Source organism: Pinus tabuliformis, chromosome J (assembly GCF_031772625.1).
Source record: "Pinus tabuliformis cultivar Carrire ecotype Pingquan chromosome J, CPIR1, whole genome shotgun sequence".
Classification (NCBI taxonomy): Eukaryota; Viridiplantae; Streptophyta; class Pinopsida; order Pinales; family Pinaceae; genus Pinus; species Pinus tabuliformis.
The window spans coordinates 71,099,482-71,387,839 of record NC_142295.1 but is presented as its reverse complement, the minus strand read 5'-3'; the positions used below and the strand labels follow the sequence as shown (position 1 = coordinate 71,387,839).

At 39.1% G+C, this 288,358-nt stretch overlaps 1 protein-coding gene across 1 annotated transcript; it reads right to left on the bottom strand.

Annotated features, from left to right (window-relative positions):
* Positions 1-56,152: 56,152 nt before the first annotated feature.
* LOC149225568 (glycosyltransferase-like At2g41451) lies at positions 56,153-206,515 on the bottom strand. Its single transcript, XM_089377151.1, has 11 exons — positions 205,851-206,515; positions 168,204-168,353; positions 167,910-167,962; positions 127,098-127,206; positions 123,212-123,346; positions 123,059-123,103; positions 108,408-108,595; positions 107,256-107,397; positions 71,067-71,113; positions 57,368-57,455; positions 56,153-57,167 (listed from the first exon to the last, which is right to left on the bottom strand). Exons 1-11 carry the CDS (start codon positions 206,166-206,168, stop codon positions 56,853-56,855), a joined length of 1,590 nt encoding a protein of 529 aa, XP_089233277.1. The 5' UTR covers positions 206,169-206,515; the 3' UTR covers positions 56,153-56,852.
* Positions 206,516-288,358: the final 81,843 nt, after the last annotated feature.

The following is a 288,358-nucleotide window of genomic DNA, read 5'->3' as shown; positions in this document are numbered from 1 at the left end:
TAGGTGGAAAAATTGAGCAAAAGTGGGCTTGTTGGAAAGGTCTGTGAGTCTACTTTCCAACCCAACTAGAATTTTTGAATTTGGAGTTCATTTGCCCTGTCAAAAACCAATTCTCCCAAGACAACTTTCTGCAGTTCAAAAAAGTGGCAGAAAGTCAAATTTTGCATGTATTTTGACCTTCTGGAGGCCCAAAACTACACAAAATCTCAAGTCCATTCACAGGCATGTGTAACTTTGCATGAAAAATCTAGAAATGCTGAGTTTTTGCCAAACTGAGTTGCCATGATGAAGGGTCGCGCGGGGGGTGAGACCCGTTAAAGAGCCAAAACCTGTAAATTACCAAAAAAATGCCAAAATTACCCAAAATTCTCAAAAAAATTTGGGATTTGAGCTGTGGCTGAGCTAATTAGTGCCTTGATCTTTGAGGGAAGCCTCAGCCAAGATACGGAGTGGATTGGTCCTCTTTTTCCGTTTAAGGGCCTCGGACAACCGCCTTTGAAACATTTTCATCTTGGCCTTGCACACATGCATTCTTGCCCAGTAATGATTTTTCATGTTCCTCAGCAACTTTTTCTCTTGGTTGGCCTTAGCCAACAGCCTCTCTAAGTGTGCATTCACCTGGATGAGCATAGACTCTCGGTCAGCAGGCAATGGGTCACCGGGTCTTCTACGGTTCAAGGTTCGGTCACTACGAATCCTCCATAGCTCATCAAGTGCTTTCTCCTCCTCCAACTGTTTGTTGCGCTGCTCCAGGTAGGTGATGGTCCATTGGGCACCCTCAAATCTCCTCTGCAAAGCATCATTTTCAGCTCTAAGATGCTGAATGATCTCCTTTGCCTCTCGGCTAGGAGAACTAGCCTCAAGATCAATCACCTCAGTGTCTGGAACTCCTGATGGACCCTCATGAATCATGGGTTGTTTGCCCCTATGTGCTGCATGTGCTGGTGAAGGAAGCGAGGCCCCTTCCACCTAATGTGGAGATAACACTAGCTGAGCTGAAGATGAAGGCGAGACCCCTTCCACCTGCCGTGGAGATAGTACTCGCCTGGCTACTGCAAATAAGGCCCTTGGGCCTTTCTGATAGGTGACCAGAGGTGAGGAGCTGACATGTCTAGTGACAGGGATGTGATGCCGGTGTGATGGTCCTCTATCCTCGTGAACAACCTCAGGATGTGGCTGTAATGGCGCTGTGAAAAACTCACGAGAGATGAACTCCTCCCATGAGATGCCCTGCTGAGTCAACTGATGCAATACTACTAGCTGAATCAAACCATAATGGTGAAGGCTCCTGTACTGCTGTGTCGGGGTCTTCCTTTGCAACATGGGCACCATCCTCTGAATGTTCTGAAAGAAGAAAACCGGGATGTTCATCATCCTCACTCAGGTGAAGTGCATCAAAAGGCGAATGTGATATGAGTACACCTGTGAAAATCTGCCCTCACAGGTAAAATAGTGCATAATAAGCCTCATGATGGGAGCATACTCGCTCCGGACAAACCTGAATGGAAAAAAACCCGCCAAATGTCTCATGAATGGTGGCCGGACATAAGGCTCAAAGTGAACAGTATCTAGCATCTTGCGCTTATTCCACACCTCACCAACATTAGGTATCCCTGTAGCATGTGAGATCACCTCGGGTGTCAATGTAAAGTTCACCCCTGCAAGATTGACATGTCCATCATGGAGGTGTAAAACAAAAAGGCGGGCCAACTCTCTATGGTGCTGAATCCGAGAAATCCTCCCACAGAACTCATAACAAGACATGTACTGAAAACAAGTGACTGCCATAGGACAGGCCTGTAACTCTGCTAAAGAAGTGGGCTCCTCTCACTTATGATGTCCACCCTTACCACCCTTACGAGGCCTCCTTTGTACCTCAACCTCTGCAGATGATGAATGGTCATCACTTTGCTCGTAAGTTTCGGTTTCTGACATAGTTTAGGAGCAAAGTGGACAAACTGTACTGTTGTCTCTGCCTGTAAAAAGTGTTGAATTCTATGTTGTTTCAAGGGGAAAAAGACATGAGGGAAATGTTAGGGGAGGGACCTTTTTACAAGGAATTGGGAATATATAAATATAACAAGGAATTTTAAGGAAAATGTTGCAAACCATTATGCATATAGGAGTACATATTTAAAATCAGGGATATTGGGAAATCATTTGCAAAAATCACTGCATATGGGAAAAACATGTATGAAAGTGAACATATGGGGATATGAAAACATGCAGCATTAATAGGGGAAGATAGGGAAACATATGCACAAAACTGCTGACATATTCACCAACATTTTCTATTGTTTACACATGCATATGGTAGAGGGAGATTAGGGTTTTGAATGCTTTGGGAGAGGGGTAGGGTTTACACTTTTAGTTATGAGGGAGAAGGGAGGGTTTGCATTTGATTTATAAAATAGCATGGGAGAAAAATAGGCATACATACAAGTGTGAGTGGAAAGGGGAAGGAGGGAAACAATTACAAAGGGAAAACACCTTGAAACAACACAAACCCTAGCACATTTTACCCATTAACATTGCAGTCATATGAAGAGGTTTCACTTGCACAATTTCGATCATTAAAACATGTTTCATGATATCCACCAATCATAACCAGCAACCATTTCAAGTTTAGAACACCTACCTCAAACGAATTTATGGCTTGGAGAGCGTTTGAGCAAGTTTAAAATCGATTTGCAGGGAGACAGCTCGACGGGTCGCGCACCACGCCCAACGCATCGCGCACCTCTGACGGGTCGCGCCCGTTGTATTTTTACACTATGGAAGACCCTCTGACGGGTCGCGCACCACGCCAATGCCCGAACTCGCTCTTTATTCGCTTCTTTCTCTCAATCACTCTCTCAAACCTCTCTTGCAAGCGTCTAGGATGCACAATGAGAGTGATAGGAGGGAATTTGGGGCTTTTATAAGTTTCATTTGAAAAAATTTCATTCACAAACCCACTTTCTAATGTTTTCTCTTTGACACTTTATAACACTGACTTTTTGGTTTCTTTTGTCCTGAATTTGACTCATTGAGTGCTTTGACTTGATTCTTTTTGCAGGTAGATCATATGAGGGATCTTGACAAGGGGACCAGGGTTGCATTTTGTTCGTTGAAGACTTTTGAAATTTCATCACTTATTTACAAAAACTTGGAAAATGACCTTGGCTTTAAAAACAAAGTTTTTAAATCCAAGGTGAAGATTAGCTGTACCAGATAAGAAATCTTGAAGAAACACTTTTACAATCATCCCTCTGGCTTGCTGAATACTCATTGACTTTTCAGACACATGACCCTGTAAACATATTTGACCAAAACCCTAGACCTAGGAAATTGACCTCAAGACAAGATAAGACAAGCTTGAAAGAGCTTAATGACTGAAATGACCTGAACCAGCGATGCCAAGAGGGGTACAACACACCAGCTCCTCCATCAGGGTTATGGCATGCCTAACGGGATGCAAAAATTGACACTGATGAGACACCTACTTATGCAAATGCAAAGAGCTTTGATCGCTGATGGAGGACTACTAGACCGACTCTAACATTGGCTCCAATGGGGATGGTAGCTCCTTGGAGGTACCAAGAACCTTAGACCTCTGGGAGAGCAGACCAGTGCCTTACAATTATTGGGCAATGGAGTCATTATTTGACAAACAGTACAAGACTTTGACTCATTTATTAAATGATAACTTGACTGAAAACTGACTGAAACTTAACTAAAGCTTGACTCAAACCGACTCGATGGCAAACTGAAATAACTTGAAAAAACTCACTTAACAGACCAAACACAAATGACTCATGACTGACTTAACTAAAACAAGAGAAGGGCAGCAGTCCATCAAGATGTGAAATCATGATGACAACCACCTGTGTTTCTTACAAGACAATATACATCAAACTATATCAAAATTCCAATGCAACCAATCAAGCAGATGCCTTCTTGATTGATTCTCCTGATTAGATCTTCTGGTCAACAATACAAACTGATAACTAGGCATCCAAAAACATAGTTGACCATGATCTCCTTCATCACTGAACACTGCAAAAATCACTTTCACTGTTGACTGTAACAAATCTGCCATTGGATCGTGAAAAACATGAAGATTTGCCACTGCCACCTCCTGCTAAAAGAACAAGGTGTCTTTTGTTTCAAATTCTGATCTACCTTCATCATGTGCTTCGGTAAAAGTATGCTCATGGGCTTCAAAAAATTCTAAACAAGTAGATGAGCAGATCTCCTCTTGAAATAACATTTCAAAACATGAGACATATGAGGAAGAATCTGAAATGGAATCCTGAATGTTTTGATCTTCTGTAGTTTGAATATATGGTAGGTGATCTTCATATGATATGACAGCCAGATTATCATCTTTGTGAAGAAAAACATTATCTGTTTGCTGATCTACAAGACAATCATCTTCTTCAACAGAGGAAGGAGTTTCCCCAACACTTTCCTGACTATGTGTGCATTGCAAATATGTTGTAGCTTGGGCTGTAACAAGACCTTTCAAGAGCTGATCTATCTCCTCTTCAGACAAAGGAGACAATGCCTTTTGTTCTCTTCTGCTTAAACAATAATTATCTTCATATGACAAGGCATTCAAACTATCATTTATTACTGAGCTATTGAAAGGAGATTCATCACTTACTTGCACAAAGATCTCACCTTGTTGTTCATGAGCAGACTGAATGACCTCCTCATGAAGACTCGTTTCTAATGACAGACTGACAGCATGACTGAGAACATTTGAATCCATACCGTTGTCTATGATCTCAACAACAAAATTCTCCTTTTCAGGATTCAGCACAAGGTATTCTTGGTCATCATGATCTGAATGTTGTTCTGAAGTAGTTGTCCTAACATTATCACATTCTGCAATCTGGTCTTCTTCTGTGGGCGGATCTGAAACAAGCTCTTCTCTTTCATCATCTTCCACTATATGACCATCTTCAGCCTACTGATCTTGACAAGTATCCTCTAAGATTTTTGTGTGCTGCTGAAACGGATTTTCATATAGAGCCTCCATGATCTCAACATCTATAAAATTATCATCTTCATAATATTTCTCAAGGTTTTCAATAAAACTATAAGCATGCTTGCAACAGTCTTGAACTAAATTCAATGATGGATAAGAGTCCTTATATCTTTCAATGAACAAAGCATGAAAATCCTTTAAACAGTAAATGCAAGCAGGCGGCAAACTTTCATACCATGATTGGGCTTTACCTTCCAGAGTGGCCAAGAATATCTTCATCAAGCAATCTTCAGGAAAATCCACCTTCAACTTGTGAATATGCATATGAAATCTAACTAGATGTAAAGCAGCATCCTTCTTACCATCATCATTAAATATAGGCAGATTCCTTGACCAATCTACCTTTGGAATTTTATTTGGAAAACCAGGGCTGTGATCTCGGCTCAAGGGAGCATATCTTCTTGCAATCTGATCCATCTTGAAAATCTCAAAGCTACTGATCTCTTTGTAGTGAAGTCACCATGAAGCATTGATCTTTGGAGTTTTCAGTGAAGGAGTCGCCAGTGAATGATTTCAGCCTTTCAAGTGTCTGATCGTTGTCCACTATCAACAATCAGATCTGAACTTGATACATGTACTGGGGTAAAATGCAATCGAAGTGTTGTTTTCACAAGCTCACGGAGATTGACTGAAGCAGCGTTTATCTACTAACGCTGATGTAAAATAAGAGCGTTTTCGAAGGCTACCTGGCATAACTTCAGGCTCCGTCTAAGACTTATGAAATAACACGACAATGAGCAAACGATTAGTTGTTCTCCCCAGTATGGTCGCCAGTATGTTAGCGCTTGAAATTTCACCTCATGCTGAGAAAGGTAAACCTCAAGGCAACATCAAACCATTTAGCCTCGTAGCTAGCCCTACGGGGCAGGAGAAGGCTCTCTCCGGTCTATCTCGTGAAATCTTCAATGGGATGAGATGACCAACAAGGTAACACTGATATTAGGCTAGTAAACTGATAAAAAGGTTGATTTGGGGTTTTTTGGGTTTTTGGTGGCAAGTTGAGGAATTGCAATTTTGGGTGCGGAGATTTGACACAGTTTCTGCAGGGGGTTCTTTGGGGCGAGGTAGGAGACCGTATTGATGCCTTTGATTGAGGTGAGTGGATGGAAAAGACCGGTGAGGAGCTAAGGAGAGCAAATAATACTTTGAATTCTCCTTAAACAGAAGAAAACATTGAAATTAAACAAACTTAAAAGCAGAGCATGGCAAGCATGAATTCTTACTTTAACACTTCATTTGTTTAATGTGCAAAAATAAAGAAAAGGAAATGAGTCACATAAAATTGCAATTCCTCAACTTGCCACCAAAAACCCAAAAAACCCCAAATCAACCTTTTTATCAGTTTACTAGCCTAATATCAGTGTTACCTTGTTGGTCATCTCATCCCATTGAAGATTTCACGAGATAGACCGGAGAGAGCCTTCTCCTGCCCCATAGGGCTAGCTACGAGGCTAAATGGTTTGATGTTGCCTTGAGGTTTACCTTTCTCAGCCTGAGGTGAAATTTCAAGCGCTAACATAACCCTCACTCGGCCGGGGGGCATGCGTATATCATCCTTGCGGTTGATTATTTTACTAAGCGGGCCGAGGCGATGCCTACATTCGAGGCAGACGGCAAGGCAGCTACGATTTTCGTATTCAATCACATTATTGCTAGGTTTGGTGTCCCACAAGCGATAATCACTGACCATGGGCGCCATTTTCAAAACGTTATGATGACAGAACTTACAGGCCAGCTTGGTTTGCGTCACGATAGCTCAACTCCTTATTATCCACAAGCCAATGGCCTGGTTGAGTCTATCAACAAAGTTTTAGTTATCATGATCCGACGAATCATTGGTATTCATCGGTCGAATTGGCACATGTTATTTTCCGCGCTTTGGGCGTACCGAACCTCAGTAAAAACATCAACAGGGTTCACTCCTTTCCAACTAGTTTATGGTTTGGAAGCAGTGTTGCCCATTGAATGCGAAATCCCGTCACTTAAAATGGCTGTCGAATTACTTCCAGCTACTTCCGAAGAGGAGAAGCGTCTATTATACTTAGCTCAATTAGATGAGACTCGACGTGATGCTGCTTTAGCAATCGAGACTCACGCAAAACAGATGAAAGCTCAGTATGATCGTAACGTGACCCCTCGAAATTTTTCGGAAGGAGACCTAGTGCTATTATATGATCAAGCTAACGATAAATTAGGTGCTGGAAAATTCGTTCCTATGTGGCATGGGCCCTACATTGTCAAGCGAAAGCTAGCAAAAGGGGCCTATGAGATGGTAGATTTTGATGGGGACTCTTTGGGTAAGCCCAGAAATGGACTTTACCTAAAGAGGTATTATGCTTAAATGATGGGTATGGAGATTTAGTTAGGTTAGTTTTTTCTTTCTAGCTAGTGTGTTTGTTAGTATAGACAGTGTGCTTAGCTTAGAGAGTGTGTTTTTTGTCGTTATTCTGGCTTATCTTGGTTTTACTCTTGATATTGCAGATGTCGACGCCTCTCCAAACGTACATTGGATTCGCTGATGGTGCTTGTCGTAGTACACGGAATATCTCTTCTGCAGCTTGGGTTATCTATTCGCCCTCTGACGAGTTAGTTTCTATGCATGGGGTGAGCCTCGGTCAAACAACAAACAACATTGCAGAATACAGTGCAGTGATTGAGTTAGTATCTGAATCTATTTCATTTGGGATTCAGACTTTGATAGTGAGGTTAGATTCTGAAATCGTTGTATTACAGCTTAATAGAGTTTATGCCATTAGAAATCCAGTGTTATTAAGGTTATTTTTGAGAGTGCGCCTCTTGGAACGTGAATTTGATTACATTGAATATCAGCATATTCCAAGGTCATTAAATACATTAGCAGATGCAATTGCTTCTCGGATGTTAGACAGACATTTGCGATAATCATGCATGTAAATGTAAAAACATTTCATCACACATGTTTAACAAGATAAGCCGGTAATAATCATATATATAGATAGGAGTGTGTCAAAATATACATCGTCTTCAATCATAGGTTGAAAAACACCTTATGATCGGCAAAAATGATAAGTACAAAAAACCAAAATGTCACATGTGTCTACAAAAAATGACTAGACAATCACTGGTGGTGCTCTCTATACGACACCACTGCACGCGCTACCCTACACAAGAACCTCCTAAAAGGTCCTGGGACTGCGACCACATAGCGCTGAAGTCTGATAGGGATATCATCTATAGTCGTCTCTGGTATGTCCGCCGTAAGACGCTCTAGGTCCTGTTCCAACTCGGCTAAGGTCTCTGCGGCCGCACCCTGTGGGGCCGGTACTGGTGCAACTGGTACTCTTCTCTCGAAAGGCCGGAGATTGGCCGGACGCTGTGGACCTACATCTGCATTTTGAAAATTTTCACTGTCAGTTTTGAGACGATATAAAAACAAAAAAAAGTAAATAATTTAAAAACTTGTGGAAAATGAAGTACCTGTGTCGTCCCACTGTTCTCCCGCTGGAAGAACCATGTCCGGATCTCCGCGAAAATCAACTCCGGCATACGGAAAATCCTGAATCGAGAAGACCTGGTTCTCTAACCAGTGAAAATACTCCGGTCTAAATCGGACAACCGTCGTGCCCTCGTCAGGATGACGGGCCATCACCGCAGCCCATCGCATCAACTTAGGCTCTCGGGGAGGCCCAACCTCAACAGTGAGATGTTGTGGGATCAGCATCGGAACCCTCTCTAAGGCAAAACTCACAACTAAAGGCCCATAACCAAAAGTCTTCAGCTGTCCGTTTTTAGTCCTAGTCAGTTGGCCAACACAGCATCCCACTAGTTGAAAATGGTGCCCCGATAGCAGTCAATCGCCATCCGCATTTGGGACCCGGTGGCAATGTGCAAAGCGGCAGCGCCGCAAAGTCTGGTAACTGTAAAGGAAATTACCATAAGTTCAGGTAGGGATATCTTTTTGATTTCTATTCCCTTATCCTAGTTTTGGTTGTTACACCACTCTAGCCGGAGGCTAGCAATGGACTGGCCACCCGGTCTAGTCTCGGATAGAGTCAATTGTTCGCCCCTCTTGGGCAAACCAGTGAGGAAGTAAATATCAGAGGGCTCTATCTCGAGCTGGTGCCCTCCAATGTAGAAGCACTGATCCTGAACGTTCCACCTTTCGACCAGCCACTCTAGAAATTGCACATGGGCCCTCATGCCAGGTATGGCCCAGTATTTGTAAAGACCGCATGCCTTCAAAGCATCAATGGAAGGTTGATGATTAATCGCGGCCAAATCAACATCTTCGTGCTCTCTCTCGCGCCAATCAAGCATGGTGGGCAATCTACACACCATAAAACATCTGTTAGAGTCCATAAAAATGAAAATTTTTGGTTCATTTTGGAGAATTTGGAGTTCAAAATTTCACTCCGCGGTGTACGCAGCCCACCTTTAGAGACAGGGCGTATGTACGCACTTTCTCTTAAGGCAAGCTGCGTACGCCCGGCATTTTCCCAATGGAGAAAATGTCGGGGTACGTAGGTCACCCATGGGGCACCTACGTACCCCGAAAAGCGGACCTTGAAACCCCCAAGGCCTCCAAAAAATAAATCTAAAGCCTAAAAATGAATTCTAAATGGATGGAAATGCAAGGGAGGATGTTGTAGAATACCTGATGAGACGGCGTTCGGTTTCGACGATCGGATTCTCCGCAATATCCACGGGAAGTTTCTTGCCAAAAGCCCTTTTTATCTCCTCAACAGTGAAATGGTAAAAGCCCTTTTTATATTTTTTTGAGTAAATGAATGTTAAATTTGTTTATTTTCCACCATGAAAAGGTATTTTTCAAAGTATTTTTATCTATATTAAACAGGTATGAGTAATGTGTTGGTTTTTGTGCAGGATAAAAGGATTTTCAGGGAAAATTGTCATTTTTCACATACAAAAACATCAGAGTCATCTTTTAAGCCCTTTTCTGACTCCTAAAACATGAAAAGATTGTCGAGCGTTTCTTTTACACTCGTTAAAACGGAATTAAAAGACGGTCCCCTTATAGCCCTTTTCTGACCGTAAAAACAGGAAAAGATTGCCGGATTTTTGTCGTTTCAAATTCGATATTGGAAATAAAATGACGTGTCCTTGATCACTTTTTACTTTTAAGGTCAAAGACACTAATCATGAAAGTACTCCTTGGTCGCAAGATCAAGCGGTTCTCTCGAGTATTATTTTATACTTTTTCGGGCTTGGGAAACACAACTTTACGAAAAAGTTCAACCTGGAGTCTTCTTAAGTTTTTTCAGACTCTCTAAAATTGAAAAACGTCGAGTTTCTCCTATACTGGACTCGTTAAAATTTCACAGTAAAGGACCTGTTCGATTACAAACAGGAACGGACCACTCCTTCTTAGGGTTTGAATCAAAACTAACTTGGACTCATCCGAAGGATGAGCTTATAATCAAGCATATGTTATCCTCCTCAAGCTTGTAAAAAATAAATAGGTACTTGCCAGAAATGGTGGGGGAAAATAGAGAAAAATGAGCCTATTTGTTATCCTTTGTCTCAGAAGAAGCCTTATTACCACTCTTGAACACGACACTTTGCATTCACCTGGGTTGGGAAATCCTTTGCCTCACAGTTGATCAAACCACATTGAAAATCTTCAGTCGGGTATTAACTTTGGGTCAAATGTCACCAAGCCATCTGTTGTGTCGTTATGTGTTCAAGAGGTCTCTGCATATAAACCATTCATCTACAAAATACCCGTCATTCATCTTGACCATCCCTGAGTCAGCCCTTACAGCTACATTTCTTCAACTTGATCTATGATTTCGTGTTGTGGGCTTGCCTGCAACGGGTCGCTTTCTATCGACATCAGCACATTATCTAGAAAGATGACCTAGGAATCGTCAGTACCTTGAAGTCTGCATGCATCAATGGCAGGTTTCTCGCCTTTGACGACGGTTTACATCATTGACTTTCGATCGAAGGATTCCGTGAAATGTTCGACATCAACTCATTCATTCACATCTCATGGATTGTACTGGGTACTTTGAGAACCATTGACATCACTGGTGGTCTCTCTCACGCTTGTTAACAGTTTACATCATTGACTGGTAATCAAGTGGTTTCTACCATGCTCGACATCAACTCATTTATTCACATGGATAGAATCGTACCTGTTCGGGAAGTAGAAATGAAGACCCTGGATCTAGTTTCCACCATCCAGGTTGCGAGGAGTTTTGTATTCATTATACAAGTAGACTAATCATAAAAAGATGGCTACGTCCATACTGTGTCTACAAAAGTCTATGATTATGATGTACTACAAAATCATTCCTGTATCAGAGCAGTAGATAGTTTGTTAGTTAAAGTTTTCAATCTGAGTATGGGAATGCCTACCTCAGCGATGATATGATCTTATATATGTATTTTGTGTTGAATACTTGCAGGTTCCGACTGGGCTCTCCACAAGATAATCCTTGAAATGATAAAGTACTTCACCCTTCCTAGATGATATGAAACCCTTATCTACTACAGGCTTCGCACTTTAGGGGGCAATCTGTTACACTAAAATTTGTCACCATGACTATTTGCAGTTAGTATGGCTCCATAAACTGTCATACTATCCTCCTTGGCAAGTCTTATACCTCTGCTCTCCATGTCAAACTCCAAGAAAGAGAGAAAGTCTTTAAAAATCTATATATCTCTGGGTACGCAGTTTCTCTTAGCCTTACCGGCGTGTACGCACCCCAAGTTCACAATACCTGCGTACTTGTACACTCTGTCTGTAAAGGGGAGGGTGTGTACTCCTGTAAAGGTCAAAAGGCGCAAGTTTCACTCCAAAAAAGTTACTTGTAGTCATTTCTAGAGCATTCTAGAAGCTTGTTTGACATGTATGGAGCGCCTCCAGATGGTTCATGTATCCCTATCAAAGAGGAACTTATCCCATCAAGAGGGGAGCTATCCCATCCAAAGAGGGGCTTATCCCATTGATGATGGACCTGAATAACTTCCTCTAGAGCACTATAAATACAGGCATTGGGCCAAAGGGAGGAGAGGTTGAAAGCTGAACATTCCTAAGGGTAGATGCTGCTGGAATTAGGACTCCCTTGTAAAGCTTGAGAGGAGAGATTCCCATCCTTTCCTAGCCTTATTTGAGAGTGGGTGAGCTAATCAAAGTAAATGAAAACTCTTGTTGGACCCTAGGAGGGACCTGCACAACACCAAGGCTCAGGTTGTAATGGTTTCTTTTGTTTCCACTTAATACAAATGAACTCATTTTTCTCAACAGATTGTTATTCATGATTTGTTTCATATACTCCTTGGTCTGTATGATGGATATGTATTGTTTTATGAGTTTATCAGGTGTTATTTAATCTTTTGGCTTGTTAGTGAATGCAGGTTTCGAAGAAAAGGAGGAGCTCATCCGGATCGACGAGGCTGGACTACTACAAAGCGTTGGACTAAAGGTATGTTACAATCACCTGATTACTTGTATTCTCGATGCATGTTTAGAGAAAGGTAGTGTTTATTTGTCTTGTTTGTCACTAGAAAGCCTTTGCTTCTAGGGAGGTCGGTTTTGTCCGCATTATCGACTCTTTCCGCATGACACGCCCAAAGCAGACTATGCATACTCATTGGCTACCAGACACTCTAGGGATTTCTCTTGGAGGTGGCGACATCTCTAGAAATTAAAGCCTCCCCCAAAAACTAGACTTTTTATGTGGTGCATTTTGATGGATAAAGTCCCTACCGAACAAATTCTTATGCGTCGTGCCATCTCCGGTCCCTCCTGATGTTGCATGTGTTATCAACATGAGGAAGACACTGCTCACTTGTTTCTTACCTACCCTATCTTGAAATCATTTTGGTCAAGAATCCTTACTACACTAAATATTCATATTGACTGGATGGGGCAAAAATTTGAAGAGGCTTGACATAATTGGTGGTTAAAAGCCAACTCTTAGAAAATTAGAAACCTTCCTTTGCTCATTTGCTGGGGAATCTGGCTTAACAGGAACAAAATCATCTTCATGGATGCAAAGACCATGACCAATAATTTCCCAAAATTTATTTAAATACATTCATTATGAACATTGCTATTGTATATTATTTTTAGAAGATTCAATAGGGACTTTCATTAGGGAATTGAGTAAAGAAAATACAAGTAGGATGGTTAGCAAGAATTCAAGTGTTAAAGGATGCTATAACTGTTGGAAAATGTAACTACTTTCAGTCTTCATAATTATCAGTGTACTCATGTCATTATGTATTCTTATGTAACAAACAAAAGAAGAAAGAAAATATTATTTTCAAAGCATGGGTTTCATGTTCCATTTGGTTGGTTAATTAGGTCAAGCATACATTTTATGCTTCTAGGGTTTTTCAAGTCAAAACAATATTTGTCATGAGTCAAAATATTTCTTATCATTTGCATAAGACCCATTTGTGAAAGTTGTAACATGTAAAAATATTATTTTTGTGTTGAGAAAGTCATTTGTATCCTCCAAGACCAAGTCGGCCCTGCCAGAGGAATTCAGTCTAATTTGTCCTCATGAAAAGCATATATATAGAAGGAACTTAGACCTAATTAACAAACACATTCGATCTGCAACAATAAGTAAGAAGAATGAGAGAGAAGTTCAAGGAAAAATGAGAATCTCAAGAAGAAACTAAAAATTTGACTTTTGTACACATTTTTGCTCATACGTGCGAGAAAGATAGGGTTTTTTGTAGTATGTTGGGGAACGAAGTTGGAGGTCATAATTTCATACTTGCGGTAGAGGGTTGATGATGCAGGAGCATCCAGCTAGGGCACCATGACTGGGTGTTGGTCTCCGCCAAGATGGAAGTTGTGTTAACAAATTGTTTTTTTTTATGTTAGTTTGTCAAAGTAGGGTGGAAGATTTTGTTTACTTTCAGTTTCAGTACTAGTTAGGGATAGTTTGGTCGGTTAGGGTCATTAGTTTGTCTGTCTTTAATCAATAGAAATTTAATAACTATTCTGTCATTTTGGAGAAAAAAACAAAATGTGTTTGATGTAAAATCTTGTCAAAAAGCAGAACCGAATACAAGCATCGTTATGTAACTAAATAGAATTACAACTGAAAACAGTTACTACACAGTTCAAGTAACTGTGAACAGAGACTACAAATGTACATGAAAAATCCATTGAAAGGGTTCAACATTTTTAGCATTCAAGCAATAACAATAAAAGAACAGACAATTTGAATCCATCTGTGTGTCCATAACATTTTCGTTTTTGTTTCCTAATTCACCGAACATCAGAGTAACCGATACCATGCATACATGCAAGTTTATTTAATTCTTCTTTTCCTAATAAACAGAGTCCAGACAGCGAGACAGAGATGCACTTCCAGAATGAGGGTTTGTAACCCGTGAAAGAAATCAACAGTGAATGAACAGGAGCAAACCCAGACAAACAAATCAGACAAGTTAAGCACATACGAACCATAAATTATTTTCCTAATTTTGAAATCGACCACCAGAACAAATACCAGAGCAACTACAATGCTTTCTGTTCATGGAAGAAATTACAAACACAGCTGCAACTTAACAATCCTAATTCGAGGGCGTTTAAGTCGGAGTGAAAGGAATGACAGCGAACAATTACCATTAAAACAAAGGTAATCAAAACCAACATTTCTCTGGAATTTTTTCTTTCAATTATAATATGAAATGTATGAGCATACATAGCAGAGTTCCAACATAACCCACAAACAGTCACATAGCCAACAGTCGACAAACCCTAGGTGATGGTTTTGGAAAGCGGTCCCACACATTATAAATTACAGTCAACAAGCACAGAATCGAGGAAGACTACGCTAAACAAAACGCCCAGGATGCTGGGCTACAGCCGAGAGACAACATTGACCAAGCATTGAGGAAAACCAAACCCTCAATCTAAAACTAAAGATTAGTTGCGTTGACAAAGCCTACTAGGTAGAGGCCATCGTGACTGTTCCGACAATACCAAACTGCAAACCCTATCACCTGCACAAGAACCAAAACGCGGTTGTTAGCAACCTGTCGATAGAGGGAGGAAAAAAAGAACAAGTGCATGAAGGAAATTGTTAGAGGGATTCATTCCCCTACCTGAAGGGTTCACAGCAAGAATAGAGTACAAGCACTTAAACCTCAAATTCCAAACAAAAACTAAGGCAAAGGAGCGGCCACATTAGTAACAGAAGGACGGAAAAAGTAAATTGAAACATGGATGGAAGAGGCTACCTGCATTGGAGTCGAAGACCAGAGAGCGTCATGGTTACGCCACCTGAGTGCATTCGAACCCACTGAGATTCACAAGCAAGACAATCTCATACCAGAAACCGAGCCCGTGGAGCAAAGACCAGTTGAAACAATTGCAAAAAGAGCACAGAAAAACACTTACATGGGTGGCAAAACCATTTTTGGTTTCCTAATGAACCAGAACCAAAAGCTATCCAAGCAAATATAAGAGTCACACTGTCAGACAAGAAAACCCTGAAAGTACGCCCAACAGGTGCAGCGCGGCTGCATAGACAGGCAGGAAAACCACAACAGAGAAAACCTTGACGACAAAATGCAAAGAATAGAAGTGGTTGAATGAAAGACGGTGGAATGGTTTTGGCGTGAAATGAGGAGCAGGAAATGCAACCCGAGATACAGTACAGTGTATTAATTGCACACATAATTGCCACCTTATCATTTTCCAGAAAAATCTGAGAACGATTGGTAATCATAAACTAATCCACGGTTAATCACATTTAAATCATTTAATTGTTGAGTAATCCTAATAGTGTTGGGCTGGTCCCATCATAGTGGTATCAAAGCAGGTTGAAATTGACTAAAGAAATGGAGGTAGGAAGGAGATGTCGTGGAAGAGGTGTTCGGAGGATAGCAGAGGAAGGACTGAGAGAGGAGATCAAGGTTCTTACTGCCCATTTGGAGGCAGTTGAAGTAGGGAGAAGAAGGAATCTAGAGGTAGGCAATGACAACAAAGAGGAAGCTGAAGCGACAACAGATGGATCGGATGGAGAGGACCCAGAAATGAGACTGTTGAGATCAGTCTTAGTGGCAAGCAGTAAACCCAAACCAGAACTCCCAAATTATGACGGTAGCCTATCCATAGAGGTTCTATTGGACTGGATCAGTGAGATGGATAAGTATTTCGAGTGTGAGGAGCTCAATGAAGACAACAGAGTTAAGTTCGCTACGACGAAGTTGAAGGGACACGCAACCCTGTGGTGGGACAATGTCCAAACAGAGAGAAGGAGATTGAATAAGTTGCCGATCAAAACCTGGTCAAGGATGGTGGCCAAGTTGAAGGGCAGATTTCTGCCGAAAGACTATCAGATTGCACTACATAGGCAAGTGCAAAATTTGAAATAGAAAGGCATGACAGTAAGGGAGTACATTGAGGAGTTTTATCAAGTGAACCTAAGGTCCGGTTATACAGAGGATACCTCGGAGAAGACAGCCAGGTACGTAAATGGTTTAAGGCTAGAAATTTTAGATGAAATTAGTATTCTATCTCCAAAGAACATTGAAGAAGCATATCAGAGTGCTATGAAAGCTGAAGAGAAAACTACTAGAAATCAAAATGCCAGGAGAGGACGAGGAACTGGTAGAGGAAGAGGCCAGTCATATGGCAGAGGGTGGACTACTAGTAGTAATGAGGAAGGCAACAGTTTTAAAGTTTCTGGATTAGCAGACAAAGGTGATAATGCGAGAGGTGGTAAGCCATATCAGTGAGTCACGGGAAATGGTCAAGGCAGAGCAGCTGGTTATCAATGTTACAGTGTCATAAGTGGGGACACAGATCATTTGAGTGTCCTGAGGCAAACCAAGCTGGACAGAGGGGTTCATATTTCGCACAACCAGAAGAAGCAGAGGCACCTCCCCAAGAAGCAGAGAATGCTCCAGAAATAGGGGAAGCCCTGGTGTTGAACAAGGTATTGTTAAAACCAGCCAAAGAAACCACCGAACAAACTCAGTGAAAGGCTTTGTTTCGAACGGATTGTAAGTCACACGGTAAGTGTTGTAAGCTAATTATTGACAGTGGTAGTACAAATAACTTAGTGGCCACAGAGATGGTGGAAAAGTTGGAATTGAAGTGATTGAAACATCCCACCCCTTACAAAGTTTCATGCCTACAAAAAGGCCATCAGTTGTTGGTAGATGAGCAATGTGAGCTGGAGTTTCAAATAGGCAGATATAAGGACAAGGTCATTTGTGACATCATGTCGATGGATGTATGTCACATACTGCTAGGCAGGCCATGGCAGTATGACAGAAAGGTGGTACATGATGGATTGACAAACTGCTATAAGTTTGTCAAGGATGGAATCAAACACACGCTTGTGCCCATCAAGGAAGAAGGAACAGCAGGGACAAGTGAGCCAAGAGCATTATTGGTCAGTGGAAAACAGTTTCTGAAACAAATTGAGGATAGCGAGGTGAGTTATGCAATTGTGAGAAGAGAAAAAACGGTACTGTCGCATACAGAGGTATCAGATTTACCCCCATAAAATCAGTATATGTTGCAGGAATTTACAGACATAGTGGTGGATGACTTTCCAGATAAACTGCCCCCCAAAAGAAGCATAAGCCACCATATTGATTTCATACCCAGAGTAGGTTTGCTGAATAAGGCAGCATATCGAATGAGCCCCAATGACAATGAAGAGAATAGGAAGCAGGTGCAGGAACTGCTAGACAAAGGATTGATAAGGGAGAGTTTGAGCCCTTACACAGTTCCAATGGTTCTCGCTACCAAGAACGGAGGAGAATGGTAGATGTGCACAGACTTGAGGGCCATCAACAAAATCACCATCTGGTATAGGTTTCCAGTGCCGCGGATGGACGACATGATGGGTTGCCTAAGCGGGGCAGCATATTTTTCTAAGATAGATTTGAAGAGCGAGTAACATCAAATCCGAATTCAAGAGGGGGACGAGTGGAAGACATCCTTTAAGACGAATGAGGGACTGTATGAATGGCTGGTTATGCCATTTGGACTTAACAATGCACCCAGTACATTTATGCGGCTAATGAATGAAATGTTGAAAGAATACATCAGAAAATTTGTGATAGTGTACCTGGATGACATACTAATTTTCAACAGGACAAGGGAGGAGCACCTTCGACATGTTCAGAAAGTGCTGGAAAAATTGCAGCAAAATAAGCTGCTGATAAATCTGAAAAAGTGTACTTTTCTGCAAAAAGAGTTGATTTATTTGGGCTTTGTAATAGCAGAAAATGAGTTGAAGATGGATCCAAAGAAGATTGCAGCGATAGTTAATTGGCCATCCCCGAAAAGCTTATTTGAGGTACGTAGTTTTCATGGGCTGGCGAGTTTTTACCGGAAATTCATAAGAAATTTTAGCAAAATTTGTGCACCTATGTTGGACACTATTAAAAAGGCCAGTTAGCCTTTTCGATGGACTGATGCAGCGGAGAGGAGTTTTTAGCTACTAAAGAAGATGATCACAGAGAGACCAATCCTGAGATTGCTAGATTTTAGAAAGTTCTTTCAGGTTCGCTGTGATGCTAGCGGTACGGCTAATGGAGTTGTACTCAGCAAGGAGGATAAACCTGTTGCATTTTTCAATGAGAAGCTAAATGAAAGCAGGCAGAAATATTCATCCTATGACAAGGAGTTCTATGTTGTTGTACAGGCATTGAAGCACTGGAGACACTATTTGCTTGGAAATGAATTTGTGTTGTTTTCAGATAATTCTTCACTACAATATGTGATGCAACAGCACAAGCTGAATCATAAACATGCCAAGTGGGTGGAATATTTGTAGAGTTTCACCTTTGTGTTGAAACACATCAGCGGGCAGGCCAACAAGGTGGTGGATGCGTTGAGTAGGAGGACCTTACTTTTGCAGGAGAGTACTATACAAGTACTATGTTTTGAGCACTTGAAAGATTTATATCAGACTGACACAGATTTTAAAGAGGCCTATGAGGCATGTTAGAATCCCTTGGTGAGAGATAAAAGTACATGGTTGGACTACAACTTGCAAGAGAAACTGCTATTTAGAGGAGGACAACTATGCATTCCTTACTGCTCGATGAGAGAGAACATTATTCGGGAGAAGCACAGTGGAGGTCTAGCCAGACGTTTCGGCATAGACATGACACTTGAGCAACTCAGTCATTTCTACTTTTGGCCAAAGATGCAAAGGGATGTACAGCGGTTTGTGACCAGATGTAAAGTGTGCCAGTTGGCGAAGGGTTACAGTCAAAACATGGGACTATATACACCATTTCCAGTTCAAAGCAAACCGTGGGACTCAGTCAGCTTGGGCTTTGTCTTGGGTCTACCTAGGACACAGCGAGGTTATGACTCGGTGATGGTAGTAGTGGAAAATTTCTCAAAGATGGCACATTTTATCCCTTGCAGAAAAACCAGTGATGCCACTCACGTGGCCCACTTGTTCTTCACGGAGATTGTCAAGCTACATGGTTTGCCTAAGTCTATTCTTTCAGACAGAGATGTGAAGTTTACAGGGCACTTTTGGCGTACCCTGTGGAAGAAGATGGATATACAGTTGAGTTACAGCTCTGCTTATCACCCGTAAACCGACGAACAAATAGAGGTGGTAAACAGGAGTCTGGGAAACCTGCTACAAAGTTTGATTGGTGAGAATTCGCGGATGTGGGATCGAGTGCTTTCCCAGGCAGAGTTCGCTTATAACGACTCGCCTAATCGCAGCACAGGTTACAGTCCATTTCAGATTCTGTACGGCATGCATCCTCGCGGAGTGCATGAGTTGCGAGATCTCGGACTGCAAGAAAGGCAAAGCGCAAATGGAGAAGATTTCGCTAACGCGATGAGAGATTTACATGAGCAGGTGAAAATTAAATTGCAGGACAACAGCCAAAAGTATAAACAGCAAGCAGATTTGAAAAGAAGGGAAGTATAGTTCAATGTGGGAGATGAATTCCTCACGCATTTGCGCAAGGAACGCTTCCCTAGAGGTGCACACAATAAGCTAAAGTATAAGAAGGTAGGTCCCTGCAAAGTCCTTCGGAAATTTTCATCGAATGCCTATGAGATACAGTTGCCACCAGGAATAGGCATTTCACCCATCCTTAATGTAACAGACCTATTTCCTTACACTGCTGACCTAGAAGAAGAAGACGGAACCACATGGCCTACACAGAATACCCAGGATGGAGGAGAAACTTAGATGAGACAGATGCCTTACGTTCAGCCTCACCAGATCGAGAGCATCCTCGACACTCAGGTGGCCAAACGAACACGGCGGAAGGAGTATATGCAATACTTGGTCAAGTGGAAGAATCGTCCTATTGAGGATAGTTCATGGCTTGATGTCAAGCAAATTGAGCAGGCAGGTTCTTCAGTCGAGAAGCTCATGGACCGGAGTCATGATTTCTTTTTACCCCGAGAGCCTGATGCAGGAGCATCCAGCTAGGGCACCATGACCAGGTGTTGGTCTCCGCCAAGATGGAAGTTGTGTTAACAAATTGTTTTTTTTTTTATGTTAGTTTGTCAAAGTAGGGTGGAAGATTTTGTTTACTTTCAATTTCAGTACTAGTTAGGGACAGTTTGGTCGGTTATGGTCATTAGTTTGTCTTTCTTTAATCAATAGAAATTTAATAATTGTTTTGTCATTTTGGAGAAAAAAGAAAAATGTGTTTGATGTAAAATCTTGTCAAAACCGAATACAAGCATCGTTATGTAACTAAATAGAATTACAACTGAAAATAGTTATACATAGTTCAAGTAACTGTGAACAGAGACTACAAATGTACATGAAAAATCCATTGAAAGGGTTCAGCATTTTTAGCATTCAAGCAATAACAATAAAAGAACAGACAATTTGAATCCATCTGTGTGTCCATAACATTTTCGTTTTTGTTTCCTAATTCACCGAACATCAGAGTAATCGATACCATGCATACATACAAGTTTATTTAATTCTTCTTTTCCTAAGAAACAGAGTCCAGACAGCGAGACAGAGATGCACTAACAAAATGAGGGTTTGTAACCCTTGAAAGAAATCGACAGCGAATGAATAGGAGCGAATGCAGACAAACAAATCAGACAAGTTAAGCACATACGAGCCATACATTATTTTCCTAATTTCGAAATCGACCACCAGAACGAATACCAGAGCAACTACAGTTCTTTCTATTCGTGGAAGAAATTACAAACACAATTGCAAATTAACAATCCTAATTCGAGGGCGTTTAAGTCGGAGTGAAAGGAACGACAGCCAAAAATTACCGTTAAAACAAAGGTAATAAAAAAAAAACATTTCTTTGGAATTTTTTCTTTCAATTATAATATGAAATGTATGAGCATACATAGCAGAGTTCCAACATAACCCACGAACAGTCACATAGCCGACAGTCGACAAACCCTAGGTGAGGGTTTTGGGAAGCAGCTCCCACACATTATAAATTACAGTCAACAAGCATAGAATCGAGGAAGCCTACGCTAAACAAAACGACCAGGACACTGGGCTATAGCCGAGAGACAACATTGACCAAGCATTGAGGAAAACCAAACCCTCAATCTAAAACTAAAGATTAGTTGTGTTGACAGAGCCTACCAGGCAGAGGCCAGCGTGATTGTTCCAAGCATACCCAACTGCAAACCCTATCACCTGCACAAGAACCAAAACGCAGGTGTTAGCAACCTGTCGATAGAGGGAGGAAAAAAAGAACAAGTGCATGAATGAAATTGTAAGAGGGATTCATTCCCCTACCTGAAGGGTTCACAGCAAGAATAGAGTACAAGCCCTTGAACCTCAAATTCCAAACAACGACTGAGACAAAGGAGCGGCCACATTAGTAACAGAAGGACGGAAAAAGAAAATTGAAACATGGACGAAAGAGGCTACCTGCATTGAAGCTGAAGACCAGAGAGCGCCATGGTTACACAACCTGAGTGCATGCCAACCCACTGAGATTCACAAACAAGACAACCTCATACCAAAAACCGAGCCCGTGGAGCAAAGACCAGTTGAAACAATTGCAAAAAGAGCACAGAAAAACACTTACACGGGTGGCAGAACCATTTTTGGTTGCCTAATGAACCAGGACCAAAAGTTATCCAAGCAAATATAAGAGTCACACTGTCGGACAAGAAAACCCTGAAAGTGCACCCAACAGGTGCAGCGCAGCTGCATACACAAGCAGCAAAACCACAACAGAGCAAACCTTGACAACAAATTACAAAGAACAGAAGTGGTTGAATGAAAGACGGTGGAAGGGTTTTGGCGTGAAACGAGGAGCGAGAAACGCAACCCGAGATACAGCACAATGTATTAATTGCACACATAATTGCCACCTTATCATTTTCCAGAAAAATCCGAGAACGATTGGTAATCATAAACTAATCCATGGTTAATCACATTTAAATCATTTAATTGTTGAGTAATCCTAATAGTGTTGGGTTGGTCCCATCAGTTGAAACTATGATTTGGATAATATTGGAAGAGGTTTGACCTTTGTTGACTTGGTTTATCTTTGACTTGTTTGAAAGAAATTTTTGGAGGGCTGACTTGGTGCTTGGAGGAGGTCTTGGTCTTGAGGTTTGGGTCTTGGATTTATAATTTGATCCGATTCTATAAGAAGAGAAGAGATTATTTATGGGTTCTCCCCTTTGAGGGGTTTTTCCTTAGATTGGAACCTATATTTTGTGTCCATTGTCTTTTATGATCTTCATGATTTATGGTCTTGATAATTATTTGATGAAAAGAATCTAACAAAGAATAATAAGAAGTTAATGTAAGTTCACAAAAAAAAATTAATGGAGGAGAATTGTTTTAAATAGCTTCCATAATAGATTCTCTAACATGATATCAGAGCTAAGGTGAGAAGAACGTAACTTGAAGATCATCTTTGTTGGCATAAGTGGAAGGCATTCATTGAAGGATATCATTTGCTAAAGGACACAAGGATGGACCTAAGGAAGAGGACCTATTGACCTAGAAGGAAGAATATTATAAGCTCTCATTGAAGGCTACCTAGCGCACTCCATCATCTTGAAGAAGAACATCTATCTCTATCTCTTGAAGACTCTCTACTATTGAAGGACATATTTAAGTCTCTTGAAGGTTCTTGAAAACTTCAAAATAGTTTAAGGCATTATGTAAAAGGACGCTTGTTTGACAAGTAAGTACCATATTGTTTTCCATGTCTCAATCTACGGATAAATTGGCTTCATTTTGAAATGAAAGCAACAAGCTCATTGGATCAACAAAGTTCCTAGCATGGAAGAAGAAGGTTGATTTAGTGCTCACAAAAAATGAAGTCATTGAATATGTTCTTGGAGAAATTACTCAACCAGACAAAGAGAAGACTGAAGAATTAGAAAAATAGAAAGGAAGAAGTGAGGGCACAAACAATTCTTATTGAATCCATAAAGGATAATCTAACTCCCTTTGTTGTTGATTTGAGTACATCAAGTCGGAAAATATCCTTGAGGAATCAGCGATACAAAATAAGGATATCAAACAATGAAGATATGACCACATATCTTATGAATATCTCACAATCAAGGGACTAATTGCAACGGATTGGAGAAGTTATATCCAATTTAGAGATTACCACTTGTGTACTAAATGCTTTGCTACTTGAATGGAGCAATTTTGCAACTAGTGTCTACTCAAGAAAAGATACTACTCCCTTTGATGAAATATGGGCTCAATGTATCTTGGAAGAAACAAGATTGAAGGCAAAGGATGACACTGAATCAAATGAAAATTCTCAAGCCTTTGTTGTAAAATATAAGAATAAGAAAGGGAAGTTTTTAAAGTCCAAAGGAAAATAAGATATGCCTGAGATATAATGCTTTGGATGCAATTAATATGGACATTTTAAGAGGGATTGTCCAAAAATGAAAAACAACAAAATGAAGTAAAGGAGTGGAGCTCACATAGCTGAAGAAAAGGAAGAACCTAAGAAGAATCTGAAAGGTGAAGATCCCAAGGATCTATACTATTAAAAGGAAATTCCATATATATCAGGTTCATTTGTAGTTTGTCTTTCTTTTATTAGAAATTAGAAGTTATAGTATCATGCACTATTACATTCTCTATAAGAGTATTGATTTTTGTGGTGTCATGAAAAGAAGCATCACATCATAGAATGATGCATATGATAGTATAAGAATTAGAGTGTACGTGACCAAATTTCTTTGGAAGAAGTCATCTAGCTAACAAGAATGAGAAGATTTGGACCATATTGCACATCACAGTTCTTCCAAATATTTTCTAACATAATGTTATCCATAAAACTCCTCTTTTTGAGGCAATGCTTTATATTGGTTTGGTTTCTCCACAAAAACAACTTAAGGGTCATTCTTCTTGCATGATCAACTAAAAGAATCAATCTGATGTCCCTAGCTATTAGCAATTAAAGGCAGATTTAAAGATGATAACGATTGGGAAAAGGTAATTGGACCTAATTTAACCAGTCGAAGCCACTACCCCAAATGGAAAAAGAGTTGCTTTAAGGTCCGAACTGGGTGGATTTCCCCATGTTGGTGCAGCGAATTTCAAGGTATCAACAAGACCCAAGTCAAGTTACAACCACGAGTCGTATGTCCAATTTTATGGCAATTGAAGCACTCCATCTTGTTCATGAATGAGGAATCATGACTTCTTCTTGCAAAATTGCTTCTAGGAGATTGATTTGGGCCTACAATATTTTTCCATGTGCCCAAATTTTGTACAAGAATAGCAATAACCAAGAACTATAATTTGGTACCTAGGAGATGAAGATTTCCTTGATGTACTTCTGAAGTATTTTTTCCTTGGGATTCTTTGATGATATTCATTTCCTTTTGTATTCTTGACACCATCTACAATTCTTCTTGGGGTAGGATTTCTTCTAATGTTGTCTTGATTCTTCTCCTTACCTTTGCTGGAACTAGGAGCATCAACACTTCTTCCAGGCTTCCTCACATCCTTTATGTTTGAAGCATTATCATTCTTGCTTGAGGATTCACCTGCATAGCCAAGAACTGATTGATCAAGGGGAGACCTTTGATGACTTAGGATTTCATCTAGGGTTTGAGAACTTTTCAAGTTCTTATTTAGCAAGTCAGCTTCCTTTTTAACAAAGACAATTTCTTCCTTCATTTCCTTACATTCTTCATCCTCCTTTGATAGAATGATATCCATTTCTTCCTTCATCCTGGTTGCTTCACATGATTGGGCCTTAAGAGAAGTGATTTCTAATATTAACTTGGTGATGTCATCATCATTTTCTTCTAGTTGGCACATCATGGTGTTTCTCTCCTTTCTCCTTCACCAAGTTGTCCTTCTATGAATTCCAAAGCTTTCATCACCTTCTCAGCTCCTTGTTCTTTTTTCATTGCTTCTTCTAGTTGAGATCCAAGGGAGGATACCTCTTCCTTGTATTAACCAATCTTTGCTTCAAGTTTGTTCAATTTCTTGAGTCTTTGTTCAAGGTGGCTTGACAAAGTTTCTTCCCATTTCTTTGCCTTATCCAATTTATTTGTCATGGATATGACTTCTTCATTATGCTTTCTTTTGTTTTGATGAAATTCCTCTTTATGTTTAATGATCTCCTCATCTCTTTCTTGTACATGAAGCTTGAAAAGTTCAACTTCCTTCCTTGTCTTGTCATGGTCACCATCTTGCCCTTTCTTCTTGAGTTCCTCATTTTCCTTTTTCAAACTGTTAATCTCTTCCATGGAAGCTATAAGTTTAGTCAGGAGATCTTCTTCAAAGCCTTCTTTTCTTTCTTCTTCTTCTAGGTCTTCTTTGGACTTGATGTCATCATTCTTATTTCTAGCTTCCTTAATGGGTTCTGGATTTCCTTCCTTCTTTCCATCATCTTCTTGACTAGAAGTCATGGTCAATGCTCCTTTTGAGTGAAGGTCATGAAGTTTGTCCCATATATCTTTTGTTGACGAACATTTTTCCAAATTGGCCTTTATATAATTTGGTAGCCCATTCAAAATTGTCTTCATTTCTCTTGTATTGTACTCCTTGGATTCATCGTCCATCATGCTATCAGTAATCACTGATTCCCATACTCCAATGCCTTGAGCCATTAAGAAATTTCTCATTCTTACCTTCCATACATCAAAGTTTCCATTGAACAATGGAAACTTCGCAATTTGATTGTCTTTAGTTTTCACGATTGAGGAAGAGACATCTTTAGGAGGATTGGAGGCTTTCTTCCTTGGCTTTGCCATTTGTGTTCTAAGGATCAACCTTAAAGTTGTTAGACTTTGAGTAAATGTACTTGCTTCGATAACACTTGTTGGAAATACTGGGGGGGGTGAATCAGTGTTTCTTTTCAATTGTTAATTTTACCAATTAGATCACTTATATTTAGAACACAAAATGAAAAATAAGAATAAATGTTTTTAATTTCTTCTTTACAATAAATCAAGTACAATTTATGTAGGGCTCCAACCCTAGATGAATACACCAATCTTCAATCTCCTAGGCTCCAACCTATAATATGCCAAGCACCGACTAGGACTTCTAAGGCTCCAACCTTGTTAATTTTGAGGCACCAACCTCAAGGGCTTCAACCCTATATTTGGTTCAGGCTCCGACTTGGTTTCTTGAGGACTCTGATCCTCTAGGGCTCCAACCCTATCCTCCAAGGCACCAACCTTGTCTTTTTGAGGCCCCAGCCCTTGCTTTACTTCGTCAAGATATGTTTAGTTGTACTTCATGACTCCCAATGTCTTCTTCACCAAGCCTTGTCAATCTTCAACAATGCCTTCACTTAGTATCCATGTCACGTCATCAATGACAACATTGATCTTCACATAAAGGTGTCTCCATTGTTCTTTAGGGTACCCAAAAAATTTCTCCAATGTCACCTCATGATGGCTAGTGCATCATGGCCTTCAAGGATCTCCACAAATCTTCAAAGTCAACTCCAAGGGCAAGGATGTATACTCTAAGACTGTCTTAACAAACTGTCAACTCTTCCATTCTATTTCAAGGAGATGTCAAGATTTTCTTTTTTTAAAACAACTCCAAGGTGAGACCAAAATTTGTTCTCAAACAAAGTCTAAAATCTTATTTGTCCAAGTGTCATAAGATCTGCAATTTAAGTCCAAAATTGTGTCTCCACAGGTCTACAACAAATTCTATAATAGGTTTGTAATTGTATCTCCAAAGATCCATTGCTTATGCTATTACATGTGTCCGAATTATTTTTTCCACAGTCAACAGCAACAAGTCCAGTTGTTACACGGGTCCAAGACTATGTTTATAGCTCCAAGGTCATAAAGGATAGTCCACAGTCCGAGTTGTGATGAAATCTGTGTTTAATTTACCACAGGGTCCGAGCTACATTGGTTGTCCGCTATTTTGGGTTGTTACAGTTCTACAATTTCCACAGTCTGAGCTTGATGAGGGTATCACAATGAAGATCCCAACAAATTTTGAGCTTAAAAGGAGATTGTTCTCACTTGTACCTAGTCTGAGCTTGAAGGAGGTCACTTTATTGTTCTTATTCCACAGAAAAAAGTCTGAGCTCATTGTCCATAATTATGTCCCTCCTATAGACCATTGTCTGAGCTGTAATGGAGTGGTAGTTTTCCACTGTAACTGTCTATGGGTTAGTTTACCATAGATTCGAGCTCCTGTAGGCCTGTTCCTGAGGTTTGTAACATGTTATGAACTGTAATTAATCAGAGGAATGTAGTATATACACAATTCTGAGGTATTGTAGGATAGTCTGAGGGTATAAGTCTTTGTAGCCACAAGTTTGAGCCCTCCCTCATATGTTTGAGCCCCTATAATGGGTTTTTTCTTCTAATGTGAGCCTCCAATGTGTCACTGTTCAAAAATCTGCACTTCTTCAGCTCTTAAATGACAATCCAATCACAGAAGTATGCCCAAATAGTAGACTTTTTTATCTCCTCAACCTTGTTTCTCTTTTTATACCTTATCTCTGAATTAATCATTGAAATCATGGTTAAAAAGGTGCTATATGTTTCACCTTGACCTGAAGGGACACGCCTTTCTACAGGTAGACCGACATGAATGTCTAAGTGTAAGTCGGCTCAATATCAGAAATATATTTTTTAACTTGAAAATTCAATATCTCACAAACTACTAGGAGTTTCAGGACAAATAAGGGCTCATTGGAAAGAGGAAAAAGTCCTCTTTCATATGGTCTAGGTCCCATGTTGAAAGGTTGCCTCTAAGGTTGCAAGAATTATTTTTCTTTGTGACTGTCCTTGAATTATTTAGTGTAAAAAATGATTAGGACAATATGGCTTCTCTTGTTTGGCTTCTCCATTGTTTGGCTTCTTCATTGTTTGACTTCTTCATCATCATAGGATCATAATGTCATCATGTAGTATCCAGCAATGAGTTTATCATCATATAGTGGTGCAGTGATACGTCATAGGGATCATCATTTGGAAAGTTTCAAGGTAGTACTATAACCATCAAATGAGATATGACATGTCATCATCTAGTCTTCCAACCTTCATCAAGTGCCATCATCAATTGTGGTCATTCATTTAGTGTATGACATCATCAAGTGTATGACTCCATATGTCATCAAGGGTTAAGGTCTAGATCATCAAGGCACATGCAACATTATAGTTAGTTCAAGGGCTCCTTAGGACTTCTTCATTAATGGTTTGACATCTTCATGACCTAACATCTTCATTGATGGTATCCTTGTCAAACAAGAGTCCTGACATCATCATATGGAACCATGCATCTCAAGAATATTGACATCTCGGTCAATGCCATATTGACATCAATGACATCCTTGATTAACATATAGTCTGAAAAGAATAAATATTTTTTCATATAAGTGTTAGACCAGACCATAAGAAAAAGATCAAGAAAGAATATCCTTTTCATCATGGAATTATTCTCAATTTTTTTGGATAAATACATCTCTTATAGAGTAACAACTTAGCTGAAGGGGTCATCGTGAGTTTCTATAAGAAATATATTTCTTGAAAAAATCTCAATTCTCTTGCAACATCTAATTTAGTTCTAGATCTTAAGATGGTTTCATTTCTTGATCTTCTTCGTCTTTACAACCTATGTACAATAATTTCATTTCACTATATTTATGTCCCTTATGATACTTGTCACAATTGAAACATAGTCGCTTTTCTCTTCTTTTATCTAGTTTCTAAGGTTTTAACCTTGTAGGTTGAGTGAGACTAGGAGAGTAAACAAGGTGCTCTCTATTGTTATTAGTGGACACCCTTCTAGTAGCCATATCTTTTACTTTCAACTTTCCTTGCCACGCTAAGAGCAAGTTGAAAGGAATTAGGTTCAAAGAGACGCGCCTCATGTTGAATGTTGTCTTTTAAAGTGTCGATAAAGGAATCTAAAAAATTATCCTCCTGAATGTTCGTTACCTTGACACTTAATTTTTGGAATTGTTGAATATGCTCTATAATTGAACCACTTTTCCAAATATCTATCAATTGACTAGATAATGGATTGCTCTTAATATCCCCATATTGTGCTATCAATTTGTCCATAAAAATGGGCCAAGAGACATTAGAGTCATTTTGTTCACAAAGCCATTAGTACAAAACAAATTAGTCAAGGTATAAATCCAAGGATAGAGTTACATTATATAAAGTTGGAACTTAGTTTAGAGCAAAGAATGTTCCACCTAGAATATCCATGGTATAGGATATCTACCATCAAACTTTCTCATATCAATCTTGGTAATTAAGTAGTTCTCTGATTCCAAGTTGAACACCTTATGAAGAAGATCTTGAAGCGATGAATAATCATAATTTTCAGACTCAATCTTCATGTTCTCCACATTTGTTAAAATATTTTCCATGTGTGATCAAGGTTCAACAATTTTGTTATCCCTGATTTCATGATTTCCTTGCATCTCAATATCACATTTAGGAAACCTCTCATATAGGGTATGTAAGAGCATGGTTGTCATGAATTTTGTAATTGTTCCATCTTTTGTTTCATTTACTCCATATTTTGATCCATTTTGTGTTCCATCTATTTTGTTTACATTTATGTGTTTATCAAAACAACATTTAGCGCTGACCTATTACTCCAATTCATCAAATTCATTCTCCAATTTGGATAGTTGGTTGTGTATCTCTTAACCTTTTCTATGAGTCATAGTAGAGCTCTCTAAAGGTTTAATTGGTATATAAATTTTTGCACCACCCTTTGCCATGTAGGATAATGATAATATTTGTCTATAGTTCCTCTCTATTTCAGCTTTACCACAATTTTTGAATCACCCAAAATATATATTCCAATCAAATTTATGTCAATTCTAAGTTGCATACCTTTAGTGTTGATTTTTTGTAGCATCGAGAGGTATTCCCGCATGCCTAAGTTGGTCTTGAAGAAAAATAAAAATAAATTTATTTTTGGGGCATCAAGTCGTTCTAGCCACGTGAAAGGGTGTGTCCCTTAGGCTAATTCACCCCCATTCGACTAGTATATATACATGATGTGACTTCATTTTCAACATCAATCAATTCAACATCTTCTCTCTTCTAGAGCAGTCGCATGTATGACAGAAAGAGGTTGAGTTGCCTGAAGTTTGACTGAGTAATCAATTTGAACATTAACAAGATTTTATTGTTGACCAAAGTTGACTACAGTGCAGATTTGACTACAAGCGTAGCTCGCAGTTGATCGCAAGGGCCACAGGATCAAAGTTTGACCACATTTTGATTGTTTGATCAGCATTGACTTATATGTATTTTGGCTAGTTTGACCAGTGTTGACTTATGTGTATTTTGGTTGGTTTGACTAGCGTTGATTAGCTAGAATTTGACTAGTATTTTGACTTGGATTTTGGCACAAATTTCTAAACAAATTGGATTTGTAAACTTTGATGAAGAATAGATTCTCCTAGAAGAAAATTTGTTGGGTTTTCTCCCAAGGTTGGGTTTCCCAGGGTAAAATTGTTGTCTCTATTGTGCATGGGTGTATTTCTATGATCTTTACTATTTTTGTTGCATTTATTATGGATATTTTCTTTGATTTCTCAATGATATAGTTGCATAAGAATATTGTGTGAAGATCATTAGGTAGTAATTATCTGGCAGAAAATAGTATTCTATTGTGCTCTTGTAGAAAATTCAACATGGTATCAAAGCTTTGTTGAAAGAGTAGCCATTGAAGTCAACCTAAGAGACAAGTGTTTAATAGCTTGATTGGTTTTTGGATCTCTTGTCAAAATGGCACCAAGTCTCAGAGTTGAAGATAGGTTAGATGGTGCCATCAACTTCAAATCTTGGAAGACCATGATACTCCTTATCTTGGAAGAGAATGAGCTTTAGGATCATGTGGAGAAAGCTATTCTAGACCCAAAGGGAGCTAAGGAGAAATCCAAGTATAAGAAGAATGAAGCCAAGGCAAAGAGAATCTTGGTAGATTCCATAAAAGACCACGTGATTCTTCATGTTGCTACATTGAAGACTGCGAAGGAAGTATATAATGCTTTGGTAGGATTGTATGAGAGTAGCAACATTAATCGGAAGATAAACTTGAGAAATTATCTTCGTAATGTCATGATGACTAGATCGGATTATGTTGTCTCATATCTTATGAGAGTCTCCCATATCAAAGATACGCTTGTAGCCATTGGAAATAACTTTAATGATACATAAATAGTTACTGTGACTCTCAATGGATTTCCTTCCTCATGGGAGCCATTTATTCAGGGAATCTATGCACGAGAAAATATGCCTACATTTTGTAAGATATGGATTGATTGTTTCCAAGAGGAGACTAGATTGTTGTCCAAGAACAACCTGTAGAATCTCCAAGATGGCATCCCATACAAGGAAAGAAAAAGGAAGTCTAAATTTTGAAAAGTTTGATAAGAAAGGAAGAATTGTGAATACTGCCAAGGCAATGATTCATGCAGTAGATGGAAACATCGATAAGTGTAAAGAAAATTTGGTGGCAAAAGGTTTCTCTCATAAAGAGGGAGGGAACTGTGAGGAGATTTTTATTCCAGTCACCAAATGGTCAGGGTCTTGTAAGGCCTAAGAGCTTGAGCATAGACTCGGCAGGAGTGATTGATGTTCGAGAGGGAGGATTATATAGATTGTTAGGACATCCATGACCATGTTAGATGACCGGAAGAGATTCCAATTTTGAGGAAGCCTTTGTCTAGAGTGAAGTTTGTATGCTTCATAGATAAGCTTGCCATGATGTGGAATGTCTCCTTCATTGAGAGGGAGTGTTGATGTCTTTGCAGAATCGGGTAGACCATCTCTAGAGAAGCTAGGTGGACTTAGCTCGATCATGTTGATTTGACCAAGGGAGATGGATACATTCACTAGAATAGACATGAAGGACTTTGGTCATGTCATGTTGATTTGACCAGGGGTGAATGACCTAAAGAATTTATAGGATTGGATGCATCTTCTCTTGAGAAGCCAGAATGACTTGGTTGGGTCATGTTGATTTGACCGGAGGAGATAGATGAAATTCACCTAAGAAGCCGTAAAGGACTTTGATTGGGCCATGTTGATTTGGTCAGAGGTGAATGATTTAGGGGTAGATACTCTCCCAATAAGACATGAAGGACTTTAACTCGGTCATGTTAATTTGAACAGAAGAGATTGATACATTCACCTAAGGAGCCATAAAGGACTTTGGTCAGGCCATGCTAATTTTGCTAGGGATAAAAAGTCCAAGAGTCACATTGCCTACACTAGGACGAAGTGATATAGACGTGCATGTGAATCATAGTGCCTACTATAGGATGGAGTGATCTATAAACATACATGTGAGAAGTCACAGTGCCTACTCCAGGATGGAGTGATCTATAGACATGTGTCAACATAGCAAGCTCGTGAACTTTTCTTATAGAAGAGAAATTTCAGCTAAGGGGGGATTTTTTGTAGCCAAGGAGAATAGCTCCCTTGCTAAGAGGGATTGTTGATTTTTTGTAGCATTAGGAGGTATTCCCGCATGCCTGAGTCGGTCTTGAAGAAAGTCAAAATAAATCATTTTTGGGACATCAAGTCAGTGGAAGAAGACAAGTCAATAGAGCCACATGAAACGGTGTGTCCCTTGGGCTAATTTACCCCCATTTGACTAGTATATATACATGATGTGACACTCAATTTTCTTCATCAATCAATTCAACATCTTCTCTCTTCTAGAGTAGACGCACGTGTGATAGAAAGAGGTTGAGTTAACTAAATTTTGACCAAGTAATCAATTTGAACGTTGACCAAAGTTGACCACAGTGTGGATTTGACCACAAGAGCATACCACAGTTGATCGCAAATTGACCATAGGGGTTGTGGGGTTGAAATATGATTATGGTTTTGTTATTTGACCAGCGTCGACTTCTATGTATTTTGGTTGGCTTGACTAGCATTGACTCGCTAGAATTTAATTAGGGTTGACTGCTATTTTGACTTGGAATTTTCGCACAGATTTCTAGAAAAATTGGATTTGTAAACCTTGATGAAGAATAATTTCTCCTAGAAGAAAAGTTGGGTTTTCTCCCAAGTTTGGGTTTCCCAAGGTAAAATTGTTGTCTCTTTTGTGTGTGGTTGTTTTTCTCTAATCTTTATTGTTTCTGCTACATTTATTTTTGATATTTTTTGGAGTGTAATTGCTCAATGATATCAATATTGTGTGAAAAATCATTAGGTAGTAATTATCTGGCAGAAAATAATATTCTAATGTGTTGTTGTAGAAATTTCAACATTTAAAGCCCCGATTTGTAGGTTATTATGTAGGTTGACTTTGCACTTGATATAAATATAAAAATTCTATATCTCTAATTTTTAAATTTCATCTCGTAGTATCTTAATATGTCTTCTTTACAATACCATAGGTTTCTAAATTTCAATATGTTAAGAAAAATTTATGGTAACTTTCCCAAAACTTGTTGATTTTTTCATTTTCAAGAGAGTGAACTTGTACAAACTACCACATGTTCAACTTTGCATATCCATTTCTAAAATTTAAGGAGGCAATACTATCGTCCATACTATTAGCGCTTGAATTTGGCCTCAGGCTGAAAAGGACAAAATCCAAGGCAACATCAAACCACTTAGCCTCGTAGCTAGCCCTACGGGGCAGGAGAGGGCTCTCTCCAGGTCTATCTCGGCGAAAGGTCTTCAAAGGGCGGAGATGACCAATTAAGAACACTGATTTTAAGCTAGTAAACTGATAGGGAAAGTTTGATTTTAAATTTTTAGAGTTTTGGTGGAAAACTGAGCACAGCAATTTTGGGTGCGGGGATGAGACACAGTTTTTGCAGAGGTCTTTTTGGGGCAAGGTAGGAGATTGTCTTGATGCCTTTGAATTAAGTGAATGGATATAAATGACCGGTGAGGAGCTAAAGAGAGCAAGAAACTTTCGAGAGTTCTCTTTAGATAGAGGAAAACATAGATATTAAGCAAACTTAAAGGCAGAGCATATAAATTATGAATTCTACCTTAACACTTCATTTACTTAATGTGCAGAAAAGAGAAGTTGGAAAATGATACACATAACACACTTACAAGTACAAGAGAGAAGCACACCATCAACACAAATAACCACAGGAATCCCAAAGAGGGCTGCAAAACCATGGTCTTTCCTTTACCAAAATTGCAGAGATACAAAGTGTAATACAATAGAAGCTTATCCCTCAAGAGTCCAACCATGAAAATGACTAAGAAAGTACATAATATAGGCAAGCTAACACACTTGCTTGCCTCTAGGGGTCGAGCTCATCATCCTAGGAGCTGTTTCAACCAATTCTAAACTGAGCACTACAATCTAGGCAGTCAAAACAACTTGCCTCTATAAGCTAGGAAACCGATTCATTCATTAATTTTTTGCCATTTTATGAATGAATCTTCTAGAATAGGTTAAAAAGTGTCATGCCAACATAAAATTACATCAATTACATCAAGGAGGATGAAAAATCACTCCAAAAAGTCAAAACTAGTCAAATCTTCGTTTTGCTGAGCTATAGGTGAAAATCTGGCAAATTTCCCTGATGCGTAGCGCCCCAATTCTCTACGCGTAGCGTGCCTTTGAGCCAACTTTTGAGGCACTTCCCGGCATCCAAATGAGGCAAAAGTAGGCTTGTTAGAAAGTTATGGATGTCTACTTTCCAGCCCAAGTGGAATTTTTCCATTTGGTGGTCATTTTCCCCTCCAAAATTGCAATCTCCCAATACTGCTTCCTGTGTGTCCAAAAAGTGGCAGAAAGTCATTTTTTGCATGTTTTTTGACCTTCTGAGGGCTCAAAACCTGATGAAATGTCTTGGAAATTGCTGAGAAAGTGTAATTTGTCATGAAAAATCCAAAAATGTTGAGTTTTTGAGAAATGGACTTGCCCATCTTCAGGGTAGCGCGCGGCGCGCTACGCGTTGAGGGCAAAAACCTGTGTTTGGCACAAAAAAGTCAAAATTGACCAAAATTGCTCAAAATTTCCTGAAATTTGAGCTGAAGGTGTGTCATTTAGTGCCATGCTCCTTCAAGGAAGCCTCAGCCAAAATATGAAGGGGATCGGGCCTTTTTCTCCATTTTAGTGCCTTGGTCAGTCGTCCTTTGAGTACCTTCATTCTTGCTTTACACACATGCATTCGATCCCAATAGTGATTCTTCATGTGTCGGAGCATGTCCTTTTCCTTGTTTTCATTTGCTATCAACCTCTCTAAATGCCTGTTCACCTAAATGAGCATAGAGCTTTGCTCCTTAGGTGTCAAATGACCGGGTCTCTTGCGAGCCAAGTTCCGGTCTTCTCGGATCCTCCGCAACTCATCAAGAGAGTGTTCATCCTCTAATTGCTTGTTGCGCTGCTCTAAATAAGTAATTGTCCAATTTTCCATCTCCGACTTTTGCTGCAACAAGTCATTTTCAGCCCTTAGTTGCTGGATGATCTCCTTTGACTCTAGGCTAGGAGAAATGATATCAAGGTCAACAACATCTATGCCTGGAACACCTGATGGCCCCTCATCAATCATGGGCTACTTGCCTCTCTCTGGTACCTGTGCTGCTGTCGAAAGCGAGGCCCCTTCCACCTGAGGTGAAGATAATACTCGCCGTGCAGACGCAAATAAGGCCCTGTGGCCTCTCTGATATGTGACAAATGGAGGGGAGCTGACATGCTCGGGCTCTGGAATGTCAAACTAATGTGAAGGCCCTCCCTCATCACGAACAACCTCAGGAGGTGGCTGTGGCACTATGAACAAGTCACAAGAAATGAAATCCTCCCATGGAATACCCTGTTGTGCCAACTGATGCATGACCACAATCTTGATTAGTGTATAATGATAGATGCTCTTGTGTTGCTGTGCTGGGCTCTTTCTTTGCACCAAGGGCACCATCCTCTCTATATTTCGGCACATGAAGAATGGAATGTTCATCATTCGTACCCGTGTGAAATGCATCAACAAACGGATATGGTACGAATATAAACGTGAAAATCTGCCCTCGCAAGTGAAATAGCGAATGATGATCCTCATCAAAGGTGCATACTCGTCTCTTAAGAATCTGAAGGAAAAAACAGCAGTTAGGTGTCTCATATATACAGGTTTGATATATGGCTCATAATGAAATCTGTCCAACTGCTGGCGCTTGTTCCACTCTTCTCCAATATTGGGTCCCTGTTGCTTGAGCAACAATCTCAGGTGACAATGTGAAGTCCACTCCTGCAATATTCACATGCCCATTGTGCAAATGTAGGACAAACAAGCGGACCAATTCCCTGTGGTGTTGAATTTGGGAGATTCTCTCGCAATATTCATAACATGATTGGTATCATAAACATGTCACTGCAAGTGGACAAGCTTGTAGATAAGCCAAAGAGGTGGGCTCCTCCCTGACATGCTGACCACCTTTACCACCCCTGTGATGCCTCCTTGGCACCTCTACCTCTAGTGTTGATTCACGGTCATCACTTTGCTCATAATCTGTTTCGGTTTCTGACATGGTTTTGGAGGCAAGTGACTGAAATATAACGCTGACTGTGCACCCAATGAACTGTTGTTTTGACTTGTTTAAATGCTGAAAAGATTTTGAGAGAGAAGTAGTTTTGGTGGCTTGCTGGCGATTTCCTGAGCAAGAAACCCTACGCGTAGCGCACCCAGCCTGATGCATAGCGCGCCTCCAACGCGTAGCGCCTGAGTTAATTTGCACTGGAAAATGCGCGTTGATGCGTAGCGCGCCCCCAACGCGTAGCGCGCCTCCTCTAATGCATAGCGCGCCGCTGCAAATGCCCAATTCGCCCAATGAACTTTGAAATCGACTTGACAAGTATTCTCTTGAAGTGTTGAGAGGCAAATGAGTTACCAATGAGGAATGGCATGCTTTTATAGGCTTCCTTTTAATTTTTACTTGCCCAAAACCCACTTTGTAATGTTTTGAATGTTGACACTTTTTGATTTAATTGTCTCTGACCTTTAATTTCATTTCTTTGAAAAATTGGTTGAAATGATGATTTCTTTTGAAAATTTTTGCAGGGATAGCTTCTGGGATGCTTTGGCAAAGGAGACCAAGGCTACACTTCGACATTTGAAGAATTTGAAATTTTGAGAATTTTTACAAAAATGAGATAATGACCTTGTTTTCAAAAACAGAGTTTTTGAGAACAAGGTAAAAATTTAGTTGTACAATGATAAGAAATGTTTAATGAAGGACATCCCTCTGGCCTACTAGTCCTTGATGACCTCTCAAGACAAAATTACACTCAACCCTAGACCTAAGACCTTAAAACTTAAAGCAAGATGAATGACCCTCTGAGGACTTTATTTACTTGAACAAACTTGAACCAGCAGTGCCAAACAAGAGGGGAATAACGACACAAACTCCTTCCACCAAGATTATGGCATGCCTAACGGAATGCAACATGATCACACTGATGGGACACCTAATCATGAAATGCAAAGAGCTTTGATCTCTGGTGGAGGGCTACTAGACCGACTCTAACATTGGCTCCAATGGGGATGGTAGCTCCTTGGAGGTGCCAAGAACCGCAAACCTCTGGGAGAGCAGACCAGTGTTTTCAACCATTGGGCGATGGAGTCATTATTTACTCATTTGACACAAACTCTGACAGCTTTAATGACTGCAGATTTGACTAAAAATTGGACACAACTTTGACCCAAACTAACTCAATAGTGAACAGAAAATGGACTGATAAAAACACGTTGACAAACCTCAAACCAACCAATCTCCATCTTCAGAATTATAGCCTTCACCACGGGCCCCAGACTGAGGATGAAAGATCAGCACACACATGCGATAAAACAAAAGTAAGATGGTATATACAATGATGGTGAGAAAAATGCTCAAACATGGTACCTCTTCAGCAATCGACCATTGATCGACCCTCCGGGATAATCATCTCCGTTCATTTCCTTGAGAAGAAAAGCATTTTGGCCACGATATGTTGCGATCTTATAGGGACCCTTCCATAAATTATCAAATTTGTCGTGCTTCCCTTTGTCTTCATTCCGAGCATCCCACTTCAAAACCACATCATCTATTTGAAAGTCATCTGATTTTGCTTTCCTGTCATAAATCTTCTTTATGCGCTCTTGCAACTTGAAAGTATTGTGAAGAACCTCCTCCCGTGTCTGCTGTAAATGAATCATTTGATTAATCCGCCTCTGCATGGGATCTTCCTCACTATCAATTTCTTGAAGCAATTTGACCATCAGAATAGCAAGCGAAGTAGGAAACACTGCATCTGCCCTGTACACCAGCTCAAAAGGAGACATGCCAATTGACTTTTTATGACTTACCCTATCAGCCCACAGTGCATTCACTAACTTTTTATGCCAGCTCTTCTTATTGATTTCCAGCAACTTTTTAATGATATTTACCAAGGACTTATTTGAAGATTCTTCCAGCCCATTTCCTTGCGGATGGTAGGCAATAGAATGCCCCAAGCTGATATTATACTTGTAGAAAAAATCAACCATTCTCTTTGATTTAAATGTTGTTGCATTATCTGTAATTAACTTACTTGGACAGCCAAAACGTGACAGTATATTATTTTCAAGGAAAGAAATAATTACCGCATCTATGGCCTGCCGGGTGGCAATGGCTTCAATCCATTTTGTGAAGTAATCTGTGGCTGTCAATATCCATCTATGATGTCCTGACGATGCCGTATGAATATCACCGATAAAATCCAAGCCCCACTACTGAAATGGTGCGCTGACTTCAATTGGTTTGAGAGGCAACGGCTGCAATTTCTGTTTCCTTGAAAAATTTGGCACTCATGACAACTCTTAACAGCTTTATATACATCTGAAAACAATGAAGGCCAATAAAAACCTGCTCTTAGGATCTTATTTGTTGTAGTCTTCCAAAACAAATGACCCCCACAATCACCTTTATGAAAATCTTCCACCACTGTTTTGGCTTCCTCCTCAACCAAACAATTCAGCAATATTCCACCGGGGTCTTTCCAATATAGTGCAGATTTAAGGATGCAAAACTTGGCTGCTTTCAACTTCAATGTCCTACTTTTATTTCGAGGCATCCCGGGAGGTGAAGACAAATTTTGAAGTACATATACAATATCAGCATACCAAGGAGAAGAAATAAAGATGTCAGATACCTGTTGTGTTGAATTCTCCTCATCTTCATCGGACATGGCAGCTATCAAATTGACGTCTAGGACATGTAGATTTGTTTCAGCCATCAATTTGGCAAGACCTTGGCCTTTGATCAACTTAGTGGGTTTAATCTCCACATCATACTCTAATAATGCAGCAATCCACTTTCCCCGCCTTCCTTCTGGTTCTGTCTGTACCAACACATCCTTTACTGCCGCGTTAGGAACATAAGCTATAATGTGGGAATGCAATACATACACACGGAAATCCTTGAGGGCTTTCACAAGTGCAAGTGCTTGTTTTTTTAATGATGTTATACTTTAATGCTCCATCTCTAATAATACGGCTGAAAAAAGCAATAGGCTTCTCAATTCCATCTCTCTTTTGCATTAGTACAGCTGCCAATGTGTGCTCAGAAGCAAATGAAAACAAAATAAAATCTTGTGTGTAATCTGGACTGATTAGAGTAGGGGTTGAAGATAAAACCAACTATACCAAATTGAAAGATTTTACCGCCTCTTCAGTCCACTTTAGCTGGCTGTCCTTTTTCAGCATGTTTGTGATTTCTCTAAGATGCTCGGCAAGATTCGGAATGAAGTGACGCAGAAAATTCAGCTTACCATTAAAGGAATGTATTTCTTTTTTGTTCTGGGGCTGCTCAAGTTGCTGAATAGCTTCAACATGTGCAGGATCTATACGGATGCCATCTTTGGAAATGATGTGGCCCAAGAGCTTGCCTTCACTCATGGCGAAAAGAATTTTCTTTGGATTCAGTGAAATACCATATTTTATGCACTTTTGAAAAACAATTTGCAAGTGATATAAATGTTCTTCATCGGATTTTGAAAATACAGTCAAATCATCAAGGTAAACAACTAAAAAGACATCTTTCTCATTGGCAAAGGCCATGTCCATCGCACGCTAAAAAGTGGCACCTGCATTTTTCAAACCAAACGGCATTTTCGCATAATGAAATGTACCCCATGGAGTAGTGAATGCAGTTTTATCACGATCATCCTCATGCACCAGAATCTGATTGTACCCGGAATAGCCATCGAGTAGCGACATCCTTGATGCTCCAACTACTTGCTGCAATATATGATCCATTTTGGGCAGCGGATAATTGTCCTTTAAAGACACCTTATTCAAATTTCTGAAGTCAATGCATAAACGGATCTCACCGGTCTTCTTTCTTACGGGTACCAAATTTGATATCCAATCGGAAAATCTGATAGGTACTATGATTCCGGACTTGTACAACCTATTGACTTCTTTTTCTATCAATGGCAGCAATTTAGGATTGATTCTCCTCAACTTTTGGCGGAAAGGCTTTTGATTTGGCTTTATAGGAATAGTATGCTGAATGATATTAGTATCATATGTTTTCAGATCTGAATAATCCCATGCAAAGACATTAGAAAACGAAGACAACAATCTGACATACTGCTTCTTTACCTTTGGTGACAATGACTTAGATAACTTTACCATCTTAGGATTCTCAGCTACTCCAATGTTTACCTCCTCAACACCTTCTTCGGTTGGTCTCAATGTCGGCTTGCGGGCCACATCATCTTGATCAAACAACTCTTCCAAAGGAATCAATCCTTTAGGAATAAAATTATCCTTAAGTTGCAGCACATCCATTTGATTTACTTCATCAGGTTCTGTATCTATGGAGATGTCTTTAAACTCACCTTCAACTTGCAGAAAATCTTTAATTTCTTCATCATCTTGGAAGACTTGCCAACATCTTTGATTGTCCGGAACTATAGGACGGTGCTTCACATAAATCTCAAATTTGTTGCTGGAATTCATGGGAATTTTTAAGTTACTTGCTGCCTTAGCCAATGCATCAGCAACACCATTTTGTATGCGGGGCACACACGTCAAAGTATGTTCAGAAAATAATTTCAAAATATCTAGGACAGCATTTCGATATGCTCTCATGCGAGGATGCTTGGCCTGAAATTCACCTTTAACTTGCTTTATCACCAACTCGGAGTCGCCATAGACTGCAATCTTCTTTGCTTTCAACTTGCGAAGAATTTTAAGGCCAGCAATAAGAGCTTCATATTCTGCCTCATTGTTGGAACAATCAAATGCTAGTTTATAAGTGCACACTCTCACCTTGCTTGGGACTTTGCCTCGGGCATAAAAGGGACTTCGAATCCACACACCAATACCAGCACCATCGTTGCCCACAGCGCCATCGAAATCCATGGTCCAAAGACCATCTTCATCTTCCTCCAACTGTTGAAACTGTGTTGCCTCTGTTTTTTCTGTTTGCTGCCCCTTAGCTTCATTTGTTTGCCTCATGGCAGCTGACTTTTCTTCTCTTTCCTTTTGTAGAACTTCTCTAAAATTTTCAGTAATCTCTGGTATATCTTCTGCCTGAACTAACTGACTATCTACCTCATTAAAATTATCAGCAAACAAAACAAACGACTCCAAATCTGTATGTAAATAATTTACAGGATGATTTATTGGCTTTTCTTTGCTAGTTATCATGTATTTCATCTTTTGCTCCCGATATAACTTTCTCATTTGACCGAAGACTGGAATTGTAGCATAAGAAAAGTCTAGCTGAAGTGTACCTTTCAACTTAGCTCCCCAAGATCTTGAAAGCAACATACCAAATCGCGGAGGAATATCCGCTACAACCACATCCATCAAAACATTTTTAGCTGGAATTTGATCTAGGCTTACCACCAAGTCCTTGATCAATCCGATACACTTTACCCGGCTGGAATCAAATGAATACAAATCATGATATTTTCTTGTGATATCCAATCCCAGCCTTTCCATGATTGCTTTCGGCATCAAATTGTGCGAAGCACCCGAGTCAAACATAGCATTATGTAAAATATACTCGTGCAACCTCAAACTGATATAGAAGGGAGGAACATCATTTTCAGGAGACTCACCATTCAAAGAAGGCCCAAAAATTAATTCTGGCTGATCATCTTCTACATTTACCGTGTCAAGCATTGGATCAATATTCAGAATTTTGGAAATTTGACCTCGGTAGGTGGTGTTTTTCATGATTTCAGTCAATGGAATAAACACTTTCAGCTTTGAAATTTCATTCTCCAAACTAAATGCTGAAACTTTTTCACCTTCTTTGGCCGGAACTTCTCTTCTTTCGACTTTATCCTTCATTATGCTTGCTGGCTAATTTATCTTATCCGCTGAAGATGATTAACTTGCTGAGGGATCAATTATGTCTTTTCCTTTTGTCTGTGGGGAAGCTGAATCATTTTTTTCTGAAGCATCTTTCTTTTTCTGAATGGGATTTATGGGAACAGCTCGGTTTCTTAATTGTCTCTGCTGAGCGGACAAAGCATTGAGATATCCTCTTTGGTACTCCTCTGATTCTTCCTCAAGTGCTGCCTCATTCGATAGGATATAATTCTCATCTTGATGTATGATGGAATTTCTCACAAATTCTTCTTCTTCTGTAATATAGGTAGGCAGATCATCAGGAGTGAAAAAGTGATTTTCCTCTCCTATTGTATCACCTTCATCCTCGGATTCTTGGCTAACAAAATTCTGCTGAAGCGGAGGTTTTACTTGCTGCTGAACTGTTGTTTCTTGTGCCCTTGTTTCACGCTGCTTGATTCTGTATTGTGGCTGTTGTGGACCTCGGAAATTAGGATTACGAATCTGCGGTTCCGGCTTGCCGAGATGAGTATTTTCAAGCAACCTTTCTACCTTGCGAAGGAGCTGATCTGATGTAGAAGCTTCTTCTTTGATTGTCACTGGCTTTTCGGCTTTCATCCTCGCTCTCTTATCATTCAAATTCGCTTCAACACTAACAGCGATTTTCTGCATATCCTCCAAGGTAGGCGGATCTCTATCTCACAATGAATAAGCCATCTCCGGATCAAAGCCATCCGGGAATTTGAGAAGTGTTGATTTTCTAGATGGCCTTAAATCATCTGGAATAGCATTATAAACTGTGTTAAATCTGATAATGTAATCTTGGACCGACTCACCATGATTACGTTTGAGATTGTTGTACTCAGCATTGATCTGAAGTGGATCCTTTCTGATTTCCCATCAATCTAGAAACTGCTTCTGAAGTTCTTCCAATGTGGGTATACTTCTACCTGTCAAACCTCTGAACCATTTTCTTACTTCTCCATCGAATGTTTGTACAAACAAACGCATAGTTACATCCTCTTCATCTATCTCATATAGATCAAAGAAAGTTGTCATCTTGTCTATATGCTGCTGAACGGAAACACCCTGAGGAGTGCCATCAAACATGGAAATTTTACTTTGATAATCAGCTAGCATATCATGCAGATTTTGAGGAAGAGCAAGTGGGGCAAATCGGGCAGCCATTGCTTTAGGTAGATTGGGTCTAGGAGTAGCAGGTGGAGTAGGTGTAGCTGTAGTATGAGGGGTATAGGGAGGTGTAGGCAGAGGAGAAGCGGTATGTGACGAGGAAGGAGAATTGACTGTTGATTCAGGATGTGTGACTATAGGGGATATAGAAATAAAAGGAGGATTGGTCTGTTCGTGCGGAACTGAAGCCGTGATAGTAGATCCAATATTGCTAGATATAGTTTCTAGGAAATTAGCAAGATTAGTGACTTGGATATCTGTCTGAAGGTGTCTTAGGAGGAAATTTTCAACCAATTTATTATGTCTCTCAATTTCAAGAGCAGCAGCAAAATCAGGGTTGGGAACCAGAGAATCAAGTGCACTTTCAGATTTGGTTTTGAACAAGGAAAACTCAAAACTCTTGTCGAAATCGATGTCTTCAAGATACTCAAAAGCAGCTGGACATGAATGAGATTTGAATATGTGATTAGAATCTGAAGCCAGTTTGGATATCGAGGAACAAATAACCAATCAACCTGTGAAAACTCTCAACTAATCATCCAAAAGTTCAGAGTTTACAAATGAACTGGGTAAAATGCAATCAAAGTGGCCGTATTCACAAGCTCACGGAGATTGACTGAAGCAGCATTTATCTACTTCCGCTTATGCAAAGCAAAAGCGTTTCGAAGGCTACCTGGCATAACTTCAGGCTCCGTCTAAGACTTATGAAACAAACACATCAATCCACAAACAAGTTTGTTCTCCCCAGTATGGTCGCCAATATGTTAGCGCTTGAATTTGGCCTCAGGCTGAAAAGGACAAAATCCAAGGCAACATCAAACCACTTAGCCTCGTAGCTAGCCCTACGGGGCAGGAGAGGGCTCTCTCCAGGTCTATCTCGGTGAAAGGTCTTCAAAGGGCGAAGATGACCAATTAAGAACACTGATTTTAGGCTAGTGAACTGATAGGGAAAGTTTGATTTTAAATTTTTAGAGTTTTGGTGGAAAACTAAGCACAGCAATTTTGGGTGCGGGGATGAGACACAGTTTTTGCAGAGGTCTTTTTGGGGCAAGGTAGGAGATTGTCTTGATGCCTTTGAATTAAGTGAATGGATAGAAATGACCAGTGAGGAGCTAAAGAGAGCAAGAAACTTTCAAGAGTTCTCTTTAGACAGAGGAAAACATAGATATTAAGCAAACTTAAAGGCAGAGCATATAAATTATGAATTCTACCTTAACACTTCATTTACTTAATGTGCAGAAAAGAGAAGTTGGAAAATGATACACATAACACACTTACAAGTACAAGAGAGAAGCACACCATCAACACAAATAACCACAGGAATCCCAAAGAGGGCTGCAAAACCCTGGTCTTTCCTTTACCAAAATTGCAGAGATACAAAGTGTAATACAATAGAAGCTTATCCCTCAAGAGTTCAACCATGAAAATGACTAAGAAAGTACATAATATAGGCAAGCTAACACACTTCCTTGCCTCTAGGGGTCAAGCTCATCATCCTAGGAGCTGTTTCAACCAATTCTAAACTGAGCACTACAATCTAGGCAGTCAAAACAACTTGCCTCTATAAGCTAGGAAACCAATTCATTCATTAATTTTTTGCCATTTTATGAATGAATCTTCTAGAATAGGTTAAAAAGTGTCATGCCAACATAAAACTACATCAATTACATCAAGGAGGATGAAAAATCACTCCAAAAAGTCAAAACTAGTCAAATCTTCGTTTTGCTGAGCTATAGGTGAAAATCTGGCAAATTTCCCTGATGCGTAGCGCCCCAATTCTCTACGCGTAGCGTGCCTTTGAGCCAACTTTTGAGGCACTTCCCGGCATCCAAATGAGGCAAAAGTAGGCTTGTTAGAAAGTTATGGATGTCTACTTTCCAGCCCAAGTGGAATTTCTCCATTTGGTGGTCATTTGCCCCTCCAAAATTGCAATCTCCCAACACTACTTCCTGTGTGTCCAAAAAGTGGCAGAAAGTCATTTTTTGCATGTTTTTTGACCTTCTGAGGGCTCAAAACCTGATGAAATGTCTTGGCACTTGCTGAGCAAGTGTAATTTGTCATGACAAATCCAAAAATGCTGAGTTTTTTAGAAATGGACTTGCCCATCTTCAAGGTAGCGCGCGGCGCGCTACGCGTTGAGGGCAAAAACCTGTGTTTGGCACAAAAAAGTCAAAATTGACCAAAATTGCTCAAAATTTCCTGAAATTTGAGCTGAAGGTGTGTCATTTAGTGCCATGCTCCTTCAAGGAAGCCTCAGCCAAAATATGAAGGGGATCGGGCCTTTTTCTCCGTTTTAGTGCCTTGGTCAGCCGTCCTTTGAGTACCTTCATTCTTGCTTTACACACATGCATTCGATCCCAATAGTGATTCTTCATGTGTCGAAGCATGTCCTTTTCCCTGTTTTCATTTGCTATCAACCTCTCTAAATGCGTGTTCACCTAAATGAGCATAGAGCTTTGCTCCTTAGGTGTCAAATGACCGGGTCTCTTGCGAGCCAAGTTCCGGTCTTCTCGGATCCTCCGCAACTCATCAAGAGAGTGTTCATCCTCTAATTGCTTGTTGCGCTGCTCTAAATAAGTAATTGTCCAATTTTCCATCTCCGACTTTTGCTGCAACAAGTCATTTTCAACCCTTAGTTGCTGGATGATCTCCTTTGACTCTAGGCTAGGAGAAATGATATCAAGGTCAACAACATCTATGCCTGGAACACCTGATGGCCCCTCATCAATCTTGGGCTGCTTGCCTCTCTCTGGTACCTGTGCTGCTGTCGAAAGCGAGGCCCCTTCCACCTGAGGTGAAGATAATACTCGCCGTGCAAACGCAAATAAGGCCCTGTGGCCTCTCTGATATGTGACAAATGGAGGGGAGTTGACATGCTCGGGCTCTGGAATGTCAAACTGATGTGAAGGCCCTCCCTCATCACGAACAACCTCAGGAGGTGGCTGTGGCACTATGAACAAGTCACAAGAAATGAAATCCTCCCATGGAATACCCTGTTGTGCCAACTGATGCATGACCACAATCTTGATTAGTGTATAATGATAGATGCTCTTGTGTTGCTGTGCTGGGCTCTTTCTTTGCACCAAGGGCACCATCCTCTCTATATTTCGGCACATGAAGAATGGAATGTTCATCATTCGTACCCGTGTGAAATGCATCAACAAACGGATATGGTACGAATATAAACGTGAAAATCTGCCCTCGCAAGTGAAATAGCGAATGATGATCCTCATCAAAGGTGCATACTCGTCTCTTAAGAATCTGAAGGGAAAAACAGCAGTTAGGTGTCTCATATATACAGGTTTGATATATGGCTCATAATGAAATCTGTCCAACTGCTGGCGCTTGTTCCACTCTTCTCCAATATTGGGTATCCCTGTTGCTTGAGCAACAATCTCGGGTGACAATGTGAAGTCCACTCCTGCAATATTCACATGCCCATTGTGCAAATGTAGGACAAACAAGCGGACCAATTCCCTGTGGTGTTGAATTTGGGAGATTCTCTCGCAATATTCATAACATGATTGGTATCGGAAACATGTCACTGCAAGTGGACAAGCTTGTAGATAAGCCAAAGAGGTGGGCTCCTCCCTGACATGCTGACCACCTTTACCACCCCTGTGATGCCTCCTTGGCACCTCTACCTCTAGTGTTGATTCACGGTCATCACTTTGCTCATAATCTGTTTCGGTTTCTGACATGGTTTTGGAGGCAAGTGACTGAAATATAACGCTGACTGTGCACCCAATGAACTGTTGTTTTGACTTGTTTAAATGCTGAAAAGATTTTGAGAGAGAAGTAGTTTTGGTGGCTTGCTGGCGATTTCCTGAGCAAGAAACCCTACGCGTAGCGCGCCCAGCCTGATGCGTAGCGCCTGAGTTAATTTGCACTGGAAAATGCGCGCTGATGCGTAGTGCGCCCCCAACGCGTAGCGCGCCGCTGCAAATGCCCAATTCGCCCAATGAACTTTGAAATCGACTTGACAAGTATTCTCTTGAAGTGTTGAGAGGCAAATGAGTTACCAATGAGGAATGGCATGCTTTTATAGGCTTCCTTTTAATTTTTACTTGCCCAAAACCCACTTTGTAATGTTTTGAATGTTGACACTTTTTGATTTAATTGTCTCTGACCTTTAATTTCATTTCTTTGAAAAATTGGTTGAAATGATGATTTCTTTTGAAAAATTTTGCAGGGATAGCTTCTGGGATGCTTTGGCAAAGGAGACCAAGGCTACACTTCGACATTTGAAGAATTTGAAATTTTGAGAATTTTTACAAAAATGAGATAATGACCTTGTTTTCAAAAACAGAGTTTTTGAGAACAAGGTAAAAATTTAGCTGTACAATGATAAGAAATGTTTAATGAAGGACATCCCTCTGGCCTGCTGGTCCTTGATGACCTCTCAAGACAAAATTAGACTCAACCCTAGACCTAAGACCTTAAAACTTAAAGCAAGATGAATGACCCTTTGAGGACTTTATTTACTTGAACAAACCTGAACCAGCAGTGCCAAACAAGAGGGGAATAACGACACAAACTCCTTCCACCAAGATTATGGCATGCCTAACGGAATGCAACATGATCACACTGATGGGACACCTAATCATGAAATGCAAAGAGCTTTGATCTCTGGTTGAGGGCTACTAGACCGACTCTAACACATACCCTCTTCAAAAAAACCAATGCCACAATTTGGAGCTATACAAAATCATATATGACTTTTCTACCTAGATCATTGGTTTGAGATTTAAAGTTTTAGGGCTAGTAAAACACTCTTCCACATATTAAGCATTTTCTATGTCACATCAATACTCCCAAAAATATTTCTATCTAAAGCATCCTACAAAAAACTTATAACAAATATTCCAAGATGGCTCATTTGGGACAAATGTCGAGACTAGCTAAAAGCTCTAATCTCCACAGCCTATATTTCAAAAAGCATAATGAATTAGAGCCTTAAATTTTTACCGCTAGAACACCAATGTGTCTTTAGTGTGTCAAAAAATTCACTATTTGAAACTTCATAAAAAAACATGTCATAGCAAAAGTTCTTGAATGACTCTTTCTAGGGGAAAAACCATAGGATTATATGATTGAAAACCAAATGTTAAGCAACAATCACTCAAAGAGCATAAAAATAAAAATAGAAGTAACTTTTTTTCTTGACAATTGGATAAAATAATGAAGGATAATACTCTTCAATTGGGAAATCTCTTTTTACAATACAAAAAATGTACAAGTTCAGAATTTTTTTAAATCAGGTCTCTATTGTATATATAAGAGATAAATGATACAATTACAATTATAAGATCTAGCCATCCAATAAGGATAACAATAATATAACAATAAAAATGGTCGTAGTCTATCTACTATATGTTTTGGAGGGTTTTCTGAAGTATTTTCCAGTCTAATTTGTCCATAATTTGATAGGAATTTGTAGGAATCAAAAGTTTGACTTATGAACTCTCCACAATTTGGGTGTCTTAGGGGTTTTTTAGGGTGTCGAACCCTTATATGCAATCAAAAACTGATTTTAAATAACAAAGATCAAGATTTAGCCCAAAAAAATTGTTGTATTCTGGGGAAAATCTCCAATACATATAATGTTTAGACAACACCATAAAAATGTAAAATTCAATAGCTAGTACTAAACAACCTAAGTGGATTAAGGTGGCATTAAGTTATGGTCAACCCTCACCTAACAAAAATATGGTTACTAAAAGTATGACATTTTGTGGACGTGCAGACCTATTTTAAACATTATGCATGTGCTCATGCACACATGGATGTTGACATTATACTCACTTGTACATTTGAACACATAATAATAATGAATTGCTAAAATATATTTTTTGCAATTCTATATATTATGTGCTTGGCTTGGGTTAAACTTGTGTTAATAATGTAAACATTTCTCAATCTAGTTTAATTGGCATTATAGTTGCTAACCTTAAGAAATCTTAGTGTTTATGGGACAAATATGTATGTTTTCTCACCCTCCTCCTTTGTTGAATGTCTTATTTGGGTGTTTGTGTGTGAATGACAAATAGTAAGTAATTGACATGTTAATAAGTATCATGTTTGATGACTTGAAATAACAAATTTTACAGCATCATAATATCCTACCATCTCCTCTTTGTATCTATAATCTTCAATGTCTACTTCTAGTGATTTATGCTAACTTTACCACTTTTTCGCAGATACCCATGGAATTCTAAGCTAAAGATTCTTATAGTTTAAATGCTCATCACAATTAATAATAGTTTCAATTCACTCTCCCATTTCCTGTTGTGTTTGATTTTTGAAGGGTTTGATTTTTCATGCTATTAAATTGTATGGAACTCACTAAGATTTCATTACTTTGACTTTGGTTATAAATTTTCTAATTATTTTGTGTATCACTTTCAACAATAAGAGAAATAAATGAAAGGTAAAAAGTCACAATTACTCACTATTATATTACTAGTGACATCTATGACTTTAAATAACACTTCTTTGTGAATTCACACACATGGCCTTGTGGTAAATAAAAAAAGTAAGTAAATACTATTATTACTAATATAATCTACCTTAATCCAATCATTGTCTAAGTTAAGATTTGTTGTTTTATATTGATTTCCCTAAACTCAAACAATTGAAACAGAACCAAACACTAATTGAGTTTTATGAATGTAATTTTCAATGCTTAAGAAATTCTTATTTTCATCCAGTCATATTACAAAACTCCATCTCAAAATTGGATTCAAGTCCAAGATAGTGCAATGATCAAAAACTCATCACGAGCTTCTAATGCGTAGGCCTTCCCTCATCCAAGTCAATTCTTGTAACTCAAAGCTTAAGACCTTTACTAAATGCAATTTTAGAATATAATTCTCAAATTCAAATTAATAAAAAATCACCATTTTCAACTGCCATAAAAAAAACTTGTGTTATTTGTTGCTTGCAATTGCATTACCTTTTGAAGTGAGGTGAAAACCTTACTTTATGAAAATATGGTATGAGTGGAATGTCATTTTCATATCTTTATATATTACAGATTTCTTTATATATTGCAGGTTCGTAATTGTGTGTAACTAAGATACAATTTATTTCATGCAACTGCTCTTAGGTGCCAAATAAGACGTTTGCAGGTTGACAATGGAGTGTAACTAAAATACAATTTATTTCATGTAAATTCTTTCATTACCTTGTTATTAAACAATTTTCATTGATTTTATATTTTTGAAGTGTTTATTTGCATTGGTCTCTCTTAGCTGTCAAACATGATGTTGTACCCAGTTATTTGAATCAAACTTGCATTTCAGGGCTACAAGAAAGAGTTTGCCATGGTTAGTACAGTGAGATTTGTGGGGCAAATCATGTCTCTATACATAAAACTTCGTGTGTTGTTACAATTATGATTGAACTACCATTGTTTATCCACTGTTTATTTCATAAATATTAAGACAAGAGAAGAAAGCAAAGGACAAAGAAAAAAAGTATTTGCATGTATTTTTGATACTATGAATTCCATGTGACATAAATAATTTAAAATAAATAAACCTGGATTTAAAAAAAAAAAAAAATTGCCAAGGGTAATCATTGAATAAAACATACAATCATCCACACCACTAGGGATCACATCACACAGCTGCCACTACAACCCTTTGGCTAGATATAATAGCCTACAAACCATATCAAGCAGATTAAGCAAAATTTGAATCAATGTGGACAGCGTTCACATCATAGTCTCAACCACTCATGTTTGTTTTTGTAGCATCGAATGTGTTCTAACCATGAAATTTTGTGAAGAGATTAGAATACATAAGATTTCCAAAACCCATAAATCATTTTTCGAAATTCCACCTAGAGACAACTTAATTAAAATAATTAATCAATTTTTTTAATGTTTCAGAAGTCTAAACATAGAAATATGATTAATTAAAGGGTATTGATTAAGTCATGGTGAGAATCTTTTAGAAAAAAAACATGGATCGAGTTCTAGTTAATCTTAGTCATTGATTATGTTGTAATCTTAGTCGTTGATGTCTCAACGAGAGATTATAAGAAGAAACTCGTTGGGGCTTGGAGAAAACACACCAACAGTTCGATTTCACTGGCAGATCGATTTCCAGAGTAGCAACACTGAGTTGCCGGAGAGAGAGATAGTGAGCTCGACGCAGTGAGAGGGGAGAGGATAGTAAGGCCAGAGGAAGTTTTTCCAGCGTCGGTGAGTGAACTGCAGAGAGGCAGTGAGTGCCACAGAGAGGCAATGCAGAGCCACATAGAGGCAGCGCAATGCTTCAGAGGGGATTTTGTATTTTGCTGGGGAGAAGCAGTGATTCAGTGCCAAAAGCCAGAGAGAGAGTCCAGAGGCCAAGAGGATTCATCTTCCATACAGCAATTGATCAAATAGCGAGAGGGAAGCAGTGCCAAGTTGTGGGACGCAATACTGCATAGGCTGACGCAGTGACTACACAGAGGCAGCAAAGAGAAGCTCAACTTGAGCCGAGGTCAATGTCAGATCGGCAATGGGAATGAGATTTTTCTCACTAGATTTATTGTCAGTCATTTACCTGTACGGATTGCTAAATTTGAGCATCCATAGTCTTGTACTCAGATTTACTACTGCGTAATTTTAAAACCCTCGGTTGTTGCATCGGTTTTCCTGAATTGGGCTTTTTCGGGTACTTGGTCCAAAAATAACGGTGTATTTTGTGTGTGTGCATTTATTTCTTTCAACGTTTTATTCTTCCCACAATATTTGTTTTGTGAAGGTTGCAATGTATTTGTTTCGATATTTGTCTTAGCACACAGCAAATAATTTGTTTAATTAAATTAACAAATAGAAGAAATAACATCAGTTGTTGCAATAGGATTCGGGGTTAGCCAAATTTTCACATGGTATCAGGGAACATCTTGGAATCCGAAGAGTTCAATGGCAGAAGGGAATATGAATTTCGAAGCTCTGCATAGGCAGCGGTTCAAAACCCTCAGAGGCAGCATAGTTCCTTTGGTCAAGAGGGTTGATTTTGAGGAAAAATTTATTTCTCTAAGAGAGTTGACAAAGAATAAATTTTTCAGACCAAAGATTACCAGAGGCAGAGGGAGCAGCAGTGGTTTTCTTGCAGAGAAGATCTTCAGCTAGGACGCAGTGATTTTGCAGCAGTTTGTTGTTGCATAATAGCGTCAAGGGGAAGGAAGAGCACACACTGAAGGAATTCTTTCCTCAGGGAACTTTTAGTCCAGAAGTTCAATTTTTCATTGCAAAGCGGCAGTTGTTGTGAGCAGATTTGCCCACTCCAGCGAGGAGTGCGTAGATCCAGTCAGCTGCTGCGCAAAGGAGAAGAGGAAGAGTTCAACTTTTTGCAGAGATGGCATCAGCAAGGCTGAGAGATCAGGATCAGTTGGAGGGAGGCTCCAACTATGTGATATATAAGGCAAGAATTTCATGTCTTCTAGATGAATATGAACTCAAAGCCTACATCGATGAAGTGGCAGCAGCAGTAACAATGGGACGAAGCAAGTGAAAGAAGAGAATGTGACCCTCGCATCAAAAGGGCAGCAGGAGCAACACAAAAGAAAGGACCTTTCCAAGGTCAAGTGCTTCAGATGTGGTGAGCTTGGTCACTACAGCACCCAGTGTCCTCACAGGAAGAAGGGCAAAGAGGAGAAGCAGTACCAAACAACAACACATGCCAATATTGATAGGTTGTCCCCCAGGCTGGAGGAAGACTACGCCATATTTGTTGACATACCCCCAAGGGTAAAGTGAGGTGACATGGTATTTTAGCCTCAGAGTGCCACAGATGGGAAGATTCTTAAGGAGGTCCACCTCTTGAATCAAAACCTTGCAACGAGAGCCCACAGTGTTTCAGTAGCAGGATGGATCAGTGGCAGTAGATGCAGTCAAATGCCAAAGTGAAAGATGCACTGACTAGTAGCAGCCAGATACTGGGCAGCGGAGTGCAGAGTTGGTAGCAATGTAGTTGGCACAGAGCAGAGTCAGCAGCAGCGCAAAGGCTTCAGTGACAGCGCAGACACTAGCAACAGTCAGAGACTTGAGAGACAGATGCATCACACTGATCACAATTGATTTAGTATTTTAGTTGTTTTTCAGTTGCAGTTGTTGTAATTGCAGTAATAGCAGATGAAGAGGGAGTTGCAGCGCAGATGCAGTGTTGACAGCAGTCCAGTGAACAACAACACAAATGCAGCACATATCAGAGTTGCACAGTAGTTGTTGGGCAGCAACAACCAGACATCAGCAGTGTGACAGGGGATGATGTAGAGACAAGGTGGTGCTACAGGGAGCAATAACACAAACACATTTTTTGCTAGGAGGGAGTGTTAGTTTTTGTAGCATTAGATGTGTTATAGCCACAAAATTTTGTGAAGAGGTTAGAATACATGAGATCTCCAAAACACAAAAATCATCACTAGAAATTCCACCTAAAGACAACTTAATTAAAATAATTAATCATTTTTTTAATGTTTCCTAGGTCTAAACTTAAAGAAATATGATTAATTAAAGCGCATTAATTAAATCCTAGTAAGAATCTTCTAGAAAAAAACATGGATCGAGTTCTAGTTAATTTTAGCCATCGATTATGTTTTAATCTTGATCATTGATGTCTCAAAGAGAGATTATAAGAAGAAACTCCATGGGGCTTGGAGAAAACATACCAGCAATAGGATTTCACTGGCAAATCGATTTCCAGAGTAGCAGCGCTAAGTTGCCGGAGAGAGACCTAGTGAGCTCGACGCACTGAGAGAGGGGCAAGGATAGTAAGGTCGGAGGGAGTTTTTCCAACTCCGGTGAGTGCACTGCAGAGAGGCGATGAATGCCACAGAGAGGCAGCGCAGAGCCACACAGAGGCAGCGCAGTGCTTCAGAGGGGATTTTGTATTTGCTGGGGAGAAGTAGTGATTAAATGCCAAAAGTTGGAGAGAGAGTCTGGAGGCCAAGAGGATCCATCTTCTAAACAGCTGTTGATCAGATAGCAAGAGGGAAGCAATTCCGAGTTGTGGAACACAGTACTACGTAGGCTGACGTAGTGACTGCACAGAGGCAACAAATCGCAGCTCATCTTGAGCCAAGGTCAGTGTCAAATCACCAATGGGAGTGAGATTTTTCTCACTAGATTTATTGTCAGTGATTTCTCTGTATGGATTGCTAGATTTTAGCATCCATAGTCTTGTACTCAGATTTACTACTGCATAATATTAAAACCCTTAGCTGCTGCACTGGTTTTCCCGAGTTGGGCTTTTCTGGAGACTTAGTCCAAAAATAACGGTGTATTTTGTGTGTGCGCATCTATTTCTTCCAGCATTTTATTTCTTCCGCACTATTTGTTTTGTTAAGGTTGCAGTGTATTTGTTTCAATATTTGTCGTAGCACACAACAAATAATTTGTTTAGTTAAATTAACAAATAGAAGAAATAACATCAGTTGCTGCAATAGGATTCGGGGTTAGCCAAATTTTCACAATGTTGCCCTTGGCAGTCAAACCTGAATCTTTTGTTACTAGAAACTTCTGCATACGCATTTTAATATGTAAATTTAAAGTAATATTCAACAAGTTATCAATGAACATATGGATCCTGTCTTGTAATGAAAATTTGTAATACAATAATCTTATTCTCAATTTCCCAAATCGCTTAGACCAACTTTGAAAAGTCATTGTTAAGATCCAAGTTCAAAGTTTCAAATACCAAAGAGGACGTGTTCAGTAGTCAAATAGGCAAATACTACTACAAAACAGCCAAAGAAGCATTGGCTTTAATCATAGCCAGCGACAAAGCCTAGAATGTTCCTTGCAAAGGAATCTAGGTGACTACCACTGTTTTCAAAGCACTCTATCACAAGATAAACTGCATATATAGGAAAAGCACATTCAAATCATTCACATAATGCATGGGGAAATATATGCAAGTTTGTACAACAATTCATATAGAGATTCAAAAAGGTCATTTGCCATTGCCAAGTATTCAGCAATAACTTTTCGAGGGTCCTGTTTGATTCACCGGAGCAGATTAACTTTGTGATAAAAATATAGAGAACTGATGCAAATGAAATTCTATTTAAAGAATTCAATTGTCCAACTTTTTTCCGAAGGCCAGGGCATCAAAATGTTCAAATCCCATCAAATTGTTTGTGCTCAATAGAAACTCCTACACGTGCTTATATCCAATATTCAATTGAACAGAGCTCATTCCTGTAGATAATGTACAGCATAACCATAAATTGAATTTTGCCAAAAGATTCCAAATATACAAGATCTTAAAAATGTAGGTTTATATTCAAATGATGTGATAGGTGCTAACAATAATCTTTCTATTCTATTCTGAGGTTTATCAGAAATCAGACAAATCAGAGACAAAATTTGAATCAGTCAGTTTAATAGCACCAAATAGAGTATCCTCGCAATTCCTCTACATCCATGTTAACACCCCTAATATATGACAGTTTACTGTGCAAAATATGACAGTAATGCTGTCAGTACTCAACAAAGCAATATGAAGCAATAGTGCAGTTGTTATTCCACAGGAACTGAATGGCTGCAATCTAATCTAGGAGATTGCCAACTACAAAAATTAATTTTACAGCTGCGCTTGGGTAATGATCGGGAATATTTCTACTCATTGGAAGGCCTCGATCCAGACTGAAACCAGATTTGGACTTCAAAGAATAGTCAGTAAAGTGCCTTTCTCTCCGTCCAAGACAAGATGGAAACTGAATGCAAGCTCAACAGAAGGCACCTAAGCACCACTTCAGAGCTTCGAACCATAGAAAATATCTTCAACTCCATCATGGGCTTCTATAAATGGTAAGACTTTCATAACCATCTGTACATTCTCTATGTGTGAAAATTTTGAAAATTAAATGAATCTGACAAACATAAGCACCATTCCTGTCTGAATCTTTGCAAGATGCTATGCATTGATTGATGAAAATAATCAGACACATTATCCTAGAAACTTCCAGTGTAGACATCTAAAGATGGAGGTGCCAAGGGAGGCACTGCCATAACTGTGTGAATTGATGTTTCTAGGAGCTTTCTAGTTGCTGCATGAGTTTCACCTTCTCCAACTTTTTCTATTAACTTTACTTGGTGCTTATCCCCATCTTTATTTTCAACAGCCTGTGCTACAGATGAATTAGTTCTGTTCGAAACAGACACAGATGACAAGAACTGCTCTTTAGACATTGATTTTTTAAGAACAGCATGCCCAGATGCCAAAGCATTGCTGAAAACACCAGCCTCCTTCAAACCTTGAACTATGACCTGGAAAACACACACACGCACTCGATATTAATACTAATAAGTATTTTATTGGCAATAAAAAACAGATTTATACTTACAATTGGTCAATTGGGCCCTTTCTTGTCAGCTTTGAATTCAAGACTTTTTCAGTTCACACTAGACATTTACTAAAATAAAAGAAAGTTTGCCCATTCAAGAATCAATTTTTGATTGAATCTCACCATTGGAGCATATATCCGTGTCAACAGACCCTTTCTCATGAGCTTCAAATTCAAATCCTTGTCAGTCCAAACTATGCGATCACGGTACCTATAGAAGAGGCAAACACTTCATTATAGTGCATTTACAAATTCATATTTAGTGCAGGCAAATACAAACACAAACTAAAACTATCAAAATTCCTCAAACTAAGAATTTTCAATAGCATAGAAACCAACCATGCCTATTAAGAACATAACCAAATCTCCAGACACATGAAATGTTTTGGACTGCATGAGGGTTTCAAAAATACTAAGCCAAAATGCAAAAGTTCTTTTGGAGTGATATGCCACTGTAGTGATAGCTTCTAATGACGAAAATCACATAGATCGCAACCACAAGCCAGATAGGACACAGAAGGCATGACACTGAAACAAAGCCCTGTGAACTCCAAAATGCAGAGGAAAGGGTGGCAGGGATTGCTATGTGCCCTGCAAAATTTGAATAAGCTTGGAGTTTTTACCACGAGTTTCTCCATTATCAAGTTTTTGTGTAGCGTTTATGTTTCTTAGACGTTTGATGAATAGTTTTCATTGATGTTGGCCATTAGAAGTAAGTAATTATATACCACAGAGCATAAGCACAGTAACTTCATTATTTTGTTTTGAATGAATCCATATTGTGTATACATTGGCAGTTTGTAACTGCCCCCTGAAATATGAATCAGTTTATTTTCAGAATCATCAAGTTCCTCCTTAACTATTGCCAGGGTACTCGTGATATGGAGGTCTATGTATGACCCAGACTGGTGAGAAATCTGCAGATTCCAGATGCAGGAAAACCATCGCAAGGTCCTCTTGAAAGTTGAAGAAGTCCAAGGAAGCCCAAGATCGGTGATCCAGATGCTGCACAAGCCCATGAGAAGGAGAGGTAATTTAAAGCTCACTTTGAATGAATGGAGCAAAATATGGAAGATATTCAGATATTGCTGAGACAACTCTCTGGTGTGCTAAAGACAGCAGAACAGGAGGAGAGAGGAAGACGAGCCATAAAGCTCTCATTTTCATCAGGATGAGGTAAAACATGAAAAACATTGTTAGCCCTTTTAAAGTTGAAGCAAAGCTGAACATACCTCCATGTGATGGCACTGTAGGTGTTAAAAGGTTAGATAATTGGCTGAGACAGCTGAAGGTTTATTTTGGCTGTATTTGTTTAGATTTACTTCACCAAACTCAAAACAAGTAGGAATGTCTTTATCATGGTGGAAGGCATATTGCTAGAGCTTTTAGAAAGGAAGAGAAGCACTGGTAACAAACTGGGAAAGTTTAAAGGTCTGCTGAAGAAATAGTGGGATATAAAAGATCCCAGCAGATTCAATCACAGCATCTTCACCAGAAATTGGATCAGAATGTACAAGAATACACTAATCAGCTCAGGCAGCAGGCCGTTTAGATAAGAAATGCAGAAAATTCATCCAGTCTGTTAGCAAAATACATTGGAAGCCTGCATGATTATTTATAGGACGAGTTGGCATTGTTTGAGGTGAGCACCACTGACAAAACCAACTTTAAAACAAAGCCCTCTATCTGAAAACAAAGATAAAGAAGATTAATGTCAGCAAGTTCAAAGGTTTACTGAAACAACGAGCCAAAGAAGCAGCTATCACAAAATGAAGTATCAGGAGATATGTCTGAGCTTTAAGAAATTGAAGAAAGGTTTGAGGCCAGTTCAAAAATTACCTGTGTTTCTCAAAGGACAGAAAAGACTAATCGTGAAAGGTCAGAATCCTGGTGAGACAGCTTCTTCCAGATCAAAGTCCAAGTACATATGCTGGTGAATTCTCTTTTTGATTCAGGAAGTCAAGCAATTTTCATATCTTAGTCCTTAGTTTGAAGGTCAGGAATGCCAACCTTTGCACATCTGAGGCCATATCCTTCAGAATGACAACAAAGGGATCTTGAACTTCAGGGCCTCCATAAGTGTATATTCAAATTTGCACTGTCAGCCAGTTAGGCTGACATGGTGGAGTGCAATGTGGTTCCTTTGGACATACGCAAAATTGTTTCTGAAAGCCATTACTTATGTGACAAAGATGCCATATGTTTAAGGAGGGAAAATAAATACAGGCTAATAAAGGATGGGAAAACATTCGTCAAGGCAAGGCAACGACAAGATCTCTCTGGTAGCAGCAAATCAGACCAAGAGATTGATCAATTCCACTAAAACATTAGCATTGTTGGTTGTGAACAAAAGGCCAAGAACAATGGAGCACAGGAGTCGTTTCCAAGCCTCCTACAACACTGCCTCTAAACTCTTGGGGGACTGAAGTCCTCCAAAAGGTAAGGTTTGAGCCAAAATTTGGATCAGAAATATGGATGAAGGGTAAAATTTTGCCTAACGATAGTTTTGTTAAGCACTAGAGATGCTTGCTGAGTAAATAGGTGGCTTGCCAAGCAAGGGAAGAAGTTTCTCACAGAAAGAGAGAATTGTCAAGAAAGAGCATCCAATATATTTGTAAGGCACATTCACTATGCTAGGTAATGTGTAGGTGGTTAGGACACAGATGCCTAGTACATGAGCAAACAAGCCACCAAGAATGTGATTTACTATCAAGTGGATAAACAAAGGGTCTATCAACAAGGTGAGTGTCCATGTTGTGTTTGACAACAAGGCTCCCATCAACAGAGCATTGCTTGAAAAGACATGCATCAATCACTGAAGTTTCAACAATAATAGTGACAATAAGCATGTCACTGACGACAGAGGCACCAACAAGCATGTCACTGATGAAATAACTGTTGACAAGCATATTATCAACAAAAAAGGTTTCAACAAGCATGTCATTCTATAGGGGAACCCACTCTAGTCAAACCCTGATCATGGCCATGCAAGACCAAGGACCAACAAATACTTGGCTCCTACATGGGCTCCATGTCACGCTTTACACAAGTGAGAAGAAGCCAGAACGACAAGAAACCAAATTAATTCAATTTGAATAGTCATCAAGCTGGAGTAATAAAATCCTGAGACTGATAGCTACGCAGAAAGAAGTTGCAACAAAGTAACAGAAAGGAACTTGCAGAATGAGGAAGAGAAGAGAGCCCATGACTAGGAAGGCTTTTGCACCTAACATTTAAGAATATAAAGCACTTTACAAACTCCAAAACACAAAGGAAAGGGTATGCAATGGTACGCACCACCATGTGCCCAAGTTTGTCTGTACCATGTATATTTTTTGTTTGTATATTTGAAATGCCTAGCTATTTGATGGATGTGGCCCATCAAAGGAAAATAATTAAAACCACACAATAACTTCATTATTTTGTTTTGATATGAATCTGTAGTGAAAATGCATTAAGAGGTTTTGATCTCGCCACTAAAATTTAGATCACGGGAGCCCAACAAACAACGAACTATAATCTAATGAGTACATTGTTTGCCATGGGTCACCACCTCTGAAACCAGATTCGTTCAAACAAGCCGAGGTGTCCCGAATCTAGCAAATTGGACACAATTTGTGCCAATTCGTGTCCGGAAATTGGGACACGATCGAATCCAAATTGTGTCCCAATAAGATACATCGTGTCCCGATTTCCGGACACGACTCCGGAAAAAAGGGACCCGTGTGGCCATAAAAAGGCGAAATTTGTTGTTCTTTTCATCATTTTCACTCATCTCTTTTGCAATAGGTTGGCTGTGGGTTTGCTGTGAGGGGTTTGGAGCAAGGAGCAAAGGGTGTGGGAGCATTTTCAAGGAGATTCAAGCAACAGGTAAGTGCATTTCCTCTCTATTTTTTTGCATTTGTATTATAGCAGTTTGCATATGCATTTCTTTTACAAATTTGTGCATTTTTTGTTTTTTTTTTTTTACAGTATTCATGGCTCAATCAAGGGCAGCAGGTAAGGGGCAAAGGAAGGGGAAGAATGTCCCCATTGGAGATGCCCCTCCTCCCCCAATTTCATCAAAGTCTGCTGCAAGTATTCCCTCTATTGCAAGTAATGTTGAGGTAAGACTTCCTACTAAAGGTAACATTGAGAAATATCCCTTGTGGAAATATGTCACAAGAGAGGAAGGGCCAAGCAGCAAGGTGAAAGGAAGAGGCAATGTGAATTGGAGATGCAACTTTTGCCACAATACTTTCACAAGCACATATTTCCGTGTGAAAGGACATTTGTTGGCTTTACCAAGTTGTGGGGTTGGAGCTTGTATAAAAGTTCCTTTACACAGGAGGAAAGAAATGGAAAGAGAATTCAATGTTGGCATGGCAAATGTGGCTGCAAATCAAAAAAACCAAGAATGATGACCCCCTTCCATTTTTGAGGAAAGACAGCAACAAATTCCCATTTGAGAGTTCTAGTGGGGGACAAGCAGCAAAAAGAAAGGCAATTTCACTTGGTCCAATGGACAAGATTTTTCAAAAGGAGAAACGGGAAGAGCTTGATCTCACCATTGCCTTTTTTCTATCAAAACTTCATATCCTTTAATGTTGCACACTCACCTCTATTTACTGAGATGTGTCGAGCTGTAACTCAAGGGGCTTCATCATGGAATGTGCCTCCTGGTTCAAAGAAGGTTAGAACCATATTGTTGACGAAGGCAAAAAAAAAAAAGAGGTGCAAAAAATGCTTGAGCCTATTAAAGCATCATGGCCAACATCTAGGGTTAGCATTGTTTCTGATGGATGGACAGATCTAGCACGGCACCCACTCATCAACTTCATGGTGTCTTCCTTGAATGGTCCAGTTTTCTTGAAAGCAGTGGATACACTTGGAGAATACAAGGATGCACAATATATGGGTGAGTTGTTTATTAAAGTTATTGAAGATGTAGATGTTGATTCTTGTGTGCAAATCATTACAATAATGCACCTGTTTGCAAGGCTGCTGACATGATTGTGGAAGCTAAATATCCACAACTGTTTTGGACACCTTGCATTGTCCATTCATTGAACTTAGCACTGAAATCCATTGCTTCTGATATGCTTTGGATTGGTAACATTATTGAGGATGCACGACATATCCATAACTTTGCACAAAATCATACAAATGCCCTCACTATCTACAAGGAGTATTGTGAAAATTCTATCACTGCAGCAATTGATTTATTTTTCCTACTTATTCCACAATAAGTTATTTATAAAATTACTTCAATAAACATTAAAATAAATATTGTTGCAGATATCACACCGTAATACAAAAACAAACATATGCACAAGCATTAACATATTGACACAGATATTTTGGACAACAGTCCCCGGAAAAACCCAATGTGGGAAAATCGGTGCAACATGGGAAGATTTTATTATTCAGCAATTTTTATGTACAACAGGGTGCCAAACTGGCTTACCCACAGAGAGAAATAAATCTCTAACACTTCTCCCAATCCCTCTGTCAACCCGGTTGACCTCTACGTAGCTCTCAAACCCTCTGCGTCAGCCCCTGCTTAACTGCGTCAGCCCTGGGCCTCTCTGCGTCACTCACGCAGGCCCAGCAAATGACTACGCAGCCTTCTGCTGCCTCTGCATCTGCTTGAAAAGCCCTGTGTCTGCTTCTCTTGCCTCAGCGTTGATCTCCAGTGGCTAATCCCGCCTCTCTGTTCCGTACTTGCTGCCTCCTGACTACTCACCAGACAACTGGCTCAATTTCTCAACTAACCCCACTCCAGAAATTGAACTGAGCGGTCTCCCTCAATGTGTTCTCCAAGTGATCGTCAAGCCTCCTCTTATACTTTTCTCGTTGACAATTCAACGACCAAGATTAAGTCCCTAATCAACGGCTAAGATTAGATCTGGCTTGATCCATGACTCTTGGACCATTCTAACACAGTTTTATATTAATACACATTAATATTTTATTTTCCCTAAGTTTAGACTTAGGGACTCCATTAAAAATATTAATTATTTTAATATCTCCCAAACTATTTAGACTCTGCCCAAACCCTTTTTGGGTATTGGAGATCTCATGTGCCTTAGCCTCTCCACCAATTTTCGTGGCTAGAGCACATCCGATGCAACCCCAAATCAACACTCCCTATTAGCGAGGACTATGCTCTAGTAATACTCCTCACTGAGTATCACCATAATCATCCAGCATCGGTCCCTGTGCTGATGCTAAGCATCCCTGCCCAACATCCTCTACATTGGTGCATCCTATAATGTTGCCCATGGCTCTGCTACTACCACTACTGCATCTGTACGACAACTTCCTCTACATCCGTGTTGTTGTTGGTCCTTTCTCCCAACACTGCATCCGCACTGCAACTCCCTCTGCATCCTCCCATTTCTGCTACTGAAACAGGTTCTTTATCATCCCCATCTTTTCCCTGAAGTAGTCAAATTTTGTCCTTCCAAGGGCCTTGCTGAGGATGTTTGCCACCTGTTCTCCTATAGGAGTGTAGCTCAACTGTAAAGCTCCTCGTTGGACATAATCCCTGACAAAGTGACACCAGATATCAATATGCTTCAACCTATCATGAAACACTGGATTCTCAGAGAGCTTGATGCAACTCTGATTATCACACATGATCCTAGTCACCTCCATATTCCTTTTGAATAGGTTCACAAGCAATTTTTTAAGCCATATGGCCTCACACGAAGCTGTGCTTGCCTCCATATACTCTGCCTCAGATGAGCTCAGAGCACGGACTTCTGTTTCCTACTACACCAGGAGGTCATTCCTGATCCAATGTTGAAACAGTACCTAAAGGTACTTTTCCGATCCATTGAACTTCCTACCCAATCTACATCAATCAATCCACTCAATCCGATATCCTTACTCCTGGTGTACAAGAGTCCATAATCGACTGTTCTCTGTAACTACCTGAGAACATGTTTGGCTGCTGCCCAGTGGACCCTCTTCGGTTCCACCATGAACTGACTGAGGGTGTTGACGGAGTAGCAAATGTCTAGCCTGGTATTGACCAAATACATCAGGGACCCTATGAGTTGCCTGTATAGGGTGGGATCGACATCCTTGTCTTCTAATGGATCAATCTTCTTCCAGTTGGTGATCATTGGCGTAGCCATAGGTCTATAGTCCATCCTGAATCTTTTCAGGATTTCTATAGCATACCTCCCTTGCCCAAGGAAGATTTCTCCCTTCTGCTGCCAAACTTCCAACCCTAGGAAGTAGTGCATTCGTCCCAAATCCTTCATATCAAATTCTGTGGCTAGATTCTTCTTGCAGTCCCCAATGAGTCTGGATGATCCTGTCAGAAAGAGATCATCCACATACAATACTAAGATTAGTGGCTCATTCTCTACAACCAGATAGTAGAGATTCGGATCCACGTCACTCTTGACAAACCCCATCTTCTGCAAGTAGCCATCTATTCGACCATACCATGCTCTCAGTGCTTGTTTCAACCCATAGAAGGCTTTCTTCAATCAGCATACATGAGACTTCTTCTCATGAGTTTCAAAGCCTTCTGGTTGTTCAATATATACCTCCTCTTCTATTACCCCATTCAAAAATGTCATTTTGACATCCATCTGATGGATCTCCCATCCCATCTAGGCTGCAAGAGATATCACGGTCATAATAGATGTATACCTGGCTACCGGGGCGAAAGTCTCCTCATGGTCAATCCCTTCCTTTTAAGCATACCCCTTAGCCACAAACCTGGCCTTGTATTTCTCAACACTGTCGTCTGCAGCGTATTTGATCTTGTAGATCCATCTTAAGAACCTACCACTAATCTGTCTTGAGGTCTTGGCACCACCTCCCAGACATCATTTACCATTATGGAGTTGTATTCCTCTACCATTGCAAATAGCCAAACCTGATGTTGAGCTGCCTCCTTGAAACTGGCAGGCTCTCCATCCTGAGCTACTAATGCCTAATATCTATCTGGCTATTTTTGCTCCCTCTTATTGTTTCTTGGCGCACCGATGAAGTCCTCTGCATCTCGTAGAATCTGACAAAGTTCCCTGCTAGTTCTTCCTCTGCCAGCAGGTGCTTTTGTTCGCTCCTCCTCGTCATCCTAAGAATTGTCCTGTCCTGAGGAAGAATTCTTTACTTATGTTGGTTGAAGAGGCTTAACCAACAGCTCCTCTTTTGATTGCTCCTCGGAAGGCATCTCGCGAAATCTTCTGAAAGCCCTGTCCTCCATGAACTTCACATCTCGTCGTACTACTACCTTCCTGCTCCCTGGAAGATAGATTCTGTATGCCTTAGCGTTCTTGCTATACCCAACCAGATATCCTTTTTCTGCAGTCTGATCCAGCTCCTTCCTCTTTTCTTCGGGTATGTGGCAATATGCTAGACACTCAAATATCCTGAAATGACTAACTTCAGGTGTCTTCCCTGTGAAGACTTTCTCTGGAGTAATCTTGCCCACTACCCAATGAGAAGTCATGTTCTGAACATACACTGTTGTGTTGCATGCTTCTGCCCACAGGAATTTTGGCATATCCTGATCATACATCATGGCCCTAGCTGCTTCTACAATAGTCCTATTCTTTCTTTCTGCTACCCCATTCTGCTCCGGATTATATGGAGTTGTCCACTCTCTTTTGATGCCCTCCTTAGCACAAAAATCAGTGAAGTCCTTATCGACATATTCTCCACCATTATCTAAGCGCAAAACTTTTATTTTCTTCCCAATCAGATTCTCCACTAGAGCCTTGAACTCATTGAATCGACAGAAAACTTCGTCCTTGGTTTTCAAAAAATAAATCCAAGTTTTCCTTGAGTCGTCATCAATGAAGGTAAGGAAATACTCGGCACCACTGAGAGCTTTGACGGACATAGGTCTGCAGATATCAGAGTGTATCAATCCTAGTACACTCTTGGCCCTGTGTTTGCTCCTAGGAAATGCTGCCTTGGCATACTTTCCTAGAACACATCCCCTGCATACATCATCTCGTTCCATACTCAGATCCAGAACTCCTATTACAGTGCTCCTGAGAATTCTCAGAGCTCCATGGTGTAAGTGACCCATTCTTCTGTGCCATAGTTCGTTCAAGTCCTTGTCTCCATGACTGCCTATTAGTGCCATTGGTGATTCTAGTTGCAATCTATACAACCAATTACTTTTGATCCCGATCTGCACTTTTTTTTCCAACGTGGGTGTTTGACGTATACCTTCTCCTTGATGAAGTAGACGTCATAGCCCTTGCCTTGTAGTTGTGACACGGAAAGTAAGTTCATCCCCAATCCTAGTACACGCATTACATTTGTAGCACGGAACCGTTCTCTCGATTCTATTTGAAAAACTATGGTACCCTTCTCCACTGGAGTACACTTTTCCTTGTTCCCCATGGTGATCTGAAAGTTTATCTTCTCTTCTTGATATTCTAAGAAACACTCCTTGATTCCCGTCATATGCCACGAAGCTCCACTATCTATATACCATACTTCTGATGATGCAACACTAGTCATACACGCCACTTCTTCTTCCAGCCTGGAAGCCAACATAGAGAAATCGAAATCTCTTTCTCTTGTGCAATCTTCTGAAAATCTGTGTGAGTCCCCTGACGTGGATGCCTCTGCATCGTGGTCTCGACCCATAACTGATTTTCCCTTTCTGTCTCTGATTACTTGCTCTGATACCATGTGAAAATTCTATCACTGCAGCAACTGATTTATTTTTCCTACTTATTCCACAATAAGTTATTTATGAAATTACTTCAATACACATTAAAAAAAAACACTGATGTAGATATCACACTGTAATACAGAAATAAACATATGCACAAGCTTAACACATTGACACAGATATTTTGGACAACAGTCCCTAGAAAAACCCAATGCGGGAAAATCGGTGCAGCAAGGGAGGATTTTATTATTCAGCAATTTTTTTGTACAACAGAGTGCCAAACTGGCTTACCCACAGAGAGAAATAATTCTCTAGCACTTCTCCCAATCCCAACGTCAGCTTGGCTGACCTCTGCGTGGCTCTCAAACCCTTTGCGTCAGCCCTGGGCCTCTTTGCGTCACTCACGCAGGACCAGCAAGTGACTACGCAGTCTTCTGCTGCCTCTGCGTCTTCTTGAAAAGCCCTGTGTCTGCTTCTCCTACCTCAGCGCAGATTTCCAGTGGTTGATCCCACCTCTCTGCTCCGTACTTGCTACCTCTTGACTGCTCACCAAACCACTGGTTCAATTTCTTAGCTAACCCCGCTCCAGAAATTGAACTCACTGGTCTCCCTCAGTGTGTTCTCCAAGTGACCCTCAAGCCTCCTCTTATACTTTTCTCGTTGACAATTCAACGGCCGAGATTAAGTCCCTAATCAATGGCTAAGATTAGATCTAACTTGATTCATGACTTTTGGACCATTCTAACACAATTTTATATTAATACACATTAATATGTTATTTTCCCTAAGTTTAGACTTAGGGACTGCATTAAAAATATTAATTATTTTAATATCTCCCAAACTGTTTAGAATCTGCCCAATCCCTTTTTGGGTATTGGAGATCTCATATGCCTTAGCCTCTCCACCAATTTTTATGGCTAGAGCACATCCAATGCTACCCCAAATCAACAAGTACAACAATCTATCATTGTCGAAGATTGTGGATAGACAGTTTGCCTCTTCATTCATCATGTTGAAGAGGTTATGGGGGCTCAAGACAGCTCTTGGGGCCATGGTTATTGCAGAGTTTTGGTCTTTTTGGAGAAAGACATATCAAGTAGCCTCTAAAAGAGTGAAGGACACAATGTTAGATGATGATTGGTGGGAGAGGGTATATCTACTTATTCAAATCATCGACCCTATCATTTCTTTGCTTCAATTTGCAGATACAGACCAACCCATCCTAGGAGAGGTTTATGAGGGATGGGATTCCATGATTGAGTCTATGAGGATCCTTATTTTACAGAGTGAGTGCCCCGAATATGAGACATCACCAAAGGCCTTCTGTGGTACTATACAGCGTATTCTTGTCAGCAGATGGGGCAAGAATTGCACACCTTTACATTGTTTGGCTCACTCATTGAAACGAAAATACTATAGCCATGAGTGGCTGAATCGTGGGCCTTCCCATAGATTCCCTCCTCACATGGATGGTGAAATCTCACAGGGGAGGAAAGACGCATTCAAGTGGGTTTTTCAGGATAAAGCATTGCTTAATGAGGTAGAGGATGCCTTTGCAGAGTTTTCCACTGGCACTGGTCGCTTTGAATGATATGATGTGATTAGAGACAGGGGGGCTAATAAGCCCTATTCTTGGTGGGCAAATCATGGGGCAACAAGCCCTCCTCTACAACAGTTAGTCATGAGGCTCCTCTCTCAAGTGACTCCATCCTCTTGTTGCGAGAGAAATTGGGGCACATATGGAAATTTGTATAGTGTTAATAAAAGCAGGCTTGAGCATTCCAAGGCAGAGACAATGGTGTATGTGCACACCAACCTTCGTCTTATTTACAGGCAGAGGGAAGAGTGGTTGAAGGGAAAGACAAAGATGTGGGATGTCTTTCCTGATGATATGGGTCTAGACAACAGTGTTGAGTTGGCATTGGCCAACATGGATCTCAATGATCCAGTGCCAGAGTTTGTTAGATTTGATGATGGTGATACTGTAGAGGGGTCATCCTCCACACCAGCAGATGCAGAGACGACTTTGGATACAGGGGAGGAGGATGCAACAAAGGACAACAGACTGCAGTGGTGACCATGATGATGAGGACCTGTGACGCTGATTTTAATGATGACTATGAGGATTGATGACTCATGAGTCATGAGCTACCTACTGCCTTGAGGCTTGTACACTTGTAGTTGTTTTGTATTTTCTATTTCTTTTTGCTATTGGCATTGCATTACCTATGTAACACATTTTGATTTTGATGACGTAATGAGAAAACTACAGCTGTCAGTGTCTTTATCTTACCATCTTGTCTTTCTCCTATTGGATCATTGATGAATTGAAGATGTATTATGATTTATCATTTATGAATTTAGAATTTATGATTCATTGATTTATCATTTATGTGACATGTCACAAATTAAAACTGTATTTGAATTTTGTATGTACTATGCATGCTATAATGTTACTAACTTACTTTGTAAACAGTAAAACTTACATCTAGATGAATATCTATGTTTGAAATCAATGAATTTGTATCATGAATGAGAATTTGTGTAAGAAATATCTAATTTTTAATATATATATATATATAGATAGAAAAATATAACGTATCCGAATGTGTCCTGTTCTGGGGGGTCAACGTGTCCAAATCCGACACTTGAATCCCCATATCCGATGAATCCCGAATCCACGTGTCAGGTTACTTAGGTCACCACTCATAAATCAAAGTATATTGAATCCTTGAGAATGCCTTCAAGATCAACCTCTACTGTACTCCACCCTTGAAGGGTTTTCTTGAAGGTCCAACACTTGCCTCATCCACCTTTGGCAACCTAAGACGCTTCAAGTCCATCCAAATGAAGTCATCATGTAGGCTTTACAAGATTTAACAATACATCTTGCTGGATTACACTAGATGGAATAAGTGAAGGATTTACGAGGTTTTTCTTTGCATCAGGCCAACATTGAGAAGGTTGCTAAGTTGAAAAAAAGAGGTCTTCATATTTGTTTTTCAGAGGCTATTTCCACCTGTCATGACAGTTGGCTTTGCTGTGGTTTTGATCACGGAAGCTGGCTCATATACTTCTGACAAGGTAACTGGAGTTCATGGTGGAGGTGGAGATGACTGTGAAGAAAAACCAGTATTCATGTCTGTATTTGTATGTTTTATTTTTGTTGCAGCATCATTTATTTGTGGAAGTGGCATTGAAATGCCAGGTCCAAATACCACTTCTTTGAGAAGTGTATCACTTCCTCGAATCTTAACAGTAATGAGATATTGTGCAGGAAATAATCCATCAAGTATTCCATGGAGAGTTTGTCCAATCAGAGAATCAATACCGAGGCCAGCCAATGAATTGTCCCCATTTTCATTACTTGGATTTTGTAATTTATTATCAGAGGAGGGAGAAACATACTATTTTTCCCTCAGGGATGACGGAACGGTACCCGAACAGTCCCCAAAGTCTGCCCGGGATGGATTGGGAATGGCTTGGAAGTCCTCATGTCCCCAAAAAATTGGGGACATTCCCAACCCCGGTAAAAGTTCCCGGAATGTCAGGTACAGGGAATTTTTGTGGGGACAGGACCCCCTGCAACAGGTTTCAGCACATGTTGAAATGGATTGTATTTGCATCAATAAGGATTCAGAAAGGAGGGATTAATTTATATCAGGAAAAACAAAGAATTTTCTATGATTGTCAACTGGCAAGGCTGAGGGTTTAGAAGGGACTCCATACTTGTTAGGCTTTAACTATCCATGTTCTCTTCGTGGTTTGGGTGGTTCACACAGGTTACTGATACAAAATAGCACATTGCAAGCAAGACTGCTTCCCCAGATTTCTGTGGTACCATATATTTCTTCTCTTGGAAGTCAGAGAGACGTTCAAATTTGCTAGATTTAGAATACAAGACATGAATAACTCAAAATCAGGCCTCGTGGCTCTTAAATAAAAACATCAAAAGCCACTTAAACATGACACTTTTATCAACACCAATGCAATAAGATTTGCAGATTACTACTCCTAAATGCATAAGTAGTGCAGACTAGCTAACCACTCATGAATGTAATGAGCAGGGCATATCACCTACTTTTCTCTTCAGTATATCTCAAAAAAAGTAATGAGGAACTACATATATCACTTAAATACACAAGATAAACCCAGATATGCAGCTATTAATGATATTTAACTCACCAGTGGCGCATCTCCTCCTCTGTTGCAGTAGAAGCGATTATGAATGCCTGTAATCAATTCAAAATCAGCAGATATGACATAAAATTATAAATACACTTTAATCTAAGATAATAAGGCAAATATTGATAAAAACGCCCATTTAAGGACACCCTTTAATTATAATCTCACTTTTCCTATGAGAACCCGTGCTTTTGATTAGTGGCACAATTGTTAATTGGGACAGAAAATGGAACTGCATAGTAATTCAGGATCTCATATAGGATTTATGAGAACTTCCATACATTAGTGTAGTCTACAGATTATGAACTGTCATCAGATAAATTATTACTTTGCAGTTAAAATAATGGATACAGAACACAAATGACTGGTCAGTCCAATCCAAGGTTTACAATTGCATAACTGCTTGTGGCACAAATTGCATTCAATAAGCATATAACCTGGACAACTATTATCAACCTGCCTCTCAACAAATGGTACACTATATAGAAAGAACAGATAAAGAGGACAACCTGGTGAGAGGAATTGCCTCTGCATAAATGATTGCCGGAAAAAAATAAGGACTGAAAGCATAGTCATACTTTACCAACAAGAAAATAAGCCAGTAGTGTTTAGCCTAGTATAACAAACTCACAAAAAATTGCCAAAATATTAGACTTCACGAGCAAAAAGTATTACCAAAAACTAGATACACAGAAACCAAGAACATAAGAGAACTACTTCTTAGATGATAAAATGGTGAGAGCATGTCCTTTCATACTAAAAAAAGAACATAATCCCTAAGTGCATAAACCCTAGAAGCATTATCCCTAAAACATCTTAATGTACTTTAAGCCATTATTATGACAGTAAAGCTTGAATTAGACTAGGTCCAAGAGTGAATTTATTAATATGTCTAAGTCCATAGTGTAGATTACCATTATGAATTAAACAACTCTAGGATCCTCCCTTAATGGTCATTCTAGAAACTACAGCAAGACTGTCTCTAAATTTTACATATTTATCCAAGCCAAGAGACTTGGTGATAACTTTTGCAGTCTAGGCTTGAATAGGGTAATACTTAACTCAACTTCACTATCTTGTACAAACTATTGAAGGAAACGACAATGCACATCAATATGTTTGGTTCACTCATGGAAAAAGGAGTTATTTGCCAACTTGAGAACTTCCTGAATATAACAAAACATTACAGTGGGCTCATCTTAATTGACTTGCCAATATGCAAGCATTCTTCTAAGCCAGACTGCTTCATATGCCACTTTTACTGTTGATGTGTAATCTTCTTATGTAGAGGAAAGTGAAATTGCATGTTGATTCTTGCTGATCCAAGAAAACACCGCCATTCTAAAGACAGAATACATGACCTGTTGTAGACTTTCTGTCATCATGTGCCCAATCCAAGTCTAAATAGCCACATAACTGAGGCACCTTGCTTTTCCCATATAGACTGGCGAAGCACAATGTTCCCTTTTCATATCATAGCACCCACTTGGCTGCTGTCAAGTGCTCTGCTTTGAGCTTGCATAAATCAAGAGATAAACTAACTGCATAGCTTTAATTTTGTCTCAAATTAATGTCTCAAAACACCCTCACATGTAGCAGTAGTGTATACATGCTCCAACCAAAATTGAGTGATTTTTGTATAAACCAACCTAGCTCCATCTTAACCATGGATCTATCAACAATTGAGAGGGATCAAATCCCTCAATGTGCAAACTTTTCTAATGGTGCAAAAACTTGTGAAAAGATTTGCACCTCAGGGGCTTAAGTATGCAATGTGGATTATACTTGGTTATCTTTGTGCCTACAAGTTGCAATTTGATGAACAAATGATGGGTCCACATATGAAATGAGTTAGACTAGATATATATATATATATATATATAGAGAGAGAGAGAGAGAGAGAGAGAGAGAGAGAGAGAGGGGTCAATATAGTCATTATTGGCATAATTCTTGGGTATAAAAAAGATAATAAATTTAGATTTAAATTAATACACACACAAAAGCCCTTCTGCAGGCTCAATATCCTCATCAAGGGGGAGCCTAGGGAAGGATTGGATGACCCTTTCTCAAGCATAGTATTTGCATAAAGGGTGATCTCAGAAAAAAAATTGGACAACTCTTAATCAAGCACAGTATTCATGTCAAGTGGGAGCCCAACCTTGTAAGCCTAGGCTAAAAGTGAATTTTGTTCACAAGGGAAGGGAGATACTATCTTGGTCCTTTGATATTTTTATTTTCGAAATCTGATTTTGCATTTCTAGGATCTGATATTGCCACATTTGGAACCAGATTTGTCACTTTCAAAACCCCAATTTTAATTTTTGTAAATATTGATTCCAAAAATACAAATATCAAATCCATTTTTCCAATTTAAGAATCTGATATCATCACATTTGAAACATTCAATGGGTCCAATTTAGTAATCATGGGTATTTTAACCATCAATCAAAAGTTTTCATTAAGTCAAAAATGGTCCCTAGTTGAGAAATCAGGCCTCGAAAGTCTAACAAACAATGGCCAATTCGTTATTTCCAACTCTATTGCCAATGTTAAAAAATTTGTGAATACCTTGATTGATGTTATGATTTAAAATTCAACTACTTGTTGATCTTTTGCCCCTTCCCAAAAGAGAACTTGTATAGTGTGCCACGTGTCCAAAATTTTTAATATGATTCTCAAATTTTCACCCAAGGTTCTTCAATATGTCTCCTTAGTTCTTTGAAAATTACGCAATTTGAAACTCCTTTTGGGACAAAGTTACAATAAACCTACCAAGATGCCAACTTTAAGATTTGTTTGATCAATCACAAGCCCTAACTTCCACAAGGTATATCTCCAAAATTGTAGCAAAACAGAGTTTGAAATTTTGATCACCTGTAACCTAAAATCTCTTCACAGTGTTCTCAAAATTTCACAATCTGAAAGACCCCAGAAACAAAGTTACAGAAAACATTCCAAGATGACTTGTTCAAAACTAAATTCAAAAGCAATCAAAACCCCTAAATGCCATAGGTTATATCCCCAATATTTTAGCCAATGAGAACTTAAGGTTTCTCTCTTTTGACGTAGCACTTGGGGACAGAAGGACATCTTCTAAATCCCTATTCTTCCAAATACCTGTCAATTTTGATGTACCATGCCTTGGGAGTTTTCTTCAGTCCATCAAGCACTTTCTTCTATCAAATATTCATTACCTAAAATCCTAAATCCCTACAATTGGAACATGTGTACTTCTTCCTCTAGATCACCACTAAGGAAAGCACTCTTCATACCCATCTAATATAGCCTCTGGCCAAACATTGCTACCATGGCTAGAACCAATCAGATTGTTTTTTCTTTGCTACAGGACCAAATGCTCATCATAGCCAATTCCTTCTTTCGGAGCAAGATCCCTTTGAAACCAACCTTGCTTTGTGCTTGTTAGTTGTCTTATCTACCTTGTACTTAACTTTATAGATCTATTTGCAGCATATGTGTTTCTTCCATAGAGGTAGATCTATCAAAGCCCGTGTTTGATTCTTCATCAAAGTTTCATGCTTTCTTTGAACTGTATTTCCTTTTCCCCAATTTCCATGCTATTGTCATGGCATATGATTGTGAGAATGCATGTTAGAACATCATCATATGATAGTACTCATCATAACATTTCCGATGGTAGGTAGTACGCCACGTAACTCAGTTAAGGAGAAATGCCCTCTTAAAGTTGAAGCCCCGAAGTCTGGTCAAGATGCCCCAAAATGAATGTTGTTTCCGCTCAAAGTTTTGGCATTAAAATTTAAGAAAATTATGTTGATCCTTGGATAGATTATGTGGGCCTTGGCAGTTTCAAAAAGTGCCTCCATCTCACACTTTTCTTTAACAAAGATGGCCCGTAAATAAGATGGATCACATTGTTCGCTAGCTACTTGTACATTGATTCATGGAATACATTTGAATTAGCCTTCTATGAAAGTTTCAACACTCTCCATAGATGTAGATGACATTTTACAACCTACCATCTTGAACCTATCTAACAAACTTTTGATATATTTTTTGTTTGTGAAACAAAAATATGATTATATATTTGTCACCTTTTACACCTAAGCAATAGTGTAGGACATTTAAATTTATCATGTCAAAAGTTAAACATAAATATGATTTTACATTTGCAATTGTTTCATGCTTCACTCCTATAATGATGATATCTTCAACGTATATTTTCTAGAATCACCCTTCACAATTCTCTCTTTTGACATAGCACTTGTGGATAGAAGGACATCTTCTAAATCCCTATTATTGTGAATACCTATCAATTTTGATGTACCATGCCTTGGGAGCTTGCCTAAGTCCATCAAGAACTTTCTTCTATCAAATGTTCCTAATCTAAAACCCTAAATCCCTACAATTGGAACATGTGTACTTGTTCCTCTAGATCACCATTGAGGAAAACACTCTTCATGCCCATCTAATATAGTTTCATGCCAAACTTTGCTACCATGGCTAGAACCAATCAGATTGCTTTTGCTTTTGCTACAAGACCAAATGCTCATTATAGCCAATTCCTTCTTTCAGAGAAAAATCCCTTTGAAACCAACTTTGCTTTGTGCTTGTTAGGTGCCCTATCTACCTTGTACCTAACTTTATAGACCTATTTGCGGTGTATGTGTTTCTTTCATAGAGGTAGCTCTATCAAAGCCCATGTTTGATTCTTCATGAAAGTCTCATGTTTCCTATAATTGTGTTTCTTTTTCCCCACTTTTCTTTCTCTTGTCATGGCATATGATTCTGAGAAAGCATCATCATCTGATAGTACTCATCATGACATTTCCAACAATAGGTAGCATGACACGTAACTCCTCTCAGTTAAGGAGATATGCACTCTTAAAGTTGAAACCCCAAACTCTGGTCAAGGTGCCCCCAAAATGAATGTTGTTTCGGTCCAAAGTTGTGGAATTAAAATTTAAGAAAATTATGTTGATCCTTGGACAAATTATGTGGGTCTTGGCAGTTGCAAAAAGTTCCTTCGTCTCACACTTGTCTTTGACCAAGACGACCCGTTAATAAGATGGATCACATTGTTCACTAGCTTACTTGTACATTGATTCATGGAATGCGTTTGAATTAGTCTTCTATGAAAGTTTCAACCCTCTCCATAGATGTAGATGACATTTTACAATCTACTATATTGAACCTATCTAACAAACTTGTGACATTTTTTTGTTTGTGAAACAAAAATATAATTATATATTACCTAAGTAATAGTGTGGGACATTTAAATTTATCATGTCAAAAGTTAAACATAAATATAATTTTACCTTTGCAACTGTTTCATGCTTTACTCCTATAATGATGATATCTTCAACATATATTTTCCATAATCACCCTTGACAATTCTCTCTTTTGACGTAGCACTTGAGGACAGAAGGACATCTTCTAAATCCCTATTCTTCCAAATACCCATCAATTTTGATGTACCATGCCTTGGGAGCTTGCTTAAGTCCATAAAAAACTTTCTTCTATCAAATGTTCCTTCCCTAAAACCATGAATCCCTACAAATGGAAGATGTGTACTTGTTCCTCTATATCACCATCGAGGAAAGCACTCTTCATGCCCATCTAATATAGTCTCTGGCCAAACTTTACTACCATGGCTAGAACCAATCAGATTGCTTTTCCTTTTGGTTTTGCTATAGGACCGAATGCTCATCATAGCCCATTCCTTCTGGTTCTAGAATGAACCTTCCTTCGTCATCTAAAGTTGGAAGCAGAGTTGCGGGGGAGCGCCTCCCCCCCTTCGAACCCGCTCCCAATCCGTGCTCTGGGCGGGAGCGGGTCGGGAGCGGGTCAGGAGCGCGCTCCCGAAATCCGGGTGCGATTTTCGGGAGCGCGCTCCCGATAAAAAAAATTGCACTCCCTGCCATTTTCGGGAGCGCTGTAGGGAGCGAAATTTTAAGCCAGGGAGCGATCGCTCCCGCCCATTACAAAATCTCTCTGGGAGTTTCGGGCGGCGCTGGGAGCGATCCAGCGGAAAAAAAATTCCACGGACCCGAAGAAGAAAAATAAATAAATAAAATAATATTTTAAAGCCCAATGGGCCTAAAAAAATTCATTATCACTTCATTGAGTTGAGTTTCTTCGAGAGCAAGAACAAAGGAGCAAGGAGAAGCGAGGAGCAAGCCTGCAAAGAGGTAAGTAACTTAGTAATTTAGTTAGTTTAATTTAGTTAGGTAGTAATTTAGTTTATTTAGTTTATTTAGTTTATTTAGTTTAAAAATCATGAATTTAAATTAAATTAATTAATCCCAATAAATTAAATTAATTTGCAGATTCAAAACCCTACAAACATCAAACACCATGGACTTGGCTATATTTCTTGGCATTTTCCTCTTCTTGGTCCCTTTTATGGTTATTATGGTGCTGGAGATTAGGAAACGGAGGGGCCAAACTAAAGAGGGGGATGAAGAAGCTGGAGAAAGTCAAATTGATGAAAACCCCGGTGAGGAGGAGCTGGAGGAGGGTGAACATGACCCTCAAAAAACTAAACAAGACCAAACCCCATTGTGGAAATATGTTAACAGGGCTGAAACAGGGAGAGGGGGTGGAACCACTAAATTTCATTGCCCCCATTGCAACAATGATTACACAGGTTCATACACCCGTGCTAGAAGACACCTTTGCGGGAAAAGGCCATGGGATGGAGACAAACAAATAGGAATCAAAACTTGTCCAGTGGTGTCAGCAGCGGATAGAGCCAAATACATAAGGGAAGAGGAGGAAGCCCAATACAAATCAAAAAAATCAAGGGGTTTCTTTGAACCAAGCTCACAATCACAAAGAACTCCTTCAGCATCCTCCCAAGGCAGTGGATATGGAGGCACAGGGTCATCAGCTTTAAGGCGTAGAACCATATCAGATTTCCTTGATGAGGGGTGTAGGAATGATGTGGATTCAAAGGTTTACAGGTTTCTCTATGCATGTGGGATACCATTCAATGTTCTTCGCTCACCTTATTGGCACGAAATGGTTTCTGCCATAAATGATGCCCCTAAAGGATACAAGAGCCCTGGGTATGACAAGGCAAGAACCGTTGGCCTTGATCATGAAAAAGCAAAAATATCACATTCTTTGAATAGAATGACAAGTTCTTGGACTGACCATGGGGTGTCCATTGTATCTTATGGATGGACAAATGTAAAAGGCAAGCCATTGATAAGTGTTCTTGCTGTGTCTGTTAGTGGTCCCATCTTTCTAACTGCACATGATTACTCAGGCAAGTTCAGGACCGCCATCAACATTGCAGAAGCATTAGTTGAAGAAATTGACTGTATTGGGCCATACAATGTCATCCAAGTCATCACTGATAATGCTCCTAATTGTAAGGCAGCGGGAGCAATTATTGAGGATAAATACCCCAACATATTTTGGTCTGCATGTTTGGTTCACACATTGAACCTTCTGATGCATGATGTTGTCAAAAACAAAAATGCACAATACCAATGGATTGGTGATTTGTACAAGAAAGGCAAACAAATGATAAAATTTATTACAAATCATAGCAATACCCATGGCCTTTTCCGTAGTCACTCGAGATTGGAGTTGTTGAAGATTGTGAAGACCAGAGTTGGTAGCTATTACCTCACCTTCAGGCGCCTTTTGAAGGTAAGAGAGTCATTGGCTAGCATGGTATCAAGTCCACATTGGCAGGTATTAAAGGAAAGGGCTACAAGTGCAGCTGACAGGCGAGGTTTTGAACTGGTGGAGGAGGCCGCTCTTGATGGTCAGTTTTGGACAAGTGTGAGGCAAGTATTGGATTTCACCAAGCCCATTTATCACATGATTCGGTTTGCAGATACAGACAAACCAGTGATTGGCAAGGTGTATGAGCAGATGGATACCATGTTGGGGCAAATAAAAGATATTGTTCATAACAGAGATCCCAACTTGTACAATCTGATTCACGATTGTGTGTGTTAACTGTGGAATAGACTTAATCTTCCACTACATTGCTTGGCGTATATCCTTACGCCAAAATACTACTCTACATCTTGGTTGGGCCAACCTGCACCATGGGGTGGGATTAGGACCAAACCCCATTTAGATGCAGAGGTAACTAGAGGATATTTGGAAGCATTAAAAAAGTTGGTACCTGACAGGGAGGAATGTGCAGCTGTGCGCCTTGAAATAGGCAAATACTTCAGTGGCACTGGTTTGTATGGTAACTTCCATGCAATGGACGACAGAGATAGATTTGATACTCTCACATGGTAGGAAACATATGGCGGCCAGGGACTTTTGCCAAAATTGGCAAAAAAAGTTCTTTCACAGGTTGTAAATACTTCTTCTGCAGAGAGGTGTTGGAGCACCTACAGCTACATACATAATGTGAAAAGAAACAGACTCAATGAAAACTGAGCAGAAAGCTTGGTTTATGTGCACTACAACTTGAGGTTGTTGAGTCATTACTGTGATCGGGCTTATGAGGATCCCACATATAAAATTTGGGACAATCACCCAGAGGATGACAATTTGGAGGATGGCATTGTACATCTTGAAGAACTGGAAAAGGAACTTGTAAGGGATGAAGATGAAGCAGCTGCAGCAGCCATGCCACCTCCACCTCCACCATCCAGTAGCAGTGCTCGAGGTCCGAGTCTTGTTCCTTTACTTGTCTTTTTTAGATTCTATTAGACTTTAGTTTTCATAAATGTTGAGTTTTGAGTCCTTGACTCTTGACTCTTGACTCTTTCATATCATAATGATATTTTTTGTAAACAATATATCACTGTGACAATGAAAATTTGAAGTTTGAAGTTGGGCCTTGGCAATTATAACTCATTGGTAATGATTGTGAATAATGAATATGATGCTTCGTGAAAGACTAAAGTTGTTTCATTTCATTTCATTATTCATGTTTCATTTTATAAATTTATAACATTTCATATCATGTTAACATTTAGAAGTTAGGACTTAGAAATATCTAAGATATTACTTCTTGTAATGGTTAAACATAGCTTACAAGTACAACTTTGGTGATCAATGATGATAAATGTTATTGAATTTTCAATTTTGAAAGCTTGAAGTTGAAACTTTAAGATTGAATTTGATGAATCATGATTCACGAGACTCAATATGTTGCAGTTGTAATATGTATTTTACTAACTTGTGGACATGGTTGATGAACTTGATGACGATTATAATTTCTAGATGACTGATGTGATATGGTTCTATGATCAATCTATGTTTTTTTATGTTTTTTATGTCTAATTCATCATTCTACATGTTTTTGTTGACATATATGTATCAAAAATTAAAAAACATAAAAAATATATATATTTTTAAAAAATCGCTCCCGGATTCGCTCCCAAACCGGGAGCTTCTGAAAATGGTCGCTCCCGCTCCCGCTCCCAAGCAACATTGGTTGGAAGTGTTGTTTCTGCTGATTGATGTTTGCCAAGTGCCTTTTTAAGGCAAGATACATGGAAAACGTTGTGAACACGACTTTTATCAGGAAGGCTTAAATTGTATGCTACTTGGCTGATCCTTTTGTTGATCTGGTATGGTCCATAAAACCTTGGTGCCAATTTGTTTTTTCCCTTTTGTTTTAAGGAAAAGTGCTTGTAAGGCTAAAGTTTAACAAATACCCATTCTCCCACTTCAAATTCTCTCTCTGTTCTGTTTCAGCCAGCTTGCTGCTTCATCCGATTTCTTGCATTATTTAGATTTTCTTTTAGAGTCTGGACGACTTTTTGAGTTTCTTCTAACTAGTCTTTAACAATTGGAAGTTTCGTCTCAATGATAGCAAAGTCCTTCCATTTCGGAGGTTCTTAACAGCACAGAGCTTGAAATGGAGTCATTCTCGCTGACGTGTGGTAAGTAGAATTGTACCACCATTCAGCAAGGTGTAACCACTCAGCCCACTTATTTTGTTTGTTTGTGGCATAACAACGTAGGTAGGCTTCTAAACATGTATTGACAACCTCTGTTTGGTCATCTGTTTGAGGATGGTAGGCTGAACTCATGTTGAGGTAGGTTCCTATATATTTGAAAAATTCCTTCCAAAAATTACCCTTGAAGTTGACATCTCTATTGCTCACAATGACCTTGGGAGATCCATGTAATTTGTAAACATTTTTGCAAAATATCTCAACAATTTGTTTTGTTGAGTCTGATTTCCTCATTCCAATAAACTGAGCATACTCGGGGAGTCTGTCAACTACTACAAGAATTTTATCCTTACCATCAGACATAGGTAAACCTTCGATAAAGTCCATTGGTATTTCCTCCCATTTCTGATTCGAGAGATTTAAAGGATGAAGTAGTCCAGGTGTCATAAAATTTTCATTTTATCCCTCTGGCATTTATCGCATTCTGCTACATATTTTTTAATATCATTACTCATTCCCTTCCAAAAAAATGATTGTCGTGCATTATAGGAGGTTTTAAAGAATCCTACATGTCCAACTGACAGTGAATCATGCGCCTCTTTGAGAAGCTTGGCTTTAAATATGGAATTTGAACTCAGATAAATTCTTCCCCTGTACCACAGGACATCGTTTTTTCCATTCAAATTTGGAATTCTGTGGAAGGTTATTGATTATAGCACTTGTTTCTGGATCTTTTGCATATTCACTTCGAATCTCATTCAGCCATTCAGGAACAACAACTGAGACTACAAGTAATGATGGTTCTTCGTCTTTCTCGGACAGAGCATCAGCTACTACATTATCTTTCCCTTTCTTATGTAATATATACATGTCGAAAGTAGCGATTTTTTCGATCCATTTTTGTTGTTCTGTAGATAGAGTTTTCTGCTGGAGGAGATGTTGAAGACTATTATGATCTGTTTGTATTAAGAACTTACTTCCTTTTTTTATGTAGACTTGAGATGTTCTTGCTTATTAAGCTTCCTACTTTCAAACGTGATTGGGTGACCATCCTACATTAGTGCTGCTCTAATGCCAAAACCTGAAGCATCACACTCAATTACAAATGGTTTTGAGAAGTCTAGAGTTGCCAATAAAGGGTCTTTAAACATAGCTTCCTTCAAGTCTTCAAAACACTTTTTTGCTTCATCATTCCATCAAAATGAGTTTTTCTTTAGAAGGTTCGTTAGGGGTGCGGCTATATGGGCATAGTTTTTAATAAATCTTCGAAAATACCTGGTCAATCCTAAGAATCCTCTTAGCTTGGAGATATTAACCGGTTTGGGCCATTCCTTTATAACCTTGATTTTATTAGGATCTACTTTTACTCCTTCCTTGGATATTACATGTACGAGATACTCTACTTCTTCTTTCCCAAAAGTGAATTTGGACTTCTTGGCATAGAATTGGTGCTCTTCTAATACAGTAAGAACTTGCTTCAAATGTTGTAGGTGCTCCTTCCATGTTATACTATAAACTAGAATGTCATCAAAGAAAACTAACACAAACTTCCTTAATTATGGGCAGAATAGCTCGTTCATAATAGCTTGGAATGTTGTTGGTGCATTGGTTAAACCAAAAGGCATTACTTTAAACTTGTAATGATTGTCATATGTTCGGAATGCAATTTTTGCTATGCCTTCCAACCTTATTTTGATTTGGTAATACCCTGACATTAAGTCCAATTTTGAAAAGTATTTAGCTCCATGTAGTTCATCCAACATTTCATCGATAAAAGGGATTGGAAACTTGTTTTTAATTGTTAATTTGTTTAGTCATCGATAATCGACGCATAATCTAAACGATCCATCTTTCTTTCGAACTAATACCACTGGAGCAGCATACAGACTTCTACTTTTTGTGATAATGCCACATTTTAAAAGATCCTGGACTAATCTTTCAATTTTGGTTTTTTGATGATGTGGATATCGATACGGTTTGATGTTGATGGGATTTGATCCTGATTTGACTTCAATTGTATGCTCGATTTCTCTTTTAGGAGGCAACTTCATTGGAAGGTCTTGGAACACCTTTTCGTGCTTTTGAATTAGTTCTTGAACTTCAAGTGACTCTTCGTTAATCATAATTGAAGTTAGCATTTCTAATTGACGACACTGCACTAAATAAGTTGGTGCTCCCTTCTGGATCATTTTCATCATTTCAGATGATGATACAATTTTATTCTCGAGGGACTGGAACCCATATAACTTGTATTTCTTCCCTTCCCATTTGAATTGTATAAATTGCTTCTAATGGTTGGCAGAGTAAGTGCCTAGGGTTTGAAGCCATTGGATACCTAGGACCACATCCACTCCTCCTAATGGTATAGTGTAGAACGAAGATTCTAGGTTATAGCCTTGAATCTATAATTTGACTCTATGGCATTTCCCTACTTTTTCAATTTTCTTATCATCAGCTACCATAACCTTCATGTTGGGCATGGGAAACATGAAACGAGTCTTTTTGCCATAGTTGAGTCCAAAAAGTTGTGGGTGCTTCCAATATCGGTCAAAACCATTACATTGCTCTTTTTGATGTGTCCTTTTAACTTTAATTAATGTTTAGGGTTGAGATATCCCTGTCATGGTTGATAATGACACTTGCGGAATATTCTCGTTATTTGGTTCTAAAGAATCTCTGATTTCTTCTACGTTTGATTCTTCACTGTCTAAATCACTAGTTGCTTCACATTTATATGGGTTTTTGGTTTCTTTTCCTTTAGCACACCTATGTTTAGGGTCCCATTTTTCGCCACAACGTTTGCACTTGCCCTCTTTCATTCTTTGCATTTCCAAGTTAGTTTTTTCTCCTTCACGAAGATGTGGTGGAACATATTTTGTGTTATCCGTGTTCGCGGCTTGGGGAAATCTTCATCTCGAATATACTCTTTCAACTTTTGGCCACTGCATCTTTCCGTGCTTCTTTTCAGCGTCTTTTTCCTTTTGTCTTGCTACTTCTATAAAGGTGATTTCATGAAGCTCAAGCTCAGCCTATAGATGGGGTTTAAGTCTCGTGGTGTATGATTGAATGAGACGAGTTTCTGATAACCCAGGTACTCGTGTAGCTAAAGTTTCCCATTCTCGAGTGTATTCATCCACATCTCCTTTTTGTTGCAGTCTGGTGAGTGCTAAGAAGAACTTTTCTTCCTTGACACCTTGGAACCTCTTAAAGAATGCATTTTTGAATTTCTTCCAACTAATACCAAGTGTCGTCTTCTTCCACCACATACACCAATTATATGCTTCGCCTTCCCTTTGCATGGACGCATGCTTGATCTTTTCATCATCATTGTCAATACTGTAAATCTCAAAATATTCTTCTACTTTATTGAACCACGCAACACTACACTTCTCGTTACCATCAAATTTAGAGAGCTCACGTTTTGCTCTTCGTTGATATGTAGCAACTGACGAAGTGAAAAAGGCGTATCAATTAGCGAGCTGCATATTTGAGTATTGATTCTAGAGTTGCATATTTTGAAAATTCGTGTTACTATTTTGTTGATGGGGGATGGACGATGCTTTTGGATACTTGGGGTTCTCATGTGAATCTGACGAGTTTCATTATTCTAGGGTATTTGATCGGGTGTAATCTTCAACTTGTCACAAATACAGGTCAACATCACCATTGCTTGATTATGATTTAGATCCACCTTATTTGAAAGGATTGCATGATCCCTTTTAAATTCATTATGGTTCTGCTTGAGCTATCTCTATTCTTTTTGTTGTACCTTGGAGCTCCTTGATTATATTTGTCCGGTAACCTTATTCTCAAGATCAATCAATTTTTTACTAAAATCGGCCAGCGACATTGATGATGACATTGATCGAGTATGAGGTGGAGTATACTTATCCAGCTTAACCCTCTTCTTTAACTTGAACTTTATTTTATTTTAAAGTAATTAAATTAATTTTTTTTAATTATTAAATTAAACTTTTTTTTGATAATTAAATTAAATTTTTTTAATTAATTAATTATTTTTTTTATTTTTTTACCTTTTTAAATAATTAAATTTAATTATATAATGAACTTTTTTATAATATACAGTATTACTTGATTATATACCATATAGTTATATATAGTATATTCCAAACGGTGGAGTCGATAACCCTTATAACCCTTATACTATATAGTTATATTTATATAGTTATAACCCTTACACTCCAAAGTCGATAAAATGGATCGGTCAAACAAGTTGAATAATCCACGAACGCCACCAGAGTTGACCCTAGAACGCGATCGAAGAGGTGTGTCGTCGGTTGTCGAAGAAGGGGCTAGCAGCGTACTTCTTGCACGGTGGTCATGGTTAGCGGTAGGAGGACAAGGCGGAACAAGGAGTGGACAGAGGACAAGGCAGAATAGGGTGTGGAAAGAGCACGCAAATAGCAGCGGAACAAATAGTGGAAGGGTATATGTAGCAGAGACAGATGGAGCGAAGAATGACAAGGTTGTGCAACAGGGGAAGCGCTCTGAAAATCGACCTTGATCTGATACCAAATGGAGTGAATCACTCTGAATAAATAAATATATTATTAATAAATTGAAAGATGATTACAAATGTGGGAGGCCACTGGCTTAAATAATGCCCTGGGTGCCTGTTGGTGAATGATCATGCCCTTTGCCTAATTAATTACTAATTACAGACTTGATTAATTTTTATATAACATAATGTCTAACAAGGAGATGACCATTGTAGTATTAAATGCACTACCAAAGGAATGGGGTAACTTTACTTCTCGCATTTATGGGAAGAAAGAAGCTACCCCATTCCAGGATCTATGGTCACTATGCAAGATTGAAGAAACCAGGTTGAAGACTAAAACTGATGTGGGATCAAGTGAGCAAAATCAAGCATATGCTACTATGACAAAGAGAAAATGAAAGTTTGGTCCTCAGAAAAGGAAGAAGAACCTGGCTAAGCTTCAATGCTATGGATGTCATGAATATGGACATTACAAAAGAGATTGTCATGAGCTCAAGAAGGACAATCACCGAAGAAATGGAGGAAGCCGAAAAGAAGAAGTCCAAGAAAGAGGAAGTAAAAGATCTCTACTATGATTGAGATAGTCTTCCTCACCTAGTTCTTTTCAAGTTCATGTTTTCAAGGTTTTTTGTTGTAAGATGTGGCTATTATGAGTCACTAAGGAAAATGATAGCATGCATCATGGCATCATAGAAGCATTAAAATAAAGAGCTTGTGACATCATCATAGAGAAGCATGAAAGATGGCTGAAATAGAAGTCTATGAAAGGATATACCTCATTAGAAGCATAAGTGGCACTTATGGGTCATCTAGCACAAAGCTCATCATACATCAGTCAAAAGGAAACATATGTTGGATGAGGATACTCAAGATCCTCTATTGGAATCTTCATCAGAAGGTTCACCAATCAAAAGGAAGCAAGTGTTTCATCAAGAATTCCAACTTGTGGGAATTCATGGGATGATGGTATGATGACAAAAGAGGTGAAGCAAATCAAGGGATTGAAGTTCTTTCAATCAAGGACGTTGCTGAGGGAAGTCTAAGATGACTTAAAGGAAAATGAAGTATGTATGCTTGTAGTCGATATTATAGAGTCATGTCATATGGTTGCAGGTAACATGGATAAATGCTCTATCTCGAGAACATGATCAAAAGAAAGGATTTCCTCTTTTTAAAAGATGCAGGAAGACATGGGCCACACATTGTCTAGATGAAATCAACATAATATGTCTTCATATAAAATATGAGGTGGTTGATAAAATTGGAGGAACTATGACTGAAAGTTCCTAGAAGGAAATGTGTGAAGAAAGAAAGGAAGAGATCATGAAATATGCAACTATGGAAAAAGCAATCAACATCTGAGGACTGAGAGATTTGACTAGGATATCTCCATGAAAGATATGACGACTTTGATGAAGTCTAAAAAAGCAAGAGACCCTTAACAGAATATAACTTTTGGAGATGTGTCAATGTATATGCAAGATTCCTTAATTTTGATTTAATGTTCATTCCTTATTTTTGAATGATATTTGGATGGGCTTATGCAAGGCTGCCAAGGGAAGATCAATGGATATCTTCCATCACTGATGTCCATGTAGTAGGATGAAAGATCCTTACGAAAATATGGCATGAAGAAAGCAGCATGGCATGAAGGAAGGCCAAATAGGAACTAATGGATCACTTTCGGATGAAAGGAATAATGACATGACTGACTCATGGACGAAAATGATGGATGGATTGTGCCCTACAAAGAAATCCCAAAACATGAAGACTTCTGAAGAAAGAAAAGAAGTTCCTGACATCATGAGAAGGAGTTCTTCAAGCAATTGGTTGTCCCATCATCTCCACCTACAAAGTTGTTGTAAGTCCCTAATTAAGAGGGAGCCAGCAAACAAGTTTCTAACTTGGTAGAAACTTGGAAGCAAATTCCTAACCCAAGAGGGAGCTTAGGTACATTCCTTCTGTAGGAATGACTACATCCTTTCATTGGAATAGATATATCCTCCCTAATTAAGAGCAAGAGATAGACACATGATTCTTGTCTTCACTTGGGAAGACAGAATGGAGGATTGGGTTAATATCTGGCATCCAATGCTCTTTGAGGATGAGTTAGGGCATCTAAGATAAGAGTAGTCATAGAGGACTAATATTCTTTGAGGACTAGGAATCCAAGATAATAATAGTCCTGGTGGAACAAACTCTAATAGAACCAGGGTAGGGTATGTTCTGAGAGAGACAATGATGAGGGTGTCTATACATCATTAGTCTCGCCAGCATTGAGCTCTGATCTTCTGGAGAGATAGAGTTGTTAATCAAGGCCTTACTATGTGACAATGTTGGTTGATATGATGCTACACAGATGGGTTACCAATCTGACTCTTCTTATGAGAATTCTTTAGATTGAGAATGTCCAAGTACCTTGTATGGATTATGAATACCTCCCTAGTTAAGAGGGAGTGTTGAAAAGTGTAACTAGGTTCGGTCTAAATAATGACATTTGTAATTGTGATTTTATATAATTGATGTAAAGAAGAAAAATAAAATTATTTTTGTAATGCTTGTCTCATGGGTTTCATGAGAAAGGAATTTTATTTTTAGTTAAGGCTCCCATTGTGAGCTCTTAGGATTGGTCATAAAGTCAAATTGAGTCAATGTCATGTATGAAGGACCCTTCTTGGGCATGTTACATATGTATGTGAGTCATTAAAAGAGTCAAAAGACCCTCCAAGACCAAGCTCAAGCACCTCCAACAAGTCAGCCTTAAGATGAAGTAATGAACATACACTAAATGACATGTCAGCCTCGGACTCTCTCAAGTCGGCTTATCTACATGGGCAAACCACTATAAAGAGGTAGCTTTGCCTTTATTTGTGAACAAGAATTTCGGTCAAATTCTTGAAGTAAGAAGCAATGCGAGAATCATACAACAGAAGCCTCCATTCATGCGAAGAAGGAACTAGAAGCCGAGCTATTTTGGGATTTGTTTTACGGCTATTATCTGTCACACATGCGAAGAGGAGAGGCATCATCTGCTGCAGGAGAAGCTGAGAGTATCACTCTCATCTCAAGGAACTGAATTAGGGAAGAGGACAAGTCAAGAAGGAAGCTGAGTTGAAGTAAAAGAAGTCTCCATCTAAAGCGAAGGAAACAAGGGCACATCTAGGTGGTGACACTTCCCACGTGCTGCAACTAGGGCTTCTGAAATAGGCTGAGAATTGTAGAAAGCCTAAATCTAAAGGGTGGCCAAGAAGGAGAGAGAAGTTAGCAGTTTGACAATCGTTGACTCAAAGAAGAAGAGGTTAAGCTAAGAAGCCTTGTGACTTGGTCTTGGAGAGGTGAATAGGTCAAGGGTCTTGGTCTTGGTATTCGTCAATTGAAGTCTCTATAAGAAGAAGAATTTGTTTGGGTTTTCCTCTCAAGTGGGAGAGGTTTTGGCCCTGGCTGATCGCCTATATTTTGTGTCTCTTGTCTCTTTATTATTTATGCTTTGGTAGTTGTTTGATGAAGAAGAACACAATAATAATCTAAGTAAAGAGAAGATCCTAATCTAAAGAAAAAAAAGCATTCACAAGCAGTTATCATTCAAGAAAAATCACCTAATTCTAATGCCCTAGATTTCTTAACAAGATTCCCACCATGAGTTGGAAAAAGCATACAAAGGAAAAACACATCACCAAAAAGAACAACAAACCATCAATCAATGTGTTTTTTCTCTTAGAGGCTCCATTGAACCTCTAAGCAAGCCAAAATATGCACCAACAAGCAAAATGCATCATAGGGTGATTTGTAGCAACGCATCGGACAAGGACAAGATGCATCGTATTCTTCAGGATGGCTATTACAATGCAAACTTTGCAGCTAAAATCTTTCCCATAGATCGTAACTTACCAGTGGTTGCGTTTAGAGAGACTTTCTTTTGTTCAACACCATTCCTTACGGATGTTCATGACATTTCACAAGCACATTTTTTTTTGTTATCACATTTATTGAGTGTTATGGGCAAGAAACGTGTTCAGAGCCAACACAAAGCACTGGGTGACATTTGCACAAAATCTAAGCTTAGAATCATGTTCCTCATGTTCAATTGACTAAATTAAGAAGTCATGAGGCATGCTCGATTGCCAATGCATATCTGCCACATCATATTTAAGACATATGAGATTTTTAACTAAATGACTAGTTTTTTAAATCAATAAGACAAGGACACCAAAACCATTGTACAATACCCTGAAATCAAGCCTATGTTCAAATATCACATTCCTGATACTTGTTTAACCACAGATCACACCTTGTTTAACCTAGCAACCTTGATTATTAACTTGTTGAGAAGATTTACTAAAACTAGCATTAATAAAAGAGATTTTATTTTTTTTAACTGATGAATTAAGCATAGTTTATGTCACTGCAAGTGAATGCACATTGTAGGGAAATCAATTTCACAATCTCACATTGTTTTATTCATCAATTCCATCTTCGGCACTTTAAAGTTTAATCTTTCAATAACAAATGATGTGCTTTTAATCATTATACTAGCCCTGTTGTTCTTATTGTCATGACTTGTTTAGTAAATTAATGAGCAGTCAAGGTAGTATGTTATCCTCTATTGTGTAAGTACTCTTTAACTCATACATGATTTTATGTCATTTACTTACACAGACTTCATGTGTAGAGATGTGAATGAAGGAGAAGTTGAATGAAGAAGAAGATTCACAAGTGGAGATGAAATAGAATGAAAGCAAGATTGTAGCTTTAAAGGTAGCTTCATTCAGCGCAATAAGCAAGAAGGGATTCCAACCTAAAGCAAACAATAAGGGATGAAAAGCACATTTGCAGACTCAAAAGAGGAGACATTTGCTGAGCAAGCTCCATTATTGAAGAAAAATACAAGAAAAGAGGATGATAAATGATATTCCTAGAGTAATGAAAGCAAATACGTCACCATTTCCAGCCAAATACCAGTGTTCCATGGGGACACGTCCCTCAAGGTGGGGTGAACGCAACCCACGCACTTGGGACAGGGGAACGTCTAGGGAAACATTTCCCCACATCCCCCTTTTGGGGAGACGCAGGGGGGTCATTTCCCTAGTGTGGCGGACGCGACTACCCCCCCCCCCCCCCCACCTAATTTTGATTGAAAACAATAATTTATGGTTGGGGAAGCCTAAAATTCAACCCTAGGGCCCTAATAATGTTATGTAATTAATGGTAATGTTAAATTCTTAAAGTAAAACATCTTTCTACTTGAATTTTTGACATTACCATGAAATGAAGATGTTTGAGAGTGGTTCCAACCTCATCGGACTTCATATGGAGAAAATAGAATTTCATATCCCATCCAAAATTCAGTAGACTTAACAATTTTCAAGATTGGGGGGATTGTAATGTTTCCATTAGATTCTATCAAGTATGAGGGTTTGGAACTAGCATTTAATCAAGAGCACCAAGCACACTTTTGAGGGGGGCAATGGCCCCCTCAATTTTGTTTAATAACCCTTGAAATTTAAAAAAAATAAAAATAAAACGAAAGAGAAAAATACATGACAAATATTAAAACCTAAACTAATTTGCTATCCCTAACCAAGTCAATTCACTTACCAAGCTTACCTCTACTTTGTTTACCACGTAGCATTATCTAATTTGCCAGTTAATTGCTGCCTCTCCTCCCCCACAATGCTCCTTCAATGCTCATTGTCCATTTTTAATTTTTAATTTTTAATTTTCAGTTTCAACTTAAGTCTTGACTCTAGATATTGATGACCTTACCTTACACTGATTCTTTGATTCATCACTCTTTACTATTTTTGAGTTTGAGTTATATCAATTTATTATTCTAGTCTTCAAACTTCAATATCTACTACAGCCTATTTTGCCTAGCACTAATTAGATTCTAGAATGACAAATGATCAATTTAAATTTTAAATCAATTTACAATCTAGAATAATGAATATGGATCAATGTATTTCGTTATTAGATCTCATGGTGTATGGATGAATGATATATGCATCAATATGAATATTTAATTCAATTATGTATGGATCAATGTATTTATACTTTCATTATTGAATATAAATTTGAATATATATACACCCCGATGCCCCCGCTAAATTTACCTAAAATTTGAGGGTACTCCCACACGCCCCCCTGAAATGGAATCTTGGTGGAACATTGCCAAATACAAACCAAGGCAAGCTCAAGAATCCAAGTGCTAGAAGCTAAGAAACCGGATTCGCTCAAACCCTCGGTCTTGTCCTAAATCCCACGAATCGAACATGATTCGATGGGACAAGTGTCCTCTGATCGTGTCCCAGCGTGTCTAACTTGTGGGATTCGATGGGACATGTGTCCCTCAGTCATGTCCCAACCTGTCCTGATTTCAAGAAACGAATCCTTTGGAAAAGTGTGTCGCACAACCCATAAAGCCCACTTTTGGCTCATTTCTCCCTAATTGTTTTGTGTCTCTCTTGTTGTAGGTGTGTGGGAGCGACTAGCAAAGGGTTTGGGAGCATTTCGGAGGCGTTTCAAGAAACAGGTAAGCGCATTTTGCTTCTATTCTTTTTGCATGTGCATTTTTTCTTTATTTTTTTATAGCATTCATTGCTCAGGAAAGGGGCAAAGGAAGGGGAAGAATGTCCCCATTGGTGATGCCCCTCCTATTCCAATTTCATCAAGGTCTGCAACAACAGTTTCAAATGTTGGGGAAAGAATTAATTTAGAAAGACAGCAGGCTCAAGAAAACAAATATCCCTTGTGAAAGTATGACACAAGAGAGCAAGGGTCAAGCAACAAGTTGAAGGGAGGAGGCAATGTTGCTTGGAAATGCAACTATTGCAACAATCATTTCATGAGCACTTATTACCATGTGAAAGCTCATTTGTTGGCCTTACCAAGCTGTGGAATTGTAGCATGTCCAAAGGTGTCTTTAGCTAGGAGGAAAGAAATGGAAAAAGAGCCCAATGTTGGTGTGGCAAGGGTGGTTGCATCTGTTGAGAAATCTAGGGCATTGGCATTAGGTGATTTCTCTTCGATTAGTAACTGTTTGTGAATGCATTTTACTGCTTTATATTAGGATCTTCATGTTAGATTATTAGTGATCTTCTTCATCAAATAGTAACCAATGCATTAATATAAATAGACAAGAGACACATCATGTAGACTATGAGCCAAGGCCAAAACCGCACTCTTTGAGAGGAAAACCTGCACAAATTCTTCTTATAGAGATTCCAATTGACGAATACCAAGACCAAGCCCCTTGACCTATTAGCCACTCCACGATCAAGACACAGTCCTCTTCTGCTTCTGTCTTCTAGATTCCTCTTCCACTGTTGAGACTACATCACTTGAGACCTTCATTGTGGTAGCAATGAGAGAGCTGTAAAATCCAACACTGTAATACCATTAAAGACTCCATCACTGTATTGATATCTTCATTACCGAGATCTTGTTACTTTGTAGGAGCACTGAGACTTCATGAATGGTAACCATGTCCAAACTGTAGCATCATTGAGACGAACAGTGGACTTTTCTCAACACTGAAACAATATCACTGCATTCTTCTATATGAACTCGTCTTCTGCATTAGGCCACCCGAATAGAGGTATCTGAATTGTTCACTGTATTTGTCCTCCGAAATTACTGTGAAAGACCACCGAATTTCTAATTGTAGTTTTTTCAGAAAGACCAAAACTTCTTCTTCGTTGTTCCTATGATCTCTAGATAAGAGGGATTTGAATTCCCTTACAGAACTGTAGCATGTAACCTTGTAGCCTCCACCGAAAACAAAGGTGACCCGAGTCTCTTTTCTTGCTCTCGAAAATTCAGAGATATGTGAATATCTTGATTGTCTTTATGCGAAGAGCCTAGCCTCTTATATATAGTGGTTCGTCCATATACTCAAGCCGACATGAGCATTCGAATGGGTGGGTCTCCTTAATGTGAGCCGACATGAGTTTGTCACCGATATAGAAGCCGACATCAAGAGAAGAGGATCGTGCTTGTTATTGGAGGGCTTTCTAGACACCTAGTTGACCCATATACATTTTTATATCCCCAAGAAGGGTTCTTCATACATGACAGACTCTTTGACTTTTAATGACCAATCCTAAGGCTCTCAAAGGGAACCATCTAAAAATAAAATCACTTGCTCATGAAACCCATGAAGCAAGGCTTACAAACATAATTTTATTTTCTACATTACATCATTTACAAAAGTCACAATTACATGTCATTATGAAGACCAAACCTAGTTACACCTTTTCAACAGCATCATCTACAAAAAACAAGAATAGTGATTCCCCTTCCATTCCTAAGGAAAAGCAGCAACAAATTTCCATTTGAGAGTTTTGGTGGGGGTGTAGGTAAAGCAGCAAAAAAAAGGCAATGGCACTTGGTCCAATGGACAAGATTTTTCAAAAGGAGAAACGGGAAGAGCTTGATCCCACCATTGCTTTCTTTTTCTATCAGAACTTCATATCCTTTAATGTTGCACGCTCACCTTTATTTATTGAGATGTGTCGAGCTCTAAGTCAAGGGGCTCCATCAGGGTATGTGTCCCCTGGGTCAGAGAAGCTTAGAACCACATTGTTGACTAAGGCAAAGAAAGAGGTGGACAAAATGCTTGAGCCTATTAAATCAGCATGGCCAACATCTAGGGTTAGTATTGTTTTTTATGGATGGACAAATCCAACACGCCACCCACTCATCAACTTCATGGTGTCTTCCTTGAATGGACCAGTTTTCTTGAAATCAGTGGATGCACTTGGACAATACAAGGATGCACAATATATGGGTGAGTTTTTCATTAAAGTTATTGAAGATGTAGGTGTTGATTCTTGTGTGCAAATCATTACAGATAATGCACTTGTTTGCAAGGCTGCTAGTGTTGGCATTATTGTAGAAGCTATATCCACAAGTATATTGGACACCTTGCATTGTCCATTCTTGAATTTAGCACTTAAATCTATTGCTTATAATATGCTTTGGATTGGAAGTATTATTGAGGATGCACGGCATATTGCCAACTCTGTACAAAACCATACAAATTCCGTCACAACCTACAAGGAGTACGCCAATCTATCATTGTTGAAGATTGCAGATACACGGTTTTCCTATTCATTCATCATGTTCAAGAGGTTGAGGGAGGTCAAGACCGCTCTTGAGCCCATGGTTATTTCAGAGTTTTGGTCTTTTTGGAGAAAGACTGATCAAGTAGCCTCAAAAAGAGTGAAGGGCAAAGTGTTAGGTGATGGTTCGTGGGAGAGGGTAGATCTACTTATTAAGATCATAGACCCTATCATTGCTTTGCTACGATTTGCAGATACAGACCAACCCATCCTAGGAGAGGTTTATGAGGGATGGGATTCTATGATTGAGTTTGTGAGGACCATTATTTTACAGAGTGAGTGCCCTAAGTATGAGACATCATCAAAGGCCTTCTTCACCACCATACAAGATATTCTTGTTAGCAGATGGGACAGGAATTGCACACCTTTGCATTGTTGGCCCACTGATTAAACCCAAAATACTACAGCCATGAGTGGCTGAATGGTGGACCTTCTTGCAAATTCCCTCCTCACATGGATGGTGAAATTTCACAAGGGAGGAAGAAAGCATTGAGGCGGATTTTTCAAGATGGAGCATCCCTTAATGAGGTGGAGGATGCCTTTGCGGAGTTTTCCACTGGCATTGGTCGATTTGCAGGATATGATGTGATTAGAGATAGGGGGCTAAGAAGCCCTATTCTTGGTGGGAAACTCATGGTGCAACAAGCCCCCTCTGCAGTAGTTAGTCATGAGACTCCTCTCTCAGCTGACTTCATCCTCTTTTTGCGAGAGAAATTGGAGCACATATGGGAATTTGTATAGTGTCAAGAAGAGCAGTCTAAGGCAAAGACCATGGTGTATGTGCACACCAACCTTCGTCCTATTTCAGGCAGAGGGATGAGTGGTTGAAGGGAAAGACAAAGATGTGGGATGTCTTTCCTAATGATATGGTTTTGGACAGCAATGTTGAGTTGACATTGGACAACTTGGATCTTAATGAGCCAGTGCTAGAGCCTATCACTTTTGATGATGGTGATATTGTTGAGGGGTCATCCTCCACACCAATAGATGCAGAGATGACATTGGATACAGAGGAAGAGGATGCAGCAAAGGAGAGTAGTGGTGACCATGATGATGACAGTGATGTTGATTTTAATGATGATGATTGATGACTCATGAGTTACCTACTGCCTTGAGGCTTGTAGTTGTTTTGTATTTTCTATTTCTATTTGCCATTGGCATTGCTATTACCTATGTAACACATTTTGATTTTGATGACTTAATGAGAAAACTGTCATTTGAAGTTTCTTGTCTTTCTCCTATTGGATCATTGATGAATCTGCCACAATTGTATTTGTATGCATAATGTTACTTTGTAAAACTTACCAATTTTAAATTTACAATGTATAATCTAGATCTATGTTTGAATTTGTATCATGAATGAGAATTTGTGTAATAATATCTACTTTTTATATATATATATATATATATATATATAATGTGTCCTATTCCTGGGGGTCAACGTGCCCATGTCGAACACTCGAATCTTCGTGTCTCGTGTCCCCGTGTCAAGTGACTTAGGTTCGAAGTATGCCAACAAGAGCAACAAAGTGGGCATCTAAGTGATAGCAGGGATTGCCTTGAATCAATGTTGGGATGACAATGTGGATTCTTAGGAGGGAAATCAACCTAGCATTTTTCTTATTCACCAACTTTATCTCTGTCAGTTTAAGCCTTTGCCATTGACAAAGTATGTGATTATTAAACTAGTTATGCCATTATTATTGTTATGATTTGCTTAGCAAATTATTGGGCAGCCCAAGTAGTATGTTATCCTATATCTCAAAAGTATTTCTTAATCAAGGCATGACATTATGCCATTTACTTACAATGTTTTCCCATGCAAAAAACTGAATGAATAAAGGCCATTCATGAGTGAGGAAGAAGGATATGGATGCAACATTGAAGCAACAAAGTAACCCCATTCAAACAAATGAAGCAAGAAGGCATTACCAAACAAAGCAAACAAGGTAGGATGCAAAGCATAGTTGCTAGACTTGAAAGAAGAGCCACTTGTTGAGCAAGCTCAATTCTCGGAATTGAATGTAACAAAAGAGGATGATAGACTATATCCCCAGCTATGCAATGAATGCAAAAGAATCAAAGTTCTCAAAATATGTCAGTAAGAACGACAAATTGGAAATATAAATGATGGTAGGCATTGTTTTGAATCAGTGTCAATTTTTAAGGTTTTACATGTGTGAGCAAAGATATTAGAATTTCTTAAAATAGTAGAATAGTCAAAATAAGGATCAGACAAAATTGTAATAAGTTGGAGTTGCAAACGCTCAAGAATCATCTAGGTTTGTTGAAGATTCAAGGATCTAGAAGGCCCAAGATGTTGGGCATTGGATAATCCAGCGCTCCCCATGTGTTCCGTGACATGGACTAACCGCCTCTCGAGGATCCGTTAACTCTGGCGATGCGTCCGTTTACTAACACCTGTGGGTTTTGGTGTAACGGCAATCATGATCCCAACAAGTGGTATCAGAGCCAAAGGTCTCGAGTTCGAATCACACCCAGCTCGCGCTGGGGGGGAGATTGTTGGGCATTGGATAATCCAGCGCTCCCCATGTGTTTCGTGACATGGACTAACCGCCTCTCGAGGATCCGTTAACTCTGGCGATGCGTCCGTTTACTAACACCTGTGGGTTTTGGTGTAACGGCAATCGTGATCCCAACACAAGAGGCACGAACTGAACATTTAGATAGAACTATTTCCATCAAGAAATTGGTTCACTTTCTAGCATTGTAAGCTATCTTCAATTGTTAATGAAACAACCATTGTTAGCTAGTGCATTTATATTCTTGCAGAGTAATGTTTATCTTAGGAATCTACTCTTCTTATCCAATGTGCTTGGTGTTTGTGGGCATGAGCATTCTAAATCGTGGATTATTCTAGAATTATAATGTTTTCTCTCACTAATCGTATGCTTGCTAACACCTGATATGAAACAGTAAGTTTGCCAATCAGTTGGGACTAATTGTTCAAGATCTATGATTACGCATGTTTCTCCCTATTGCCATATATCAACTCAAATTTTGTTTCAACTTTGTTACCAACTAGTTTTGTGATAGGTAAGTGTTCTTAGGAATTGGATCATTTTGCTTTGGGTGTGTTGTCGCCTTACACACACACACACCTAAGTTAGTGAGAAAATCCCTTAACCGCACCAGGTGTGGTTGGTCACAAATTTAATTATTTAAGAGATGGGGTTGTCACCTATTCCCAACTCTCTCTCCATTTAAGCTCTCTCCTTGGTAAGCTAAGGGAGGTGATCCCTAAATGAAAAGCTAAGTTAAAAGGTGATGTAAAGTCTCTAGGAGATGTTAAGTTAATTTGGATGTAAGGTTTCTAGGAGATGTTAAGGTCAATTTAGATTACTTGATATTATGAGCAAATATAATGAGCAATATGAAATGTAATATACTTTAATAACCATCAACACATAAATAAAAGATGAGCATATAAAACCAATGCCTTCAATATTGCTTCAAAATAAATAACACTTGCTCTAAAAATGAAAGGTTTCAAGTGAAACACAAATAACAATGTCAATCAAATAGATGTTAGAAAAGATGATATCCCTTGCAAGATTTAAAATTGCTTTCAAAGTATAATCATTCACAATGCTAGAGCATGTAAAGGAGCAATAACTTGCAAAATGAAACAAGCTAAAACTTCACTTGCAAAATGAAAGATATGGTACTTGCCCAAATGAGATATTACAAAATAATCAATTCAAAACATTTTCATCATGACAAGTATATAAATAAATTGCAAGTAAAATAGCTTGAAAAGTAAAGTGTGTTAATATGAAATGCACTTAACTAAGGTTAGATGCAATTATCTTGGTTAATTTTAAGCTAAATGCCTATTCTAAGTGAGAGATCTTCCTCTTGAACTCTTGCCAAAGGGTAAAAATTGGGGTGATTGTAAGAAAGAGGGGTTGAAGACATGATGGTGTCGTTAATGATACCCTTCCCTTGAGCCTTATTAGCCACCATGTGAATTCGTTCCTACAAGGGAACAAACCACCTTCATAACTGCAGGGTCACACACTCTTTACCTTACTTCGTATCAATTGGAAGAATTTTCCAAGAAAGTTTTTTCCCTATGATGTCTATCAACCAAGCTTATGCTTGGAGGTTAATTGAGTTAAAATGCAAACTATGTTAAAATGCCTAAATGTAATGCCAGTAAGTTTTCCCAAGAGATACTTGCAATGCTTCAAAATAATGGAAATGAGATGATGCTCAAAGTAAATTGCAAATGTAACTTCATTTGGACAAAGCAAATTAACTTGCAAGTGAATTAGAATGATACAAGTTTTCTTTGCAAAAGAGGAATTGCTTCAAATAAATGGAAATGCTCACAATGATATAACTTGAAAAATTTCTCTCAAAGTTGTACAAGACATGTAAACACAAGCATCATAAATTAATGGAATTGTAAATTTCTCCAAGTAAATGCCACAAACCATAAACTTATAGCAATTGAATATGAGATGACGCAAAACAAAACAAGATTACAATAAAAGAAAAAAAAAATGAAATTGCTTGCATGTAAAACATCCTTGGAAAATAAGTGAGCAAAATAACAAATGAGCCTATAGTGAGGCAATTGTATCCCAAAGAAAGCAAATTGTTAAGCAACTAAATTAAACTTGCCACATAACTCCAAATACTTGCATGTAAGAAATGAGTTGCTCTAAAGAAAAATATCAACTTGTACTTCAAAGCAAGAATGAAATGCAAAGCATCAAGTGAAACTTGTAGCAAAATTTAACTTAGAAATTGAAATGTGATGGTGAGGTTGTGTTAATTTTAAAGCATGCAAAATGAGCTAAAAAGGAAAGTTAGAAAAGATGCAAAATTAATCCACCCACACAAAATTCTCCTTCTAAAAGAAGAGAAAGGATGCCTTGGGTAAAACCCAAGCTCCCATAAGAAAAAGAGATCTTTTATTATGATATTACAATGGAGTTAAAGCCTCTTAGAGGGTTGCCCAAAAGATGAAGGGAAATAGTACAAAATTTGGAGCTAGAAAGAGCTATAATATCCCTCCAACAATAGCAACCTCAAAGGCCAATGAAGACTTTGCTAAAATCCGAAAATTACAATCTCCACAAAGGTCCATGTCCTATCCTTACTTGCAGCTCCTAGTGTCCACGATGCTTGAGAGGTCCTACAAGAAAACTAGTTATAGTTCAATGATTTCTCCTCAAGGCTCGTGTTTCCAAAAGCCCCAACTATGGGTTGCAAAACAAAGAGACAATAAGTGGAGAGAGAGCATATAAAGCAAACAAATATGATACAAAATAATGTACAAGAAACCAAATGAAGTGATAGGAGTGAACCCCGTCACTTGGCTAGTTTGGAAAATGCTATTAAATAGTAAATGTAACTTTGAAAAGCTCTAAATCAAAGAACCATATAATTTGAATGAAATGATGATTCAAGTAGATATTGGAAAAGGAACTCCCCTCTTGCTTCTTCTTTTGATGAAAGATTGGAAGAAAGAATTAGTGAGTCTTGAGCAACCTAAGATCCGTGAATGAGTTGATCTATGGGACATTTCGCCCACGCCCAACTGAATCCCTGCACACAAAAAAACAATAGATCTCCCCTACGCAATTGAAGCAAATATTAGCATTCCTAACGGATTAGAACAACACAATGGATTGAGATAAATCAAATATTTCTCCAAAAATAGCTTCGCACGCTCACTCCTAGAATTCTACTTCTAAATCGATAACATGTGCAAGATAGTTCTACACACATCAATCCAACCAATGGCATTAGAAGCCAATAGATTTCAAAAACATAAGAAATACAATAATAACAATAACAGTATGCAAAGATATTACCTCTAAGCGCCAAAAGAACACCACCAAAATTGCCCCAAAGTCTTTGAATATATTAGCAAAATGCAAGTACAAAATGGCAGAGTTTCCTCAAGCCCCAATAGGTCATAACATGAATACATAGTGAGAGCCCATGGCTCTATTATATAGAAGTTTGGGAGCCTATGATACCGGATTCGTCCAAAACCCTTGACGAATCGCGAATCGGTCGAATCCGACACGATTCTCTGCGGATTCGAGTCCAGACTTCAGGACACGTCGTGTCCTTTTATGACACGTCGTGTCAGGTAACGTGTCATGAATTTCCAAGCGTGTCTCGATTTTTATGACGTGTCATGGTTTTCGGACTCATTTCTAGGACTCGGAACTGCTGCTAGGTTAAAGGGGGCGTGTCTGCTCGGTTGACGGCTCATTCTGCAAGTCAGTTGGCAAAGGATTGTGTTGTTGCAGCGAGGAGCAGACTCTCACCAAGGAGAATCGACCACCCAACGTCCACAATCCACCAGTTCTAACTTCAAGTTCGTCCACGGTCCACCAGATAACGCAGTTCTTTGTATCAGCGGTGTCGGTTATAAAATTATGATGAAATTCGAGTACTTTGAACCACATTTATGTTACATACAATGATCTAAGGTTATGATAACAATCCAAAGTCCAAGTTTTATAAAGGGATTCATCTTAATCCAAATACTCCAGCGTAAAGCATATGAAGTCCATCCGAGAAGCACAAGTATCGCAGTGAATCGTGATACACTGATATATATATATTAGTGGTCATCTCTGAGTTTACTTGAGAAGCAAAATGCAAGTTTATGAATCGCTAATATTAATATATATATCACTGCTCGGCACAATCACTGCGAATTTCCAGTAAATAGAATCGATTGCATTGTGTAACCCTAACCCTGTAATTTATCAGTTACACGAATCCATGTTTCATATAAAAAAAAGATTCGATATCTTTAGAATCTGTTCAATTTTCCTGACTTTGGAACTGGACAGATTATTTCCATTTGATTTCCCTGGAAATTTAAAATAGCTGACAGAATAAAATGCACTTTGAAAATTATAAAATCTATTAAAATAACTTATAAGTTCACCTGCTTGAAAATTATAAAATCTATTAAAATAACTTATAAACACACTGCTGTAGCCTGTAGCCTGTAGATCTATGTTTGAAATCAATAAATTTGTATCATTAATTAAAATTTGTGTAAGAAATATGATAATATCTAATTTTTAATATATGCACATATATATTTTTAAATATATATATTATATATATATATATTTTTAATAAAATAATATATAACGTGTCCTAACATGTCCTATTCCGGGGGTCAGCGTGTCCCGAATCTAACACCACGAATCCCGAATCCTACGTGTCCCGAATCCCCGTGTCAGGTGACTTAGTTGGGAGCCAATCCCAAAGAAAATGGTGACAATCCCAATGCCTCTACATGCAAATTTGAATTTCCCAAGTGGAAATATATCTTTTATTTATAACCTTTTTTTTTCTTTTTGAAAAGTTACAACCCTAGTGAAACGTGGCTATTCACCTCTTTGGGGTATAATATAAAATATATGTCCACTCGTGTTTTTGACTCAGTTAATTTTCTCCATGTAAAAACTTACCATTCAAATAAAGAGATTTTGTATTCTTTTTGTTTTTCTTTTACCTTGAAAATACCATGGGCAATTACCATGGGTTGCTAAAACCACGAGCTTGTAAACCACTTAATGAAGAATCAAGATAATAGTATCTACTCTTCCTTCTCTTACGTATAGTTTTATAGATATTTGGAAAGATTCCCTTTTAACTTTATCATGCACTTTTTATCAATAATGTAGAACCTTTTTATATATATGAATGTTCTCCTTCAAAATTTACACAAGACTATATATATCTTTTTTTTAATAATATATTTTTATATGATTTTTTTCCTTTAATTTTTTTTTAAATGTTTATATGTACTTTTTTTCTTTGACTATCTTCATTTTTTCTTTTTCTTTTTTTTTTTTTTTTGTTTAATGGCCAAAGGCCTCTAACGAATCAGCGATGGAGAAACTCCCAAAAGTGTAGCGAAACGCTTCAATCTCAACGGCAACAATGTTGACGATGTTGGGTGTGGAGCCTGATTATCTTCTGTATTCAAATGTCTCAGCCGGATGTATACCCCAGGGAAGACTGTACACCCCTCCACGCGGGGGGGGGTGCAGGGGGGACTTGTTCCCCCCGTGGGGGTCTGGGGGTCTAATCCCCCCGGCTAGGGGGTCTAGGGGCCAACGGTCCCCCGGCAGGGGTTTGGGGGCAGCGCCCCCGAAGCTAAAAATAGATGTAAAATTGCCTTGTAAAAGTCTAGTAATTTCTAGTCAATCTAGGCCGTTCATTAGGCAGATGATCTAATGGTAGAAGTTATGTTTAATTTAGGGTTTTTTGCCCTAGAAGGCAACCCCTCACCATATATGAGGGAATATATGTACTTTTTTTCTTTGACTATCTTCATTTTTTCTTTTTCTTTTTTCTTTTTTTTTTGTTTAATGGCCAAAGGCCTCTGACGAATCAGCGATTGAGAAACTCCCAAAAGTGTAGCGAAACGCTTCAATCTCAACGGCAACAATGTTGACGATGTTGGGTGTGGAGCCTGATTATCTTTTGTATTCAAATGTCTCAGCCGGATGTATACCCCAGGGAAGACTGTACACCCCTCCACGCGGGGGGGGTGCAGGGGGGACTTGTTCCCCCCGTGGGGGTCTGGGGGTCTAATCCCCCCGGCTAGGGGGTCTAGGGGCCAACGGTCCCCCGGCAGGGGTTTGGGGGCAACGCCCCCGAAGCTAAAAATAGATGTAAAATTGCCTTGTAAAAGTCTAGTAATTTCTAGTCAATCTAGGCCGTTCATTAGGCGGATGATCTAACGGTAGAAGTTATGTTTAATTTAGGATTTTTTGCCCTAGAAGGCAACCCCTCACCATATATGAGGGAATTGTATTGCGAATATGCATATCTGTATTCTGAGTGAGGAAGAGAGAGGAGATTGAAAGCAAAGAGGGTGTTACAACAGATCTGTTGTAGGTTGTATCTCTTCAGTTTGCTAGATAATATAATAAAGGATTGGTTGTTTCTCCGTGGATGTAGCCCAAACTGGGTGAACCACGTATATCTGTGTCTCTTTTGTTTTATGTGTTTTCTGTGTTTATATTTCTGCAATATTTTATGTGTTCCATTGCTCTGTAATATATAATTTTCTAATAGAAGAAACCTGGATGGTCAAGGGCCTGGATCGAAGAGCGTGGCCCTGTGTAGCGGTGGAGCAGCCAGAGGATTGAACTGCTCTGATACCAATGTAACAACCAAAAGTCATATACGTAGCGGAAATATTTAAAATACTTTGTAGACAAAGACATCCTTCGTAGGATAGTAATTGTAAATTGTATATTGTAAAAAGAATGAATGTAGGATGATTACAAATAAAAATGAGACTCCTATATATATAGACAAGTAAGTACCCTTTCACGAAGAGGCATGTCCTTAAGACATGCCTTTTCATTATTAACTAACTACCCATTAGTTAATTTACTTATTATTTATTTATTATATTTATATTATTATGATTATTATTTACTATCTATTTTTACATAATTTACGTTCATAGCAATTTCCTCTAGAGAGGCCCATGCAATAATTGAGGAGGAGAACTCGTCAAGGTGGAGACGACATGTGTATGTGAGAGTGAAATGGTAGGAGACCACTCTCCACTCATCTCTTGTGGAACTCCAAGTCAAAGCCCAGCAATGGGTGAGCCACCTCCTTAACTCGACTTATCCTCCTAAAAAAATGTGATTTGCTTTGTGAAACTCATGGTCCCCTCAAGGAAATTCAATTTCCCTTTTTTGTCAAATGTTTCTCCTTGATTCTTGGTCCACATCAGTTTATAACTTAGCTTCTACTCCTTAATGATTTTCCATCTCATTTCCACATATTTTAGCATGTGTGGATATTTATTTTCTGCAGTTTATTTAATCGTTGGCTCAATGGGTTTTTAGAGTCTAGAACTTAGTTTTTACTCCTCAAAGTGTGTCATAGCATAAAGTTGAGGGTGAGAGGTGTAATTTTGAGCACACATACCCCATACAACTTCTCTAAACATCACTTATTACATATTACATTCAGATTTTATTTAAATTACTGTCCTGCGGGAAATTTAAAAAAATAAATAAAAATGACCTCTAAACTTAATCAAAGTCCACGAAACTTTACAAGTGATCTAGTAGATGGTAATATACAATGACTCTAGACACTAGGACTCACCCAAGGCCTCACCTTCAAGCCATACTTCGGCTTTGGGGTTATGCTTGGAGGAAAAAACTCAGTTAGTTATTAAGTCCCCGTAAGGATATAATAATTAACCAAGTGACCTAAAAAAAAAACTCCCAGAGTAAACTCACTTGATGACAAAGTCCCACGTTACCTAAAGCCTATTACATGACTCAACTTCATCATACCAGCATCACTTTACATCATCCCCGCAGGGCTTGTGGAATCTGAGTACAAGAGAAGAATATGAGAAGAAGAAATACAGTTGAAAAAACGATGGTGATATGATTATTCCTTATGGTACATGAAGCCTCTGATACATCCTTGGGCATGGAGCCTTCAAAAAAAACCTTTGGGTACACTTCAGTGGTCAACAGGGTAGAAGTTGGGAGAGTTTGATTCACATTCATTTCTGATAACAAAGGGACTATTCTCCATTATCAGCTGCGTTCACACATCCTTTTCTCTTGCTCCTTTAATTAGGATTTTGTTTGCTTCAATTTCAATATTGCATTTGTTCTATTTCATTTCCTGCATTCACCCCATATTCATTTATCTTTCTGCATTTTCACATAGTTTAGTTTAGATTAGATAAAGAGCATAATAGAACATCTTACCTTGCATACAGCAGACGGGCTGTAACTAAGTAGCTTCCCATGCCAATGGTGATAGGTTTAATTGAGCCTTTTTACCAGGTAAACCTGTGCAGTTGATTATGGTCATTTGCCCCCATCAACAGAACCCCAGACCAATCACATCATTCACATGATCAAGCAATTTTGACAGAAAAATAAATGATTGGACCTTCTATTGCTCTGTATAGATGCTCCTTGCAAAAAAAAAAAAAATAATGTGCAGATTTCGAACTGATATTTTGGTCCAAACAGTATGATCAGCTACATATGATTATGCACTATGTGTTAATATGCCAACCACCTGGTAGTAGCCATGTGGGACCTTGGAAAGAACATAAGATGCTAATTAGGCACACCAAATGTTAATGCCATGGAAAAGAAACTAAATGGTTCTCATAATGTCCGTTGCACATTTTAAAGTATTATTTGTGGATTCTCCAAAATATGGAAAAATTAAGGAAGAACTGAATTTTAAAACCTAAATGGCATTATAGTGACTATTAATATACTAGTAAAGAAATGGCATGCTTTCATAAGACTGTAATGAACTGATATTTGGTGTCTAGTACAAAGTCTAAACTCAGTCATCTATCAAATTCAATTCACCCCTTCAACTTTGGCTTTTCTATACCGTAAGAAAGTTTTTAAAGCAGAGAGTCTATTGTACAGGAGCATAATGCTATGGCAGAAGACAGAACTCGAATAGCCTTGTTCTCAAAAGTTAGCAATCTACAACATGGAGAAAAAGTTTACTAGAAGATAGTTACCAGAGGAATTATGTGGGATCATCAATCATGGGCACGGATTGACTGAAGGGTCTAACAAGGTTCATTACCTCTCAGCTCCTGACAGAGATGTGCATATGGAGCTATGCAGGAAAATACCACACACCAATCTATTTAAGATAATTTTAGATGCAAAATGGCCAATATGAAAAGATTGGTATTGGCATGATGAAAAGCTTTTCTTCTGGTACAACATTAAAGACTGTATGAGAAGATTTGGGAGAACATACAAATATCAGGGAGGATCAAACCAAGATAAATGGGGAATTCAAGATAGTGGAAAATAACAGTTCAAACTAAGAATATTCAGACAGATGATCATTGATAATTAATTATAGCCTGGCATTTAAGGCCGGGGTGCACTCTCTTGGGGTGTCCACTGTCCAAGGTGCTGTGTTGTTTGTCCAAGAAAGGAGACAGAGAGGCATACATTTTAGAGCTGCAGATCGCCACTAGATATCAGCCAAAAACTCTCTTGGATGTGAACACGCTCCAGAAGAAAGACAGTGCTAAGAGACACATGGTACACAAGTACACAAGGCAGAGACACCTAGAAATCCATCCTTCTTGTAGGGAATTTCTTTATGTGGAAAAGGCCTTCTAGAAAAACCTTCAGAGGGTTCCTTCCCACTGCATTTGGGACTAATGAAGTTTAAACAAGATTTAGTGCAGATAATGTAGCGTTTTCTAATAAGGAATCGAAACAGACTAGCCAGTGTAGGGAGCTAAGACTGACATGTTGGCCCTGCTTACCTATGTTGGGAGAGGAGACCAACTAAAAAGTAATACATGATTGTATCTTGTCATTCTGCAATGCAATATAAAATACACTATTATAGAGAAAAAAGGAATCTACATCTTGGATTATAAAGCATCTAAAAGTTGATATTATATGAAGTCAATTAGAAATCATTACTAAACTCTATATCACATGAACTTTCACACACCTAAGAGAACCTTGAAACTGGAAAGCAGAGCAGCAAAGAGATAGATGGAAAGAATGAACAAAGAAAGGCGGTATAGCTAACATGAACACTTTTCATTTTAGGACATTTCTCTTTCTTTTTCTTTTTTCCTATTCTGCCACTTCAATGTAGTACTTACAGAACGGTCAAATTCCAGCATGAAGCATCTCTTGACATCCTCCTTTGTAGGCTTGCAACCACAACGGTCTCTCCTTGAAGTCAAATCACTGAACTTTGTGTAAGTGTAGTGCAATACTGCAGCTTCTTCCAGCTTTATCTCACTGCAAAGTAAAACATTATTCACACAGAGATCTTGTAATGGTATTACAGCTTTCAAATAAGAGACAATAAATGGCTACAACTTGCAACATATCTGCTATCCACTCCATAAAAGCATGTTACAAGCAACTATTAGACTCAAGTGTAGTTGAACCTTCATTTTTCAGTTTCTAACTTAATATTCATCCCATATAGTGTGAGTGGAAAACCCAAGGCCAAGGCTTTCACTGGCCAGGGGATAAGGGCACAACTCCACCTAAGGACAAGGGACTGTCATTTATGAGTGACAAGACAGATGTACCCCAAGAGCTGATTAACTATGCACATCACAAGGGATTGGGGATGCAAGGGATTGGGAGTGACAAGTAGGAAAGAATTATCACAGATTCACGAAATCATTGAATACTGGAACAAGTTAATTACCATGTGAAATTGTATAATAAGATTTTTAAGGAATCACAACTCAATTTTTTAAGAGTAAATGTATGTTAAGAAAGACCCTGGGGAAAATTAATGAAAATGGTCATAGAGAAGACAAGCAAAATGGCAATGCATACCATGAACTCACTTATCTACAGAGACTCAGATGGTTAAGGCAAAGGTTGGGATTAAAAATAGGTTCATATATTAAATCCATTATAGTTAAGCATTGCTAAGGACAATCTAACTCATTTCTCCAGAATACAAGGTCTATACACCCCAAAACAATGGTTACCAAAGCATGGAAATCTTCCTATAGGCTATAAGCCAGTTACTGTACTTCACCGATCCAAGAATTACCCTCTCTTATCACCCTAAACACTATGGTTCTGCACTAATATAGACATACTTGAAGTTCTACTAGAAAAAACTTAAAAAGTACTACTTGAATGCCTCACACATTATAACAAAGCTGAGAAAGACATCTTCTTAAGTTTTGCAAAAATTAAAATGCATGAAAAAACACCGAAATAAAAGTGATGCAGTAAACATTAATCTATCTAAACAAGAAAGACGTGAGTTGCTAGCATACTTTGGTGTTTTCATATAATTATGCCAACGATGTGCACCATTTGGGCGAAGGTGATCTTGAACTCGTGCAGCAGCTTTTCCATTACCGTACGTTAAAAAGTAATTTGGATTCCCTCGAGTTGCCTCCTTATATAACCCAAAATATGTCTCCTTCGTAACATGATCATAATTCTTCTTAAACATTGACACCTATACCATGAGCCAAATAAATTTTATGCAGATGAAATCAACTATAATAAAAGAACAAACTCCAGCAAAATTGAAAAAACTACTCATAGTTTCATTCATACCATGAATATAAGCAAGACTAAAAGTGAAAAGTAAAACAAAGAAATTGAAATACTAAGGTAAATGAACCTGCAATAAAAAAATTATTGTTTTTAGCAAGGTGTCATCCAAAATACAGAAGACCCAAACAGACATGCAGTGGATTGCAACCTATCTTTTAGATGAGTTGTCGAGCCATTATGCAATCTCCATGTTCAATACTCTAGGGCAAGAAGATTAGCAATCAAAAAAAACGAAACAGTATATGTTCAGCACCTACATGCAACAGTTAATGAGCAGGCAGAAGTAATTAAAGAATCACTAATCATTTCTTCACTTAATAGAATCCATTCTGATGTTGGCAATCCTTCACAAAGAATTTTAGAGTGTTAAATGAATTACTCATTCTGGATTTTTGTTCCCCACGTTCACCTTCTGCTTTAATTTGCATACTTGTCACTGCTTTTCTTCCCTGTGCACAGTGCACACCATCCTTCATAGAGTATGATATTCACTCCTCTTTAGTACCTAATCAGGTGGGAGCTTTGATCAAAGTCATCTTGCAGGTTCCTTAACCTAAAATACAGTAATGCTTCTTACTTTCAGACTAAAAATACACCAAATTAAACAAGATCAAGTCTCACCCTCTCCTTCCTTACAATCCTAGTCTTCTCAAGCCAGGCCATGCTTTTTTTCTGAGATACACATTATAATTCATCTGTTCATAGTTCAGTTACTTCTGTAATGATGTCCTGAACCACAGTTGGAAGAATTGGCCAAAAGGAATCTGATAATTCTTGTAATGCAGCCTCTTACTATAACCATATTTCCAACACCTGCTAAACAAAGATATATAAATTTCAAGATTTACTGCTTGCTCACCAAGATTATGCTGTGGATCCGCTACTATGCTTTGATAGACATGAAGCTGTGCCCAGTTCAGGGACCCACCTGTCAATGACCCATACAGGGCACCAAAAGATATGTGGAGCTTTCCAGTGTTTGGCTTAAACAACTATCCTTTCATGCATTATTGTAAGAAATAAGAAGGCCCAACATGGTTTTTGTATATCATTAATCATTTTACAACTCACCAAAGAAAATACAAATGGAACTACAGTTATGATTTATCAGAGAAAAAGTTGCATAGATAAGATAATTCTGTTAACGTCCAAGGGATAGCCACAATAGAGGTTCATGGGAATAAGAAGAACAAGTACATGGTGAAAGTGCAAAAGCAACTCCTAGCATTAATTGACAAAAGAGCAAAATAGTTAAAGATCTAAACAATAGTGACCAGCTATAATACAGATACAATACCAGTGTCATACATAATGTGCTGACAAAGGAAACCAAAACAACTACCAGTTTCCAGCTAAATAAGGGGAATTAAGCAGAGTCACAAGGCACATCAGAGCTAGAAGCAAAATGAGAGGAGGAATAAGGTGATGCCCCAACAAAATCATCAATCACGAATGAGCCAAAATATTCTCTAATAATCTCCACTAGAGAGAACCCTAGACTTAGTGGACAGAAAAGTGTGATCTCAGTGGAAGCTGACTATCCACTGAAACAATCCTAACAGCTCTAGGAGCTAGAGGAAGTGGAGGGGTACGTAGCTGAACTATGTTAAAAACAAAGCCCCAAGGAGGCTTGCTGACTGCAGGTTGAGAAGAAGTACAAAGTCTCATCAATTTGGAAGTCAATGTCTCCTAGGGCTCTACACATTGCTTACAATCATCTACAGTTGATGTTTGTAACTCGCATAGGTACTTCTGCACAAGCCTAAGTGTCTAGCTAACTCTCCTGACACGGGGACGCGGGACACGGAGACCCCCCAGAACATGACACATAGGACACATTATATGTGTGTGTGTGTGTTAAAACAAACAATAGATACAACACAAATTCTCATGATGATACAAATTCGTGTGTGTGTGTGTTAAAACAAATAATAGATATTACACAAATTCTCATGATGATACAACTTCAATCATACTAGGAATGCCAATGGCAAATAGTAAATACAAAACAAGGTAGTCACTAGAACCCGGAACAATAGAACAAGAAGAATCTAATAGGTTGTTGCCAACAAACTATAGGCTATGCCTATAGGTCATCAACACCAAAATCAGCATCAGTACCACCACTGCTCTCTTATGTATCCTCCTCCTCTATATCCAATGTAATCATTGCATCTGCTGGTGTGGAGGATGACCCCTCAAGAGTATCACCATCATTAAAAGTGACAGGCTCTAGCACTACCTCATTAAGATCCAACTTGGCCAATGCCAACTCAACATTACTGTCCAAACCCATATCATCAGGAAACACATGCCACATCTTTGTCATTCCCTTCAACGACTCCTCCTTCTACTTGTAAATAAGACAGGCTGGTGTGCACACTGCACATACACCATTATCTCTGCCCTAGACTGGAAGACCATGATAAAATTGAAAGACGGGGGGGCATTACCAATGTTGACATTCTTCCCCTTTTTTTGCCCCTTCCTTGCTGCCCTTGATTGAGCCATGAATGCTATAAAATAAAGAAAAAATGCACTGTCATAAGGCTATGCATGTAAACAAATGGACAAGTAGACTGTTGTAGCAAAACTAGAAAAAAAAATGAAAGGGAAATCCGCTTATCTGTAGCTTGAATCACCTCCAAAACACTCCTATCTCCTTCATTGGTCACTCCCATAGTCCCACAACACCCAAACAGTGAATGAAAATGGACAAATGCAGCCCAAATTTGGCTTTTATAAAGTTATTGGGTCGCTTTTCGGCGGACATGTGTCTAAAAATTGTGATTCTCTCTGGGCATGAATCAGACTCCTTCCTCACACTAATCCAAAAAACTCAAACACACACCAGCAGCAAATCAGACATGTGTCAGCAGCAAATCGTGTCTGACATGCTGGATTCACGACACATGGGGGGGACGAATCTGATGACTTAGATGTCTAGGCATGCAAAAGTTGCCTAATGAACCCTTGAACATTAGTAATTACTTAAATAATTAAAGTAATTTCTTTTACAAGGAAAAAGTGAGTTTAATCTAATATAATGCAAATGTTATTTTGCATTAGTGAATTAGATGAATCTCAACCATCGATCTCAAGTGAGACAAGATTTAATTTCAGTCGCCAACCACATTGGAGACTAGGGTTGTGGATGCAGTCATATCTCAAGCTTATAAAAAGAAAGGCTAGGCCAAGGGAGAAGACACAACAACACGCACGGGCACAAGGCATTGAGAGATGTTTCTAAATGGTGGGCGGAAGAAGACTTCTATTCAAGTGGGTTGGGTCTAAGGAAGGTACAAAGGGGGCAGCAAGATCAGCCAAGACTAGGGATTGAATTGTTGGATCAGATCCAAATTGTTGTAGGTATTTTCCTCAGTTTGGGTCATTTTCCCAATAAGGGAGCCCAAGTAGGTTTTGATTAATGAAATGAAGAGTTGTTAATTGGGAAGAAATTTGTGTGTATGTGTGTATGTGTGCATATGTGAGATTGGTTTATTTAATGTGCTTCTGCTGAATATTAATTTTCCATTTTATGTTAAGAACCTGGCTGTGATTTTAATCAGTTGAACTATGATAAATCTGGTAGATCTTAAAGACTAGATCTTTTCCATTCTAAGATGTGGTGGAACATATTTTGCAATTGGCATTTGTAATTGGTCCTTTGGAGTAATTATCCTTCCTTGAAGATTGTTATCTTCATTTCTATTTTGTTGAACACATGAGATTTGCCTTCCATTCACACTTTTATAGTAGCATAAGGACATGTCTTCACATCTATGTCCTAGTGCCCAATTCTTCCCACACTTACGATAATTGTTTTTCTTCTATGTCCCTCTCTCTGATTCACAGTTAGATGTGTTAGAGTCCTTTTATGCTTCGTAAGTATATAATTTCTTATTGTTACATCTGTCTTGGCGACCATTTGTCACCAAAATATCTAAATTTGTTTATCTTATCAGAGTCTCAAAGCCAGTTTTCATCTTCTCTAGTGAATAAAACTTATTGAACTTGTTCTTTTGTTCAATTAATTTCGCTGCATGTCTAGCTTCCTCAATCGTTTTAGGGTCCCATAGCTTTATTTCACTATGGATGTAATCTTTCAATCCACATACGTACATTTTTAGCAATTGCTTATCTGTGAACTTGTTTTGTCTAGTTGCCAAAACTTCTCATTCGTGTGTATAATTGTTTACATTTCCTTTCTGTTAAAGATATACAAACTTGTTGTACAAGTCATCGCCTTCTTCGTCATGAAACCTCTTTAATAAGCCAATTGTGAAGTTTCGCCAATGAAACGAACAAATATCACATTTTTTTCCATCATAGGAACCAATCATAAGCTTCCCCTTCTAAATTGTTGGAAGTTGACATTATTTTTTCTTTCACTTAGGATTTAAAACCGTGATTCCAAACCAATAGAGGCAAAATATGCAAGGTTTGCTCATCTATATACCATGTAAAGGTGAATATATCAAATTGGCACTGAATGCAATACATATCAGCAACAAAATACATAATCAATGAGGCTCTAAATGGCCTCTAGAGTCCAAAAACAATGCTACAAGCTATGGGGCCACTAGCCTACTACAAGTCTACATATCAGTGATCAACATGATCACTCCTCATCATGATCAAACTCATTACCACTACTAGACAAAGGATCAACAACATGAATTACATAAATATTCAAGCTCAAAGTTTGAGGACTCCTAAAACTCCTCTGCAACCTTAGTAGTAGTGGTAGTAGTAGCAGCAACAATAGAAATCAAAATTACAAATCACTGATCAACATGATCACTCGTGAAACTCATCATTGATTCAGCAATACTAGAAATGGGATCATCAACAAGAGATACATAAACATCATCTAGCTCAAAGTCTTCAGACTTGGATTGCTCAACCTTATAATATGATAGAAATTGAAAAAGCTTAACATGTCTAACCAATGATTTTGGTTTGAGTGAAGGGTTCATCTCCTCAACCTTATAATGTGGTGGCAAAATCTTAGCATTCCTACCCAATTATTTTCCTTTGAGTAAAGGGTACATTCTTGTTAAGGCCATGGTAAACGAGTTCAACAATCAATACCACCAACATCAACAAAGTTCAACAATCAATGCCACCAACATCAAGGTTTTTAAAGCGCTGCATGCTCTTGATCAAATTCCAATCTCATACCTTCATGCATGATAGAATCAAATGGAAACATTGCAAACCCCCAAACCATAAAATCTTGAAAACCATTAAGTCTGTTGAATGTTGAGTGAAATCTAAAATTCTAGTTTCTCCATATGAAATCCCAATGAGGTCGAAACCATTCTCAAACATCCTAAGTCATTTCATGATTATGTTAACAATTTAAGTAAAAGGAAGTGTTACCGCTCCAACTAGCAAGGGGCCTACAAGGGACTCCTAAAGGTTCAACTACTAAGTCAATGGCAACAATGGAGACTTAGGCCACTGTCACCTCAACTAAGACTCCCTACTCTTTATGGACTTTCACCGATGGAAGGAGACCCGGTATATAGAAAATCACTTGTGAAGAATGAATCAACAAATAGATGTGAAGTGACCTTAATGATCCTTTTCCTAGAAGGAGGTTAAGGATGGAGCTTACTTGCTTTTCAAGCAAGGTACAAAGATTTCTAGGATAACGACATGAGGATTAGAGGGTTACGTTAGAGGAATATGCCTTGTAAAGGAGTTTCCCAATCTTAAAATCCTTATTGAACCTAGGTTAAGGAAATAGAATCTAGGAACCAATGAGGTTCTTAACCCAGACAAGGAAGGGGATAGAATCAAAGCAAGAATTTCCAATTAAAGGTGTCAAATTGATCCTATGAGGTGCTAGCCTAGGGAATACTAGGGAAAAGTCTGATCTCAGAGCTAAGACTTGGGTTATCTCACAACTCCATCGTTGGAATGGCTTCAAATTTGTAGGATGTTGATTTGGGGTTGCATCGGATGCGCTCTAAGCCTCAAATTTCGCAGGGAGGCTTGGGCACATGTATTCCAAAGAACCCAGAAAGCGTTGTGGGAAATTCCACCCATAAGTGATTTTATTAAAATAATTAATATTTTTAACGGGGTTCCTAAGTCTAAACGTAGGAAAATTAAAATATTAATGGACATTAATCTAATCATGGGTGAAACTCTAGAAAAAGACATGGATCAAGCCAAAACAATCTAAGCCTTTGATTAAGATTTATTCTAGGCCGTTGGTTGTCCAACAGGAAGATATAAGAAGGGGCTTGAGGGTCATTTGGAAACACACTAAGAGATCATGGAAATCAAACACATTGAGAGATCAAGGAAATTGATTTTTCCGAAGTGAGGAGTTCTCAGGAAGAAAATCGATTGAGGATATTTCTTGCAGCAGAGGGGCAGGGATAGCTTCCGGAGAGAAAGTGAGATTCTCAACCGAAGAATCATCAGTAGAGAGAGGCAGAGAGTGATCCAGTAGATTTGATGCAGAGGCTGACGCAGGGCCAAAAGGGCCACACAGATGCAGTGCATGCCACAGAGGGAGAGAGAGAGAGAAAGTCGAAAGCAGTGCAATGAGTCGGTTTCAGCAGCCGAAAGTCGGGGTGTGAGACCAAGAGGCTAAGAGCAGTGACTCTGGGCTACTGATCAATTCCCCAATTGGGTGACGTTGTGCCTGAGAGGGTCGACGGAAGGACAGCGTAGAGGCAACGTAGTGATAACACAGAGCCTGCCAGGGACACCTCACCCAACAACCGAAACAGCTGGGATTTTTTCTCAGTGATTATGTGAGGTAAACTCACAAAGCTTATGCCAGTATTTCTCTCTGTAACGGAATAACCCTGAGAGGTATGCAGTGATGTATTCAAAATTTGCTACTGCTTAATAATAATAAACCCTCAAAGCTGCTGCATCAGTTCTCCCACATTGGGTTTCTTCGGGGACTATTGTCCAAAACTAATGGTGTCCTATGTGTTTCTATTTTCATTGCTCAGTTTCTATGTTTCAGAATCACATTTAATTTGGTGTAGGTTGCTTCAGTAATTTACTTCAATGTTTCAAGAAGAAATCTAAAATAAGCTTGTAATGAAATTTACAATCTAGGTGAAGTAGATTCAGTTGGTTGCAGTAGGACTCCTGAGATTGTTAGATCTAGGAATTTTCACATAGGAATCTTTGACGGCACACCAGCGCATTAGAGGCTAGGAGATCAAACTTTTTCTATGGCTACTTCGTTGGGAAAGTGATGCCCTAGGTGACCCAACTTGGCTAGACCTAGAAGAGAAAGGGAAGAGGTGGAGAAAAATGTTCTTTGAGTGATCACCTATTGGTAAACCAGTGCCTAATCCCTTGGGGAGAATGGAGTCTAGGAGAGTGATGAGAAAGGACTTCGTATTTCGGTCAAGGAGACCTTAAGGACTACTTTGCTTGGCCTTTAGGGTAAGAAGAAGAGACCTCACAGCTTTCATACTTCACTTTGCAAAAAGAGATGGCTTATCAAGACAAATTCACAGCTAGAATTATCCCTAGGAGATTTCATTCACATATATGGCCCATACATTGAGAGATGCTATACAGAAACAATAATTCTACTATTTCGCAATTATGCAATACAGCGACTAGCCCTAGTATAGCGAAAATCTCATTCAATGCATATGACAAAAGTAGAACAAGAATAACATTAAATGTGTGTACTTACATGTAATAGAAAATATCCAACCATCAACAATATGACAATAAAGAAGCTCCAAGATAAAAATACTACAATCCAAGCATCAAAATTCATCCATGCTCCAATTTATCCTCCAAGAAAAAGTGTGAAATTCCCAAGAGAGAAGAATGATCCAATCCAAAGTGATAATACAAATGAATTCATGTCTCTCCTATTTATACAATCATTAGGAGTTCGAATTATCTAATTTGAGCCTACATTAGCCCATCAACTAAGATAATGTGCAAATAATTATCTATTGGTGACAAGCCCACCAAACTAGCTCATAAATAAAATAATAAGCCTCCCAAGAGGTCGAATGATCAATAATGCATGTCGTTCGGCTCTCCAAGAGGCCTGATGAAATCCATAAGTGCCAAAATGATGACTTGGACTTCCAAAAGTAATGGACAAGGGGTTGGCCCCTTGTTCTCCACATAATAAACTTGTGGTGCTCCCAATGGTTGTGAGGGCACACAAGTGACCTCATGGGTCTCCAAGTAAGTCGAAAATGCTTGTAGACCATCTGTAAGGGCTCAGCTGATGGTGTAAGTGATGCCACATCATACTACAAGTCATGGGTCAATTTCCAAGTGCATGGTACATCTGTGGCACCGGTTGGGCAAAGGTGAACCAGGTGCATCTCCCTCATCCAATAGGTGAATCTCGAGCAATCTTTGAGCATCTCTGGGAATCCATGGAGTGTTGTCTATTGTTGTGGAGGCCCATGGCTCTCAACACACACCCTACATGTGCCAATATAGCCCTTTGGAGGGTTAGGACCCCGTATAGGGAGACTAGACCCAAGATGGAGACCATCTGCAATCCTGCATAAGATCCAATGAGTCCCCTAGCCTTCCAGTACAACAAGTCATCAAGGAAATTGAGTAAAAGAGCTTACAAACGATGGACCACAAGTGGGGACCTCATAATGGCATGCCCTTCCATAATGGGCTTTGACATGTACTAATGTCTCCAAACTCCAAATGGGGTTAACCAAGTATCCCATTAGGTGGTTTCTACTTCTAAAGGGGATAATATGTCAAAGGTACATCTTTTAAAAGGCAGTGGCATGTGATAAAGAGATGAGTGGAGTCGAGAATGAGAAGGGGGCAGCCCTGGACCACATGCTGGGGTACAAGGGTAGCTAGTAAGAGGGAAGCCCACACTTGGGTATATAATGTATAGGAGGGAGCAATCGTGGTAAATGAGGTGTCCTCACCTTGATTTTTCCACCCTTCTTTATATGCCTTTTGCTTTTTTATGATTTTTCTCTAATTAACTGCTCGGGGCTCAATGGGTAAGAGCATGATGTGTGAGATATAGCAGTGGATGCCCCCTTTTAAGGTGGGGCGATTCATTGCCCACGAGGGATTGGGACAATCATGGTTTCCTATATGATGAAGGAAGCTCATAGAGCCTATCAGAACCAGAGTGATGGCCATGATGATGGGGTAGAGCTCATGTATTGGCTTTTGCCCGCATGCTAAATGTGTTTGTCCTGGCCATCTTTTGCATTTGGTGGTACATTTTCCTGTTGAATGTGGCCAATTATGCTTTTACTTTTATTTTTAGCTGCATCAACCTTTGGGGCATCATTCTAGACTTGACCTAAGGTGTGGGCAAGTGGAAGGGGAGAGTTAGCCCTATGTGGACCAAGTGGGGGAATGTGGAGCCAGGTGGGAGAAATGAAGAATAGGGTAATAATGAGTGGAAAGGGGGCAATGTATGTGGATGAGGGAGCGGGACCACGCAACCAAAATCAAGGTTTCCCATAAAATACCATCCCTAAAACCAAATGGTCAATAAAAGAGATCCCACGGGACTAGAATCCTAGGTTAATATCCAAAAGGAGTCTAGGGAACAAGAGCACAGACCTATCCCATTCTTTCTTCCCAATCCCCCTATTAATCTATGCCCAAAAGTGTCCATGATAAGCAAACTACAATATTCAATTACCAAATGACAAGGCATACCTTTAGGCTCGGGAGGCCCACCTTCAAACATATGATCATGACAAATGGCTGAGGGACCATATGGTTAGCTCAGGTGGCAGAGAAATGGCACAATGAGCTAGTTGGTGGCTACAAGGGGCTGCTAGCTGTCGACTGAGGATCATCTTGGAGAAAAAAAATCTCCTAGGGATATCACCCACAAAATGATGGGTAACAAGATGAAAATGAAAAATAAAGGAAACGTCACTTTTACTTTAAGAATTTAACATTACCATTGATTGTCAGCATTACTAAGGTTGAGATGTGTGAGGCAAATGATAGGGGAGGCATGATTTTCTTGGACGGGTTGTTTTTGGGGGGAAACAACCCCAAATTTCCCTTAAAACGGCTTCAAAACTCACAAAACTTCATGATATGGGCTCTACAGCTGGCCTGGCAATAAACCAGTTGGTTTATGACAGAACTGACCAATCTATGGCAAAATCGGTTGGCCAATCTGACCAAAAAAACAGTGAGTCGCTCAAATAACCGGCTTTTTCAAATGATTTGATGGCAATGAACCGGTCGATTTGATCGGTTTATGGTTCGAACCGGTCGGTTTTGAATACTATGGTTATTAGATGTGTATAAATAGCAATAAAAAAAGGTGATGCCGACCATTCTAGCGCTTGCAAGGTTGGTCATTCTGCTAGATTTTGCTTCTAGAAAGTACATAGAGACTAACCTACAATTTAGGGCCACCTTTAAATAATAAAACAACACTTTTACACAAAAATTCACTCCTAAACCCTAGCAATTGCCCTATCCGCCTAGGAGAGAGAAATTTAGAGAGGCCTTTAATTGGTTTTATGGTGATCAACACACTTTTAGACTAGTGCCTTAACCTACAAGCGCTAATGGGGTCCTAATGGAACAAAATACCAAGGACAAAGGAGTAAGGGGGGATGCTCTAGGGCATCCACTTTTAAAACTCTATTAATTAATCTTACGAGGGGAGAAATTAATTATAATTTTTGCACATGAAGAGTTTCCTTGTAATCTAGGAAGAAGAGAATTTTACATGCAATTATGAAGCAACGTTTCAACAATGATAAGCATTTAGACATGGAACAAGAGAAACTCTACTTTAAACATGAAAGCATGCAAAATATAGATGATATATGACAAACTTACAATAATTTTCTAGAAGAGCATTTCTTTTAATCTCAGAACTCCAAGCAAAATTCCCATCCAATCGCAAGACGTATCCAAAATAGATCACATTATGCCCTAGTCGAGAAAAGAAGCTAGTTCGCACTCTCTTTTGGAAAGGTCGAATTGCATGTGTGTGATGATGATAAGGTAAGTGAGGGGGGGGCTCTATTCATATGAGCCTTCTCCCACTCACTTTATAAATAAAATAACTAAGAATCCCTATTGACAAGTTCACTTTGAGCGTTCCACAAGAAAGAGTTTACAAGCCAACCTCATAGCTCAAGAACAAAACAAATATGCCATAAAGGCCCACACGTGTAGCACTAAATGTTCCAAAAGCATGACGTCACCACCTAAATGACCTCAATAAGCCACCAAAATGTGAGATAAGGGCTAATGAGTGTTCCATACTACAAGAAGTGTCTCAAGGATCATGTGCAAGCAATCGAAAGTCACTCCATTCCAACAAGTCATGTCCAAGGTTCCCTACGTGACCCTCAAAGGAGGAAAAGGATGATGTGGCACTAAATAGCTCAAGCGTTGGGCCATCAAGGTGATGTACAAACCCTTCCTTATCATCTCATGGATGATCATCATCATCTAGGCTCTAGAACAAGTGATGCCAATAAAACAGTGTCAAGGCCAGCCTAGGGGCACAAGGGGTCCACTAGGGACATCATCAATATCACCAAAAATAAGCATTATGGGCTTAACATTTGAGCATCTAGGGGTCCCTTGAGAAGTCAAGCATCACTCAAAATCATCAAATACTCCAACACTTTGCTCTAGGTAGGCCATGCTACACCATCAATGTCAATTTTTCTCTCTGCACTGTATAGTAAAACCTTTGTTGCTTTGTTGAAGAGGTGGGGCTATCACCTCAAGACGCCTCTAATGTTGTGATGTGAACCACTTGACAAAGCCTCCTCGAGATCAAGTGTAAATTAACAATCATTAAATGAAAAGAACCATAAATCCATCATAGTGGACCATACTTAATGTTGCGGACACAACCAACACTTCACAAAAAGATCATCTTCAAATATCTAACTAGGCCAAGTCATGTGTAAGTGTTCCCTATCTTATGTTAGAGATGGCTAGGTTGATAGCCCTATTAGGTATTTCCAGCCCGCAAGGGGAAATGACAGGTCATATGTTAACCCATCAATTAATAAGAGTAAGTGAAGATGGTGGTGATGGAGTGGACATGACTTTAGGGCAAGGTTCCATAGCCAAGTGACTAGCTAGTGGTAGTCCAACATCCTGAGTATATAGATGTAAGGAGGGAGAAATTGTAGAGGCACGAGTTACCCCTTTCCTTGGGCTGTTTTTTCCACCACTCTGGTGCGCCTTTTACTTCTTTATGATAATGCTTCAATATACGTGCAAACCTTACAAGCCCAAGTTCGCATTTGAGAGATTTAGCATTGATTACCCCTTAATGATGAGGCAATTTATCACTCATGAGGGTTGGGGGAATACAAGGGTTCATTTTTATGGATGGAGCATCAAGTGCTCTAGGAACCGAGTGATGGCCAATGAGGGGGGACAGCTCATGTTAGGCTTTTGCCCACGCGCTAATATCTGTCATGGCCATCTTTTGCATTTTATCTTTTTCTTTCATTGTGGCTTTCTTTGCTTTTATCTTTATTTTAGCTACATTAACCTCCAAGACAATTTTTTCCAGCCTAGACCTAAGGATGAAGATGAGAGGGTACTAATCCCCAAGACCAATGACCACTAGCCCGAAGAATGTATACGAAGTAGAGGGAATAATGGAAAGTGGTAAGTATGGAATATCTTGGGCACACTACTTTAATCAAGTCTCCTTATTAGTGTCCTTCCTGTACTCCTAAGGCCCCAAAGGAGGTCCTATTGGACTAGGATCAAAGACTAACCTCCTAGGTGAAGTGAGGGAACGAGAATACAATCAAGATTAGTCAATCGTCTGAATCAACCCTTGATTCATATTAGCAGGACCCAAAAACATAAAAGCACATCATTACAAAATGGTTAAAGCATCTGTCGATGGACGACCCACATTCCTTCAAGAAAGAATGTCGGATGGGAGAAAAAAATTTGACCAAAGAAAATATGTGGAGGGTCCATGGCATCATGTCATATGATGATCAATAAGGTTGTTGGTTGGCTAGCTGTCCAGGGAGGAGAAAATTTTCTCCTATGGGTTACCCAATTTCTGGTGGATAACCAGTCCCGCAAACCTTGTGACATAGCCCATCTGCATGTATAGGGTGATGGAATTGATTGTTCCATTTGTTATCAATGATCTCCCAAATAGGCCCATACTTGCCAACCCTATACTTGTAGGCTACCCATACCTACTCCTTTGCTTGATCCATAACCTAGACTTGTAGGCTACCTATATTTACTCATTGACTTGATCCATAGCCTCATATATGCAGCACATGACCAAATTTTCCTCATCCTCCGACTACAACACCTTAACAAAGCACTCGCCAAGTTTTACAATCTCTGTTGCTTTTTTCCAAAAAGAGTTGTCAAAAACTTTCTAGGGCCTCTAATGGACAACGGCACCTAGAGGCAAGGGGATAGCAGCACCATGCCACTAGATCCAAAATTGTGTGACACCCATGGTGGCCCTATTGTACACCAGCAAGAACCTTGTAGAGTTGTCAGCATAGATCCCAAGAGAGGGGGCTCACCTTTCCAGCAAGTAATCTTCTGCTTCCAAATCTCAACAACAATCCACTTCCTTGAGATGGTGAAACATGCCAAGAACCAATTCCTCCTCTACATCTTCCAAGGAGTCTTCTATAAGCGGAATTTTCTCTTCGACTTGGGATGCTAGGAGAGACACATCTACAAGGGTTAATGACCCTAATCTTTTCTAAGGAACAAGTTTAATGGGCACTGAGGTTGCTTCCCTTTACAATATGCCCTCTTTCAAGGAATCCCTCCAAGGCATTTCACTTTTCGACTTGTGCAGTCCATGCATTGCTCTAATTGTTTTAGAATCTTTTTCTTGCTACTAAAGATTAGGTCATAGACTAGATCTGCTGTTGGTTTTATATGGTAGCGGCCCTTTCACTTCCACAATATATTGATATGTTTGCACCTAGTCCCATTGACCTATTTATGGTCACTTGTCAGACATTAATAAAACTTTGTTATCTTATGGCCCTTAATCATTGGAATTAAGGGGGAAACCCCACTTTTCTGAGTTCTATTCTCTCCCAGCCATGGGAAATTGGCTCTTCTCCCTTAGCTAACAAATGGAAACTGCTCCATGTCAAAATGATAGCATCAGAAAGAGAGAGAAACTGACCCAGGTTTACATTTTGGCATAGGCCGGAGGATGGGGCAACACATAAATGTTCTGGGCAGGTCAGAGAGGGACTGAATCTCTCCTGCTGGGTGGGGAAAGGAAAAATACTCAAAGAGAAGAGTCAGTAGAACATATTCATGTCAATCATAAAAATATAGATAAAAGGCAAATGACATAAAGAATAAACAGGATTGACACAAATCTCACCTCGCTAAAAGGCTCCTTTATGTCATCTCTTTCAATGGCACTCTCCTGAAATGGGAACCAAAACAAAGAAACAGCTATAACAGTGGAAGATTGTGAAAATATAGATCAAAGCATAGAGAGATTGAGCAACCAACTTTTCTTTTAATTCCTTACATAATTTGGGAAGACCACCATATCAACATTATTTGGAACATCTAACAGCAATTGCCTCAGTGAGTACTCTCTGGCACCTGCTGGATGAAGAAGCTCATCGGTATCAAGATGAATAATCCAATCCATGTTAGCTTCCTGCCAAAGGACACAAAAGCATCATCCTTTTGATCCACACGTCCTCTTCTAAATGCAACCAACCTAATCAAATATTGCATCAAAATTTCAGGAGATCATGTACATGGCACAACCAAAAAAGCAGCACAAGGGTTTTCATAAAACTCTTGGAGAGGAAAAATAAAATAAAACATCCAATGTCAAAATTATGTGGGCACAAACTATTCCAAATTCAAGCAATTTATGGATGTCATTATATTCTTGTCATTCTATTTTCCATATTTTACAAAATTACAACCAAATCTTAACCACAAAGTCGTGATAATATATATTATAAACTGACACAATCATTGACTCAGAGACTCAGGCAAAGACACAACCTATATTTTTGTAGTTTTAACCATCTTAATTCCTAAGAAAGACAAGCCTGAGTGTTTATATGAGTTTAGGCCTATATCACTGTGTAATCACGTTATAAAATTATTGCAAAATCCCTGGCATTCGTCTCACAAGAACAGTTTGGGTAGGCATATTCACAGGGCAATAGGGACAGCCCAAGAAGGAATTGATCTCATAAAATGAAAGAAACTCCCAGCAATGATTATATAATTGGATTTATCCTAATCATATGATTGAACCAGTTGGTTGAATCTAAGATTAACGCTGTTGCATATAAGCTTCCGTCTACCTGTCATGAAATTGATCATGGGATGCATTACTTCAGTCATGTTTGCCATGCTTATTAATGGTGTTGGCCACAGTATTTTTCAAGCCTACTAGAGGCTTGAAGCAAGGTTTCCCATTATCACCGTTACTATTCTTACTTGTAGTTAAAGGATTAAGTATAGCTGTAATAGATGCCAAAGAACAAGGATTAATCTTAGATATCAGAGTGGGTTAGCGTGTTAGATTAACTCATTTATCATTTGTAGATGACATCCTTCTTTACTCAAATGGCTCCGTACAGAAAGCTAGGAAGCTTCAGGAGATAATGGAAGATTGCAGTACAGCCACAGGTATGGAGATAAATTTATGTATGTCTGCAATATGTTTGAATGGTCTGGATGTGGAGGACAAAAGCAGTTTACTGAGACAGTTCCCTTTAATCAATTCAATTTTCAACATGACAGTATCTGAGTTCTCCTAAAGCCAAATGGATGTTTAGAAAAAGAGACTGGAGATGGCTACTGTAAAGAATAGAGGGAAGAATTCAGCACTGGTGTAATCAATAACTATCTAGATTCTAGAGTGGAGACCCACGAAATGTAGAAAAGCTGGTGACAGGGTGTTCTGTTAAAGCAGTCCTTGTGTGAAAGTTGCTAGTTTGAAACCCTATGGATACAAAATATCCGACCATGTTAAGGGTTGGTGTGGCCCAAGCTGAGTGTGATACCCATGTGGTTTTGACAGCCTAGATGTGAGTGGGTCACAGTTTCTTAGCCAAATTCTAGTCCCGCAAGTCACAGCGTAGCTAGCAAACAACAAAAAACACTATCTCGAGGAAAGAGACTGACTTTACTAAAATCGGTACTTGAAGCCATTCTGGTATTTTTGCACTCTGGCCTAAATCCCAAAAGGAGTTCTGGAGAAGATTACAAAACGCTGTTTCAGATTCCTATCAGCTGGGAAAGATGAAAATAAGGGCATTTATTTGGTAAAATGGCAAGAAATAGCAAAACCTGAGGAAGGAGACTAGGGATTGAAGAACACACATATGTTTGTAAAATCTCTAGCAGCATAAAGTTTATGGAACCTGTTGATGAAGGATGGCTTATGTTAGAAGATTGTAGAACAAAAGGATATCAGCCCAGGGTCATCCCCAGACTGAATCAAGAACCCACGGAAAATTATACAATATGCTTCTATTAACTGAAAGGCTCTGGTGCAGGCCTTTCCTGCAATACAAAATCAACAGGCTCGGAAACTGAAGAATGAGAAGCAAGAAAGGGTAGGTGCAGATTCTGTTGGGATGTAGCAATAATGTCAGGCTGCCTGAAGAGATGATTGGTCTTTGGCAAGAGAAGGTTACTTTCACACTTCGTGAAGTTCGAAATCCAAATGCTACTGATATTCGGAGGCAGAGGTGGAGATCTGCTCAGAATAGAACATTAAATGAAGAAAGTACTGATCTATGGAATGGTTATATAGCTGAACTTAAAAGATGTCACATTAAGCTAAGATATGAACCTGATTCTTTAGCCTGGGCAAAGAATAAGAGTCGAAGAGTCTACACAGCAAGATCAGGATACCAATTTCTGAGCAGAAAAACCCATTATGGTGGTAGAAGCAGGTCTGATGGGTAAAGGCTCCTAAGCAGACCAAAAAAAATCTCTGGTTAGTGATACGGAATAAGGTTTTACTATGACATGTTATGCAAGACAGGAACAGGCATAGGCCTGAAAAAATGATGTGCAGAAAGGAGTCTAAAACTGCTTCCCACTTAGTCATAGACTGTCCCTAGAATCAGAAAATCTCACAGGTAGTCCAAATCTGTGGAGGGGTAGGTCAGTGGAGTGTCTGAGGATATGATATGAAAAAAATAACTGAAGGAGTTTAGAGCAATGCCATGGCTTAGTCTCTGGGTTATTTGGCTAGCTCGAAACTCTCACATTTTTGAGGAAAAACACATTCCAACATTTCAAGTTACGGCCCAAGTTAGATGATGGCTACTTCATTGTAAAATGACAATCAAGCAGAGTGTTTCTCAACAAGTAGGTGGTTTGGCTATTGATCAATCTTATTCATTGGGTTTTTTTGATGAAGCAACACAGTGCCCTCTGGAATTTAGCAGTGCTGAAGGGACCCCTCAACTCACAACTGCTCATTGTAATTAGTTTAAAGCAGGTTTTGGGAGCGGTTCCAACAATTATGCTCAACTGATGGCCTTGGAAATTCTGATAAAAATATACTTTGGAGAGGGGTATCCAAAAAAAATTAGATAAAGAGTGATTCTACCCTGGTGATAAACTGAATGAACGGTGATAAACATTGTAGATCAATTTAAAGGGGCAACTCAGCTCTTTGAACAGGTTTCTCACACAAGATATATGTGGAGCTGAATATTTAAGCACTATTTGCACTTGCTCCCGAGTTCCTCGTATTTTCCCCTTCTATTGCTTGTTTAGGTTTTTGCTATCTCCTTTTCATCGAAAAAATTCGCAATTTCTATTCTATTCATAGCAGGAATGGAAATCACCCTTCTCAAGTGCTTGCAACAAGTTACAAAAGGATATGCATATCTGTGTTCAAAAAAAAAGTGTTGAAAACTCAATAAAACCAAGCAGCCCGAAACAAAGGAGTCTCCTTTCATTCTACTAACATGCTCAAATGCACAAACAGATACTTCTCTAGATGCCCCATGCGAAAGATTATTTTCTAGATGATATTCTTCAAACATTATGGAGAAAACTAGGTTGATCAATGAGGATAGGTGTCCTTGTCAGAGCTATTGTCCACTTATCAGCATCTCCAATATGACAGTTGTATAACACTACATTGCTATATGCATTGTTGTATTTTCATATTTTTCTCTTGCACTTGGCTTGGAGATTCTTGGAGAAATTGGTGTAGTAAACATAATATATTTGGCAGTCCCATTAATCTCTTATTGGCCATTAATGCACATCAATATAATCACTATATTTCCTTCTACAACCACATCTTAATCCCTAAAATAGCATCGGGAAAATTAAAGAGATGAAACAAAGAAAGCCAATATAAAATTTTAGCAATAAAACACAGCCAATGAATGCAATGTTAGAAGATTGCATACCCTTGCCATCACAATTGCCATCTCCATATTTAGTGATTGCTTTACAAAGAGTTCATAGTTGCATGGCCGGAAAAAGAAGCTTGAAAGCCAAGTTTCATTCCAAATTCGACTGTAAATCACAACAAGGCATGCTATCAATTCTCTCTTTAAAATGTACTAACCACGCTAATAAATAGCTATTCTTGTAACAAAGTCTAAAGATCATAGAAAAGGCATGCCACTCATTTGTCAGATAAATTAAAGGTTACAACTAATAAAAACATATTGTTTGACATCCAAGATAAGCAAACCTGTAAACCACGTAACATTTAAAATCACAAATAGGATGAAGACAATAAACTCGTGCTCACAAAACAATGAATCAATTTCGTGCCTTCATCCTTGTTAATTTTGGTATGTTCTATGCTTAAGAGCAATTTACTTCAAATTTCTTATTAGCCCAATATCAATTTCCAAAATAGCAATCACATCAGCATGATAGTAAAACGCAGATAGAACATAAATATAAACAATAAAAGACAGGCCAAGTCAAGAGGACACAAGATGTGGCAATAGCCAAGGACAACCCCAATGTAGGGAAACCCTTGATCAATTCTTCTTGTATTCTTCAATAATTCAGCACAGAGAGAGAGATAGTACAATTATACAAATCTGTAATTTTATGACAGCAGCAGCAAAACACTAGCCAGCAAAGCCAAAGCTGGTCAAAAAGGTCAGATTTGACCTCTAGACAATCCTGGTCAACTCTCAGTCAACTCGGCCTCCAACAGCAAGGAAAGTCAACCCAAAACAGTCCAAAAAGGTACAGTAACTTCAGTCGATGCTGGACAAATTTGCGGTCAACCTTTGACAGTCAACGCTGGTCAACGTGTGGTCAAAACAGGTCAAAGATGCTGTCCAGAAATGTGGCCTGCCAAGGAGAAGCAGCCTAACCCAATCCACATGCAAGAATCAGTCAATGCTGGTCAACGCTATCAAATCTGCCCACCTGCAGCTCGGTCAACCCTAGTCAATGCTGCCCTAATCAGAATCTGCGTCCTCATTCCCACGTGTGAGAGATCTGCTCCTCCAACACATACCCAATCAAGCTAGGAGAGAGAAGAATGTGAGATGAGATGAGTGAGTTTATGCCACAAGGTCTCCTCTTATATGCAACATTGAGGATAAGTTGGGGGTGAAATGATTGTTTTGTGTTAATTTTAGGTATGTTCTATGCTTAGAGCAATTTATTTCAATTTTCACAGTTAGCTCAATATCTTTTCCAGATTAGCAATCACATTAGCATAATAGTAAATTGCAAATAGAACATAAACATAAATCACAGAAGACAAGCCAAGACAAAAGGACACAAGATGTGGCGCTAGCCAGGGACAAACCCCAATGTGGGGAAACCCTTGATCAATTTTTCTTATATGTTCTTCAATAGTTCAGCAGAGAGAGAGAGATAGTACATATACAATAGATGTCAACACTTTGACTTATCTAAATAAGAGCATAGATCATCTCTAAGAAGATGATACATGAGATGGCTGAACTCAGTTGAAGACATGCTGCTTCAACTGATTCTCCAAGGTGACTCCTTCACCTATCATTGTGCTGCATCTCGTCATCATGCTGCACCTCACCGTGCTGCACCATGCTGCACCCATCATCACTATGCTAGACCTCATGACCATGTTGCACACATCATACTGCTGCACCTTATGCTGCCACTGCTGTCCCATGTGCCATTGTTGCACCATGCTACCACAGTTGTTCCATGTGCCATTGTTGCTGTCCCACTGTTAGTGACATTGCCATTCCATGTTTGGCATACTGCTGTCCCATTTGCTATGCTCCAACAAACATCATAGCATTGCTGTCCCATTTGCTTGCTGCACCAAGCACCATTGCCTAGCTGTCCCATTTACCATGCTGTACTAAGCACACTTGCCTAGCTGTCCTATTTAGCATGTTGTACCTTGCTGCTGTCCTAATGAGTTTGCAGCACCATGCTTGCTGCTGTCCCATTGTAGCCTTGCTGTACCATGTCATTGCTTGTTGTCCTATTTGCTATGCTCCACCAAGTGACCTTGATGTCCCATGTATCTAGCTGCCAACACACCATACAAATGCTGCTCCAATAAGCATGTACTAGCTCACAGTTTTGAGGTCTGTTTGGTTGCAGCAAACTAGGTCTGGTTAGGTCACACAACAGTCCTTAACCAGCCTTCTTTTTGTGCCCAAAAACACTCCCAAGAAATGCAGCTGCCCTTCATTGAGGGGCCGAGGGTGGCTGCTTCAATTTTGGGTTGCCCTAGCCCTTGTCTACCCTTCAGCCTGCCTGTAATTTACAGTGGCACCCTACAGCAAGACTGTGTAGGGTTGTGGCTGCCTTTCCATGGATCTGCACCCCTCCAAAGTGCCCTCAAAACTGTCCTATGGTTGCAGCTCTTCCAGCAAGGGAACTCGACCCCTTCTCCAACACTTCGGACCCTTGGAATAGACCCAAAACAGTCCTCCTTTTACACGCTGTCCCTGCCTCTTCTTGCTGCGGCTACCACAAGGAATTATCCTCCTTCAACGAGTTCTCTTCCTCCACAAATGGATGCGTAGAGCTGTCATAGGATAGGGCTTTCTAGGACTGCGGCTAGGGCTGCTAAGACCTCCTCCATAGTTGCGTAGATCCTCCTTCTTAGTACTGTGTTAAGGCATCCTCCTTAGGACTGTGTCAGGGCTTGTAGGGACTGCGTCTAGGGCTTCATACTAGGGCTCCTTTACCTTCTATGTTTTAGGGCTTCCTCTCTTAGATTTCTCTTCCACTAAAACCTAGAACAAGTGGAGAGAAATCAAGAGTGAAGTGTGTGTGTAAAATGACTCTCAAATCATATCCTTTTATACTAAAACGTTGAGCACATGTGGGGTTTATTTGGTTGCTGGCCGACCTTGATGAATTGTCTATTAACACAAATAAATTCATAACTCCATGAATACTTATCGAAATCGGATAATCTTTAGATCAATCCTACACCTCTCGATGAGAGGGATCCAAGAAAAATATCAGTTGCCATAAATAAGATGACCCACATAGAGTTTGGCCCTAGTTGCCAATTTTAACACTCCCTCTCAACTAGGGAGAACTCCATCCGTTGATCCATCTATCTGACTGTACTATCTCTGCCATCAGTGCCCTGCACTGCTGTGCTCTGCTGAGTTCTGCTCTGCTTTGCTGAACCATGACGAAGAAGAATTGATCGAGAATGTCTCATACCATTCTCTACTGACCCAAAGTCAGTCCCATATGAAGAGAGTGTGTCATACCAACTCTTACTGACCCGAAGTCAATTTCATTGATCCCAGATCAATATCACAAGAGAGTGTCTCAAACCACTCATACTGATCCTAGATCAGTTTCATTGATCCCAGATCAATGGAGGTCATCCTAGCATAGGAAGTACGGTAAATACTGTAGAAATTTCTCATTTCCCACCCCGGTTTTCAGTTTCTCCTTATTTCTCCCATATAGTTAAATGCCCTTTCCCATAACCATACATTTAACAAGCTGGAAAAAAAAAAAAAAAATTGCTGAAAACACAAATTCTGGAAATTTTACAGAATGCTGGAAATTGCAGAAATAAAAGTCAGCAGTAATAAACAGCCATTAAAACACATTTACACACTGAGATTTTTGTCAATGTGACCCTGGAAAAACCCCCTACAACTCTTGGGGAAAACCAGTTTGAGAGCTCTTCTTTATTTCTGGAAAATGCCTTTTTACAGTAGGAGAAATGTTCAGCAAAAAAAAAATCAGCAAACAGACTTTTACAACTTATCTCAGCCTCGCTGAAACTCAGCCTTGTTGATACACCACTGCTGATACTCTGCAGTTGTTGCTGTTACACCGCTGCTGTTGCTGTTACACCGCGGCTGTTGTTGTTACACCGCGGCTGTTGCTGTTACATCGCTTTCAGCTGCTGAAACTCCACTCTCAGCTGCTGAAACTCCACTCTGCTGAAACTCCACTTTCAGTTGTTGAAACTCCGCTTTGCTGAAACTCCGCTTTCAGCTGCTCAGAAATCTCCCTTGCTCTCTTGCTCTCCTTCTCTCAATCCGCTCATGAAAGAATGAATGATCTTTTTCCTCCTTTTCCTCCCTTAACCCAACCCTAAGTGACTTTTGGGTGATCCCTAAATCCAATGGCTGAAATAGATTTAGATCAATGGCTGAGATTAAATGCTCATTTAAATCTCACTTTCTATTTTTTAATTCACCCCACTTTAATAAAGACCCACTTAGTCATTTATTTCCAAAGTCACTTTTCATTTCTAGTTTTTCATTGACTTTATAAAAATCACTTTAAAATTAGACTTAGTAACTTTATCACTTAAAGTCACTTTTATATTAGATTAACTTTATAAAAATTAACTTTATCACTTAAAGTCACTTTTAAATTAGATTAACTTTATAAAAATTATAAAGTTACTTTAGGAGAAAAATTAAATTCTTTTGGACACTTTTCCCTAGGCCAAAGATCAAAGCCTAAGGGAACCACCTGTCCTCCGGTACCAAATTTCAACACTCCCTCTTACCGAGGAAGGTGTTCCTCACCACACCCATCTTGTCTTTGAAATAGACATGCTTGCCCCGTGGTAAGGCTTTGGTAAGAATATCTGCAACCTGCTCATCAATGGAAATATACTCAAGCTTCACAGCTCCCTTCTGAACATAGTCTCTGATGAAATGATATCTGATCCCGATATGCTTTGACCTGTCATGAAATACTGGATTCTCCGTGAGTTTAATGCAACTCTGATTATCACAGTAAATCACTGAAGGTCTCAACGGCTGACCAAATAAGCCAAACAACATCTCGCGAAGCCAGATGGCCTCACAACTAGCTAGACTGGCTGCCATATACTCTGCTTCCGCTGAACTTAGTGCTACTGACTGCTGCTTCTGGCTGAACCATGACACTACTGCTGAACCCAACCCAAAACAGCACCCTGAAGTGCTCTTCCTATCAGAAGCACAACCTGCCCAATCAGAATCAGTGTATCCTGCCAATCTCACTCCATCTCCCTGCCTGTAGTCCAGACCATAATCCACTGTCCCCTGCAAGTACCGCAAAATGTGTTTTGCAGCCACCCAGTGAACCTTCCTAGGCTCACACATAAACTGACTCATCGTGTTGACTGCAAAACAGATATCTGGTCTAGTGTTGACCAAATACATCAAGGAACCAATCAGCTGCCTGTACAATGTGGGATCCACCAACTCGGAGTCCGAAGCATGAAGCTTCTTCCAGTTGCTGATCATCGGTGTCGACATGGGTCTACAATCCTCCATGTGGAATCTGCTAAGGATGTCCACAATATACTTCCCCTGCCCCAGGAAGAAATGCCCCTCCTCCTGCCACACCTCCAAACCCAAAAAGTAATGCATCAAGCCGATGTCCTTCATCTCAAACTCCGCCGCAAGATCTCTCTTGCAGTGCTCTATGAGTCTCTCTGCACCTGTAATGCCCAAGTCATCCACATACAGCACCAGAATGAGAGGCTCCTCACCAATCACAATAAAGTAAAGGTTCGGATCTACCTCACTCTTTGTGAAACCCATCCCCTGCAAATATGTATCTATCCTGGAGTACCAAGCTCTAGGAGCTTGCTTCAGGCCATAAAGGGCCTTCTTCAGTCTGCACACATGGGACTCCTTCCCATGCACCTCAAAGCCCTGTGGCTGCTCAATGTACACCTCCCCCTGTATGAAGCCATTGAGAAATGTGGTCTTCACATCCATCTGGTGGATCTTCCAACCCATCTCTGCTGCTATCGATATAATGGAGCGTATTGAAGTATATCGAGCCACGGGAGCGAAGGTCTCCTCATAATCAACTCCCTCTACCTGGGAGAACCCTCTAGCCACAAACCTTGCTTTGAATTTCTCAATGCTGCCATCTGCAGCATGCTTTACCTTGTAAAGCCATCTGGAAGTAACCACGGATTTGCCCTCAGGCCTTGGCACCACCTCCCAAACATCATTCTTCATGATAGAAGAATACTCCTCATGCATGGCCTCTCTCCAGACCTGCTGGCTAGCTGCCTCCTCATAGCTAGAAGGCTCAGAGTCAAGGATGCTGGTAACCATCGCCATATAGCTACAAAACCTCTCAGGTGGTCTACTCTCTCTGACCGGCCTCTTCGGCTCAGCAACAGATGTGGCATCTCTCAAGGTGTCCTGAAGCCACTTGGGCTTCCTCTTCCCTGAGCATGCTTCTCCCATAGGCGAATGAAACTCCTCCTCCTCATCACCATCAGTAGCCTGAACTCCTAACTGTCTGTCTGCTGTCCTCCTGCCTGCACCTGAACCTGTAAAAGCTGAGGTACCGTGTGAACTGTCCATCAGTGGACTCCCTAGTGAACTGCTCTGTGAACTGCTCTGCATGCTGCCCGGAGCACCACCCCTCTAGCTCGGCGAGCCACTGCTCACTGATGGACCTGACATCCTCATAGATGTACCTCCGGATCCTCCTGATCCCTGCCCACTGGATCCCTGCGACTGACTCAACTGCTGCTGAGGGTCTGGCTGATCCAGATACTCTAACTTTCGTGACCTCCTAAAGGCCCTATCCTCCTCGAACTTCACATCCCGTCTAACAACAACTCTCCTCTGTGCAGGAATGTAAATGCGAAAGGCCTTTGAGGTCTCACTGTAGCCCACAAAGATACCCTTCTCTGCGGTGGGCTCTAGTTTGGTCCTCTTCTCCTTGGGTATATAGGAGTATGCAATGCATCCAAAGATATGAAGATGACCAAGATCAGGCTTCTTCCCAGAGAAAGCCTCCTCCGGAGTCATGTGCCCCAAGGCACGATGTGGACTCCTGTTCTGCAAGTAAACAGCTGTGTTGCAGGCCTCTGCCCACAAGAACAATGGCAACCCCTGATCATGTAACATGGCTTTGGCAGCCCCTATGATGGATCTGTTCTTCCTCTCCGCAACCCCGTTCTGCTGGGGGTTGTAAGGAACAGTGAACTCCCTCCTAATGCCTGCCTCCGCACAATAGTCAACAAACTCTCCAAGGGTGTACTCTCCTCCATTGTCCGACCTCAAGGACTTGATCTTCCGACCTGTCTGTGTCTCCACAAGAGCTCTAAACTCCTGAAACCGCTTGAAGACCTCACTCTTGGTCTTCAACAAATAAATCCAGGTCCTCCTGGAGTGATCATCAATGAATAAAACATAGTACTCATATCCACTCAAGGAAACATGAGACATCCGACCGCTCACATCGGAATGAATCAAATCAAGTATCCCCGTCGCTCTGCTGTCACTGCTGGGAAAAGGGGATTTGGCAAACTTGCCCATCGCACAACCTCTGCAAGTATCAAAGTGATCAGTACTGAAATCTGGCACACCTGTAGTGATCTCACGCAATGTCCTCAAGGCTCCATGATACATGTGTCCCATCCTGCGGTGCCAAATCTCACACAGCTCAGAACTGCTAGCTCTGATGTCGGTACTACTGCTCAATGCCAAAAGGGGCTGGAATGCAAACTTGTACACCTTTGCATGGCGTACACCTATCACTCTAGCTAAATCAGCTGGAGTGCCCCTGGGATACATCAACACCTGTCCTCCCCTGAACAGTACCTCATATCCTCTGTCCTCCAAAGCTGAGACGGATATGAGGTTCTTCCTCATCCCTAGCACATAAAGAACCTCTGACACCTTCAAGGGAGGTTTGGACTCCCTCTGAAATGTCACTGTCCCCACCCCGACTACTCTAACAACTCTGTCATCACCGAGTACTACCTCAATATCAGTGCCACTCTCTGAAAGCTCTGAGAAGTACTCACGGACTCCTGTCATATGACGTGAAGCCCCACTGTCCACATACCAGATACCTGAAGATGCTCCGCTAATCGAGGGAAAAGCATGCTCCCTCTGAACCTGTGTGGCAAGTGATCCTGCACTAGAGGACTCACATGTAGTGAACGCAAACTCCCGGTCAAAACGACCAGCAAAGTCCTCAATCTCTGCTGAAGCTGCCACGTCCTGGTTCTTCCCCTTCTTCTTCTTCTTCTCCGGACACACAACTGCATAGTGTCCCATCTTTTGACAATTCCAACACTTCACCTTGGAATAGTCCTTCTGTGTGTTCCCCTGTTTACCTTTACCTTTGCCTTTGCCCCCACCACTGCTTGTGGAAGCCTGCTTCTTCCCTTTGCCTTTCTTGCCTCCTGCCACCAGTGCTACATCCTCATCCTGCTCAACTGGCTTGGCTACCCCAAGCTGACCTTTCCTGATCTCTGTCTGAATGCAATCATCCCAAAACCTCTCCAATGTGGGAAGGGTCTCACGTGCACAAACCCCATCAGCAAAGTTCAACCATGAACGGGGGAGGCCATTCACTGCAATCCGCACCAACTCAGTGGGTGGAATGGCCTCTCCAATCGCTGCCAACTCATCTCTCACATTAGTAATCTTTGTGAGATATCCAGCTGCACTATCATTACCCATTTTAATGTTCTTCAGCTTCTCCTTCAGGACCATCTTCCGGTTCTCATTGGTACTCTGGTAGAGATTGGACAATGCTGTCCACATCTCATGGGCATTGCTCTTTCCTCTCACATGAGGAATGCAATGGTCTTTGATTCCGTCTAGAATCAACCTCTTACCCTTGTTGTTCTTTCTATTATAAGCTGTCAACTGAGTTGCATCAGTAGGCACAACAACAGAGTGCTGTGCTGTATGCACCATGATATCCCAGACTTCTGCCTCCTCAAAGATACTCTGCATTCTCTCCTTCTAAACGCTGTAATTTGTATGCCCATCCAACCTATCCTCCACCCTCAATCCCAATGACATCCTGTTGTCCTAAAACTGAAAAATAGCACTGCTGTGGTAAAGATAAAACTGTTGTCTATGAAAAATCAGCTTGCTGGAATTTTCTGAGTGAAAAATCAACAGCTGTAATTTTTCTTTTTCTGTCCCAAACTGCCCTTCAGCACTCAAGCTCCGATACCATGTAGAAATTTCTCATTTCCCACCCCGGTTTTCAGTTTCTCCTTATTTCTCCCATATAGTTAAATGCCCTTTCCCATAACCATACATTTAACAAGCTAAAAAAAATAAATTTGCTGAAAACACAAATTCTGGAAATTTTACAGAATGCTGGAAATTGCAGAAATAAAAATCAGCAGTAATAAACAGCCATTAAAACACATTTAAACACTGAGATTTTTGGTCAATGTGACCCTGGAAAAACCCCCTACAACTCTTGGGGAAAACCAGTTTGAGAGCTCTTCTTTATTTCTGGAAAATGCCTTTTTACAGTAGGAGAAATGTTCAACAAAAAAAAAATCAGCAAACAGACTTTTACAACTTATCTCAGCCTTGCTGAAACTCAGCCTTGCTGATACACCACTGCTGATACTCCGCAGCTGTTGCTGTTACACCGCGGCTGTTGCTGTTACACCGCTGTTGTTGCTGTTACACCGCGGCTGTTGCTGTTACACCGCTTTCAGCTGCTGAAACTCCGCTCTCAGCTGCTGAAACTCCGCTCTCAGCTGCTGAAACTCCGCTCTCAGCTGCTGAAACTCCACTTTCAGCTGCTGAAACTCCGCTTTCAGCTGCTCAGAAATCTCCCTTGCTCTCTTGCTCTCCTTCTCTCAATCTGCTCATGAAAGAATGAATGATCTTTTTCCTCCTTTTCCTCCCTTAACCCAACCCTAAGTGACTTTTGGGTGATCCCTAAATCCAATGGCTGAAATAGATTTAGATCAATGGCTGAGATTAAATGCTCATTTAAATCTCACTTTCTATTTTTTAATTCACCCCACTTTAATAAAGACCCACTTAGTCATTTATTTCCAAAGTCACTTTTCCTTTCTAATTTTTCATTGACTTTATAAAAGTCACTTTAAAATTAGACTTAGTAACTTTATCACTTAAAGTCACTTTTAAATTAGATTTAACTTTATAAAAATTATAAAGTTACTTTAGGAGAAAAATTAAATTCTTTTGGACACTTTTCCCTAGGCCAAAGATCAAAGCCTAAGGGAACCACCTGTCCTCCGATACCAAATTTCAACAAATACAACGATGCGTCCATCGATAGTACTACTATGGTCCCTAACCCCATTTCCCTGCTCATTGGCCAAATGAGAGGTACTTCCCATGAGTCCCAGACTACATGGGTAGGATGCCTCGACAAGAGAACCACTCATCTTGTCCCTAAGTCGCCACGGGGTATCACAGGGGAAGGCTAAGCCATTCACCCTATACACAGCACACCATTAGGGGAGGGTGAGTCGCCCTATGGTCGCTTGTTGCTCCAAGAAGTACCCCAAGCCCCCCGGAGCTCCCAAAGCTCAATGCATGCATCATGCAGGACCCTCATAAGAGGGTCCCTTAACGACTCCAAGTTGTTCGAGAAAGTCACAAACTTGACCTTTCCCCGGGGCTTTGACAAAATCTCTGTGACCTGTACATCAGTCTTAATGCGATGGAGCCTCCTCGTTCATCAACGTACCATATCCCAGATAAAGTAGTATCTAATGTCTATATGCTGGAGCAATCATAGAATATGGGATTCCTCAACAATCCAATCCCCCCTGGTTAACACAAAATATCACGGTGGTATCCATCATGTGTATAAACAGCTCACTAAAGAGCTTCCACAACCAGCCAGCTTCACACGAGATCATACTCATAGCTATGTATTTGGTCTCAGCAGTGCTCAAAGAAGTCGTCTTCTGTTTCCTGCTCATCCAGGATATCGAGTAGAACCCAAAGAGAATCAGCGCTCAGAAGTGCTCTTAAGATCCTCCACACTACCTGCCCAGTCATGCAGCCTCATTTTTCCGACAGAGATTGTGCCCCGAAGATATATGAGAAGATTCTTGTCACCAATCTAGTGAGCTCAACCAAAATATGAGCCCAACATGTTGATTGGAAAACATGTATCTGGGCAGAAGTTCACCAAGAACATCAATGCGAATGAGTTTATGAAACTCAGAGGCATTTCCCAAATCTGGTCCGGCATCACTACCACATAACTTCTGAAAGTTAAGCTCCATCGAGGTAGTCAGGAGCTTGCAGTTTACCATTCCAAATCCGGAATCCAACTGCCTCTTACTTCTGCAAATGAGAGGGTCTGGACTTTGCACCTGTCAGAAAGAGATAGTCCTCATAAGGTGCTAGTATGATAGGTCTATCATCCACAACCTTCAAACAATGGTTTTGATCAACTTCACTCCTAGTGAATCTCAGCTTCATCAAATAGCTATCAATCCTCTCATATTAAGCCGGGAGTGTTTTGCTTCAAGCCATAGAGGGCTTTCTTCCACCTGCAGACATGAGATTCCCGATCATGAATCTCAAACCCCTCAGGTTGTTCCAAACCTATGGACTTGCTACATGAGGGGAATGGTCCCCTTGTAAGATTTTCCTTTGGTACATCTCAAACATGTACCTTCATGCTCTTTTTGAATTCATGGATCCTAGTCACCATCTGACTCACAGCGGGTAGGGTCCTATAATAAGTAGACCTCTAGTGATATAGATGAGATATGTCAATTGACATGATCCCCAATGGACCATCTTGCAACTTGATACAAATTGCCAACCCTGAACCCATGAGTAAAAGCATCTTTGAAAATTCTATTTTCAGACACCTACCTTTCCATCTATGAATGCCACCCTGTAACCTTTGACTTCTACTGCCGAAATGGACACCAGGTTCTTCTTGCGATCAGGTGCAACAGCAAGAAGACAACAAGGCTACAATGGGACTTGTTTTCGTTACACTCATTCACTTGAGGGGTAACATTCCCTACACCCTTTCCGGGATAAGTGGCATTGACTTCAAGTATAATCCTACTTCATGAGAATAACCAAATCAAGAATGACTTGCTATCTATTGGAGAAGTTACTGCTGATAGGGAATTCACTCTCATTTCTCTTGGAGGTCTTTCAAGAACATGGGATGTATTTGTCACCACCATTCTCAACAATCACAGGATCCCGGTTTCAATGAGTTATTGGCTAGATGCACTCAAGAGGAGACAAGAATGATGGAAAGATAAATCCAACAATGGAAATGAACCTAATCGCTTTCTTTTCTCATACAAAGAGGAAGAATGATGTTGGTCCACGAAAGCAAGGTCAAGGATCTAAGAAGGGATTCAAATGAAGAAAAGGAAGACGCTACAATTGCAACATGTTCGACCACTATGCTAGAGAGTGCCCTCACAAGAACAATCCTCCAAGAGATGATGATAACAACAACAACAATTACAAAAGCAATGGCAATCAAAGGACAAATAGGTTCAACAACAAAGGAAAGAGGAATGCTTCTGCTACTCGAAATGGAAATTGTCGACCTCCCAAAAGGACAAGAAATACCAGGTATGATGAACGTAATGTTGTAGAAAAACAAGATGAGTTTCATCTTATTTCTGCTCTATCTACTACCTCTCCTCTGGATACTTTGGATCATTGGTTGATTGATAGTGGAGCCTCAAGGTACTTCACTAGATACAAAGAGGCCCTCTCAAATTTGGTTGAGAAGACTAATCTAAAGATTATACTTGGAGATAATGCCACCTACCCGGTGAAAGGGATAGGAACTGTCACTATTCACTTGAATCAAAGTCAAACCATACATCTACAAGAAGTGTTTATGTGCCCGATTTGAAGAAGAACTTGGTGTCTATTTTTGCGAAGGCGAATAAAGGCTTCAAGGTAGCATTCATTGATGGAAAGGTACGTATTTGGCATAGAAACCCTAAAGATGTATTTACTCTTGGATTTAGGGTTGATGGTCTTTATCAAATTGGTGGAAGTCTTTTAGGAGCTTTGGCAAGTGATACTTCTCTTCAATCTGAGCTATGGCACCGGAAATTTGCCCACCTGCATTACAAAGCCTTACCTAGGGTAAAGAAAATGGTCACTGGGATGCCCGACTTTCACATGAACCATGAAGGAGTTTGTGAGGATTGTGCAGCTGAGAAACATACAAAGGGACCATTCCCTTCTAGTGAAAGCAAGACAACTGATATTTTTCAATTGGTCCATTTCGACCTATCTAGTGCCCTACCTGTAACCTCATTAGGAGGATACATATATTATGTAATCTTTGTGGATGACTTCTCATGCAAAACATGGATCTATTTCTTGAAGAGGAAGGATGAAGTGTTCAAATTGTTTCGTTCTTTCACATCATTGGTGGAGAATCAAACAAGGAAAAAGATCAAGATGTTGATGACCGACAATGGAACCAAATATGAATAAAATGAATTCAATGAATTTTGCAAAGAGATTGGCCTTAAGAGGGAGACAATTGTTCCATACACTCTAGACCATAATGGCGTTGTTGAAAGAAAGAATCGAACGATTATGGAAGCCACCTGTGCCATGATCTATGATCAAGGTCTACCGAAATTCTTATGGGGAGAAGTTGTGACCACTGTCATATATGTTCAAAATAGGAGACTGCATCAAGCTTTAGATTTCAAGACACCCAAGGAAGTCTTCACTAGTAAGAAACCTGATGTTTCTCATTTTAGAATCTTTGGTTGTTTGATATACTTTCATGTGACTAAAGAGAAAACGAAAAAATTGGAAGCTTTTGGAAAGAAAGATATATTCGTCGGCTATAGTGAAAATTCAAAAGCATATAGAATCTATGTACCTGGTCAAAGAGATGTGAAAGTAAGTTGTGATGTTACCTTTGATGAAGACACTGCCCTTGGGAAAGCCAGAGATCTCCCTATCCCAAGGAAGGACGATGATGATACTGCTAAATCACAAGATGAACCTTTGATGGATGAGCCTATGCTCGATGTTGATGTTCCAATGGATCCTATTGATCCACCTCTTAGTGATCCCTCTACCTCAAGGAAAAGACCATTATGGCTCAAAGATACTCTCGAAAATGCTAGAAGACATATTGCTCCAAAAGGGACATTTCGCGAAAGTAAGAAGCCTAACAGGTACCGAGGGTACTTGGCTACCATGAGTACTATTGTTCAAGTTGAAACTTGCACGTTCGAAGAAGTTGTAAAGCACCAAGTATGGAAAGTTGTAAAGGATGAGGAATATGAATCAACCATGAAGAATGATGTCTGGGATGTGGTGCCTAGACCTAAGGACAACTTCATGGTCACATCAAAATGGCTTTACAAAATTAAACATGGAGTTGATGGAAGTTCTAAAAAATACAAGGCCAGGTTCGTAGCTCGTGGCTTCTCTCAAAATGACGGAGTGGACTATGATGACATATTTGCACCAGTTGCTCGATACACCACTATACGATCTATAATGCTCTCGCTGCAAATCAAGGGTGGATCCTACATCATATGGACATCAAGACTGATTTCTTGCATGGCTCACTTAAGGAGGAAGTCTACTTGGAACAACCTCAGGGGTTTGAAGTATAAGATCGAAGGACACTTGTATGCAGGTTGAACAAAGCCCTCTATGGGTTGAAGCACGCCCCTAGGGCTTGGTATGAGAGAATTAATAGCTATCTTATGAAGTTGAGATTTACAAGGAGCTACGTTGATCCAAACCTATACTTCAAGGTCGAAAAGGACATGCCTCTTATTTTGGTCCTTTATGTTGATGATCTATTTCTGACTGGTGCAAACACTCTCATTTATCAATGTAAGAGGTAGTTGACTTATGAGTTCGAGATGAAGGACCTAGGATTGACGCATTTCTTCATAGGCCTGGAGGTCTGGAAAAAGCCAGGCAAGATTTTCCTTTCTCAAGGAAAATACATTATGAAACTATTAGAAAGATGTGGGATGGTACAATGCAAGTCAGTGTCTACTCCGATGGAACTCAACTTCAAGAAGCTACGTGGAAATGTTGTTGGGCCCGAATTGGCAAACCCTTCTGAATAAAGACAACTTGTGGGGGCTCAATGTTCTTGTTAAACTCCCGACCAGACATATGCTTTGTTGTAAATACATTGAGTCAATATATGATTGAGCCTCATCACATACATTGGGTTGCTGCAAAGAATCTCTTAAATTATCTTCGTGTCACTATCAACTATGGACTGACATACACTCCAGGAATTTGAGGCTACATGGATATTTTGATGCTCAAGGAAAATACATTGTGAAGCTATTAGAAAGATGTGGGATGGTACAATGCAGGTCAGTGTCTACTCCGATGGAACTCAACTTCAAGAAGCTACGTGGAAGTGTTGTTGGGCCCGAATTGGCAAACCCTTCTGAATAAAGACAACTTGTGGGGGCTCGATGTTCTTGTTAAACTCCCGACCGGACATATGCTTTGTTGTAAATACTTTGAGTCAATATATGATTGAGCCTCATCACATACATTGGGTTGCTGCAAAAAATCTCTTTATCTTCATGTCACTATCAATTATGGACTGACATACACTCCGGGAATTTGAGGCTACATGGATATTTTGATGCTAACTGGGCTGGCAGTGTGGTGTATAGAAAGAGCACGTCAGGGTGTTACTTCTCCTTGGGATCTGCTTCAATTTCCTTGATGAGCAAGAAGCAAAAATCAGTTGCTCTAAGCACCGTCAAGGCCGAATATATTGCATCTAGTATGGCCTGTGGTGAAGTTGTTTCGTTAAGGAAGCTCTTTAGTGAGCTATTTGAGCACGTGTTAGATACCATCATTATCTATTGCGACAATTAGACTGGGATTCACCTTTGAGAGAATCCTCTATTCCGCAACCGCTCCAAGCATATTGATATCAAGTAGCACTTTATTCGAGATATGGTACAACGAGAAGCAATACAGCTCCATCACATCAGGACGGATGAATAGGTTGCTACAATCCTCATGAAGCCTCTTGGTAAGGTCAAGTTCATTACCTTCAAAGAGAGGTTAGGAGTCATGGAAGGATCCTCCCATGAGGGTTCCGCTTGAGTTGGACATTGAGCTCTAAGAGCTCTTGGGGGCTTGGGGAACTTCTTGGATCTATGTGCGACCATAGGGTGAGTGGTTTGCCTTCCCCTATAGGTACGTTGTGTACAGGGTGAGTGGTTCAGCTTACCCTGTGATACCCCATGATGATATATGAGAACATAGGGTGAGTGGTTCACCTTCCCCTATGGTTGATGATATATGCATAGGATGAGTGATTCATCTTCTCCTATGGCATATGAGCAGGATGAGTGGTTCACCTTCTCTTGCAGATGCCCCAACATACATCTTACCCTTGCAGTCTAGGACTCATTAGAAGTACCTCTCATCTAGCCAATGAGTTCGTAAAAGAGGATAGGGACCATAGCACTACAGATGAATGCATTGTGTACTATAGTACTCCCTATGTCTAGAATGCATGATGTTCAAAACCTTGATTATTCAGGATCAAATCAAACTAGAGTTCTACCCGTCGTTATGTGGACTGACTTTTGTCAGTGGAGAGGGGCAAGGTCTTGTGACTCACTCTCGATCGTTTCTTCATATTATTTATATCAATTTTCAGCAGAGATGAGACAAGATGCAGAGATAGTACACGATGATAAGATGGCATGATGATTGATGGTCAAATATTGGCAGGAGGAATTCTCCCTAATTGAGAGGGAGTGTTTAACTATGCAACTAGGGGCCAAATTCCACTTTGGACAGCTCATTTGATGGAGATAATTATTTCATTGAATTCCTCTTTTCGAGAGGATCAAAATTGTCCTAAGGTCCATTGAAATCGAATAAGGAGAAATATGTTTTTGAAGTGAATCCCATACATGTGCAATTTGTCAAGGTCGGCTTGAGGTCAAGTTGGACAAATTGACCCTCCTCCAACACATAAATAAGAGTGACCTCAAACCTCATTTGACACCTCATCAACTCAACACATTCTTCTCAACCCTCATCTGATTAGTTCATACAACTTATTGGGTAGTTGTTCTCTCCACACTTGTGGCTAAAAGGAGGTCAAATTTCAAGAGGCCAAAATCAGGATATTTTCTGCACTTTGACCAAGCATTGACTAGCGTTGACTTTGACTCACTAGGCAACGTTTGACTTTGATTTTCTAGGAGAATTTCTATTTGGGCAGGCCGAGTTTTTCGACACACAAACCGAGGCATTCTGTTGACTTTGACTGTGTTGACTTCATACCTGCAACTAGGGTTTTGCAACAGATTTGACTTTGACTTTGACCGACTTTAAGGAGGGATTTTAGAATTGTTTTCAAGGCAACTTCACCAGGTGATCAGGGTGCATTTGACCAAGGTTGACCGAGCTCCTTAGAGGATTGTTTGTTGCTGCGTCGTTGACTGGTTAGGGTTGTTTCACTGTAGTTGACTGGAAGCATAAAATTGCAAATTTGACTAAGCTGTTTTGGACAGTGATTTGGCAAGTCAATTTTGACTTTGACTTTGTATTATCAAGGGTTTGCCCATATTGGGGTTTCTCCCTGGCTTGAGCCAAATTCTTGTGTTCTCTTGTCTTGGCTTGTCTTTTGCATTTATTGTTTATGTTCAATCTACAGTTAGTGTCAATGTGATTTATGGTTAATGTGATTGCTATTGGAAATTAAGTGGAAATTATCATTGGGCTAATAAAAGGACATTGAAGTAATTGTCACAAGCATAGAACATACCATTGTTATCTAAATTAACAAAAATTCTTGTTCTGCAGGAAATTCTTAATTATTAAAAATTCCTCTAAAAACCTAATGCAACTCCACAAGACTAAAGATAATGCCTGGCATGGTGATATACTAACTTAGAAAACACACTCAAGGCCCAATTATTAAGATAAACTCCAGCTTCGAAGGATGTGAGTAAAAAAACTCAATTATTTATTGCTAAAACGCAGAAGTAACAAAAAAAACACACACACACTAGAGCAACTTCCTTAGGATACAAGTCCCAAGAGGATAAGCTTCTTACACAAGTTCATCAACTAGCGAAATATTTTACAACTCTCCCATGTGGGTACAGAAATTGCATAGAGAAAGAAGAGAGAAGAAGGGGCAAAATCGCCCTACTTGACTTCTGGACTTGAAAATTTGACTAGTGCTTTATCCAACTAGATGTTATTTTATTCTGCTAAGTACAACTGAGCAAGTAACATGACCCTCAAAAGCAGGGTCGACTTGCCCACTAGCTGGGTCGACTTGTGCACTAGCTGGGTTGATTTGGCAAACTGTATAATGAATATTCAAAATACCATTTCTCCTAAATTGTGAGGAGTTACAAAGTGTGTCATATATCGTTGGAAAAGTCTCGAAATAAGTTTTCCACCCATATATCCTATGTTCCCATTTGAGTTAGGTACTTAGAGTAAAAATGCCTTCAAAGATAGGGTATCCAAATGGGGCATGCTTGGACAACCTTTGACATCAATAAAAACCATTTTCAACACACTAGTTATGTAGAAAAGTCAAGAGTATATAGATGCAAATGTACCCTGTTCAAGGAGATTATCAAAGAGTAAAATCCCTTTAACGTAAGTTAAATTTTAACAAATTTCAGTAAGAAGCAAAAAGAGGATCCCAATTTGATGGAAACTCATTAGGTCTTGATAAGATAGCCCCTTTCCATTAAAGAGGAAGAGCTAAAAACAATTGGAAGGTCATATACCAAAGTGGAGGACATTAATCTTGAATAACTTAAAGATACAAACAATATCCATTCCATAGTTGAACAATTGATGAACATGGAGAAATTTAGAAGAAATCAGATAAGATAAGATAAATTTATTTTAATGTCTCTAGTACATCTTATGTTAGTGCAAAGTGTGAGTCCCAAGTTATCTCCAAAAATAATACTAAAAGTCAAAGGATATTAAGATCTAAAAATAAGCTAGAGAATAGATATAGAATGCCTAGTTAAGATAGTATAAGATAACATGATGGTATAGTAGAGATGCCATAAGTTGAAAAGCTCTAAACATATCAATACTAAGCAAAAGAAAGAGAAGATGTCAAGCCCTACCAAGCTGGCAATTGATGACAAGTGCGGGGATTTAGATGTAAGCTTATTGTCGAAGTCATCAAGCATTATGAAAGGGTCATTGCACTAGCTAATGATATCATCCAAGGAGTGAACGAAACTAAGGGGAGTTAGTTATATGATCCAAGATGGAGCACAAGATGAGGGAAACCAACACTAAACATTAAGGAAGAGGGGAGGGGTCAACCTGATTCTAGAGTGGTCATTTGCTAGTACGGCAGTATACGTCTTACATCTTTGAACAATAGCTCCTCATGGATCTCCAAAAGGTCGATCGACCCTCCTGTAGTTATGGTCGAGAGAAGACGATGCCTCGCTGCTTTAAGCCCTAAAGTATCCTAGCTCCTTACATCTTGTTTGTTGCTCTAATCAAATGAGGCAATTGGGAAATATGAGATTATCCTCCAAGGTGTCTTTGGTTGAGATGCAATTTATACTAAGATCTATACTTGAACACCTCTCTCATGAGGAAAGTAAGGCATATTTAGCTAGAATTACAAAAGATGGAAAGGGAGCCCTCCAAGTCCTAAAATAGAAATTGACCTCATAATATATGAGGCACTAAGAGAAAGATGTACCTCCTTGTAAGTGGCCAAGTTGGCAAATCCTACCAACATCGAGAAGTATTGATTGGTTTCTACCTGAAGTCTATGAGAACCCATCCAAAATGGACCCAACAAGATCTTAAGGGCATGCATCTAGTGTCTATGCATGTAAAGACGTCCAACAATAAGCTCATTCCTCAACTCCAACAAGTGCCCAACATAGAAAGCCTTCTTTGCACAAAGACCCTAGAAAGCAACAATTGAGGTAGTCTAGATATGTAGTCTACAAATGTCCTCTATATTAAGTTGATTCAAGTCCTACTTAGATGTCAAGAGATGTGTTGGTGCAACTAGTGAGCACTTGAAAGGGGTTAAATGCTCTAGAGGGATAGCCACCAACTAATGAAGCAAAGAAGCCTCTAAAAACCAACCACGACCATTCGAGAGGGAATCGGGATGGAGGGGCCAAAATGATCGCCTCGGAATAAGAAAATGAAAGATAGGGATACCAATGCCTCTCAAAGAAGTACCCAAAGATATGAACTCTAGGAAGGAATGATACCATATGGTAGAGGACATCAAGGAGAAAGTGATGGGCTTTGACCTTAGACAAGGCAATGGGCTTCAATCTCTACTTGAATAATGTGTTCAAGGATAGTCTACTTGCATCAAATGATGCGTATAAGAAGCAAGGTTTGGATTCTCTTGCTCCAGGTCCAACTAATAAGAAGCAAACTTAGTCACCAAACTTTCCAACTACAAAGGACCATGGGACTAATGATTATATCCAAGAAGTGCATCCTAGACATGGTGTACTAGAAATATTTCTGTAAGCATTGTCTCTCAAAAAAGGAAAGGGATCCATATCCCTTGTTGAGCCATAGTTGGAGGGCCTAACTCATGCTAAATCATGGCCCCATGAATTGGACACCCACGTAGGTATAAGTTGTAGTGAGATCTATCTCTACTTCCCATAAGTAGAAATCAAATTCAAAGAGAGTGTTTCTCGATGTGTTGAAAATCATACCCTTAATTTTACTCAAGTTGATTGTCAATTGTCAATTGTCAAAGGTCTTAGAAGTTGGATAAGGCATTAATTTATCTCTACAAGCCCTCAAGTAAGGAAACAAAAAGAATTGGATCGTCCACAAATAGGAGCAAACACCCATCCCCATCCTAAATATGCTTCTAGAGAAAAGACCTTGGCTCGTCGATGTAGATCCCAAAGAGATGACCAAGATGAAATCTAAACGGTCATGTGTTGTACGTAGATGACCAAGAACCAACTCATAGAATTTCATGATGGCAGCAACAAGGGTCACTAAAATGCTAATGTCATGGAACCTTTGAAACAAGGCCTCTCTCAGCATTGTTTCAAATGCCTTCCAAAAGTCTACAAACAATAGAGGAATTTTGAAGAGCAATGATGAGCCTCTTGATAATGGCCCCAAGTGTGAAGATGTGGTCAATGGTCTAATACTCCAAGTGGGACCCTGCCTAACCACTATCTTTGAGGCATCTATTTTGTGTCTCCTCAAAAGGCATAGATGAAGAATTGTAACATATAGTTTTGAAAATGTGTGCCCAACCATGATTATACAATAGTTGTTTGAATATAAGTCGACTCCCAATATGAAAAGCAAGTCAATAGTGTCAATACCATGCCAAAGGGAAGCAAGAACAAACAAGTTGATTAGATAGATAGACAATGTGGGAGTCAAGAGATTGAATATCGCGCCTAGATAAATCGACTTGGAATCCCTCCTCTTTGGCCACCCTACAAATGCTCATAACTCCCACTACTCTCTAGATGTCTCCTTCAGATAAATGATGGAAAAAGCGAAGGAAGAAGTAATATAAGTAGGGGTATGCTTGGGGACATTGTAGAGGATAACCACATGAGAAAAAATGAATTGGGATTCTAATTCCAAAGGGAGGGTGTGATGACTGAGGACAAGGGTGCCAAAAGGTTTTAGGGGAATCGAAAAGGGCCGCACAAAGCTCACATTTTCTCTAGGAAAGGAAAGCGCGTTTCTAATAACAAAGAAAATAGCATGGATCATGCGTAAAAGCAAAGTAGAGATGTTTATGGTGGAATCTTGTAGTCCTCGTTGAAGCAACAAATCGTGGGATAAAATGGGCAATGAAATGTAATGGTGATCATGAAAAGAGTCTCACATTTAATGTTTGTTGTCTTGAGGGATTAGAAGATGGGGCAGCGAGACAACAATTGTCAAAATTGGGTGGTATACGTAATAGTGTACACTTGGTCGAAGAATATGGTGGTTCAGGGAGGGATGGGGTGTGTTAGGGGACGGTAGGGTGGGGGGGATAAGAAGAAGTTTAAAAGGGCATGGTCTAGAAGAACGATGGGAACTGAAAACCCACAAATAAGGGTGGGGACCTCCTAGGTGACAAGGATATAATTGCCAACACTGGCACATGCCACTAAGGGAAAAATGTAAATCCCCCTAAATCAGGATAGCACAGAAAACAGTTGGAAAGCAGCAAGTTCAAGTTAGAAATAGAGTACAAAACCCACAGTAATCCCCAAAAGGCAACCAAATTTGGCAAGAGGTGGGAAGGAAAGAAAAGGGCAGGAATCTCTAAGCCAAACCTTTCCAAATCCAAGCCAAAAGAATTCTATAAAATTAAAAGAAAGAAATCAAAGTATCCTATCTCCATTAAAAGAACAAAGTGGCATTGATCATGAAAAAAATTATTACAGTCTTCAGAATAGTTAGTCAGAAGTTAATCTCAAGTTCCCCGCTGGATATTTTGGTTGTAGGATAAAGATCTCCATAAGTGGATGTCATTAGATTTTGCTTCTATTTTGGTCACGTCGCCTCAAAATCTAGTAAGCCTTATGAGAAGCCTTACAAGGCAAGAGCCAGACCTATAGAATTTCCTTGAAATTCTGCAACTGCTAATATGAACAATCTAAAATATAATTTCTTCTCACATATAAACACAAAATTTCTCTACTAGATGCAACGGAATAGGAACAGAAATAAAAGCACAATTACACAATTCAAAACACATTTTTTTTAGGTAACCCAACTGGGAAAACCCCTGATTGCTTGAGAGTTTTATTGATAGAAACTAAGCAATTGATCTCTTATAAATACAATTGTTTCACTTGGAGAATACACCCTTCTCCTTGCTTATCCTATGCATGAAACCCTTGCAAGAATATTGATCATGCTGCCCTCTTCCCTTGCTTCTCCTCTGCTCTAAATTCCTAGCACAAACCCAAGGAATCAAGTCCCTAATTCCTTGTGCAAGAGTTGATCCTTTAGCTCCTAAATTCTAGCGCATGAGCCAAGGGAAAACTGCCTTCTACCAACTCGCACAAGCCTCCTTCTTGTCACGCTCACTTACAAGCTTACACACAAAATTGGTGCATACAAGAATGAATACAATTGTGCCTTCGTTCCTTCTTTATAACAATTCAGATGGCTAAAATTAGTGAATTTCTAATTAAGGAATGATTTTGTGATTGATTGAGTTAGCATGAGTTAACTGCTCATGCAACTCATCCTATTTCAAGTCAACCACTTGAAACTCAATGTCTAGTGTTTTTCCTCAATCAACTCACACTAGAAAATCAAGAACCCGACCTTCAATTTCAAGTTTCAACACATCAGTTAATTGCATCCTAACTCATCCTAATTTTTAGGGACTTATTCCTAAATTATAAGAACTCACCCTAATTTATAGGGAATCTCCTAATTTTTAGGAACTCAAGTCATGCACAAGAAGGAACTCGTTTTGGCTCCTATGATTATGGCACAAACAAAGAACCCTTTTCTCGCTAATATTTTCAGCATTCCCGCTAAGCGAGGAAGGTGTTCCTGGAAGAACCTCGTCCACCTGGATATGTCTTCAACTTTGCCAAGTTCTCTGTTGCTGCAGCTGCTCCCTTTGAACTAGAAGACTTCCCTGCTTTCTTTAGCGGAACTTGCTTTGAAGACCTGTTCATTCCCACCATGCTCTGTGAGTCCACTTTTTTAGTCATAAGTGCCATGTAACCTATGTACCAGTCTGGTTGCTTCCTCCAGCCAAAAGTGATATTGGAAGATTCAACTCTCTTCTAATCTCCCTTATCCAAATCCTCTGCCCACTTGGCTCGAACTTTCCCTATACTGGAAGTTTTTGACTGAGTGGTTTCGTCCACTCGCCCTAGGCTATGGTCCTCGTCATCATCATCGTGTTGGTCAGCCCAACTGCCAACTAGCTTAAACTAAAACTGAGATATTGGTTGAGGCTCCATCTTAAGAGCTTTATCCTGCTCTCACTCAACCATCACATCTCTACTTTGAGAAATCCATGCCTTGTTTCTCAAGGTTGCACCTACCTCTACCTGCAACTCGTAGAGATTCTTCACCCTCACACCTATCTGCTTCTTACATCCAGAAGCTAAGTGTTGGAGGTACGCCTTACCTCTGTTGAAGATGATATCATATCCCTTTTCCACAAGGGTGGTTGCCGAAACAACTCAATCCTAGAACATAGAGAACATCTTTGAGATGAAGAGGATTACCTGACTCCCTCTGAAGACTGACAGTACCTACTCCCCTAGTTGCATGCATGCCATCATCTCCTAGCTCGATATGAAACTGCAGGTCCTTCTCCTTCAGGTGGTTGAAACTCTTCTTATTTCCGGTCATGTGGAAGGAAGCCCCTAAATCAATATACCATATGCTGCTATCTGTTGAGCTTGCCATGCAAGCAATCAATGAGAAATATTTCTCGAACTGAGCAGAAAAATCATCTACCTCCGCTAATGCAGCAACATGATCCTTCTCGACCCCCTTCTTCTTACTAGGACACATAGAAGCATAGTGTCCAAACTCATGGCAATGAAAGCACTTGATCTTGCTTAGATCCTTCTTCTTGCCCTTCTGAATAGACTTGGCCTCTCCTTGGTCCTTCTTGCACTTGGCCTTGCTACTCTTGTTTGCAAGGGCAAAGTTCTCCTCGCCCTCTATCATAATTGATCTCACTTCTACGGTTCCTCTTTGCATCTCTTCATGTATGCAGTCAGTCCAAAACCTTTTCCAATTTGGGAATTTCTCTCTCCCACTAACAACATCCTAGAACCTTTTCCACGACTTGTGCACTCCAAGTAAGGCAAAACTCACAAGATCATGATCAGAGACAACCACGCCCACCCTACCTAGTTCATCTCTTACATGAGTGAACATTGTCAAATATGAGACGATGGGCTCATCATTGCTTATCTGAATACTCCTCAACTTCTCCTCAAGAGCAAGCTTCCTAGTATCACTGGTACTCTGATACAACTATAGGATTGTATCGTACATCTCAAACATTGTCTTCTTCCCATGGATATGAGGCACTATATGATTTTTGACCCCTTCACGATTTCTCCCACACCATTATCTTCCAACACTATCATAATCCTCCCTTTCCACGCTATGAAGTTCAATGCTCCCTCTAGACAGTGATCTGCTCTCAACCCTTGGTAAGCCATCCCGCTTCTTCCCCTGAGAACTCTATAAAACCTGTCCACTAACAGCCTATAATCCTTCACAAAAGATTGTACTTAGAGCTTTGGAGGTTGCCCACTTCACTGCTCCTTTAGCCTGTCAAGATCTGCAAACTTTTGGGCTTGAATATTTCTACCACTGCTAGCACTCTTGTTGTCCTTCACAAGATCTGCTCTCTGGCTACAATTAGACACCAACTAACAGCATTCCACTTGTACTTAAGATGCCACCAAAACTGTCCAAAATGGACTCTATCCACTAGCAAAACAACATTAGCAAAACAAGACACACATACCTTATTTCTGCTCCCTTTGTCCTTGGCAATTGTGCACTTTTTCTGAGCTCTGGTTAGGGGCACAACAACAGCCCTAAATCTGCTCCAAATGACTATAGTTCTCTTTCCCAATTGTCCTCCCTAGCTCGTTGTCCCTTTTATCACTTCCTACACTCTTGTTTAGCCTTTTGGGCCCTCCAAAAGACACCTACAAGCCTGTTGTTCTGTAGCTAGGGCATAGCAAATGTTTCAGACCTCTTATCGAAGAGAAGACTACCCTCTATGCACTTGCGTTGTAATTTTTGTGAATGCGGCCTAGTGTGTAAACCGTCTCTACGCCTCTCAGCCCTCCAACCAAGAGCTACCTCACCTCTGCAATTACATAGAATTTCAACGGCTTAAACAAAAGACAAAACACTTCTTGTTGTTGCACAACCAAATCTCCCTCATATAGCCTCGGCATCTTGCCCATGCAACTCAGCCCTCCAAACAATCTAGGAAAGACACAACCCTTGCACTTTTTCACCTTCATTGGAGTCCTTCAAGTCTGCAGCCACTTCAAAGATCTTCATTGATGGATTTTGCACTTTGGATGTACTATCTTTATTCTGCTCAAAGCTCTGATGCCATGTACAATTTCCTTGAAATTTTGCAACTTCTAATATGAACAATCTGAGATATAATTTCTTCTCACATAAACACAAAATATCTCTACTAGATGCAGTAGAATAGGAACAAAAATAAAAGCACAATTACATAATTCAAAACACATTTTTTTTCTAGGGAAACCCACTGGGTAAACCCTCGCTTGCTTGAGAATTTTGTTGATAAAAACTAAGCAATTGATCTCTTACAAATACAATTGTTTCACTTGGAGAATACACCCTTCTCCCTGCTTATCCTAAGCATGAAACCCTTGCAAGATTGTTAAACACGTTGCCCTCTTCCCTTGCTCCTTCTCTACTCTAAATTCCTAGCACAAACCTAAGGAACCAAATCCCTAATTCCTTGCACAAGAGTTGATCCTTTAGCTCCTAAATTCTAGCGCATGAGCCAAGGGAAAATTGCCTTTTACAACTCGCACAAGCCTTCTTCTTGGCACGCTGACTTACAAGCTTACACACAAAAATGGTGCATACAAGAATGAATACAATTGTGCCTTCATTCCTTCTTTATAGCCATTCGAATGGTTAAAATTAGTGAATTTCTAATTAAGGAATGATTTTGTGATTGATTGAGTTAGCATGAGTTAATTGCTCATGCAACTCGTCCTATTTCAAGTCAACCCCTTGAAACTCAATCACTTATGTTTTTCCTCAATCAACACACACTAGAAAATCAAGAACTTGACCTTCAATTTCAACACCTCAGTTAACTGCATCCTAACTCGTCCTAATTTTTAGGAATTAATTCCTAAAATATAGGAACTCGCCCTAATTTATAGGGAATTTCCTAATTTTCAGGAACTCGAATCATGCACAAGAAGGAACTCGTCCTGGCTCCTATGATTAAGGCACAAATCAAGGAACCCTTTTCTTGTTAATATTTTCATCAAGACCAATATAAAACAATGAGGTGGATTGCCACTGCCAACTCAGTACTCCACCCCCTGCTCTTTATTGGAATTTCACCACACGAAAGGCTTCCCAGTTTCTCACCTAAACGATATTCTAAATCAATTAATTCAAGGTGATATAGGTGAAATGCTATGGAAGGTACTTCTTCAATTGATTGAGGCACAATTCTCTATGTAAAAGGAACAATGTACCACAACAAGGCGTTTAAAAGATGCTTGATAACCTAGGGTTCAAGGTGTAGCTCAATAAAGGAGTAACTAGGCATGCAAGGATAAAGAAAAGGTTTGCTTAATGATTCAACCAATAAAAGGAGATGGCAAACCTTCAAATAAGCCCTAAGTTGAAATCGTGTATAATATTAGGGTTTATTAGAGCAAAATTGCCTAGGGTTGATGGCGTTAGCCCTACTAGGGCAAATTTCACCATGAAAAATGCTAAATTTTGAGTCTAGGAGGTCAATCAAGGTGTGATCAACCCAAATGAGCTCCAAACAATGTCATAGGGTTCGCTAAATTTGAACATTGGGGTTCAAAATTCAACAAACCTCAAAAATGTCTTCAAATTCGGGTTGGATTTGGGTGAGGTTTGATAAAGTTCGGCTCAAGCTTGCTTTTTCGTCTACCTTATATTACAAGGTCCACAATATTTTAGTTTTGAAGTTTGAATCTCTTAAAATTTTAAATTTTTTGTTTAAATTCAAATTTAATTCACCTTGCTAAATCGGTTTGGGCTCTCGAGCATGAGAATATAGGGTTTTTATGACAATCAACAAGATCATTTATGTTCAAATTTTATCACTGTAATGAAAACATGCACAAGATTCCAACATATGTTGTATGTTCTATGAGGGCTATCGTGTCTCCAAGAGCCAATAATTGTCTGTAAAATGTGTGCTAAGAGACCATCGACAGAGCTGCACTCAACAAAGAGGATAACGCTATTGCAGATTAGGAAATAAGTTTTATCCCTTTTTAATTTGAATCACATTAAGATAGTTTTATAATTATTGTTTTATATATATTAAAAAAAGTAATATATTAATATTATAATGAATTATAAATTTAATTTAACTAGACTTATCACTTTAATTTGAATCTCGTTGAGATATATATATATATATATATTAAAAAAATATTATTAATCCACAGGGTCTTGGATAGACGGTGATTGGGTGCTATATTAAGGCACTCCATGATGTGAAGTCATTGGTTCAATTCCCCGCCCCGATCAGGGTGATATATTGGACATGATAAAGATGTAGTCCCACCAAGCTTACAAAAAAAAATTATTAAAAGTATATTGACTTATATATTAAATGTAATTTTATATATATTTAAATTTAATGGAAAACCTCATATGAACCTTATTAGAAAATTCGAATTCAAATCGAACTTAATCTTTATCGAATTCAAACTCAAAGCCGAACCATGTGGCATTGGCTCCAACATTTTCCATCCACAAGCCCTAGTTGAGTTTGGCCCTTGCCCTATCCCTAACAGCTTGCCTTAAAGAGCTTAAGAAAACAGAGAAAGATAGAATTTTCAATGAGTTTGACCACCACAAGGATCCCAGTGCCTTGCCCTACTTGAGCGATGTTGCCTTAGGGACTAAATTTAAGAGATATCAAATTTATGAATGGAGTAAGGGGAAAACCTTAAATTTCATTTATAAACCCTATCTATGTTTTTATGAGGAGAGCAATTAATTAGAAGAAATCTCTCTAGAAGGTCTTCTAGGAAATTCAAGGAAAATAGATTTAACATACAATAATTTACGAAGACTTTCCAATAAAAATATGCCTTTAGACAAGGAACAATAGAAAAAACATGTATCACATGAAAAACCATTAAAGATATGCAATTATACTCACAAAATCTCTCAGAAAACACCTTCTTTCAATTCCAAAAAGACATCTCCAATACACAAACTAGTCTCCAATAGCAATAGCTCCACAAAAGATCACATCTCCACAAGTAGTGAGTAGCAAAGGCTAAGTCAAGCTCTCTCTAATGAGGCCAAAGTCCACAAAGTGATGATGAACAAAATGAATGAAATGATCCTCCTTTTATAGGAGGTCTATCACATCCATTAACCCGACTAAAATCCCCTAAACAAGTTTGATTTTGATTAGACAAAGTAAATGGGTTACAAGCCTACCCAACGGCTCAAAAAAATAAAGTATGGCATCATTCACCCATGGATGCCATCTAAACAACGTAGTGTAGTCTCTCTCCAGTGTTGGGGATCCATGAGGTAAAACAAGCCCTCCCTAATCACCCTGGGGATGATGATCATCACCTAGGCCCTGGATCAAGGACTACCTAGTACATCATCAAGAATCATCAATGCCAAGCAAAGTAAGCTCAAAGTTCTAGCATCTAAGGTTGCTTTAGGGAGTCAATCATTTATCAAGATCATCAAAGTGTCCAACGCTCAACTGTAGTAGGGCAACGCAGCATCTACAAGGTCATCATGATCTCCGAAAGTGTAGGATGACCTGGGCATCATGTACAATATGAGTGGAATAGTGTGCCTGAAAGGTCTTAGCTGCTATGTGCAAAGCCACATGGAAAAACCATCTCAAACTCAAGTGAAAGCAACCACTCATTAGAGACAATAACCATAGATGCATAAAGTGGACCATACTTAACTGTTAAGGGCATAATAATACTTCAAACCAAGATCACCTTCAAATATCTAACTAGTCCAAGTCTTGTAAGTGATCCCACCATTTTAGATGTGGTTAAGTAATCAACCCTGTTAGGTGCTTCCAACCCTAAGGGGAGGTGGCATTTCCAAGGTCAACCCTTCAATTCATAGGTGTTAGTGACAATAAGTGGCAACAGAGGGGAATGACTTCATGGCTAAGTGCCATGGCTAGGGGACCAGTGAATGGAGATCCATAAATTGAGGGTATAGATGTAATGGAGGGAGTAGTCGTTGAGGTATGGGTTACTCCTTTCCTCGGCCTGCTTTTTCCACCCCTCTAATGCGCCTTTTACTTCTTTTTGATAATGCTTTTATAAGGTGCATAGCTCAAGTATCCAAGCTTATTGTTTATGATATAACATTTATTTACCCCTTTAAAATGAGTCAGTTTCTCGCTCATCAAGGTTGGGACATGCAAGGGTATATTATAATGAGATGGAGCATCTAGTGCTCAAGAACCAGGGGATGGCTAATGAAGGGGGGCAGAACTCATGTTAGGCTTTTGCCCACGCGCTAATTTTGTCCTGGCCATCTTGTGCATTTCAATTTTTCCTTTTCTTTTGTTGCGGCCATCTTATGCTTTTATCATTCTTCTAGTTGCATCAACCTCCAAGGCGAAGTTTTCTAGCCCTACTTAAAAATGTGGATATTTGAGTGCTAAATTCCAATGAACAGATGACAGTTAACCCGAAGTATGGATGTGGTATCAAGGGAAAAATGAAAGACGTTAAGTATGGAATGGTTACAGACACACTACTTCAATCCAAGTTTCCCTAGTGCCCCTCCTATAACCCGAAGGCCCTAGAGAAAGTCCCACTGGACTAGGGCTAAAGACTCACCCCCTAATAGGTGAGGTAACAACTTTATAGTCAAGATAAATCAATCATCCTTATCACCCCTTTATCCATGTTAGAATGCCCAAAATATTAAGCAAAAACACTTGATTGCAAAATGGTTAATTTACCTACCGAGTGGTAGCCCACCTTTATTCAAGAGGAAAGTCAAATGGGGAGAGGCCAAAGACCTGTGCAAATGGCAGAAGAATGTGGCATATCATCATCATCACTGAGCAATGTGCAAGACTATTGGTTGTGCAAAATAGGAGTAAATTTTTCCCCTATAGGGTTACCCATTTAGTAGGTAACAAGTCCTTGGACTTGTTATTAGCTATGGACTATGAAGGTAGCCTGGTCAATTTAGATTTAATGAACATTGTTGGAACCCAAATGTGACTTAGGGTTATATAGAAGGTTAAATGCAGAATGACATGTCAATGTAAATGAAACGAAATAAAAATCAAACGCCATGTAATGTGCATTTTTAATGAAGGGAAAAACAACTAAGATATTTTCATTGAAATATTAAAATATCCCCCTCTAGTTTCATGATAAATTTTAAGGTTAGGGGCTTTTGGGGAGGTGTGTTGGGATTGGAGTCTGTCTTTTGTGGTAGAGTTTTGTGTAAGGCTTTGAGTGCATAGGGAGAGCTTTGGAGACAGCGCAGCCTCCCTGCGCCCATGGCAGGGAGGGTTGCATATTATGTAAAGTTTTTTTCATGTTAATGAAATGAAGAACCTGGGTTCCAATATGTGTTTTAAGTTGCAACAGCTAGTCCCTTTTATTTGTTTCAGTTTCTTTGCGTGTTCATAGTGGTTTCTCTATGTGTTTGCAGCAGTGCGTTATGTAGTTTGTTGGCTTATTTTTCTATCGGTAGATGTTTTTATGTTGAGTTTTTGCAGCTATCTTGAGTTGTAGTTCATTTTCTTTTTGTTGGACCTCTTGGCCAGAGGGAAAAAAAATTGTCCAACAAATTTTCACCAGTCGGGAAAACCCTAGTTCCCCTCTTTAGCCACATGGCAGCAATGGTGGAGAGAAGGTTGCGTGGATGAACTTGTGATTAGACGAAGGTTGTGGGTCTGGCTAGCCCGTAGCTTCAAGAAGAATGCAAAATCATTGATGTCGTGGATGGGAATTTTCTGGGTTCCTGGTGATTAACGGAAAATTCTGGGGCTCAATTCTTAATGGCAACTGACTCCTCAGTGATCTGGTGGCTACTTTTATGTTTCCAAAGGCTTCTACTCATTCGCAGGACGTTGCCTGGTAAATGAATAGCGCGAAGAGTGTGAAGTGAAAGTTATCCTTTCTTTGTGAGATTTCGCCATATCTGGCAAATTCATGTAGTCTGTATACTCGGTGAGATCCTGTGTTTGCTTTATATTGGTGTATTGGAAGAGCTTCTCCGCAACTGCCCTAGGATTAATGGGGAAAATATACGATGGATTTGTCCTGGAAGGATTCCAGTCTATCTCCCCATGGTGCGAAGATCCCAATGAATTCATCACAAAAGTGCACATCGCATTACAAAATAAAGAAGAAGAGGTGGTTAGGGAAAAGAACAAGAAGAAAATGAAACAATGGGAAAGTGACGGAGGGCTCCAATGAGTTGTCGTGGAGTTTGTTGGACGTGCTCCTCCAAACCGTCCATCTCGGTGCTCTACTAGTTGTTCCATGCAGTGATGTGGATGTTGAAGGGGTATGCCCTTTCAATGTTGCACTCAGGACCATTTGACCTTGTAAGATAAGGCGCAAGGTCATGAAGAAGTTTGGTGAGAACTACGATGCAGGGCTTTGTCCAAGGAACCAACATATATGACGATCAAGAATCTTTTTGCACCAGATTTTGTTGCCAGCGAGGGCGTCTGTTATAGACATTTTTGTGCCCTACAACCCCAAGCATGAAATGTTCATAAACCAAGGGCTCCTGTGTCCCTAAAAGTGTTGTTCTAACCCCTAAAGGAACAAGGTCAACAGATTACAGCTTCTCCCAGAAGTTCTCCATGAGAAACTGCTCAGAATTGGTCAAAACAGGATCATTGCAGCTGCTCCACTGGCTAAGTGCGTTGCATCTCACCTAAATACACTGTGAGGGTGCGTTGCATTTCAAAAGTCCCTTCTGTAGGGTGCGATGGCCGAGAAATGACAAATGGCAGTGTCATTCCGCGAGGTGGAGAGACAATGGAAGCTTCCAAATCACTGAATTCGACCAAGGATGAGTAAGAGGCCCTCAGTCTCCAAGTGGAAGCAAGAACTGACAGAGAGAAGACACTAATCAAATCACAAGCTGACTCATCCCCCTTACAGATATCTATATATGGATCCCTCATCCCAGAGATCCAGAGGCTGGAATTTTGTATATTGTAAGGAATTGTTGTTGGTTTCTAGAGACAAACATCAGATTGTTGGGTGATCTAAGCTTTGTTTGAGGTGAAGAGGGGCTTCTTTGCTGGGAGGTTGATGCTGGATCAGAACAACTGGTTGTAACTCCTCCTGGATCTTTTCTTGTTTATCAATAAAAACTATTTGAGTTTTCCTCCATGCTTTTGTATCATTGATGCTTGTTACATTTGTATGGTCAATTTACATCTGATCCTAGATTGTTTATGAATATAGATCCATGTCTTTGTATAGTGCTATGCTTCTGTGATCTTACAGGTACTTTGTGAAGCTGGGCGTGCAAGGGAGCAGGTAGCTGAGGACTATCAAAAAAAAGAGGGATCGAATTGAAGGATTAGCGCAAGACAAAGGTTGGTCTTTCTGTTCCTCTCTATCTATAATTCATAAAGGAAAAACAGAAGTAGTTTTTCTCTGTTTGTTTCTAAGGCAGCTGTCACACCTTAGTGGGATAGAGCAGTTCTATATAGACACTTTTCCCTGTAACAAAATGGCGACTCCGCTGGGGACCTAATTAGTTTGTTTGTTTATCATTCTTTGTTGTTTGTTTCATAAACTTACAAGTAGCATTCGAACTGCATTTGCCATAACAAATGCAAAGTAGATAACTGCTACTTCAATCCATCTATTGGATCTGTTTATGATTTAAACAACTGATTCAAAAACTATCTGATTGCCCTTGTGATAGCTCTTAGATCCTCCTTAGATCTACCCCTGATTGTTGCATTACTGATTGCTTTTTACTCGGCCAAAAACCAAGAACTGAACTGCAAACTGTGACCCGGAACTCGAACAGAGTCTCGTTTTTGGCCCAGCGCAGGTACTGTTCAGAGATTCTGAATTTCAGCGCACTTCCCGAGTGGACAACCTGCGCTGCATTTCAGATTCTTTGTGTTACAGGTGCGCTGATCAGACTAGCTCTGTGCAGCTGTGGCTTCTGTGCTTCATTCTTTCCAGTTCTATTCCTGTATTTTGCTGCCTGTGATCAGTGTATGTCTGTTTGAAACTCCTTTTCCTTACTGTTATTCCGCCTCCTTTGTACAAAAGAACTGTAAATGTTTTTGTGTGTTTATTGAGTCATTTACAGTTCTCCTTTGCAAAAGTAGCATAGTCGTACTGTCGTCATTTGATTTGAATCTGTCGCAAGTGTCGATTTCAGTCGTAGGAAAGAGTTTTATTGCTGTTGATGGTCGATTATCCTGTTACTATTGCTTTTGGTCTGAATTTGTAATTTTCTAGTGTCAAGAACAAGTATTCATTTCAAAATCGTAAGGTGTTGTAATCGTCTCCATTTTTTGATTTCGAAAAGAAAGTTGTTTATGTTTGTCGCTTGAAAAGAAATTCAGATTTGTGCATCTACTTTCTTTTTAGCATCCATATACTAAGAAAGTCGAAAAACAAATACATGCATGTGCATTTGCATATAGACAATCTGTTTGGCTTGATTTAGGAAAGTGCATTTTAGAGTGTGCTCTTTGCTCTTTGTGAAAAGGTTCTGTATACTTTTCCCTAGTAGCTAGGATTTTCATTGCATAAAAGAGATAAAAAGTTTGTTTATCATCTTAAATTGCATTTTAGGAATTTCATCTACATCTCGTGGTGAACCCGAAAGGCAAACTTCATAAGCAAGATCAACTTAAAATAAATTCAATGAATCTAACAACGCTTTGGAACTTAACGCACAACATTTAGAGGTCTAGGCTAGAGACGTATTCCGGCGTCATAAAGCCTGGTAACTGTTGTTCTCACTGATGGTTGGGTGATTCCTCCGCTTTGAGACGATAAGTGCCAGTACGGACTTGTGCTCCCACGTACCGTCGAGTATATTTTGGGAGACCCCTATAGGCTTAAATCCTTTATCCATAGGAAGCTGTGTCTGTCGCCCTATCGATCGCAATGCACTGAACACAGCATTCGGGAAGATTGACTGTCGTACCGTAAAAAGTATTCTGCAGTTTTGCGATTGGTTTGGTACTCCCTCTACCTAGACTTCCAGAGCAGTCCCTTTCGTTCCTTTTCAGACTCAACGGAAAAGGTCCATCTGAGCACTTGTCACTTCAGGCTCATTAAAAATCGAAGGAGACTAGAGTCATCTTTTGTTTTTTCTCGACTCTTAAAAACTGAAAAAACAAGTTGTGTCAAAGCGTCTAAAAGTTATTTTAAACGGAATATTCATTACCCCTTTCCTACGATTGATCTTGGGTTGAGAAAATGGAGTCCATCAACCAAGGAATTCCCCTTTGAGGAAATCCTAGTCCCTTCTCCTCTTGGGGAGATGTTGGTGCACCCCATATGGCCACATTGTCGCTTCCAGGACTGATAATTGGTTTGCCTGTATGGCTCTTCTCAACCTCTGTCGTTCAGAACACCACTATTCCTGAACAATCGAATCAGCAAATAGACGAGTCCAGAGTTACCCACCAACCTTCTACTTCCTCTAATTCTTCCTCTCCCCCTTCCTCTTCGCTTGATGGGGCTGGTAAAGCCAAAAGTCAAGTACCTAAGGAGAAGAAGGAAAAGAAGAAGAAAGAGAAGAAGAAGGAGCCAAAAGCGAATGGGGCCAAACAAGTGTCGTCTAACGAAAACCCACACACTGCACCGACCAGGCCTAAATCGCCGTGTGTCATTTGCAAGGGAGACCACTATCACAGAGATTGTCCTTGCATCCCTCAGATCTTAAGGGACTGGTCTCCCCGTTTGCACAACCCGGTGTCGTCAACCTCTGATGATCATGTTGAAAACACACCGTCAACTAGTGAAAGTGAAGCCCCAGGACAAAAAGGAAAATATAGATTTCCTTGTAAACTGTGCGAAGGCGATCACGCCGTCCACCGTTGTCCCTTCTTAGACGAAGCTAAAAGAGTTTTGGATGATCGTCCAGTTTCACCGTTACGACTTCCTCCTGGATATAAAAAACTCTTGCCGAGTCCGTCACCAGTTGAAAATCCGGCTGACCCGCTCAGGTGGTCGGCTGAAGCATCTATCATTGAAGATAAACCATCTGAATCCATACCAGACGAAAGTCAAAAGGTCGAGGCGGCAGTTGACCCGGTCTTGCCTTCAGAGGTTCCATCTTCAGATGATACAGTCACTGAAGAGAACAAGGATGACACCGTCCAAATTCTCTTCATAAGCACAGACTCCAACGAACATGGGGGCAATTTACCCGTTCCTTTACCGCAGGAAGGAAGTTCGTCAGAGTCATACCCGGCCGTCTATTCGGTCCCACCTCCAAGCAACCTAGTTGTCTCCTTCGACTGGAATCAACTAGGCAAACCCCGTTTACCAGCTAGTATACCATTCCGAATTATTGTTCAAATATATAGAATGGTTATGGCTGGTACCATCATAGATGAAGGGGCTTCTGTGAGTATCATTTCCTCAACTGCTTGGAAAGCGCTTGGTTCGCCATCGCTTTTGCCTGAGATGAGAAATCTGACAGGCTTCGATAAAGAAACCAGTCGACCGTTAGGGATCCTTCCCAATGTGCCTATAACATTGAGAGGGAAAACCGTTCACATGAACGTGATGATAGTTCAAGGACCCCTGGATTACAATCTACTCCTTGGACGAGACTATATTTATTGCATGAGAGTCATTGTCTCATCACTCTTTAGAGTGATGTGTTTTCCGCACGAAGGAAGAGTGGTCAAGCTCGTGGACCAGCTTTCATTTCCCGGATCACGCATAGCAAATAGTCATATACCATCCCTAAATGGTCTTTTCACGCAAGAAATGTCTCAATCTCCAGTCCGTCCACCCAATGAGCGCGAGTGATTCGAGGGGACATGACTGAATCCCAGGGGGCATGCAACCTGGTCTGCTTCGGCAGGAAAACTTCGGGTATAGGGTAGGTTTCTGCGAGAGAATATGACTAATCTGTACCCCCGTCCGTGATTGGAAGAGGGGGTTATTCTAGAACAAGATCCTCTTGTCAAAGTTATGTGGGTTGGCGGGCATCGCCGCTCACCTTTGTTTATTTCGATAGACATCGCGAAAGAAGTGTTTTGTTTGCGCTGTCAATAGAGAAATCTTTGGATAACCCGTAAGAGGTAGGCCTCTCTCGGTAAAACAAATGTTTTAACGGACTAAAGAAGGGTTAACCTTGAAATTCTGTTTTATACCTGGGGGCATGCAAACCTTTTGGAGTGCAAGCGAAGAGCGACTATTTATTTTTTAAATTTGTAGGTCCTCTAACCCTTTAAACTCGTAGGATTGGTCGTTTCCTAACTTGCATAAAGAAAGGATGTGGGGCAAAAATCTAAAAATTGCCGTTTTATATGAGACATTCTTATCACACGACTGGATTAATCGAGCAGTTTTAGCACATAGTTCAAGCTCGTTAAAAAATAAACATAAGACATGAGCAAATGTTTCCACCCGCGTTTAAGCTCGTTAAAAAATGAACTATTCCCCGGTAAATAACCATCGTGAATGTAGTACTTCAGCCATTAAAGCCTTGGTCGTGTTTGCACCGTCACCTCCACTTTTTTATTGGCCGATCATTCACCTCCATTTGATTGTTTACCCATTTTGAGGAACAGCTGCGAAGAGTGATTTCACTAGCCATCCTTGTGACACTGCCGTGATTGGAAAATTCCAAACCTTACCTGGAATCAGTTGCTACCCATTTTATCACTCGTTCCTCAAAAGACGAGTCTCCTTTAAGCTCTTTTCAACTGACTCGTAAAATATGAAAAGATTGCTGAGCCATTGGCCTCTCCAGCTCGTTAAAGGGACAGGAAGTGCTATCCCTCCTCTAGATTTTAATCTTTTTGGACCTGAGGGATTATTACACAAAAAGATCGAGCGCTTGTTTTGTTCGGCTCGTTAAAAGTATCGAAAATTCATCCCTTCTGAATTGTTTTATACTTTTTCGGACTTAAGGGATTAGATGACGAAAAAAGAATTTTGGAGTTACCTTTACGTTCCTTTTCAGACTCTCTAAAATTGAAAAGGACCGAGTTATCTTTGTCGTTAAACTCGTTAAAAAGATTAATAGCGACAAACTTGTCTATAGACGAGAACGAGTTTCACTATCGCTAGGCTCGTTAAAACATAGCAATGGGTTTGCCCGAAGGGCAAATTATAGAACAAGCATATGTTATCCTCCTCAAGCTTGACAAAAATAAAGAGGTACTGGTCAGCGATGACTGGGGAAAGTTGGGAATAAAACTCAAAGAAACTTTATTGGTAGCAAGTCGCTCTTGAACATGACACTTCCACTCCGTGTCCGAGTCGGGTTGGGTTGTTTCATTCACCGGTCACATCACCATGGTCACGCCATACCATCCACATTTGGGGTTAATGCTACCAATCCATCACATCAGTGTCGCCGATATGTTCAAGAGAAGTCATTCAGAGAATTCACCTGTGTCTCACCCACTACCATACATTATACTCCATTCTTTCATGATCGCCACCCTGAACCTTATATCACCAGATCGTTTTCACCTCCATTAAAATCATTTGCTCCGTTCCGTGTCATTGATGTGGGATTCATTAAGGCCCTCCTGTGACGGATCACTTCTTGTCGACATCAGCTCATTATCCAAGAATTTGATCTAGGAACACCCCATTCAGTACTTTGAAGCTTGCATGCCTCAATGGCAAGTTTCTCACTTTCGGCGACAGGTTTACATCAATGGCCTTTGACCGAAAGATTTTGCGTGGTGTTCGACGCCAAGTCCTTTATTCACACCACGTGAATTGTACTGCAGTACCTTGAGGGTCATTATCATTATCGGTGATTCCTCTCGCGCTTGTTAACAGTTTACATCATTGACTGGTAATCAAGCGATGTCTTTCTATGTTCGACTTCAGAACATTTCTCACATGGATCGACTTGTACTTCAAGTGAAGATCAGACGAGATTGAAGACCCCGGATCTAGTTTCATCCATCCGGGCTGCGATATATATTCAAGGAAAATAAAGACATTAAATGTACATCATTGCTGCACAGATAATCATCCACTCAAAAGGATGATGGCTCTATCAGAATCATCAGTCTACACTCAGACGATTGTCTGTCCTATGTACATGAAAATGAATTTATAAAGCTGAGCATGGGAATGCCCGCCTCACCTAGATCATGAAAATAGTATGAAGATAATGTATTGTATTGTATCTTGTTACAGGTCTCCTCCCAGCATTGAAAGAACTTCGGATCCTCACAATAAAGCATTTCACCCGACACCAAAAGGTTAACAGCCTCATACTTTAGGGGGCAACTGTTATAGACATTTTTGTGCCCTACAACCCCAAGCATGAAATGTCCATAAACCAAGGGCTCCTATGTCTCTAAAAGTGTTGTTCTAACCCTTAAAGGAACAAGGTCAACAGATTACAGCTTCTCCCAGAAGTTCTCCATGAGAAACTGCTCAGAATTGGTCAAAACGGGATCATTCCAGCTGCTCCACTGTCTAAGTGCGTTGCATCTCACCTAAATACACTGTGAGGGTGCGTTGCATTTCAAAAGTCCCTTCTGTAGGGTGCGATGGCCGAGAAATGACAAATGGCAGTGTCATTCCGCGAGGTGGAGAGGCAATGGAAGCTTCCAGAATCTTCTCCTATGACACTTGCCTCACTGAATTCGACCAAGGATGAGTAAGAGGCCCTCAGTCTCCAAGTGGAAGCAAGAACTGACAGAGAGAAGACACCAATCAAATCACAAGCTGACTCATCCCCCTTACAGATATCTATATATGGATCCCTCATCCCAGAGATCCAGAGGCTGGAATTTTGTATATTGTAAGGAATTGTTGTTGGTTTCTAGAGACAAACATCAGATTGTTGGGTGATCTAAGCTTTGTTTGAGGTGAAGAGGGGCTTCTTTGCTGGAGGTTGATGCTGGGTCGGAACAACTGGTTGTAACTCCTCCTGGATCTTTTCTTGTTTATCAATAAAAACTATTTGAGTTTTCCTCCATGCTTTTGTATCATTGATGCTTGTTACATTTGTATGGTCAATTTACATCTGATCCTAGATTGTTTATGAATATAGATCCATGTCTTTGTATAGTGCTATGCTTCTGTGATCTTACAAGTACTTTGTGACGCTGGGCGTGCAAGGGAGCAGGTAGCTGAGGACTATCAAAGAAGAGAGGGATCGAATCGAAGGATTAGCGCAAGACAGAGGTTGGTCTTTATGTTCCTCTCTATCTATAATTCATAAAGGAAAAACAAAAGTAGTTTTTCTCTGTTTGTTTCTAAGGCAGCTGTCACACCTTAGTGGGATAGAGCAGTTCTATATAGACACTTTTCCTTGTAACAGCGTCCACATAGCGCATGAGGTAAAGCTCTTGGCTAGAAAGGCAGCGCAACAAGCCCTTACCCAGATCAAACATGGCACCATCATCTTGCAATACACTCAAGAGGGTCTTACGTCAGTAGATGAAAGCAGAGCAGGTCTTTGAGTGTGTAGGGAGAGCTTTGGAGGCAGTGCAGCCTCCCTGCCATGGGCTACATATTATGTAAAGTTTTGTTCATGTTAATGAAATGAAGAATCCAGATTCCAGTATGTGTTTTAAGTAGCAGAAGCTAGTCCCTTTTATTTGCATCAGTTTCTTTGTGCGTTCATAGCAGTTTCTCTGTGTGTTTGCAGCAGTATGGGATGTAGTTTGCCGGTTTATTTTGCTATCGGTGAATGTTTTTGTGTTGAGTTTCTGCAGCTGTCTTGAGATTGTATTTCATTTTCTTTTTGTTGGCCCTCCTGGCCAGAGGGAAAAAAAAATTTCCAACAAACATAGTTTTGATCAAAAAAACAAATACATTGAAAGGAATAAGATAAAGTGAATGGCTGTTTTTCAAATATAAAAAGCTTATTAGCAGTTCTCCCTTTAAGATAGGCATCAAAGCAAGCACGAAAAGCCATGAACTGTAAATGAAAGTGAATGGCCACACATGAGCAATACTGCAGTTCCCTAAAATATGATTATAAAGCACAGTGACAGGAATGATCCCCTTGGCTGCATATAATTACTATTTTTGTTCCGCAGAGCATAATAAGGACAGTCAAGGGGAAAACCTTTTTGCCTGTTTCTCCTCTAGATCTTTTGTTCGATGCACAACTTTCACACCCTGAGATAAAATAATAGAAAGGTTTAGCAATTCCGGATCAAATCTTAGGAAACAAAAAACATTCCTAGTCAAATTGTAGCATATTCTTCTGAATGCACTAAAAGTCATCAAGAAAAAACCAAAATGAAATGTCTGTGACTTGGATATACTGCAGGTGCAAGAATAAGGGACTAGAATATATGTTAATAGATATGTGCTGATGTGTTCATGTCCAGCACAGTTTATCTGCAAAATAACTCACCAGAATGTTCTCCAAAACAGCAGTAGTGTTTGCTGCAGCTGCCTTCCCCTCCACAAATAAAAGAAAGTTGGTTACACCAATGACTTTATGGTAATATATCCAAGGAAGAATCTGATCGAGCCCTGCTGAAGTGCTTGTAGTAATACATATCTGCAGAGCATAGTCAACAAATTGTTATAATTTCACATGATTTAAGTAATTGGCAGTCAATGATAACCAGATCAAGTTATGAATGACTTGAAACATAATATAGGAAACAAGAAGTGTGAAATAAACAAATGTGCCCATTTCTCTATTGCATATGGATTCAGCTGCATACAAAGATCTAAAAATTTAGTCTCCGGAATAGCAAGGAACTGTAGGAAACCTAGCTAGACATGGAATTCCTTACAGAATTCCTTCAACAACAGAAATCAACTAATATCTAAGATTAAACACCACAAACAACATTTCTTTAAATATCTGAGACAGAAACTTAATGAATGGTTTATTCATAAGTGAATATAACCTGTCAGTTAATAAACTTGTGTGAACCCATGTTTGTTAACTGTGGTTTCTGAGGTCTTCATTATTGGAAATTTATCAAAACCCATCGAGGCACCTCATGTCAATGTATATGATGCATTGAGATATTAATTGCATAGCAGTTTGATTAACCACCAATGGAAATAATAGAAGATCAATTATTAAAACCAAAGAGAAAAACCCACATCTCTAGTACCAGACATACAAATACAGGCCAGGCCCAAAAAAGGATTTCCTTCTATGCAGTTCATTTTCTGATGAATGACAGAAATCAAAACTTTCAGACAAATGAAAACTCATTCCTAATACAGCGACTATCATCTCATAAAATAAAACACTCCCTGTCTCGTACCTTGCCTTTCACTAACCTATGGGTGGCAAAGAATATATACCATGGAATAAAAAGTTTTCTACCTTGCACCAGGGCTGTATGAATTAAAGGTGTGAAATAAGTCAGATTGCCAGTTCTTTCTAGGAGTACTGAGATAAGCAGAAGCCAAGAGTAAGGAGAACACCATGGTAAGGGCATGACCAAAAAATTTCACCAAGCAATTATTAAATCGGTCTCAAACCCTCTGTGGGGTGATAATAAATCTTTTTTACATTCGAGGGACTGAAAAGAACCTTATCCAGTCACTATACTAGGGAAGAATTACCCTGAAAGGTTGTGAATGCATCCTCCACAATCAATGCAATCATATTTAAAGCAATGGCTATGGGAATCACAGGTGAGATAACACAGCCTATTGTTGCTGGTTGGCCTCCACTCTAATGGCACCCAAGGTTCTTCCGTCTTGGGGCAAAACTCGTCAACTTCTCAAAGGATGAATGTTACAGTTTTGAGCCCAACTATTTCCCAAGTCAGCCCTTTCTCGAGTGCAACAAGTGTGGATCTTAACCACTCTTCAGTACTACCAATAACTATTAGTTCCTAGTTCGACCATCACACAGGTCAGCTCCTTAAAATGGTCTGACAGTCATTGAGCATTATTGTCACTGTATCCAACTTTTCTAAGAAGCAAAAGTACTGTCTATAATTGTTCTATGCATTCTTTGAAACTGTCTACATCTAAGGTTCAAACCCATTCCCTAGATCTATTGACTTTTCTAGCACTGCCACTACCAAAGTCAATCCCTTCATTGGCATGAAAAGCATTTCAAATTCACATTTGAGAAAAAATTCTCTAACCAATGTAGCAAGTGTTCCAAGTTCCTCATCTCCATGTGTGGAATCAAATGACCAATTGGGATCTTCCACTACTAGTATTGTAGAACCACTGAAGGCTACAAGACATGTCTTGTGCTTCCTTAAATGGGTTCGAACCTTTTGCTTCAAATGATAGATTTAACATTCATTGTGATCAAGTTGATAGTATCCTGGTGCCATACATGAATTGTAAATCTATCCCCACAAGACTTATATTAAATTGTCAATTGGACCACCCAATGTGATTCCTCGTATAACTTGGTTATCTTGTTTGATCATGGCAACAATTGCCAGGTAAAAAGCCCAAGATACTTCAAAACAGTGTTGATAATATCGGCATCGGAAAAATATCGGCAAGGGTCCTGAAAACATCTTTTCGGCAATATTGGTGAAAATATCAGGAAAATATCGGAAAAAATTGGCAAACATTAAAAAATGCATAATATATTCATTTTTTTCACATTTCAGATTAAAAATGAAAATTTTTTGGGTGATCGATATTTGATAATTCACCGATATAGTGAAAATATTGCGATATTTTCAAAGGCAAAAATATTACGATATTTTCCAAGCGAAATTTCATTTGCCGGAAAATATCGTGATATTGCGATATTTCACAAAATATTGCCAATATTATCAACATTGCTTCAAACCATTAGACCGGTGAGGCTTTGAGTCTCTTCTTGTTTGATTAAGGTAACAAGTGCCAAGTTAAGGCATAAAATACATCAAACCCTAGATCATATCTTATCATTAGCCCACCAAACTACAACAACCAATCTTGTACACTAGTCCTATGAAAGGATCATCACCTCAACCTACCATGAATCCAATAAAAAATATAAGTAAAGGTCATGCTTATAAACCACATTTCACCATGTGAATAGGAAACAAAAATTTGATTATTAACTACAAGGGTTATCAAAAATTCAAAAATATGTTGATGGCATAATTGAAGACATTGTTTTGGTTGAGTCATGAGATGAAAACATGCAAAAGTGCAAATCCCAAACTCGGACATTAGAAGAGTTACTAGATCAAGGAATGGATTATGCTGAGACAGTAAATAAGTTAGAGTCTATGTATATGGATATGCAATATGGCAACATCTTTTATCTACCATTGTTTCTTGACAAGGATCCCTCTTTTTCTTAAAGAAACTTGCCATTTAAAAAATTGGGTTTAATTATATACTTTAAATGCTTTTGTTAAATTGGATTTCCAAGAAGTGGTGCAAGATGCACTAGAGGACAAGAATGACATTTTCCAAAAGTCGTTCTCATGTCCTCAATATTATTACTTGTCTTTGACTTTGGCAATGAAACAAGCCACTAAACGAGTTCTCATTCAAGATCTTGGAACATCATGGTATTAATAGCATATGTGGAGTCGTTGCATGAGGATTGCCATCCTTCTAACCGCAATAATACCCATTCTAAGTTGTTGATTGAATTCACTAATGTGTTGGATTCTATGCGAAACCAATTTCAAAAAGGTTCAACAAGATCCTCATATGTGATTGAGTACTTTCTACTTATAAAGAAAGCCCCCAAGTTTGTGTTGAAGTACACTTCACTAGACAACACCCTCAAAGCATTAAAATTGTTAATGGAGGTTGAACACTTGTATAGAGGGTGTGTTAATTTGAATCATTCTACAACTTGTTTCACCTATAAAGCCCCACAAGACAATTTAAGAAATCAGTGAACAAAAACGCCTTTCCAATGTTCAAAAAAGTGCCAACTACCCACTCAAATTACCTATGGGTTTGAGAGATGAAAATGCCATGTCCTTTAACGATGTGGCAACCAACAACTCTCTCTACAACAATGGAGATTCGATGAGATGTTGATTGGCAATACTTTTGGAGCATTGCACAAGTATAACATACTAATTGTTCTCCTTAGAAAATTTGTAACTAATTTGTTTAAAATTATGCATGGATATTTTTATTTCTACTATACCAATCACCATGAGGTAGATATACCATAGTGTTGTAAATGTTGAATTTCTAGGGTACCTGTGAGAATTAATTTTTTCTTCACCTGATAACTACTTCAATGGTCAATTAAACTTTAGTTTCACTTAGCATTAAATTCAATATCATTTAGGCGGTTTTACAGAAGAAAAACATCAACTAATAAACATGAAAGAGCAGTAAAGTAGCCATAAAACAAAGACATTAGAGACACAGACATTAGGCTCACATGCAAAGCAAAACCCGCAAGGGGAAAAACCTAGAAAAGTCTTTCCTTATGTGAGAGAGAGAGTTTCAAATTCTTCAATACATCAAAAAATAATGATAGCAAGATAATAGTCAAACCAGTAACCAAAATCATGATCAAGTGCCATGTCAAAATCCAAGTTCCTGAAATTTCGGCCCTCCCTAGAATTTCGGTCTCCTCCTGAAATTTCGGCCCTCCTGTAATTTCGCTGGATCAAAGATGCAGGAGACATAATGTGATGTGTCCAAATGAGGGGAAATTATCTCCTTTATATAGCCTTCAAGTGGGGGTTGAATGGGTGCCTCTTAGGGGCCCAGTCGACCTAATAAATTTGGAGGCAAATTTAAAAATTCAAATTTCCATTTCATTTTCAAGATGAAAATACCTACAATATTTTCCAACACTCCTTAAGCTAGGGAGGTACTTTTCATTCTCTCTCTCAAGATCAATCCTCCCAACCAATCATAGGTCTTACAGCCCACAGCCTAAGGAAGAGATCACAAATACAAATCTCTCTCTCTCTCTCTCTCAGTGTCAGGATCGATCTCCCCGACCAATCATAGGTCTCACATCCACAGCCTAAGGGAGAGATCATCAGTCTCATCATAAGGAAATATAAATAGCGTCCATCTCAAATCATCTCCCCGAGCACAAGGTCTCACAACACACAGCCTAAGGGAGGAACCAACAATACATCTCCTGGACCATAAAGTCTTATGGCACATAAACTACAAAAGGTATCAACAATACAACTCCCAGAACACAAGGTCTCACCCCACACATAGCCTAAAGGAGGAATCAACAATACATCTCCTGTACCACAAGATCTCACGGCACACAACCTACAGGAGGAATCAACAATACATCTCCCGCACCACAAGGTCTCACGGCACATAGGCTAAAGGAGGTATCAACAATACATCTCCCGAACCACAATGTCTCGCGGCACAAAGCCTACAAGAGGTAATTCTCTCTCTTCAAAGGGATTCTTCACATCAACAAACAATTTATTATCATAAATGCAGCAATGGTGGATCTTTTCAGCAAACAATGGCATTCAACTTGTTCATTCAAGTTCAACCAGGGCTTCTCTCAAAAATAATAGACTTCAGTAACGGCTTTTCAAAGAAGCAATCATCGGCAACCATAGTAGAGTTCAGCAAACAATAAGTGGCTTTTAACAGAAGCAGACATCAACAACCATAGTAGAATTCAGCATACCATAATCAAATCCAACAGATAACAAGTGGCTTCTCACAAAAGCAGGCATCAACAATCATATTAGAATCCAACAGACCATAATTGAATCCAGCAGATAACAAGTGGCTTCAACTGAAACAAGCATCATCACATAGATCAATCAACCAAGTTAATATAAGAGTCTTGCAGCTTCTTCAAATCATTCATCAAGGAGATGTCAAAGGACCTGCAGTCCATTGTGCCTAAGATATCATTAGGCTCATGTCTTTACAAAAGCAACTCCCTCTTACATAGAAATCTTCTACATAGCAAAAAAATCACAAGCTCTTCTTTAACATATTTAGATCAACATCGGTCTTTAAAACATCTAGCCATCTTCATAGAAACGTTCTTCAATCAAGTCGATCTTGTTTGCTCCCTCTGATTATAGAGCTTATCACGAGTCTTCTTGTCACATTGTTCTTCCGACTTTTCCAACAATTGCCACATATTGGTAGTCTCCCTCATGTACCTGCAATCCTCACTAAGAGACTATGGAAGAAGAAGAACAACCAAGCAAGCCAAGAGACTCATAATGAAATAATCAATAGAAACAATCAAGATAATACTTATCTCTTGAGAGTGTGTCAGCTCCCTCTTAATCCTAGCCTTCTCTGATCGAGTCAATCTCATCACATCAAGGAGTCCCTACCTTCATCAAGTAGTCCACGTCATCAAGGAATCCACATCATCTTTAAGCAGTTCTGTTAAATTGGCAACTAGGGCCAAACTCCATGTGGATCAGCTTATTTATGACAGCTGATATTTTTATTGGATCCCTCTCGTCGAGAGGTGTAGGATTGATCCAAAGATCATCCGATTCCGATAAGTATTTATGGAGATATGAATTTATTTTGTTTATATAATTATTACCAAGCCGACCAGCAAACTTGAGTAGGCTCAGAAGCCCAATAGACGTGTCTATTCATCATCTATGTTCTAGTATAAATTGGTGAGGATTTGAAGTCATTTTAACACACATTCTTGGTGTGTTCTCCTCCTCTCCACGTCTTGGGTTTTTGGAGAAGGAGGGACACCTAAAATATACAGTAGCTGATGCCCTAGCCACAGTTCAGTTGTGCCCTAGCCGCAGTGTAGCTGATGCCCTAGCCACAGTTCAGTTGTGCCCTAGCCGCAGTGCAGATGATGCCCTAGCTGCAGGCTTATAAGAAGATCTAAATGCAGATAAGAGGAGACTTATGTGCAGCATGAATAAGCCCCTATACGCTGTCTCAAGAGGCTCCATCCGCAGATGAGAGGAGGGCTAATATAGGCCCTAAATGAAGGTTTGAATTCATTGTCTATTGACCCTATATGCAGCAAGAAAGAGACTCCTTATCCACTGTCATAATCTGCCTTAGCCGCAGTCAAAGAAGAAGGTTCCAGCCACAGCAAATGGAGGTCTTAAGCAGCTGTATAGTAGTGCCCTTAGCCGCAGTAAGGAGAGCCCTTATACGCAGCTCAAAGAGACCCAGTTGCTGTCACCTAAGCCGCTGACATAATGCTACATTGCTGTAGGTAACAGCGTGGCCTATTTCAGGATTGTTTGGGCATAATCAAGCTGTTCTTGATCTCGGTGTGCTGAGCAAAAGAATCCGCAAAAGGGAGGAGCTAGGGACAGTAGTTTAAGGAGCTGTTTGGATCACTGTTTGAAGGGACTAAAGTTACAGTCCACTGATGGGCTAGGCCGCAGGCCATAGCCAGCAGTTGGAGGCCTTTATTTAGTAGCTGCGTTCAGAAGGTAAGCAGCCCTATAAGGCAGCGTATCATTGGAGGATTGTATGAAAGCTAGCTGCAGTAATCAGGTGAACTGTGGGACATGGTTAAGGTGTTGTGGCTCTCAGAGGGTGCCCTAACAAATGACCAGTTCTGCCATGCACCAGTCCTTATGAAAGGTACCAGATTAGCAGCCTTGACATGATCAGTGAATCGGCAAAGGAAGGAGAGTCTTATGGAAGGAAAGCTTCAGTAACATGGGTAACTGACTGAGCTGTTCATCTGCTACATATCTTCAGTCCTTGGGATCAGATCTGCAACCTCATTGTGTCATCTTCAAGGTGAAGATCTCTGATGTCTGATCTCCTATTTGGCAAGTCAAGTATTGACTTAAAATCATTGTACTCTATCTCTCTCTCTCTGCTGAACTTTGAAGATAAAAGAGATTTGATCAAAGGGTTTCCACACATTGTGGGGTTTGTCCCTGGCTTGCGCCATATCTTGTGTCCTCTTGTCTTGGCTTGTCTTCTGTTTTTTATATTTATGTTCTATCTGCAGTTTATCATAATGCTGATGTGATTGCCAATTGTGAAAATTCAAATAAATTGCTCTAGCATAGAACATACCAAAAATTAACATGGTATCAGAGCTGAGGTGAAGACAATGCCCAAGCAAGAGTGAAAGAGCAATCACCAAAGGAGTTGGACAAGACAGAAGGATCAATGGGTTCCCCATAATTCACCTAGGGTGAAGTCAAAGCAGAGAATGTTATCAGAATGGCGCAGCAGAAGTTTCTGATGGCCCATCTAATGATCCCTTCATTGGGAAGTTCGGTTCTAAGGTGAAAGGAAAGGCAGATGCCTTGTTGAAATAAGTTCGGCCGTTATGCGAAGGAGTGTCCGAATGGCAGGGACACATCTCTTGATGAAGATAACAATCATTCCTGGGACATCTTCAATAATCAAAGGAATGACTGGTAATGCAGGTCATCAAGGAAGTGGTCGACTCCTCCACGAAAGCAAGAAACCCCTGAATCTCTTTTATGTACCTGATCGCAAGAAGAACCCGATGACCATCTCGGAATGGAAATCAAAGGTTACAAGATGGCACTTATCAATGGAAAGGTACGTGTTTGAAAATATATCTTGTTAAGATGTTTTGAGTTCTGGGTTGTATCAAGTTGCTAGAAGTCCACTGGGGACCATGTCCGTTGACTCGGCACTAGAGGTCTGTGAGTCAGATGGTGACTCGGATGCTTGAATTCAAAGAGGAGCATGTAGGTACATGTCTGAAATGTACCGAAGGAAAATATTATAAGGGGACCATTCCCTTCATGCAGCAGGTCCACAGGCTTGGAACAACCCGAGGAGTTTAAGACTCATGATCGGGAATCTCATGTATACAGGTGGAAGAAAGCTCTCTATGGCTTGAAGCAAAACACCTTGGGCATAGTTGTATGAGAGGATTGATAGCTGTCTAATGCAGCTGAGACTCACCAGGAGTGAAACTGATCCAAACCATTACTCGAAGGTTGTGGATGATAAACCTCTCATACCGGCACCTATGTCTGACAGGTGCAGACCCTCTCATTTATAGGAGATAGAGGGAGTTGGATTCTGAATGTGAAAAGATAAGCTGCAAGCCTGTGACTACCTCAAGGGTCTTAACTTTCAGAAGTTATATGGTAGTGATGTCGGACCTGATTTGGAAATGCCTCTGAGTTTTTATAAACTCATTCACGTTGATGTTCTTGGAGAACCTCTGTTCGGACATCTGTGTTGCAGTTAGCATGGTGATCTCATATTTGATTGAGCCTCACTGGATTGGTGCCAAGAATCTTCTGAGGTATCTTCAGGGCACAATCTCTCATGGATTGAGATACACTGCCGAAAAAGATGAAATTGCATTATTATTCGAATGCTGAATGGGCAGGCAGTGTGGAGGATCACTAAAGCACTTTTAAGTGCTCTTTTCTCTTGGAATCTGCCTCGATACCTGGATGAGCAGGAAGCAGACGTCGGTGACTCTGAGCACCACCAAGGCAGAATACATTGCTGCTAGTATGGCCTTTGTGAGGCAAGTCTGGTTGCTGAAGCTCTTCAATGAGCTGTTTGTTCACATGATGAGTACCACTGTGATTCTCTGTGACAACCAGAGGTGGGATTCGATTATTGAGGAATCCCGTATTCGTCGATTGCTCCAGCAGATAGACATCATGGTAAGTCGATGAGCATGGAGGCTCCATCGCATTAGGATGATGCACAGGACAGAGCCCCTAGGAAAGATCAAATTTGTGATTTTCCTGAACGACTTGGAGTCGTCGAGAGACCTTTGAAGAAGGGTCCTACATGTTGTATACATTGAGCTCTGGGAGCTCTGGGGGGCTTGCAGTTCTACTGGAGCAACATATGACCACAGGGTGACTCACCCTCCCCTGGTGGTGTGCACTGGAACAAGATGATTCGCTCTCTTGTGGGACAAGATGATTCGCTCTCTTGTGGAACAGGATGATTCGCTCTCCTGTGTGGCAGGATGATTAGTTCTCCTGTGAGGCCTGGATTGATGTGTTCTCCATGGCGATTGTGGCAGGATGATTAGTTCTCCTGTGAGGCCTGGATTGATGTGTTCTCCATGGCGATTGTAGCAGGATTGATGTGTTCTCCTGTGAGGACAGGATTGATTAAGTTCTCCTGTTGAGGCATCCTACTCATGCAGTCTGGGACTCATGGGAAGTACCTCTCATCTGATCAATGAGCAGGGAAATGAAGTTAGGGACCATAGTAGTACCGATGGACGCATCGTTGTATCTACCGTACTCCCTATGCTAGGATGACCTCCATTGATCTGGGATCAATGATACTGGTCTGGGACCAGTGGTGGGAGTTGTACGTACCATGACGCTGACTTCGGGTCAGCTGTGACTGGTCTGGGACCAGTGGTACATACTCCGAGACTGACTTTGTGTCAGTGCAGTACTGGTCTGGGACCAGTGAGAGTGGTACATACTATGACACTGACTTCGGGTCGGTTGAAACTGGTCTGGGACCAGTGGTACACTCTCTGAGACTGCGATACTGGTCTGGGACCAGTGGTAGGAGTGGTACTTACTATGAAGCTGACTTCGAGTCGGCTGAGACTAGTCTGGGACTAGTGGTACGCACTCTGAGACTGACTTCGGGTCAGTGGAGAATGGTATGAGACATTCTCGATCATTCTTCTTCTTCATAGTTCAGAGAGTGAGCTGAGCAGAGAGCTAGCAGAGCCAGCAGAGCTGAGCAGAGCTGAGCCAGCAGAGCTGAGCAGAGTTGGGCAGAGCAGTGCAGGGCACTGATGCCGAGATTGTACAGTCGGACTTATGGATCACTGGATGGAGTTCTCCCTAGTTGAGAGGGAGTGTTAAATTGGCAACTAGGGCCAAACTCCATGTGGATCACTTATTATGACAGCTGATATATTTATTCTGGATCCCTCTCGTCGAGAGGTGTAGATTGATCCAAAGATCACCGATTCCGATAAGTATTTATGGAGATATGAATTTATTTGTTTTTATATAATTATTACCAAGCCGACCAGCAAACTTGAGTAGGCTCAGAAGCAAAGACGTGTCTATTCATCATCTATGTTCTAGATAAATTGGTGAGGATTTGAAGTCATTTTAACACACATTCTTGGTGTGTTCTCCTCCTCTCCACGTCTTGGGTTTTTGGAGAAGAGGGACACCTAAAATATACAGTAGCTGATGCCCTAGCCACAGTTCAGTTGTGCCCTAGCCGCATGTAGCTGATGCCCTAGCCACAGTTCAGTTGTGCCCTAGCCGCAGTGCAGATGATGCCACTAGCTGCAGGCTTATAAGAAGATCAAATGCAGATAAGAGAGACTTATGTGCAGCATGAATAAGCCCCTATACGCTGTCTCAAGAGGCTCCATCCGCAGATGAGAGGAGGGCTAATATAGCCCTAAATGAAGGTTTGAATTCATTGTCTATTGAACCCTATATGCAGCAAGAAAGAGACTCCTTATCCACTGTCATAATCTGCCTTAGCCGCAGTCAAAGAAGAAGGTTCCAGCCACAGCAAATGGAGGTCTTAAGCAGCTGTATAGTAGTGCCCTTAGCCGCATAAAGAAGCCCTTATACGCAGCTCAAAGAGACCCAGTTGCTGTCACCTAAGCCGCTGACATAATGCTACATTGCTGTAGGTAACAGCGTGGCCTATTTCAGGATTGTTTGCATAATCAAGCTGTTCTTGATCTCTGTGCTGAGCAAAAGAATCCGCAAAAGGGAGGAGCTAGGGACAGTATTTAAGGAGCTGTTGGATCACTGTTTGAAGGGACTAAAGTTACAGTCCACTGATGGGCTAGGCCGCAGGCCATAGCCAGCAGTTGGAGGCCTTTATTTAGTAGCTGCGTTCAGAAGGTAAGCAGCCCTATAAGGCAGCGTATCATTGGAGGATTGTAGAAAGCTAGCTGCAGTAATCAGGTGAACTGTGGGACATGTTAAGGTGTTGTGGCTCTCAGAGGGTGCCCTAACAAATGACCAGTTCTGCCATGCACCAGTCCTTATGAAGGTACCAATTAGCAGCCTTGACATGATCAGTGAATCGCAAAGGAAGGAGAGTCTTATGGAAGGAAAGCTTCAGTAACATGGTAACTGACTGAGCTGTTCATCTGCTACATAATCTTCAGTCCTTGGGATCAGATCTGCAACCTCATTGTGTCATCTTCAAGTGAAGATCTCTGATGTCTGATCTCCTATTTGGCAAGTCAAGTATTGACTTAAAATCATTGTACTCTATCTCTCTCTCTCTCTGAACTTTGAAGATAAAAGAAGATTTATCAAAGGGTTTCCCCACACATTGTGGGGTTTGTCCTGGCTTGCGCCATATCTTGTGTCCTCTTGTCTTGGCTTGTCTTCTGCGTTTATATTTATGTTCTATCTGTAGTTTATCATAATGCTGATGTGATTGCCAATTGTGAAAATTCAAATAAATTGCTCTAGCATAGAACATACCAAAAATTAACAAGTTCTCACCATCAACAATTCCACATCTTCATCATCATCAAGGAGTCTACATTATCACCAAGAATATCATCATCATTAAGGAGTCTACATCATCAACAATTACACATTATCATCATCATCAAGGAGTCTACATTATTGGCGAGTTCATATAATCATTATCATCGATGAGTCCACATTATCATCATCAACGAGTCCACATCATCATCATCCAGATCATCATCATCATCAAAGAGTAAGCATCAAGGATTTCAAATCACCATCGAGTCTAATCACATCATTCATGTCATCAATGAGTCATACATCATTGTCAACAACGAGTACTTATCATCATCAACATCATAGAGTACGCATCATTCATCATTAAGGAGTCCACATCAACATCCTCAAGGAGTCCATAGCATTGCTCGCATCATCAAAAAGTCCATATCAGCATCAAAGAGTTCAGCATCCACATCTTCAAGGAGTTTACATCAACATCAATAAAGAGTTCACATCCACATCATCAAGAAGTCTATATCATTAACGAATCCACATCATGAGTCCACATTATTAACAAATCCACATTATTATCAATGAGTTCATATCATCAACAAGGAATTAGGGTTAGGTTCATTAGACTTAGATTTTCTTCTCCAAACCCAACCTAGGGTTTTACAAATCATAGACAGTCCAATGTCAATATTAATTGAAATAACAAAAGAAACACAAGATACTTATCTTTTGAGATCAAGACAACTCCCTCTTGGTCTTGAGTCCTTTTAGAATCCAACTTGCAAATCAACCTCAACATCAAGATGTCAAATCTTTTAGCAATCAATTCATAAACCCAACATTTTCTCAATCATTTATATCGAGGTAGGGTTAACAATTATTGGAAAGGGGCTTGCAATTCGAACAGCTAGGGTTATAGCATCAAACCCTAATATCTTTTCAGGTTTACAAAGCCTCAGATTCTCAACATATGCTATTGCTTTCTTTCATCATGTTACTTCTTTCAATAGCAGCAAACAATCTTTGAGTTCATAAGCCCTAGGCTTTCATTTCCAACCCTTTTGACTTGATAGGGTTTGCAATCTGTTTTGCTAGGGTTTTGACATCAAGCCCTAATAATTTGAAGTTTGTCTAGGTTTTACAAACCCTAGATTCATTCTTCAAACTTTTCCATCTTCATCCAACTTGATTTTCCAGTATCAACATTATGAAAGGTTAATCCTAGGGTCTTAGCCCACAAATTTACAAAAAGAACTTTCAATTTTCCAAACCCAAGAATTTGCAGTCTTATCTTAATTCCTCAGCAATGAAGGAGCCTTGACATCCTTGCATTTATTTTCCAACTTCATTATCTTCGATATCAACAACCCCAGGGTTTTACAAACCCAAAAACATTCAAAACTTTAAACTTCCAAACCCTTGTTGTTGCAAGCTCAACATGTCTCAACCTTTCGAGGTAGAAAAATGTATTTTGCTCTTAATATGACTTAACATCTTTATAAATATATCTTATTTCGATCGAGAGAATTCTTTTGTTACTATAACAGCGATATCACGTAAGAACCTTCCAGATATTATTTAACACTTGCATCTTGACATTCATCACTGTGATTGCTCCAATGGATAGAATAAACCATAAAGAAAAAATTAGAAAGAAGTCTGAGCCTTTAAACATTTTAACATACCTCAGATTTTGATATCCTCATAAGGTAATAACTTATATAGATCAGACAGGTTGGTTTCCTTGCAGATGTCGGCCTACTTTCATAGGATTTTGTCTTTCCTTTATATATAAAAAGAACATCAGATTGAGCAAACTTCTTCCGATTCAGTGGATTTTATTAATTATCAGGTTATAGGGCTTAGATCAATATCCTCCTAGGGTCCTTGACTTCTTTATGGCATTTCAAAGATAACACGTGATTCTTCAGAACTTGAGAACCTCAAAGAGTCTAAATGTAAGGACATGAAGCTTCAAAAATTACCTTCATTTCATGAGGGATCTTGAACTTGATTGAACCTTAGACCTATGGTCATACATGAGAATAATATGCTCATTGCTATTGAAGCATCAGAACCACACATATTGAACCTTAGATCCACATAGAGCTACAGGTGCCTTAGTTCCGCAAATTTCCTCCTTAATAATAGCTCACAGGAGCTCACATACCACAAAGAATTAATGCCTCAAAAGGTTTGGATCCTCGGATGCCTGAGTCAATTGCACAAAGGGTAATCTACAGCTCGAGATAGAATACAGAGGTAGACACAACCTTATCCTTATAATTGTTGTTGTCTTGTAGTAACGTATCCACCAAACTTTTAGATTTATGACTTGTAGTAATCTGACATTGTAAGATTTCTAACCTTCGTACAAGAGAGTAGATAAGTTTAAAAAAAAACACCACAAACTTTGGCCTCTGGATAGAGGGATTCAAACTCATAACTTGAGCCTTTCTTCACAGCTTTTCGATGAGAAATCATATTTGAATCGGATCATAGTGCAGGGAATAATCTTCAAAGACGCTCGTACATGTCATAGGAAGAGAGGTTTGCTTGCATAACTGAGTATAGAGGCTCGCTTAACATCACAGAGATGGACTTGACTGCCACAGAACTCGCATACTTTCATATAAGTTCTATTACAATCTTAGGTCTTCGTCACTCCTTGAAGATTACAGGGGTTCAAATCATCTTACTAAGATCAATAAACTTCAGATAATGCTCAGAGAGAGAGAGGCTTCAATTTTAGGGAGCTCGATCCATCACCTTTCAATAGTATTAAGCCTTCCACCACAGAGACGTGTAAGCTCCTTACACAGTTAAGAGATACCAATTCAGATCTCCTCTTATCAGAGACATAACGTTCACGGAACCTTGAACAAGATGGAGCAGACTTGGGTTCTTTTTATAGGCCTCAGAGATCCCAATCATCATCCACAAAACCATAGCAATTTGATCTGAGGTAATTCGGACCTTTTTGGATCTGAGGTAATTCGACCTTTTTGGATACCATGTCTCAATGATTTTTTTTCATGCCTTAGGAACTTTGCATATCATGTCATAACTTCATAATTTTGGACCATATCTCAACTACTCGTCAAACTGCTCATCAAACCATAGCATTGATTCCATGTTGAATTTCTAGGGTACATGTTAGAATTAAGTTTTTCTTCACTTGATAACTACTTCAATGATCAATTAAGCTTTAGTTTCACTTAGCATTAAATTCAATATCATTTAGGCAATTATACAGAAGAAAAACATCAACTAATAAACATAAAAGAGCAGTAAAATAACCATAAAACAAAGACATAAGAGACACAGAAATTAGGCACACAGCGAAGGCAAAACCCACAAGGGGAAAACCTAAAAAATATGTTCCTTATGTGAGAGAGAGAGTTTCAAATTCATCAATATATCATAAAATAATGATAGCAAGATAATAACCAAACCAATAACCAAAATCATGATCAAGTTCCATGTCAAAATCCAAGTTCTTGAAATTTCGGCTCTCCCTAGAATTTCGGCCTCTTCCTGAAATTTCGGTCGTCCTGTAATTTCACTAGATCAGAGATGCAAGAGACATAATGTGATGTCTCCAAATGAGGAGAAATGATCACCTTTATATAGCCTTCAAGTGGGGGTTGAATGGGTGCCTCTTAGTCGCCCATCTAACCTAATAAATTTGGAGGCAAATTTAAAAATTCAAATTTCCATTTCTTTTTCAAGATGAAAATACCAACCATGGCTACCATATTTTCCAACAGTAAACATGTAAATATTTTGACGTTTACAATTAATAAAATAAAGATGACCAATAGACATAAGTGCCTGTAGGGGCTATGATACCACAAGTGGGGAAAGGTAAGGAGGGAAAGGTAAGGAGGTCCAAGGGATTTTTTTATTATTCCTTTTATCTACCCTACCTTATTATCTTCACCTTATTTAAGCTATGAGGAAGGGAGAAAAAAATCTCCTAAAGTTAAGCCATCACTCTTATACTTTAGCAAGGTGTCTCCCCTACATTCTAGGAACAAGAAGAAGTAGTGGGGATGACTTCTTGTTAGAAAGGGATGCATGTGAAAATTGGAAGGGGAAGATGAGGGAGATAGAAATGACCAGAAAAGTAAAGTTTTAGAGACGAGAAGAGGAGAAACAAAGTGTCGTGAAAATATAGATTAGACCAGCCATGAAAATAAGCCATATTCTTGTTGAAAGAAACATGAAACCAAGAAATTTGCGAGGAAGTTTTGTGACATAAGCTAACCCTTTCTATGTCCTCACTAAAAAGCACTAGAATGGGAGACTTTTGAGGGACTAAAAAGTAGAGAAGGAAGTCCTATTGTGTCATGAGAGGTAAGTAACGTGGGTGCCTAAAGTTGCTTTGTTTTTTGTAGTGGAAATTATCTAGTTGAATTCCTTATAGGTTGAACCCAAAACCATTGTTCCTACTTCACCCTAGTGGTATCATATCCTAGCTAGGTAGTGGATTCTATAGCGAACTACTTACGGTTGGGTGGAAATCGCTAAGTCTATTGGGTTTTGCTAATCATCCTCATCGCATTCAAATAAGTTCTTGTTTCTACCTCCATTAATTCGTTACATTATTTTGGTTATAAATTCTGAACGTGCTATGGGTAAACAAATAGAAAATTGTTGTATCCTCTAAGGAATTTTGAGGAAAAAGTAAAGATTTTGATATGTCATTACAGGATTCTTCTCTTTTCTAGTATAATAACTCTTTTATGTTGAGATATTAATCTCAATGCCTGCTAGGTGTCATCACATTTAATTCCATTATCTGTAAAGTGTCATAGTCAGTTTAGCTTTAGTTCAGGTTAGTCGAGTTTCACTCCAGTCATTTATTATTGATGCTTTCTATGTAATCTATTTAACTATTTTGAATATTGAGAAGAGCAATCTTTGCTCCACGTTTTCTCTTCATTCTTTGTCATGGTATCAAAGCCCCAAGTCGCATAAGACTCCAGAAAGAGCAGTGTGTTGTCAGAGTTCGTGGACAAGAGGCCAAGGAGAAAGTGTGAAAGCAGCTTGAATTTCGCACCTGTGAAGAAAGAGAAGTGCGTCACTTTTGCACCTATGAAGAGATCCTAGAGCGTCACTTTCGCACCCCAACAAAAAGAAAAGTACACAAAAGTGTCGAAAACTTACGAAATTGTCGAAAATTTTGGATTGACGCACCCTATGAGTTGTAACAGTCCGCAAATGACGAAGTGAGAGTTTTTTTAAAAAAAGGAGCAATTGGTACCCTAAGTCATTTTGCGCTTGGTCCACTAAATGACAAACGAGGGTTTTTTTTCAAAGGCTTCACACGTTTTTCTTTTGAATTTTTTTATAAAACAACAAAATTCAAAAGTTTTTTTTACTCGTGAAATATTTGGCTTCATGGTAAATCAAAAAGGGCACATTTTATTTAATGCCTTCGTTGAAAAGGCTCAAATTTTTTTCAAAAGCCTTTGTTTAAAAAAGGAGGATAATAAGGATTTTTAAAAAGGGATTTTGTTTTGGAGGTTTTTTAAAGGTCTCTTAGAAAAGGGAATTTGTAGAAGGGGTTGCTTTAATAAAAAAAATTGGTGGAAAAAAACCAAAGGATTTGAGATAAAGTTTGTAAGGGTCCTTTAAAAGGAGATTTTTTTTTTTTAAAATGCGCTCATCTACATTCAGAAAAAATAGCTTCCTCTAGCGCTTTGCCACAAACCCTAACTTTGCTTGGCAAAAATTACGAGTTTTGGTCCTTAAGAATGAAGACTTTTTTGCAAGCACAAGAATGTTGGGATACCCTGCCGAACAATTATGTAGAGCCAACCCAAGAACAACTAGCAACCATGAACAATAATCAGAGGAATGTCGCTGCAGAACTAAGAAAGAAGGAGCACAGAGCCAAATGTTGTATACAAAACTCAGTCAATGACTCTATCTTCGACAAGATAATTGGCGCATCAACAGCAAAAGAAGCTTGGGATATTTTGAAAGTTTTGTATCAATTAATGATACAGTGGAGACTGTTAAATTGCAGGCATTGAGAGCTCGGTTCAAATCCCTAAAGATGACTGACACATAGAATGTGGACCAGCTCATGACTAGAGTCATGGGAATAGTCAATCAAATCAAACTCATTGGTGAAACCATTACAGATCAGAAGATTGTTGAAAAAGTCCTTCAAAGCCTGCCCAAGAAATATGACATGATTGTAACAACCATTCTGGAATCCAAAGATTTTACAACTTTCTGAGTAGAACAATTGACTAGATCACTTCTGGCATGACAAAGAATGGAAAGAAATGTGGAGCAAAAATATTGCTCTTCTCAGTGTTATCAACAGTTAAATAGATTACATAGGAAACATCAACAATAAATGACTGAAGTGAGACTCAACTAAACTCAACAAAACTAGACTAAACTAAAACAAGTTGTGCCTGTTGGTTTATGTCTCATCTAGGCTTACAATTTAAAATTTGAGATCATCTGGATTTTCTTTCTTTTTTTGTTCCAGATCCTATAGCCTCTAAATTGTTTCAACTTTTTCTTTTTGTTGTATCCTTTAAACCTCAGTTTATTCATTTGCTAGTGCAGCTCCTCTATTGTTCTGGGCTATCTAAGCATGTCCTTGAAATCTTCAAAAATCGACTTGTATGTGGATTTTTCCCACATGTCATTTTCTATAATGTGCTTCTCATCATCAATCTTTTGTTGCAACATAAGTTCAAAATACAATTTCATCTCTTCAAGACTCCAATGCATGAAAATTTCATTAAGGTTTTCATCATCCATGTTATCTTCAAGGTTCATTACTGCAACCTCTACGCAAACTTCAGCAAGGCATGGTGTTGCAAGCCATGTTTCAAGGAAACATGATTATTCTTCATAATCGTCATGTTTACCTGCCCATTGGAAATCAATGGTAAGTGTAAAAACATCGACAAAACCGCATTGGTTTTGTTCCCTCTGCTATGCAATGAGAGCTTTCCCCTATTGCACTTCCTTCTTTGCCTCTGCCTCTATCTCTGTCTACCTCTTCCACTTCTTTACTAACATGTGTTGTTGCAGACAAGTAGTCTTCCACTTGGATGTCAGTGTCAAGTGGGCTTCTCTCACCAAATAATAATTTATCAATAAGATGCTTTTATTGCATCATATGCAACCATCAATCATTACCCAATTGGTCTTCATTAAACTGAACATTAGCAAATTTAATTGTTGGATTCATTGTAACATTGGCTGCTTTAATGGCAGCTTCATTGTCATCAGCAATCACTATTGCCGAATTCACCAAATTGTCACCAGCAAGCTTTGTTTCTGGATTCACCAAATTGTCAACCACTTGTGGTTGTGCACAGTGGGATTCTTCGACAAATTTATCACAGCCATCATCCACTTGTGGCTGAGCACAGTGGGATTCAACAAACTTTTCCTCTCGTTGTAGATTTGTTGTTATAGATCCACCTTCATCTTCAACTCCAATACTCCCCCTTGCACCAAAACTCCTCTCAAGGGTGTCCCAAGCCTCCTTGGTTGTCTTTACATCTACAATAAGGGGCAGAATGCTATCCTCGGTGCATTCCCTTATGGATTTCAATGCGACTTTTGCCTCTTCACTTCCAATTCTTTCAAAAAAGATTCCTACATCTCTAGCTGTTGCTTCGACTTTCTTAGCCTCTTGGCTTTTCCCATTTGTTGTGCATTGGTTCACTGTAGCTCAACAAGCAAGGTGTTCTTTGCTGCTAAACGTCGAAAAAAAAATTGGGTCTACAAATTTTCACATGGGCAATGCTTTCACAAGCCCTTTTAAGACACCTTGCAAACTCTTTTTCAAATCCTTTGATTTTTTTTAAATAAAACTCTTTTAAACAAAGCAACACTTTCAAAAAAATCCCCCTTTTCTTTAAAACCTTGAATACAACTTTTTTTGTTTTTAAAAATATCAATTAAAAAACTTTTGTCAAAATCGATGAAGCTCTACTTTTAGACAAGGCCTTTTTAATGGTTTCAATAGAACTTTAAATAAACGTTTTGCCTTTTTAAAGGCTTTAAAAAAAGTCCATTCTACCCATATGGATAATAACGAAACCTTCCTTTAAAAATTTTGAAAAAACTTTGGACCTTTCATGAACTTTGAAGACTCTCAAGAAATGAAGTTGACTTTTACAATGCAGCAAGCCTTACAAATCATGCTGCTCCAGATTGTTTGTGGCTCGTGCTCAAGATTTGACGTCAATGTCGATCTCTTTTAAGCTTCATGCACCCAAAGACAAACAAATCATGCTCCTCGAGATTTTGACATTGTCGTTTAGTGGAGGAAATAAAAACTTTGGTACCTTTAAAAAATGTTCACCTTCAATTTTTTAAATTCTGCTTCTTGTGGCTTTGTGTTCTACGCACTTGCTGACAAGGTGGTATGCACAATTGTGCACTCTTTCAACTAACGGGGTGCGTCATCCCCAAATATTTCAGAGTTTCGTAAGTTTCTAACTCTTTTTCGCACTTTTCTTTTTGTTGGGGTGCGAAAGTGACGCACTTGGGACTTTTTTACAAGTGACGCACTTCTCTTTCTTCACAGGTGTGAAATTCAAGATGCCTTCGCACTTTCTCCTCGACCTCTCGTCCACAAACTCTGACAACGACTTATGCGACCTGGGGCTCTAATACCATGACAAAGAATGAAGAGAAAACGTGGAGCAGAGATTGCTCTTCTCAATATTCAAAATAGTTAAATAAATTACATAGAAAGCATCAATAATAAATAACTGGAGTGAAACTCAACTAAACTAAACTAAATTTGAACAGAATATGACACCTACCAGACAATGCAATTAAATGTGATGACACCTAGCAGACAGTGAGAATAATATCTCAACATCCCCTCCTAATATCAACAGTTACATGTGGTGTCACTTACAATGCCTAATTGCTTTCTTTTGTTTTTCAAATACATTTTTGCCCAATGGCTTTGTGAAAATATCTGCAAGTTGATCTTTGGAACCACATAAAGCAAGTAATATGTCTCCATCATTGACAAGCTCACAGATGAAATGAAAACGTGTGTCGATGTGCTTGCTCTATTGTGGAAGACATGATTTTTTTATAAAGAAATTGCAGAATTGTTATAAAAGCACAACTCTCTTGGCAGAGGGAGAAGATATAGAGGCAGCAGCAAGCGAGGCAGAGGCTGAGATAGAGGCAGATGAGATCATCATGCAGCGGAGCAATGGCCACCTCCACAAAACCAAACACAGAGAAGCAAAACATGGAGCAAATCTAATGTTCAATGCTATTACTACAAGAAAATTTGGGCATTATGAACATGAATGCAGAAAGAAACAATCAGATCAACAAAGAGGCAGTGTCCATCTCTCCAACAATGAAGGAGAATCCTTTGAAACAATGTTTCTTTCTTGCCATCTTTCTAAAGACACTCACAGCGAGGACCTTTGGTTGTTGGACAGTGGTTGTAGCAATCATATGACAAGTAACAAAAATCTGCTTTCTTATCTTGATGCTTCCATAACATCATAAATTACTCTTGGAGATCATTCTTGCATTAAAGTTGAAGGGAAAGATATTGTCCATGTTCTTACCAAACAAAATCAGCAAAAATACATACCTGATGTTTATTATGTTCCACATCTAAAGCATAACCTCATTAGTGTAGGTCAATTAATGGAACATGGTTATGATGTAATATTCCAAGGGAACACATGTTATATCTATGACAAACCTCCAAATAGAAGACTGATAGCAAAGGTTGAAAAAACCAAGAATAGGATGTTTCCTTTGACTCTTAGAAGTCGAAATCTTTCACAATCTTTTGCACACAATGTGTCAAGAATAGATGAGTCTCAGTTATGGCATTCTAGATATGGACATATTCCACTAAAGAGTCTAAGTCTGCTTCAGAAACATTTTATAGTCATTGGTCTCCTTGTTCTGAACGAAAAATATTGTAACTGTGAAATCTATATTCTAGCAAAGCATAAAAGAGAGCTTTCCCACATCTTCCTCTAGAGCAAAAGAGCCTTTAGAGCTAGTCCATACAAATATATGTGGCCCAATGCAGACACAGTCCATTGGTGGTAGTCTTTATTTTCTAACCTTCATTGATGATTATAGCAGGAAGATATGGGTTTATTTTCTCAAAAATAAATTAGATACATTCTCAAGATTCAAAGAATTCAAAGCAGAAGCAGAAAAGCAGAGTGGAAAGCCTTTAAAAGTCCTCAGGTTAGACAGAGGAGGAGAATACAGTTCCAATGACTTCAAAGCTTTTTGTCAATAGCAAGGAATCATCATGCAAAACACAACAAGATATACTCCACAACAGAATGGAGTAGCAGAAAGGAAAAATTAGTCAATCATGAACATGGCCAGATGTATGCTTCATGAGAAGAAGTTGTCAAATGACTATTGGGCTGAAGCAATTTCGACAACAGTGTATGTTCTCAACAGATCTCCAACAACCAGTCTCCAAGATACAATACCTCAAGAAGCATGGGATGGTAAAAAGGTAAATGTATCTCACTTTAGAATTTTTGGATCAATAGCATTTGCACATGTTCCTAAGCAGCTAAGAAAGAAGCTTGATGATAGGAGTGAAAGATGTATTTTCGTAGGCTATAGTGAGCAGTCAAAGGCCTATAGATTTCATAATCCAATTACCAAGAAGTTTGTTTAAAGCAGAGATGTTAAATTTCATGAAAATAAATCTTGGTCAGATCATATTAATGAAGCTTTAAATCAGCCTATTTATCCACCACAGCTACCAAGATTGCAGGTTGAAGAAGAGCCATACCACTCTGAAAATGGTACATCTTCCAGCAGTGAATTCCACAGTGATTCAACATCTTCAGAAAACAAGAAGTATCAGAGAAATATATGAGCAGGAGCATGAGTTTGATCACCAGAATATGTTTGTCATTCTTTCATCTCAACCAACCCATTTTGAAGAATTTGTTAAAGAAAAACATTGGTTGATGCAAAGGTTTCTTTAACTAGTTCTAAATTTTGACTTCCCTAATTTAGCATGGATCGAATCAATAAGAGGAGGACGAAGGCACATGTATTCAATGTTTTGTGCACAAGGTTGTGAAACAAAGCAAGCCTCGTGAGTTAGTGAGAGAGAGACCTCTTTGCTTGTGGTGTCCGTAGCCTTGAGGAGCAAGAATGCATTGGTTTGCTTGTGCAGATTTGTGCACATATTTAGAAGTTGCATCCTATATAATAAGAGACTTGGTGCACACAAAAAGAGGGACCTGTTGTGTTACAAAATAGGAGTTTTTTTGCGCACGGATTTAGGCCCTAGTACGTTAGGAAATAGGGTTGCTGGTGCACAAGTTTTAGGATTTGGAATCAAATGTTTTGCAGGGAGTTTAAGCTAGTACAGCAAAGAAGAGGGTTTTCCCAGTTGGGTTTCCCAAAAAAATAAGTGTGTTAAATTGTGTTACTGTATTTTTTATCTTTGTGTTTATTCTTGTTAAAATTTGAAAGTTCTATGTAGAGTTTCAAAAATTCTTTGCAGAAACTTGAAAGTTCTATGCAGAAAATTGAATGTACTTTGCAGAAAACTGAATGGAACTAAATGTACTTTGCAGAAAGTTGAATGTAATTTGCAGAAAACTTAAATGTACTTTGCAGAAAACTGAATGGAACTGAAAGTTATATGTTGTTACAATTACTTAGAATGCAAATTTCTTCATCAAAACTTTTCAAATCAGCAATTGTAGATAGAACATAAACTTAAGGATCATATGAAGATAGCAAGCACAAATATGAGACACTGACATTTTGGTATAATGATTAGGGCAAAACTCCTCAAGGGGGAAAACCCAAATGATTATTCTTCTATTAGATTTTTTTCAATTGTCCAGTAGAGTACACAGAGAGAGAGAATGAGAATGAATAAAGCCACCAATGTCTGACCAACTTGTAACTGAAGTGTTCTTGCTCTTTGCTTGAAGATCTTCTTCTCTTGATCAGATCTTATCCTTCACACTTGCTCCATCTCTTCCCTTGCTCTCACACTTCTCTTGAAAACACTCAACACTTGCTCTCCTTCTTCACAATGAACATGTTCCTCTCAACTCTCACTTGCACTTACTTGAATAGATGAGAAAGGAGAGGAGTTACAAAATAAATTCGTGCCTTGAGCCAATAATAGGAGAATCGAATTCCATGAGGGAGGAGTTACTTAAGGAGAAGTGTAACTCATCCCAAGAATAGAGAGAGGGGTACACTTGTCTTGAGGAGTTACAATTCAAATTAGGGAGAGAGAAAGTTGCACTTAAACATGAGAGGATATTTGGTGAGAGTTACAAATCGAATTGAATGAGAGAGTTACAAGTGCATTTAATGAGCAGGAGTTACACTTCTGCCATACATTGAATTTGAATTAGTGAGGGAGAGTTACATTCTCTTAAGTGTGGAATTACTATTTTATTCCAAGAGAGAGGTTCATTTTTCCAAGTAAGAGATTCTCAATTTAATTTACTTATTCCATGAGAGAATTCATTTTTATTAATCCATTAAAGGTGAATGACTTTACACTATTTTATAAATAATAGTATCATAATGATAATAATACTAGTAAGGATAAATATATTAATTCTTGACTTGTATAATCATGATTGATTTGATTTTAAAGTGGATTCCACATGTCACCATCATCCTTGATCATTTAGACATGACTTTCTATTTTTGGAAAGTCACTTCCAAATTTAAATGTGACTTACTATTTCTAGAAAGTCATATTAGAATTGTCAAAAATGAAAATCTATTATAGGTAGTTCAAACAGAATTGAAAGATATAATTTCTTCTACGAGAAATTCATTCTTGAGCTACCAAATTTTAACACTCCCTCTCAGCTAGAGGGAGGAATTTCTTTCTGCATCAAATATCTTTATTTCCTTTGATATTTTTCATTCATCTCAGCTCAACTCTGCTCTGTAACATTTGTAACAATGAAGTCACAATCTAAAGAAGAATCATCAACTTGACACAAATTTGGAAAGGAAAGGATCATCACATGTCACATAGACAAGATTACGCACAACCAATTTTCATCTCAAAAATTAGGTAATAGAACACAGTCATCACATAAACAAGACTCAAACAAGTCACACATACAAGAATCAAACACAACAAAATGTCAAGTTGTGGAATGCATGCATCTTAGACAAGTCTCACTACACCTATTGGCCAGATAGGTGGCTCTTCCCACGTCCCAAATTGTGGGTCAGATGCACACTAAGGCCTACTCTTGTGGCACACACTACACAAGAGGTCCCTCATCCTCAGGAGCTTTCCGACATCATTCCCTAATCTTGTGAGCTCTGACAGGGGGAAAGGCAGCTCAGTGTTCTCGATCAACTGTGACTGCTTCCCGGAAGGATCACGTCCATAAGTCCAAGCTACTCTCTAAAAGCCAAGAACTTTCCTTTCAGTAAAGGCTTGGTAAAAATGACAACTATCTGATCATCAGTAGAGATGTGATGGAGCCTCATTGCTCTTCTCTACAGCATATCCCGAATATAATGATACTTGATCTCAACATGTTTGGACTTATAATGAAACACAAGATTTTTTGCAAGACGAATCCCAATCTTATTGTCACAATATATAATTGTTGTGTCTAGAACTTGCTCAAATAGTTCCCAAAAAGCTTTCTCAGCCAAACTGCCTCATAGCTAGCCATGCTAGCAGCAATGTACTCAGCTTCAGTTGTACTCAGTGCAACAGACTTCTGCTTTCTGCTCATCCAAGAGATCATGGCAAATCCTAAGCTAAAGTAGCACCCAGAAGTGTTCTTTCTATCAATAGAGTTACCAACCCAATCAGCATCAATATATCCATGAAGTCTTACATTTTTAGCAGTGTATTTCAATCCTAAATTGATAGTTCCATGCAAGTATCTGAGTACATGTTTTGCAGCAATCCAGTGGGCATGAAAGGGATCAATCATATGTTGACTTAAAGTGTTTACAGCAAAGCATATGCCAGGCCTAATGTTTACTAAAAACATCAAAGCACCAATGAGTTGTTTATACTGCGTGGGATTTGTCAGATTAGGTCCTGCAGCTTTGCCACATAATTTCTTAAAGTTCATTTCCATAGGAGTATGCATGGACTTACATTTTACCATAGCAAATCTTTCAAGAAGCTTAACAACATATTTTCCTTGAGAAAGATAAATTTCATCAGGTCTTTGCCAAACCTCTAAACCTAGAAAGTAATGCATCAAACCAAGGTCTTTCATTTCAAATTCAAAAGCTAACTCCTCTTACACTAGAGGATAAGAGGTTCTCCTCCTGTCAAGAATAAATCATCAATATACAATACCAAAATCAAAGGTATACCTTGCACTGTCTTGAAGTAGAGGTTTGGGTCTACACTGCTTCTTGTGAAACCAAGCTTTATCAAGTAGCTATCAATGCGAACATACCAAGCTATTGGAGCTTGCTTCAGCCCATATAAGGATTTCTTCAATCTACATGCATGAATTTCCGTCATGCTCTTCAAAGCATTGTGGTTGTTCTACAAATACCTCTTCCTTGAAGAAGCCATGCAAGAAAGCAGTTTTCACGTCCATTCGGTAAAGAGTCCATCCCTGGCTAGCAGCTAAGGCAACAACAGATCGAATAGTAGTATATTGAGCTACAATTGCAAAAATCTCATCATAATCTATTCCCTCTTTCTGAGAGAAACCTCTAGCTACAAATCTAGCCTTATATTTTTCAATACTACCATTTGCACCATGTTTAATCTTAAACAACCATTTGCAAGTGACAACAGATTTACCTTAAAGTCTAGGAACCATTTCCCAAACATCATTCTGGATGGTGGACTCATATTCTTCAGTCATAGCATCTTTCCAAACTTTTTCTTTTGCAGCTTCTTCAAAGGTACATGGTTCTGCCTGAATGGTGTTGCTCATGGCAACAACATACCCTTGAAACTGACTTGGCTTCTTACTTTCTCTAAATGTTCCTCTTGGGGCAACGTGATGTTTAGCATCAAGGTATCTCGCAGCCATAGTGATCTCTTTTTGGTAGGAGGATCATGTGGTGAAGGATCTAGAGGATCCATTGAAACCATTGGATTATCAGCAAACTCATTCTCGGGTTCCGATTCAGACTCAGATGTAGGCTCTTTTTCATTAACAGTTTGTCTTCCAACAATGGCAAGAGGAGGAGAACCTCTTGCTTTTATAAGAGTTGCATCTTCATCAAATGTTACGTCTTTTCTAAACTCTATAGTTATTTGATCAGGTACATTACTTCTATAATCTTTTGAATTATCACAATAAGCAACAAACGTACGTTTTTTACCTAAAGCTTCCATTTTGTTCATTTTCTCTTTTGGCATATGGAAGTACACGGGACAACCAAAGACTCTCAAATGACTCACCTCAGGCCTTTTACCAATGAAGACTTCTTCAAGAGTCTTATTGTCTAAGGCCTGATGAGGAATTCTATTTTGCACATAAACAGCAGTATTTGCAGCTTCTCCCCAAATAAACTTTGGTAGTTTTTTATCATGTAGCATGGGTCTGACCGCTTCCATAATCATTCTATTCTTCCTCTCAGCCACACCATTTTGTTGTGGATTGTACTGCACAGTGGTTTCTTTCTTTATTCTGACGTCTTTGCAAAGATCATTAAAATCATTGGAGGTGAACTCTCCACCATTATCAGATCTAAAAGCTTTGGTCGGCTTTCCAGTTTGATTTTCAATCAGAGTCTTCAAATCTCTAAACATGTCAAATTCTTCCCCTTTCTTTTTCAAAAAGAATATCCATATCTTGCGAGAAAAATTATCAACAAAAATCATGAAATACAAGTAGCCACCAAGAAAAGTAACAAGCATAGGTCCACATAAATCGGAATGTATGAGCTGAAGTACCTAACTAGTTTTTGTTTTGCTTGAAGGGAATGATCCCTTTATATGCTTTCCACTTGCACATCTCGGGCAAACTTCTCCATGATCCATTTTGATTCCAGACATTCTAGAAACCATCTTCTTTACATGAGCAAATCTTTTGTGCCATAGCTCACACCAAAGATCGGTATCATAGACCAATGCATGAATGGGTTTACCATTGACTTTGTAAAGCCCTTCACATCTTGATCCAAGAGTGAAGGCTTCTCTCATACTTGAGTTCAAAAGCCAAGTTAGAACTTTTCCATTAATAAAAGCAACTTTCATTCATTTATATTCTAGAGCAGATATGGATACAAGATTCTTTTTCAAACCAGGTACATACAAAACTTCTTGCAAAAAAAGAGATTTGTCATCATCTAATTGAAATGACACTGAACCATAACCATTAACTTGGTGAGTAAAATTATCTCCAAGGATGACATTTAAATTAGTCTCCCTCTCAACTAGATTAGAGAGTGCTTCTTTGTAACCAATAAAATGTTTGGAAGCACCACTATCAACTAACCAGTGATCAAATGAATCTGCAGAAGAAGAATTGGAAAAAGCAGAAACAAGAAAATATTTTGATTGAGTTTCTGCGGCATTATTTCTATACCTTGGATTTCTTGTTTTCTTAGGATGGTCTTTTCTTTGATTTTCATAAAAGTCTTGTCTATAATCAAATTCGTTTTTGAATCTACGTGCTCTTCTTCTTTCTCTACAGTTACGAGCAAAGTGACCATGCTTTTGACAATTAAAGCATCTAACTTTTGACGTGTCTGGATTCCATTTATTTGATTTGAAAGCAGATTTATTTTTATTACCCTTCTTTCTCTTGTCATTGGCTGAAAAATGCAGTAAGTTCTCCTTCTTCATGATGTGAAATTCTCCCTCTAGAGATCATTCAGTCCTCCTTTTGGATACACTTTCCCAAGAGCTCATCAAATGTGGGAATAGTGTTGATATTGCTGAGGGTGATGATAAAAGTCTCCCAAACAGGAGAAAAGCCTCCAAGCGCAATCAACACCATTTCTTTATCGAGTATAGCTTCACCAACTATTGACAGTTGATTACTAATTTTGGTCATGCTTAGGAAGTATGCTTGAATCGTCTCTCATTTGTTCATCTTGATGTCCTTCAGCTGATTCTTCAAAGCAATAATCTGGTTCAAGTTACTAATTGCAAACATGTCCATTAATTTGTCATACATTTCTTTAGTTTTCTTCAAACCAGAAACATAGGTAATGAGATGATCACTAAGAGAATCAAAGATGATTTTTCTAGATTTGATTTCACCCCTTTTATGTTTGGATTTGACAGCAGCACTTGCATTCTTTGGTGGATCAGCCACCGCGTCTTCAACATATTTCAGAGCTTCGTGTTCTTGAAAAGTGATATCTAGCCTTGCTTTCCACGGACCAAGCATCATTTAGCTTCTCCTCTACCTTGAAGTAGGACGAAATCATCTTGATCAGAAAAACTTTGGCAACAAGTGGGGTCTTTTCAGGTGATCTCTAGTCTCCTTGGACTTGTCTTCACCAAGGCTTTGATACCATGTTAAAATCTGAAAGTTCCATGTAGAATTATAAAAATTCTTTGCAGAAACTTGAAAGTTCTATGCAGAAAACTGAATGTACTTTGCAGAAAATTGAATGGAACTTAATGTACTTTGCATAAAGATGAATGTACTTTGCAAAAAATTGAATGGAACTGAAAGTTATATGTTGTTACAATTACTTAGAATGCAAATTTCTTCTTCAAAACTTTTCAACTCAGCAATTGTAATAGAACATACACTTAAGGATCATATTAAGGCAGCCAAGCACAAATATGAGACACTGAGATTTTGGTACAATGACCAAGGCAAAACCCCTCAAGGAGGAAAACCCAAGTGATTATTCTTCTATTAGATTTCTTCAATTGCTCAGTAGAGTACAGAGGGAGAGAGATTGAGAATAAATAAAGTCACCAATGTCTTATCAACTTGCAGTTGAAGTGCTCTTGCTCTTTGCTTGAAAATCTCCTCCTCTTGATCAGATCTTGTCCTTCACACTTGCTCCAGCTCTTCACTTTCACACTTCTCTTACACACTCAACACTTGCTCTCCTTCTTCACAATGAACATGTTATTCTCAACTCTCACTTGCTCTTACTTAAATAGCTGAGAAAAGAGAGGAGTTACAAAATGGATTCATGCCTTGAGCCAATAATAGGAGAATCGAATTCCATGAGGGAGGAGTTACTTGAGGAGAAGTGTAACTCATCCCAAGAATAGAGAGAGAGGTACACTTGTCTTAAGGAGTTACAATTCAAATTAGGGAGAGAGAGAGTTACACTTAAACATGAGACAATATTTGGTGAGAGTTACAAATAGAATTCAATGAGGGAGTTACAAGTGCATTTAATGAGTTACATTTTTGTCGTACATTGAATTGGTGAGGGAGAGTTATATTCTCTTAAGTGTGGAGTTACTATTTTATTCCAAAAGAGAGGTTCGATTTTCCAAGTAAGAGATTCTCAATTTAATTTACTTATTCCATGAGAGAATTCGTTTTTATTAATCCATTAAAGGTGAATGACTTTAGACTATTTTATAAATAATAGTATCATAATAATAATAATAATAATACTAGTAAGAATAAATATATTAATCATTGACTTGTATAATCATGATTGATTTGATTTTAAAGTGGATTCCATATGTGGCCATCATCCTTGATCATTTAGACATGACTTTCTATTTTTGGAAATTCACTTCCAAATTGAGATGTGACTTACTACTTTTGGAAAGTCATATTAGAATTGTCAGAAATGATATTTTATTATAGGTGGTTCAAAGTTCAAACAGAATTGAAAGATATGATTTCTTATAGGAGAAATTCATCCTTGAGCTGCCAAATTTTAACAATTTCATTGCTTACAAGTGTTAAGAAATTTTGTGTCTTGGTGAAAGAAATTTTGGTTTCAGTTTGCAGTTGCCTTAGTTTCAGATTATTTATCTAAGCAGTTGCAAAATTAACAAAGTTATTAACAAAAGTCAAATGATTTGAATTTACAAACAATTGGATATCCGAAAATCCAAGAGTTTCTTAAGTGTAAAGCATAGCAAAAATTTATGGATGTTATGCATATCCGAATATCCAAAAAACCAATTAAAAGAAAACTTTTGAAAGTTTCAAATAGCAGAGAGTCCGAAGAGTTGGAACCTTGCACAAAAGAACTTTGAGAGCAAAAATCCAACAATTCGCCTTTCATTGGTTACCGAAAATTTTCCCCATCATTTGACAGAATCTAGATATCCAAAATATATGAAATCCAAAAAAAAACCCTTTTTGTCAATTGTTGAGATTATTTTCCGTCATTTAACAGAATCCAAATATCTGAAGGATCCAAAAGTTATTTACTTATTCAGATCCATAAATCCTCTATTTATTTGGACCCAAAAGTCCGGAAATCCAAAACTTCTTTAAATTGCACCATTTTTGGAAAAGCCGGAATCTGGATGTCGACCAAGGAGAATGCATGGGGATCATGTCAAGTCCACATATGTAACCCTATACCACACCATAGGCAAACCCCAAACCACTTAGGTTGGCGGGCGCTAACATGACATGATGATGTGATACCATGGCATGTCATGCTAGCAAAGCAAGGAGGATAGATCATGAAGATGTGGCTCACTGATGTGGCTTGCTAACATGGCGTGCCACGTAGAACAAAGGTGCAAGGAAGCTAATGTGGCAATTGTCATGATGAGTGATGTGGAGTCCGAAAATTCAAAAAAACAGAAGATTGTTTTTTTTTGGATCTGAATGTTTTGGGTGTCTATAAGTCCAAACATCTGGGAGTTTGACTGCATTAGCAGAGCTAAGGTGGAAGCCAAGTGGTAGTCAACGTGACAGAGGTGACATGGAATCTAAAAATACGACTTTTGCACAAAAGAGAACTTTTTGAAATAACTGGATCCCAATATTCCAAAAGTTGACTTGTACACTAAGCACCTTATCTGAATCTGGATGAATCCAAAAGAATTAAAAAAGGTCACAAGGAAAAAGACCTGACTTTGAATATGATATGGCATGATGAGGTGTCAGGGTTATGAATGTGGCACTATGTTGTGCTAACATGTGGGCAAGACTTCCACGTGTTAATGGTATGATATGCCAACATGGCTTAGGAAATGAAATCTTCTAAGGGCCATAACTTTGTGTCTAGAGCTCAAAATTTGATGAAATTTATATCGTTGGAAAGCTCTCGACGAGCAAAAGACAATAGTGGCCTAAGAAAAAAGGTTTGGGATCATTCAAGAGGAATTTGAGATTCTTATTTTCTTAAGTTAGTCTAAAGGTTTTGAATTTGGAATAAAGAAATTAGTAGTTAGACAAGAAATCTTGAATCAAGATCTACATACTGTCATTCTTTATCTAAAATTTTGGTTATATACATAGTTTTTTATTTTTTATTATATGGGGTGTGTTACAACAAGAATGGCCTTGTGAAGAGGATGTCAACTTATGCTCATGAAATATGAGGGGGATGACTCTCCCCTCCGAGGATATACTTTTTAGATACCTAACCTATGATTTGAAATAGTATGTTATCTGTTTGCATGAAGTCAAAACCTTAAGTTTAACCTACACTCCAAGGTATCTTTTTGTTAGCAAGACTCATTTGTTTTACCAATCACAAGAATGGTATAGTCATGACTCATAGGAGATGAAGTTCTTGCTCTGGTCCCTTGGTTGAGTTCTATTGTGATCTCGCATGGTTTAGACCGTAATAATTGATGTGTACGGGTGGGTTGTGCACTTGTTGGTCACGTAATTTGATCTTATTCCATCTATACCAAAAATTCAGTCATAAACAATTGCAACTTTTGGGATTGGTTGGCCAATGTGTTGCCCAAGGTTAAATGGTTGCTTCTTCGTGATTTAACATGGAGTGGACAAGCGACCTATAGAAATAAGCATTAGTACTAGACAACATTGAGAAAATAATTCCAATACAAGAACAAGCATCATTTAATATTACACATCACACAAAGAATTGACATGATATGTATAGTCGTAAAACCTCCATAGAGGAAACACACATTCTCAAATTACTCTCTTAAATCCATGATCACTCAATGTAAGAAAAGTCTACAAGGGACCCAATATATAGGAGTTGTAGATAACAACCTCAATTAATGAGTTTGTCAAGATTAGAACAACCTCCTAGCAACTTGGGAGTAAATCCCTCATAAGACAACTAATTTAGGATATACTAACTTAAGATTTAAGATCCAAAATCTAAAGATTATCAGCAAATCGTTACGAATTTTCAAAACATGGTACCTTGACCAAGGGGTGAAGATGGATGAATATTATGGTGGGAGGTCACGATCGAGCATATTATGAAGTTTCTCCCAATGCAATCAAAATTGAACTATTTCACCAAAATCGGCCTATGACTGATTTATAATGGTTATTGATTCAAATAAAGGGTCTAAACCAAAAATGGTGACTAATGGTCAATTCAATATTGAACTAATTAATTTTGGATGGAACCATCTAATTTTGTAGGAAATGTACCTCAAATGCCTAGAACCAATTTTGAATGAAACTAACCAGTTCCATGCTAATTCGTATGCCAACCTATGGGATGACAAAAATTACCCCCAAAAATTTAACAGTACCATTGATTGTTTCAAAATGTTTGAGAGTGATTCCAACCTCATTGAACTTGATACGGGGAAAGTAGAATTTTAGATCCCATTCAAAATTCAAGGAACTTAATAACTTTCACAATTTTAGGATTGGCAAGAATGCAACATTTCCACTTGATTCTATCATGTAAGAGGGTGCAGAATTGGCATTTAATCAAGAGCACCAAGCCCACTATGTACCTCAATTTTCGTGACATTAATTGTTGAACTCCTTTATCATGACCCTAGTAAGAATCTACCCTTCACTCAAGGAAAATCATTGATTAGGCATGTTAAGCTTTTTCTACCTTGTTTTAATGCTTATAAGGTGACATTGACAATGAGGATCCCAATATAGACAATAATTTTGATGATATGTAGTTATTTGTTGTAGCATGAATTTTTTTAGATTGTAGGGGCCATTTAGAACCTCTTTGTTTAGGTATTTTGGTTCAAATGTAGATTACACTTGTTGCTATTTTGGTTATATGCACCCTTCCTTGCTATATGCATGAGAAAACTCTACATATTTGTGTCTTTTGTTTTGGATTCACGGGGATGTCCATAAAATTTTAAATTTAAATAATTTATGTATTTTTTGGTCATCTAGTTATTTTCCCCTTTTTTTCCAATTGCAATCTGGTTTCAACTGATTTCCAATTTTAGGGGTCCATCGAACTAATTCACATTGGTTCCTCCATTGTCGGGGCAACAAAAAGCTGCTAAATCTAAACAAAGCAGAGAGAGCCAAACTTGACAAAAATTGGAGGAGCATGTTCTCTTTTGGAAAAATATATTCATAATATTTATCCTTTAAGATGAGCATCACCCGATGCAATGAGTGCTAAGTGAACTATTCAAAAATCATGAGAAATTAGTCAGTTACGACTACCTCTCATGGAAATGGTCATACGTTTGAATGACTTACTTAACGCAGTTGAATCCCAAAAATGATATCTAATATAATGCACTGCGTAAATCCCCATACTTATAGTCCTTTATAATTGACTTTATCTCCCAGGTTTGAACCCTGATTGTGGCTATGGTTAAGATATTATTCTCAAATGCCTCAATCTTTATGCCAAAGAATGGTGTACTCTTTAATAAAATTGTTTTGCACAACCTATTAAGCAAGGGTGCCATCTAGTCCATTATATATATACGTTAGTTGTGGGTTGCCTTCTTAACATTGCTAAACTATAGAGCAAGTAACAATTGTAGGAGGGGAAGTGTCGAATAACCACTTCATTGACGAAACTCTCCTCTTGCTTCAACTATCTTATCATTGTGTTAGATCTACCTTCCATTGTTTGTATACGTTTTACACTACTCTACAACAATTAATAGTGATCAAAAGTCTGATTTCTAGCTCATTGGAAAGAATGTGCTACCTACTTCGCTAAAACATCCTTAAAGAGGAGTTACCATTAAATAGATTGTGAAGTAATTGAGGGTGCTCTTAGGTGTCAATGTTTCTCTAGTTGCAATGTGCGATTGGTGCATCAAAAAATTAAAATGTAAACTTCAAAGTTGGTATTTTTGAAATTTGTCGCTTGCTAGTAAGCTCATTGTGGTTAGCGTTCTTCAAGCAAGCTATGTGTATCGTGTTCCCTATTGTTTCTCTTCCAAATCCTAATTTGGGAACTTGGAAACACTATTAAGGAATCATATGTGGTCCAAGTTTTGGGGTCAAATAATAATGTAAGACTTTTACAATGTCCAAGCAAGATGGGGACTTTGGTTTGATTGACTATGGTTCAAGGTGTTAAATAGTTTGTCAAATGAGTTGTCCATAGTCTTTTCTAGTGAACCATGGGAGAGATGCCTCAAATTTAGAAGCATTGATGGTAAACATATTGTCAGATTGCAATGTTTGTTTCAACTTTGTGATGACAAATATCAAGATTACTCGTTCACCCATTCTTAAGAGAAAATAGGAAGCTTGGAAGAAGATCTCCTCTTGTCTTTCATGGCAGAGTTTGGGATACAAAGGAGACTATGATTTGGCTACTACAAAATACTCCTCTCACTCATATAGAGAGGCCCTCACCTAATGGATTGGCTAAGAAGGGGCTCTTTGTGTGGGTTGATCCTTAGTTTGTGTGGGTTGATCCCAAGGATCAATCCATGCAAGATTGGAAGTCTTGGTCCTTGCTTTCTTGAGAAAAAAGGCTCTACTTAGATCATGTAAATTTGCAATACTAGAAATAAAAATACTCATCCCTACAAAAGATGCATGAAAAATGAATAATGGTATCCATGGCCCTATCTAGACTCTAGAGGGGTGGACCTTGGTACTATAATAAGTCAATATGAATTTGCAAGCCACGCCAATTATGTCAAAGCCTTCATATGAGACAGCCACTAAAGGAGATCCTAAGCTATGAGCATATTCATCCCATGCAAGATGAATCATAGTCGTACACATTAAGCCTCTTGGCAAATCATATTTTAGTATCTAAGCCTCAATTTAGCTTATATTTTTCTATAAGATTCATTCCAAATCATGTAATCGTATAGGGGCAGAATTTGGTTCCATTTGTCATCTATTTGACCAATACAACCATGTTTAATCTCTCTTCTCCTATCAGCATACATGCCATCTTCATTTTTGCAAGGCGTAGTTCCACCATTTCTGTTCCTACATTTTGCATCCACCATCAACTCATTTCATATTATTACTTCAATCGACTCCGTTCACCCCACATCTACGTTATTACCACAAGTTGTGCTCCTCACACCTTTCTACTTCCTAACAATTTCAACCATCCCCGCTTGCATATCGTTTCTCTTTCTCAATGCCCTCCTAACTACTCCTTGCATAGTAAAAATAGTTTCTTATTTATATGTGAGTTGAAATACCACTTTTAACTAATAAAAAAAGGAATTACTTCACTCGATATAGAGAAAAAATGTGTTACCAACAGAGCCTTGGTTCAATTCTCAGTGTTGTCTGCCACAACTGAACGCATGCCTCAAAGAAGGATGAGATCAGGTGCACTTCCCATGAAATTAGTAGAACAGTTACCCCTCAGACCCAGCAGCTCAGCTGAAGGAAGCCCATGGAAAATCCAAAAAATATTATTTGTCACATGTGTATACAGCAATTAGAGGAGTACATCTATTGCAGTGAATTGTAAGTTAAAAATTTGCTAAAGCTATTCCAATAAAGATGATCTAGAATGAATGACACGTACTTTGAATCAAAGAACATTTACAAGAAGAACAGAGCTCAACCCATATGCTTGACTATTTTAAACACATCTTTGTCAAGCAGCTCATGGTCGAGTGGTTAAAAAAAATCATTGCTCGTACCCAGGTTCAACTACCTGGGCATGCTCCCACATTCATCCATCGGAGGTAAGATCTGCTATAAGTCCCACTCAGATGCACGGCCCGTTGAACAGGAAGAAAAAACTATTTACAGTTATACACAACTTTGACCAAAAAGGAATAAAATGAGATGTAGTCTCCAGATAATATGAAATTTTATACACAGAAAACAAACAATGAATTCCAGTCATCTTTACTGAATTGTAATATTCTTATAATAATAACGGGCAATACAAAGCAATTTGTGCACAACTAAAATGATTAAAAAGTTAAATTCAATTTACTATAAAAAATTTAAGATCCGAAAAAGGGCAAATGCAGTGCATAACCAGATATCTATATTAATCAAAAAACGGGGCCACAAAATTATTTCAAAACAACTGAAAACGTGGCGCTGCGCCTGAGGTTGCCATTTACACAAAATAGAGCAATTTCTTTTTCCAAATTATTTCAAAATAAACCCCAAAAGAATTCGAAGTAACGAATAAAATTTCAAAAGAATTCACAACTTTCTAAGGCCGATCTTCGACATTTGCACGATTGAGAAAAAAAATTATGGCCAGTTAATCAATTATTTTTTAAAATAGCCAATAATCGTAAGGTTTCTAAACATTCTAAACCTAAGCTTTGTCATTTACACAAAACTGGGAACAATCTTTTCCAGAGATCATTTTTTTCAAAATAATCGAAAAGTATCAAAACATTTTTCGAAAACTCACTGCATTGACTGGTGTCTGTGTAATTCGAAAAAAAGAATGGAGGACAAATAAGGTACCTTAGGGCGTGTATCTGCGGCGAATTCGAACGTCCAACCTCTGTAATACGGAAATGTCGGCGTCACGCTTTGAGCCAACCGATCCGAGCAGTCCGAACCGGTAACAGAATGGCCATTAGAGGGCGAATCCGTGCTCATACCAGGAAATTTATTGCCATCTCCCGCCCATCGACCGGCTGGATCGTTCAGGCCCCCTCTCCACTGTAGAACGAAAGCGAACAGCGCTAAAGTTAGCGGCAGTGCCGTCAGAAGTAGCAATATCTTGGAGGCCAGGGCGTTCTGCTGCGGGGGAATTCTGTAAGGATATGATCCCGCCATTGTTCAGCACCCAGTCACATGGATCTGTGACGGAGTGCTTGGGTTCAGGGGGAATTTCAGACGGTTCACGGACGCTACCGAGGGTGATGTCCGGGGTTTCTGTGTTCGGCTTTTCCGGGGCTAAAACAGCGGCGCTCTGTCCTGGCAATCGAGTGGAGTTAGCGGGGATTTGGGGACTGGCTAGATTTGGCGGCTTTTTCAGAGAAAATTTGCGGAAAGGCGTTTACGAATGACGAGTGTCTCGGTTTCAGCGCTTCTGTTTTGTGCTGCTCTTTGACCCCTGGAAATGTACAGGAAGATGGAAATACGTCCATTGACGTGAGATTCGTGTGGAGAGTTTGAAGTTTCTGTGGGTGTTTGCGTCGGGGTTCCGTTTGGAATTTACTAAAAATTAGGCGAATTGTCATGTGACACGTGTTGCTTCCATCCGCAAGCGACTTTCATGCTACATTCCTAACTCACCAAACTGTCAATCTCTCAAGCTGGCGTGGCTGTAACCAAACATTTTTTTGAAATTTAATGAAAAGCTGAACCAATATTTATGTGACACGTGTCATCCTCTTTTCGTTGTTCTTAATCGAATTTCGCCGAACATGCCTCCCCACCAACCTATCAATTTCCAAAGATGGCGTGGCTTTATCTTTAATTTTTTGGTGGACATTAAAATGGTGTGAAAGTAAAGGTTTTTTTAATTATTTTTAAAAGATTCAAGGGAATTGGTAACTTAGTGGGATTAATTTGGCAGTTTCAGATTTCTCTACTTGATATTATTAGGCTATTACCTTAAATCATTAGTTTTTTATAATATATATATATTTTTTTGGCGAGGTTAGCATGTTTCTAATTGAAGTTTTAGTGATCATTTGTTAGTGATTTGAAGAAGGTTAATGGAGTTTTAGTCATCATTTGTTGAGTGATTTGAAAAAGGTTAAAACCATGTATAAGTATAGATGGTTCAAAATGGTTGTTGAAGAAGAGTTAAATTTTTGAAATTGGTAGATGGAAAGTCTCTAAAGAAGATTGGGAAGAACGAACTTGCATTTTTTGCAGAAGAGAGGTGGTAAAAACATAATGCCATTTTGTCAAAGAATGTGTAGCGTATGAATATATTTGTCGTCAATTTGATAACAACCTAAAGGTGAACAATATCAACAAACTTTTTGAGGAGGCAAAACTTCACAAAACAACAAATTTCTTACTCGAGATCCATAATAGAATAATCAACATGGAAAAGAATTTGAATATGGATTAAGTTGCTATTGAGTGGTCCCTTAGATCGTGAGGTTTCATGGACAACATTAAAAACATTCATTCATTCATCCATTCATTCAATAAGCTAATGCTTAGCAGAAAAACATAACAAGGGTCGAAACATTTAAAGACAATCCACATGGATCCCACTCGCGAAGAGGTGTCTACCTTTTAGTCTTATTACAATGGGCCAATATGTCATTTGTAGATAATTAAACTGAAAGGAAGGAGAACAAACCCTCCCACCGACCACCCATGTTGTGAATCCTCAACTCTTATAGCAAGGACATGAGGATGGCCTTTGGTCCAATTATGTGTGCACGAGTCACAAAACCATATATATGTGTGTGTGTAGAAGAATTTTTAACGTCCATGGGGTTAAAGATAACCTATGGGACAGAAGAAGAAGAAATGTTAATGTCCACAAGGCTAAAGATAGCCCACGGGACAAACCGTCTTGTAATTTGATTTTTGCATTTAGCCCTTTTCCTATGCGGTGTGACAATGAACGCTCCCAACTTCTCAACAGTCCTCTTGCTAAATAAATTATCCCAAAAGCTAGTTGCCAAGATATTTACACAATTTTCCATGTTGTCCTTGAAGGCCTCACGCTCTAAAATGAAATGTTTCTTTGTTCTCTCTTTTTAAGAAGTGCAAAAATTACACTCTTTTCCCCATACTTCTTTCAGTATTTTCCACTATCTGATTTCACAACGGAGTTGGTGAGATTTGGTTCTTAACCGAGCAATAAGAAGTTTGGCTCTCGATCAGATATTGGCCCCTATGTACGTTTTTTTATGATGATTATGAGTGAGGTTGAACTCTTCAATATAATACTTTCTCTTTCTCCCTAACTCTTTATCCCAAGTACACTCATGGAACTTATCCATAACAAAAGTCTATATCTCTTTACTATTTGTGGGGACATGCCTAAGTAAATATCCCATTTACTAAACCATTTGTTATTTTGTTGCATCCAAGTCTTCTTTCTTTTGCACGATATGTCATTGAAGACACCCTTAGGCCATCTGCACTCTTCCATTTGCTCATTTTTTTCTAAATACCTTATGAGTTGCCCCATAACAATTGCTTCAATAAGAGCAACCCCCATTTCACTTAGCAAGATATCATAAGGAACTGAACTTTTAATTTTGAACTTGTTTGTAATCAAGTGTTTCTGAATTTTCTCAATTTTCTTCCATTGTAAGTCAAATGTATTGTCACCCCATACATAGTTCACAACCAAGAGAACCATTGGAATCACTAAAAGCCCAAAAGGAGTCTGGGTGGTCTTCCAAACCCATAGCTCGGCCTCTCTACGCCTATTTGAAAAGCATAAAATGCTTTCCAACCTCCAAAATTTCTTTTCTATCTGCAGCCTCCCCAACTAATATTTTTGTTGAAGTCAATTATGAGGCATTTGTAATCTACAACTTCTTCAAGAGCGTTGCCTTCAAAGTAGAACTTATGTTGGCTATATAAATCATGGTGAATAGATAACTTGTTGGAGTAATGTGGGTGAGGGTCGAGATCAAACCTTCCAGATGTCACTATAACACCAAGAATATATCTAGCACCCTACAAGCTAGATATACCAATAACTTATGAGTTAGCATAATCTATATGGGTGCAACCACACATTGGACCACTACCCATAGTTTCCAAGGTAAGCACCTCTTACGAAAAGTGAACCTTGTAAAATAGTGAAAAACTCCTCACTTTTCATCGTGACATCCAACCCCTTTAGACTTGTTATTTCTTCACATATAGTAGATTACTTGTAAGGAATTTTGATTTATGAATATTTTTAACTTTGTTTTGTTTCTTTTTTAAATCGATGTTTTGAGCATAGTTATATAGTGGTTTCTGGCCCAAAATTTATAGTGTCGATTAAAATGAAAAAGGGACAAATTACTTGGTAGAAAGGTTTCATCTCGATAGTAGATCCATTGTCATGGAATATACATATTGACTCAACTTGTATAATATCTAATAAATTAAAGATAACAATAATTATTTTGAAAAACATTACAAATATCAATAAATATATGAAAAGTATGTTTGATAAAGGGCTTCTTGCTTGATACCAACCTTAGATCTGGCTATCTCTTTAATTGATATTGTCTTCATGTCATAGCTTAAGCCTTAGCCATGTTGCACAATCCCCTCCTCTTTCAACGTGGTCACTTCATCTCAAAGTGAATCGATAAAAATATTGGGATGGGGAGTCAAGAACTATAGGGTTCCTTCATAAAAATGCAAACCACCTACAAAATTTGATACCGTATCATTTAAAGAATCAAACTTTGCTTCCAGAAATTCATATTTGTTGTGGCTTTTTATAACTGTTGCAATCTCTCTTTCTATATTCCTTTGTGCTTCCAACTAAAAGGATGTGCTAATTATATGTGAATCAAGGACTTACGTTTTTTTAGTTACCTTGTGCTCCCATTTTTCTTTCCACCCTTCCCAAATTTTCATAGAGACCAATAACATGTCTTGAACCTCAAACACTTGGCAGTCATATCTCCTTAGATCCCTTCTCAAATATGTATCATCACAAAATGCACAACGGTCAAAGTAACATTTATAACTAGCCATGGCTCTAATACACTTTAACTCAATTACCTCTAGCTTCAAAATCAAACTACTCCCAACTCAAAAGACTCAAATAACTTACACCAAATTCCATGGAACTCAATGTTTTTATCCACAATAAAGGAAAATTTCAACATTGGGCTTCAATCTAAGGGAAATAATATAGCCTTTGACGTGCCTTCAGATGCTAGATCAACCTTACAAAAAGGGATTCCACTATAGCTCACAACCCCTCAACCAACTATGAACACCATGAAGGAAATGATAAGCAAAATTTGAATCTTCATGTTGTTAAAACCACATCCAAACCTCTATCCCATCCTTTCCATGATATCAAAACTCGACAAAAGTGAGTGCACCAACCAATGTGGGCTTTTAATGATTGTCAATTCTCCATACAAGAGCTCCACAACTTGTCCCTCCCAAATGATTGAATTAGAACTTTGGATATTGAACACAATCCATGGGATTTGGGATGAGATCAATTCCCCCCATTTATCCTAATCCTTCCAACCTTTATTAAAAAAATTCATTGGCTTTCAAGTCTACTAAGGAATTGTGAACTTGTTAAACTTGAAAGAACCCAATGCTTTCATAGCTTTCTATCTTTGCTTAAGACCTACAAATGAGCCCACCCTAAGGAATATCTTGCAAAGAAGAATGTCAATGCACATCTCAGAGTATAATTGAAGAGTCTCCCAAAAGTACAATATGATCTATTCCTCTCAACTTGATAAAGACAACCCTCGATATAGTGACAATAACTCTCCCTCGTTATTGATAATGACACCAATCCCATTCGCAAAACATAATCCATGATTTTATTTTGGATCTAAAACAATTCCTCCCATTCCTCGGATCAGGTGATCGACCAACGACATAAAGAGGGTGAACATGTGGTTGGAACTAATGTTGACATGGATGGCAAGAGGGACTGACAAACAATTTAGATGTAGTCTTATAGAGTTACTCGAAGCATGTTGTGGGGAAATACAGCTCCACCCCCCACCCCCCTTGAATTATTAAGATGTAAGATAGTAATGCACCCCTCAAGGGGAGGATGTTGCAAATCTATTGTTGTAAGTGGTGGGAAAATGATGAGATAGGTCGATCTACACTTGACCTTGCAACGCATCATACGCATAACAAGGAAGAAGGGTATGGTGAATCTAGAAGGTGGTGAACGAGTGGGAGAGTCTGGAATGGGATGAGAGGGGTGTATATGAATCATAAGTGTAGTGGCACACATCAATGAGGCTTTGTTAGGATAACTAGGTGATATTTAATGTGGTTTCCATCTTCGCCTAAGGGCTAAGCGATTGTCAAAATTATGAGGGGAATAGTTTCCCTAGTTCAAGAGGCATGGTTGCAAGGGGGCGGGGGAGGTTTGAAATTTACATGAGATATCCTGTGGCACCATCGTGTCAGGGATATCTAATGAAGAAGGGGAAACCTAAATAATTGCATCTGCAATTGAAACAAGAAGTGAATATGTCATGACGAGTTACTAGGGATGATCAGGGCATGCTCTAGGCCAAGATTTAAATCATGCATAGTTTCCCTACTATTGGTAAAGCAAATATCATAGACGTGGATGAAGAAGTTAGACAAAGCCACAGGGAATTAGCAGTCAAGGAGGTGATTGCTTAGGCCAAGGGCTGGGTGCAAGACCTAGGGAGCTCAATAACCAAGGAGACAAAACTTTTTAGGTTCACAAAAATGTATTAGGTAATGGAGGCCATGGTGACCTAGGAAATTGCCCTAGAATGCCAAGAAATCATGGATTTGAAGCACCAATTTACCATTTTGAAGGCAAATTTGAAGCCTTTGTGAAAGGAGTATTTAGCATTGGTATTTTAATTAAGAAGGTGGAGGGAGAAGTTGCCAAGCCTGTGGAAGTGGAGGGATCACATGGCTCTAGGGGTTCACATCTATTGCCATTTTGAAAGATCCCCAACCATAGAATCCTAGTCAAGTTGATAAATCCATGCCACAAAATGAGGGAGGTAGTTATGAGGTGGTAATTCTGAAAATTGCTTTGGAGGGAAACCTCCCTTCTTCTAGTTTCCAGGCTTTTGTTTTGACAATTTATTATTGAAATGTCTAGTTTACAAGCACTAGATACTAGAATTTATGTTTTCCCAACGTTCACCACAAATGTTTATGCCTTAGTATTAGAAATTATCTTGACTTTAAGGATAGAGGAGGGCCTAGTTTCCCATCTGGTAGGACACCCTATGAAACTATGTGTCATTTTTGCATTTTTTTATTATAATAATGTGTTATAAAAGGACTTAGTTTTAAAGTCACCTCCTCCCCCACCCCCCTCAAAAAAAACCTCTCATGCTTGCCTCCCATATTTGACACATAATGTTGTTGTCCATCCTACCCAAAGACAATTTTTGTTTGTGACATGTGTCCCTAATAGATTGATTCCTCTTTACAAGATATCATCTCATATGAATGGGTCTAGTATGATACCATATTGAATTTAAAAGATTAAATCCTCCCCATATCAAGCCAATTAAATAAATTTATTTTTAAAAATTTTAAGTGTAATTCTTGTCATCGACCATCTATCCAATATCACCAATTAAAAAAAACATAACATTTATTTTTATTATGATTTACTTAATGTATTAAAAATTATAATTTTTTTTATTTGTGTATTAATATTAAAGTAAATCAAACAAACCATATTAAAATCCTCAATGGAAAATTTGCCAAAATTATGTAACCATGATTTTTTGATATATATATATATATAAATTTTAATATAAAATAATCAAAATTTTAAAATATATTAACCAACTTCATACTTCATTGCCACAACTACGATGGTTGAGCACCTCATATTGAGGTAAATAAATGGAAAGATGGAATATAAGTGTTTTTTGGGCTTAAAATGTGTTATAACCATGAACAAGTGGAAAATACGTGTTTATTAACCCAAAGCCCAAGTTCAACGTTTTCATTTGATTTAAGTAAAAGTATTATTAAAAAGTATGTATCAAAGAAAAGAAAATTATTATTAACATAACAATGTGAAAATTATTATTAACCTAACAATGTGAAAAGGGTGGGAATTGAATTGAAATTGAAATCATATTTATTTTATGATTTATAGAAATATTATAACAATTATTTTGTTTTGATGGTAAATATATTATAGTTTTCTAATGGTTTTGGAATATGTCTTATTATTGCTTTTGTTTGGTTAGGAGTTTGCTTTCCTCATACGTAAAGAAATAAGTTAACAACCTAAGATCTAGAGATATTTTGTAGTTACCCCCTTATGGATCATCAGTGAGTAATTTCATGTGACATAGTTTTCCTTGAATAATAATAATGAGTTAACTTGCATTGGCCGATTGCAACGAGTAATAGTTATTCCACTTCTGAATTGACAACAAAATTATGATAGATTTTCTTGCTATTTAATAATATTAATAAATAAAAATAAATAAATAAAATCATAGTTTTATGAACAACAAAAAGTTAAAATAAGAGACACTCTTTGAAAATTTTAAAGATGGAACACTACACAGTAAAGTGAAACAAAATCTTAAAGCAATATAAATTTATTATTTATTAATTTCTTGTTTTACTTTAATAAGGTTGGAACAAAGATATTAATTCAATCATGATTCATAGAAAAATTTATTTTTGTTAATTCCAAAGTAAGAAAATGTTTAAAAAGGAAGAAAAGATATGAATTTGTTGACGTGTTGGACCCTTGAACATGTCAGGGGATCTCCTCGGTAAGAAGTCCCAACTAGACCTCAAACCATTTGGTGTAGGAGTCCTAGTAGTGGTTCGTATGGTATCGCCTTGACCATGGTTGCGCACAGAGGCAATTAAGATGTCCTTGTTGGTAGCAAGGGTGTGACATATGCAGCAAGTCAAGGAAGGTGCATGAACGGTTCTAACACACGACCCTTGGAAACTCGTGAAAGCACGGAGTTAAGAAGGGAACACACGAGCAAAGATGCATCACAAACTAGAAAGCAAGTGAGATAGCAATCCAAAGTGATGGTTAAACCAACATCACATTTCAATAAGATTCATACATACTTATATAGGAAAGCCATATAAGCATGCGTAAGCAAACATATACATATATTATTAGAGTAAACAAGTTAGCTGAAATACAATAACAACATATGCATGAAACGTGATGGCTATGCTATATTAAGAAGTGAAAGTTCCAATCATACCATACAACCATGACCAACCACTAGTTTCGACAGCAGAACGTTACAGTCACTATCGCTTGCTCCTCCAAAGAGATATACTAGCTCTACACAGTGGAGAAGCCAAGACTCGTTACAATACTCTCCAAGCTTTCTCTAAGATACTCCATCGAAAGCTCAGTTGACCAAAAGCCTCTACAATGAGTTATGAGGGACTATATATAGAAAAGGGTGGGGTGGCCCTTGATATTCCCCTTTGTGATTGTTCATCTACCCTCATGACTCTTCATCTACTCTATGCATGTTACATCCAATTATCGACACTTGAACTTCCACTTGACAAGTCGTTACATACAATTTACACATGTATCCATGTGAGACAAAATAGGTTTGAGTAAGCCATGCAAGACATCACTATGACTCAGACAATTGTGGGAATACCAACTCTTCAACATCCTCACAATGGTCGACAGTGGCGAACTGGTGCCAAGCTTGGTAGTCCACGATGGTGTCCGTGTACTCTGTGGTGACATCTTTCTGGAAACGTACTCTTGCCTCCGTTGCATCCAGGTACACTGCTCTGGCTCCTTTGTCTAACTCATCTAATACCATGTGCATCATTGTCTTGAGTGAGGCTGGACCAGCGACATACTGATGCATGGTGTCTACACTGATTTCCAAGACTGCACTAGTGGCTATGCACATCAACTCGTCAAAGTTCGAGTCAAGTTCCAGTCGAACTTGTGCCTTTGTCTTTGACTCGGTGACTGTCCCAATATATGGGATCGCATGTGCATGCACAACAACATCCATACTCCTGAATACACGTGCATGGGAAGCCTGCAAACTAGTGATGAGTTGCAGGAGTTCTTCATAGTTCCGGATCTGACTCCAGATGCATACCTTCAGCTCGACTGCTCTGGGCTTCATCATCTTGGGCAAGTGTAACGACCCTCCCTTGTATCTCATTGTCCATGTTTTCATGTAGTCAACAACAATATGCATGTTTGACAAGATACGTGCTCTCCTAGCACATTGATGTTGTCAACTATTGAGATGGACAACTGCCTTATTCACGGTACCAAACTTGGAATACAACGGCTGCATGACTATCTCAAGGGACGATACTTCATCTAGTATCGCCTTCTTCAACTCTGCTTGGGCGAATGTTGTAACCAGTTCTCCTCCCTGCTTGGCCGTCTGCAACTCCTTAGCCATTCGCTTTTTCTCTAATATCAAGAAGCGAACACTCGAGCTAGTGGCTTCGGCATATGCTCTAGTAGCATCGACCAGTGTTGTTGGATGCTTGCGCATGTCAGACACGATCACTCGTTCCTCAAACTGCACAGGAGATGTGTTGTCATTTGGAGTAGACACTCTCCGTGATTGCACAACTCTATGTTGTAACTCATTGAATGATATGTTGTGCATCTCTTTTTCCAGATTGCCTCCAAGGATCTCAATGTCTCCTTGGTTGGTTGGGACTTGCTCTGCTTCCGGATCCGGTGAAGCTGGTGAGTCGACCTCTTGATGGCAAGGCATGAGGTCGATGCCTTGCTCTAACTCTTGTTGCTCCATATCTATATCCATCTGCTGAAGTGCTCGTTCAATCTCTTTAGCGAAGTCCTACTCCTGCGACTGCTCACCCTGCCTGCTTTGTGCCAGTTGTTCGGATGAGTCTACCACCTGTACAGGTGCAGTTTCATCTATTTGTACATGTTGCGCCCCCTGTTGTACCTATCCTTGTTGTGCTTCCTTCTCATGTTTACGCAGCTCCTGTTCCTTCCAGAGTTGCTCCTTCAACTCATGCAAATCCTTCACTGTTTCCTCCATTCTCTGTTTTTCTCTCTGCCTTTGCACGGTCCTCCTGTCGCGTTGTTGCCTCATTGCCTTTATTTCCAAAGCTTCTTTCTACACAAGTGGGTCTGCTCTGAACTTGCAGCTTTCTTTTGCCTCAGAGCAGTTGACGATCTTTCTCTTGCCTTTGTCGCGCGTCGGTATGTTTACCTCAGTTGCTGCTAATGCTGGTGCTCTCTTAGATGTTGCTTCACACTGGTTCGCTAAGCATTCCATAGCGATGCCGACCAGTTCATTAGACCTGGAGAAGCTGTGACAATATCTCATGGGTCTTCCTCCACCCAATGACACGCCACGTGGATCCACTAAAACTGTACTCTTGCATAGTGATATTTCACAAAACAATGTGAGTCATATGGATTGAAGCTTTAGACGTCGAAAGGATTTTTTTGATCTCCTCTGCTTCGACATCCACGTGCTTGAGATTCTGTATCTCGTACAACCCGATCCGTAATGGAAGAGCGGGCCAAGGTGCCTTCTTCTTCCGGTGCAGCCTAGCTGACAGTCCTACCGAGATGTGGTATGATACTTCTCGCATGATGAGCTTGTCCATGGAAAACTTCATAAAAACATGCAGAGGCTTCTCCGCGATATAAATTCGTATGAAGGTGTCGGATGGTGAGGCATACCAATCTGCTATGTCGATCAGTGGCTCCATTGTTGCCTTCAACATGTAAGGTGGATCCTGCTCAAATATCATCTTGTACACCGGGGTGACAAAATGATCTAACAGTTGTGTGATGACTCCTTTAAAGTTGCATTAGGACAACATTCTACATACGTATTCACAGAGGTTTCCGCTGATGTCCATGCCCACTTCAAGCTCGGGAACTCCTGACGGCCACAGATTGCATCCAAGATGTAAGAGAACATGTAGATTTATGTTTACTGACCTTTGGGCAACTACCGAGCTCCTGTTACCTGTTCCTTCAGCCTATGAGCCAACATGTCAGACCAGTTGCATGCTTTTCCTTCACTAGCTAGTTAGTCCAATGCGATCACCCAACTCTGCGGGAAGGTCTCTGTGCTCTCTTGGCCATACAAGCGACATGCAAAGATGACCAAGTATTGATACACCTTCCGCAATATCTTTGTCTTGTAAATCTGGTTGGGTGTCATCCTAAATTTGGCTGGCTCTTTCACCCAATTCTTCAAGATATCCCTGGAGTTGGCATTGTTGTTGGGCATGCTGAAGGGTGTCTCCATGGTGATCATTGGCTTAAACAAATGGTACATTTGCTTATAATCATGTGCCCTAAAGGTAGCAATCTCCATCCCGCTGACACTTCTCAATGTCATCGTCTCGGAACTAGTGTGCGAGATGATCCAATGTATCATGTTCGCGCATGGGAATGTGGGATACCTACATGCAATCTGGTACAAGCTGGACCTGTGAATGTTCACATAGACCTGGCAGTCTTTGAGATCTTCCCCAAATGTGCTTGAGAATGCATCAATGACCTCTTGCCATTTCAGCTTGATGTCTTTGTCTACAATCAGCTTGGTGTCTTCGTAAATTGACAAACTCATAGACACTTGCTCAACTGCTGCTCGAGATGAGCTTCCGTCGGTGACCTTTGAACCTGCTCCCTTTGAGGCCATTGATCTTGGACTGCTAAGAGACAAACACCTGCTATATTTGGAGACATGGTGACATGCATGCTAAGAACTCAGTCAACTAAAACCCAAGAAAACTTGAGGGATGACATGCAACATACCTGGGGACTAACTGGAAAGGATTGCGCAATTTTCACTAGGAGGTCTGGAGACTGACTGCAGGAACTATGCAAAAGGTAGTTTGGACTGTGAGGAGGCTGGTTAACTGTTGGAATTGCACAATGCGCAATCCAGACTGGCCTGTTGGGTACTGGGATTGCGCAATGCGCAATTTCAACTAGCAAGTGATGCAGGCCCAGGGACTGCATTTTATGCAATTTTCTGGGCCGATAGTCATTAAAAACATTCATTCATTCATCCATTCGTTCAATAAGCCAATGCTTAGCAGAAAAACATAACAAGGGTCGAAACATTTAAAGACAATCCACATCGAGGATCCCACTCACGAAGAGGTGTCTACCTTTTAGTCTTATTACAATGGGCCAATATGTCATTTGTAGATAATTAAACTGAAAGGAAGGAGAACAAACCCTCCCACCAACCACCCAGGTTGTGAATCCTCAACTCTTATAACAAGGACATGAGGATGGGCTTTGGTCCAATTATGTGTGCACGAGTCACAAAACCATATAGGTGTGTGTGTGTAGAAGAAATTTTAACGTCCATGGGGTTGAAGATAACCTATGGGACAGAAGAAGAAGAAATGTTAATGTCCACAAGGCTAAAGATAGCCTACGGGACAAATCGTCTTGTAATTTGATTTTTGCATTTAGCCCTTTTCCTATGCGGTGTGACAATGAACGCTCCCAACTTCTCAACGGTCCTCTCGCTAAATAAATTATCCCAAGAGCTAGTTGCCAAAATATTTACACAATTGTCCATGTTGTCCTTGAAGGCCTCACACTCTAAAATGAAATGTTTCTTTGTTATCACTTTTTAAGAAGTGCAAAAATTACACTCTTTTCCCCAAACTTCTTTCAGTCTTTTCCACTATCTGATTTCACAACGGAGTTGATGAGAATTGGTTCTTAACCAAGCAATAAGAAGTTTGGCTCTCGATGAGATATTGGCCCCTATGTATGTTTTTTTATGATGATTATGAGTGAGGTTGAACTCTTCAATATAATACTTTCTCTTTCTCCCTAACTCTTTATCCCAAGTACACTCATGGAACTTATCCATAACAAAAGTCTATATCTCTTTACTATTTGTGGGGACATGCCTAAGTAAATATCCCATTTACTAAACCATTTGCTATTTTGTTGCATCCAAGTCTTCTTTCTTTTGCACAATATGTCATTGAAGACACCCTTAGGCCATCTGCACTCTTCCATTTGCTCATTTTTTTCTAAATACCTTATGAGTTGCACCATAACAATTGCTTCAATAAGAGTAACGCCCATTTCACTTAGCAAGATATCATAAGGAACTGAACTTTTAATTTTGAACTTGTTTGTAATCAAGTGTTTCTGAATTTTCTCAATTTTCTTCCATTGTAAGTTAAATGTACTGTCGCCCCATAGTTCACAGCCAAGAGAACCACTGGAATCACTAAAAGCCCAAAAGGAGTCTGGGTGGTCTTCCAAACCCATAGCTCGGCCTCTCTACACCTGTTTTGAAAAGCATAAAATGCTTTCCAACCTCCCAAATTTCTTTTCTATCTGCAACCTCCCCAACTTAGATTTTTGTTGAAGTCAATTCTGAGTCATTTGTAATCTACAACTTCTTCAAGAGTGTTGCCTTCAAAGTAGAACTTATGTTGGCTATATAAATCATGGTGAATAGATAACTTGTTGGAGTAATGTGGATGAGGGTCAAGATCAAACCTTCCAGATGTCACTATAGCACCAAGAATATATTTAGCACCCTACAAGCTAGATATACCAATAACTTATGAGTTAGCATAATCTATATGGATGCGACCACACATTGGACCACTACCCATAGTTTCCAAGGTAAGCGGCTCTTACGAAAAGTGAACATTGTAAAATAGTGAAAAAATCCTCACTTTTCATCGTGACATCCAACCCCTTTAGACTTGTTATTTCTTCACGTATAGTAGATTACTTGTAAGGAATTTTGATTTATGAATAATTTTAACTTTGTTTTGTTTCTTTTTTAAATTGATGTTTTGAGCATAGTTATATAGTGGTTTTTGGCCCAAAATTTACAGTGTCAATTAAAATGAAAAAGTGACAAATTACTTGGTAGAAAGGTTTCATCTCGATAGTAGATCCATTGTCATGGAATATACATATTGACTCAACTTGTATAATATCTAATAAATTAAAGATAACAATAATTATTTTGAAAAACATTACAAATATCAATAAATATATGAAAAGTATGTTTGATAAAGGGCTTCTTGCTTGATACCAACCTTAGACTTGGCTATCTCTTTAATTGATATTGTCTTCATGTCATAGTTTAAGCCTTAGCCATGTTGCCCAATCCCCTCCTCTTTCAACATGGTCACTTCATATCAAAGTGAATCGAAAAAAATATTGGGATGGGGAGTCAAGAACTATAGGGTTCCTTCATAAAAATGCAAACCACCTACAAAATTTGATACCATATCATTTAAAGAATCAAACTTTGCTTCCAGAAATTCATATTTGTTGTGGCTTTTTATAAGTGTTGCAATATCTCTTTCTATATTCCTTTGTGCTTCCAACTAAAAGGATGTGCTAATTATATGTAAATCAAGGACTTAGATTTTTTTAGTTACCTTGTGCTCCCATTTTTCTTTCCACCCTTCCCAAATTTTCATAAAGACCAATAACATGTCTTGAACCTCAAACATTTGGCAGTCATATCTCCTTAGATCCCTTCTCAAATATGTATCATCACAAAATGCACAACAGTCAAAGTAACACTTATAACTAGCCATGGCTCTAATACACTTTAACTCAATTACCTCTAGCTTCAAAATCAAACTGCGCCCAACTCAAAAGACTCAAATTACTTACACCAAATTCCATGGAACTCAATGTTTTTATCCACAATAAAGGAAAACTTCAACATTGGGCTTCAATCTAAGGGAAATAATATAGCCTTTGATGTGCCTTCAGATGCTAGATCAACCTTACAAAAAGGGATTCCACTATAGCTCACAACCCCTCAACTAATTATGAACACCAGGAAGGAAATGATAAGCAAAATTTGAATCTTCATACTATTAAAACCACATCCAAACCTCTATCCCATCCTTGCCATGATATCAAAACTTGACAAAAGTGAGTGCACCAACCAATGTGGGCTTTTAATGCTCGTCAATTCTCCATACAAGAGCTCCACAACTTGTCCCTCCCAAATGATTGAATTAGAACTTTGGATATTGAACACAATCCATGGGATGTGGGATGAGATCAATTCCCCCCATTTATCCTAATCCTTCCAACCTTTATTAAAAAAAAACATTGGCTTTCAAGTCTACCAAGGAATTGTGAACTCGTTAAACTTGAAAGAACTCAATGCTTTCATAGCTTTCTATCTTTGCTTAAGACCTACAAATGAGCCCACCCTAAGGAATATCTCGCAAAGAAGAATGTCAATACACATCTCAGAGTATAATTGAAGAGTCTCCAAAAAGTACAATATGATCTATTCCTCTCGACTTGATAAAGACAACCTCGATATAGTGACAATAACTCTACCTCATTACTAATAATGACACCAATCCCATTCGCAAAACATAATCCATGATTTCAATTGGGATCTAAAACAATTCCTCCCATTCCTCGGATCAGGTGATCGACCAACGACATAAAGAGGGTGAACATGTGGTTGGAACCAATGTTGACCTGGATGGCAAGAGGGACTAACAAACAATTAGATGTAGTCTTACAGAGGTACTCGAAGCATGTTGTGGGGAAATACAGCTCCATCCCCCCCCCCCCCCCTCCTTGAATTATTAAGATGTAAGATAGTACTGCACCCCTCAAGGGGAGGATGTTGCAAATCTATTGTTGTAAGTGGTGGGAAAATGATGAGATAGGTCGATCCACACTTGATCTTGCAACGCATCATACGCATAACAAGGAAGAAGGGTATAGTGAATCTAGAAGGTGGTGAACGAGTGGGAGAGTTTGGAATGGGATGAGAGGGGTATATATGAATCAGAGGTATAGTGGCACACATCAATGAGGCTTTGTTAGGATAACTAGGTGATAGTTAATGTGGTTTCCATCTTCGTCTAAGGGCTAAGCGATTGTCAAAATTATGAGGGGAATAGTTCCCTAGTTCAATAGGCATGGTTGCAAGGGGCGAGGGAAGTTTGAAATTTACATGAGATATCCTATGGCACCATCGTGTCAGGGATATCTAATGAAGAAGGGGAAACCTAAATAGTTGCATCTGCAATTGAAACAAGAAATGACTATGTCATGACAAGTTATTAGGGATGATCAGGGCATGCTCTAGGCCAAGATTTAAATCATGCATAGTTTCCCTACTATTGGTAAAGCAAATATCATAAACGTGGATGAAGAAGTTACACAAAGCCACAGGGAATTAGTAGTCAAAGAGGTGATTGCTTACGCCAAGGGTTGGGTGCAAGACCTAAGGAGCTCAATAACCAAGGAGACAAAACTTTCTACGTTCACAAAAATGTATTAGGTAATGGAGGCCATGGTGACCTAGGCAATTGCCCTAGAATGCCAAGAAATCATGGCTTTGAAGCACCAAATTACCATTTTGAAGGCAAATTTGAAGCCTTTGTGAAAGGAGTATTTAGCATTGGTATTTTAATTAAGAAGGTGGAGGGAGAAGTTGCCAAGCCCGAGGAAGTGGAGGGATCACGTGGCTCTAGGGGTTCACATCTATTGCCATTTTGAAAGATCCCCAACCATAGAATCCTAGTCAAGTTGATAAATCCATTGCACAAAATGGGGGAGGCAGTTATGAGGTGGTAATTCTGAAAATTGCTTTGGAGGGAAACCTCCCTTCTTCTAGTTTCCAGGCTTTTGTTTTGACAATTTATTATTGAAATGTCTAGATTACAAGCACTAGATACTAGAATTTATGTTTTCCCAACGTTCACCACAAATGTTTATGCCTTAGTATTATAAATTCTCTTGACTTTAAAAATAGAGGAGGGCCTAATTTCCCATCTAGTAGGACACCCTATGAAACTATGTGTCATTTTTGCATTTTTTTATTATAATAATGTGTTATAAAAGGACTTAGTTTTAAAATTACCTCCTCCCCCACCCCCCTCCAAAAAAACCTCTCATGCTTGCCTCCCATATTTAACACATAATGTTGTTGTCCATCCTACCCAAAGACAATTTTTGTTTGTGACACGTGTCCCTAATAGATTGATTCCTCTTTACAAGATATCATCTCATATGAATGGGGTCTAGTATGATCCCATATTGAATTTAAAAGATTAGATCCTCCCCATATCAAGCCAATTAAATAAACTTATTTTTAAAAGTTTTAAGTGTAATTCTTGTCATCGACCATCTATCCATTTATATATATCACCAATTAAAAAAATATCATTTATTTTTATTATGATTTACTTAATGTATTTTTTTTATCTATTAGACTAACCTAAGTACCCACGGGGGATTTGAACCGGTAACCTATCGCAAGGAGTGCCTTAACAGCGCACCCATTCACCGTCAATCCAAAGCCCCGTAGGCTGATTTACTTAATGTATTAAAAATTATAATTTTTTGTATTTATGTATTCATATTAAAGTAAATAAATCAAACAATATTAAAATCCTCAATTTATGTAACCATGATTTTTTGAATATATATATATATATATATATATATATATTAAATTTTAATATAAAATAATCAAAATTTTAAAAATCCTTTAATATATAAAATATATTAACCAACTTCATACTTCATTGCCACAACCACGATGGTTGACCACCTCATATTGAGGTAAATAAATGGAAAGATGGAATATAAGTGTTTTTTGGGCTTAAAATGTGTTATAACCATGAACAAGTGGAAAATACGTGTTTATTAACCCAAAGCCCAAGTTCAACGTTTTCATTTGATTTAAGTAAAAGTATTATTAAAAAATATGTATCAAAGAAAAGAAAATTATTATTAACCTAACAATGTGAAAAAGGTGGGAATCAAAACTGAAATTGTATTTATTTTATGATTTATAAAAATATTATAACCATTATTTTGTTTTGATGGTAAATATATTATAGTTTTTTTAATGGTTTTGGAATATGTCTTATTATTGCTTTTGTTTGGTTAAGAGTTTGCTTTCCTCATACATAAAGAAATAAGTTAACAATCCAAGACCTAGAGATATTTTGTAGTTACCCCCTTATGGATCATTAATGAGTAATTTCATGTGACATAGTTTTCCTTGAATAATAATAATGAGTTAACTTGCATTGGCCGATTGCAACGAGTAATAGTTATCCCACTACTGAATTGACAACAAAATTATGATAGATTTTCTTACTATTCAATAATAATAATAAATAAAAATAAATAAATAAAATCATAGTTTTATGAACAACAAAAAGTTAAAATAAGAGACACTCTTTGAAAATTTTAAAGATGGAACACTACATAGTAAAGTGAAACAAAATCTTAAAGCAATATAAATTTATTATTTATAAAATTTTTTGTTTTACTTTAATAAGGTTGGAACAAAGATATTAATTCAATCATGATTCATAGAAAATTTTATTTTTGTTAATTCCAAAGTAAGAAAATGTTTAAAAAGGAAGAAAAGATATGAATTTGTTGACGTGTTGGACCCTCCAACATGTCAGGGGATCTCCTCGGTAAGAAGTCCCAACTAGACCTCAAATCGTTTGGTGTAGGAGTCCCAGTAGTGGTTTGTATGGTATCGCCTTGACCACGGTTGCGCACAGAGGCAAGTAAGATGTCCTTGTTGGTAGCAAGGGTGTGACATATGCAGCAATTCAAGGAAGGTGCATGAACGGTTCTAACACACGGCCCTTGGAAACTTGTGAAAGCATGGAGTTAAAAAGGGAACACACGAGCAAAGATGCATCACAAACTAGAAAGCAAGTGAGATAGCAATCCAAAGTGATGGTTAAACCAACATCACATTTCAGTAAGATTCATACATCCTTATATAGGAAAGCCATATAAGCATGCATAAGCAAACATATACATATATTATTAGAGTAAACAAGTTAGCTGAAATACAATAACAACATATGCATGAAACGTGATGGCTATGTTATATTAAGAAGTGAAAGTTCCAATCATACCATGCAACCATGACCAACCACTAGTTCCGACAGCAGAACGTTACAGTCACTGTCGCCTGCTCCTCCAAAGAGATATACTAGCTCTACACAGTGGAGAAGCCAAGACTCGTTACAATACTCTCTAAGCTTTCTCTAAGATATTCCATCGGAAGCTTGGCTGACCAAAAGCCTCTATAATGAGTTATGAGGGACTATATATAGCAAAGGGTGGGGTAGCCCTTGACATTCCCCTTTGTAATTGTTCATCTACCCTCATGACTCTTCATCTACTCTATGACTGTTACATCCAACTATCGACACTTGAATTTCCACTTGACAAGATGTTACATACAATCTGCACATGTACCCATGTGAGACATAGTAGGTTTGAGAAAGCCATGTAAGACATCACTATGACTCGGACAATTGTGGGAAGACCAACTCTTCGACATCCTCACGATGGTCGACAATGGCGAACTGATGCGAAGCTTGGTAGTCCGCGATGGTGTCCATGTACTCTGTGGTGACATATTTCTAGAAACGAACTCTTGCCTCCGTTGCATCCGGGTACACTGCTCAGGCTCCTTTGTCCAACTCATCTAATACCATGTGCATCATTGCCTTGAGTGAGGCTGGACCAGCGACATACTGATGCATGTTGTCTGCACTGATTGTCAAGACTGTGCTGATGGCTATGCGCATCAACTCGTCAAAGTACGATTCAAGGTCCAGTCGGACTTGTGCCTTTGTCTTTGCCTCGATGAGTGTCCCAATATATGGGATCGCATGTGTGCGCACAATAACATCCATACTCCTGAATACCCGTGCATGGGAAGCCTGCAGACTAGTGATGAGTTGCGGGAGTTCTTCATAGTTCCAGATCTGACTCCAGATGCATGCCTTCAACTCGACCGCTCTGGGCTTCATCATCTTGGGCAAGTGTAACGGGGCTCCCTTGTATCTCATTTTCCATGTTTTCATGTAGTCAACAACAATATGCATGTTTGACAAGATACGTGCTCTCCTAGCACATTGTTGCTGCCAAGTGTTGAGATGGACAACTGCCTTATGCATCGTACCAAACTTGGAATACAACAGCTGCATGACTGTCTCAAGGGACGATACTTCATCCAGTATCGCCTTCTTCAACTCTGCTCGGGCAGATGTTGTAACCAGTTCTCCTCCCTGCTTGGTCGTTTGTAACTCCTTAGCCATTCGCTCGTTCTCTGCTATCAAGAAGCGAACACTCGAGCTAGTGGCTTCGGCATATGCTCTAGTAGCATCGACTAATGTTGTTGGATGCTTGCGCACGTCATACACGATCACTCGTTCCTCAAACTGCATAGGAGATGTGTTGTCATTTGGAGTAGACACTCTGCGTGATTGCACAACTCTATGTTGCAACTCGTTGAATGATATGTTGTGCATCTCTTTTTCCAGATTGTCTCTAAGGATCTCAATGTCTCCTTGGTCGATTGGGACTTGCTCTGCTTCCGGATCTGGTGAAGCTGGTGAGTTGACCTCTTGGTGGTAAGGCATGAGGTCGATGTCTTGCTCTAACTCTTGTTGCTCCATATCCGTATCCATCTGCTCAAGTGCTCATTCAATCTCTTTCGCGAAGTCTTGCTCCTGCGACTACTCACCCTGCCTGCTTTGTGCCAGTTGCTCGGATGAGTCTACTACCTGTATGGGCGCAATTTCATCTATCTATACATGTTTTGCCCCTTGTTGTACCTGTACTTGTTGCGTTTCCTTCTCATGTCTGCGCAACTCCTGTTCCTTCCAGAGTTGCTCCTTCAACTCATGCACTTCCTTCACTGTTTCCTCCATTCTCTATTTTTCTCTCTACCTTTGTGCGGTCCTCTTATCGTGTTGTTGCCTCATTGCCTTTATTGCCAAAGCTTCTTTCTGCACAAGTGGGTATGATCTGAACTTGTAGCTTTCTTTTGCCTCCGCGCGGTCGATGATCTTTCTCTTGCCTTTGTCGCACGCCAGTATGTTTACCTCAGTTGCTACTGGTGCTGGTGCTCTCCTAGATGTTGCTTCACGTTGTTTCGCTAACCATTCCATAGTGATGCCGACCGGTTCATTAGGCCTGGAGAAGCTGTGACAATATCTCCATCGGTCTTCCTCCACCCAATGACATGCCTCGTGGATCCATTGAAACTGTACTCTCGCATAGTGATCTTTCACAAAACAATGTGGGTCATACGGATTGAAGATTCAGATGTCGAAAGGATGTTTTTTTATCTCCTCTACTTCGGCATCCGCGTGCTTGAGATTCTGTATCTCGTACAACCCGATCCGCAACGGAAGGGTGGGCCAAGGTCCCTTCTTCTTCCGGTGCAGCCTAGCTGACAGTCCTGTTGAGATGTGGTATGATACTTCTCACATGATGAGCTTGTCCATGGAAAACTTCGGAAAAACATGCGGAGGCTTCTCCGCGCTATACATCCGTATGAAGGTGTTGGACGGTGAGGCATACCAATCTGCTATGTCGATCAGTGGCTCCATTGCTGCCTTCGACATGCAAGGTGGATCCTGCTCAAATATCATCTTGTACACTGGGGTGAAAAAATGATCTAACAGTTGTGTGATGACTCCTTTAAAGTTGCATTAGGACAACATTCTACAATACATATTCACAAAGGTTTCCACTAATGTCCATGCCCACTTCAAGCTCGGAAACTCCTACGGGCATAGATTGCATCCAAGATGTAAGCGGACATGTATATTTATGTTTACTGACCTTTGGGCGACTGCCGAGCTCCTGTTACCTGTTCCTTCATCTTATGAGCCAACATGTCAGACCAGTTGCATGCTTTGCCTTCACTAGCTAGTTGGTCCAATGCGATCACCCAACTCTACGGGAAGGTCTCCGTGCTCTCTTGGCCATACAAGTGACATGCAAAGATGACCAAGTATTGATACACCTTCCGCAGTATCTTTGTCTTGTAAATCTAGTTGGGTGTCATCCTGAATTTGGCCGGCTCCTTCACCCAGTTCTTCAAGATATCCCTGGAGTTGGCATTGTTGCTGGGTATGCTGAAGGGTGTCTCCATGGTGATCACTGGCTTCAACAAATGGTACATTTGCTGATAATCATGTGCCCTGAAGGTAGCAATCTCCATCTCACTAACACTTCTCAATGTCATCGTCTCGAAACTAGTGTGTGAGATGATCCAATGTATCATGTTCGCGCATGGGAATGTGGGATACCTGCTTGCAATCTGGTACAAGCCGAACCTGTTGATGTTCACATAGACCTGGCGGTCTTCGAGATCTTCCCCAAATGTGCCTGAGAATGCATCATTGACCTCTTGCCATTTCAGCTTGATGTCTTTGTCTACGATCAACTTGGTGTCTTCATAAATCAACAAACTCATAGACACTCGCTCAACTGCTGCTCGAGTTAAGCTTCCGTCGGTGACCTTTGACCCTACTCTCTTTGAGGCCATTGATCTTGGACTACTAAGAGACAAACAGCTGCTATATCTAGAGACATGGTGACATTCATGGCAAGAAACCAGTCAGCTAAAACCCAAGAAAACTTGAGGGATGACATGCAACATACCTGTGGACTAACTAGAAAGGATTGCGCAATTTTCACTAGGAGGTATGGAGATTGATTGCAAGAACTGTGCAAAAGGTAGTTTGGACTGTGAGGAGGCTGGTTGACTGTTGGAATTGCACAATGCGCAATCCAGACTGGCCTGTTGGGTGTTGGGATTGCGCAATGCGCAATTTCAACTGGCAAGTGATGCAGGCCCAAGGACTGCATTACGCAATTTTCTGGGCCAACAGTCACTGCCTCTCAGAATTGCGCAAGGCAAGACTGGAGGGCAGTGACTGGCCAGAATTGCACATTTTCTGGGAGGAAGGCAGAGATTTCCTTCTCATAATTACGCAATGTTGTCTTGGTGAGGCAGAGTATGGGCCAACGTTTCCCAGACTTGCATACGGGCAACTGAAAGCAAATGAAGATGTGAATGCATGGTGATACTGAGTGTAAGCAGGAGTGGATGGTCATGCATGCAAACAGTGAATGCAAGATTCAGAAAACGAAACAACATGCATGTGTGTGAAACGAGTTGCCGAATCAACGACTATTCGTGCAAAACAATGTCATGCATGCGACAATAGTGAGATGCTAACGAAAATTGAAACGGTACTTGTACAGGATAACATGCATGAAAACAACTGCTAGCGTTCACAGAAATCAAGCAGATAATACTCACACAAGCCAAAACACAAAAAACGACATAAATGTTACAAAAGACAAGTAAAGCGGACATACGCGTAAATAACTGAGCTGGATGTGTTGTGGGATGTCAGAGCTCTAAGATCAATATGAATAATGAGCTCTGAAGCGTCGAATATATAAGTTTGAAGCTCATGACGCGCATGCCACAAATCTAGGAAAAAGTGACACTTGGAGGAAGGTTTCTAAAACGATATTTGCATGTAACCTCCAGCTGCTAAAAATAGCTCCCTAAAATCTATGGATGCTTTTTGCATGTTGCTTTTTACTATTTCAGGAAGAAGCAACCCATGCATGCAAGTCAAGTTTTTTGGGTCTCGGGTGGAACTGGTTAACCTGAGGGTACATGCAACAGCTTGCTTGACTGAGGGTAATTTATGCGAAAATTTTGGGAGGAAGTTGGGCTGGCTGTCCAGAGAGATTGCACAATTTCTGGGAGGAGCAGCTGACTGCTGCCCAGAATTGCGCAATTCCTGGGCTGAGCTGCATTGTTGAGCCAGATTGCGCAGTTTCTGAGCCCAGCAGGCTGCCAGTGAAATTTGCGCAATTTCTGGAGGGAAGTCTAGTTCCCCTCCAGAATTGCACAATTTCCTGATGGAGTTGCTCAGCTAACAATTGGACCAAGTCCGGAGTAGCAGCATGTGAGGGGAGTGAAGCAAGCTATCTCACACAGGCTGGCAAGCTGCTAAAAAACCAATGAAGCTTGTGTACTTGACAAGGCAAGACATGTTGCTAAGGATGGTTGGTAGGGAGGCTCCAAAACGAAGTTAAGGCAAAATTTTGGAGGGTGTTTGTAGCAGCTACAACATAATTAAATAAATATTTTAAGGCATAGTCTAACTTACAGATAATATAGTAATTTTCACCAAAATTTATCAAAATCGACAATACAATGTCAAGATTTTTTGTTGTTTAAAATACATTTTTGAATGCATAAATGGATTGAAAAACCCCTTGGCAGTGGAATTATGCAGATTAAGCAATATAAAATCAATTTTGATAATGTGGTTCACGAGGATGAACCACATTAGATGGTTTGAAACGTCAACCAACAACTTGTGATGTGATTAATCTGAAAGAAATTATCAAAATCAGTATAGATCACAAAAGTCTATAAACTCAAGTTTTTAAAAATCTCTCGAATTTTGAACTAAAAAAAATGTCGTGAATTTGTCTATAAATTAATCTACGCCCATACTTTAATAGATATGAACAATATTTTTTTAACCAATTTACTCAATCTTAATTGGTTATAAACCATAAATAAAAATACACATTATTAAGAGAATATGGAATCCCAAAAACAAATTAATTAATTTGTTTTTTTCTCAATTTATTATTATTTACTTAAAATTTATATTCCTCTTATGATTAATTTTTTTTAATATATATATATATATTTTAATTTTTAAAATATTTTAATAAGTCTAACATTTTATTTTATATTTCTTGAATATTACTTTTATTTAATTCAATTTAAATTGTGATCCTTATGAGTTAATTTATATTTTTTATCATTAATTTATATTCCTTTAGCTTTAAATTAAATTTTTAATATTTCAATAATTCCGTGTGCATTTCTTTTATTCATTCCCGTACTTAATTTCTTATTTACTCATTCCAGTACTTTATTTCCAAATTGTGTCAATGCCTTACATATTATTTATATTTTAATAAATAAATTTTAATTTATTCTAAATTATTTTCAAACTCTTAAATATTTTAATTACTTTATCTTTATTTTCTTTTTATAAATATTTTTAATTGTTTTATCTTTAAATTGCAATGATAATATTTCAACATTGTGGTCAAATCTATTTTTAATTAAATATATTTTGAATCACATTTGAAAGTTCGAAATGTTCGCCTCCTAAAAGAGTGTTGTGATTAGTTTAGAAGAGTTTTCATGTTAAATATATATTTTCTATAAATATGCTTAACACTCATATTTTTTTCACCATATTTTATCGTTGTCAACTTTTTAATAAATATATTTTACTACTTAAAAATAAACTCATTTAATGTTCACTTGGTTATTGATCTTTTTAACGTTCATTTACATTAATGTTCACTAGTTGATTCTTTCTTTATAAATACCCCAACACTCTCTTTCGATCGATCATACTTTACTTGTGGGTGGTAAGACCACTCGAAACTTAAGACATCAGTAAACATCCAGAAAACTCACATCAACATGACTACGAAATATGGAAATATACACTCACAAACAATTTTTTTGTAAGTTTAAATTGTATTGTCTTAAAAAGTCTTTGGGTAGGTGGTCTCAATCTGCCAAATGGGAAACCCGATGTTTTTTTACAACTTATCTATAGAGTAATTAGTCCAAAATTCAAGAAGTTTCATTATTACAAACATAAGAAAGTTATCTATGAGTGCATTGTAGAAACAAAAAGTGAATATAAGCATAGGGACTCAAGTATGTGAAGAAGTGACCGAGACTGTGTCTCTATCATTCCATCCCGAAGGAGCATGTGAATCTAGTTTGCATTGAAAATAAAGTTCTACGTGATCATTCCTCTCCGCATGTCTATACAATAGTTCTGATTGTGCTGGTATCTTTTGACATCCTCCTAACCAACAAATATGTTATATCTCCCAGTGTGTTTATCCATCAAAATATTACCTAGCACAATCTTCATCTTCCGATATAAGATTAGTGTTCCATAATAGTGTTTCCTTTGTCCCTCGGTGTGCCCCAAGTCAGAAATCCAAGTGACTATATCTTCTAATATCTCACAAAATCTCATAATCCGAGAAGACATGTCTTTTGTAAAGATCTTTAGACTCCAAATTATGAATTTCATTCTAGATGTTACAAAGCACCGATGCATAATAGTTATCAACAACTTCTTAATACTGCTATGAAGCTTTGTTGTAGCCACAACCTCAAATAAATATATATAATTTAAAAAAAAATCTTATAAATATAATTTTATTTAGATGAGAAAAATAAATTAATTAAACAATCAATTGAATTTAAATAAAAATTAATATATAAAAAACCTTTAATTAAACTTAATATATTTTAAGTAAATAATATATTTTTATTCAATTTATAAATTATAAATTCTTGATACATATCAATTCCTCATTCATTTAAACGTACTCGTATATATATTAAGAATCGTAAATCTCATATAAATTGCACATAGAATAAGAAATGTTTGCTTTTCTTGTAAGTAATATACATTATTATTTAATAGGTTCTTTTTAATAATACATATTTTTAATAAAAAAATATTAATGTGAAATAGAAATTCAATTATAACATCATATTTTTAATATATACCGTGTGTTTCCAACGTGAGAGCATCAATTAGGATGAGGATGTGTTCGTTGGGTATTAGAATTGTCTTTTAATACGTGAAATTGCAGGTTTTTTATGTTGTATAAAAATGAACTCGAATGTCACAGAAAAATGACCGAATATATCAAGTAGATGAAAAAGCAATCTGTCCTATAAGTTATTTTTAGCCTTGTAGATGTTAAAAGAAATTTCTTTCTTTTTTTCTTTCTTTCCTTTCTTGGTTAATAATGTTTCCATTCCAAAACTCCTAGGTTTTGAAATTATGATATAGTCAAAATGGATTTTTAGGAGCAATGACTAGAATCATTCAGGCTTGGTCGGTGTGACAGATCTCGTTGACTTTTTCTACACACTGTAGAAATATTAGAGCAACCTTGCAGCATATGTGGATTCAAAGGTTTCCTTTGCAGTTGAAATAAAGGTTGAGGGGATGTTGGTTTAGTATTTGTAACCAAAGTGCGACGGGCGAGTCGTGACCAAAGTGCGATAGGCAACCGAAGGGCGAGTTGTGACTGAGAGATGCGACGGGCAAGTCATAGTGCGGACGTGTTGATCGGTTCAGGTGTGTGATGTGTGGAAGAGTTACGTTGGAGGTCGATTAGGCGTATGGGCATGTCGGCCAATAAATGGACACGACAGTTCATATGTGCGAAGGGGTGTCGTGATGTTTGCAGGTCAGCTGCACATGTTTGGCGATGGGCCGACCCATGACCAAAACGAAGAGACACGTCCCTTGGTTAATTACACTTGTTGGACGACATATAATCATGATGAAAAGCATTGGAGCTAAGGCATCATCCAACATTGTAGAGTTCGAACATAAACAAAACCAAGCAAAGGAGGTGAACAAGCCGAAGGTGAGATGGGTTGTTCAAGAGTCATGATTTTTGCGTAGGGTCATTCAGAGGTAGTCGAGGGTGAGTTGGGTTGCCGGGCGGGTTGCAGACCGCACACATAGCAGCAGGCCATGCGCCCACACCAACGGGATAGGCAGTGAAGTGTTGAACACGATTTTGACAAGCATAAATTAAGAGGTTCCACCATGAAGCAGAGTTGGCCCACAAGGCAGCAAAACCGAGCGATGGGTGGAAGTTTGCGACGACAGGTTTTAACGTGGGTAGAATCGGCAAAGTGTTGCACGACAAATTTGGCAACACGAATTTGGGGTTTTCGGGTAGGCAGTGCTGATTGATGGTAGTGACGACATGGTGGGCAATGCTGCACGCCTGCCGAGCGATTTCGGCGAGGTGTGCAGGTCAACCTTGGGTGGCTTCATGGACTTATGTAAACTTGTAAAATATTGTATTTGTATAATATTTGAAGATTTTATATATTGTTAGGCAGACTTAATCGGGAGTTTCCCCTCCCAAGTATATGTGTGTATACTTGTGTTATTTGATGATTTCGCTGCATATGTATAATTGAATATAATTGAAGAAGATGAATGATAATGTTATTTCCGTTGCATTATGAAACACTTAGTGAAGAAATTGGTTAAGTGTTGTAGTAGGCGTAGTCCAAGTACTTGAGTATTGGTAAAAAGAAAAAAGTATGACAATGATACACCCGCGTATGTGTGGTTGAAATACTACCACCGGGATAGGGGCTTGACAGTTGTTATCAGAGTTTGTTTTGAAAAAAGTGGGCTTTGGTTGAAGAAGAAGCAGGGATACGACGACAATGGTTGCAGTTGGTATTGAAGCTTGGACACTTAGGATTTGGTTGCAGTGTGACATAGTTGAGCATGGGTGAAGCATTGATCTTGGGCCAAGATGAACGATGGAAGAATGCTATGAGAGACTTGTACATACATTGTATAGGTCGAAATGCATGAAGGAAGAAAGACCGAGGATTCAAGATGAACTTGAGGTCTTGGAAGAGAACGTTAAAGGAGTGCTACTTCGACTTGGTTGGGCAATGGAGCAAGATGAAGCTACCGATTGTGACAAAGAGAAAGAAGCCACATATGAAGAGGAATGTATTGTAGAAGTTCTAGTGGAAGAGGAGGAGCTTGAGGCACCATTATTTGCCTGAGCCAGATTCGTGCTGAAAGCAGGAGGCACTTACATGGAGAGATCCCATGAAGATGTAAGTATTGCTATTACTTGTGTTTCATTGGAGCTTTTGGAGGATCGGGCATATGCAGGGAAGGGGAAAGGAAGTTTGCTAATGCAATGGACAACCTTTCGATGGATGATTACGATGAGACCTTTTGCTTTGGAGCAGCAAGGAACATTAGTTGTTGCAAGGCTTGTTGGGGCAATTTGTGACCTTATAGCAGAAGGTGCAAATTCTTGTGACAAGGGTGGAACATGATGAGCTTTGTGATGGATGAGTCATGCTTAGCCAAGTGGAGAATTGGCTAAGTGCCTGGCATGACTCATGGACAAATTGAAGGAAGGGCACCCAGAGTTATGATGATATGATACTTGGGTGTACTTCTTCGTGGCTATGACCAAGAGGCAGTCTTGGTGGACCTTTAGTGGGGAGGCACCGATGATGGAAGGAACCTGTGATATGATATGAGGTTAGAGTGACCACGAGCACTAGACCTGAATGAGAGCAAGGATGTGATGACCAAAGTTGTGTTGGGTCTACTATAGTGGACAAGATGTGAAACTGAAGTCATTGGCATCGAGTTGGATAGATGGGAGCATTGCAGACTTCATGTAGGGACATTATGCAGGAGCACTTATAGAGATGTCACTTATGGGCATCTAAGGAGAAGTGCTAAGGTAGGGATGTTGTACAGATGGACTTGTTGGTGCCACATGTAGACATTTTATAGATGGACCGATGGGATGTTGTGCACATTTGGACAACAAGGCCATGGTTGTTTTTGGAGATATGAGTAGCTTATTTGGGTATTCATATGACCAAGAGGGTAGAGGCAGCTTGTGATGTCACTTGAGACCGAGTCAAGTGTGCTTGTTGAGGTGTTGGATGGAGACGATTCATGGGAGCTCATGGTGACTTGAGAGAGTTGCATCCAAAGGAGACTTCATATTATAGTGATCTTAGAGTATCTGGTTCACTGAGGAGTTGAGGTCAGGATGAGACTTGACTTTGATGCAGTATGGGATGCATATCGTGGACACATTATGGGGTGTGTTCGTGAGGAGTGATTTGATGGATATGATAGAGAGGAGACACTTTAGAGTTGGATGGAGTTGCAACGATAGTGATGCCTTGGTGGGAGCACTTGGGCATGGGTTGAGATTATGAGACTTAAAAATTATCTATGGACATGGTGGTTGATTGGTCTATGACCATGGGAAACACATGGACGATATGATGAGGCAAATTTATACTTGCCCCTTTGACATTATTGATGGATGGCATATTGCAGATGAGATGGAGGTTTCTTCATGGACTTCGATATGGCACATTGAGCATTGGATTGATGGGAGGAGTTCCTGATTAAGTTGAAGAGGAGAGCCTCTCACACATGGATGATGATGCTTAGATGGATGTAGCTAATTGATGAGTAGCACATGGACATTAGCATTGATGATAGCATATTGCAGAAGCGATGGAGACTACTTCATGGAACTGGACATGGCTTACTTTACACTTGGATAAAGATGCGATGGATTCTTGATTGAGTTGATCTTGTGATAGGATGTTAGAGAAACAACCATCGATGGCATGAGGAGGTGCATTCTCATGATTTGGCGTGATGGTTAGATTGATCACCCAACTAGTTCAAGTCATGGGGTTTGGAAATGTGCTGAGTTATTTCAAAGATATGTCGAGGTTTTACCGAGATATGTTGTGTTGAGATGAATTATCATGGCAGAGGTTTCACATAATGACAATACATGATGGATTGACATGACATATGTTGCAGTGAGAGCATGTAGTTGAGTTGGAGGGGCCAACCTTTCGTGTTGGGGTAGCATGAGGGGATTGCGACAAATGTGGTTGATGATCATGGATTGAGGAGACTTTCCCGTTCATGGAGTCATGAGCCTTGGTGAAGGTTTGTGTGATGGAGAGCAGAGTTGGGCAGCATGGACATCAGATGTTGGAGCTAGTGACACTTTGCGATATTTTGATGATGGTGTTGTCGAGGACGACAACCTTATTAAGAGTGGGAGAGATGTTAAGACTCCAAGTCAGGAGTCGCGTGACCAAGTCATAGCGGACGTGCCCATATGCGACGGGCGCTCGTGTTGGATCGACTCGGGTAGAGCGTTTGCGGTTTGTACGACTTGGAGGTGGCATTCAGCTAAGTGCGACGGATGGGTGCACATATAACAGGCATGACGTGTTGGGCAGGTGCCCGGCCATTGCGACAATTTACCATGTGGAGGCGACCAATGGACGAGTCATGCGACGGGCGAGTCGTGACCAAACTGCAACGGGAAACCGAAGGGCAAGTCCTGACCGAGAGATGTGATGAGCGAGTCATAGTGGTGACGCGTTGGTCAGCTCAGGTGTGCGATGTGTGGAAGAGTCATGTTCGAGGTCGACTATATGTATGGGCAAGCCGACACACGAATGGACACGACGGTTCATATGCGCGAAGGGGTGTCGTGATGTTTGGCAGGTCAACCACACATATTTGGCGATGGGCCCATGTATGACCAAAATGAAGAGACACGTCTCTTGGTTAATTACACTTGTTGGATGGCATATGAGCATGATGAAAGGTGTTGGAGCTAAGGCATTATCCAACATCGCATAGTTCGAACATAAACAGGATCGAGCAAAGGAGGTGAACGAGATGAAGGTGAGACAGGTCGTTCAAGGGTCGTGATTTCTGCGTAGAGTCATTCAAAGGTAGTCGAGGGCGAGTCAGGTTTCAGGGTGGGCCATAGGACGCACGCATAGTGGCAGGCCATGCCCCCGCACCGACAGGCAGGGTGGTCAAGTGTTGAATGCGATTTTGACAGGCAAAAATTCAGAGGTTCCATCGTGTAGTAGAGTTAGGCCGCAGGCGGGAGAACCAAGCAATGAGTGGAGGTTTGCGACGACGATTCTGAACATGGGTAGAATCGGCAGAGTGTCGAATGACGCATTAGGCAACACAAATTTGGGGTTTATAGGTAGGCAGTGCAAATGGGTGGCAATGCTACACGACCCGGGCACGACTGTCAAGCAATTTCAACAAGGTGTACATGCCAACCTTGGGTGGCTACACGAAATTATGTAAACTTGTAAAATATTGTATTTATATAATATTTAAATATTTTATATATTGTTGGGCAGACTTAATTAGGAGTTTCCCCTCCCAAGTATATATGTGTATACTTGTGTTAGTTGATGATTTCACTGCATATGTATAATTGAAGAAGATGAATGATAATGTTATTTCTGCTGCATTGTGAAACGCTTAGTGAAGAAATTGGTTAAGTGTTGAAGTAGGCGTAGTTCGAGTACTTGAGTATTGGTGAAAAGAAAAAGTACGGCGGTGTCGCACCCGCCTATGTGTGGTTGAAAGACTACCACCGAGATATGGGTGTGACACGACACATATGAATTTATATTATTTTTTCAGCGTGGCATATAAAAGAATATATATGGTTTTGGTTTAAAGGGATTATTTGTGAGATTATATATTATTATTGTATTTGCTAAATTAAATTTACATAAAAAAAATCGAACCATTCTCCTAATCACGTAGTTTTCAAAACATTGAAAACAATTTAGGTTTCGAAACATTGAAAATGAGCTAGTAACTTTCTAACTTCCATATGTATAAAGGTCAATCGTACTTCTACACAGATTTTGGTTAGTTGCTTTCAATTTTCATACCAATGGGGATGAAATGGGTTGAGAGAAAGGGATAGGATTGGTTGGAATAGTAACAAAGATTTGTTGAGTTAATAGAAGTGGAGGTATTGCTTTTATTATAATAATAAAAATTCAATGACATATTTTATCCTTATGAGTTGTTTGTCCTATTTGTAAAGCCAATGTTTATATTGATATTCGTGCATACACACTGTTTAAAGTCCATATAATTTAAATATTCTACACATGATTGTGCAATCAAAATATTATTACAAATTTTTAATTACTTTTATGACAATATAATATCTCACAAATTTACATAATTATTATGCATTAGTGATCCAGGTGGATCTTCAGACACCATGGCATGGAAATGCTCGAAAATAAAAGTGATTAGAATGATGTCAAATAAGGACCAAATCGAAGAGCTCATCTTCCTGATTGTGGAGGTGTGAACAGTTCGTCAATCCGAGTCCGGATGATGAAGTTATCGCGAAAAGAAGATCAACTTGATCCTTAAGAAAATAAGGTTTTTCCATAAAAATTGGACTTTAAGTCTTAAGAGGCAAATCGCAATCGGCATAGTCCAAAGGGCGGGCTTAAGGTGGGTTTTTAGGACCCCCAATCAACGATCTCCGATATCGAAGTCAGGGCCAGGTAATCGGCGATATCGACGATCGGCGTTGGCACATGCCAATATATCGGCAAAGGACCCCGGGCCGATGTGATAGCGATATGTGATTTAATCTCAGCTGTCGGTTCAGGAAGTCGATCAACGGCCACGATTAAATCGACGAATGGAACAGTCAGTGTCGGCGATCAGCGATCTTGACTTGTGACTAGGTGCGGACCCGACGGAATAATAGATCCGATTTTATAAAATTTCAGATTCAGGAATTTAGACTTTTTAATGTATTCCCGGTTTCGACCAAATCAGTTATGCGATGTGATAAGCGATTAAAGCAAACGCGATAAGGTTTGTAGGGCCGATTTAAACTGTTTTGAAGTCCGGCTTTAAAGGGATTTGTCAGATTTGTCAGTTTTCAGTGTATTTCTGTTTTAAAATAGAAAGAAGGCTATTTTCAAAGTTTTGTTGCAACGACCAATGCTTCTAAGCAAACGGCTTCTATTCTTAAGAAACAACTCCGATTTAGATGTGGCCTTGCCCCAAATGCGTATAAAACACGATGGGTGATACAGAGCCGAAGGGAGAGTGCGAAAGGCTGTGTAGCAATGGTATGACAGAAAGCCTGAGGGCAGTGTGCCAGAGGAAGAGAGTCTGTACCAGAGAGCCCGAGAGCCTGTGTTGGGGAATGCTAGAGAGCCTGAGTGCCAGAGACCTCAATGAGGAGGTTGCGCCGATGGAGAGCCACAAAATGAGAGGGCCAGGCATTGCACAGAGATAGCTAGAGCGTTGCAGAGCACTACAACGAAGCATGATAGCCTGAGAGTGTTTGAAATTCTGGCAGATTCGCAAAGCGGGAGACAAACCCAAGCGCTATATGGCCAAATAGCCATAGAGCTACCGAGCGAGAAGATTCGAATGATTCTTCTCTTTATGATCGGTTATATTTCTTTATGATCGGTTATATTTCTTTATGATCGATTCTTCTTGTATGATCAATGCTTCTTTGAGATCGATTCTTTTTCCTCGATCGCTTATTCTTCTTGCATATTGACATTGTGAGATCAGTGTTTCACCAAGCTTTAGCACTTTGACAGTTGCTTCAGAGCAACACTTCTTCATATGCCCATTCATAGTGATGCCATGACCGATTGGGAGCGGACTGTAACTGCGCATTGATGATGTGAATAGATGTTCATTGTGGATCGTTTTATCCACTTCTTCATTCATATCTTCAGATGGCCCATGGTTGGTGTGAGGTATATGATTTATTCATATATTTCTTCTTTTACATTATGCTGCAGATCCTAGATTGATATTGATGCAGGATCTTCTTTATTTTCATGTTGTCATGATTCCTTGCTTCATGTTATGAGGAATCTTCATATGATGTACTTTATACTTTGAGATCCCTTATTGTATGCTTCTGGGATACTCTTGTTGTCGTTGTGCATGTGTTTTTCTTTGACATCCCTTTTGTGCCTTGTTGGCGGGATGCGCACCATGCATGTTTTGTGTCATACTGATAGGAGTTTTGATTGAGAGTTCTAGTTGTGGAATATCTCTTAGAGCCACTCCTGCGTGAGGGCCTTCTTCCTTGTATGATCGAGACAACAAACTCTTGTGTACATCACTTTTATTGACAACACCTAATGCAGCGACCTACACCACCTTGATTGGGGCCCAGAGACGTAGTCCCTCCTGGATGAACTCCGTTAACAACGGCTTGTGTTTTCATGTGCTGATGATTGTTATGTTCCTCTTCCTTACAGTCTACAACTATATTTGTTAATGTTCTTTTAAGATGCAATTTTAACACATCACGAAAGTAAAAGGTGTTGGAAAGGTCCTTCTTCACACCCGGACCTGGATCAATTAGATGCATTGATTTCAGTGTAAATATAATAATGCTTGCATTAGATGCATTGATTTCAGTGTAATCTGGAGTTAATATAATCCTATTTGCTTACTTGCACTAGATGTATTGATTTCAATGTAGATGTTGGTTTATAATCCTATTTGTTTACTTGCACTGGATGCATTGATTTGAGTGTAGATGTTGATTTCGAGTCCTATTTGATTGCTTGCATTATATGCATTGATTTCACTAGAATTATCAATATACACTAGGGCCTAGATCCATCTTAACTGCAGATCTATCAAGCGCCGAGAAGGATCAAATCTCTCGAGGTGCAAACCTTTTTTTGAGCTCCCTCGCTCTCTCATTCTCTCCCCCTTTCTCTCCATCTCTCCTTCTTTGTCTCTTTATCTCACCCCTAAACATACACACTCTCTCTCCATATCTCCCTTATCACTCCCTCTATCTCTCCACTTCTTACTCTCTATGTCTTTCTTCTTCCCTCCCTCTCTCCCCTCCAACACCATCTCTATATCCCTCCCTCTCTCCTCCTATCTCTCAAGTCCTTTCTCTCGTCCTTCCTCTCTCTCCCTTTCTCTTTGACCTCCCTCTCTCTTCCCCCATCTTTCTCCCCTCTCTACCCTGCCTCCCTCCCTCCCTCCCTCCTTCTCTCTCTCTCTCCCCCCTCCACCTTTGTGCCCCCCTCTCCCTCTCTTACCTTTTTCTACCTCTCTCATTCCTCTCCCTCTCTCTCTCTCTTCATTCCTCCTCTCCCCTCTCTTTCAGTTTATCTCCATCTCTCCCTTGTCACTCCCCCTATCTCTCCAACTCTATCACTCTATGTCTTTGTTCTTCTCTCCCATATATATCTAGAGTTAATATATATCTTGATATATTAATGTATATTATAATATAACAATTTTTTTATTTTTTTTTATTTTTTTAACAAGGTCGTTTACTGATGTATTATAAAACTTCAAGGAACAAGTCCTGTTACATAAGATGAAAAGAACGGTGAGGGGAGGATCCAAAATAGGTGCGCAGACCCTTGATCCTTGTCAGTGGACTTGTGAAATGCGATTTGAAAAAGATAACGGCTATATTGCCGTACAAACAGGCCTACTAGAAAGCAAAATTTACAAGACATAGAACAAGTTAAAGTTGCTGGTTGACAGAATCATCGGGCTGAGGCTCCTTTTTTTCGCTGACCTTTGTCGAGGCCTCTGCGTGCATGCTTTGAGTCATTGCTTTTATGTGAGCAATAGCTTCTTCCATGTGGTTGCATTTTTCTTTGAGACCTTCGATTTCCGCTTTCTGTTTCTCCAGCGTTTTTCTTTTTGATTTACTATCAGCTTGGAATTCCTTCTTAAGGTCGTTGAAGTGTTTTACAAATCTGGCGATCATGAAACAATGTGCTTTACACAAAGTGCAGTTACTGTTGGTGATTACTCGCTCCAGAGGGTTCTCAGCTGGTTCGCGGTCTGCTGGATTCTCGGCCATTTCGGATCCTCCCTTGGAGGGAGCTTGAAGAAGGTGGAGTAGAGGGGAGAAACGAGGGGAGCAGAAGGGAGAGGGGAGAAGGGGAAGGGATGAAGGGGAGGAGTGGCGGTGAGCGCGGGCCTGTAAGAGGCCGCAAACAACGAGGAGAAAGATGGAAAGAATAGGATAGAACAGAGGGGAGGAAGAGACTGGGGAGGAGGAGAACGCTGGAGGGAGAGGGCGCTGGGTCAAGCAAACAGAGCAACAGTTAGCGTGAAAGCATAAAAAGACACTAAAAACACGACGATTACCACTGGAATCGGATGGAGACAGCTTCCTTTCGAAGCTGGTCGCAGGGCACCATCTGAAACTGAGGAGCACCGGGAACTTTCTGTAATGAGTCGAACCTTTACGCTTTTGGAATTGAGGAGCTGAAGCTCTGAGCTGAATGAGGAATGAGGATCCCTGGAGAATACAAAGCAGGTCGAGAGACTGGTCGTCCAAGTCTGTTGCGTGATACGCAGGGATTTTGCTGGTCTTGTGATCATGCCTTGGATTTTTTATGCAGTTGGTGAAGATTATAATATAACAAATTTAACATTTATTAATCCAAAGTTATTAAATTTAATAATATTAATATTATAGCATATTAATATGAATATTAGATTTAATAATAATAATAATAGTAATAATAATATTTTAATATTAATATTAGGGTTAATAATGTTTTTCTTGCATGGTATTAATAATAATTTGGCCCATGCCCATGGGGCTTTGGATTGATGGTGAATGGGTGCACTGTTAAGGCACTCCTTGTGATAGGTCACCGGTTCAAATCCCCCGTGGGTGCTTAGGTTGTATTATATAGAAAAAAAAAATAAAAAAAAATTTGGCCCATAGGCTTCACCAAAATAAAACCTCTTTTTTAATATAAAGTGGATTATGGAGTAAATATAAAAATACGTTTTATTTATTTACCATACCATTTATTTATATTTATATTTATTTACCATACTTCTTTTATTTACCATGGTATTAAAATGGTATTTGGCCCATAGGCTTCACCTAAATAAAACATCTTTTTTGAGTTTTCATAAATATAAAGATGTTTATGGAGTAAATATAAAAAGATGTTTTATTTATTTACCATACCTCTAGCCTTTATTTATATTTTATTTATTTACCATGCCTCTAGTTTATTTATATTTAAATTTATATTGTGTTTATACATAGTAATAATTAGATTGATTTTAAATAGGGTCGATATTAGATTAAAAATGTTAAATGTTAAATGTTAAACATTACATGCTAAATGCTTACGTTTATGTGAGATCTACATTTACATTTACATGAAATCTACCCCTGGGCTATAGAGCTTATCGGCGTAATTATTATTGACAAACATTTTTTTTTTGTAAGCTTGTTAGATCCTTCCATTTTCATTAATATATAAGCAAGTTACAACAACATAAAACTGGTTAGGTGGCCTCAACTTAGCCAGTGGGAAACCAAGTCTGTTGGCCATCTAATCGCATGATAAGCCATCAAGTAGCAAAAAGTGATAAGTCTTTCTACCCAAGCTATATAAGTTTGTATATCATGTCCTTGCCCATACTCTATTTGCCTATAAACATATATGACTTCAAACTGAAAAGTAAAAGCTATCCGCATAAGTACTAATCAAAAATTAAAAACCAGCTAACATTCTAATCATCTTGCTCAGCAGAGGCGGATTCAACCGGAGCCGAATCCTTGGCATTGGAACCAGGCAACGCTATATGTTAGTAAAGATAGGGGAAGTGTTTTTCAATGCGGCCGAGGTGTCCATCCTATTTTTTCATTTGGAATTGCAGCTTCTGGAAATCCTATTTGTAATTAGGGAAGTCTTGCATTGTTGTTGCCATGCTCACTGAAATTTGCTCCAGGGCCTTGCCCAGGAGGCTTTTCATAATCCAATACAGATATAGGGTTTGTTTGAACTGGGTCACTCGCCCTCGAGTATGCCTAGGGTCCGGCACCATCGTGCGCCAATCCTCCATCTCTATCTCTGTCACGCTCGCCTAGCAGTTCAGGTCGGCTTCCCATTCCTCAATCAAACTTCTAATCTCTTCACTGGTCCCCTCTCGGTATACATTGGCTGCTTCATTAATGAGGCTGGTGACTGGTTTCCTGCCATGTCTCCTGCTCGAGGAACTGGGCTCTTCCTTCTGCTCAGCCACCCGAGGCCTCCTACCTCGGCCCCTAGCCTTCACTGCCCTTGCCATTACAACACAATCTCGGTGCTTGGTAACGAAATGGGTGTTGGCAGGTCCCTGTGCAGGTGAGGGTGCGAGCCCAGAAGCCCTTCACGCCCAGGAGAACCTACCTCTCTGCGCACCTGCCATGGGAGAAAGAAACCGTAATTGACTTAAAATTAAACTTTGTTTCTCCGCCACTCGCAGACCCTGTAGCCAATCAAAGTCCTCCAACCCACCCAAGCATTCAATCTCTTGACCCCCAGGCCCATTTGCATAACAACTAGAAACAAAATTTACGAGCCCATCATAGCCAGCTTCAGCTTTAGCATGAAGAAGAAATTCATATACTAAAATCAAGTTCCAATAAGGTTAACATGTAAGATTTTTAATTATTAGACGATAAAAGATTATAATTATTAAAATATGAAAGATTATAATTATAATTAATATACCTCTATTAAGTATGAATTTTAAAATGGTTAGAGAAATTAGTTCTTAGTTTATTTATGTGTGTTTTTTATTATTATTAGAGGAATTAATAATTGGGCCTATCTCGTACTTGTGTGACATAAGGTTGATTCCGACCACTATCACTTTAACCCCTAGGTGAACCACGTCACCACATCACTCCCAACACACAACAATGGGTAAACTCAGGGGATTGAATCTGGAATCTCTTGATACATAATTCTTCATTAACATGACAATTGCTAATTGAGCTGCCCTTGGAGGGCTTAGTTTATATTATAGATTAAATAAACATATAATTTTATTGGAGTTAGTTTCGTGAATGATTTCATAAGATATTGTTTATTTATTTAAGTTAAAATTTGTCTAACCATATAAATTAAAACACTAAAAACGCCGATAGAAATCAAAACACTTTTTTTTTTTTTTTTTTTTTTTTTCTCCGGAGAAAAAAACGAACTTTTTATATATAAAATAGATAAAAAGTTACAAGCAGATGCTAACGCATTCAGTTGCAGCGAGGAGATACCCCTCAACTGACCCAGAGAAAGTTGTCTCTTCTCTGAAGCTGTCCAAAGACAAACCAAAAAACCATATCCCCTGACAGAGGAAGCAGTTCTGTTCTTTTTACAAAAAACCAAAAAACCACAGCAGATTCTCTGCCTGCAACAAACACACCATACACTAACCCGTCTGTAACCAAAACGTGGGCCTCCATGAAGGAAAAACAACCCACTGTTACAAGTAATAACGCCCGAAACACTTGGGCTGTGAAGTAACAAACTGTCTCATCAAAAACCACATCAGAGTTTATATGCACATGGAAAAAACAGACATCCGTGACCACAAAATTAGACATAGGGAGGCTGGAACGACTCCTGTAGCTGATCCTGTTGCTTTTCAATCACTTTCCATACGCCCAGAGCCTGCTGCAGAGCATCTTTAGATAGTTTATCCGCGTCTTCATTCCGGCTCCTGTATATGTGTTCAATGGAAAATACATTAAAAGATTGTTTTAATAGCATAATTTCTTCAAGAAGAGGTCTCAGCATATAGTTTTGACATCCCATTAACCCATTTAACCACATTTAAAGAGTCCCCAAAGATCTGAATTGCGAAGATGTGTCTGTGGATAAGCCAGCAAAGGAGTAACTTGAGGGCTGACAATTCAGCGAAGTTGTTTGAACCAGTACCAATGCCCACCGAAGCCGAGAGAGAATGAGATTCATTTAGATGAATGACTATGCCTGCCCCTGCTGAGTTGTTTTGTGAGGCCCCATCGAAGTAGGCCCACAGAATGTTTGGTCTTATTTGTTCTTCCCTGTTTTGACCCTTTTTGCTTGGTTCCTCCGGCTCAGGAATACTTAAAAAAATGGCTGAACTTTGAATGGCAATGGATTCAGCTGAAATAGATGAATCTTGGAAAATGGATTTGTTCCTGGCTATCCAAACTCCCCAAGAGATGATGGGAGGGAGGTTCCTCAGATTCCCCCCTGGATTCTGGTTCCACCATAGCTCCCAAGCTGCTATAATGGAAACCCCTTCCCATCTGAGATGCTTTCTCAATAAGCTTTGCACTTCTTCCCACACCTTTTTAGTGAAAGGGCAATTCAGGAACAGATGATGGATGGACTCTGAATCGTTTTTGCAAAGAGGGCACCTGCCTGGGCCGAGCATGAATCTAGCTTGTAAAATATCCCAAGTTGGGGCCTTCTTCTTCAGTACGCACCAGAAAAACAACCTAGATTTTTTTGGGCATTTTAACTTCCACAGGTGTTTTGCCCACCAAACAGGTTCTTCCCAGCCTTTCTTTGACATTATGAAGCTGTACCCTGCTTTTGGGACATAAGAGCCTGAGTCAGCATGGGCCCATACCAACTGATCAGGTCTATCCGTTATCCTTACATTGGATCTTGACAGTTCCTGAATAAAGATTTGCCACTCATCCCACCATATAGGATCTAGATCGAGGTCTTCACCAGATTTCCACGCTTGCCCCCAGATGGAGGAATGACCAATTTTCTCTATCTGGTGCAGATGAAGAATTCCTTTTGAATCCAGATGTCTAATGAGGCCCGGAGATAATGCATAATGCTCATTACATCCCACCCAAGGGTCCCTGCCTATTTTGACATTTTCCCCACTGCCCACCTGCCAGGACAACCCTTGCTCTATGACTTTAAAAGCTTCAGTGGTAGCTTTCCAAATAACTGAGATATTCCTCCCTTTTTTATTTGGGTCACGGATCCAATTTTCCAGAGACATTGGATCTATATACTTGCGTTTTACTACTCTTGTCCAAAGATTCTCCGATGATATGATCCTCCACCCAGATTTGGCTGCCAATGAGGTGCTAAAGTCATTAAGATTCTTTATGCCCCATCCACCCCATTCTTTTGGCCTGGCAATCTTGTCCCATGCAACCCAAGGGAGAACCGAGTCTTCCTTTGCCCCTGACCAAAGAAACCTGCAACAGATTCTCTTTATCTTATGAAGCGTGCCTTTTGGTATCCAGGTCAAGGCTGCCCAAAAGACTGGCATGGCTTGCAACACTGAATTTACCAATGTCAACCTTCCAGCTCTAGACAGCCACTTGAAGCTTCAATGGGCTATCTTAGCTTCAATTTTAGCCACCAGCCAGTTCCAGTCTTGCTTTTTATAAGAATTTGGTTTAAGCCAAAATCCTAAATATTTGAAGGGTGAATCCATGTTGTAAATTTCAAAAGGTAGAATAGCAGTGATCTGAGAGCATTCATTCCTGTTGAAACCTTCCATAATAAAATGGGATTTCCTGAGATTGATTTGCATTCCTGTGGCTTTCATGAACAGGTCCAGAATGTTCTTTAGTTCCTTCACTTCACTCAGACTTCCATTAGTAAAAAGCAAAATATCGTCTACAAAAAGGAGGTGTGAAATGAAAAGATTTACAGCTACTTCCAAACCTTTAATCAAACCTGTCCTTTTTGCTTCCATAATCAGCCTGCTAAGACCCTCTTCCACGAGGAGGAAAAGCAAAGGAGAAAGGGGACATCCCTGTCTCAGTCCCCTTTGACCTTTGAAGAAGGGAGACGCTGCCCCATTGATTAGAACTGCAAAACTTACACTGGTGACACACCCCATTATCCAGTTTATGAAATCCAGCTTGAAACCAAGGTGTGTTAGCAGCATCCGGAGATAAGTCCAACAGATTCTATCATATGCTTTCGATAGATCAATTTTGATCACAGCCCCTTTCTTGATTGTCTGCCTGATTCTATGGATCGTCTCCTGTGCTACCCCTATGGCTTCATGAATCTGCCTTCCATCCAAGAAGCCAAATTGTTCACTTGAAATGTTGTTTGACAGAATTGGTTTCAGGCGCACAGCTATAATTTTTGCTATGATTTTGTAGACACAGTTGCAGAGGGAGATTGGTCTAAAATCTTCAAAGGAGTCAGGGTCCTCCTTTTTTGGAATGAGGGCGATAAAGGTAGCATTGAAAGGGGGAAACATCTCACCCTTCCTTCTAGATTCTTCCACAACTTCAGTTAGCTCATCACCAATTGAATCAAAGAAATGATTGAAAAGTTCAATGGTCCACCCGTCTGGGCCTGGGCTTTTATCTTTTGCCATGGATTTGATAATATGCTCAACTTCTTCCTTTGTCACGACATCCATTAAATTTTCAGCTTCCTCCTCTTCAACAAATCTGGGGAAACATTGGGCAGTTCTGATAATTTCTGCTAAGGTAATCCCTCCTTGAGCTGTAAAGAGGTTTTGGAAATGGGCTTTACCCATTCTTGATAGATCCTCAAAAGAGGAGGCTTCTCTTCCGTTTTGATCCCTTAGCTTCCAGATAGTGTTAGCATTTTTCCTGCCCTTTGCATAATTGTGAAAGAACTTTGTGTTCTCATCACCAGCTTTCAGCTATATAGCCCTGCTTTTTTGCCTCCACTCCTCTTCCCTCTCGAGGAGGATCTTACTTCTTTGTTTTTCTAACATCAGGATCTTGTCCTTTGAGACCTGATTTAAAAACCCATCAGCCTCAGGCGCCTCAAGTTTTCGAAGTTCAGCATCTATGAGGGAGAGCTCTTCATTCTGTGACACCTTCCGAGCTTTGGCCCACTCTATAGTTGCTTTTTTGAGTCTTTTTAAATTATCCCAGAAATGGGCTCCCTTGCTTCCTGATGGAGAACTGCCCGGGTGTCTCCAAGTATCCCTGACGAGGATGTTGAAAGACTCCTCCTGCAACCAAGCCGCATTAAATTTGAATGGCGAAGCAGGTTTAGGATGTGGCTTTTGAAACTCCAATAGAATGGGAAAATGATCAGAGTTCCCCCCTTCTCCGACCCACTGTCGGAACATAGGAATGTTGTTTATCAAATCTTCACTTATAAGGAAACGGTCCAACCGCTTTGCCACCCTCCCCTCCCCAATTCTTCTGTTCCTCCATGTAGGCTTGACTTTGATTAGATTGACATCAATCAGATTATGAGATAGGAGGGTGTTTGTAAAGAAGTCTGAGAGCGGGTCTTCCCTGGCTGAGGGACCCCAGGCTTCCGCGTTCCCTATAGAGAAGTTTAGGTCTCCTCCCAAGATAACACTCCTATCTTTTACAAGATCTTTTGAAAAAATGTTATTCCAGAAAAGCTCTCGCCCTTGACATGGCCCGTAAATATTTAGTAATAAAAAAGAAAGCCCCATGTCAGGGGATGAGACCTCCATTCCAAGAGCATGGTCCATGCCCCAAATACTGTTGATCATCATCCTTCCATCTTTAACACCAATGGCCAATCCCCCCGAGTGGCCTACAGCATCTAAGGCATGAAAAGTCCATCCAGGGAAAGAGGATCTGAGCATAGTTTCCACCTCTAGGCTCCTTCCAAGGGTTTCTTGTAAGAAAAAAATGTCCGGATTGTAACGAGTAATTAACTCTTTTAAAGCCAGTTTTTTGGGTTTACTGGCTAACCCCCTACAATTCCAGGACAGAAGGATCATTTTACAACTTGGTCAGGGGTATTCCCTGCTCTAAGCGCCCCAGGAATGGACATTTGCTTCCCATCAGCTACATCAAACTTTGCTTTGACCTGAGCTTTTGAAAAATTTGATTTCCTACCCCTACCCTTTCTTTTGGAGGTTTGGGAAGAAGAAGGACCTAAACCACCTATCGGGTCAGGAGATTCTAAAGACTTATCCTGCCTTTTGTCTAGAGATCTCAGATTATAATGACAACTCAGTGAGGAGGGAACCGGATTTAGGTTACAATGAGACACATCTTCGCAATTCAAATCTATGTTGGGAATGGCATCGATAAGCTTTTCAACAGATAAACAAACAACATTCCTACAAGAGGTAGAAGCATTGTTTTTAAGATTAACAATATGATCAGGGGAAGAAGAAACAGTGCAATGTTCATGAGGCATACCAGAATGATCCTCCATTACAATGTCGGGGCCTTCAGCAGGCGGCTCCTTATCGCCCTTCACCGGGGATTCTTTGGCCTTTGGTTCTTCCGTCATAGGCTTTGCAACTTCTCTGACCGGCTCCTCTATATTATTGTTCCTCTCCGCCATAGTCTCGTCCTTCTGTGCTTTCTTAGTCTCAGAAAAATGTTCCCTTCTCACCTTTTTCTCCCTCTGCTCATCTGATTTCTGCGGTCTTCTTCTACGATTACCCAGAGGGCAGTCCTTTGCCAAGTGCCCATATTCGTGGCACCTAAAGCACCGAAAAGGAAGGTGCTCATAATCCAGTGGCTGCTCAAACACATATTCTCCATACTCAAGTCTTATAGACTCCGCTAATCCCTCCTTAGGATTCAATCGAACCAGAATCCTTGCCATTGTTCTTTCGAAGGTATGGAGAAAAGACATATCAGCTTCAAGATAAGTGCCCAGCAGGTCCCCTATGGATTTAAAAACTGATTCAACCCATAAGAACGGAGGAAGTCCAGGTGCTCTGACCCATACTGGGAACTCATCCGCCTTCTCCCTATTTGCATCAAAATTTGGCGTCCATCTCTGAAACAGGACCGGACGATTTCCAATAATCCAGTTCCTCTCAGCGACCCAATCAGCATCTTCTTTTTTGACAAAACTAACCATGAACCATCCCTTTACTAACAACGCCACTCTGAAGGAATTCGACAGAGAATTTTTCCATTGGGTCTCTGCCCACTGGTTTAAGGACTTACTAGATATAGCCCTCCCTCTGATTCGTCCTACAAGAGTGCATTCCGCCACGGTCAAAGCATCTTGAACTTGAACATCCATGCCGAGGACCAGATTGCCTTCGAAGGTCTTCTTCTTCAGGGAGAACTCCTTCTTTCGGCTTGCCTCAGACTTGTCCTGACCCCGATCAAAGGCCCCTCCCAGAGGGTTAGGGTTTGCACAATCTTGATTGCCCTGAGGGTTCCCACTGCTCACTACAGGAATTTGGGGCGTTGAATCTCCCCGCGCAGACTGTCTATCGGCCTCCAATACCACCTTCTCGGCTGCCCCTTGTCCTGGTTTCCCCGATTCACTTCCAATTAATAGAGTTTTCCCCTCCTTCTCGAGCCTTACCGTCTCGTTTCCTTCAGTCAGAAACCCTTCTAGTTTTTGGCTGGGGATTTGAGGAAGTTTTAAAGGAGAACGCCTCACAGTATGCCGGTTTCCCCTTTCTATATCCACATTTCCTGTCTTCGAACCCCCACCAACTGATCTCCAGATGCCATGCTTGGTCGGGAAATTTATAATGTCTTCAAGCCCTCCTGATATCCTGGCTGGAACTGAGAGGGGTTTTAACTTGCTGCCATGAAACCCTACTGAAACCTGGAGTGGGCTCTTCTCCGGAGGAAAAGGTGAGAAGGAAACCTTCCTTCCTTTGATGCATGACCCGTCCACACCTGCCTTGACCTCTAACTGTTCGGGATTCCTCTTAGGTTTCCACGCGCCCTCCGAAAACGGCTCCGCATCAGCATGGCTGCCGAAAAACTTAACCAAGTTTTGGGCGGTTACCTCTTGTCCCCAAACTGAAAGCAGATCCTCTGGCGCCGGCTCCAGGTCAACCGACTCGGAAGATTTAACCATGGTGAAAGAAAAAAACAGTAAAAAAACCCCAATACCTGACACTCCACACTGCGCTTAGCTGTAGTTTTCGAAGCCGCTTCGGAACGGGTAAATGCCGGTTCCCCAAACCAGCTGCTGTTCTCCGTAGAATTTCTAAACCTCGCCGTTCCCGTTTAGTCTTCAGATTAACACCTAACAAAGCTACTAACAGATAAGCCCTCCGCTGTCTCTCCGGTTATGGTTTAACGCTGCCGTTTTCGCTGAAGACCGCCCGAATAAACAAAACGCCTTCCAAACCGTGACTTTTTTGTGACCAGCCCGCCTCGAATCGTCCGCCAACTGTCTCCCCCGTACCGTGGCTGCCACCTTTTGCCATAGACTACCTAAACCCAGTACTGTAGCTGCCTATGCTGGTATCCTAGGTGATCCCTGATCGATTTCTGCTGCCTCCGATCGCCTCCATCGCCCACACACATTATCTTTTGTTAACCAGAAATCAAAACACTTAACATACGATACATTTCAAATTGTTAAGAAAAAAATAATCATAAAAAGTAACTAGGTTACAACTTTATTTTAAATTATTATTATTATTATTATCATTTTAAGACATTGTCTAACTATAGATCTTAGAGTTTTTGGCTAGAATCCAACGAAACAAATTTTGGTCAAATCATGATCTTTTGTTGTCTAAAATGTATTTTTGATTGCATACATGAATTCAATACCTTGAAAAACCCCTGGGACGGTAGGATTGTGGAGAGTTCACAACTCAAACTTGTGATAATAGTTACACAACACCTTTATTAATCATAGAATAAAACATTAAAAGCCATAGTCTACCTATTATATGTTTGGAGCTTTTCCACCCATATTTTCTGCTCATTTTTTCCCAAAATGCAACAATGATTTGTAGGAATCACAAATTTGAGATGTGAATTCTCCACAATCCAAGTGCCCTAGGAGTTTTTCAGGGTTTGAATCCATATATGTAGTCAAAAATGCATTTTAAACAACGCAAAATTAGGATTTGACCAAACTTTGTCTCCCCGAATTTTGTCCAAAAACTCCAAAGTGTATAATAGTTAGACAATGTCAAACTTAAAATTACTTTTAATTAGATAAAAACTTGATTTCCTAAGATTTATTAATAACAATTAATTATGATTATTTAACAATTAAATTATGATGGGTTTTGACACCTTTTCCTTATAATATTTAGTTTGCATGAGCCGCGGATCCGTGCATCACATACCGATGCGGCATCCACCAACCTTGCCATCGGTACTTCAGAAGCCGCCAAGATTCTGCACGTGAAGGACTCCCGAGCAATAATGTTGCCAGAGTGAGCACTGACCATAGAGATCGAAGCTGAAAGGCCACCTGTCAGCGCCCTTAAGGGAGTAGGGCTGAACTTGCAACGCTTCCTGGTGAGGCACTCCACCTACTACAAGATGGGATGATCGCGGAGCTGAGGGCCCACGAACAGTGTGCTTTGTAGGTGATCATTGAACAAAAGATAAATAATGTGCAGATGGCCCTACAACGAGACTCTGCTGTCGCCACCTTGAACGACGTAACCAATCGAAATAAGTGCATAGTTTAGGTCGTGTAGGAAGCATGTCGAATGGTCCCGGAATTGGCCATTCTCGAGGGAGAACCGGTAGAGGTGTGCGTTCTCAAACTTGCTACAGGGGTGTGTGACGCTTGCACAAAGTTGGCTAAGGTTCAGCTGGAGCTGAACCTCCAGATTGCAGAGTTGCAGTTGAAGGCCCAGCCTTCAAATTTGCCGGAAGTAAAGGAGCAGTGCACAACCGCTGTCACAGAGGCGATAACGACAGTAGATAGTGTAGTAGCAGACTGCACAAGGCTGTTTGAACAGTCGTTCGAAGTACTGACTAGTCTGCAAGAAGATCCTAATGTATAGAGGCTGGAGATAGAGGCACGAGAACTGTAGCAGTGCTACGATGAGGAACAAGTAGATGTAGCTCAACACAAAGAGGCAGTGCTGAAGGCGCGCTTGAAGCCTTGGTTGGATGAGGCCTATTTGGTCACAACCTCCATTGAAGGCAAGCTTTCTAGTCTACAGGCGACTCAGCAGAAGCTTCAGGCTGACAGTTCAGGACCAACGACAGAGAAATTGGTTGAAGAAGTGAAGCAGGCGGCCGCGCAGTGCACCACCAAGGTGGCAGTCATACAAGTTGAGCTGGGAGTTATTCGCGCCAAGATCTCCGCGCCCACAGAGTGATTCGAGGGTGAGTCACCATGTTTGTGTTGGGGGCTTGTTGGGAACGGGTTCCCCCAAGAGTATTTTTGGGGCAAAAAGCCCATGTTTTTGGACAATTTTGCAATAAAGTTGTAAAGTTTCCGCATTTTTTGGTCGCAGAGCGCGAAGGTATCAAGAGTCATAAAGGGTTGTCCACCCTTACTTTGTAAAGTGTCAAGTTAGATGTAAAGATCTACCCATGGTCCGCGGACCATGGGGTTGTATAAAAAGGAGCTAAGTAAGTAAGCTCTAAGTAGTTAGTAGCGAAGTAGAGTTGAGATGGTTTCTACAGAGTGATCTAGCTTGGAGAAGTCTAAGTGTTTTTGGTTCTTAGCGTAGGTAGAGGATCTGCAGCTGAGTGCGTAGAGGCCTAGGGTAGAAGTCCGCAGCTGAGTGCGCGGACCCCTGCAACTGTGTGCGCAGGGTGGATAGAGTCTGTATTAAATTGGAGATATCAATAAAGAGAAGTATTTTTTAATTACTGTGTATTTAGTCTCTGTTAATGCATCTGATTATATTGCATTACGATCTGGGTTTATATTACAATGTTTATTTGATGCGCGAATGTATGTGATTATATCTGTTAATTGAATGCAAGTAAGAATATCAGTTTACGTAACGATAACTGTAATTGATTGGTAGAATAAGTAAAACACTTGAGATAACTTGGGAACCTATACAATACATCATCATAGGAGCACAAAAGTACCTGAACTGCTGGTTAGGGCTGTGTGAAGGTCAATCGTACACCTTCGCGAAGGTACTGAAGGGCGGGATAGAGGGTAGATCGATAAGCCCTAAGGCTTAGCGACCTGTGCGAAGGCAGGAGTAGGGGGTATAAACCGACATCACGACCATCTCAGGGTGCGGAAACTTGGTTCCAGCATCCCCCCATACTGCTTCGGGTGAGACTTTGGTCCGCGCTCCGCGGGCTGATGCCGAAAGGGCCAGTAGTGTAGGGATTTGTTTGGTTGACTAATGTTGAACCTGGGTCAGGGCCCACAAATCCAACACACTGCTACGCCCTCTGTTACATGAGTGCTTCTTATCCCATCAGAAACAAGTCATATAATAACAAGATCAACCTTGTAGTAAAGGTGGGAATCAAGATTACACTTGGTGAAACCGTCATAAAATATCCATAAATTTGAGAATAACATGCTCGAGGTTCTTGCTTGAGTCCATACACATCCTTCTATAGTTTGAAAACATGATATTCCCTCTCATGTAACTGAAATACCTGAGGTAGCTCTATGTACACTTCTTCTTCCTCAATTACTCCATTGAGGAAAGTAGTATTCACATCCATTTGATGCATTTTTCAACCCATAATAAAAGTAATAGAAATAATGTTCTAATATAAGCGTACCCAACAGCTGGACGAAACGTCTCTTCATAGTCCTCTCCATCTTTCTGGGAGAACCCTCTTGCCACAAATCTCTCTTTGTACTTCTCTATCCTGCCATCTATCGCATGCTTGATCTTGTAGATCCGCTTGGAAGTTTCCATTGACTTCCCTTTAGGTCTTGGCACAATTTCTACACATCGTTCTTCATGATGGATTGATGTTCCTCCATCATTACATCCTTCCAAACTACCTGGCTATCTGTTCCTTCTGAACAGGGAGCTCTTTCAGTCATCTGGCAAGATTCTAGATGTATGTATAATTTCTCCCTCTTGAACACGAATCAGTCTTGTTGAGTTTATGCTTGATCCTAGGAGAATCCTCTTGCCACAAACTTTGTTTCATTCTTCCCGATGCTTCCATCTGCTGCTAGAGCCTTGAAATACTTCGCGATGTACTTGGAAACGTCATTTGAAGGCCCCAGAAGAAATTATTATAACTAAGAAAAAAGATACAAAGGAAAGAGGCTAACCAAAAATAAAGTAATAATAATCAAGGAAGAAAGATATGAAGCACTTATCTTTGATAGTAGGGAATTGTAAACTCCCTCTTGATCCTTTCCTTCTTACATAGATTATTGAGATCCATCTGTAATCTCATTAAACTAGAAATTCTCATCCTCATCCTAATCATCAACTAATGATGCATTTTACATGAATTTTATGAGCTAGGGTTTCTTCATCCTCGAGTTATCCAGCCACACCAAAGGATCAACTGCAAGCTAAGTCATTTCCATGCTATCAACAAGATGAACCAAGTACAAAATCCACTAACAATCAACACTCTAGGTCTCATTCTAGGGTTTCACAAGCCCTAGGACTTTCTCATCAAGACTTCTAGTCTTATATGGCTTATAAACCCTAAGTCTTCTAAATTTTATCAACACCCTTTGCAACTCCATCAAACTTGTGATGTGAAATTTTTTCCCATTATAGTTATGGAATCAATCATTATCCCTTGAAAATATTTTTTCACTGATTCATTACAAGATGTCATCACATCATCTTGAACCTTTGAAGAATATTGACCACCTATGGATTTGAAGGAACATAATTTTGGGTCATAAGAAACTTTCCAATATTCCATAAGCCAACATTATGGATAAAAAATCACGAGTTGTTAACAATATCTTGCAAGGATAATCACATCAAACTCATGATATAGATAGCAAATCATGTGGGTTGTCAACAACTTGAGAATGTTAGAGTCCCTTTCTTCCATCTTAGAATGCCTTCATGGTTCCCGAGTTTAGCTCTCCAAATGTCTATAAAATGCTTCACAAAATGTCCTCAATCTTGCCTAAATAAGCCCTTAATGATCTCTGTAATTTGGTCTAGATATCAACATTCCTTCTGTTGTGAGAGCATACCCAAATCTTCTTTGCTTCCTCGAGACACTTTAATGGCAATCAAACCTTTGCCTCCTTAACTCACAGGGAAATAACACCATTTATTAACCCTACACATTCTTCCTTCAAACACTCTACTTATCAGCCTTCAAAACCAACTATTTGAACCTCCTTTATCAAACAAACTTCAAGAAATAACACTCAACAATCTCCTATACTAATATAACAACCTCATTGATAACCTCATTGGCCTTCCCATAGGCCTGAGGTAACCTCACACCTCTTGGCCATCTTCTAAGGCTTCTCAGCCTCAATTGCTACCATAGTGAGGCCTTTCGACCCTCCTTAGGTCATCTCCAAGGCCTTTCGACCTTCCTGTAGTTAGACTGTTAAATGCCTATAATAGTAGTGATTACCCCATTACTATTGTAGTTGTATCCCTTATTAATATTGTTGTGCCCCTATTGCCCCCATATTGTTATTATTGTGCCCCATAGAAACCCTCTATTGTTATTTTTGTGGCTTTATAGTATTATTGTTAGGGCGACTGGGTTATATTGTGAGTCCTTAGACTCCTATATATAGAAATGAGGTTTTGTCATTTGTATTATCCAAGAATTGTTCATATATGTAATGTAAAGGAGGTTTCCCCCTCGAAGAGGCTAAATTCTAAGGCGTTGATCTATCTTTTCTTGAGCTGGTTTCATAACACTTGGTATCAAAGCTTTGGATTCTAGGGTTTCGCTGCTCCAAACAAGTCATCGTGGCATTTTCGCTATAACTTTTTTCTACGACGTTTCAGAAGCTAAAAAAAACCATTTGAGAAGACATCGCGCTAAATCTCGGGTCTGAATTTCAGAGCTTTTCGCTCTATATTTGCGGAGATATGATCTGAGGAAGTTGGTCTTTTTGCAGACTCCTGAATTACATTCCAAACAGGTGACCTGGGGAAAATCGTCATAACTTTCGCTCTGAGCATCGGATTGAAATTTCGTAAGAAGGTACAGAAAGAGGACGAACTATAGTTTTCTTGTATATATTTTTTAGAGCCCAAGGTTGAAACAGTGACTCGTGGCACATCATACAAGTTCGCTCTACTGAACTAGTCTATAATCAAGTCACTGTGGGAGATTTGGCATAACTCTTCCGTGGAGAATCCAATTTGGATCAGACTGGTGGCATTGGAAAGAGGACATAGAGGGCTATCGCAGGTTGCAATTTCAAAACTAGATGATTCAAAATTACAGAGATACATCAGATTCAATATCAAGCTCCTACAAAGTGAAAAAAAGTGTGTAGTTTTTTTAAATTTTTGCATAAGCTTGGTTTGAAAAATTAGTTTGAAGGAATTCAAAGGGCATAGTAAAGCATTATTATCGATAATTGATGACCCAAGGGAAGAAAATGCAAACACCTAGTAGGCAACCTGAAAGCTCTAGCATGACTCATGAAGAAGAGGAAGAAATGCAACATGATATATCAAAATTACGAGACCAAGTGCAACAAGTGTCACTTGCACAAAAAGCAACAGAATCTAAGATGGATGGTTTAAAGAAAGATGTAGAAGCTAAGATGGATGGTTTAAAGAAAGGCGTAGAAGCTAAGATGGATTTTTTAAAGACAAGCATGGAAGATTTGAAGATAGGCATGGAAGATTTGAAGACAGATTTGAAGACAGATTTGACAAAGTTTCTACAAGAAATGCTTACTAATGGTGAAAGGGTAGTAAAGGAAACTCATGATGAGAACAAAAAAATATGTTATTCATGATTTCATAGACTCTAATGTTGGATCGAAGACCCACCATATTCCAAAAATCGATATGAGGAAGTTTGATGGCAAGGATCCCGCAACATGGATATTACAGATGGAGCAATTTTTCGATCTCAATAATGTGCAAAACACACAAAAGGTACATATTGCAACTTTATATTTGGAACCAAATCAGTTTGTATGGTATCAATGGCTTTGCTCTCGTAAACAAATTATCACTTGGGAAATTTTTACGGAAAAATTGACAGCACATTATGAGGATACAAAAAGCAACACTTTTTTTAGCCAATTGATAAGTCTCAAACAAAAGGGTTCAGTAATGGAGCACATTGAGGAGTTCCAAAAATTGAACATAAGGGTAAAAAATATTCCAAAGGAGCATAGGATTGATGTTTTCATAGGGACTTTAAAGGATAATATCCAACATGATGTTCACCTTTGGGAACCTGATTCGTTAGAGAAGGCATTCAGGTTAGCAAGAAAAATGGAAAACAAAATTATGGCAACCAGGAAGCATACCACTCACAACTATAAAGATGGAAGTGTTGTTGCCCCTAGTCTTCCACAACCTATAAGGTTGACACCACAACAATTGGAAGAAAAAAGAGCAAAAGGGCTTTGTTACAGTTGTGATAGAAAATACACCAAAGGTCATAAGTGTGCTGAGAAGAAATTATTCTACATAGATTGTGAAGAGGAAGAAGAAAAGGAGCAAGAAAGGTCAAAAGAGGAGGATATACTCCAGGAACAAAGCCTAGAAAAACAAGAAATGAATCCGACCATATCTTGTAATGCATTGGCGGGAATTACCACTCCACAAACCATCAAGATAGAAGGACAAATCAAGAAGAAAAAGGTAATAGTGTTGATTGATTCAGGAAGTACCCACAATTTTATTCATTGTAAGGTAGCAAAAGAATTGAATTGCTTATTATATCCAGCACCAAAGTGTCAAGTGATGGTTGCAAATGGAGGAACAATAAATTGCTCTGGAAAGTGCCATAATATCAAGCTATCCATGGGAGAATATGTATTGACTAGCCCAATGCTTTCCATTCTAATGGGAGGTGCTGATGTTGTACTAGGAGTCCAATGGCTACAATCCTTGGGTACAATATCTTTTAATTTTCAAGAACTTTTCATGAAATTTTGTGCAGAAGGAAAGGAAGTTGAATTAAGGGGTATTGCAGGGAAACCGGGGAAAGATAATCAGCTCTAACGGTATGACAAAGCTTCTAAAAAAGGAACAAAGAGGTGTAATTGCACAATTATGTTCGCTAGATGTTTCCACATCGGAATCATATATTTCTGCAGATCTCCAAAAAGTATTGGGCAATCATTCCAAGGTATTTGAGACTCCCAAAGGTCTCCCACCTATTCGTGATCATGATCATGCTATTCATCTGATTCCAGGAAGTGTTACTCCAAACATCAGGCCGTACAGATATCCTTATGCCCAAAAGAGCGAAATTGAACGTATGGTTGCAGAAATGCTAGAGGCTGGTATAATTCAACCTAGTCAAAGTTCTTTCTCTGCTCCAGTAGTATTGGTGCACAAGAAGGATGGATCATGGCACATGTGTCCGGATTATAGGGAGCTCAACAAGCTCACTATTAAAGATAAGTTTCCCATTCCTGTCATTGATGAATTACTGGATGAATTGCATGGATCAATTTAGTTCACCAAGTTGGATCTTCGTTCAGGATATCATCAAATGAGAATGAAGACTGAAGACATTCTGAAAACATCATTTAGAACTCATGAGGGTCATTATGAATTTTTGGTCATGCCTTTTGGCCTTACCAATGCACCTTCTACATTTCAAGGTTTGATGAATTCCATTTTCAAACCCTTCCTTAGAAAATTTGTGTTATTATTTTTTGATGATATACTAATCTACAGCAAGTCTTGGAAGGATCATGTTGAACATGTTGACAAGGTGCTACAACTATTGGAGGAGAAACAATTATATGCAAAAAGATCCAAATGTTTCTTTGGAGTACAAGAGGTGGAATATCTGGGTCATATTGTATCTCATGAAGGAGTTAACGTAGACCCTAGCAAAATTAAAGCCATTAAGGAATGGAAAATCCCCACATCCATAAAGCATCTGCGAGGATTTCTTGGGTTGACAGGGTATTATCGCAAGTTTGTTAAGAATTATGGGAGAATAGCAGCACCTCTAACAACATTATTGAAGAAAGATGCATTTTCATGGACTCCAGAAGCAACAAAGGCCTTCGAACATCTTAAAGAGGCAATGTGCCAAGCACCGGTATTAGCTACACCGGACTTCACAAAAACCTTTATTGTGGAATGTGATGCTTCAGGAAATGGAATTGGTGTTGTTTTAATGCAAGATGAAAGACCCATTGCTTTTGAAAGTCGTCCAATCAAGGGAAAGTCTTTACACAAAGCTATTTATGAGAAGGAAATGTTGGAAATACTACATGCACTTAAGAAATGGCGACCCTACCTAATGGGAAGACACTTCAAGGTAAAAACGGATCATGATAGCCTTAAATACTTTTTAGAACAAAGATTATCCTCTGAAGAGCAACAAAAGTGGGTCACAAAGATGTTGGGTTATGACTTTGAAATCATCTACAAAAAAGGGAAGAAAAATGTGGTGGCAAATGCACTCTCAAGAAAGGATGAGGAGGTGGAAGCATTGTTGTGCGCCATTTCTATTATCCAACCCGATTGGATAAACGAAGCAAGGGAGGAATGGAAGAATGATGAAGAAGTGTGGGCACTTATTCGAAAGTTACAACAAGATTCCAGTACATCTGATACATTTAGCTGGCAAAATGATTCGTTATGGTACAAAGATCGCTTATACCTTTGTAAGAATTCCTAGCTCAAACAAAAGATTCTTATGGAATTGCACACTTCTCCCTTAGGAGGGCACTCAGGATTTTTAAAAACTTACCACAGGGTTAAGAAGGAATTTTTTTGAGATGGCCTTAAATCGGATATTCAAAAGTTTGTGGCGGAATGTTTGGTTTGCCAACAAAATAAAGTTGAAACAATTAAGACCCCGGGTCTATTACAATATTTATCCATTCCAAGCCAACGTTGGGAGGAGGTTTCAATGGATTTTATCACAGGTTTACCCAAGTCTGAGGGAAAGAATGTCATCATGGTGGTAGTTGACAGACTTACCAAGTATGCACACTTTTGTGCATTATCACATCCATTTAAAGCCAGTACGGATTCTACTGCATTTATGGAAACAATTCAAAAGCTACATGGAAATCCAAAGATTATTGTAAGTGACAGAGATCCCATCTTTACTAGAAATTTTTGGACAGAATTATTTTCTTGTCTTGGTACTCAGTTAGCTCATAGCTCATCTTATCATTCTCAATCTGATGGGCAAACTGAGATAGTAAACAAATGTCCGGAAGGATATTTTCGTTGCTTTGTCTCTGATAAACAGACACAATGGGTCAAATGGTTGCCTCTAGCTGAATGGTGGTATAACACATCCTTCCATACAGCAACAAAAATGACCCCATTTATGGCACTTTATGGATATCAGCCACCATCCATCACATCATATTTAAGAGAAAATTCTAAGGTTCAAGCAGTGGAACATCACATCGAACATCAACAACAAGTCCTCCAACTCTTAAAGGATAACCTTGTGTTGGCACATAATAGAATGAAACAACAGGCAGATCAACATCGTAGCGAAAGAAGTTTTGATGTAGGTGATTGGGTATTCCTACAGCTACAACTATATAAACAAATGTCCCTGAAGCAAGCTAAGAAGGATAATAAATTATCACCAAAGTATTATGGTTCGTACAAGGTGTTGCAAAAGATTGGTACTATGGCATACAAATTGGAGCTTCCTGCAGCTTCTAGAGTGCACCCAGTTTTCCACGTTTCATGTTTAAAGAAGGTTATAGGCGACAAGCTCCCAGTTCAAACAATATTGCCAGAACTTGACGAGGAAGGAAAAATTATATTGGAATCGGAAGCAGTCATAGAGACAAGAACTAGACAGCTATGAAATCGATCAATTTCAAAGTATCTCATCAAGTGGAAGAACTTATCCGCTGAAGATTCCACATGGGAGGATGAGAATTTTATACTGAAGCATCCATAACTACTCAAGCGTTGAGGACAACACTTTTTTGAAGGAGAGAGACATGTTAGATCCCTATAATACTAGTGATTATCCCATTACTATTGTAGTTGTATCCATTATTAATATTGTTGTGCCCCTATTGCCCCCATATTGTTATTATTGTGCCCCATAGAAATCCTCTATTGTTATTTTTATGGCTTTATAGTATTATTGTTAGGTCGGCTGGGTTATATTGTGACTCCTTAGACTCCTATATATAGAAAGGAGGTTTTGTCATTTGTATCATCCAAGAATTGTTCATTTATGTAATGTAAAGGAGGTTTCCCCCTCGAAGAGGCTGAATTCTAAGGCGTTGATCTATCTTTTCTATCTTTTCTTGAGCTGGTTTCATAACTCATCAAACTCATGATATAGATAACAAATCATGTGGGTTGTCAACAACTTGAGAATGTTAGAGTCCCTTTCTTCCATCTTAGAATGCCTTCCTGGTTCTCGAGTTTAGCTCTCCAAATGTCCTTAAAATGCTTCACAAAATGTCCTCAATCTTGCCTAAATAAGCCCTTAATGATCTCTGTAATTTGGTCTAGATATCAACATTCCTTCTATTGTGAGAGCATACCCAAATCTTCTTTGCTTCCTCGAGACACTTTAATGGCAATCAAACCTTTGCCTCCTTAACTCACAGGGAAATAACACCATTTATTAACCCTACACATTCTTCCTTCAAACACTCTACTTATCAGCCTTCAAAACCAACTATTTGAACCTCCTTTATCAAGCAAACTTCAAGAAATAACACTCAACAATCTCCTATACTAATATAACAACCTTATTGATAACCTCATTGGCCTTCCAATAGGCCTGAGGTAACCTCACACCTCTTGGCCATCTTCTAAGGCTTCTCAGCCTCAATTGCTATCATAGTGAGGCGTTAGGTCATCCCCGAGGCCTTTCGACCTTCCTGCAGTTAGACTAAGACCCTCTTGGCCCCCCTATTACAATACAAGTTTTGTAAGGCCGTTACTCCACCTCTTTATTGAATAGAACTGTCTCTTTAATGACTACTATTTCACCTAGTCTCTGATACCATGTTGATTTTCTTAAGAGAAATGTGATCTTTTAATCTGATAAATACTTTTCAATGATTTCTTAATCAAGTTGTCTTATGTCACATATATCATTAAGCAATTATACATAGAAAATCTCAACAGTAATGCAATAATGAAAGTAGGATCATAAAGAGATAGCCAAGGACAAAAGAGACAACCAAGCACAAAAGAGACACAAATTTACCCTATGAAAACCCAAACTCGAGAAAAAACCCAACAACCTTTTCTTAGGAGAAATTGTTCAATTCAAAAAAATTGCAATCTCACCTTTACAAGTCAAACTTGGTTAACCAAGACCAAAAATAAGCTCGAGTCAAATAGGTTGAAATTCATTCAACTTGCCTAGAAAACTAAGTCAACGCAGGTCAAACACTTGCCAAATGCTAGTCAACTTCACTATCTCAGAAATTTCTTCTTCCTTAGGCGTGTAACCTCTTCTTCATATTTGCTTGCATGAGTGAGAGGGTCAAAATATGAGCTGTGAGTGAGTGACCAAATGAGAGGTTCATTTGTGTATTTATAGTGATTTTAGGGTGCCCAAGTAGCACGTCCCGTGGCTGGGATGACCTGGTCTTTTAGAGCCGACTTAAGCAATTCAAATATAAATAAAAATGATTTTCCCTCCTTTTCAAATTTCCTTCATGGGCCAACTTATGTAGTTGGGGAATACCTCCTGCAACTACCCAAAAATCAACACCTATATCGTAATTTTAAAAGGAATAAAAAATTGTGTGGTAAAAATTTCTCAATTGACCAATGACAGGTTAGTAGGGGAATTATGACTTAAGCCATATTTTTACCGATCTTGACACAAGTAAAGATCTTCTTGACAAAGTCATTATACAATGTGATGGTTCTCAATGGACCCAAAATTGGATTATGTCATGACTTTCAAGGGTAAGTTTTGTTTGGAGATAGACTGTTTAAAGTAATTATACCTAAAGATCGTGATTCCTTGGGGGAAAAAGGGGGAGAGGAAAAACTGTATGTTGAACAAGATTTGATAGATTCTCAAAGAGACTACTCTAAAAGAGAGTAGAAAGTAATTGAAGCCTAAATCAAGAACAAATTCCATTATCCCTCCCTGCAAGGAACATGACATTGATATGGATCTAGTCGCTTAAGAAAAGCCACCCTACTTTTTTTATTAACTTATCACATTTTAAAATCCCGAAAGTGGGATGAAGAAGCAGTGCAAATAAGGCAGTTCATGCTTAGAATGGAATTGATCCTTTCACGAAAAATAGAGGAAGTAAGATAGCTGGCATTGATAGAGCCTCTTTATCGTTCAATTTAATGGAAATAAATCATAAAGAAAAGGGAGGAAAAGACAAAGGTTATCAATGTATGAGATATACAATGAGGAGATTTAGACTCAAATGCCTATCTATAAAAATTGTAAAATAACAAAGTTGAAGTATTGCCTTAAACAGAATTTTTTTTAAGTACAAATTTAGACTCAAACAAAGGGTCAAAATTTGAACATCTAATTCTAAATCTCAACTTATAGGGATCAAAATTTATTGTCATGTTAGAAAAACGTTGAATTTGATTGTAATTTTTTTAAACAATAGCGAATACATTCCGCTAAGCACAATCGATAACTTTGTAGAAACAACTGCCACTAATCCACCATTAGTATAACTATTTCATAAATGCCACACATTCCAACATGTCTCCAAAGGCTTGAACCCATGCCGCTTGGTCACAAATCATGAACCATACCACTTGCGATAAGTTCCTTTGACATGATTGTAAACTTTCTTATCAAAACAAAATATTTTAATTAAAAATGAGACACTAAGAATAAAAAAGGAGATTATTTCTTAGCCAATTGACAAATTATTTACCTTTGCATAGAAGAGCCAAAAGATCAAGATATCTCTTCCCATATTTCTATCAAATTGATGCGAAGTTGGTGTTTTTAACCATCTATATATTATTTGTAGACGATCTCTCAAAGGATTCCCATGCGTTGCCGGTTGGATCAATTAGAATTTACGAGTTTGCAAACAGTGTTGAGACCATTTCCATGGGATCCAACCTCCCTTTCTAGTAGCTCTTTATATTTTCCTCTCTTTTGATTCTTATAACACACAAATTTAAGTCGTATAGTGTTGGGGGTTCTTAAAATTTATGAGAACCAAATGCTTCCTACAAGCAGTGCTAGTCTTGATGTTAGGAAATTTCTTACTTGATATGATGAGCATCAATCAGTGAACAACTTATATCTATATCTATATATATATATATATCTTCCAAATACATACACATTTTTTTTTTCTTTCGGAAAAAGGGAAAAAATTATACAAAATACTACCTAAAATTTAATTTCTATAAAATATAATGAAAGTAAAAATCATTATAGTTTTTTTTAATAATTAATTAAATTATAAAATTAACTAAAATAATATATCATAATTTTCTTTTAATTTTTATTTTTAATTATAAATATCAATAATTTCATATGTCCAGTGGTAACACAATTAACAAAAAACATGTTGGCAATCCCTTGTGTATCCAAGTGATTAGAAGTTTAATACCCCAGACATATCTCACTAGTCGATCTTAAAAAATCATTTCATATAATAAAACCCTATTTAGCATGAAGAAGAAATTCATATACTAAAATCAAGTTCTAATAAGGTTAACATGTAAGATTTTTAATTATTAAACGATAAAATATTATAATTATTAAAATATGAAAGATTATAATTATAATTAATATACCTCTATTAAGTATGAATTTTAAAATGGTTAGTGAAATTAGTTCTTAGTTTATGTATGTGTGTTTTATTATTATTATTAGAGGAATAAATAATTGGGCCTATCTCGTACTTGTGTGACATAAGGTTGATTCCGACCACTATCACTTTAACCCCTAGGTGAACCATGTCGCCACATCACTCCCAACACACAACAATGGGTAAACTCAAGGGATTGAATCTGGAATCTCTTGATACATAATACTTCCTTAACATGACAATTGCTAATTGAGCTGCCCTTGGAGGGCTTAGTTTATATTATAGATTAAATAAAACATATACTTTTATTGGAGTTAGTTTCATGAATGATTTCATAAGATATTGTTTATTTATTTATGTTAAAGTTTGTCTAACCATATAAATTAAAATACTAAAAACACTGATAGAAATCAAAACACTTAACATATGGTACATTTCAAATTGTCAAGAAAAAATAATCATAAAAATTAACTAAGTTACAACTTTATTTTAAATTATTATTATTATCATTTTAAGACATTTTCTAACTATAGATCTTAGAGTTTTTGGCTAGAATCCAACGAAACAAATTTTGGTCAAATCATGATCTTCTGTTGTCTAAAATGTATTTTTGATTGCATACATCAATTCAATACCTTGAAAAACCCCTGGGACACTAGGATTGTGGAGAGTTCACAACTCAAACTTGTGATAATAGTTAGACAACACCTTTATTAATCATAGAATAAAACTTTAAAAGCCATAGTGTAGCTATTATATGTTTGGAGCTTTTCCACCCATATTTTCTGGTCATTTTTTCCCAAAATGCAACAATGATTTGTAGGAATCACAAATTTGAGATGTGAATTCTCCACAATCCAAGTGCCCTAGGATTTTTTCAGGGTTTGAATCCATATATGTAGTCAAAAATGCATTTTAAACAATGCAATATTAGGATTTGACCAAACTTTCTCTGCCTGGATTTTGGCCAAAAACTCCAAACTATATAATAGTCAGACAATGTCAAACTTAAAATTACTTTTAATTAGATAAAAACTTGATTTCCTAAGATTTATTAATAACAATTAATTATGATTATTTAACAATTAAATTATGATGGGTTTTGACACCTTTTTTCTTATAAGATTTAGTATTCTATTTAATTATTTGCAAATATATAATGCATAGCATGTTAGTCAGATTGTAATGACATGCAAGACTGAAAACCATATCAATGACAAAAATTGATACTGGAAGTTGAATATGTCAAAATTATCAAAAGATTCATAAACAATTTAATAAAACATAACCAAGGTTTGGATTGCTTTGCCCCATGAGCTAATTTAACAAGAAAATGGAAAGTAAAGCCTATAGATTGGAGTAAACTAGACTGCCTAAGTGCTATTGTTTGAACTATGCAATTAAGCAAACCTTAGTCATAAGATTCCTTGTGTCGGAGGAGCATTATCAACTAACAGAGGTGCATGAGCTAGCTAGAGTAGTTGTTTGATGGTCTCCAATCATTGATCCAAGATCTCATGGAGTAAGTGTTGCTTATTCATCCAAAGGGGGAGTTCATCCTGATTGGTGTTCTTTTCAAACAATGCTTTCCCCAACAATTCCTCAATTCTCTAGTACAACTCTAATGTGTAGAGAAACTGGTGCGCCTCTCCCTCTCGATGCTCAGGTGTTGTACCAAATCAACCATGACTTTGTTCACTTTAGTATTAGAGTAGTCTTCACTTTCCTTGGTCACCCTTTGTTCAATGTCATCAATCTCTCGCTACGCCTCCAATGAAGTGTGCTCCTTGTAGTGTTTCATGATTGCGCACACTCGGACTTAGGCCTATGCATTACCTGAACCATGACAACCACCTATGCCTCTTTTAGATTGTGTCCATTGATGGGGCGTTCTAACTTAGAGAAGGAGGAGAAACTGGGAGGGAGAGTAAAGGAAGAGGGAGGATTGCACGAGGTATAGGAAAACTGAGTAGGGAAAGTAAACACATAAAGGGCCGGGGGAGAGGAGTGGAGGCGAAGCTCATGAGCTAGTAGACCCCTGTGTAGGCCAAAGAAAGAAGAGGTCAGAAGAAGAAACAAGTTGCGTCTGAGACCCTCCTTTCTTTGGAAAGACAAAGACCAAAAGGTAAGAATGGAATCGAAATAGAAGGCACGAGGTCGAGAGGGCATGGGCATTCTACAAGTCGAAGGATGAAGGAGGGGAAGCACCGGACAAACAGAGAGGAGTCCACTTCTAAACCGAGCGAAGGCTCCATAAAAAATACAAAAATAGAAAACTTGTCGTGCAAATGCATGGTTTAACACCTTTACAATACATATTTCTCTATATAATTTTACTTATGTATTTTTTTTTTTTTTGACGTTGTGGTTCACGACCACTGGGTGGCCGTTGCATCCACGGGAAAATCTAGGTAGATCAACGTCGAAGGGAATCCTTTAAAGGCCGCCGGCCAGAATAGCAAGGCCTAACCCCAAGGACGTCAAGGAGAATTGACCCTGTGACCTCCCGATTGGCAAGACACTTAACAATAAGTACTCGACCAGTTGAGCTAACCCTTAAGACTTTTTTACTTATCTATTATTATTATTTCCTACATTGTATTTTCTTTGATAAAATCCATTTACACTTATGTTCATTTAAAGGGCAATAACCCAAGGTAAATTACCTTTTTATGGAAGTTTGAAGCCTTGTAATTTTTATCTCACCACTACCAAAATTAGTGAAGAATTAGTTGGAGATGAGTACGAGAACCATTTGCAACGGGCGCAGGAAATCTTTGAAACAATGAGATTGAGCGATTATGAGCGCATTTGGAGGCTGGTTGACCTCATCCAATGCACTAACTACTTGATAACATCGTTCAGGCCCTCTCTCCATTGCAGGAGGAAAGCAGCCAGCGCTAAAGTTAGCGGCAGTGCCTTCAGAAGTAGCAATATCTTGAAGAGCAGGTGTTCTGCCGCGGGGGAATGCTGTAAGCATATGACCCGCGATTGTTCAGCACCCAGTCACATGGATCTGTGAAGCAGTGCTTGAGCTATAGGAAAATTTCAGACGGGTTACGTCGACGGTTCGGGGTTTTCTGTGTTCGTTTTTTCCGGGACTACATTAGCGGCGCTCTGTCCTGGCAGTCAATTGGACTTAGCGGGGATTTGGGTACTGGCTAGATTTGGCAGCCATTTTTCAGAGGGAAATTGCGGTTCGACGCTTCTGTGTTGTGCTGATCTTTGACCTCCACATATTTATTGCGAGAAGGAAATACGTAGATTGATGGAAAATTTTTGGTGGGGAGTTTGATGTTTTTGTCGGTGTTTGCTTCGGAGTTCCGTTTAGTAAAAAATTAAGCCAACCGTCATAAGACACATGTTGCTTCCATTCGCAAGAAACTTTCTTCATACATTCCTAACCCACCAACCTGTCAATCTCTTAAGCTGACGTGGCTTTAGCCATATATATTGTTTGAAATTTGATGGAGAGTTATACCAATTCCACGTGACACGTGTTACGTGCTTTTCGCGATTCTGAAGCGAATTTCGTCTTGCATGCCACCGGACCGACTTGTCAATTTCCAAAGATGACGTGGTTTAGTTTTAATGCCCGGGGACATTAAAATTTTGTTCAAGTTGGAAGATACTTCTAAATATTTTTTTAAATAGAAGATGCTTCCAAATATTTCTAAACGGCGTTGACTTATTGTTGGGTTGATGGCTTGTTTTATTTTTCCATTTCGCTTTACGGTTTTGATTTATGGTTTGTTTTTTATTTTTTATTTGGATGAGAAATAATTTTATTTAGGGTTTGGAGTATGTTTTAAAATTGTTTTTGTTTTGTTAAGAGTTAGTTTTTTCCAGTTAAGAGTTAGTTTTTTTCGGATGTAATGAAAAAAATGATATTTAACGTGATTAAAAATAGTTAGTCTATGGTACCATCGGTTTTTTGCTTTTCGTCTTTTGCAATTCAATCTTTTTCTTCGGTTTTTTGCTTTTCGTCTTTTGCAATTCAATCTTTTTCTTATTCCAATTGATGATGAGCTGGCTCAACCTTCCAACAATCCCTTTCCTGAAAAGATAATGCCAAGAAAGCAATGCTAAAACATATTCCCATAACTTTCTCTGATGTCTTTGAACCCATCGCATTCCAAAATGAAATATTTTTCCGATTCCACTACCCCAAACGTGCAAAATGTACACACTCATTCTTCCCAAGCTTCTTTAGGCCTTTTCTATCGTCGTGTTTCACACCGAAGTTGATGCGAGTTGGTTCTTAATTGAGCAATAAGAACCTTTTCCCTCCACGGAATGCTAGCTCCAAGAGCTCTTTTTATTGTAGATCACACGTATGGCTCTTTTTGTTGTAGATTGGGTTGAATTCCTTAATGTGGTACTTCTTCTTTCTACCCAACTCTTTTCCCCATACTCATTTATGAAACCTCTCCATAGTAAAATTCTTTAGCTCCTTGCTATTTGTGGGAGAGGCATTGAGGTAGATATTCCATTTTTTCATCCATGTGTGGTTTTGTCTCATCCATGTTTTCTTTTTTTCACTCATGCCTTCATTAAAGATAACATTAGGCCATCTACCTACTACCATTTGCTCAATTCTTTTTAGATATCTTATGAGTGCATCATAGCAATTGCTGCTCAATTCTTTTTAGATATCTTATGAATGCATCATAGCAATTGCTTCAATGGGAGTTACTCCTGTTTCACTCAACATTATCTCATAAGGTACCATACTTTTTTATTTTGAACTTGCTCATGATCAAATGTTTTTGGATTTTCTCAATTTGTTCCCATTTTGAGACGGGGTGCTGCTAACCCACAATTCACACCCATATAACGTCACTGGACAAACTAGGAGTCCAAAAAGTACTTTAATGGTTTTCCAATCCCATAACTCTGTCTCTCTACATTTGTTTTGAAGAGCATATAATGCTTTCCACCCTCCTCAAATTCTCTTCTTTCTATAGTCCTCCCAATTAATTTTGTTGTTGAAATCAAACCCGAGGTACTTGTACTCATTTACTTTTTCAAGAATGTTGCCTTCCAAGAAGAACTTATGTGGGCTCTGCTTCCTTTTATTAGAGAAAACCATTATTTTGGTCTTGCTAGTATTGATTTGCATCCCCACTGCTCTACAAAAATGCTCAAGGGCATATAGGTGTGCCTGCAATTCATGGGCCGATTTAGAAATCAATACAAGATCAACAACATATAAAAGAAGCTTGATCACAAACTCCCCCAACCGAACAACATCTCCACCTTACAGATTTAGCCACTCTTCCAGTTTATCAATATATAAACCAAAAAGAGTAGGGGATAGAGGGCAACCTTGCTTGAATCCAATGCCACTTCTAAAGCTTTCTAAAATACCTGCTGACGTTCTAATTTTGACTTTCACCTCTTCGCAACTTATCTCTAGGCACTGTGTCAAATGCCTTTTTGAAGTCAACAAAGCATCATAGTACTTCTTTGTCCTCCCAAACTTTTCCAATAACGTGTCTCAACGTAATACCAAGACCTAGAGGCATCTTGTAGGAGTGAAAGTCTACCCTTTACCGACTACCAGTGGGCTATTCCAGGTGGTGTGATTCTCTTTGAATAAAAGTGATGAGTCCTGCATTCGCCAATAACAATTAGAAATGATTGTCCTTACTGTTGGTTTGATAACCGAATTATGATAAATTTTCCCATATATAAAAAACTTCACTTTTTATTTTTATTTTTATAAATTAGTATTTTGATAATGATTATGTACCAATTTTTGGCTCGAGAATTATAACATTGATGAGTGAAGAAGTGATACATACTATATTAGTCCAGCTGTTAAAGAATTACATTTATGGATTCGACCGGTATACAATGTAATAACATTAAAGTAATTTTAATATTATTTTATAAATATTATAAATAATTTACTTTAATATTGTTTTATAAATATTATAAATATAAACTATTACGTGCTTAATATTTTTTTATTTTTATTTTATTTATTTATTTATTTTTTTACGAAAACGGGTATGGGGTATTTATATTCCTCTTGGGCTGAATGCCGGTAAACTGATTACATAGAGGTCTTCTGTATTCTGATGCGGGTCACTTTTGTGAGTGAGCATGCATCTTATTCTTACAAAGTTCTTCCTTGATCTAGTGTCTATGTTTTTAATTCTTGAAATTTTCCCCCACTTGGAGATACAGACAAATTGCTTTAAAAGAAGGCAGTAAAACATTGGAGCCTGCAGATTAAGGGATGGGATCCCATGATTCTTCTTTGTCTTTCTGCTTGATTCCTGTTGAGAGGAGAGTAGCTTTATTGGCCTCTTTGTCCGCCTCTTTGTTGAGGGCTCTCAGCACATGAAAGTAGTTTAAGCTCTGGAAGCGTTTTCCAAGTCCCTTGATTCTGGATATTAGTCTAGTAAGCTTGAGATCCGTCACTGCGGAGTTGGATATCATTGCATCTATTATAATTTGAGAGTCACCGATTACATTGGCTGCTTCAATATTTATGTCTTGGAGGAACTTGAGGCCTTGATATAGAGCTAGAGCCTCAGCTTGCACGCTAGTTGTATGTCCAAGCCCCCATGCGAAGGAATGAATTATTTCCCATTTGGGTTTACTATGACCCCTCCCGCACCAGCTTTGCCCGAGTTTCCCTTTACTGCCCCATCAAAGAAGAGGGAATGTCTTGAAAGCGCATTGAGCCATTCTTTAAAGTCATCTTCAGATTTTCTTATATGCCAATTTTTGTAAGAGGGGACAGTTCTGTTTGCTGGATGGAATTGCAAGCCAATGAGAGAACCCCAGGAAATGTCTTGTTGGCTGAGGTTTGAATCATCTTTAATGTCAGCTAGGCATTCCTTGATTTGGCTTTTAACTTTGCTCTCTAAAACCTTGCTGCTCTGATTTGTGCCTCTGAAAATTCTTCTATTACGTTCAAGCCAAATTTGCCAGCAGATAGTCTTTGGAAGAATGGCCCAAGCTGTTTTAACTACCTAATTTTTTGGAGGCTAACCTGGATATCTGGCTGTCCAATTTGAGAACAGCTCCACAATGGAATTTGGCAATAAGAAGTTGGAATTCAAATTCTGAACGAAGGAGCGCCAGATTCGTTTGGAGAACTTGCATTCAAGAATTATATGCGCAGCTGTCTCGGAGTTTTCTTTGCACAATGGGCATATAGATGGTCCATGAATTCCTTTCCTTTGCAGAATGTCGTATGTAAGAATTCTTTCATGGCAGAGCTGCCAGGAAAAAAAATCCGTTTTGGGCCATGAGGGGGTGCGCCATACTCCATGCCACGGTGCTGGATCGGGAGGAACATGAGGTTTCTCATTTAACTTTATGTATCCCATGGCAACCGTGTACCCTCTGTCATGCGATCCCCATCCCTTCTGATCCTGTTTTCTCATCTGCGTGGGGGCCAGGCCGTGGAGATGCTCTGTCAGCGTGGTCCATTCCTTGCGCAGGTGGTCCAGCACTGCCACGCTCTTCCAGCCCGCCCAAGTCTCATCGTGCCATAGTGAAATATCCCAGAGAGTGCGCAGCCCGTTGCTGTCCATCCACGTACGCAGATCACTGATGGCGGTTCTGTTTTCCATAGGCTCCATGTTCATTATTCGATCAGACCAGATGTTAATCCTCCTGCCATTCCCGGGGATCCAATAAGAGTGCGTTCTGATTAGAGGGCCTGCTTTAGCGTATAGTTTGAGAAATGGCGAGTTCTGCTTGATGAGTGGTGAATTCTGAACCTGAATTTCATTCTCTAAACATCTTAACCAAGATCCCCTGAAATACTTTTTCCATAAAGTGAGCTGAGCCCATCTAGGTTTGGGCGCAATGATCCTCCAGATGGTCTTTGCTGCCATAGCCATGTTCTGGTGACCTATGTTTTTGAAGTTCAGACCGCCTTCCCACAATGGCTTGGCAATAGTTTCCCAGCTGATGAGAGGGATTTTCCTTTCATTTTTCTTTCCGCCCTTCCAAAAAAATCTGCGCATAAACTCATCCATCTTGTTAAGAATGGTTAATGGAGCAAGGAGTCCTGCAAAATGGAAAATTGGGAGGCTGGAGAGCACAGATTTCGCAAGGACTGACTTGCCGGCAGCGTTGAGCCAGCGGAAGCCCCAGGATTGGATTCTAGACTTGAATTTTTCAAGCTGTGGATGCCAGTCTTTGACAGAGAGCCTTTTATGACAGACAGGGAGGCCCAGATATTTAAAAGAGGTCCAGGAGGATGAGGCAGCAAAATCCAGACATCTAGAGATAGCAGAGAGAATCCTAGGCGAGGTATTCCAGCTGTAAATATGACATTTGTTCTTGTTAAGAGCACTGCCAGAGGCCTTGATGGAGACATCCAGGGCAGCTTTAAACTTAGAGGCGGAGGAGAGGGTGGCGCTGCCTAACAACAGGGTATCGTCCGCAAATAAGGCATGGTTTAAGCTTTTAACCCCTCTAGCTATACACAGACCATTGATATCTTGGTCTTGCATCTTTTTATCTAACAAAAAACTGAAGACAGAGGCTTGAATGACAAAGAGCAGGGGGGACAGTGGGCATCCCTGCCTGAGGCCTCTCGAGGCTTTGAAAAATTCAGTGGCTCTTCCGTTTACAGGGGGGGAAATCCAAGGCTCTGAGATGCAAGCCCGAACCCACTTTATAAAATTTGCTCCAAAACCAAATTTGCACATAAATTTTAAAAGGAATCTATGATTGACTTGATCAAAAGCATTTGCTAAATCAAGTTTGATCACCATACCTTGTTCCTTTCGGAGAAGACTTGAATGTACTGCCTCTTGAACGAGAGTGTAGTTGTCCACGATTTGCCTTCCCTGTATAAAGCCTCCTTGATTTTCCGGAATTATTTTTGGTAGGATGGGCTTCAGCCTGTTTGCAATGACCTTGGTAATTAATTTGTACCCAGTGTTGCAAAGCGAGATTAGGTGAAATCTGCTGAAATTGTTGGCGCCTTTTTCCTTTGGTATGAGAGCTAAGAAAGCAGAGTTTGTGCTGCCTCCTATTTTCTGAGAATTTTGAGACTTTTGTACCATTTTAAGAAGGTCCTTTTCAACAATCGGCCAGCAGACTTGAAGAAATCTGGCAGAGAAGCCATCTGGTCCCGGGGCCTTGTCCGGCTCCATGTCAAAGAGGGCTTTTTAAACTTCCTCTTTAGTGATTTTGGCCTCTAGAACCCTGTTCATACGAGGAGAGATTTCTTGAGGGATAATGTCTAGCAGCTCTTGGTGCTGGAGCGGCTCCTGATCATCAGTGTATAGATTTTGGAAATGTAAAAAGGCTGCTTTCTTGATGTCTGCAAATTCCTTGTGCGTATCATTATCTTCCTTGATCTCAGAAATAGTGTTAAAGCATTTCCTAGCCTGAGCTTGCTTATGATAGAAGTCCGTATTCCTATCCCCTGCTTTAAGCCATAGATTTCGCGATTTTAATCTCCAGTATTCTTCTTCGGCGAAGCAGGCCTTATGATATCTCAGCTGTAGATGAGTTTCTTGGTCTATCATCTCCTCTGTGATTATGGCGCTCTCCATGCAAGTTTGGTGAGAGGCAAGGGAGGATTTGATGACTTTCCTTTCTGTTGCAGGATTTGGAAGGGTTTTTGCCCAGCATTTCAAGACTCCTTTTACCTTTCTGAGCTTTTCCTCCCAAACGAAGAAAGGAGAGCCTTTAACAAGCTGGCTCCAACAGTCTTTGATTGATTGCATGAAAAGGGGCTCCTTTACCCAGAGGGGACTGAATCGGAAGGGGATGGGGCCCAGATCTAGGTGGGCAAGCAGCTCTAGCTTTACCGGCTTATGATCCGAGATGCTGCAAGGAAGAATGTGCATTCTAGGTTCTAGACCAAGTAGCAGGAAAGAACTTTGGATGAAAAATCTATCTAGCCTGGCAGCTATATGCCCAGCCCCTACTCTTTTGTTAGACCATGAGAACTTACTTGCTGAGGGCTTGATGTCTAGCAAGTCCCAATCTTGCAGAAGATCCTCCGCCCATTCTCTTGCCGGATCTCGGACTATGCTTCCTCCCCTCTTCTCAGATGAGTGGAGAGTGAGATTGAGGTCTCCAACAATGATTGTATTTTCCAGACTTATCAGATCTGCCTGTCGTTTTATAGTATCCCAGCAATCCTTTTTCTCCCTTATATTGACTGGAGAATATACATTGAAGAGAGTAATGATTTCCTTTGTGTTGAGGTTCTGCATTTTTAGCATCAACCAATGAGTGTTGCTTGCTTCAAAGGTGAGTGCATATTTGTTGGAGTTCCATAGAGTATCGATCCCTCATGAGGCACCCCTGGCTAAAATTTCTCTTGCTTCGCTTTTGGGCCACAAATTTTTGCTTATTTGCAGGAAGAGTTTGTCTTCCAGTTTGGTCTCCTGGATGAGAAGTATGTCTGGGGCTTCTGTTCTTATTAGATTTCTTATGGCTTCTTCCTTGACTTTGCTCCCCATACCTCTACAGTTCCAGGAGATGGCCTTCATTATTTATGCTTCTGCTGGGCTCCCTTGGAGCCTTGGGGCTGGTTTTTCAACATTTTGGGCTTTGAGGCAAGGAGTTTTTCCAGAGTTGGTTGGCTTCCCTGTAGCTTATCTTTGTAGGTCTGCTGCTCTCTTTTCTCTTTATCTGTTTTGCGACCTCTTGCAGATCTTCTTACTGAGGTTTGGGACTCTCCTATTTCTCCTTCTTCTTCTGACTCCTCAGTTTCTTGTTCTTCTTCTTCGTCTTCTGGGACCGTGTCTTTGGGGTTCTCAACTTCTTTGGGGGAAGTTGGAGGTGTGCTTTTCCTTGAGGATTCTGGCTTTTGGATCTCTGCCTCTGGAATGTCTTCTGTCGGTTGGCTTAGAAGGTCAAATTTGTTTTCTTGCATCTTTTTTGTAGGGGGTCTCTGGGCATTAACCTGAAGATTGCCTTTGCCGGATGGTCCACCCTATTTCTGCCCCTTGTGGTTGGCTCTAGCTCGTCTTACTTGATTCCAGCCCTCTTCATTTCCTTTCTCTGGCTCTGGGTTAGTCGGGCAGTTTCTAGCGAAGTGCCCATACACGTGGCATTTCCTGCATTTGAAAGGCAGCTGTTCATAATCCAAGATCTGCACATGGGACCAGCTTCCGACTTTGATTTTGATTGCTTCTGGTAAACCCTCCTCTAGATCTACCTCCACGCAGATCCTAGCACAATCGTACTGATCCTTGTTGCTTGCCCGATCTATGAATTTTCCGAGGGAGTTGCCGATGTGTTTCAAGGAGTCCCAGTTCCAACAGTGAACCGACAGATTTGGGAGACGAACCCATACTGGAACAGCCTTGGGAACATCTACCGCCGGGTCGAAATCCGGTGTCCATTTATTCAGGTAGAGACCCTGAGGACCCATGAAATACGGTCCATTTCTAAAGATCAGGTCTTTGTCTTCTCTGGAGGTAAATTCGAAAAGAAAAAACCCTCGCCCTAGAAAGTAAGAGGTAACACTTTGGCTGATCAGAGGCGCCCAGTTCCTGTTAACCCATTGCTCTGTAGTTTTCGGGGAGGGCCAAAGTCCTGTGAATTGGCCAATAAGTCCCCGATCCGCCAGCGACAAAGCTACTTGCATGGGAGTCTCCGGAGGTAGAGAGATCTCTGGAATTTCATCTAATTTCTTGACGAATTTAGAGGCATCATTTCTTTTTTTTCAGAGGCAAGCCTGCCAGGAGCTGATTAAATGCCTCTGCAACAGGACCAGAGGGATTATGTGCTTAATATTAATGCTATATTTGAATGCATTTTTTTTTACTTGATCCCATCTTTATGTCATTTTTCAGGGTTTAGTTTTATTGCACATTCTTCTTCTTTCAATTTAGTAGATTTATTTTGTAGTGAACTGATGGAATGATTAGAGGGGAAGCTTTCTCAGGGATTTTATAGAAATGAAGAGGGTTTTTATAGAAATGATTAGAAGGGGAAGTTAAGGCGTTTGAAGTTTTTTTTTTTTTTTTTTAGGAATGTAAATCACTTACAAATTTTGATATTGTATCTTTAAAAAATTTAAAATTTGCTTCCAGAGCTTCATGCTTATTATAGTTTTTTTATCACCAAAACCATATCCCAAATAGGATCAGTCTCAAACTTATTTGAATAGAGCAGATAACAGTGGAGCTTGAAAAATAATGTGTATTCGAGTTCTAGGAGCAAGTAATCGTAAATGCGCTCATATAGGTGATGTTATCATTGCTATAATTAAAGAAGCAGTACCTAACATGCCCCTGGAAAAATTGGAAGTAGTTAGAGCCGTAGTTATACGCACCTGTAAAGAATTTGAACGTGACAATGGAATGGTGATACGATCTGATGACAATGGAGCCGTTGTCATTGATCAGGAAGGAAATCCAAAAGGAACTCGAGTTTTTGGTCCGGTTGCTCAGGAATTGAGACAATTGAATTTCACGAAAATAGTTTCATTGGCTCCCGAAGTATTATAAGTACTGATAGATCTTGTAAGAATCTTTGACTTAAGGTTCATCAAATGGTACATGGATCAATTAAATTCATTGTACCTCAGGCATATTCCTCAAAGAAGATCGAACATGCCTTTTATATTGAGACCAGGAATTCCTAAGAATTCGTTCGTCATGGGTAACGATACTATTACTAATCTAATTAATTCTATAAGAAACGCTGACATGAATTTGCTCTTTGAACCATTCTATATCATGTTTACAATAAGTACCTGTACAACTCACACGAATTCCCATCTCTCTAGCAAGTATCTTAGTGATTGAAGCAACATGAGTTGCATCACCAAAAACGACTGTTTCTTTCCTCGTAAAATTCTGACAATCGATAGATCTTGAGAACCAAGCAGCTTGGGAAATGAATCGAGTTTGTCCATCGATATAGGATTCGTAATCAACCATTTTGCTCGATAAAATAGGAGCCGCTACTATCCATCATTAATAGCGAATAATCACTATATGGAATCTCCGGATAGCTGTTTGATTGGGTGGAAGGTCAAGCAACGCTAGATTTAGGAAGTGTAGCTATAGCTACACAAGAGGGAAGGATCGAGTATATCGATGCTGTAAATATAACTTCATCGGTTAATGGAGACACTGTACGAACATAATCGGTTATATATCAACGTTCTAATACCAATACTTGTACGCATCAAAAACCTCAAATTCGTCAAGGGGAATGTGTAAAGAAGGGACAAATTCTGGCGAATGGTGTGCGACTACGGTAGGCGGAGAACTATCTTTGGAAAAAAAACGTTTTAGTAGCTTATATGCCATGGGAAGGATACAATTTCGAAGACATAATACTCATTAGTGAACATCCGTATATGAAGATATTTATACCTCTTTCCATATCGTAAGATACAGGATTGAAATCTGTATGACGAGCCAGGGTCCTGAAAGAATCACTAGAGAAATACCTCATTTAGATGCTCATTCACTTTGCATTTGGACAAAAATGGTCTTGTAATGCTAGGATCTTGGATAGAAACAGGTGATGTTTTGGTAGGTAATTAATGCCTCAAACGATAGAAGAATCATTATGTACCCTAGAAGGAAGATTATTACAAACCATATTTGGTATTGAGGTATCCACTGCGAGAGAAAATTGTCTCAGAGTACCTATAGGTGGAAGGGGTCATGATAGTCATGGTTGTGATCTTACCAAAACAAAAATTTTTAATTAAAAATGAGACATTAAGAATAAATAAGGAGATTATTTCTTAGCCAATTGACAAATTATTTACCTTTGCATAGAAGAGCCAAAAGATCAAGATATCTCTTCACATATTTCTATAAAATTGATGCGAAGTTGGTGTTTTTAACCATCTATATATTATTTGTAGACGATATCTCAAAGGATTCCCATGCGTTGCCGGTTGGATCAATTGGAATTTATGAGTTTGCAAATAGTGTTGAGACCATTTCCATGGAATCCAACCTCCCTTTCTAGTAGCTCTTTATATTTTCCTCTCTTTTGATTCTCATAACACACAAATTTAAGTCGTATAGTGTTGGGGGTTCTTAAAGTTTATGAGAAGCAAATGCTTCCTACAAGCAGTGCTAGTCTTTATGTTAGGAAATTTCTTACTTGATATGATGAGCATCAATCAGTGAACAACTATATATATATATATATATCTATCTATATTCCAAATACATACACATTTTTTTTCTTTTGGAAAAAGGGAAAAAATTATACAAAATACTACCTAAAATTTAATTTCTATAAAATATAATGAAAATAAAAATCATTATAGTTTTTTTTAATAGTTAATTAAATTATAAAATTAACTAAAATAATATATCATAATTTTCTTTTGATTTTTATTTTTAATTATAAATATCAATCATTTCATATGTCCAGTGGTAACACAATTAACAAAAAAACATGTTGGCAATCCCTTGTGTATCCAAGTGATTAGAAGTTTAATACCCAAGGCATATCTCACTAGTCGATCTTAAAAAATCATTTCATATAATAAAATCCTATTTAGCATGAAGAAGAAATTCATATACTAAAATCAAGTTCCAATAAGGTTAACATGTAAGTTTTTTAATTATTAAACGATAAACGATTATAATTATTAATTTATGAAAGATTATAATTATTAAAATATGAAAGATTATAATTATAATTAATATACCTCTATTAAGTATGAATTTTAAAATGGTTAGTGAAATTAGTTCTTAGTTTATGTATGTGTGTTTTTCATTATTACTAGAGGAATCAATAATTGGGCATATCTCGTACTTGTGTGACATAAGGTTGATTCCGACCACTATCACTTTAACCCCTAGGTGAACCACGTCGCCACATCACTCCCAACACACAACGATGGGTAAACTCAAGGGATTGAATTTGGAATCTCTTGATACATAATACTTCATTAACATGACAATTGCTAATTGAGATGCCCTTGGAGGGCTTAGTTTATATTATAGATTAAATAAAACATATAATTTTATTGGATTTAGTTTCATGAATGATTCATAAGATATTGTTTATTTATTTAAGTTAAAATTTGTCTAACCATATAAATTAAAATACTAAAAACACTGATAGAAATCAAAATGCTTAACATACGATACATTTCAAATTGTCAAGAAAAATAATAATCATAAAAGTTAACTAAGTTACAACTTTATTTTAAATTATTATTATTATTATTATATTACCATTTTAAGACATTGTCTAACTATAGATCTTAGAGTTTTTGGCTAGAATCCAACGAAAGAAATTTTGGTCAAATCATGATCTTTTGTTGTCTAAAATGTATTTTTGATTGCATACATGAATTCAATACCTTGAAAAACCCCTGGGACACTAGGATTGTGGAGAGTTCACAACTCAAACTTGTGATAATAGTTAGACAACACCTTCATTAATCATAGAATAAAACTTTAAAAGCCATAGTCTACCTATTATATGTTTGGAGGTTTTCCACCCATATTTTCTAGTCATTTTTTCCCAAAATGCAACAATGATTTGTAGGAATCACAAATTTGAGATGTGAATTCTCCACAATCCAAGTGCCCTAGGAGTTTTTCAGGGTTTGAATCCATATATGTAGTCAAAAATGCATTTTAAACAACGCAAAATTAGGATTTGACTGAACTTTGTCTCCCCGGATTTTGTCCAAAAACTCCAAACTGTATAATAGTTAGACAATGTCAAATTTAAAATTACTTTTAATTAGATAAAAACTTGATTTCCTAAGATTTATTAATAACAATTAATTATGATTATTTAACAATTAAATTATGATGGGTTTTGAGACCTTTTTTCTTATAAGATTTAGTATTCTATTTAATTATTTGCAAATATACACTGCATAACATGTTAGTCAGATTGTCATGACATGCAAGACTGAAAACCATATCAATGACAAAAATTGGTACTGGAAGTCGAGTATGTCAAAATTATCAAAAGATTCATAAACAATTTAACAAAACATAACCACGGTTTGGACTGCTTTGCCCCATGAGCTAATTTAACAAGAAAATGGAAAGCAAAGCCTATAGATTGGAGTAAACTAGACTGCCTAAGTGCTATTGTTTGAACTATGCAATTAAGCAAACCTTAGTCATAAGATTCCCTGTGTTGGAGGAGCATTATCAACTAACAGAGGTGCATGAGCTAGCTAGAGTAGTTGTTTGATGGTCTCCAATCGTTGATCCAAGATCTCATGGAGTAAGTGTTGCTTCTTCATCCTAAGGGGGAGTTCATCCTGATTGTTGTTCTTTTCAAACAATGCTTTCCCCAACAATTACTCAATTCTCTAAACAACTCTAATGTGTGGAGAAACTGGATGTGCCTCTTCCTCTCGATGCTGAGGCGTTGTACCAAATCAACCATGACTTTTTTCACTTCAGTATCAGAGTAGTCTTCACTTTCCTTGGTCACCCTTTGTTCAATGTCATCAATCTCTCGCTACGCCTCCAATGAAGTGTGCTCCTTGTAGTGTTTCATTATTGTGCACACTCGGACTTAGGCATGTGCATTACCTGAACCACGACAACCACCTATGCCTCTTTCAGATTGTGTCCATTGATGGGGCGTTCTAACTTAGAGGAGGAGGAGAAACTGGGAGGGAGAGTAAAGTAAGAGGGAGGATTGCGCGAGGTATAGGAAAAATGAGTGGGGAAAGTAAGCACATAAAGGGCTCGGGGAGAGGAGTGGAGGCGAAGCTCATGAGCTAGTGGACCCCTGCGTAAGCCAAAGAAAGAAGAGGTCAGAAGAAGAAACAAGTTGTGTCTGAGATCCTCCTTTCTTTGGAAAGACAAAAACCAAAAGGTAAGAATGGAATTGAAATAGAAGGCACAAGGCCGAGAGGGCATGGGCATTCTACAAGTCGAAGGATGAAGGAGGGGAAGCACCAGACAAACAGAGAGGAGTCCACTTCTGAACCGAGCGAAGGCTCCATAAAAAAACACAAAATAGAAAACTTGTCGTGCAAATGCATGGTTTAACACCTTTACAATACATATTTCTCTATATAATTTTACTTATGTATTTTTTTTTTGACGTTGTGGTTCACGACCACTGGGTGGCCGTTACATCCACGAAAAAATTTGGGTAGATCAACCTTGAAGGGAATCTTTTAAAGGTCCCTGGCCATAATAGCAAGGCCTAACCCCAAGGACGTCGAGGAGAATTGACTCGGTGGCCTCCCGATTGGCAAGACACTTAACAATAAGGACTCGACCAGTTGAGCTAACCCTTAGGGCTTTTTTACTTATCTATTATTATTATTTCCTACATTGTATTTTCTTTGATAAAATCCACTTACACTTATGTTCATTTAAAGGGCAATAACCCAAGGTAAATTACTTTTTTATTGAAGTTTGAAGCTTTGTAATGTTATTTATGGGAATAGAATGTGAGTGGAGAAAATAACATTCCATCACAGGACTGGGTATTAATTTTCATACAAACTTGTTTAAGTAGATGACGATTTAGCTTGGACAATGATTTTCTTGTTTAAGTAGTTAGGTGATTATTTTCTAGAAGATTTGAGATGAAAGCTTTTGAGTGGTTTTTTTTAATAGTGGAAATGATTTTAGTTCTTATACTTAAAATTATGAAATTTAACCATTAAACTTGGATTTCCAATAAGGACTCGACTAGTTGAGCTAACCCTTAGGGCTTTTTTACTTATCTATTATTATTATTTCATACATTGTATTTTCTTTGATAAAATCCACTTACACTTATGTTCATTTAAAGGGCAATAACCCAAGGTAAATTACTTTTTTATTGAAGTTTGAAGCTTTGTAATGTTATTTATGGGAATAGAATGTGAGTGGAGAAAATTACATTCCATCACACCAGTGTGTACTAATTTTCATATAAACTTGTTTAAGTAGATGACGATTTAGCTTGGACAATGATTTTCTTGTTTAAGTAGTTAGGTGATTATTTTCTAGAAGATTTGAGATGAAAGCTTTTGAATAGTTTTTTTTAATAGTGGAAATGATTTTAGTTCTTATACTTAAAATTTTGAAATTTAACCATTAAACTTGGATTTCCAATAAGGATTCGAAGAGTTGAGCTAACCCTTAGGGCTTTTTTACTTATATATTATTATTATTTCCTACATTGTATTTTCTTTGATAAAATCCACTTACACTTATATTCATTTAAAGGGCAATAAGCCAAAGTAAATTACTTTTTTATTGAAGTTTGAAGCTTTGTAATGTTATTTATGGGAATAGAATGTGAGTGGAGAAAATTACATTCCATCACACCAGTGTGTACTGATTTTCATACAAACTTGTTTAAGTAGATGACGATTTAGCTTGGACAATGATTTTCTTGTTTAAGTGGTTAGGTGATTATTTTCTAGAAAATTTGAGATGAAAGCTTTTGAATGGTTTTTTTAATAGTGAAAATGATTTTAGTTCTTACAATTAAAATTCTGAAATTTAACCATTAAACTTAGATTTCCAAAAACTTCTCATTTCATTAAACTCTTATTGGAAAAACCATTTTTTTGGGGTGGGAAAAACCATTCTTTTCGGGACTAAACAGTACGCTCATACACTTAAAAATCTATATTTATTTTTAAATTCAACATAAAAATTTGAATGCGTAATTTTAACTCTTCAGATCGTAGAAATGAAATAAGTAAATTTTATTTTTGGTAACCATAATTTTTATCTCACCACTACCAAAATTAGTGAAGAATTAGTTGGAGATGAGTACGAGAACCATTTGCAATGGGCGCAGGAAATCTTTGAAACAATGAGATTGAGCGATTATGAGCGCATTTGGAGGCTGGTTGACCTCATCCAATGCACTAACTACTTGATAACATCGTTCAGGCCCTCTCTCCATTGCAGGAGGAAAGCGGCCAGCGCTAAAGTTAGTGGCAGTGCCTCCAGAAGTAGCAATATCTTGGAGAGCAGGTGTTCTGCCGCGGGGGAATGCTGTAAGCATATGACCTGTGATTGTTCAGCACCCAGTCACATGGATCTGTGAAGCAGTGCTTGAGCTATAGGAGAATTTCAGACGGGTTACGTCGACGGTTCGGGGTTTTCTGTGTTCGTTTTTTCCGGGACTAAATTACCGGCGCTCTGTCCTGGCAGTCAATTGGACTTAGCGGGGATTTGGGTACTGGCTAGATTTGGCAGCTTTTTCAGAGGGAAATTGCGGTTCGGCGATTCTGGGGAGTTTGATGTTTATGTCGGTGTTTGCTTCGGAGTTCCGTTTAGTAAAAAATTAAGCCAATTGTCATAAGACACATGTTGCTTCCATTCGCAAGCAACTTTCGTCATACATGCCTAACCCACCAACCTGTCAATCTCTTAAGCTGACGTGGCTTTAGCCATATACATTGTTTGAAATTCGATGGAGAGTTATACCAATTCCACGTGACACGTGTTACGTGCTTTTCGTGATTCTGAAGCGAATTTCGTCTTACATGCCACCGGACCGACTTGTCAATTTCCAAAGATGACGTGGTTTAAATGCATGGGGACATTAAAATTCTGTTAAAGTTGGAAGATACTTCTAAATATTTTTTTAAATAGAAGATGCTTTCAAATATTTGTAAGCGGCTTTGACTTATTGTTGGGTTGATGGCTTGTTTTATTTTTCCATTTTGTTTTACTGTTTTGATTTATGGTTGGGTTGATGGGTTGTTTTATTTTTTTATTTTTTGTTGTGAAACAGGGCGATGGAAAAGGACAAAGGAAGTGTGGAAGAAAAGAGTATATATTTTTTGTTCTTTTGGAAAAGTGGAAACAAGAAACATTTCATTTTAGAATGTGAGGTCTTCAAAGACAACATAAAAAGTTATGCAGATAGGCTGACAGCTAGTTCTTGGGATAATCTATTTAGTGAGGGGTTTTCCGAGAAGCTGGGAGCATTTATTTTGAAGCTTCACAGAAAAAGGGCCAAATACATCAAACAGATGAAGAAACAATCTGTCCCATAGGCTATCTTTAGCCTCGTGGACGTTAAAAATAATTTCTTTCTTTCTTTCTTTCTTGGTTAGGAATAATTTCATTTAGGGTTAGGAGTATGTATTAAAATTGTTTTTGCTTTGTTAAGAGCTAGTTTTCTTGAGTTAGTTTTTTTTGATGTAATGAAAAGAAATGATATTTTAACGTCTACGAGACTAAAGATAGTCTATGGTACCATCGGTTCCTGCGTTTTGCCTTTTGCAATTCAATCCTTTTCTTATTCAAATTGATGATGAGCTAGCATCCTTTTCTTATTCAAATTGATGATGAGCTAGCCCATCATTCCAACAATCCACAATGCTAAGAAAGCAATGCTAACATATTCCCATAACTTTCTTTGATATCTTTGAACGCATCACATTCCAAAATGAAATGTTTTTCCTATTCCACTACCCCAGCGTCCAAAATGTACACACTCGTTCTTCCCGAGCTTCTTTAGGCCTTTTCCACCGTGGTGTTTCACACTGAAGTTGATGTGAGTTGGTTCTTAATTGAGCAATAAGAACCTTTTCCCTCCACGGAACGCTAGCTCCAAGAACTTTTTTTGTTGTAGATCACACGTAGGGCTTTTTTTGTTGTAGATCACATGTAGGGTTGAATTCCTCAATGTAGTAATTCTTCTTTCTACCCAACCCATTTGCCCATACTCGTTTATGAAACTTCTCCATAATAAAATTCTTTAGCTCCTTGCTATTTGTGGGAGAGGCATTGAGGTAGATATTCCATTTTCGCATCCATGTATGGTTTTGTCTCATCCATGTTTTCTTTCTTTCACTCATGCCTTCATTAAAGATAACATTAGGCCATCTACCTACTCCCATTTGCTCAATTCTTTCTAGATATCTTATGAGCCGCACCATAGCAATTGCTTTCAATGGGAGTTACCCCTGTTTCACTTAACATTATCTCATAAGGTACCAAACTTTTTTATTTTGAACTTGCTCATGATCAAACGTTTTTGGATTTTCTCAATTTGTTTCCATTTTGATATAGAGTGTGGCTAGCCCACAATTCACACCCATATAACATCACTGGACAAACTAGGAGTCCAAAAAGTACTTTAATGGTTTTCCAATCCCATAACTCTGTCTCTCTACATTTGTTTTGAAGAGCATATAATGCTTTCCACCCTCAAATTCTCTTCTTTCTGTAGTCCTCCCAATTAATTTTGTTGTTGAAATCAAACCCCAGGTACTTGTACTCATTTACTTCTTCAAGAATGTTGCCTTCAAAGAAGAATTCCTTTTATTAGAGAACCATTATTTTGGTCTTGCTAGTATTGGCTTGCATCCCCATTGCTCTACAAAAATGCTCAAGGGCTTATAGGTGTGTTTGCAATCCATGGGCCGATTTACAATACATATTTCTCTATATAATTTTACTTATGTATTATTTTTTTACGTTGTGGTTCACGACCATTGGGTGGCCGTTACACCTGTGGCCTCCCGATGGCGAGACACTTAACAATAAGGACTCGACCAACTTCTAAGGGAATATTTTAAACGCCGTAATAGCAAGGCCTAACTCCAAGGACGTCGAGGAGAATTGATCCCGTGGCCTCCCGATGGCGAGACACTTAACAATAAGGACTCGACCAGTTGAGCTAACCCTTAGGGCTTTTTTACTTATCTATTATTATTATTTCCTACATTGTATTTTCTTTGATAAAATCCACTTACACTTATGTTCATTTAAAGGGCAATAACCCAAGGTAAATTACTTTTTTTATTGAAGTTTGAAG

Coding starts and splice junctions, on each gene's coding strand:
- LOC149225568 (XM_089377151.1), bottom strand. CDS start 206,168: ATGGCGGGATCATATCCTTACAGAATTCCCCCGCAGCAGAACGCCCTG. Junction 123,104..123,211: donor TGGTGGTCTTCCCAAATTAT/GTAAGGAATTAA, acceptor TTCCCATTTCAG/GAGAGTGCCATTGAAAGAGA. Junction 71,114..107,255: donor TGCTGGAATTTGACCGTTCT/GTAAGTACTACA, acceptor AATTGATTACAG/GCATTCATAATCGCTTCTAC.